The sequence below is a fragment of the Entelurus aequoreus genome, linkage group LG02 (assembly GCF_033978785.1).
Source record: "Entelurus aequoreus isolate RoL-2023_Sb linkage group LG02, RoL_Eaeq_v1.1, whole genome shotgun sequence".
NCBI lineage: Eukaryota > Metazoa > Chordata > Actinopteri > Syngnathiformes > Syngnathidae > Entelurus > Entelurus aequoreus.
Window position 1 is genome coordinate 74267821 of NC_084732.1, and position 231148 is coordinate 74498968.

At 38.9% G+C, this 231148-nt stretch overlaps 1 protein-coding gene across 4 annotated transcripts; it reads left to right on the plus strand.

The window, feature by feature from the left end:
• Positions 1-43534: 43534 nt before the first annotated feature.
• LOC133639079 (zinc finger protein 609-like) lies at positions 43535-215871 on the plus strand. 4 transcript variants are annotated; one of them, XM_062032211.1, is made up of 8 exons: positions 43535-44001; positions 87707-88593; positions 156591-156816; positions 187850-187937; positions 192420-194802; positions 194915-195284; positions 199369-199719; positions 209481-215871. In XM_062032211.1, the coding sequence occupies exons 2-8, from the start codon at positions 87835-87837 to the stop codon at positions 209522-209524; spliced, it is 4221 nt and encodes a 1406-aa protein (XP_061888195.1). In that variant the 5' UTR covers positions 43535-44001; positions 87707-87834; the 3' UTR covers positions 209525-215871. The 4 variants fall into 4 exon arrangements, with proteins under 4 accessions (XP_061888195.1, XP_061888212.1, XP_061888203.1 ...); XM_062032228.1 differs by having other exon boundaries at positions 194918-195284; XM_062032219.1 differs by lacking the exon at positions 43535-44001 and adding an exon at positions 58725-58811.
• The last annotated feature ends 15277 nt before the right edge of the window (positions 215872-231148 follow it).

Below are 231148 nucleotides of genomic sequence, written 5' to 3' on the forward strand. Positions count from 1 at the left end.
TGTTTAATGTTCATAGTTCTCCGCCATTGTGCGCGCCTTTTGTTTTCCTAGTCAAGTTTTTTACCTCCGCTGTGAGCGCCTTTTGTTTGTACCTTTTGTTTGAGTTTATAGTAATAATTAAACTATGTCTTTACCTGCACGCCACGTCCGTTCCAATTCTTTTGCACCACGGGAGAGCAAACCACGCCATAGACCAAGTCGTGACAGATGTCGCCAGCATAAGAGCTCTCCCGCAAAAAATTTGGACCATTTTGACGAGGCAACGTGGGAGGTCCTCCGCGCGATGGAGGAAGAGACACTCCGCCATTCCCCCATGGAGCGCAGGGATCTCATGTGGGGTCCGACCGGCAAACTGGTGCCGATCAGCTCCCTTTGGCCCGGGGACGTTGGCACGTCATCCCTGTCCCGGAAGCGGCGCTCCAGACCGAGGATGTCAGGGAAGGTGAGCGGACAGCACGCTGCGCTCCTGCAGGCTCCTCCCCCTCCGGGCGGAAATGGAAATCAGCCAGCCTGGCAGCTCAAGGAGCACTCCACAGACCTGGAGATTGTTTTCCCAAATTCTTTACCGGTTCAATCCAAGCCACCCAAATTCCATGCCCCGCCCCCCAGGACTCATGCCACGCCCAAGTCACACTTTTTTTTTTCACCCACAAGATCCCAGGTACAAGAAAGACATTTTGGACAATTTAGAGGGGAGGATTCTGCCCTCCTCCTGAACCCCCTCCGCCCACCCCAAAAGACGGTTCCAGACCGCGGGGAGCGCGTCTGGGATCCGCTCCTTGAGGGGGGGGCTAGGGCTGGGAATTGTTCAGGTGGGGTGGGTCAGCATCGCCATGCCAAGCCACAGCCACCAGCACGACCCCCACCACCTGTCTTTCGACCGGCCAAGCCACAGCCACCAGCACGACCCCCACCACCAGTCTTTCGTCACGCCAAGCCACAGCCTCCAGCACGACCCCCACCACCTGTCTTTCGTCACGCCAAGCCACAGCCTCCAGCACGACCCCCACCACCTGTCTTTCGTCACGCCAAGCCACAGCTTCCAGCACGACCCCCACCACCTGTCTTTCGACCTGCCAAGCCACAGCCACCAGCACGGCCGCCACCACCAGTTTTTCGACCATGCCAAGATCCACCTGCTCCACGCCCAGCTCCACGCCAAGCGCCACCAGTACCTGCTCCACGCCAAGCGCCACCAGTACCTGCTCCACGCCAAGCGCCACCAGTACCTGCTCCACGCCAAGCGCCACCAGTACCTGCTCCACGCCAAGCGCCACCAATACCTGCTCCACGCCAAGCGCCACCAGTACCTGCTCCACGCCAAGCGCCGCCAGTACCTGCTCCACGCCAAGCGCCACCAGTACCTGCTCCACGCCAAGCGCCGCCAGTCGCAGCCCCACGCCGCCAAGTGCCGCCCGTGGCTGCCCCACGCCGCCAAGTGCCGCCCGTGGCTGCCCCACGCCGCCAAGTGCCGCCCGTGGCTGCCCCACGCCGCCAAGTGCCGCCCGTGGCTGCCCCACGCCGCCAAGTGCCGCCCGTGGCTGCCCCACGCCGCCAAGTGCCGCCCGTGGCTGCCCCACGCCAAGACCAAAGCCAAGACCAAGACCCGCCAAGTGACCAAGACCAAGAACCGCCAAGTGACCAAGACCCTCGCCAAGACCAAGACCCACGCCAAGACCAAGACCAAGACCCCCACCAAGACCCCCGCCAAGACCAAGACCTCCGCCAAGACCAAGACCCCCGCCAAGACCAAGAACCACGCCAAGACCCTCGCCAAGACCAAGAACCACGCCAAGACCAAGTCCAAGACCCACCACGCCAAGTCCAAGACCAAGACCAACCATGCCAAGTCCAAGACCAAGACCAACCACGCCAAGTCCAAGACCAAGTCCAAGACCAAGACCCAGACCCTCGCCAAGACCAAGACCAAGACCCACGCCAAGACCAAGACCCTCGTCAAGACCCGCCACGCCAAGCTTCGCCGCCTGACGCACCACGCCAAGCTTCGCCGCCTGCCACGACAACGCGCCCACCTCCTCGTCGGCCAAGGATGTGGCCATTCCATGGGCGTCCGCCACGCCAGGTGCGCCGACCTCCTCGTCTGCCACGAATGTGGCCATTCCCAGGTCGCCCACCTCGTCAGGTTCAGCGGCGGTCTACCCGCCGCCGCCACCTGACTCTGCCCCGGTGGATTCGGGGACACCTGGTCTGGCGACCCACCGCCATGTCCCCCTCCCTCCCTCCCATGACTCTTGATCCTGTTTTTTGTTTTTGGCCATCTGGGATCTGTCCGTAAGGGGGGGGTTCTGTCATGTCTGTGTTCATGTTTTTGTTTGGCCATGTGCTGTTTTGTTTTTTGGACACTTCCTTAGTTCCTGGTTTCACTTCCTGGTTTTGTTTTGTTTTGTTTCCATGGTTACTCATTAGTTTCACCTGTTCCACGTTTGGACTCACACACACCTGTCTCACGTTTTCACATTGTCATGTCACGCACCTGTTCACAGTTAGTCACGCACCTGTTTTCACTTTTCATGTCACTATATAGGCTTTTCTGTTTCTGTTGTTCGTCCTGGCGACATCACCCATTCATGCCATGTCCACAGTTCCTTGTCACGTTAGTTCTTGTTTCATCTCTTGTCACGTAAGTTTTTGTTTGTTTAATGTTCATAGTTCTCCGCCATTGTGCGCGCCTTTTGTTTTCCTAGTCAAGTTTTTTACCTCCGCTGTGAGCGCCTTTTGTTTGTACCTTTTGTTTGAGTTTATAGTAATAATTAAACTATGTCTTTACCTGCACGCCACGTCCGTTCCAATTCTTTTGCACCACGGGAGAGCAAACCACGCCATAGACCAAGTCGTGACAATTCCAGCAGCTGTCAAAGACGAAGTATCCTTCCAGCGACGGGCAGTCAAAGCCGAAGTGCTATCGATCGCTGTCAATGACGTAAGAAGAAACATGGCCACGGAAGTAAATGGGGGTGGGAAGGTTTTTGTAGGGGGGAAGAAATTTGGCGTGACAGAGACCTGAAAATAATTCATTATAACATGGATTTTTTTTCATTATATTTTTTTTTGGGGCAATGGCAAAAAAAGAAAAATGAAGAAAGACAAAAGAAAAAAAAACAGCCTGCATGGCAGCTTTTGTGTCAACATTGCAACTTTTTCCCGTTAGATTTCACCTCATTCCACTTTTTTTAATGTTCTTTTTTATTTTTACTATAGTAAAAGTACAATTAGCTGCGGGCCGCAAATGGCCCCCGGGGCCGCACTTTGGACACCCCTGGTGTACAGGGTTACAGAACAGGAACGCTGATGGGTCGCCAATGGCGCCCCGTAAAAGATGAGAAAAAGGTAAAACGCTGGGGAAGAAGATGAGTAAAAAAATACAATCTAGACTGGGCTCCTAAGAGGGCCTAGTCTGGAATGGGAAAAAACCTCCATGTCATGCACACATAAACATGTTACATATAATCACGACAACTCACAACAGAGGGGCGGGGAGTTGGGGCCCTGGGGGTCGACTGCTGCTATGAAGCGCTGCCAGCCGTCCATCACCCCGAGGGGAATCAAGCGGTGGTGAAGGCGTGGGGTGGGGGAAGGGGGTGTGTGTGTGTATATATGCCCATTGTCTTGGGTGTGTTGATGTAGTGTTCATAGGCCTGGGGCCGTTGTGCATGCAAGCAAAAGTTCGACTCCAGGTGTCATTGAGGAGGGAGGGGGGTCAAAAGCGTCCATCATTGAGGTGTCCTCTGGGATGTTTTCATAGGAAGTTGGTATAGCGCTTTATATTGTGTTTAAAGTATACACACTTTTGTAAAATATGAACTTTTCTGGAGGCTGGAACCCATTAGAGTGGAACCTCGATTAACGAACCCTTCTATTTGCAAACTTTTCGCTTTACAAACTTTCAGTTTGAGCCAGATGTGCCTCTGTGTGTGAACCATGTGTCTGCGTACGTCCGTTCGATTCATTAATTCATTTTGTGTGCTGCGAGAACCCTTAGGGTGCGGTCATTTTTGGGATGTCACTTCCTGTGCAGTGCAATGCATATGTGGCACTGCCGTTGTGAAGAGGTAGAGCAGAGCCCCTTACGTCACATCTTGTTTACACAGTCCATTACTTGGTCCCCACTACTTATTGCTTCAGCATGTGTTTCTTTTCTCACCGTTCACCAAGTTTTGTCTATTTTGTTACTCAATATGGGTTAAAAACACACAACAAACCAGACTGGAAAGGAGGGAATTGCTGTGGACTTAGACTTTTGAGAGGGGAGGGAACCCACACACACTGCCCCATCTCCCCGCCTCCTCCTTTCTGTGCCTTCTCCGCCTCGTGTCTCTACAGTCGTCGTCTGACCTTCGCTGGCAGCAAGATAAAAAGGACTTTACTTTTCAACTTGTATTTATTATTGTACCGACATGGTTGGTAATGTTTCTGAGAGCACCAAAAAGACAGTTGAGCTTTGATTGATTGATTGATTGAAACTTTTATTAGTAGATTGCACAGTACAATTGACCACTAAATGGTAACACCCGAATAAGTTTTTCAACTTGTTTAAGTCGGGGTCCACGTTAATCAATTCATGGTAAGTCGGGGTCCACGTTGTTGCCGTTGTTGTGTTATTTGGATTATAAAGAAAGTTTGTTAGATATTTACATTAAAATGTACAGTGTTTCACTGAAATAGGGACTTTTGTCTAGGCGAGAAACAATTATTCATGTTTACATAGTTTTTTATGGGAAACTGCTTCACTCTACACACTTTTCGATTCACGAACTATGTTCAACAACCAACTAAGTTCGTAATAATAAAAGGACTTTATCCATTACACCCTTGTTATGTGTGTTTGATATTTACATTAAAGTGTCTTCAAAGTGTACAGTGTTTCACTAAAATAAGAACTTTTGTCTGAGCGAGAAACAATTATTCATGTTTACATAGTTTTTTATGGGAAACTGCTTCACTCTACACACTTTTCGATTCACGAACTATGTTCAACAACCAACTAAGTTCGTGAGAATATAAGGACTTTATCCATTACACCCTTGTTATGTGTGTTTGATATTTACATTAAAGTGTCTTCAAAGTGTACAGTGTTTCACTAAAATAAGAACTTTTGTCTGAGCGAGAAACAATTATTCATGTTTACATAGTTTTTTATGGGAAACTGCTTCACTCTACACACTTTTCAATTTACGAACTATGTTCAACAACCAACTAAGTTCGTGAGAATATAAGGACTTTATCCATTACACCCTTGTTATGTGTGTTTGATATTTACATTAAAGTGTCTTCAAAGTGTACAGTGTTTCACTAAAATAAGAACTTTTGTCTAAGCAAGAAAAAATTATTTATGTTGAATTGGGTTTTTTTGGTGGGGAAACTCTGCTTCACTATACAAACTTTTTTGTGGGGGGGGACTTTGCTTCACTATACAAACTTTTCTATTTACAAACCATTTTAAATACCCAATTAAGTTTGTAAATTGAGGTTCCATGTGTTCATATATATATATATTGTTTCCTATGGAAAAATGTGCTTCAATATACAAACTTTTATATTTACTTATCCTGTTCAAGAACCAATTAGGTTCATAAATCGGAGTCCCACTGTAAATGAATTGTTACATGGATATCACATTACTCGACCGTTTTGTACGTCTGCTCTCTTGGACACGACTGATCAAACGGAATATTTGCACTGGCGATTCATGCAAATAGTCGCTTGCAAACGTCACTCACCAGGACACTTTTGTCTTTGAAATAGCTGCAAACGACTTGATTATTCTGTGGCCGTAAGTAAGACCCATTTCAACAGAAACCCATTTCTGCCCCCTTTGGTCCACTGTCACCTAAAATCAACAGCAAAAATTCCGTTCAACATTAACAACTGAATTATTTGATTTATTTGTGTATATTATAGGTCATTTGTCTGAGAGGCAAACTAAACTAGTGATGCTCTTTCATGCAGTTTTTCTTAGAAAATTTGCTTAGTTGTAGCATTATTTAGCCCATACTTGCCAACCCTCCCGTTTTTAGCGGGAGAATCCCGGTATTCAGCGCCTCTCCCGACAACCTCCCGGCAGAGATTTTCTCCCGACAAACTCATGCGGACCTGCGACTGAGTGGGGACAGCCTGTTCTCACGTCCGCTTTCCCACAATATAAACAGCTTGCCTAACGAATTCAAACGAATAGAAACAAGAATTTCAGTTCATCCAGGACAGTTCGAAGGGGAAGGTGTATGTTGCCTGTAAATATGTAGAACAGACTTCTCCATTGAACACTGTGGCCTAAATGATATACTCATCATGAACGGAGAAGTTAAACAGGACAATACTGCCATCTAATGGATAGCCACCGGAACACTGAAATTCAAGTATTTCTTTTATGTAAATAAAATAAATAAATATATATATATATATATATATATATATATATATATATATATATATATAGCTAGAATTCACTGAAAGTCAAGTATTTCATACATATATATATATATATATATATATATATGTATATATATATATATGAAATATATATGAAATACTCGAGTTGGTGAATTCTAGTTGTAAATAACCACGCCCCCGCCCATCCCCCCACCCCCCACCCCTGACCAAGCCCCGCCCCCAACCCCCTATCCCCCACCTCCCGATATTGGAGGTCTCAAGGTTGGCAAGTATGATTTAGCCATAAGATGTAATATTAACAGACCATTTGTCATACCATGTTTCAGCTGTATCCACTTTGAAAAACTGCAAGAAAAGCACTCATTTACTCCCCATGCCTCGCTCTAAATGTGGTATTCGACCGGTGGATAGAGGACCTCTCATTGGCTCCGCTGTCAGCTGACTTTTATTTACGAGTTAGAATGCATTAAAAAATACATCCGTCGTCATGTCTTTCATAATATAATGATTGGGAATGAGAGGCAAAATTCCCCAAAAAAGTGCAGTTCCCCTTTAAGAGACACATTTAATTTAGCCATTTTGTTGTGATATTACAGAGGATTTCCATTACAGTATTCTATTGTTAAATAACAGTTAAAAGCTGTGAAATGTAAAAGTACCATCATTTTTTTTGTCATTTGTTGTAATGTTACAGCGAATTTGGATTACAGTTTTTTACTGTTAAATGTTTGAAATGCACTAAAACCCTGGTATTTTTTTGACAGTGTAAGAGTGCATTACCTCAATTTGATATCTTAACATAACTTCTTCAAGTATTGTGTTACTTTCTTCTGCCATTGTCAGCCATTCGACAAATACCCCAAAATTAGCCAGCCTATGAATACATTGGGGCTTAGCTGCATATTGAACTGGTGTTTGTGAGTAATTGCCATTTAGCCTGTTTATGTCAACCATATGCCTGTCAACCAACTCATTAAGACCTGGTCGACTGTGTTCTTATTACTAAAACATGCCAGTTTAAAGCGACGCCGAAAAATTTGAATATCGTGCAATGGTTCGCTTAATCCAGCAATTAGATTTACAAGGTGAAAGAAATACATGATATAGGCTCATAACATGCAACTCAAGATATTTCAAGCCTTCTTTTGATATCATGTTGATGGTTATGGCTTACAATTTACGAAAACTTCAAATTTAATATCTCAGAAATGTTGGGGTTTTTACAAACTGTAAGATATGATCATCAGCATTATAACACTTCAAGGCTTGACATATCTCACTTTGTAGGTACGGTGCTTATATCGCATATCAGTTTCACATTTGAAGTTGAATTGCTGAATAAACTTTTGCACGTTATATTCAAATTTTTTGAGTTTCTCCACTGCTTTTGGGGGCGATTTCCTCAAAAATCAGTCCGTTTATGTCAACATTTGTTGTTGTAACTAACGTCATCATTATTGCCAAGCTAACTAAAACAGAAATATGAAAAACCTGCACACATTGACTTTCTGTCCAGTGCAAAGTAAGCTTCAAAATAAAAGCACTGATTGATTGATTGAAATTGATTGATTGAAACTTTTATTAGTAGATTGCACAGTACAGTACATAATCCGTACAATTGACCACTAAATGGTAACACCCGAATAAGTTTTTCAACTTGTTTAAGTCGGGGTCCACGTTAATCAATTCATGGTGGTACACTGTGGTACAAGTACAGCTACAAGAAGCTAAAATAGGTCAGTATGTTTAAAGAATATGATAAAATAGAAACTTTCTTGTTTAACTAGGGTCAGAAAGTTCCCAAAATAAAACAGTTGCCTACAATAGCGATCTGTTTGTATGTGTCTGATGATCTGAATAACTACAAGTGTCATTCAAACATATTAAAACATTAATAACATCAAATAGCAGTGGAAAATTGTACTTATCTGTTAGATCCGGAGCTTGAAAGTTACTAGCGCTAGCTTATTAGTATGTAGATCTCTCTGCTTCTCCTACATTCTAACAAGATGAAGTGACCACAATCGCCCCCTATTGTATGGTGTATATTGTGCGAGAGGAGAGGCACACTGTGTATGACCAGCAGTCACATTAGAGATACGCGCATGGAAACTACAACTTCCTATGAAGAAAAAAAACTTAATTATTTGACAAATCGGACTAATTTAGAGCAGTGGTTCTCAACCTTTTTTCAGTGATGTAACCCCTTTGAACATTTTATTAATTCAAGTACCCCCTAATCAGAGCAAAGCATTTTTGGTTGAATAAAAGAGATAAAGAAGTAAAATACAGCACTATGTCATCAGTTTCTGATATATTACATTGTATAACAGTGCAAAATATTGCTCATTTAATGTGGTCTTTCTTGAACTATTTGGAAAAAAAGATATGAAAATAACTAAAAACTTGTTGAAAAATAAACAAGTGATTCAATTATAAATAAAGATTTCTACACATAGAAGTAATCATCAACTTAAAGTGCCCTCTTTGGGGATTGTAATAGAGATCCATCTGGATTCATGAACTTAATTCTAAACATTTCTTCACAAAAAAAGAAATCTTTAACATCAATATTTATGGAACATGTCCACAAAAAATCTAGCTGTCAACACTGAATATTGCATTGTTGCATTGTAATGAATGGAATAGCCTACTTGATTTGATGTTCAGTTTATGAACTTACATTCATATTTTGTTGAAGTATTATTCAATAAATATATTCATAAAGGATTTTTGAATTGTTGCTATTTTTAGAATATTTTCAAAAAATCTCACGTACCCCTTGGCATACCTTTAAGTACCCCGAGGGGTACGTGTACCCCCATTTGAGAACCACTGATTTAGAGCATGGAAATGTACTGACTGTAAAAAGTGACAATGCAGCACAAATCTTCAATGATGAGTTTCAAACTAGTAAAAATAAAATTCATACCACGTGCTGTCAATTGTGTCAGTAGAAACGTTCACATTTCAGCCTACAAAAATGTCACTTCTAACTGCAGTAAATTGTAGAGGATTTTTATATTTTACATACACACACCAACATGCACCCCACACACACACCAACTACAATTGTAGTCCAAGGACTATTACAAAAATAGCTGCTAAATAAATCGGAAGTTACTCGCGAGTTACTCGAAACTTGAGTCGTTTTTTCACGGAATACTTATTTACTCTTACCGAAGTAATTATTTTGATGACTACTTTTACGAGAGTCATATTATTCTAAAGCAGCGTTAAAAATTCGGCCCGCGGGAAGTCCCAAGTTTAAAAAATAATAATAATTATTATTTATTTTAATTAGTTTTTTTAATTATCATTTTTTCAAATCTGTCCTTTGTAATCCATTTTCTACCGCCTGTTACTCTCGATGTCTGCTAGCCGCTCAGGCAAATCATATTGCCTAAAAATGCATTTTCCCATCGATAACGTGACATCATCGCGCTCGGAATATATATATATATATATATATATATATATATATATATATATATATATATATATATATATGTAAATATATACACACACCCCGGCCCCCGGCCAAATTCTTTTAACCCAATGTGCCCCCCGAGTCAAAAAGTATGGGGACCCCTGTTCTAAAGTAACGCTACTCTTACTTGAGTACAATTTTGGGGTACTCTACCCACCTCTGCTTACTTTCATATGCAAATGTTGACATGCGCATTTTTCATTTCATACATTTTTGATTCAAGTGATTTTGTAAGACTCTTTTTTTTTTTTGTTCCGATATATTTATTCTACTACTGCAATATCAGATTTCAACATTTTACCTGCTCTTGCGTCGCCGTGTTTATTTCCTTCTGAGCGTGTTGTGCGGCACTCCGACTGAGCTGTTTCTGGAGGCCATGTTTCATCATCGATTGCACATCTCACGCACATACACAGTTGTTGGGTTTCTCCTCGTGTCTGGCATTGTAATTCGCTGTTGATTATCTCCGATTTACTCTTGTTTGAGTTGCAGATTAGCTACAAGTCCTTGCTCCACGCCTTTCAGTGGGCAAACACGTCACACAAGCCCTCCCCGATAATCTCCCCCGCCAGAGAATGTAAGAGGTCTCTTTTGTGAAGTTTCTCCCATACAACGTTTTTTTTTTCTCCCCACTGCAGAGGCTGCTTAAGAATTTCCTAAATTCAACCCCCAGTGAATCAAGGATGACAGCTACTTGCCCTGTGGGTGGCCTTTTCTTCTGTCCCCCACATCAGGGCCATGCCTCTGAATGAGAGCAGACACCAAGTTCACATAAACAAGGCCTCTGTGCTGCAAGGCTCAACAATTAGGCACATGCTCTCTTTTAAGATCATGTGCTTTTTTTCCTGCTCTAAGGAGAATATCAGCTGCTGGATGTACAACTAATGCAGAGGACGGCCATGATTGTTAGTGGAGTCATCCTCCTTTTTTGCTTATTCGATTCAAACATAGCGTGTACTGGCAGATTCATTTCTTTAGTAAAGTTTTTGGTCGTAAATTGGTTCTAAAAAATCGAATCGAAGCAATTTTTTCCAATTAGATTTGCGATTGCGCCAATTCACGCAAATTAAACCAATAGGTTGTATTCACTTTTCGGCACACTAAAAATGTGAGACTTGAAGTGGTGGGCCAGCGAGCATTGTACGGTATAGTATAGTATCGCGGTACTAATTCATCAAAAACTGTACTATACTCTGTTTGAAAAGTACCGGTTCACTGTATATATATTTTTTTACAGGCATGGCGGCGCGTTGTCTTCACGTCGTGATATTGCTGGTTTTACAAGCAGAGGAGCATGTTCGGCAGCGCACAATCACAGAGTACATACAAACTGACACAGTGTGTAGACAGAAAAGGGAGAACGGACGCATTTTGGCTTAAAAACTAACGATAAAGGTGAAGTTATAACACTGAAACGCCCTCAGGAAGAGGTGCTTTAAGACATGGCTAGCTAGTTAGCGTCTAATGTCCTTCCGCAATCGGCAGTGTTTTAGCTACTTCTAAATCACTAATCCTCGCCTCCATGGCGACAAATAAAGTACGTTTCTTACAAGTATCATCCCTGCAGGACGAGGAATAGCTAAACATGCTTCACTACACACCGTAGCTCACCGGCGTCAAAATGTAAACAAACGCCATTGGTGGATCTACACCTAACATCCACTGTAATGATACCAAGTACAAGAGTGTATCTAGTCGATACTACTATGATTACATCAGTATTTTTTTATCGTCACAAAATCTTTTTTATTTTTTATTTTTTTATTTATGTTATATTCATAACTCAGGAAATACACAGACTAAGGGCCAGCCTGATGAATCAACATTCTCCATTTGTTCCTACCTTATAATGTAGACCTATACTTCCTCACACACACACACACACTTATGTGATACATAAAGTTAATTTATAAAAAATACTGGTAACTTCTAGCATAGTACAATTTAATTGCTATATATTTAGCAATTTTTTGGACTTTTTTTTTGTTTTAGAAAGTAAATTATAAATATAATAAATGATAAATGGGTTATACTTGTATAGCGCTTTTCTACCTTCAAGGTACTCAAAGCGCTTTGACAGTATTTCCACATTCACCCATTCACACACACATTCACACACTGATGGCGGGAGCTGCCATGCAAGGCACTACCAGCAGCCATCAGGAGCAAGGGTGAAGTGTCTTGCCCAAGGACACAACGAACGTGACTAGGATGGTAGAAGGTGGGGATTGAACCCCAGTAACCAGCAACCCTCCGATTGCTGGCACGGCCACTCTACCAACTTCGCCACGCCGTCCCAATAATATTTCCAGAAATATCTCAGTCTTTCACCATGTGTGTGTCAATTACCATCTTACACTTCACTATACATTAAAAAAAATATATTGTTCTATACAGTGGAACCTCAATTTACGAACTTAATTGTTTCTTGAACATGGTTCGTAAACTGAAACGTTTGCACAGTGTAGCAGAATTCCCCATAAGAACCAATGTGAACATGAATAATTGGTTTTAGATTCGACAAAAGTCCCTATTTTAGTAAAAAAAAAAAAGTGGACAATTTTGATAGTGTGCACTTTTTTTGGTCTCTGCAGGGGCTGACACACACAAGTTGAGACTCGTAAGGTAACGTACTAAACAAGATGTGGATTAGGCACAAAGTGGAATCACCGGTTCCTTATCCAATTCCAGACATTTCCTTAAAACAGAATGAAAGAAACCGAGTGAACCCTCTTGGCCGTCATCTGCGGGTGGAGCCAGGGCGGGGGCGTTAGCCTACACACACAGAATTTGAAGCTCGTGTCAGTAACGCGAGGTAACGTTGTAGAAGCGGTTATCTCATGTCTGACATTTCTTGAAATGTTCATCCAAATCCGCCGACAACTTTTTGAGTTATTTTGCTCACTAAAAGTAACAAACCGACAAACGCTGGCATTCGAAGTAGCGAGCTCAACTCCGTACTCACTTAGACAAGGGGACTTTTTACGTTTGGTACAATTTCTTTCTTGTTTTCAATAGTGTTTCTCACCTTTATCGAAGTGCTGCCACTTACAACTTTTTAGGGCCCCATTTAACAGCTAATTTTTACACGAGATTCTTGGTCTGGGCTCTGGATTCTGCGAATCAGCTTGATTGTGACACGCAATGTCGATAACTAGAGATGTCCGATAATGGCTTTTTTGCCGATATCCGATATTCCGATATTGTCCAACTCTTAATTACCGATTCCGATATCAACCGATACCGATATATACAGTCGTGGAATTAACACATTATTATGCCTAATGTTGTTGTGATGCCCCGCTGGATGCATTAAACAATGTAACAAGGTTTTCCAAAATAAATCAACTCAAGTTATGGAAGAAAATGCCAACATGGCACTGCCATATTTATTATTGAAGTCACAAAGTGCATTATTTTTTTTAACATGCCTCAAAACAGCAGCTTGGAATTTGGGACATGCTCTCCCTGAGAGAGCATGAGGAGGTTGAGGTGGGCGGGTTTGAGGTGGGGAGGGCTAGCGGGGGGTGTATATTGTAGCGTCCCGGAAGAGTTATTGCTGCAAGGGGTTCTGGGTATTTGTTCTGTTGTGTTTATGTTGTGTTACGGTGCGGATGTTCTCCCGAAATGTGTTTGTCATTCTTGTTTGGTGTGGGTTCATAGTGTGGCGCATATTTGTAACCGTGTTAAAGTTTTTTATACGGCAACCCTCAGTGTGACCTGTATGGCTGCTGACCAAGTATGGCTTGCATTCACTTGTGTGTGTGAAAAGCCGTAGATATTATGTGACTGGGCCGGCACGCAAAGGCAGTGCCTTTAAGATTTATTGGTGCTCTGTACTTCTCCCTACGTCCGTGTACACAGCGGCGTTTAAAAAGTCATACATTTTACTTTCTGAAACCGATACCGATATTTTTGAAACTGATACCGATAATTTCCGATATTACATTTTAAAGCATTTATCGGCTGATGATATCGGCAGTCCGATATTATAGGACATCCCTACCGATAACCACGATCGTGTACGAAAAACGAATCATACAAAAAGCAAGGCGTGCACTAAAAGTTTGATTGTACTTCTTGGCATTGCTAATAAAATGAAATACCGTATTTCCTTGAATAGCCGCCGGGACGCTAATTCATTTAAAACCTCTTCTCACTCCTGCGCTTACCAAAGGCATGCGGGATAGGCAAGCATGCGCTAATTATTTTAAAACCTCTTCTCACTCTGGCGCTTACCTTATCATGAAAAGCACATTTAATTAAAAAAAAACGTTATTATGGTCTTACCTTTACTTATAAATGAGTCCATGTAATCCTCCATGTTAAAAGTGCACGATCGCTTCCTTGTTGCTGCTTGTTGTCTTCTTCTGCAGCACCAGTCTTCTGCAGTACCGGTAGTCGCAAGATAGATCACTAGCGCCCTCTACCACCAGGAGGCGGGAGTCATTTAATGACTCATATTTGACACACACAGCTACGGTATATTAATAAAACATAGCTGCTTACTGTTCTTTTTAGCATACCGGTATTCAATAGCTTGGACCTTAAATCCTACTGAATAGCTCTTTATCTTCTTCCCTTTATGCGATTTTAAATTGTTCCAATTAGCCTCCTCCATTTTGGAAAATGATGCCTTGAAAGGTGAAGTGTCACTCGTGACGTGACGAGTTTGACCCGGCGGTGAAACGAGGCATACCGGTTTTTCAAAATAAAGCACTTTGAAAGACGCAACTCCAGCAACAAAAAGTCAGCTCTCCCCCACTACAAACTAACAATATTAATAATAAGAATTGCAATTACCGGTATATGATAACACAATATTGATATTTTTCTTCCCTTTATGTGATTTCAAATTACTGAAATCAGCTTCCTCCATTTTGAAAATGATGACAGGGGAAGTGTCACTCGTGACGTGACGAGTTTGACCCGGTGGAAATTCTAGGTATATGCTAATTATTTTGCGAAACGAGTTTGACCCGGCGGAAGTGCCAAGCATGCGCTAATTATTTTGCGAAACGAGTTTGACCCGGCTGTAGTTCTAGGCAGGCGAATACTATATTCCCTGGCGGCAATTCAAGGAAATACGGTAATACAAATTTAACCAATTGGCTTTGCTGTCCTTAGATGAAAGACGTCTTGAAAAATGCAAGTCCTTAATCCAGTTTTCCTTTTGTGTCCAACCCTTCAAATGTATCCTCGAGTCACGTTTTGCTGTCATTTCCCGCCCGGTGCGGAAGCTTTGTGTGTTTAGTGATTGAACTGAGGACACGGGGCCCATCCCCCACCCCCACAGGCGGGGATTTGGAAGTCTTTGCAGGTGTGGGGAGGGGGGAAATACCAGCTGGAGACCTCTTTTAGATCATTCATCTCTTAATATGCCGCACAGGAAATGTTTGGGAAAGGAAATGGTTCAGTGACGCGTCACACTTTCAACATCGAAAAATGACGAGCATAATCTGCATGCTGCGGTATGTAATGTTTCTTAATTAAATGATGTTTTATTTAGATTAAGACACAAGCAGGACCATTGATTCATTACCACGAGTTCATGGGCTAATTTTGAGAAAAGGTTAAGGTATAGGACAGACTTGGGCAAATTAAGGCCGGGGGGCCACATGCGGCTCGTTAAGCTTTTCAATCTGGCCCGCCGGACATTCCCAAATCATTTTTTTAGATCTTTAAGATGGAAACTGCAGCTGCCATTATGATGTGCAGTGATGTTTTCTAATGACCGTAAGTCTTGAACTATACAAAGTAGACATGTCCGATAATGGCTTTTTTGCCGATATCCGATATTCCGATATTGTCCAACTCTTAATTACCGATTCCGATATCAACCGGATATCAGCGGAGTTCATACTCCAACAGGCTCCTTCAACTTCCTTCCCGCACTGTGCGATTCAAGAACTCCTTCATTCCACACTCCATCCAGCTGTATAATCACTCGCCATACAGCAATAGATGACATCTGCCTATTACCTGACACCTGACATGTTAGCTACTTCTCTTTGTTTATAATGTCTATTTTCTATTTCCTGTTGGACCTACTCTCCATTTTATGCTGCTGCTGTCATATAGACTGTATATACTGTAATATTGTACATGGTCATTGGTTTATATTGTATATATGTTATAGACATAATATAATATATCTGTATATAAATTACTCTGTACACATATTATGTATATATTCGTATATATGTTAGATTTTTTATAGCTATATTAGTCTATTTATACCTGCATTGTCCTTTCCATCATTGTAACTGAGCTACTGTGTTGAACAATTTCCCTTGTGGATCATTAAAGTTTGTCTAAGTCTAAGTCTAAGTCTAACCGATACCGATATATACAGTCGTGGAATTAACACATTATTATGCCTAATTATGTTGTGATGCCCCGCTGGATGCATTAAACAATGTACCGTATTTTCCGCACCATAAGCCGCCCCGTGTTATAAGCCGCACCTTCAATGAATGGCATATTTCAAAACTTTGTTTACCTATTAGCCGCACCTACGCTGCGCTAAAGGGAATGTCAAAAAAACAGTCAGATAGGTCAGTCAAACTTTAATAATATATTACAAACCAGCGTTCTAACAACTCTATTCACTCACAAAATGTAATGTGCAAATGTGCAATCACAAAAATAGTAACACTCAAAATAGTGCAGAGCAATAGCAACATCAATAACTCAACGTTGCTCATACGTTAGTGTCACACAACACACAAAATAAACATTTAAAGCTCACTTTCTGAAGTTATTACTCATCCACAAATCCCTCAAATTCTTCTTCTTCTTCGGTGTGCTTCACTTGTTTTTTGACACCATCTGTGATGTGGACGCGCATGCAGTCGTAGATCAACAATCAATCAATCAATCAAAACAGGGACGGAGCTGCGTGAAAAAAGTCACCCGGTCTCCTCACTCATTTTTTCTTCATCCATCCATCCCTTCGAGTTAGCTTTTATGATGACGCCGGCTGGAAAGTTCTCTTTTGGCAAGGTCTTCCTTTTGAATATCACCGTGGGTGGAAGTTTCTGGCCGTTAGCATGGCAAGCTAGAACCACGGTGAAGGACGATTTCTCATTCCCTGTGGTGTGAATATTCACCGTACGTGCTCCCGTTGTATCCACAGTGCGGTTCACATGAATATCAAAAGTCAGTGGAACCTTGTACACGTGTCTCTTAGTAGGAGACATTTTGTGGTCTTTACAGAAACACACAAATGAAATGAAACGTAATATCCGCGCGCTTCTTCTTCTACGGGGGCGGGTGCTCACCTTGGCGGTTGCTTACAGTAGAAGAAGAAGCGCTTCCTCTTCTATGGGGGCGGTTGCTTACCGTAGAAGAAGAAGCGCTTCCTCTTCTACGGGGAAAAAAGATGGCGGCTGTTTACCGTAGTTGCGAGACCTAAACTTTATGAAAATAAATATTAATATGAATCCATATATAAGGCGCACCGGGTTATAAGCCGCACTGTCAGCTTTTGAGAAAAATTGTGGTTTTTAGGTGCGGCTTGTGGTGCAGAAAATACGGTAACTTTACCATGAATTGATTAACGTGGAGTTGAAAAACGTATTCGGGTGTTACCATTTATAGTGGTCAATTGTACGGAATATGTACTGTACTGTGCAATCTACTAATACACGTTTCAATCAATCAATCAAAAACAAGGTTTTTCAAACTAAGAGAACAACTTCAACTCCAATAATGGAAAAAAGTGCCAACATGTCACTGCCATATTTAGTATTGAAGTTGAGTTGGGAGTTTGCGGGGGCGGGGTTTGGTGGTAGCGGGTGGTGTATATTGTAGCGTCCCGGAAGAGTTAGTGCTGCAAGGGGTTCTGGGTATTTGTTATGTTGTGCTTATGTTGTGTTACGGTGCGGATGTTCTCCCGAAATGTGTTTGTCATTCTTGTTTGGTGTGGGTTCACAGTGTGGCGCATATTTGTAACAGTGTTACAGTTGTTTATACGGGCACCCTCAGTGTGACCTGTATGGCTGTTGATCAAGTATGCCTTGCATTCACTTATGTGTGTGTAAAAGCCGCATATATTATGTGACTGGGCCGGCACGCTGTTTGTATGGAGGTAAAAGCGGACGTGACGACAGGTTGTAGAGGACGCTAAAGGTGATGCCTTTAAGGCACGCCCCCAATAATGTTGTCCGGGTGGAAATCGGCAGAATGGTTGGCCCGGGAGATTATCGGGAGGGGCACTGAGATTCCGGAGTCTCCCGGGAAAATCGGGAGGTTGAAACCGATACCAATCATTTACGATATGACATTTTAAAGCATTTATCGGCCGATAATATCGGACATCTCTAATACAAAGTATTTCAATGGTCGAAATCTGCGCTTTTGCATGATATACTAGTTACTATGGTAATGTAATTAGTTACTATGGTAATATAATTAGTTACTATGGTAATCTAAGTCACAGCAGCTCAGACGAGGCACCAAGCAGTGTGGGTGGGGAGCGTTTCCACAGAGTGTTTCCGGAGCGGCCAGCCTGAAATGCGGAAGGAGATTTTTACAACAACGTTCTAAAGCTTAGTGATATATCAGATTGTAGAATAGAATAGAATAGAAAGTACTTTATTGATCCCTGGGGGAAATTCAGCACCACAGTTTGCTCCCAATAAACAATAAACAACATGTGAATAATATAAATACAGTCTATTATACAAGGTGGGGTTTTTTTTCATATTTAGCTGTGTTTGTTGCATTTTTGTTGATTGCAAAATATGTCGATGTAGAGGGGGTGTGATGTTCACATGTTGTCAATATTCAGTGTTTTATCCTTCATAGTTAATATTGTAAACCCCCCTGTTCTTTATTTTCATGTACATTCTGGGTGTCGCATTCAGTAATAAAATTTAAAATTCCATCCCATTTTTTAAGGCGGTCTGTCATAACGTTTTTAGCATTCAATTAGACATTATTGTGAGGTTTTGTATTAGTGTTCCAAAAAAATCAGATATACCGGCCCCCAGACACACTTTTTTTGTCTAAATTTGGCCCCCCGAGTCAAAATAATTGCCCAGGCCTGGTATAGGAGGTAGAGCGGGTTGGCGGTGTAAATCCCGTTTCCTCCGTCTCAGTCACTGCTATTGGGTGCTTCACCTACTAAACGCCCACATTTGGACACGTCACTGACCAAGATGCTGTACGATGTCTGCCCCCTCCCCTTTAGCAGGATGGGTTAAAATTAGGAATGTGTCGATCGATCAGCCACACATCAGTATCGGCCAATTTTCGTGAAAATGTATGTGATCACCATTGCCGATTTATGCCTGTTAATATTTTCATATATGCGATGTGTAAATATCAAAATATTACGTACGTCGTATCACTTTTTGTCAGGCAATATTACATTTAATGACAATTTTACATAAATGAATACATCCAAACACGTTGTACATATTTATTATTTGCAGGAAGAAATAACAGTTACAATTGTGTGTGTATCTTCTAAGCAAGAAAGAAGTTTGATCACATCACCATGGGACTAACTGACACACCCCGCTTCACTGCAGGTCCGCAAGCCACGCCCACCCCCCACAGCCACAGAAGAGGAAAACTGTCCTTTCCCGGGCATGATAAAGTCTTAAATAATGTCAAACACGTAGCGTTACAATAACCAGGAAGATAAAGTGTTTGTCTCACACCTACTAATCAAGCATTCACATTTTGCCACAACACACATGGGGGAAAGTCCTATCTGGAAATACAGCCATATTAACTCCTAAACTGCCATTTTAACACACACTAAACCATCAGCACGCATCCAATGCTTTCTCGTGGCCACGAGAAAGTTTCTCGTGGCCACGAGATACTTTCTCGTGGCCACGAGATACATGTCTAAAAAAAAAAAAATTCCCATGTCCCTTTAGGGGCTCCGTAAATTTTTTTTTTTTTTTTTTTTTTTTTTTTTATAAAAAGTTTCTCGTGGCCACGAGATACTTTCTCGTGGCCACGAGATACATGTCTAAAAAAAAATAAATTCCCATGTCCCTTTAGGGGCTCCGTACAATTACCATCTTACACTTGACTATATAAAAAAAATGATTGTTTTAAACAGTAGAACCTTGATTTACGAACTCGATTGTTTCTTGAACATGGTTCATAAACTGAAAAGTTTGCACAGTGAAGCAGAAATCCCCATGAGAACCAATGTGAACATGAGTCATTGCTTTTAGATTCTACAAAATGTTAGTAAAAAAAAAAAACTGCACACTTTGAAGACACTATAATAACTATGTATAAATGTGTGGGTGTGTGTGTGTATATATATATATATGTATATATATATATGTATATATATATATATATATACATATATATATATATATATATATATATATATATATATATATATATATATATATATATATATATATATATGTATGTATATATATATATATATATATATATATGTATGTATGTATATATACATATATACGCACACACACACAACTGACAAATTTTCTACCGTTTGTCCTTAATAATTTAGACAAAATAATAGAATGGAAAATGACACAATATGTTACTGCATATGTCAGCAGACTAAATTAGGAGCCTTTGTTTGTTTACTTACTACTAAAAGACAAGTTGTCTTGTATGTTGACTATTTTATTTAAGGACAAACTTGCAATAAGAAACATATGTTTAATGTACCCTAATATTTTTGGTTAGAATAAAGCCAATAATGCAATTTTTTTGTGGTCCCCTTTATTTAGAAAAGTACCGAAACGTATCGAAATACATTTTGGTACCGGTACCAATATATTGGTATCGGGACAACACTACACTGTAATATGATTGTTCATGTTGTTGTATCGCATGGTGTTGTGTATTACAAACTCAAAGATCCATTCAGCTGCTGACGAGGTAGAATGCAGTCACAAGGCGATGTGTTATTATGCTAGGAAAAAAAGTATTTTTGGATGCATTTTCAAAGTGGCTTAGAGGCAGAATGGATTGATATTATTAGCTGCATTGCTAGCCACCTAGAACCAGTCGATTATTACAAGTCAGAATGCAAAAAAAAAAAATCACATAAAGATTGTGAACCTCCATCCATCCATCCATTTTCTACCGCTTGTCCCGTTCGGGGTCACGGGGGGTGCTGGAGCCTATCTCAGCTGCATTCGGGCGGAAGACGGGGTACACCCTGGACAAGTCGCCACCTCATCGCAGAGATTGTGAACAATAGGCAAAAATCCAAAAATCATGCAATTCCCCTTTAAAGATGGATGGATATTCCTCCCATCTGGCATTCCTGTTTTTTGAGGGTTGGTGTGTATTTAGGCCTTTTTCTTATGCATTTGTTTCTGATCCTGCAGTCTTTCTATTGTGCAGCATTTTCAAGTTGTATTTGTTTTATGTTTAAAACACTTATATCAGACTTTCAAAGTCATTTTGATAGTAGACTAATATAACTAATATCGACACTTACATTATGTGTTGCCTTCATTATAACACTTATATAAGACTTTTAAAGTCACTTTGATAGTAGGCTAATATAGACACTTACATCCTGTGTTGTCTTCATTATAACACTTATATAAGACTTTTAAAGTCACTTTGATAGTAGGCTAATATAGACACTTACATCATGTGTTGCCTTCATTATAACACTTATATAAGACTTTTAAAGTCACTTTGATAGTAGGCTAATATAGACACTTACATCATGTGTTGTCTTCATTATAACACTTATATAAGACTTATAAAGTCATTTTGATAGTAGGCTAATATCGACACTTATATCATGTGTTGTCTTCATTATAACACTTATATAAGACTTTTAAAGTCACTTTGATAGTAGGCTAATATAGACACTTACATCATGTGTTGCCTTCATTATAACACTTATATAAGACTTTTAAAGTCACTTTTGATAGTAGGCTAATATAGACACTTATATCATGTGTTGTCTTCATTATAACACTTATATAAGACTTTTAAAGTCACTTTGATAGTAGGCTAATATAGACACTTACATCATGTGTTGTCTTCATTATAACACTTATATAAGACTTTTAAAGTCACTTTGATAGTAGGCTAATATAGACACTTACATCATGTGTTGCCTTCATTATAACACTTATATAAGACTTTTAAAGTCACTTTTGATAGTAGGCTAATATCGACACTTACATCATGTGTTGCCTTCATTATAACACGTATATAAGACTTATAAAGTCATTTTGATAGTAGGCTAATATCGACACTTATATCATGTGTTGTCTTCATTATAACACTTATATAAGACTTTTAAAGTCATTTTGATAGTAGGCTATTATAGCTAATATAGACACTTACATCATGTGTTGTCTTCATTATAACACTTATATAAGACTTTTAAAATCAATTTGATAGTAGGCTAATATAGACACTTACATCATGTGTTGTCTTCATTATAACACTTATATAAGACTTTTAAAGTCAATTTGATAGTAGGCTAATATAGACACTTACATCATGTGTTGCCTTCATTATAACACTTATATACAGCTTTTCATTTTTTGCGGCTCCAGACAGATTTTATTTATTTATTTTTTGCTGCAATATGGCTCTTTCAGCGTTGTTGGTTGCCGACCCCCTGGTTTAGGCTCCTGCACCTACAAGAATTGATGATGATTTGCTTCTATAAATGTTGTTTTAAGTCGGCATTTAGTGTCAGATACTAAACACACAGCCACTGATGTTCCACAGACTTGCAAAGTGGTGCACACACAATCTCTCCTCTCTGCCGTGGCGTGTCTGTGGGCGTGTTGCTTTGCAGAGCAGAGGTCTAAGTAGGGCCCATCTGTGAGGGAAGCACATGAGCATTTGAATGCACCGTATTGTCCCTCAAGGCAAATGATTAAAACTGAGATCTAAGACACGGACGTCAGGCTTTTTTTCCTCTTCCTAAATGAGCAGCTGCTATCCCTCAACGTACAACAAATGGAAATATTTGCTCAAGACAAGAGTTTATTTTTATGGGGGGAAAGTGGAGCGGTGCTGAGTTCAATTAAAAATGGATTTTCCATTACAAATAGCTTACATTCAGCTGCTGCCAGGGGATTGATTTGCTGCGTGACCCTTTGACCCCGCCGAATGAGGTGCGACCTATTACCACACATGTAGCAAGTGTTGACAAGAAAATATGCCAAACACTTTTTAATTGTGAAAAACATTCATTGTATTCTAATCCTTACTCCGCCCTATTTGTCACTTTTTCTCCCACATTTTTCATCCGATTCAACTTACAAAATGTTTGACTCATTCATGACACGTCTGCTACCATTTCCAAAAATTCCCACATTCCCAGGAAATCCCCACATCTTTTCTCATTCCAATTAAATGGGCAATTTTTCAAACTTCCACATTTCTAAACTGATTCAAATCATTCCAAAATCCTCCTTAACCCTTGTGCAATGTTCATATTGTTGTTACTCAGCCAGCGTTACAGATGTTTATTGGGATAAGGTAAACATCTGTTCAGTATTTGAACATAAAAGTGTTTGATTGTGAGGCATTAAAAGCCACAAAATGCAACGGGTCCATCAGACCCACAAATGCTGGCTGAGTAACAACAATATGAACGTTGCACGGAAAATTTCTCTGCCAGTTTCTGCATCCCTCAGGGATTCTGCTTTTGTGCTTCCCACACAAGGTTGCAACATTGTTTGTCAACACTGTCTGCTCTCATTTTCTCGCACATTTGACCCTCTGATGTTTTGTGTACCTACACTCTGTCCTCCTCCTGTCTAGGCCTGTTGTGTGTGTGTGTGTGGGGGGGGGGGGTACACAGAACATCAATTTCCACACTTCTATTAGCCCCGGGTCCAGTGGACCTGGACATCTTATATGTAATAGAAATGTGTAGGGGGGGTGTATGGTGTGTGGTCATTAAATATGTATTCTGATATATGTTCTTCACAGAAAATGAGCCAAAGTCAGTGAGTCTCAGTTTGAAAAATGTATTCATTGTATCATTTTTCTTTTAATAAAAAATGAAAACGGGTCCCACAGACCCAAACACCACACAAGGGTTAACAATGTTAGCCAATCGCTAGCGTGCTAACTTTGCCATGTTAGAATGCTAACACCAGCATGCAATCTTTTTTTTTTTAACAATTTTTACAGGTATCCAGCTCAGAGTCAAATATTTTAGTAGACTTATTGATTGGTTTGATTGGAACATTTTTTAGTATGTTGCACAGTACAGTACATATTCCGCACAATTGACCACTAAATGGTAACACCCAAATAAGTTTTTCAACTTGTTTAAGTCGGGGTCCACGTTAATCAATTCATGGTAAGAACGACTAACACAAACTTTAATAATCCACAAAGGAAATTGTTCCACAAAGTAGCTCAGTTACAAAGGATGGAAATGATAAGGATGGAAAGGATAATGCACACAGGGCACAAAAAAGGGGGCGAAAACAAAAGGTATAAAGTAGACTAAAAATGTACCATAGTAGCAATATGAAATATATGTAATATTTTCATATTATATATACTGTATATAATATATACTGATAAATTATATTATATTTTATATAATATATACAATATATAACAAATCCCAACAAATAATACTTGACGCATGTTTACTGTTAGCATGCTAGCTTTTTTTAAACTAAATTTTGCAGGTACAGTGGAACCTCGATTTATGAACGCCTGTAATTGCGACCTTTTTGGTTTACGAACGTTTACATCGCGTCAAATATGTCTCGGTGTGCGAACACTTCATTCATTGGTTCATTCATTTTGCATGCTGCTCAGAGCCAATCGGGAGCTGCCATTTTGACGACATCACTTCCTGTGCCCCTTACGCTCCTTACGTCACGTCATGTTTACATCCTGCACACACAGGCCTGGCCATCATTGATTTGATGAAATGTGTGTTACACATTATCTTTTTTTTTTAAACTGCTGAATGCAAAATGGACATAAACCTGCTTTTAATGTAGATTGAAAAAAAATTACCATCAGTGCGTTTGTATTTTGTCGGAGTACAGAATTTGTATTCCTGCTGTAGGAGCACTTGCCTTCAGAGGACAGGAGCTACACCATGTTCAGATACCAGTTTCACACATTAATAACGCACAATGTGGATTGTTATGATCATGCTTTGAATGAAGATGTTTTGTAATGTAATCTGTGATATTTCTACCTGAATAAATACTTCCAAGGTTTCTCATTGTCCCATTGGGTTGAGTTTTTCCTTGCCCTGATGTGGGATCTGAGCCGAGGATATCGTTGTGCAGCCCTTTGAGACACTCTGGATTTAGGGCTATATGAATAAACATTGATTGATTGATTGACTTCTGATATTCTGTACATTACATCTTATACAAGTTAATGGTCTTCATATGACAATGCCTTAACCTTCTCTATCTATTAATAAATTGTAATATTCAGCATGTTAAGCATTCTGTAACTGAAGAGTATCAACCACATGATTGAATTTACAAAATATTTCAGCCATCCAGAGGCTGTAGTAGTTCAACCGGATGTAAAGCGTAGCGCTTTTATTTTGAAGCTGGAAAAGTGTGATTGGTTTGAGATGGTGTCTCAACATGTTTTGAAGACGGACCTGACTTGTTGCAATAAAAAAGTCCCTTTTCGACTTCCTGCTTACCGTCTTTCATTTCTGTTGAGCTTTGATGCCATCTTACTGAGGCAGTCACAGTAACAATCTACATTTTATGTTATCAACGCACCTAACCGTAATCCAAACACGGAAGTAAAGCTCATTTTCTCTGAAGCGGCAATGATGTCGTCTCACGACGTTCGAAGATAAAACGGTCATTTCTTGTCGGGAAAACGACTAGCTACGGCTTTGGATCTGATATTTCCACCATGTGCCCCCTCGTGCATTTCTGATCGATATTTTCCCGCTTGTGGAAGTAACTGTAACTAGACACCGTTTCCACACATTTCCCTACGCTACGGAATAGCCCAAGGGTCAAAAAGGAGCCAGGACGCATGCTCGTAAATTAGCGTTAAAGGATGGCTACCAAGAAGTGCCTTATTGCAGTGAAACTTGCCAAGGGACATGTAAGCAAATATTAACATTGCTGTATGTATACTTTTGATCTACCAGATTTGGACACATTTTCAGTAGACCCATAATACCGGTACATTCATAAAAGAACCAAACTTCATGAATCTTTTTCGTGACCAACAAGTATGCGCTCCAATCACTCTATCACAAAAAAATAAGAGTTGTAGAAATTATTGGAAACTCAAGACATGACATTATGTTCTTTACAAGTGTATGTAAACTTTTGACCACGCCTGTATATGTAAAAAAACAAAACATTATGATTTGTACAATTTTAAAATGTGCTTGTTCTATTTTTAAACCAAGAAAACAATCTGAAGTTGTCTTTATTTTTTAAGTTATCGTGCCGGGTAGTCCTGGGGATGACGTTAAAGTGCATCCAGCAGTGGAGGCTCCTCTATGGGGTCTTGGGGCACTAGGAGGTTAACCCCTTTACTACTGTTACCCCAGGTGGCCCTTGGCAAAGGCCTAGTACCTGACTGCCCCCTAGCCAGGGATACGGTGAAGACCTCAACGGCGGAGCAGGCGGAAGACGGTAGATTTAAGAACTACCACAACGGCTGCGATGGCAGAAGAAGGCTGCAGCAGAAAAGGGTCCCCAGTCATATTGGACTCCATGCCACTGGACCCTGACCTGATTCTGTCAAGGATTGTGTGGTAACTGTCTGTGCACCAGTCTCCACACGTTAAACTAAGTCACGCACAGGCATCCTCCAGAAAGGGATACACCCCTACCAGGAGGATCGGCATACTCGTTCGAGTGACCGCCGATGATGATGAACGTGCCGGGATTTTCCGGCCCACTTGGGAGTAGAATTTTCTCCAGGTGGCCCCCGCATCTAAAATGAGTTTGACACCCCTGGTCTAATGTGTGTCCACATCAGCCCCTCCTAAGGGTGTCTCCTGGTCGTCTTCTCAGTATTCCACCACCAGCAGAGAGGATCATACTTGCCAACCCTCCCGAATTTTCCGGGATACTCCCGAATTTTCCGGGATACTCCCGAATTTTCCGGGATACTCCCGAATTTCAGTGCCTCTCCTGGGACAACCATTCTCCCGATTTCCAGCCGGACAACAATATTGGGGGCGTGCCTTAAAGGCACTGCCTTTAGCGTCCTCTCTCACCTGAAAAGGAGACTATTATATATGTCTCCGTTATCCATAGGTTTATCTATAACCCATAAAGTAGGCAGGCACGGAGCTATTTCTCAGCGTGTGTTTATTCCAGCTGGCACGTTAATACACTGACACACAATATCCGGATTCCCATCATGCATTGCTTCAAAACTACGGCAAGTAGTAATGTACAAAATGTCCAGCCGGACAAACAATATTGGGGGTGTGCCTTAAAGGCACTGCCTTTAGATTGATTGATTGATTGAAACTTTTATTAGTAGATTGCATAAGTTTTTCAACTTGTCCAAGTAAATCAATTCATGGTACAAATATATACTATCAGCATAATACAGTCATCACACAAGTTAATCATCAGAGTATATACATTGAATTATTTACATTATTTACAATCCGGGGGGTGGGATGTAGAGGGGGGGGTGATATCAGCACTTCAGTCATCAACAATAGCGTCGTCTATCACCTGAAAAGGAGACTATTATATATGTCTCCATTATCCATAGGTTTATCTATAACCCATAACACGGTGGCCGAATGGATATAGTCACTCATGAACGGTCAGAGAAGCACAAGGCGGCTGCAACGCAGTATTATGGGCCACCTTGCAAGCAACATCCCGTTCTCATTTGGGAATGTTTTCAACAAATCCACGAAGGCTATGTTCCCGGATTCAGAGATCACTCGCCAGTACTCAAATGGCAGAACAAAAGCTACTCAAATAGTGAAAGGTAAGTGTTGTTGTTTTTTTTAAGTAAGCAGCAAGTACAGTACAGTTAGTAGAACAACAGTGTTTTCATTACTGTGTACTGTACTATATATATGTATAAGAAATACTTTAATTTCACTGAATTCTAGCTATAAATATACTCCTCCCCCCTTAAAGGCCTACTGAAACCCACTACTACCGACCACGCAGTCTGATAGTTTATATATCAATGATGAAATCTTAACATTGCAACACATGCCAATACGGCCGGGTTAACTTATAAAGTGCAATTTTAAATTTCTCTGTGAGGTCCCGTTGCTAATTTAGCTTCAATGGCGTCGTTAGCAACAGCATTGTTAAGCTTCGCCAGGCTGGAAAGCATTAACCGTGTAGTTACATGTCCATGGTTTAATAGTATTGTTGATTTTCTGTCTATCCTTCCAGTCAGGGGTTTATTTCTTTTGTTTCTATCTGCAGTTAAGCCCGATGCTATCACGTTAGCTCCGTAGCTAAAGTGCTTCGCCGATGTATTGTCGTGGAGATAAAAGTCACTGTGAATGTCCATTTCGCGTTCTCGACTCTCATTTTCAAGAGGATATAGTATCCGAGGTGGTTTGAAATACAAATCCGTGATCCACAATAGAAAAAGGAGAGAGTGTGGAATCCAGTGAGCCAGCTTGTACCTAAGTTACGGTCAGAGCGAAAAAAGATCCTTCACTCTCAAGTTCCTCATCCACAAATCTTTCATTTTGGCTCAAATTAATGGGGTAATCGTCGCTTTCTCGATCCGAAAAGCTCTCGCTGCTGGTGTAAACAATGGGGAAATGTGAGGAGCCTTTCAACCTGCGACGTCACGCTACTTCCGGTACAGGCAAGGCTTTTTTTTATCAGCGACCAAAAGTTGCGAACTTTATCGTCGATGTTCTCTACTAAATCCTTTCAGCAAAAATATGGCAATATCGCGAAATGATCAAGTATGACACATAGAATGGATCTGCTGATTTTGGACCCCGACTTAAACAAGTTGAAAAACTTATTCGGGTGTTACCATTTAGTGGTCAATTGTACGGAATATGTACTTCACTGTGCAACCTACTAATAAAAGTCTCAATCAATCAATCAATGCTTTCCCCGTTTAAATTTAAAAAATTCATTTCAGTAGGCCTTTAACCACGACCCCCGGCACCGCCCCACCCCCGCCCCCCCCCCAATCTCCCGAATTCGGAGGTCTCAAGGTTGGCAAGTATGGGGAGGATACTGTGCCTGCAAGGCCCGCTCTGTCACCGTCAGGAGGGCTAAACATGTGAACACAATGATTTGTCAAGCTTCAGTCTCTTGAATATGTAAAAGACCTCCTCCCAGGCTGCTGTTTTCTTACGAGGCAGGAACTGTAACAGATTCATAACAAGATTAGTCTGGATTACCACTGGCCTATTGCAGTCTGATAGAGCATAAATGCAAACCCGCGTTTGCCGCAAGCCTTTCTAATGTGGTGTTGTCGCCTTGACTGTTATGCGGAACCGTATAGAGATTGATGGGGCGACACGGGAATGTTTTGTAACAACCGCCAGCCCAACAATTTGATACCGGAAGAGAGAGCATGAAGTCAAATGGTTATTTATCCAGCAAATGATCTCATTGGTGTTCAGTCACTGGCAAGAATACTCACATATGCGATTACAGGCCCTCGCTTTATCATACATTGAGCGTATTCTGCATGCCATTAAGCGTTAAAAATATATTCATCAAGCCAAACTTCCATTTCCGGCCAAGGGATTGATTTGCTGCTTGACCCTTTGACCCCGCCGAATGAGGTGCGACCTATTACCACACATGTAGCAAATATGCTGAACACTTTTTAATTGTGAAAAGCATTCATTGTTTTCTATTTAGAGATGTCCGATAATATCGGAATGCTGATATTATCGGCCGATAAATGCTTTAAAATGTAATATCGGTAATTATCGGTATCGGTTTCAAAAAGTAAAATGTATGACTTTTTAAAACGCCGCTGTATGGAGTGGTACACGGACGTAGGGAGAGGTACAGAGCGCCAATAAACCTTAAAGGCACTGCCTTTGCGTGCCGGCCCAGTCACATAATACCTACGGCTTTTCACACACACAAGTGAATGCAACGCATACTTGGTCAACAGCCATACAGGTCACACTGAGGGTAGCCGTATAAACAACTTTAACACTGTTACAAATATGCACCACACTGTGAACCCGCACCAAACAAGAATGACGAACACATTTCGGGAGAACATCCATACCGTAACACAACATAAACACAACAGAACAAATACCCAGAACCCCTTGCAGCACTAACTCTTCCGGGACGCTACAATATACACCCCCGCTCATCTGCCATCGCAGCCGTTGTGGTGGTTCTTAAAACTACCGTCTTCCGCCTGCTCCGCCGTTGAGGTCTTCAGCGTATCCCTGGCTAGGGGATGCATATGAAAAAGTGCAATATGTTTATCTGTACAGTAATCTATTTATTTATATCTGCACCTCATTGCTCTTTTATCCTGCACTACAACGAGCTAATGCATCGAAAGGTCGTTTTTAACTGTACTGTAAAGTTCAAATTTGAATGACAATAAAAGGAAGTCTCTGTCTCTTACAAAATGTTTGACTCGTTCATGACACGTCTGCTGCCATTTTTGTGTTCCAAATGACAGACAATGAAACCTCGACTTACGAACCCGTCGTCCTCCGAACTTTTCGAATTACAACCCACAGACCGAATACAAATATGCTTTGGCGTACGAAGCTTTTCTCAGCGTACAAACGTTCGATCCACCCATTTTGTGCCCGGCAGCACAACCATTGTGGGCGGGCTCTTTGCTGTTGTCGTTAGCTACATGTGCTAGTGTGTTAACTATGTGCTTTTTAGTGGGGGTTTTGTAGCCTTTTACAGCATTTTTCTAGTTCTGCTAGCTCAACATGAGTCCGAAGAAAGCAACGACAAAGCAATGTGTGTTTTGAAACATTCAGGAAGTATGCACAGCCTCGTTGACACTGCTTATCGCCACCTTCCTCTCCCTTCTGCTGAACCTCAAAAAGATTAATCGACACGATAAAATTGATTTTTAGTTTTGTGATTTCAAACAGTGAGTGCACCACAGGGCTAGTGACCGTGTGTGTGCGTATCAGCAGGGCGGCTGATTAAATAGAAAGCTGATCCATTGTTATATTTGTTTGATATACAGCACTTCATAACGCCTTATATTGTGTTCAAAATGTAAATGATGTACTTTTGTTCATATTTACTTTATTTCTTATGAAGTAATTTGCTTTACTATACAAACTTTTCCATTTACGGACCCTGTACAAGAACCAACTCAGTTCGTAAATCGATGTTCCACTTGTACTGGGGTTTTTATTTCATGTTTCATGAGTGTTACGGTTGTGCAAGCAAAGCCTGAAGCGTGACCCCAGGATGCAGAGACGGCAGGCAAAAACAATGACTGCAGCATACGCACAAAAGCAAACGATCCACCATCGTTTTCTGGATGGGGCTGGCATTGTTTAGGGTAAATAAAAACAATTATTGGGGACAGCATATGATAAGAAACTTCCTGATTAGTGATTGCCAACAGGTGAGTCTCCTTGTAACAAACTAAGGGCAGATGCTCAAGCCAGTAATAAAGTGGCTGGGAAACAAAGGCAGACAGGAATTTTTCATCCGATTGGAACCATTCCACCTTTCAAAATGTCATGCCTTCCAAAAATTCCCACATTTTCCAGGACGTTTCTATCCCATTTGAAATGAATGAACAATTTTTCAAACTTCCACATTTGTAAACTTTATCGAAATCATCCTTCAATCCACTTTCAATCCACTTTATTTATATAGCACATTTATACAACAAAATATTTCCAAAGTGCTGCACAACAATATTAAAAACAATATTCAAATATTATCCTTAGCTCCACCAATGACTGAATAAAAACAAAAAATAAAAACATATAAAAACAATATAAAAACAATATAAAATAAATATGATTAAAAACGATTTTAAAGGGTAAAACCAATTAAAACAGTAAATAGAAATCCAAATTTTAAAAACACAGAGGATAACAGAGGACCACACAACTCACGTAGTGTTAAAAGCCTGAGAATAAAAGTGGGTCTTGACATTGTCAGCCAATTGCTAGCATGCTAATTTTAGCATGTTAACATTAGCATGGTTTTTTCAAGCAATTTTTTTTTACAGACGGGCCTATACACCTGGGGCCGTACTTATCAAGCTTCTCAGAATTACTCCTAAGAAGTCTGCTAAGAGTTGACTTAAGAGTAAATAAATTCTTTGCTGAAAGCTGCACTTAAAAGTTAGTTATCAAGCGTCTTACTCACACTTTCAGCGAAGTGTAGGACTGAATCTTAAGTGTCACACTCAGAGCTGAATTACGACATTACTATGTGCCGTAAATGGAATTTTAGGTGACGTAATTTCTGTGTCCATAGAAATGACCAATCACGGAAGGGAATCCGTTGTCTAAGAATAAAGAAATATCTTGGAAATATTTAAGTGGACAATGGGAGTGTATATTTTGACAATAAACTACAAAATAATACAAAACAAACTAGTCCCCGCCGGCACTCACGCTACCGCTCCCTCTCTTCTGTCGCCCACACTGTCATAACATTTTCTTTCCAATTCATTAATTAGGCAACTAATTTGAAACTGGTGTGGGTGGCTCTATATATACTAGCTCACTGCAGCCACATGCAGAAATCAACATGGAATCGAAAAGTATTAAATCTGTGACAAAAATAATACCCGCTCTGTCTAAACGATACCGTTTGATCAGCTGCTCGTCATCAAACAAATCCAGAACATCGTTCCGATCCCTGAACGTTCGCGCACGTCTCTCTCGCCTCAGTGCCATCCCCTGCTGGCAACTCCTAACCACTTAAGACACCTCTGAAGGTCTCTTAAATATCGTGGAGAGTAGGAGTGATTCTTAGACTTAAGAACGTTGATAAAAAGCTTTTATTCTTAAGTTTGAGAGTAGGACTAAATTTCGCAAATTCTCAGGACTTAAGTGTAAAATGGCACTCTAAGAAGCTTGATAAGTACGGCCCCTGGTAAACAATGGCAAACAGGAAGTAAAACAAAAAATAAAGCGTTGGGAAATAATATAAAACACAGGAAACTTTTAAGTTGCCGTGTTGGCACGTGGATGATTTAAAAAAAAGAAACACATTTTGACGGCCATTAAAAAAAAACACACACTTTGACAGTCATTTTAGACTCTATGAAAATATTGGATTTACAGTGGAACCTCGAAGTATGAGTGGTTCTTGAACGGTGTTCGTAAATTGAAAAGTGTGTAAATATGAATAATGGGTTTCTTTTTAGGACAAAAGTCCATGTTTTGGTAAAAATGTGTACACTGCGAACACAATACAACGTGCTGTACAATACTGTGTATCTAACAAACACAACAATAGGGTGATGGAACAACTTTCTATTTATCAACAAGCCAAAACAACAGGTTGAACTGTGCTGTAAACGCTGCTCTGCCAACACACTCAGAAGCCACTATGGTGCCCTCACAAACAATCAGAAATCCCCCAAAAAATCCTTAGCTCTGTGGTCCCAGGTATTGGTACAACCCTAGGTTCCACTGTTTCCTACTCTGCGTAAATGCGTTTACTACGATCATGTCTGGTACCAACTAACCGCGACAAACGAGGCACGACTGAATTAACTCTATTTTGTTTGGCGTCACCCTCAAGTGCTTTTTTTCCCCCCTCCATCATCATTTACACTCTCATAAATATCCTGCCTTTTAATCACGTCCTGTTATGCATGTGTCGTAATCCCCTGTGAATCATACCGTGCATCAACCCAGATTAGCCGTCGTCTGAGCAAACAATCGCAACACTTTGCTCTGCAGTATCGCGTTACAGTGGAGCGTGTACATTTGCACACAGGAAGCACCGGAGTGTCGCTACCTAATTTCCCTGAGATCAATCACGTGGATGGCGGAGACATCCCTCTCGCTAGCGTGAATATGAACCTGCTGCTGCTCCCATTGTCATTAAGGCTGCAGCCTGTGGGAACCATCAGTCTTTCGCACGTTAGCGTCCCCAGAGCTCCGGGGATGGCTTGTAAGTGAATAACAACAAAGAGGCAGAAATCTGCCCTTCTTCCTATCAATCAGCGCTGGGAGGATCAATTGGTCTTGGTGAAGCAGCTGAAATGTATAATCACGCCGCAGCAAAACCCACCGTGAGCGTTTTTCACCCGCGCCGACGCGAACCTTTAATTCAGACGTGTCGTTTATAGAGTCATGGAAAGAGGAATACGGAGCCAGCCCTTGTGAGGATTCCACATGGCTGCCTGATTAGGTCTTTGGCGCTGATGGAAAACACATGTCTGCCTGCTTGGGAGTCGGGGAAGGAAGACGACTCGCTTCGGAGCCTCGCGAGGGCCACCAGAAACGTGTCCCCTGCAGTCCGACTTGTTACTTAGCCCGCCTTTGGAGGCTGCCAGCTCCCTTGGGAAGGCGAGAGTGTGCCTGCCAGCAGGAATGCATTTGAGGCAATAGAGGAGCAAGATGGAGGATGGTGAGCAACTGCTGCTTCTTCTTCTTCTTCCACCCTCTGTGTGAAAATGAGTCCATTAATTCCGCCCTCCCTCCTCATCACCGCCGGGCTCCCCCCCCCTCGTCCTCTCTGTGTGCCTGTTGTCTGTGTTTGTTAGCAAGATGATTCCCTCTGTCATGTCAGAGGCAACATTATCATATTCTTGTTGCCTGGGAAACTGAGAGGGGACAACGAGTTAAAGCCTCAGTGGTGTTTGAAGCTGCCAAACATGAAAGCTTATTCGTGGCGGATTGAGGGGTCGGAGTGCTGAAGTATCTGAAAGGTTGTTTTTATGGGAGACGTTTCCGCACGGGTTTCCTTCCGTGAGATGTGCTCATATTAGAACGCGGGTCAGGGAGGCAAAGGTGTGTAAATAGTGGGCATGGAAGTGATTAATAAGTCAACATCATGTTTGATCGCTGGATTTCCCTGTTTGCCATTCCAATCATTTTGAGCTACAGTCTTACCTCGGTTTTTGTACAACACATTTTTTTTGCCCCGTATGTCGTCTCGGTCATCCTACGGCCAAACATTACGTGTCGTAAACTACCGTAATTTCGAGGCCATAGATCGGGATTCCCTAATTCTTGGACAAATCCTATTTGGGACGTACAAAGAAGTTGATTCGCGATTCTTTGCTTTCAAAAATCTGTTCCTTAAAGTTTTTTTTGTGTTTTTTTTTTTTTATAAGAATACATTTTTTAAAATATGTTTTTAGGCCATCTCCATGCAGCTAGAAGGAGCTTTTCAAACCTGTAACCTGTTTAGATTTTAGATTTAGATTTAGATTTATTGTGTGGGGAAATTCATTTTCACTGACCGTACATTTATCAATCAATCAATGTTTATTTATATAGCCCTAAATCACAAAAGTCTCAAAGGGCTGCACAAGCCACAACGACATCCTCGGCACAGAGCCCACACAAGGGACGTCGATGTGAATGACAATGAGAAACCTTGGGGAAGATCGCATATGTGGATAACCCCCCCTCTAAGTACAGTCCCTAGTGGATCCAACATAACAGTGAGAGTCCAGTCCATAGTGGGGCCAGCAGGAGACCATCCCGAGCGGAGACAGGTCAGTAGCGCAGAGACGTCCCCAACCGATGCACAGGCGAGCGGTCCACCCCGGGTCTCAGCTATGGACAGCCAGCACCTCATCCATGGTCACATCACGGACAAAAATAGCAAAAAGACATCATACATGACCAACACATTTACAGGCTTGTCAGACAGGTCGGCCAGGCCTGCTGTTAGGGCGGCTATAGCTGCAGGGATAAGGCTTTTCCTGAAGCGGGCCCTCCGGAATTTGATGGTTCTGTACCTGCGCCGTGATGGTAGTGGGATGATGTATTGGTATATTAGGTGAGTGATATCCTGGACTGTTGTGTTTGCCAGTCGAATGATGGACCTGTGGTTTAGATCTGAGATGTTGGGTGTGGGTAGGCCGATGATTTTAGCTGCTGTGTTCATAATGCGTGTGAGTTTGGTCCGGTTGGTTGCAGAAAGCATAGTGAAGAAACATGTGGAACAGTACAGAAGGATGTTTTGAAAAAGTTTAATCATAATTATCATACCAAATAATACATGGTTTCTTAACCATTGTTGGGCCGCCAATCTGTTTCTCCGCTGTGGGCCGTACGCAGTTGTAATGCACTTTTCCACCACTTGTGGCAGTAATGACTATCTCAAACAAAAAGAAGAAGTCGAACCCTAAAGTCACATAGAAGTTTCTTAAGCGCAAAAATTATGACCAGCGTGGTGAGTCTGTATTTTCATTTACACCTAAATTTTATTGATAGTTTAGTAAACAAAATAATTTTCATTATTTACTAGTAATTTCCCAGCAGGAACAAAACATTGACACGACGTTGATTAGACATGAAACTGACTTTGAAACGGCGTTGCAAAATAATTGTGTTTGGAAATTGAGACAACGTTGATGTCTAGAAGAAGAGAATGACCCCGGTGGAGCCCATCAAGATCCAGGGCTGGGAGGTGGCAGTAGTGAGGCAGTACAAGTACCTGGGAGTTCACTTGAACAGCAGACTGGACTGGAAGGACAACTGCAAAGCTGCATACAAGAAGGGCATGAGCAGACTCTTATTTCCTGAGGAAGCTTAGGTCCTTTAATGTGTGCAGCAAGCTGTTGGAGATCTTTTTTCAGTCTGTTGTGGCCAGTGCCCTTAACTTTGCAGTGGTTTGTTGGGGGAGCAGCACCAGCAAAAGGGACTTAAACCGTATTGACACACTGATCCGGAAAGCCGGCCAAACTATTGTCACGCAGTTGGAGGTGTTTGTGTCAGTGAGGGACTGGAGGACACTGGACAAACTGCTGGCCATCATGGACAATCCTGCCCACCCAGTCCACCAGACAATTGAAGGACAGCGGACATACTCCAACAGGCTCCTTCAGCTTCGTTCCCACAGCGTTCAATTCAAGAACTCCTTCATTCCACACTCCATCCAGCTGTCTAATCACTCGCCATACAGCAATAGATGATATCTGTCTATTACCCGAAACCTTCTATGTTAGCTACTTCTCTCTGTTTATAATGTCTATTTTCTGCTGGATCTTCTCTCTATTTTATGCTGCAGCTGTTACATATACTGTAATATTGTACATGGTAATTGTTATATGTTGTATATATGTTGTAAACATATAATATAATATATCAGTATATATTATATACTGTACATCCATCCATTTTCTACTGCTTATTCCCTTCGGGGTCGCGGGGGGCACTGGAGCCTATCTCAGCTACAATCGGGCGGAAGGCGGGGTACACCCTGGACAAGTCGCCACCTCATCGCAGGGCCAACACAGATAGACAGACAACATTCACACTCACATTCACACACTAGGGCCAATTTAGTGTTGCCAATCAACCTATCCCCAGGTGCATGTCTTTGGAGGTGGGAGGGAGCCGTAGTACCCGGAGGGAACCCACGCAGTCACGGGGAGGACATGCAAACTCCACGCAGAACATATATTATGTAAATATTACATATATGTTATATTTTATATTGCTACTACGGTACATTTTTAGTCTATTTTATACCTGCATTGTCCTTCCCATCCTTTGTAACTGAGCTACTGTGTGGAACAATTTCCCTTGTGGATCATTAAAGTTTGTCTAAGTCTAACGTTGGATCCACGATGTTGGTTGGGAAATGACCGCATTTCAACGGTCAGATCAACGTCACAACCTGACATTGAATAAACCTTGTCAAAAAGCATGTTGTTTCAATGTTGTATTTAAATTTCAATGGTCAAATCAACGTCAGAACGCAACATTGATTAAACGTCATCAAAAAGCATGTTGTTTCAATTTTAGGTTTGAGTTGCTCAACATGAGGACCTAATTCAACAAGTTCTCAACGTTTTTTTAATGTCTTGTGCCTGCTGCGTTAGTTAGAATTGATTGTACATTTTTATTTTCGTCAGTTTTTATGACTCCTTCTTTTTGCAATATGTTGGTAAGTATTTATTTTTGTATAAGACTGACTAAGCCTTGATAAAAATCTTTGTGATGAACACACGTTTTCATATCATTTCAATCAATCAATCAATGAAAGTTTATTTATATAGCCCTTAACCACAAATGTCTCAAAGGGCTGCACAAGTCACAACGACATCCTCGGCTCAGCTCCCACATCAGGGCAAGAAAAAACTCAATCCAATGGGAAACAATGAGAAACCTTGGAGGGGACCGCAGATGTGTGAGAGTCCAGTCCATAGTGGGGCCAGCAGGGGATCATCTTGAGTGGAGACAGGTCAGCAGCACAGAGACGCCCCCAACTGATGCACAGATGAGTGGTCCAGCCCGGGTCCCAACTTTGAACAGCTTGCGCATTATCTGTGGTCACCTGATAACCTCTCCACGCAGGAGAGGGAGGCAGAGCAGAAAAGAGACGGCAGATCAACTTGTCTAAAAGATGGGTCTATTTAAAGGCTAGCATATACAAATAAGTTTTAAGATGGGACTTTAAATGCTTCTACTGAGGTAGCATCTCTAACTGTTACCGGGAGGGCATTCCAGGAACCTGAATAGAAAACGCTCTATAGCCCGCAGACTGTTTTTGGCCTCTGGGAATCACTAATAAGCCGGAGTTCTTAGAACGCAGATTTCTTGCTGGGACATATGGTACAATACAATCAGCAAGATAGGATGGAGCTCGACCCTTTTAGTATTTTATATGTAAGTAGTAAAACCTTAAAGTCGCATCTTAAGTGCACAGGAAGCCAGTGCAGGTGAGCCAGTATAGGCGTAATATGATCTAACTTTGACAAGGTTTATTCTGGTAAACTGCCAAGTATAGGTCAAATTATTTAATATAATTACTGAATCTGATTCAATTCAAGAGTAAGATAACAAAATCACTCATATTTAGAGTTAAGGGGCGGCGTGGCGAAGTTGATAGAGTGGCTGTGCCAGCAATCGGAGTGTTGCTGGTTACTGGGGTTCAATTCCCACCTTCTACCTTCCTAGTCACGTCCGTTGTGTCCTTGGGCAAGACACTTCACCCTTTGCCTCTGATGGCTGCTGGTTGGCGCCTTGCATGGCAGCTCCCGCCATCAGTGTGTGAATGTGTGTGTGAATGGGTGAATGTGGAAATACTGTCAAAGCGCTTTGAGTACCTTGAAGGTAGAAAAGCGCTATACAAGTATAACCCATTTATTTATTTATTTATTTAGAGTATGTAAAACAGTTTAATACCTTCTCAATATGTTTTTAAACATTACGAGATCCTTCTAGACACAAAATAACACCTTTTAGTTACTTTTACACTCTTTTCATTCAATATAGTAATGCTTCTTGAGGCTTAGCCAATCAGTGGCCACGATACTGAACATCGCACCCTGGTTGGTTTGGACTCCTCTCGTTGCCAATATTACTGTAGTATTGTTATTTTTACTTAATTTAGACATTTTTATGATTGAAACTCATTGATATCAATGGCGGACCCGCGCAAAGCTCCTCGGGTAAATCTCTACCATACTTGGAGATATCCGTTGATGTCACCAGTGGGAAAAAACGTCACAAATGGGGCAAATTCCAAACAACTCATTTGGAGGAAGGATGAAGGAAGGCAAGATATTTTTTTTAAATAAATATCTCCTCCATACATCTAGGGTTTGATTTGAACTTATGCAGATCCCAAATACACAACAACAGGTATTATAGGTAAGAAAAGTTGGTTTTGTGCAATAGGTCACCTAAAGAACGCAATGTGGTGACGACTGTATTAAATATTATTCAGAATTAAGTTTGTTAAGACAAACATCTATTTCATTCAATGCTGTTTTTTTTTTTTTTTTTTTCCCAAGATGGCATTGGTTGCAGGAGTTCTGTGTTCTTAGTTATCCTCCTTTGTGTTCTTGATGTTCCCTCTTGTTTTCATGTGGTTTTTGCCATTTGGTCCGTGCTCTTTTGGGACTGCGTAACAAGGAGGGGCCATTTCCTGACTTCTGCGCTGCTGTTTTGTGAACTTTTGGATCTGCCTGGGGGAGCCTTTTGGCCATAGCCATGTTTGCACCGGGGACCAGCTGTGGCTCTCTGCCCGCGTAGAGAGACCAGAGGAGGAACTGCGGAGCCCTGGCTGACATGAGCACGTATCGGACACTTCGGTCTCGAAGACAGATTCCCGTTCATCCGTGCGGGTCGGACATTGGCAGAGAGCTAGTGGGCAGACTAGGACGGAGTCGCCTTTCTTGGTTGCTTTGTTGGGTCTGTTCCCGTCTCTGGCCGTGTTCCCACCCCACCTCAGCAGACGATGGCGTGGAGCACCGCAGAGGCCACCACAGTCTATATGGGTGTTGAAATGGTGTTATTGTTTTGTTGCGTTGGTAGTCTGTGCATGGTTCAATCGTATGTGCGCAATATGCGTTACCCTACTATAAGCCACTACTTTTTTCCTACATTTTGAACTCTGCGGCTTATAAGACGTTGCGGCTAATTTATGGATTTTTCTTCACTGATGGCCATAATAAAACGTTCCAAAAAAAACAAGCAAATACGCTGTGAAGGTGTTTTATTGTTACTATGGCGTCATCTTTTGGACAAGTTTGCTCACTACAGGTGCTGCAGTGTCGTTCTGTGTACCTGTAGTGTTTTTTTTTTTTTTTTTTCAACCAGAGTGCCGTTCAGTCTTCGCGCCATCCATAGCGTTCTACTCGTATGGATTCTTCATTCATTACTCCAAGCAACACTTGTAAGTTTTACAATATAACTAAAACTGTTAATACTTACTAAACCGTCCCATGTGTGATGTCTGTAGGAGTGTTTTCATGCATATTTGTATGTGCTATTGTTATGTAATGACACTAGCGTAGTTAGCATTAGCTAAAATGCTGACATGTTTTAAAGTGTCTGTGTTAGTATTATAAACTTACAATGGCATTCTTTTTATATTGTTTCATTTTCACAAAATTGGCAGTAAACTCACCAAAACGTCACCGTGGCTATATTGTGTCTGTTTAGCTGAATATAGAGCTAGCTTCCGCAGCTAGTGGGTCCATGACGATGACTTCTGTTTTGTTTGATCAGCTGTTTTACTGCCGTGTTACAGACATCGTTTGGAAATGATTAAGGTATGTAAATAAACATTTACAAAATATTTTTGTGTAAATAAATAATTTCACAACGTATGTATCTGCAGCTAATGTATGGGAAAAAAAAGTTTCCCCCTAAAATTCAGTGGGTGCGGCTATATGCGTTCTATAGTTTGGAAAATACGGTATTTATTGCAATTTGTTTGTTTTTTTGTTGTGTTTTACTTTTGTAGTTGTATCTAGAACTGGCGCTGCTGAATTGCCAGCTGGTTGCATCAGCTCTGCTCTTCTAATGTCTTTCATTTCCTTTGCGTTCTCTGATGTTTCCCTTTTGTTTACAGGCGTGTTTTACCTCATTTTTTGAGGAGGTTTTTTTTTTGTATCTGCACTGCCACCACATAATTTCTGCATTGTGGGATAATCCTATCCTAGGGGTCCCCAAACTTTTTAACTCAGGGGGCTGCATTGGGTTAAAAAAATTGGGCTGGGGACCGGGCTGTATATATATAGTCGAGGTTTCTGTGGTTTATCCGTTATACAGTGCTCAATACCGGGGTAGAGCGGAATATACGTTAGAAAAAACACAGAGGCTATATCATCCCTACAAGCCCGTTTCGCAGGTTTCCCTGTATGTTCCGCTCTACCCCGGTATGGAGCACTGTATAACGGATAAACCACATAAACCTATATATATATATATATATATATATATATATATATATATATATATATATATATATATATATATATATATATATATATATATATATTAGGGATGTCCGATAATGGCTTTTTGCCAATATCCGATATTCCGATATTGTCCAACTCTTAATTACCGATACCAATATCAGCCATACCGATATATACAGTCGTGGAATTAACACATTATTATGCCTAATTTGGACAACCAGGTATGGTGAAGATAAGGTCCTTTTTAAAAAAATTAATAAAATAAGATAAATAAATTAAAAACATTTTCTTGAATAAAAAAGAAAGTAAAACAATATAAAAACAGTTACATTGAAACTAGTAATTAATGAAAATGAGTAAAATTAACTGTTAAAGGTTAGTACTATTAGTGGACCAGCAGCACGCACAATCATGTGTGCTTACGGACTGTATCCCTTGCAGACTGTATTGATATATATTGATATATAATGTAGGAACCAGAATATTAATAACAGAAAGAAACAACCCTTTTGTGTGAATGAGTGTAAATGGGGGAGGGAGGTTTTTTGGGTTGGTGCACTAATTGTAAGTGTATCCTGTGTTTTTTATGTTAATTTAATTTAAAAAAACAAACAAAAAAAACAAACAACGATACCGATAATAAGAAAACCGATACCGATAATTTCCGATATTACATTTTAAAAGCATTTATCGGCCGATAATACCGGCCTGCCGATATTATCGGCCGATAAATGCTTTTAAAATCTTCTCTAATATATATATATATATATATATATATATATATATATATATATATATATATATATATATATATATATATATATATATATATATATATATATATATATGTATATATATATATATTCAGAATATTCCGCTCTAACCCGGTATTGAGCACTGTATAATGGATAGACCACAGCAACCTGGACTATATATATATATATATATATATATATATATATATATATATATATATATATATATATATATATATATATATATATGTATATACATATATGTATATATATATGTATATACATATATGTATATACATATATGTATATATATGTATATACATATATATATATATATATATATATATATATATATATATATATATATATATATATATATATATATATATATATATATATATATATATATATATATATATATATATATATATATAAATATATATGTGTGAATGGGTAAATGTGGAAATACTGTCAAAGCGCTTTGAGTACCTTGAAGGTAGAAAAGCGCTATACAAGTACAACCCATTTATCATTATATATATATATATATATATATATATATATATATATATATATATATATATATATATATATATATATATATATATATTTATATATATTTATATATATATATTCCGAGGGCGATGATGTCATGTTATCGTTGGGAAAATGCATTTTTAGACAATATGATTTGCCTGAGCGGCTAGGAGACACTGAGAGTAACAAGCGGTAGAAAATAGATTAGAAAGGACAGATTTTAAAAAAATTATAATAAAAAAAAAGAAGAAAAAAAGTATTTCTTTTTTTAACTTGGGACTTCCTGCGGGCCGGATTTTGGGCGCTGACGGGCCGGAACCGGCCCGCAGGCCGTAATTTGGGGACCCCTGTCCTATCCTATCCTATCCTGTGAAAAGACTGTATAAGAATTAATGTATTTACTTTATTTGCAGTATTGCCCGCCTAATGAGGACAAATAGTATGTATTGATGTATGGATGATGCAAAATCAATGCAGTTCAGCAAAGTTGTAACCAATATAATTAATGATGATGATGTTATCTGCCTGACCACGTGACTCCTCCTTCCTGGATGATCCACTTCCGGGTCTTCTCCCCGAGTTCAATCCGCGCGGAGTTCCTCTCCAGGTGTTCCCGGCGGCTCCTCCTGCTGCTGCTGCTGCCTGGCTACATTGTATCAGTTCCCACACCAAGAAACTACCGCGCCGTTCACTCGCAAACGGCAAATACGGAGGAATTAAACCCGAGTGGAGAGATTTATTCGCCGCGGGGACTAATTGGCGGAGAGTCGCGGGGCAGGGAGCGGGCTGTGTTGTCGCGCCTCCATCATGTCTCCCCCCCTCCGGGCTCGGGTAGTCTTCGCTGTTGACGCCGACGTTATCTCCACTTGAGACGGCACAAGTCCAGTGAATCGCCGGCCTCCCCTCCTCTCCTGCGGGTGCATGTCTCTGGGGCTTTTCTCCAGTCTCAAGTGCGATTCAAATGGTGTGACTTCTACTTCTTTTTAACGGAGTGCCTCGCCATGGACGGACGGGGAGCCGGAATGCAAATGGCGAGTAGCTAAGTCGGTAAGTTTTTGTTAAAATTATTTGTTATTGTTAATGGAAGACGTTGGCTTGTAATCGCTAGCCGGAGCTGGTTAGCTTTACAGCAGACAGCCAGCACAGCATGCGGCAGAGAGGAAGCTAAAGTAGCCCAGCTCATTGTTTCAGTCTCCTCTTCAGATTATCTGCTTAAACCTTCTGTTCCTCTTCAAGTCCACCTCTCATATTAACATGTGAAAACCATTAAAACCCATTTGGGAGCGTCAAAACTCCCAGTGCAGCAACACAACCATTACAGTAGTAGTGCATAATCTCCTGTATAAAAGTTTGCAGTGTTGCATTTACAAATATTGTCACGCATACCAATACAAGAACACAGTGTTTTTCAACCTTTTTTAAACCAAGGAACATTTTTTTCATAGAAAAAATCCTGAGGCACACCACAAGCAGAAATCATTAAAAAATGAAACGCAGTTGCAATTATTGGATAAGAATTAAAACCATAACCAACCATGCATCACTATAGCTATTGTCTTTAAGTAGTTGTACTGTCACGACCTGTCACATCACGCCGTGACTTATTTTGAGTTTTTTTGCTGTTTATCTGTGTGTAGTGTTTTAGTTCTTGTCTTGCGCTCCTATTTTGTTGTTGATTGTCATGTCATGTACGGGTGTACTTAGTGGACGCCGTCTGCTGCTCGACACGCTGTAAGTCTTTGCTGTTGTCCAGCATTTTATGTTTTGCTTTCTTTGCAGCCAGTTCAGTTTTAGTTTGGTTTTGCATAGCCATGCCTAAGCGTAAATGGTAAATGGGTTGTACTTGTATAGCGCTTTTCTACCTTTTTTTTTTTTAAGGAACTCAAAGCGCTTTGACACTATTTCCACATTCACCCATTCACACACACACATTCACACACTGATGGCGGGAGCTACCATGCACGGCGCTAACCAGGCCCATCAGGAGCAATGCCTTTTCTTAGCGGCATGTGCCTTATGTTTATTTTTGGTTTAAGAATTAGATACCTTTTTACCTGCACACTGCCTCCCGCTGTCGTTTGCATATTGTGATCATGACACAACGTGTTCCCGACATCTACAAAGCAATTAGCTACCCGCTGCCACCTACTAATATGGAAGAGTATCACACGGTTACTCCGCCGAGCTCTAGACAGCACAGACACTCAACAACGGCACATTATTTACGGATTATAATTACCTGTGTGCAAAAAATATTTTCAACCCAATTAGGTGAAACTACTTAATCTCCCACGGCACACCAGACTGTATTTCACGGCACACTAGTGTACCGCGGCGCAGTGGTTGAAAAACACTGCTATACCAAACAGAGTACTAGGTACCCCAGGGCAGTGTCTCATAACACTAGTGTGCCATGAGATACAGTTTGGTGTGCCGTGGGAGATTATCTAATTTCACCTATTTGGGTTAAAAATATTTTTTGCAAACCAGTAATAATAGTCTGCAAATTATGTGTTGTTGTTGAGTGTCGGTGCTGTCTAGAGCTCCACAGAGTAACCGTGTAATACTCTTCCATATCAGTAGGTGGCAATTGGTAGCTAATTGCTTTGTAGATGTCGGAGGCAGCGTGCAGGTAAAAAGGTGTCTAATGCTTAAACCAAAAATAAACAAAAGGTGAGTGCCCCTAAGAAAAGGCATTGAAGCTTAGGAAAGGCCATCCAGAACAAAACTGAACTGCTATAAAGTAAGCAAAAACAGAAGGCTGGACGACAGCAAAGACTTACTGTGGAGCAAAGACTTACTGTGGAGCAAAGGCGGCGTCCACTATGTACATCCGAACATGACATGACAATAAACAATGTCCCCACAAAGGATAAAAACAGCTGAAATATTCTTGATTGCTAAAACAACGTAGATGCGGGAAATATCGCTCAAAGGAAGACATGAAACTGCAACAGGGAAATACCAAAAAAAGAGAAAAAGCCACCAAAACAGGAGCGCAAGACAAGAACTAAAACACTACACACAGGAAAACCGCAAACAAATCAAAATAAGTCATGGCGTGATGTGACAGGTCGTGACAGTACACCTACTTTGAGACAAGAGATGCATGCTTGGTTTGGTTTTAAGTCATATCCAAAAATTGCAGCAACAACTTTTTACTGTCAACTGAGTTTCGTTTTTTAATGATTTCTGCTGGTGGTGTGCCTCCGAATTTTTTCAACGCAAAAAAAGGTTGAAAAACACTGCCATAGGGATCCTTGAGGGATAATGCACAGGAATATCCCAATGCGAAAACATTGTTGAAGGGTACTTCCCTTTTTTTTCTGCAATGCCAGATTCAGCAGGCTTCTAGTCAATCTTGAGTAGCTCATTTTCGGCAATAAAAGCAGGTTACCAACTGTTAATATCCATCCCAGATAGCCTGAAGTAGGCATTCTGCAAAGGCAAGTAGTTTATTGTTGTCAGTTTAACCATATGTTTGATCGGGTAGTCTTTAGTGGTGTTTCTTAAACAGCTGACGTCTCCATTTTTACAGGCGTTCATAGGAAATGGTCCATATTGGACACAATCTAGCCCACAGGAAATACTTTTGGTTTAGATCGGGGTGTGGCATGTCAACGGCCTGACTATGTGTAAAAGGTCTGTTGTGGTCACATAACCGGTTGAAGATTTTATAGCTCTTACCGGTTTTAATTGGTGTGCTGTCCCTTTTATGTTTGCAAAGGTCCTACTTTTTCAGTCTCATTCAGTGAGGATTTGTTTGTTTTCCTCAATGCAGATTGTTGCAGTGTGGTAACTTCAAGGTAGGATGGGGGATATGGCCTAAAATCTATATGGTGCGTTCCATTTGTACTGGGAAGTTGTAATTTTCGAGTTCCTAGTCGGAATTTCAACTGCAACGCCTCTCAAGGTCGGAAATCCCTAGCATTCTTGTGCTACGTTCCGGTTGGGAATGACAGTGCGTCTATCCATCCATCCATTTCCTACCACTTATTCCCTTCCAAAATTTGGGGGGTGCGGCTTAAATACTGTTGCGCCATATAGCCTGGAAAATACAGTACCTGTCGGTTGTTTTTACTGTGGTTATCATTAACAACTGTTTACCGTTACAACCTTAAGAGTCTCCAAAGGTCTTCACTAGCTTTGTTGCTACTCGAGTATCTAGATTCTAAATGGCTCTGATTACTTGTTAAATATAGATACAAAGTTGGCAACACTAATGATCCCTAGGGCTCAGTTTTCTTATTATCTGGCAGACCAGGGGTGTTTTCTTGAAATTTGTAATGTAACACTGAATAATCAACGTTATTGTTGTTGTTTTGTTCTTCCCATTGCATTGTCTTTGTCCCAATGACATGGCCATTTTGTATCGACCAATGACAGAAGTATGTGTGTCTCTTCACCGTCCACTACTGATTAAAACCCCAGTGGAAAGATGCTAAAAAGTGATATAGTATGTATTAGTCATTTTTGTACCTTTCACACCGGAAGTATATACCATGATTACGACACCTTTGTTCAACTAGTGTGTAAACCACAGAGACAGAAATTGTAGAATGCTCTGCCACAGCTGTAGTAACAACACTCAAAATGTGTGTAAATGTGAGAGCCTGTGAGATGCAAAGCTGTTGCCACGGAACATCGAAATGCTATCTAAATTCATGTGCCGTGCCAGCTTTATCACAGCATTGTTAACTTCTGTGTAAAAAAAAAAAAAAAAAAAAAAGATGACAGGGTCACTTTGTGAACTCAGTCTAGTCTGTTTATTATTATTTGATCTTAGATTCGATCTGCAGACTGTGAGGCAGAGAGACCACTAGCCTGCTGTGCTGTCAGCAAGGAACCCATAGCAACAAAAAATGCTCCTCACAGCATTTGGACACCTGGAAAGCCCCTGTTATTGCAGTATTTGATTTGTCTGACATTGTGGGAAGATAGCCTTTGCAAAGTGCTGGCAGCACTTTGTTTCAAACAGTGGTTATTGGTTAATGCATTTTATATATTTTTATCACAATAACCATGTTATTTAGGGCTCCTAGTTTCAAACCACAGGAATAAAGCAACGGAAAAAGACACTTGCCACATTTTTTGTGTAATGTCAAACATCCATCCATCTTCTACCGCTTGTCCCTTTTGGGGTCGCTAGAGCCTATCTCGGCTGCATTCGGGCGGTAGGCGGGGTACACCCTGGACAAGTCGCCACCTCATCACAGGGCCAACGCAGTAATGTCAAACATGGTGAAGTAAATTGTATGCACATTTTGTTGATGTTCTACAGACTTGAAATGATTTGAGAGCTAATGACAACAGACTCCTAAGAAACAATGTGAATGTATTTCGAAGCATTGGACAGTGTTGGTTTAAAGGTGTAGGGCACCCGATCAGTCCTTAACACAGGGATTATGTTAGCTTTGTGACGCTTCAATCATTTCATCACTGCTCACCACTTGGAAGACAAAAGGTTTAGCCAGTAATACTTTAAAGGCAGCTGTTCATTTGGCATATGTTGAAGTACTCCCTGCTTTAATCAAGTCATTTTTATTTTGTCTAATCATATACATTGTTGAAAAGTATTTCACAGAATGAAACCAAAAAAATGAAACAACATCGTAAATTGCTCTATTGTAACATTCTGCTTACAATGAATCAGAACTAAGAATATTGTATCATTTGTAAAACATGAGTTTGAACTTACAATGTTCTTTCTTACCAAGGTTGACATATTCACAGTGAACTATGGGGGTTGGTTCTCACCTAGGAGTGGGATTATTTTTTCTGGATACATAGCAGATAATAATGTTTCTGAATGGATAAATGGTGGTAAGTAATCAGGCAACGAGCAAAGTCCTGCGTCCATGCCAAATGGGGTAGCTGAAGATCATCATAATTAAATTAAGCTTAGGCTGTGCTTTATCATACCATTTAGTTTGTGACACAATACAAACACTTTATTAGATAAACATAGACCTGGTCGATATAGACTTAGACAAACTTTATTGATCCACAAGGGAAATTGTTCCACACAGTAGCTCAGTTACAAAGGAAGGTAGAATATGGCCTAAAATCTCAAACATTTCCCCTCAAAATTTGATTTAGGACTTTTTCCCAAAAAATTCCCCCCTTACTTTTTAAAGAAACCATTTAAAACAAAACACGTTTTTATTTTATTTGATCAAATACTAGTATATTGAAATTATACTGCATACACTTAGCAAAACTCTAATTTGAATAATGCTGTCTGGTCTTTTTTTAGACCAGATATAAATGGTGCTTTTTATGGAATAATAAATTAAGAACTTCCTCTGGGAAGCAATACTTTTGTTTAAAACAAAAAACTTCTGTTAACAAAAATGTAGCATTGCACATTGCATGCAAACAAATAATACATCTCCAACATTGAGAATAATAAAATGTAAACTTAAAACTTCTGTAAATGAAAATGTAGTATTTTACATCGTATGCAAATAAATAATCAAGTACAACATTGAGAAGACAATAGTTTCAGTAAGTGAAGTGGATAAACACAAGCTTTTTCATTCACACATCTTAGGGGTGTGCAGGGCGACTGCTTTAGTGATTGTTCTCCACTGTGCTTTATTATCGTGCGTACTTTAACTATATATCATCATCAGTGTTCGATTAATATTTAAAAAAAGTAATTAATTATAGTTACTTGTTACTTAACCAAAAAAGTAATTTAATTACTCTTTAATAAATGTAATTAATTACTAGGGAAAGTAATGAATGCGTTACTTAAAAAAAATATCTGGCCTTTGCAGTTGAGAAACGTTTAAAAGGCGGTGCTTGTTGCTAAGTGACGTGTGTGACATCATCGCCCAGACAGAGCAACATTAGGTCTGTTGTGTTTGTTAGCTTAGCAGCGGCAGTTTATCAGTGGTTGCGGCAGTTTATCAGTGGTTGCGGCAGCTCTGTTGAATGTTTTTACAGGATTTTGTTACCTCTGGTTAATAAAGAGATTGAATGTGCTTCCATGGCTGTCATGTCTTTGATCCACAAAGGGGGTATTGTTTGGATTGCAAGCTGAAGCTTGTCACTTCAATCACTGATTTGTTACCTTGTATTTAGTAGTAGTGTGTATGTGTGCATGTGTTTGTTGTCTGCTGTGTGTGATGTTGCATATTTCTATCTGATATCAAGTTCATTTTCGTGGTTAACGCTTGTTTCTTACATTGGACTTGCTGTGCTTCTGACACAGACATGTTTACATAAAACTACATCAGAAGTAGCGTGCCATCTTACACCAAGTTTATTGCTAATGGCTTTGTAACGTACATAAAAGTAATTAGATAACTCACGGCGTTATTATGAAGGCTGATCATCATGCATACCTTGTGTAAATGATTCCCACCATAGAAAGCTGCTTTTCAGTGGATTTTTTTGTTTTTGCGATCTTGTTCTCCTTGTAGACATTTCCATTTCCCGCACTCAACTAAAAGCTTCGGTTTCAGATGCAGGAATAAGTTTGTTGTGCTGCTGCCTTTTTTTTAAAATAAACTTTGCAGCGTGAAGTCATTTGTTCCACGTCTGTTGTTGCAAAACCAAAGTACTGACAACACTTTTCTTTGGAACAAACGTCTCTCTCTCATTAGCCATATTTTGCTAGGTGTGCCATTAAGGAAGTGAGTGAGACGGTGGAAGCTACAGAAGCTCATGGGAGCAAAAAGTATGCCAAAGGAACAGGAGGAAATAATAATTTTTTTCATTTTTTAAATCGTCTGCAACAAAAAATTTGAATGTATCGACAAAATCAATATAGCGTATCGGAGTAGATAAACGTATTGTATTACTCATTCAACATATGACATTTCCAAAAGGGGAAACATGTACAATTGATTAAACTTTGCCAATTACTACAATTTCAAATAGTTAAAATATAACCATGCTTTTGTATGTTTTACTGATAATAAATAATGGCAGCTTTTTATGTAATTGATTTACAGTATTTTTAGATCAACTAATTTACTGTACTACAGGGTTCTGTTACTGCTGGGTTGTACGTGAGATCATGTCTGGTTGATGCCGCCTCGGACTCAAATTGCATTGGGGGCAAAAACAAGTGTATTCCAAGCACAAAGTCAAGTGAAAGTGATGCATAAATGCGTTGATCTCGACTATCGAAATTGTTCCAATAGAAATTTCATAAGGAAAAAATATTATTTCGAAGTTCCTAACATAGCCCATCATAATGGGGAAAACGTTTTTAAAATCTGTCGCTCTTAATTCGTGGAGCCGAGTTGAAAACATGATCGAGTTTGCAGTGACCACTTGTCAATGTCTGTCTGAACTTAAAATGAACTGCAACAGCCTGTTTATTGATTTATGTACTTTTCTTACTCTACATATATGTACCTAAATGAGTAGTTTTATTTAGGAAACATGGAATAGTTTTTTGGGTTGTTTAAAGGTGCCCTGATACAACTTTTTCACTTTCGATACGATACCAATATTGGAGTTTCAAGTATTGGCCAATACAGAGTTTTTATAGTATTAACCTTCGGGACCAGACTTATGTAGTGTCTTCTTCGAACATCTTCTCTGTCCATTGTTGCCAAGCTTGCTTGTTATAAGCGACTTTTAGCTTGTTTTCAATATTGAGTTGGTTGCTTGTTTCTCTCGTGAGATCTGGCAACACTGTCTCTGTCGTGTAACAATTGGAACTTTGTTTATGTTGCACACGGACCTTTTGAGTTTGTAGAGTCCAGAGAACCAAAACACATCGGTCAGACCATTTGGCAGCTTTTCAATATTTTCATGGATTAATATCTGTTTTTATGGATGTTGTTTTGGCCTGGACACTGAATTCTGTTACGGAGTGGTGTAGACTGATGGCACTGTGGTCACACCACTTTGCCAAGTTTGCTACACGGATATGTTTTTAATGGATTGTCTTCAGATTCAGTGGGTGTCATCTTTCACACTTACATTGTCAGTTCCGGTGGTTGGAAGGCAATCTTTGTTTATTTGATAGGGACATTGCACAATACATATATTGCACAGGCCAGATATATGCTCAGTACCAGCTCATTTTCATCGTATGTCTTCAGGCAAAGTTACAGCCGGTCAAAAATACATTTAGGGCCTGATCTACTAAGATCCAAATACCACGTGCTAAACAGCGTGTGCACAACTATAAAATTGTGTGACTTATTAGTGGACGTGTTGTGTCAGCTTCAACTCGTATGTATACTTGATTATTTCAGTAAGGGTTATGGTCTGCAATCATAAATGCTAATAGAAAAACAATGCTGGGAATTTTAATCAAATCTAATTTTGAGGTTCCTACTCCTACTTCCACCATCCAGTAGTTCATAATTGGATGAAGGTGAGATATGCACCATTTCTCCTACAAACATCATTCCCCTCAACCTTACTTTGGCAAACTTTTATTGGTGCTGTCAGAATGAAGTATGGTACCTGTTGTAAACTTTTTATAACATCTACAGCAATGCATTTTATTGATTACATCTGTTAAATTGCTTAAAATGAACACTTAGTATTTAGGGGTTGTTCTATCGTCAAAAGATCCCCTGAAGCTCAAGTCAACCGTAAGAATAGGGAAGACAGATTATTTAGGAGATTTAGGATGTCTCATGGTTGTTTTTGCCAGATGAACTGGTTTCGCTATTTCAGGAACAACTGACCCAGTGGAATTTTCACACACCTCTCGGGTTTACAGAGAATCAAGAAAACAATCATGGTGCCCTATGTTTCTTGTCTTTACTGATGGTAGATGTCCGATCCATGCTATTCATGCTGACACACAGGCAATACAAATTCAAATAACCACATGTCAAAATAATGTATAGGATGTAGCTCTGTCTCTATTATATTTTTTTTTACTCCAAACGGCAGCACAAGCGAATTCAGGCTCAAATTGGGAAAAAAGGATGGTACAATCACCACAGTCATTAGTATGGTTGATGAAAGTGTCCTTCATGACCAAAGTGAACCAGTCTTCTAATACACACTGTCAGCAGGATAATGGGCCATTACACACAGCTCATCTCATCTCAGTCTGTCTTCTTGAATATGACACTTAGGTCACTGCACTCCAATGGCCTCAACAGTTGCAGGACTAATATCCATTTGAACACCTAAAGGATTTACTACAACGGTTGCAACATTAGGCGTTGCTAAATCATTTTGTATTAAGCACAGAGCTATTATGTCCACCCAGACCATGATCCCCAAACACTATTTCTAACCATTTGTGTGAGAATTTTAGCAATTCAACAAGGCGTTGTTGATTTGAATCAATTCAGGCTCTTTTTACAACAGCTACATTTATCTATGATTATAGCAAATACAATGGTATAAGTTTTTGCACAATAAAAAAGTGGATCATTATCAGTTTTTAGTAAGCTCTCTCCAGTCTAGTTTTGAAGTTAATTTATCACTAGCCACTAGCACAAGTGCTTGCACAGTTACTTTTTTTTCCACAGACGGTTGATCCATATATTTCTGGGATCTGGGTCCCTACTAGGCTTGTTCGGTAACAAAATACAGTACCGTAGTACTAACAAAATGAAAAGAGTACTATACCGCCTTTGGGGGGGGGGACCACTTTTTTGTCGTGCCAAGGCTGTCTGCGGTGAGTGAGCCAACGTCATTGTTTCCCATACATTCATTTATTTGTGGTGGGCACTGTACCACCACCAGAGGTGGGTAGTAACGCGCTACATTTACTCTGTTACATCTACTTGAGTAACTTTTGGGATAAATTGTACTTCTAAGAGTAGTTTTAATGCAACATACTTTTACTCTAGTATATTTATAGAGAAGAAACACTACTTTTACTCCATTTAGCTACATTCAACTCGCTACTGATTTTTATCGATCTGTTAATGCACGCTTTGTTTGTTTTGGTTTGTCAGACAGACCTTCAAAGTAGGATCTATCGCATGCCTGCGTTTCACCAATCAAATGCAGTCACTGGTGACGTTTCACCAATCAAATGCAGTCACTGGTGACGTTTGACTCCGTTTCACCAATCAAATGCAGTCACTGGTGACGTTTGACTCCGTTTCACCATTAAAACAGAGCCCGGCGGTCACATGCGGCAAACAACAAGCTTAAGCTTACATGAACTCAACGTCAAATTTGAGGAAGCACATCGCGGTAAGTAACGTTAGAACATATTTTGGCTGTCACTGTAGGCTGATGTTAGTTTCCCTGCTATGAATCAGTGTCAAATGTACATCGTGTGGAGACATTTATTAACGCACTGCAGCCTCATAGACACACACACACACACACACGCATACGCATGCATAGAAACACCAATCAGAAGTGCACAGTCTGTTTACCATGAATTTGATTTACGTGGACCCCGACTTAAACAAGTTGAAAAACTTATTCGGGTGTTACCATTTAGTGGTCAATTGTACGGAATATGTACTGTACTGTGCAGTCTACTAATACAAGTTTCAATCAATCAATCAATGTTCCCAGGTGCAGCCCACACCTACCAGTTTATGGGCGAACTTGTTATTTTCCTTTGTAATCTCTCCCTACTGAGCCTATGGTGCTGTTAAGTTATTGTGGCTCAATTTGCCTTAATTTTTTAAATGTTAATGTATTATTATTTAATATATATTATTGTTTTAGTTGCTTAAGAGATATTCCTGGCTCTGAATTTGCTCATTGCCATTTTTATGTTTTTGTGCATTATTTTTTGCCGTCATTATTAAACAAACAGGTTACTCATCAGTTACTCAGTACTTGAGTAGTTTTTTCACAACATACTCTTTACTTTTACTCAAGTAAATATTTGGGTGACTACTCCTTACTTTTACTTGAGTAATGAATCTCTAAAGTAACAGTACTCTTACTTGAGTACAATTTCTGGCTACTCTACCCACCTCTGATCACCACCAATGAATACACGGCCGGAAAGTGACAAAGTAGTATATAGTTCGAACAAATCTTGTTTATTCGTTCATTGGCTGAACCGCTTTGTGTTTTAAATTGATATTAAAAAATTAACTATTATGTGTTTTGGAAGTTTAAAATACAGTTATATATTGCAGCCTCCTGTGATTACCGGTGTATATATAACAATATATTGTTTGGCACATAAATGATCGTAGAAGCATTTCAAAACAGGTCACAAAGTCTCCTAGTTTGGCTGCTGGTGTATGTTGTTGTTATTTTGTCAAAACTATGATTAATCTACTTGTTAATTTACTGTGAATATTTGATTATTTTCTTTTATAGCATAGTTCCATCTACACTTCTCCTACACTTGCATTACCACAATATAACAATAGTATTACAAGCTCTATTGTCGGCCATATTTACATCATCTATATCGCGCAACCTACAGTCCATGTGGCATAGTATTTTGTGAATGTTTTGCAGTGTCATTAATAGGGATGATGTTTGATAAGAAATTATCGAGTTCGAGCCCATTATCGAATCCTCTTATCGAACCGATTTCCTATCAATTCTCTTATCGAATCCAGATAGGTTGTTGTATATGGAAAAAAACACACAATATTTGGTTTAACAAAAGCTCACTTTTATTTTATAAGAAAATAAAAATATTGACTGTTGTTACCCCCTAAAAAAATAAAATAAAATAAATATTGACTCTTGTTACCCAAAGAGTATTAAGTGGGATTTTTCAGAAAAACAAATATATACAGTAACACAAAAACAACCTGTCTCTGTGATCACTATAGGTGTATAAATAATAATATAGTGTTAAATAAAATCAGTCCCTTGGGCACAAAACTGAAAATAATACAGCTCTCCAAAAAGTGCACTTCTGCTGCTATTGGAACATCCTTCTGGGGTCCATCGGTGTGGCCTCCTCCAGGAATGACTACACATCCTTGTCCTGGAGGGAAAATGAGGGACAGACAGCATAGAATTAGGGGGGAAATTAGCTGAATGTGAAGACTAGGGTGTCTGTTATTAAGTCTTTAGCATTAGTATGTGGAATTAAATGATGGAATGGATTAAGTAATAAAGTTAAACATTGTACTGATATGATCCACTTTAAGAGGTTGTTCAAATTAATAGTGCTTACAAAGTACAAAGAAGAATTATGAGAAATACTTTCAACTAGGGCTGGGCGATATGGCCTTTTTTTAATATCTCAATATTTTCAGGCGATATCGTGATACACAATATATATCTCAATATTTTGCCTTAGCCTTGAATGAACACTTGATGCATATAATCACAGCAGTATGATGATTCTATGTGTCTACATTAAAACATTCTTGTTCATACTGCATAATATATGCTAATTTTAAACTTTCATGCAGAGAGGGAAATCACAACTAAGTCAATTGACCAATACTGTATTTATTAAACAGTTATTAAGCAGTGGCACAAACATTCAAGTCATTTCAAAACAGAAAGTGTCAGACACATTTTAAAACAAGCTATTAGTGCACTTTTGTGCATGTCACTAAGATGTCATATCAAAACAACACTAAATTAATGTGTACTTATTGTACAGAACGCCACTACAATAGTTTAAAACAAATAAAGTGCACTTTTGTGCATGGTGTCACACAAGATATTTCAATAACTGTCAAATAAAAATGAGCTGCATAATAGGAAATCAAATCGCTATGTGGTAGGTTACTGCGGACGTTATCTCATTCTGTTGTTCACTATTTTTTCCATACGGTGTTGATGTGGAAATGTTTGCCTCTGCATTTTGTTGGTGTGGCACCGAACAGAGATGTTGACATGCGGAGTAAGCACTCTTCCTTCTCTAGCAGGGGACTTTTCAAATGATGCTACATATTAGCAGTAATGCTACTTTTTGTAGCAACACTTTTGCCCCACACTTCACAAATTACGGTTGTCTGTTCGACATATTCCCACTTGAAGCCAAACCACCGCCAGACGATGGACCCCCTGTTGTTTTTCTTCGGAATTAATTCTTCCTTCATTTGTTACCAGATTCGCACCTTCTTTCTCTCATATTACCACTCGCACCACAGCTAACGTTACCCATGCTGCTACCTCTCTGCTCAACGAGGGCGTATACGTATGTGACGTATGACGTGACAGTATGTGACGTGTGTAAAAAGGTGCACTTGCTGTCTGTGAGAAGGAGAGACAAGAAAGAGTGGGAAGAGCCTGTAGTGTAATGCCAGCAGCTAAAAGCAACTGCGTGAGAACATATACTCGAATATCATGATATAGTCATTTTCTATATCGAGTATATCGATATATTGCCCAGCCCTAACCTTATTGAAAATAAGACATTCTTCATCTCAGTATATTAATAATGACTGAATTAATTATTAACATCCATCCATCCATTATTAACATATTACAAAACTGTTGTATATACTAATTCACAGATGTTATTTTATTATAAAAAGGTCAGTAAATGATGTATATATTTGTAAACGCTCTGAAGTGGGAAAGGGGTAGGATTAAATAAGCTTTACTTCTTCCTACTCCTTTTCGGACACGATGTATAGTGAAATGATATGAAACTGTGATGTGTTATGCTGTAAGTGTGTTCATGTACGAAATGAACTAAAGAAAGAAAGAAAGCACTAGTTTATTAGACAGACCTGCAAACTCTGGAGTGGTGTAGGCTACAAGATACCGTTAACGTTATCAGACACATACAAAAAGGCTAACCCTAACGTTACCGTTAGCCACTGACTATGCTTAGGTAACGTTAGTCTAGCTAACATTACTGCAGTCCTGGTTGACATAAAAAGTAACGTTATTTTAGCCTAAAGGCTACGAGTGAGCAGATATGGAAATTAACCGGCAACAGTTAACGTTAGTTACTCACCAGCACTATCACTGGAACTGACGCTGCAGGTTGAAGCAGAGGAAGAGGGGCGTGCCTCGTCATATCTGTCGCTGCTTCTCCATGACACCTTTCTCTAACCTTCAGGTTATGTACGGCCTGAACATGTTTCATCATGCTTGTTGTACTTCCCCCCCTTACATGAGAGCGAAGCCTGGCAGTAATTGAAGATAGCCGTTTCCTCGTCGTATTTTTTTGTAAAATGAAGCCATGCCTTGAGGCAATTTTTCCGGTCCATTTTTGTTGCTGCTTCTGTATCTGCCGCCTAATGACTGAGCTACGTCATTTCCTGGGACGTGCCACAGGGCATTTCCTGTGGGACGGGATTCGTTCCCAGGGATTCGAATAAAGAACCAACTCTTTTTCTTTACTGTAGTGTCTTCGATAACGGGAACCGGTTCTCAAAAAGGGATTTGAGTCCATGAAATCGGTTCTTTTCTTATAAAACAACCGGGAGAACCGGTTTCGAACATCATCCCTAGTCATTAATTCCTTTATGACACAATACTGGTCAAACTATTTACGCATCTGTCCAGATTCCAATATAGTATATGACCCCCCGCCCCACCCCAATGTTACACTCATTCCTATGCCCGTGGGTAAAAACGTATTGAAGTAGTTCCCCTGTTCTGCCCATAGATATAGATATGTAGTTGCTCCATTGAGCTGGTCGGTGCCTTGCCAAATTTTAGCGTGTGAGCAGAGTCTCAAGTCATATCAAGTCATCAGAAGTAAGTCTGAGTCAAGTCCAGAGTCATTGCTGTCAAAGTCCAAGTCGAATCGCAAGTCCGGGTCCACACCTCTGCCGATCACTGATTAAATAATCGCCCAGCCCTACATCATACAGCATAATATATGATTTGTAAAAGAGCATAAAAGGCCTCAAAGGTTTAAAGGCATAGTTTGTTATATCAGACATAATAAAGGTATGAAAAAATAAAGCATTGGTCCACAGTGATGTCAAGTATGGTAAAATGTAACCTGCCAATATCGACTTAAACTATTGGGGAAAAGCAGGTAGCTTCACTTCTGGCAAGTATGTATTATACATTATACACACGACAGCAATTTTTCTTTCTGCTTATATGCCTGGGCTGTGGGGGTGGTAGGGGGGTAGGCGGCAACACGGAAGGAATTTGGAAAAGCATAAATCAAAGCCCCTTGTCTGAGTCCAAGAAAGTCAAGTAAACCTATAACGCTAAATGTTGAGTCTGTTGAGAATAAGCTGCTTTTTAAACCATGTCGTATTTTATTTTAGTGTGGGGGCTGCTCACTGTAGCACAATGTGTGAGTAGAAAGATACAGACATGAATTAATCTAACAGATTGGAACAGTTTTCCATCTTTGAGAAAATAAACATTTAAAGCTCACAAATGAAAGTAAATATATTTGTTGTTTCTGTGCAATATGTTGTTGGAAACTGTTGTGGCTTAAATCCTTTTTCAGAATGTATTCTTTTGCACACTTAGAAGTTGAGTTGGATGAAACCGCCATACTGGTATCTTTTGCTGTACCTTTGTCGCGGCCGTTTGAGAGAGATTTTTATCAAACAATCTTGCTTTCCTTCATACTCCCTCCAAACGAGCCGTTCGGCATTTGCACAACCTGTGATGTTTTTCCTAAGTGTGACGTCAGTGAATATCACCATATATGGTACAAATTTACTCAAAGTGCTTTGCCTAAGTACCTTGTAGTCAATAAGCTCCTTATTTTTCTCTATCCTCTTGTTGTGGCTCATACATGCACATGCATCCTCCGCTTTCCGTCTCTTCTAATACAAAGTATAGTTGGAATTTTTATCTGTCAGAAGATTCGCTATGGAAGCAATAAAAACTACAACATTGATGACGGGAAGAAGACGCAGTCAAAGTGGAGGCACTTAAGTAAGACCGCCCACAAAACTTCGCATTTCTGAATGGACGGTCAGAAAGCTGCTTAAAATGGTCTGTAAAACATAATCTATGCAAAATTTAGACCAAAGAACCATCATTACATGCTATGTAGACCAGTGTTTTTCAACCTTTTTTTCATTGAAAAAATGCGGAGGCACACCACCAGCAGAAATCATTAAAAAACTAAACTCAGCAGCCGATATTGACAATAAGAAAGTAGTTCTCACAATTGTTGGATATGACTTTAAACCATAACCAAGCAAGCATCACTATAACTCTTGTCTCAAAGTAGGTGTACTGTTACGACCTGTCACATCATACCGTGACTTATTTTGAGTTTTTTGCTGTTTTCCTGTGTGTAGTGTTTTAGTTCTTGTCTTGCGCTCCTATATTGGTGGCTTTTCCTGTTTTGTTGGTATTTTCCTGTAGCAGTTTCATGTCCTCCTTTGAGTGCTATTCCCTGCACCTGTTTAGTTTTAGCAATCAAGACTATTTCAGTTTTGCGGACGCTATCCTTCTTTGTGTTAAATGTCATGTCATGTACGGATGTACTTTGTGGACGCCATCTCTGCTCCACACGCTGCAAGTCTTTGCTGTCGTCCAGTATTCGGTTTTTGTTTACTTTGCAGCCAGTTCAGTTTTAGTTTCCTTTTGCAAAGCCTATATTTAGGGGCACTCACCTTTTGTTTATTTTCCGTTGAAGTATTAAAATACTTTTTTACCTGCACTTTGCCTCCCGCTGTATCTGCATATTGTGATCACCACAAACCATGTTCCTGACATCTACAAAGCAATTAACTACCTGCTTCCACCTACTGATATGGAAGAGTATCACATGGTTACTCTGCCGAGCTCCAGATGGCACAGATACTCAACAACAGCACTTTATTTGTGGATTATAATTACTGGTTTGCCAAAAATATTTTTAACTCGATTAGGTGAAATGACATAATCTCCCACGGCACAGCAGTGTGCCGCGGCACAGTGGTTGAAAAACGCTGATGTAGACCACACGTAAGTGTTTAAAATGTAGAGGAAAATAAATCATAATATGACCTCATTAGTCATTGTGATGCCTTTGTCCAATTACCCATCTGTTTTTGTTTATATTACATTACTCGTTGTTCTTTTCGAAACTAGATTAATGCTGCTTTGTTTGGGGAAACATCGCATGCTGGATGACAATTCAATTCAGAAGTCAGCCTGTTGGCTGAGCGTTGTCTCCATGTGTGCACGTATCCACTATGTAAAAAATGTTGTGCTGCAATTATTCTCTGCACCTCTGATCTTTTAGTTGTGCGCAGTTAAGCGCCAAATAAAGGCTGAGTTATCTGTGATTGCGGCGATACCGTAGTATCAGCATTGACAGCTTAGTGCTCATAGATCATGTCGATTGCTCTTGTGCCTTCTTTGATCCAATCGCAGATGATTTTTAGTGGACTCTGCCTCATGTTGAGCAGGTGCCGGGAGAAACGCAGTCAGTTATTTGAGGTTAATGGTCGTCCGTGCCCTCTCCCTAGTTAGACATTTACATGGAAACACATCAACTGTCTTCAGTGCAAACAGAGGAGCAGTTTATTAGTCACTCAGCAGCCGCCTGTTGTGTTCTTGTCACGAGAGGGCTCAAGCTGCAGGGGCATTTAGATAAGATTGTGCAGTGCTTAGAGTTCTGTATGACCGAATAGATGTCAGTACTGTGCTATCAAGTGACACAATTGTTATTCAATATAGACCAAATCTCTTTAACAGATTAAAGTTGTTCATCGTTAACCATCGAACAATTATGGTTAACACAATCCCTGCAAATGGTTTGTGGCTGCAATATCCTTAAAAATTGAATTTATGTTATTGCCTAAATCAGTTAATGGCATTTGTTTTGGTATTACTCTTTGAGGGGAGAAGATGGCAATGAAAAATATTCATTTAATGATTTCTAACTGTGATTATTAAATCTACAGTGACAGTTCGCTCGCTATATGAATCAGTGTATCACCAATAGTTTCAACAAGACTGAAGTATGCAACTGTTCCTCAGTAGCTACTGCTTATTAACCTATAACATTTATTTTGAAGGAGTCCTATTATGCAAAACCTATTTTTTGGGGGTATCTCTTCTTGTGTATTTTGGATCTGCGTAAGTCCAGAAAATTTGAAATCAAACCTTAGAGGCATGGCGGAGATATTTATTAAACAATCATGCCTGCCTACTTCCTCCAAACAAGCTGTTTGGAATTTGAGTATCTAGGGACATTATTGTTGGTAGTTACAGCAGTGGATATCTCCATATATGGTAAAATTTTACAAAAAGAGTTTTGCACGAGACCGCCATTCTAGTCTTTAGATTAAATGCATTAATAAATGACAGTTTTTAAAAAGGTAAACGTTATTACTAACCGTCTGGAATTTTACTGCTGTTTATCAATTTATCATTAACCGTTACATCCCTAGTATGTATATGTATATGTTTGAATATATATGTATGCATATATGTATACAATATATAGATGTGTATATATATATATATATATATATATATATATATATATATATATATATATATATATATATATATATATATATATATATATATATAAAATTAGCCACACCCACAACATTTTAGGGGATTTTTTTCCTCCATATCATAGCCGCATATATTTACGTAGCGAAATTAGTTATTTACACAGAAAGATTTAAAAAAATATTATTTACATAGCAGTTTCCAAGCAGTGTCTGTGACGGGGCAGTAAAAAAAGCTCATCAAACAAAACAGGAGTCATCGTCATTGACCCACTCGCTGCGGAAGCTAGCTGTCCAATCAGCTAAACAGACTCAATAACTCTACGTTGACGTCGAGGTGAGTTTACCGCAGAATTTGTGGAACTGTAGCAATACAAAAAGAATGCCATTGTAAGTTAATAATACTAACACAGACAATCGTAAACATGTTAGCATATTAGCTATTGCTAATGACGCTGGCGTCATCACATTACGATGGCACGTACAAATATCCATACAAACACTCCTACAGGCATCACACATGGGACGCTTTAGTAACTATAAACACTTTTAGGTATACTGTAGAACTTACAAACATTGCTTGGAGTGATGAATGAAGAATCCATACGAGTAATAATGCTATGGATGGCTAGCAGACTGAACAGAATTCCAGCTGGAAAAAAAGCACTACCGGTAAATAGGACACTGAAGCACTTGCAGTGAGCAAAACTATGGCGCCATAGCACACACAATAAAACAACTTCTTAGCGTATTTGCCTTTTTTTTTTTTGTTGAAAACTTTTATTATGATCTTCTTTGAAAAAAAAACATTTAACATGCCTTTATAAAAGAGAAAAATAACTTTTTAGATCAGAAATATTGATTAGAAAACAATACAATAGATGTACTACAAACAATTACAGTAGTTTTATGAAGTAATGAAATATTAATGTACTGTATTTTACCGTGTAGAGCACATATCTATGGTATCTCATTTGAGCTGCTTCTCTGTTAAACATAATTTCATGGATAAAATGGCGTTTTGCTTCGGTGTGGACGGGCAGTGATACGCTCCAACTGCCTTGCCAAATCGGCTAAACGGCTGGTCCTGATTTTCATGATTAATTTTTTAAATTCAAGCCTGAGTATCATCCGCTTCTTTATCTCAGCACTGTCCTTCACACTCACGTTCTCCGCTTCAATGGTTGATTACAAAGTTATCGCCATCTCAAGCTATAAGCTAATGCTAGCGAGTACACTAGATGTTTTGGGCGGATCTTACATGGTAAAATTTCTGTGGCATTTGCTGCGCCAACTAATGGCAGGGAGGCTCATGACTCAAATTTTGCTCGCAACTCAAAGGAGAATAACAATTAGCCAAGAGACAACTCAAAATACTCTTAGGTTGGTGTACCCACTGTATTTTATTTCTATGCCAACATAAGATGTGTAATGAATCTTGCCAGATGCCTGTTGCTACTTAGGAGCCATTTCAAAACCGACGCCTTGACCAGTTCTCTCTGGTTGTCATTATGCTGGCAAATATATCCAGGGTTTCTCCTTAATTAAACGTGGCGCACCACCACAGCAAAATCCTAGCCGCTACAACTTGAAAACAAGGTTTTTTTATGTCAAAACAAATTGAAGTAATACAATTAGGGCTGGGCGATATATTGATATACTCGATATATCGCGGGTTTGTCTCTGTGCGATATAGAAAATGACTATATCGTGATATTCGAGTATACGTTCTTACGCATTTGCTTTTAGCTGCTGGCATTACACTACAGGCTCTTCCCACTCCTTCTTGTGTCTCTTTCTCACATACAGCAAGCGCACCTTCTATATACGTCACATACTGTCACGTCATACGTCACATACGTATACGCCCTCGCGCAGCAGAGAGGTAGCAGCATGGGTAACGTTAGCCGTGGTGCAAGTGGTAATACGAGAGAAAGAAGGTGGCAATCTGGTAACAAATGAAGGAAACATTAATTCCCAAGAAAAAAAACAGGGGGTCCATCGTCTGGCGGTGGTTTGGCTTCAAGTGGGAATATGTCAAACAGACAACCGTAATTTGACAAGTGTGGGGCAAAAGTGTTGCTACAAAAAGTAGCATTACTGCTAATATGTAGCATCATTTGAAATGTCCCCTGCTAGAGAATGAAGAGTGCTTACTCCGCATGTCAACATCTCCGTTCTGTGCCATACGCCCACACCATCAAAATGCCGAGGCAAACATTTCCAGATCAACACCGTGTGAAAAAAGTAAGTCAACAACTAAAGGAGATAATTTCCACAGTAACCTACCACATAGCGAAGGACGAACACTATTTGATTTCCTATTATGCAGCTCATTTTTATTTGACAGTTATTGAAATATCTTGTGTGACATCATGCACAAAAGTGCACTTTATTTGTTTTAAACTATTGTAGTGGCGTTCTGTACAAAAAGTGCACTTTAATTTAGTGTTGTTTTGATTTGTCATCTTAGTGACATCATGCACAAAAGTGCACTAATAGCTTGTTTTAAAATGTCTCTGACAATCTTGCACTTTCTGTTTTGGAAATGACATGAATGTTTGTGCCACTGCTTAATAACTGTTTAATAAATACAGTTTTGGTCAATTGACTTAGTTGTGATTTCCCTCTCTGCATGAAAGTTTAAAATGAGCATATATTAATGCAGTATGAACAAGAATGTTTTAATGTAGACACATAGAATCATCATACTGGTGTGATTATATGCATCAAGTGTTCATTCAAGGCTAAGGCAAAATATCAAGATATATATTGTGTATCGCGATATGGCCTAAAAATAGGGAGCTATTAAAAAAGGCCATATCGCCCAGCCCTAAATACAATGTATTGTACCTTTCAGAAAAAACTACACATAACCCGACAACATTTTTTTACTTTTATCGACAATTTTATGATTCCAACGGGTTTTACTTTCCGTGCAAACACTTTTGTCTCCATGTTTCCCCAGACACATAACACTTTCTCATTTTCGTCCAATTCGCTTACAGGCACAGATGGTGTTTTTGGGTTCATGGGAAAAATAAATATCAAATCAAAACCACATGAACATAAAACATTACCACTAGCAGGTAAAAGAAAGAAAAAAATAAAAATAAAAATAAATAAATAAATATATATATATATATATATATATATATATATATATATATATATATATATATATATATATATATATATAAATATATAGGTCTTAATTAGATTATCCAAAAAATAGTGCTCGATACCGTGGTAGAGCGTAATATGTATGTGTGGGAAAAAAATCTTAATAGAAATAGTCTTGTGATTTTTTTCCCCACACATACATATATATATATATATATACATACAGCAGCAATTAAAAATAGAGCAAAACAATATAATGTAAAAAATATATGTCAATACTAATAAATACAATAGTTTTTAAATGTATGCATTTTTTGAGATTTTTTAAAGAAAATCTTATTTAATATGACTTGACTTGACTTTATTTATTCATGCTTGCAGTGGAGCCAAGGCCCCACTGAAAAAACAGCTGAACTTTACAATGAATATTAAACAAACAAAGATAAAAAAAATTAAAAGAACAGACAGTATTTTATATTAAAAAAAAACATTTTCATTTTCAGGGCAACAGCAGCATGGAAACTATTAGCATTCTGGTAAATGACTGTATTACTTATTTAATTAGATAGTATTATTATACAGTTTAATTGCAGTATGCAGGGTAGAGTTTTTAAGTCTCTTTGTCTTGGCTTTGGGCTCGGGTTCAGCCAGTCATATCATAGCAGTGTTTCCCCCAGAAAATTTGTTAGCTAAGGTGGTGTCTCTCCAGGGGGAGAGGGCGTCTCCCGGGACAGGCGGCAGGACGGGGAAGGGGGTGGGTGGGTGAAAGGAACAGTGTAACGAGGCCTGTCGCCATCACGTCTCCACCTCATCGCTTGATGTTAGTTTGTCTAAATTGTCAGACGATCGCTTCTCTGATTGTCTTCATCATGTCCAGAAGTCTCTTCTTTATCTGGACGTCTTCTTCTACTGCATTCAGCAACATTGTCTCGATTGGAAGTTTTCATTTTAGTCTGTCCTGTTTATGGCTGTTGAGTTTTGCCAAGTGAAAAACAATTTTTTTTACAAAATAACATTCAATAATCATGAATACATTATTTGGGATAAACCCACTTTAGCACAGGTGTAAGATAGTGACATGTTATTTACAACATGTCGAATGGCCCTCAACAACGTCGGTAAACAATGTGTGTCAATAAAGCACTTCGTCGAGGTATTTTAATTTTGACAGAAAAAAATAATATTTAATGCAACTGCAGTTTTACTTAACTCAATATTATTTATTACAAGAAACTACTCAAAGCATTTTTAATACAACCCTGTTTAAATACATCTGAAACAGCCAAACTTTAATATACGCTTGCCATCTTGACTTCTGATTCCAAAGCAAGTATTTTTGTCACACTTTCAACATTAAATGATAAATGGGTTATACATGTATAGCGCTTTTCTACCTTCAAGGTACTCAAAGCGCTTTGACAGTATTTCCACATTCACACACACATTCACACACTGATGGCGGGAGCTGCCATGCAAGGCGCAAACCAGCACCCATCAGGAGCAAGGGTGAAGTGTCTTGCCCAAGGACACAACGGACGTGACTAGGATGGTAGAAGGTGGGGATTGAACCCCAGTAACCAGCAACCCTCCGATTGCTGGCACGGCCACGCCACGCCCTCCCAATTGTTGACATTGTTGAAAGTGGTCATCTGAGAGCATTTGTAATTGCAGTGCAGTTCATATAAAAATATTTCGATGCCCAGATGTACAACATATATCTGCCTTTTAACAATATTACTTCCTTTCAATGAAGTTAGCGCCCACATACCTGAAGTAGAGCTCTTCTCTCTTTCACCACAGAAGATTGTTGTTAAGGCGGCCGCCTTAACAACAAAGCGCTGCGGGAAACCCTGCATAGTAAATTGTGCAAATCATACATTGACGTCATGGTAACCACATTCACCGCCACAGGTATTTTGGCAGTCTATGGGAAACCCTGATATCGTCCGCATTCTTATAGTTAAAGTTATAGAAATGTAGGGTTTTATGTCAAGCCATTAATTTACCACATTTTTTAATTGATTTGATGAAGCTAAACCAATTATGACTAAGGTAGCTGGGTATATTGGGTCGATTGATACATTTTGCTTACCAGCGCTTTAAAGCTCTTAGGAATGCATGTTTAGTTGCAGTTCAGTCTAGATGTTAATGTTAGATTAATGGCTCACCCCAAGGCATACAATTCCTTTGCAGTATGTCAAAATAAAGAGGAATAATTTATCTGACATGTTTAGGGTTTATAGACCTACGAATGTGCTCGGATTACACTTGCTTAAGATAAGAGCTGTTTATGAAGATTATTTTATCTACAGGGATGTTGTTTGGAAATCTATCCAAGAAGCACACACTGAGATGCCAATAAATGTAATCAGACCGTCTTTAGTGTTTTTAGATTGCAATAGGAATGTTTTTCAGTTGTCAACAATTGTCGCCAACTGTTTTTTTCTTTTTGCAAAGCTCTGGTGGGAGTTTGGCTGTGAAAAGTTGTTTGCAAGTAATGGGTTTTTGAAGTGATGGAATAATTTCAATGAGCTTGTGATGTAACTATATGAACATTTTATGTCCAAAATTATTCCCGTTGTCATTATTATTACAGTATTGTTGAATGAGCTCAAAAAGTACTGGATTCTTTTGACCAAGTTATTTCTTTTTAAATAACTAAAATAAATAGACACACTGAAACCCACTATTTTACATGTTTTGTATTTCTTATGCTTCACTGATAGTGTTTTTAGTCTTAGTATTTTATCTGGTTTAATGGCTAAGGTTTAATTGTTTTAATCTTGGTTTGTACTGCAGGACTAAAATATGTATTTAAATGAAAATTCTGTAACAAATAAAACCTATTAGCATTATTTGTTGTTTCTAGCGAGCGTTGTGGTGTTCTACTCTGTTCGCACGCACCGTAAAAACACCTCGGTCTCGTATTCCTCAGGGTATAGAACAATCACTATGTTCTAAGAGAACACAGCTTGTAGGTTCAATGGACACATTTGAATATCATAGTTGTTCAGACAGCAATGTGTTTATCTAAGTTTAGATTGGGATATGTCGTTTCTTAATGGGGAAAGATGTTAATGTCTCTTGTTTTCATGTTAGCATTTAAGGTAGCAAGCTAGCGCCAGTCAGTTTGAGTTTATCAAAATGCAATTATTACCGGTAATCACGGGTTTTTCCATCATTTTAATTTAAAACTATTACTGCTGTTATTATTAATACAGTTTATCGTTACATCCCTACAATGAACAAATAAAGATGTTTAGGTCAAGCGCCTATTGTCATTTTTTTGTATTTAAATACACTCAAAGTTCAATAACGCGGCCGTTGGTTTCCATAAAATAAAGATTGCGTTATTCCTGAAATCGCGTTAAATAGAATCTTTATGTTTTACCCTTTTCTTTTCAAAAACGTTATGCGCGTAGCTCTGCTGCCTAAACCTGCTTGATGGATAGTGGCCACACGTGACGTGACCTGAATAGTGGATTGTGCTCCCACGTCACAGAATGATGTGGGAGCACCCAACAGTAGGTTTGGACATCACTGGGTCGATACTTGGTTATCTTTACAATTATTTATTTTTGGAGACTTTCATAAAGAGTTACTGTGTACGTTTGTATATTTACGATAGATTGCTGAGAAACAACACGATTTGATTGTATCTATTTAGAGAAGTTATCTCAAGGTTTATATCATTTTTAAAGTTTAAAGGGGTTAAAATATTTTATCCTCACTTTGCCATTCGTACGCAATGCTAGACCGTTTTCAAAACTGTCTTTCCCAAAGCAGTCACATTTGATTTTCTGATATGTCTTGCACAGAGGCCTTGACACTTGACGAAATAACACCAACCTGCTGCAAATCAAATCCGTCAGTTGCCAAGGGGCAAGAGACTCCTTTAAAATGGCTGTGGTTCCTTTCAAAATTTTAGTGCAGCCTAATATCATTACACCAACATGGTAGATGTGATCAGTAAATACTCATTGTTAAGCATAACCATGACATGCTCTGTGTAGCCTGCTTGTTTCTCCAGCTCAACCAAATTGACGGATTATCTTCTTCCTTTCACTGCTAATTGGAGCTGTAGCAGATAAATGGGCTCTCGAAGACCATCAACTCTGAACTTCACTTCCAGTTTCCACAGCCAAGCAGTTGTCATCTTGGAGTTGTGTTAGAGGCCGTTATCATGTTGGAAAACTGCCATGCGGCTCAGTTTCTGAAGGAAGGAGACAGTGCTCTGCTTCAGAATGTCACAGTAAATGTTGGAATGTATGTTTCGCTCAATGAGCTGCAACTCCCCTGTGGCGGTAGCACTCATGCAGTCCCCGATCGTGACGCTAACACCACTACCCTTGGCTGTTGGCAAGATGCAATTATCTTGGTACTCGCTTGTTTTGTCAGCTATTTGGATAATAATGGTTGTGTTGAGTATTGTTCAGTGGATAGTAAATGTGTACTGTGGTTCAAGCTCCAGAACTGTAGAGTACATCCAACTTTTATTTAATTGATGAAATATGCAGAGTGTACTAACTTGAGATACTGTAGTGTAAAGGCATCACATTGTGAGTTGATAAGCTAATTGGATTTTTAAGTCTCTGCTTTTAAATACTAATTTGATAAAAACACATGTTTGCTGTGTCTTTGGTTTGAGCAGAGCATAGACCTCTGCCAAGGCTTGAACATTTGTTTTATGATCTTGGATCTTATTAAAAAGAAGTTTAATCCAAATCCAGTATATCCTCTGGATCCAAGGAAACAAACTGTAATAAGATCATAAATAAGCACTACATATTCCAACCTGATATTGCTGCCAAAAGTACAATCTATCTCAAGCGGTGTTTGACATTATAGCTTCTTGCCCTGCAAACACATAGCAAATCAGTGCATACATTCATTAAAGAAAACGTTGTTTTTGTTTTAAATTTGGCGGTATAGGAATATAACTTTTTGCCTTCTAGGTGATATGTGTGCTGCCTTATCCTGTCTATTATCTTCCACATACTTTTGACTTCATTATTTGTTTTAAAATTAGAGTTTAAGGTTTGACGCACCAGACTTCTTTTCAGCACGCAGTACAGAGCAATACACTGGCCTAGTAGTGAGTTTAATATTTGTTTGGAGAGTATATGCCTGTAAGTAGAAATGCATTCGACGTTTCATGTGAGTTTTCTTACGTTGGTCTCATTTGGTAAAGTTTGTACATGTTTAAAATGATTGCGATGTTAATTTTTGTCAGCCTGTTAATGGGATCATCCATCGTATGTTAGCATTATGTGACTGGCATACGTTGGAACCTTTTTGTGAGAACTCAGTGAAATTTATAATACTTGTAGATTTCAGCATATGGAAAGCAATAGAACAATTTTGTTTTTAATTTAACAATTATTTGTCAGTTAAGATGGCGTACTAATGCAGCTCAATATAGCACATTTGCACAGGTGTATGTATGATTAGGGATTGGAATCGAAAAGTGGTTCTTGTTGAGAACCGATTCCCAGTGTTTCGATTCCTGCGAATCATTTGCCAGTTTTCTGTGGGCGCGCATGATGTCTCCATGCACACCGCCAATGCGGAATAAATGCTGGGAATTTATTCACAAGAAATAATGACAACAGGTCAACTTGCAATACTTGCCAAGTAAATATTTCATCAAACATCACATAAACAGACAGATGTGCAACACTCATTTTGCCTTTATCATTTAAAAAACAGCCCCAAACCTTTACAAATTAAAACAGAAAAAGATAAACATATGTAAAGACTCAAATAAAAATAACATGGCCGGTTAGAAGCCAGAACAATATATTGTTTCTTCTGCCAAGAAAGTATATTGTGTGAGTTGTGACTTATTTACTCAATTTGTTTTTAATGAAACTTGGTAAACAAATTTCAGTGTGTTTAAGTACTTTTTGGTCACATTTAAAAATACCGTGATAATTTTGGTCACATATTAGGATAGGACATTTATGTGTCGTATTGCAAAGCTGTTATCTACTGTAATACAAGTACTACTACTGATCCCTTCCTTATTTTGTTTTGTTTTGTTAACTAGACATTTGAAGTATGCTTTAAAAAGACTTCAATTGAGAAATATTTGGAAAACAAGGTATTTTCTTTTCTTTTCACTTAATTGTATTGTTTTGCCATAAGCAGTTTAATCATTTTTGACTGGAACTTTAAAAAACAACTTGCTTGGTTGTACACCACTGGTGTCTTTTCAGTTACAACATATTGTTATTGACACTTTTTTCTGTCTTACAAAACAATATGTGATATCCTCAGGGAAATGCCCATACAGAGATTTGTACTCAATTAGCTGACACTAATTTTTACAAATGGTGTCCTTATGTCCGCTAAGGTCCCAGGGGAGGTCATGACTTAACCCACTGGTCACTGACTTTGGGGTCAAACACAGTGCCTCCCTCATCAAAGGAGCTGTGGGAAGTAGGCTCAAGTCTCCCCCTATTGAATATTGTATGAGTTCTGGTTTTGTCTGGTTCCACCTAATAAGCCAAAAAGATACATGTTTCTAATCCGTGCAATATAGTTCGATACAGTTGTGTTTAATTTGGGAAAATGCACTCTTAGGCCATGTCTACACTAAGTCGTTTAACCCCTTAAACAAATAATTATTTAGCCTAAGCCCCGTTTCAGCCACACTTAACCAGCGTTTAAGGTCCCCCTCCTCTGACAAATTTTTACACGGGTAAGTCAGCCGTGTAATTTTTGACTCTCCGGCACTTAGCTTTGTATGGACTCATTGATCGTTTACAAAGTGAGTTCGGAGAGGAAGTGACACCAGAAAGACCTTGCCCACACAGGAAGTGACGTCAGAAAGAACACGCCACAGCCAGCTTCATAATAAAGCGGTTTTGTAGCTCGGAGCTAACCACTGGGAATATGAAGGCGAGTCATCCAGACATGCCCGTGTTTCTCCTTCTTCTACATGTACAGACGCTCGTGGAAATCACACATGAATACCTTAATTGAAAACGATTGCAGCTGTTTGGGATACAACACTTCTCAGATGGCAAGAGAACTTTCCAATGTCCGGCTGGGTCAGCTGCGATGCTACTTAGCGAAAAACTTTGTCCATTTGTCGAAGGAGAGTCAACGAGAATGATGTGATAAAAAAGATAGCCTGTGCTTTGTATTACCTGGCCATCGAGGAAAACGGGGAATGCATTCGGACTGGCAAAGCAGACTATCAGTTATTGTCCGCCATGTATGTCGCCGACTCAACGTCTCGTTCCAGAGTATATAAAGTCACCAAAAACGAATGGACAACGAAGGTGAAGAAGAGGAGTGTCCTGACCAGATGTGTAGATCCCTAGATTGATTAATGTTAAAGGTTCATTATCACATTGTTTACGTGTCTAATAAAGATTTGATTAATTTATGATGGCCCAGGTGTGATTCACTACAATAGGGCCCCACAGCACAGTGGATTCCTGTTAACTGAAATACCACAACACTGGATATTGTTCAGATAAGTTACATTTACACTGGAGATGGCTATGACGTGCGAATTTTCTGCGCATGCGTAATAAGTCGCGTTGCGCCGGCGGACGGAGGGGCAGGGGGTTTTAAACAGTGGCATTGTTGTGTGTGGACACGGATAAGGTTAAGTGAGATGTACCCTGGATAACCTTATCCAGCTCAGTGTAAACGGGGCCTTAGTTGCTTTTTCACAGCGGTTGTTTATATGTGCAGTCTGAAAGCAGATAGCTGCATCAATTAAGGGGTATAGCATGACCTCATACCAATGATACCAGTAAATAAAGACAACAAACAAGAACCACCTTTAAACAATCAACACAAACTGCTATGACTCCGCAATCAGGTTATTTGTTCTACCTATTCTATTATTGTTTAGCAAAAGACACAGTTCTGTTTGCCAATCAACCAAGTGGCCCAAAGCTAATACTACACTACAACAACGGTATGCAACCCAATGAAAGCTATTATAAATGGTTAAAAATAATTCAGTTTATCTCTTGCAATGGAAATGCAAAAACATTTCTGCCACACTTGACTGCACAGCTTGGTGCAAACGAGGCTTGTCAGTCAAGTTCTGGGCTGCTCTGTGACAGACACTACAGAACATAAAATGACCCCCTCATAACCTCGACGCGGCACAGACACTCTTTTACTCTCTATGTGACACAAGGAACCTCATTTAGGAGGTGAGAATGTTCACTCCTCTTCTAGAGAACTTGTTTCTCCCTGCTGTTTGGGTTTCTCAGTAATTGAATGTCTTGGTTACATTGGCATACTACTGTGTGCAAACAGTGAGGAAGTCGCTATTGCCCACTAGTTAAATGATGGCAGATGGTGTCTCCTGTCACTCCCCTGCACAAATTACATCGGAGAACCTTTAGTGTTATTCTTCATCTGCCTGTGTTGAAATCATTATTAGACAATTGTATAAGGAAACCTTAGTCTTGTTTGACTTGTACACATTTAGCAAAATGTATCATTTGGACTGATTGTTTTCCTTGTAAAATGACCATTGAATTTTTTTTATTTTTTTGCAAGTCGAAAGAAATTCAATTTACCCTTACGTTGCCCCTGTCATAGATAACTCTGTGAAATTGGATCTGTGAAAAAGGGCAAGCGCTGTGGGTATTGCACATTCTGCATGCCTTTCGTTCAACGTGAGTCTCACCGGGACATTTCCCTCAGTGGGGGCTTTTTTTCAAAAGGGCTTGCATAGCAGTTCCAGCCAAGGGCAGTACAGTAGGTCAACTGCCGATAGAGTTACAACCTCTCTTTTGTGGAGGTGTTGGACAAATTAGACCACACAACTGTTTTCACAGTCAAATGGGGACAGCTGCATCTATCCACCCTCCTAAACCTGCCATTGAAGGTTGTTCCACTGAAAAGCCATCTGTTAGAAACAAGCAAGCACAGTGATCAAATATGAACATATGAATGCTTCCATATTCGTCTCTGAGCTCTTCTTTATGAAATGCATCCGCTAGTGTGTGTTTTTCTCGTGGGAGTAATGCATAGTGCAAAATGGTATCTTTCATTAGACCAAGGGGAACCTCCTTTTAAAAAAGGAAGGTTTCAACGTTGCAAATTCTAATGCAACAAATTTCTGTCTCACTAGATGTGACAAGTCAGGACTCCAGATGTTAACCAGAATGCACTTAAGAGTGTGTGGAAGTACAACATATGCATTGCTCCTAAAGCATTTCCCAGCCCTAAAATAATAATTTAAGCTTGTTACAGTTACGGATAGTATACTAACAGACAGTGGGTGACCACAATCATTCCGTTGGTGTCAAGCTGCACAGCAGATATGGTGCAAGGCAAGCAGCCAAGTTGATTAGCAACATTAAATAAAGACACAACTCTCGCTTGTATAATGTTAGTGCTTCAACATGACATGATACACATCAGGGTTTTTTTCTACATGCAATTGTGAATGTTGTCTATCTGTGTTGGCCCTGCCATGATGTGGCAACTTGTCCAGGGTGTACCCCGTCCTCCGCCCAAATGCAGCTGAGATAGGCTCCAGCACCCACCGCGACACCGAAAGGGACAAGCGGTAGAAAATGGATGGCTTGATAATTAATAGTGGCACACCACCACATCTTAAAAAAAAATAAAAATGTTGTAACGTGAAAACAAATGTGTTTATATATATGTATGTATGTATATATGTATGTATATGTGCATATGTATATATGTATGTATACGTGCATATGTATATGTGTGTGTATATATATATATATATATATATATATATATATATATATATATATATATATATATATATATATATATATATATATATATATACTGTATATATATATATATATATATATATATATACTGTATATATATATATATATACATACATACATACATACATATATGTATATATATACATATACATATACATACATATATGTATATGTATGTATGTATGTATATGTATGTGTATATGTATGTATATGTATATATATATATGTATATATATATATATATATATATGTATATATATATATATGTATATATATATATATATATATGTGTATATGTATGTATATATAAGTATATGTAGGGCTGGGCGATATATCGATATACTCGATATATCGCGGGTTTGTCTCTGTGTGATATAGAAAATGACTATATCGTGATATTCGAGTATACGTTCTCACGCAGTTGCTTTTAGCTGCGGGGCATTAAACTGCATGCGTTTCTCACTCTTTCCTGTCTCTCCTTCTCACAGAGACTTAAAACAAGCGCACCTTCTTACATACATCACATACTGTCACGTGAGCAACATCACATGCTCCTGCGGAGCAGACAGGTAGCGGCATGGGTAACGTTAGCTGTGATGCTAACAGCTAACGGTGTGGTTTGAGTGGTAATATGAGAGAAAGAAGGTGCAAATCTGGTAACAAATGGAGGAATAATTAATTCCCAAGAAAAACAGCACAGGGTCCATCGTCTGACGGTGGTTTGGCTTCAAGCGGGAATATGTCTTTACATGTCAACATCTCTGTTCGGTGCCACACCAACTAAATGCCGAAGCAACTATTTCCACATCAACACCGTAGGACATATACTATTTGATATGCAGCTCATTTTTATGTGACACTTATTGAAATATCTTGTGTGTCATCATGCACAAAAGTGCGCTTTATTTGTTTTAAACTATTATAGTGGCGTTCTGTACCAAAAGTGCACTTTAATTTAGTGTTGTTTTGAAATGTCATCTTAGTGACATCATTCACAAAAGTAAATGGTAAATGGTTTGTATTTGTATAGCGCTTTTCTACCTTTTTTTAAGGAACTCAAAGCGCTTTGACACTATTTCCACATTCACCCATTCACACACACACATTCACACATTCACACACTGATGGCGGGAGCTGCCATGCACGGCGCTAACCAGGCCCATCAAAAGTGCATTTATAGCTTGTTTTAAAATGTCTCTGACAATCTTGCACTTTCTGTTTTGGAAATGACATGAATGTTTGTGCCACTGCTTAATAACTGTTTAATAAATACAGTTTTACTAAATTGACTTAGTTGTGATTTCCCTCTCTGCATGAAAGTTTAAAATGAGCATATATTAATGCAGTATGAACAAGAATGTTTTAATGTAGACACATAGAATCATCATACTGCTGTGATTATATGTATCAAGTGTTCATTCGAGGATAAGGAAAAATATCGAGATATATATTGTGTATCGCGATATGGCCTAAAAATATCGAGATATTAAAAAAATATCGCCCAGCCCTAAGTATATGTATATATATGTATATCTATATATGTATACGTTAGGTCAGGAAAAAACACAGAGGTTATATCATCCCTACAAGCCTTTTTCGCAGGTTTCCCTCAATAGATCTACTATTGAGCACTGTATGACAGATAAAGCACAGAAACCTCGACTATATATATATACATATACTGTGTGTATGTATATATATATATGTGTGTGTGTGTGTATATATATATATATATATATATATATATATATATATATATATATATATATATATATATATATATATATATATATATATATATATATATATATATATATATATATTACACACACACACACGCACACACACACACACACGTAAGTAAGCAAGACACACATGATGTGGACGTTAGAGGTGGGGGAAATCGATTTTTAGAGCAATTTGTACATGGACGATTATAAAATCGTTTAGTAAACGTCAAAAATTGATTATTTATTTATTGTAAATAAAGTAATTCAGACAGTTCTAAAATTTTGCTGACCGCAGCGAGCTTCCGCACTGACAGATCTGACCAGCTCCTTTATTTAAGGACACTTACTTTCCAGTTTTGCACATTTCCAATAGTTTTTCACATGTAATGGGAATTAATTCAAGTGTTTTTTATTATAAATGTACTGTTTTTAAAATGTTGCAAGTGATGAATGCTTATTTAGTGAAACAAAAATTTTAAACTGCATCAATACACATAAATTAAAGATGCATCAAAAATCTTTTTTTAATCAAATCCTACCTCCTGAATTGTAATCGTAATCGAATCCTGAGCTGCCCAAAGATTCCCACCTCTAGGGGACATACTTAAATATGTCCGAGACATGCGCAATGTGCAAATATTAAAAGGACCGTAGCGCCCTTTCAAGGAGAAAGTAAAGTTGGAACAGCAGCGCAAAGCAAATGTGACGTCAGTGAGTGTTTTGGGACAGTAGGGGCAAGCTGCAGCTCTCGCTAAAGTAAAACGTCTCTAAACACGAGTACAGTCTCCAATAACACCAGACAAAGATGCTAGATTTGTTGCTAGTTGTTTATAATAAAGAAAAAGTTACTAAAAGGAGAGGAGAAATCTCTAGAAACGTTCTTAAATTCTCAACAAAGTGCAGCCTATGTTACATTGTACAATAGGGATCAACATTAAAAAAAAAAAAGAGCCAAACCATATAAGAACATATTAGTCGAAATACCAAAACCTGGTTTTTCAAAAGTATTAAAAAAAACGTATGCGTCATCACCCATCCATCCATCCATTTTCTACCGCTTATTCCCTTCGGGGTCGCGGGGGGCGCTGGAGCCTATCTCAGCTACAAACGGGCGGAAGGCGGGGTACACCCTGGACAAGTCGCCACCTCATCGCAGGGCCAACACAGATAGACAGACAACATTCACACTCACACACAAAATCATATGACGTCATATTGACACCACCAAACCGGGATAATCCAGAAAGTGGCCTATAGGAAACATACAAATGATTTGTTTATTAGATTTTAAATTCATTGAAAGATCTCTTACATTTTCAAACAGTAACAGTTATTTACAAAGCGAACAACCTCAGGCTTCTCAGAAATGTTAAAACAGTTCATAATAAATATAATCTACAGCACCAGTTTTCATGCACAACACTGAAAGCATTTAGTGTCTCAGTATGTGGATTTAAACTATGGAATGGACCAAATGCTAGTGTGACCCCGCCTCTTGCCTGAAGTCGGTTAGATTAGGCTCCAGTTTATCCGCGACCCTAATGAGGATAAGCAGAACTGAAACATTGTACACGTATAAGCCACTTTAAAGGCCTACAGAAACCCACTACTACCGACCACGCTGTCTGATAGTTTATATATCAATGATGAAATCTTAACATTGCAACACATGCCAATACGGCCGGGTTAACTTATAAAGTGCAATTTTAAATTTCCCGCTAAACTTCCGGTTGAAAACGTCTTTGGGTGATGACGTATGCGTGTGACGTAGCCAGTGAAACAGAAGTATCGGTACCCCATTGAAAACAATACAAAATAGCTCTGTTTTCATCTCATAATTCCACAGTATTCTGGACATCTGCGTTGGTGAATCTTTTGCAATTTGTTTAATGAACAATGGAGACTGCAAAGAAGAAAGCTGTAGGTGGGATCGGTGTATTAGCGGCTGGCTGTAGCAACACAACCAGGAGGACTTACTTGGATAGCAGACGCGCTAGCCGACGGTAGCCGCCAACCGCACGGATGATCGGGTGAAGTCCTTCGTCGCGCCGTCGATCGCTGGAACGCAGGTGAGCACGGGTGTTGATGAGCAGATGAGGGCTGGCTGGCGTAGGTGGAGCGCTAATGTTTTTATCATAGCTCTGTGAGGTCCGGTTGCTAAGTTAGCTTCAATGACGTCGTTAGCAACAGCATTTTTAAGCTTTGCCAGGCTGAGAATTATTAACCGTGTAGTTACATGTACATGGTTTAATAGTATTGTTGATCTTCTGTCTATCCTTCCAGTCAGGGATTTATTTATTTTGTTTCTATCTGCATTTGAGCCAGATGCTATCACGTTAGCTCAGTAGCTAAAGAGCTTCGCCGATGTATTGTCGTGGAGATAAAAGTCACTGTGAATGTCCATTTCGCGTTCTTGACTCTCATTTTCAAGACGATATAGTATCCAAGGTGGTTTAAAATACAAATCCGTGATCCACAATAGAAAAAGGAGAGAGTGTGGAATCCAATGAGCCAGCTTATGAATTCGTAACATGTTCCAAATAAATTGATTGATTGAGATTGACATTACAAGACAAAACTCCCTTCACTGTTTGTTTTATTTTGTATACTCTGGAGAACCAATGTTCGGTTGACATTTGATTTAGATTTATTTATTTTAGTTACAGGAGCGCCCTGCTGTTTTAAAAGACCTTTCACCAAAAAGCTTGTCTAAAGATCATTTCTATGACAACACTCGAGTGTTTTTGAGAATCTGCTGCAAAAATGTGAGTCTCTCACAAGTTTTTTGAACTGAACCTACAGGCCACCAGTTCAATAGCGCAGATGATGAAAAAGAGAAGACCTAAAATGGAACCTTGAGGAACACTAAAGAAGTTGATCAAATGACTACTGACTGCATCTGAAGTAAACAAGCTACAGCAGGGGTGTCCAAAGTACGGCCCGGGGGCCATTTGCGGCCCGGAGCACGGTTTTTATTGGCCCGCGACACATTCCATAGACAGACTAAACAGGTCCCAAACTAGAACAAAAAACTATGAAAAATTAAATGGGACAAAATCCCCCCAAAATGGGACCTGAAAACCAAAAGGGGTCTTACTGTAACCTCAGCGTCTTTCTGTATAAGGTCTTTGAGGATTTCCGTATGTCCTGTCATGATGAAAAAGTGTACAAAGTTCTTGTGAGACATGATATGTTTTTGAGTGTACTAAAGCTCTCAAAAGCATTTCAGTTGACGGTATAATAGCAATATTAGTAAATACAAGCTTACTTTCGAGCATAGTTAAAATAAATACAAATAAAATCATTATTAAAATAATCATGAATTATTTTATTGCTTTGTTATCTGTAACACAAAGCTAAAATGTAGAAGTTTTTTCAAATGTTAGCATATGTTCACCTACATTGTTTTGGTTTGAGTGTTTTTCATATACAAAATGTATAAAAGTGGCCCTCGCATCCTTAAAAAATTTTCTATGTGGCCCTCGCTGGAAAATGTTTGGACACCTCTGAGCTACAGCAACATCTTAGTTACATAAATTGCATTACGAAAGCAATTTGAACTGGCAAAAAGGAAAGGAGTTAAAGGAGTGCCTTGAAGAATGCCTCAGATACATAAATCACAAGTTTGGACCCAAGTGTTCTATGTTTGCCAATGTGTTTAAAGTGGTCCAAGTTCCTATACACAACCGGAGGAATTGTAGGAATCTGCTACAAAAATGTGTTTTTCTCCCAAGATTTGAACTGAACTCAGGCTGGTATGGTGACATTCTTGGGATGGATTTGGCCCCAGGGTTGCCAGAATATCCCTACTTTAGAGCCTTACTGCAGAGAATAACACCCTACCAATGTGATAGAGAAAACCCACACAATAGTACCGCCATGTAGTACAATGCATCCATGGTAGAAGCCCTATGAAGTTTAGAACACATTAACGAGGATCTTTAGTGTAAAAAAAACACAGACCGGTAATAGGCACTTAACAAGCTTTCCTCACTAAATCCATTGCATGAGCTCTGGTTTTGCTGCTGCTACGCACACCCACTTATTTTCTTCCCGATCTGAAGTTTCATTTGATTTATAAAGCTGTTATGTCGGTCACCCAGCCATGTCACAGCGGCATTAGTCACAGAGAGAAAGTGAAGGAAGTTTACAACATACGAAATGTTTAACTTGCCACCTGCAGACTTAGAAAAAGCAAGTTAAACTAAGTTTTTCTTGATGTTGGTGATACTTTAGTGAGCATGGGCAGCTGACAACTACAAATTTAATGTCCATTATTTCTGTGTATTGCTATTCTCTATTCATGCTCAGTAGGACTATTAAGTTTGTTCTTATTTAATGTTCAAGATATAACAGTGTTTAACTCTGCCACCATTTTTTTTTTTTTACACCATTATAGCGATCCATTTCAAAACTGGATCTAGAAGAACCACAAGTTTAGACATAATTACATTACCCAAATTGTTAATTGTAACAATATGTTGTTGAATATGTATTCCTAACAGTGAACTAGATTCCATCCAAATGGTTTCACAAATAAGAGTTTCCCAAACCTTGGATATCTCAATGACCTAGGCCTGGTCCGATATTCGATAAATCAATTAACTGATGATAAAATTCAAAGTCAGTAAGTTTTCCAGCGTTGATAAAAAGGCATGTGCACGCTTCAACAGCATTCACGCTTTTCGTCGCTTTTAGCAGCTGGGCGCGTTTGTACCATAGCGGAATAAAATGAAGGGGGTGAATTATCTTGTCATCGTTAAGTGTCCTTCACTCTTTGTGCAGCGACGAGGGGCCACTGGCCCGCGAGCATCCCACAGTGCAACCAGTTAGTATGTAGCAGCTAACATGGACGAAATAATCACAAAACCAAATGCCAACACACCAATGTGGTAATATTTCAGTTTTAACCCTTTGGAACAAGATGAGCCTATCAACGCCGAAAGGCCAGTTTGCCGAATGTGCGCGACTACAACAACACCCACTTGAAATACAACCACTCAAAAGTCCACACTCACTTCGCGTTTGGCAAACAAGCCAGGTCAGTGTAAACAAAACAGTGCAAAATAGTGTGCGCTAACAGAAAATGTGGTTAAGTAGATCGCCAAAGACATGCTGCCATTTAATACTGTTATAAAACTAGCAATTTTTAAAAGTGCTGTTATGTTGTCATGTTGGTGTTCCTCACTTGGAATCTGCCAAATTTTTTGTTTTGCGTATGACGTGTTAATATATCTGTAGTGTTTATAATGTTACTTTGCACTTTTATTTGAGAAGGTCCGAACTTGATTGCTTGTTAAGTAATGTGCATATTTGAAATCCCACCCCCTCTCCTCTTTAAGATATTTTTGGTTGTAATTTGTATTTAAGTGAAACATTTTGCTAAAAGACAGAGTATATTTTATTATTGTTTGTTTTATTTAACTTGAAGATTTAAACATTTTCATTTCAATTACAACATTGAAATACGAGAGAAATAGACGTTTATTGCATTTGAAAGGATATACATGCATTATCTATAAATCAATGGTTAATTTGGTCTAGTGTTGTCCCGATACCAATATTTTGGTACGGGTACCAAAATGTTTTCGACACTTTTTGATGCTTTTCTAAATAAAGGGGACCACAAAAAAAATGCATTAGTGGCTTTATTTTAACAAATGTCTTACGATACATTAAACATATGTTTCTTATTACAAGTGTGTCCTTAAATAAAATAGTGAACATACAAGACAACTTCTCTTTTAGTAGTAAATAAACAAACAAAAGCTGCTAATTTAATTTGCTGACATATGCAGTAACATATTGTCATTTTCCATTCTATTATTTTGTCAAAAATATTAAGGACAAGTGGTAGAAAATGAATTATTAATCTAATTGTTCATTTACTGTAAATATCTGCTTACTTTTTCTTTTAACATGTTCCAGCTACACTTCTGTTAAAATGTAATAATCATTTATTCTTCTGTTGTTTGGATGCTTTACAATAGTTTTGGATGATACCACAAATGTGGGTATCGATCCGATACCAAGTCGTTACAGGATCATACATTGGTCATATTCAAAGTCCTCATGTCCTGAGTTTATAAACATAGTATACATTTTTTTAAAAAACGAAAGAAGATGTTGTGATGCCAAAAAATATTGACATAATCATTGTAGTATCAACTAGATAGGCTACTGTACTTGGTATCATTACAGTGGATGTTTGGTGTAGATCCACCAATGGTGTTCGTTTACTTTTTGATGCCGGTACTTTTCAGAGGCGGTATAGTAGTATCGCGGTACTAAACTAATACCGGTATACCGTACAACCCTAATTTGGTCTCATAAAAATATTGGCAATAACATCGTTTATCGGCAATTATTCGTAGGTCAAGATATCGTCAAGCAAAATGTATCCGCCCAGGCCTACAATGACCTCACATTAGGGCTGGGCGATATGGCCTTTTTTTAATATCTCAATATTTTTAGGCCATATCGCGATACGCAATATATATCTCCATATTTTGGCTTAACCTTGAATGAACACTTGATACATATAATCACAGCAGTATGATGATTCTATGTGTCTACATTAAAACATTCTTCTTCATACTGCATTAATATATGCTCATTTTAAATTTTCATGCAGAGAGGGAAATCACAACTAAGTTAATTGACCAAAACTGTATTTATTAAACAATTATTAAGCAGTGGCACAAACATTCATGTCATTTCCAAAACAGAAAGTGCAAAATTGTCAGTCATTTTAAAACAAGCTATTAGTGCACTTTTGTGCATGATGTCTCTAAGATGACTTATCAAAACAACACTAAATTAAAGTACACTTTTTGTACAGAACGCCACTACAATAGTTTAAAACAAATAAATTGCACTTTTGTACATGATGTCACACAAGATATTTCAATAAGTGTCAAATAAAAATCAGCTGCTTAATAGGAAATCAAATTGTGTACGTCCTTCGCTATGTGGTAGGTTCATGCGGACGTTCTCTCTTTTGTTGTTGACTATTTTTTTCATACGGTGTGGATCTGGAAATGTTTGCCTCGGCATTTTGATGGTGTGGGCGTGTGGCACCGAACGGAGATGTTGACATGCGGAGAAAGCACTCTTCATTCTCTAGCAGGTGACTTTTCAAATGATGCTACATATTAGCAGTAATGCTACTTTTTGTAGCAATGCTTTTTCCCCACACTTGACAAATCACGGTTGTCTTTTCGACATATTCCCACTTGAAGCCAAACCACCGCCAGGCGATGGACCCCGTGCTGTTTCTCTTGGGAATTAATTCTTCCTTCATTTGTTACCAGATTCACACCTTCTTTCTCTCGTATTACCACTCGCACCACAGCTAACTTTAGCCATGCTGCTACCTCTCTGCTGCGCGAGGGTGTATACGTATGTGACGTATGACGTGACAGTAAGTGACGTATGTAAGAAGGTGCGCTGGGTGTCTGTGAGAAGGAGACACAAGAAAGAGTGGGAAGAGCCAGCAGTGTAATGTCCGCAGCTAAAAGCAACTGCGTGAGAACATATACTCGAATATCACGATATAGTCATTTTCTATATCGCACAGAGACAAATCCGCTATATATCGCGTATATCAATATATCGCCCAGCCCTACCTCACATGATTATTTAGAAGGTGCTAGACCAGGGTTCTCCATCCTGTCACTCATTTACCACGGTCATTTTTGGAAACAATTAAAAAAGCTAAGCAAGAGTTTACTTTAACTGTTGTGTGCTAGGTTTGCTGCGTGATAGTGATATATATTTTTTCATTTAATGACACTGTGAATTAAATAAGTATGTTCTACCATTTACAAATTTGCCATTGCGTAATTGAGTTACTGGATGGCTTTTGCTTGCCCAATTAGGAACCTTTTTCTCACGCAAAGCTTAATAGAGTCTGACTGTTTTTGCTTGCTCAGCCACAATTTGTTAACGTTCAGGCAAGAATAACTTATCCTCTTTGATCTGGTTGAAATAAGATAGGCCTGGACGATAAATCAATTTTATCGATACATTTGAGTTTTTTGTTACAAACAATTTGAAAAAAACATTTTAAAAAATAATCAAAAGTTTTTTTCTCCTCTTGCTTAGCATAGTTTTTTGCCTCCAGGAGCTTTTGTAGCCTCCGTCCTCTCTCATATTTCCTAATTGGAGATTTACATGCCTAGTAAAACACGGCTAATGCTAAGGCAAAGAAGAGTGAGACGTTGTTTCCCAAGAAAAGAAAAGTGGCGTCAGTGGTTTTGTTTGGGGCAACAGTCGTAAAACAAAGACTGCAAGTTTTTTGTTTTGTTTTTTTAAAAGGAAGGAGCACAACAAACTTATTCCAGCATCTGATACCAAACGGTCCAACAGATGTAACAAATGCAACTCTTTACAAGGCAAACAAGAGCATAATAACAAACTCCAGGTAAAAAGCAGCTTACTGTGGTGGAATCATTTTTCACAAAGTACCATGTATGATAAGAATGGAGCACAGTGAAAAATGATCACTACAGCATTCGCACTACACGTCGCTAAAGATGTGGTGCCTTCCGTCCATCCATTTTCTACCGCTTGTCCCTCTCGGGGTCGCGGGGCGGGGTCATCGCAGGGGTAACACAGATAGACAGACAACATTCACACTCACGTTCACACACTAGGGCCAATTTAGTGTTGCCAATCAACCTATCCCCAGGTGCATGTCTCTGGAGGTATACAGTGGAAAAGCCTGTTTTTTTCCACCTAGAAAATTTATAAAGACCTCTAAATGCTACATTTTTATTGACATTTCAGAATTTCATACCAGATAGAAGATTTAAGTTTGTATTTCAATTATCTAAAATGTTGTTTATGTGCATGCAATGATATGCTACATTTTAGTTTATATAAGCATTTTATTCAATACAGAAGTGTTGCCTATTAGGGTTGTACGGTATTAGTATAGTACCGCGATACGAATGAATCATTTTCGGTACTATACCGCCTCTGAAAAGTACCGTTCTGCCACCCCCCTGGACACATGAGGACTTTGAATATGACCAAAGTATGATCCTGTAACTACTTGGTATCGGATTGATACCCAAATTCGTGGTATCATCCAAAACTAATGTAAAGTATCCAAACAACAGAAGAATAAGTGACAATTACATTTTAACAGAAGTGTAGATAGAACATGTTAAGAGAGAAAGTGAGCAGATATTAACAGTAAATTAACAAGTAGATTAATAATTCATTTTCTACCCCTTGTCCTTAATAATTTTGACAAAATAATAGAATGATAAATGACACAGTATGTTACTGCATATGTCAGCAGACAAATTAGAAGCCTTTGTTTGCTTACTTACTAAGAAAAGACAAGTTGTCTTGTATGTTACTATTATGTTTAAGGACAAACTTGCAATAAGAAACATGTGTTTAATGTTTAACCGTAAGATTTTTTGTTAAAATAAAGCCAATAACGCAATTTTTTGTGGTCCCCTTTATTTAGAAAAGTACCAAAAAGTACCAAAATCATTTTGGTACTGGTACCAAAATATTGGTATCAGGACAACACTATTGCCTATATTAAATAACTTTATATGTAGGGCTGCAACAACTAATCGATTAAAATCGATTATGAAAATAGTTGGCGATTAATTTAGTCATCGATTCGTTGGATCTATGCTAAGTGCATGCGCACAGGCTACTTTTTTAAAATGTATTTATAAACTGCAACATTTACACACAGCTGAGAAACAATAATCAAAATAAGTATGGTGCCAGTATGCTGTTTTTTTTCCAGTAAAATACTGGAAAGGTTAGAAATGTAGTTTGTCTCTTTTATCCAATTATTAATCGATTAATCGAAGTAATAATCGACAGATTCATCGATTTTCAAATTAGTTGTTAGTTGCAGCCCTATTTATATGATTAGGACAATGCATATTGATTACCACATAAGCAAAATCATCACAGTAGATATGCCAGAATTATCTATACAATAGCTACATTTAATCTGTTTCAACTGTTTAGATTTATTTTTATTATTTTCAACAAAGTCCAATTTGAAAAAGATATTTTGCTAAGAGCAAGATGCAGTGTATGCGGTGCCATTTCAAACTACTATTTTTTAATCAAATAAAAGCGAAACTTGTTTTGAATTATTTATGTCACGTGTATCCATTGGTTTATTTAAAAAAGAGGGGGGAAAAAATCAGAAAAAAATTGTATATCGAAATTTTTGTGAACAAATCGGATATTTCATTAGGCCATATTGCCAGGTTTAAAATAAGATATGAAAATGAGTGCTACAAAAAATGTTGCTGTTTTTTATTTTGCAAAAGTGGCTCTGAGAAGACAAAACCCCCCCAGTGATAGACAATCAGCTATTTTTGTACTTTAAAAAAGTTCACAATACCCTTAAATACATACCATTTCTACCAAAGTGTCTATTTTATTTGATCACACTTTAAATAAAAACGTGTTTGTAATCAATTTCCATTTTAAGCAGCTTTCTTTATCTATTTTGTAAGACGTTATTACGCAGTGTCATCTTGTGTTTCAAATGCTTGGCTCCGTAAACAATGTGGGAGTTTATCAGTAGTGACACTATCAGTGGCGCCTTTGTGAAACAATAACCAGTCTTTTTGAGCTGTGGAGCCACCTTGGCTGTCAAAGCAGGATTTAAGCTACATTTCCCACAGTTGTCATGGTAACTGTGAGAAGTGATTAAGACGAAAGGGTTTTAGGACAGTGTTGTCAAATCAGTGGGTAGGAGCATAGAGATTTGCACAGTTATCTTCTCTGAATTACATGATTATATGCAAACATTTTCTTTTGTAACTAACGAAATGCTAGGTAAGTCTCACGCAAGAGCTGTTTTGTAATTATTTTTGAATACCTAAAAAGAATTGACTATATTGAATTGTGTTTTTCTTTTCAGAACAAAATGCGGCCAAATGGAACGAGAACGTTTAGAACGTGAAGATTCTTTATCCCTCACCCCTGTGTCCCAACGGTCCGAGATAGCGTTGGACCTCACCGAGGCAATCCTGGGCCGTTGGCAATAAAATGTCCCTAAGTGGTGGCACTGCAGGCGGGAAAGGTGTGGACTCTAATGCGGTGGACACTTACGACAGCGGGGATGAGTGGGATATCGGTGTTGGAAATCTGATTATTGACCTTGACGCTGATTTAGAGAAGGACAAACTTGAGATGTCTGGTACCAAGGACGGCATGGCGGCACCACCCAGTGCAGTGGCAGCATTGCCAGACAACATCAGGTTCGTTAGTCCAGTGTCTGGCTCTCAAGGCAAGGAAACCAAATCCAAATACAAGCGCAACAAAAACTCTAAAGACAATAATAGCAAAGCTTCCACTGGAGATGGGGGCAAAAAGGAAACTGCAGGACGGACTCAAGGCGAGCCAACCGGCACAGCAGCGGGTGCAGCCGTGGCAGGCAACAATTCAACCTCTGGAAAGAACACAGAAAAAGTGGGGAAACCCTCCAGAGGTGTCCTGAGTGGCAAAAAAGACAAAGAAGGGGCGACAGGAAAAAGTAAAAAGGACAAAACCGACGGAGCAGCGGTTGTGGCGATTGCTGCAGTGGAGAAGGAGGTTGTGTCTCAAGTACAAGTTGCTCTGGGGAACAGTCGTAATACGAACTTTGACAGCACACAACCGACAGACTTGGTCGAAGCCAATCAAATTGGGAATATCACTCTTGAGCCTGTTGGAATATTACCAATATTAACCACAAAAACTGAGACAGAGGAGATAGAAAATGGTACTATTGAATGCAAGACGTTGAAGAAGGTGAAAAATGAAAAGGTATGTTTACATTTTTACATTTAATGTATGGTTGCAATGTCATTGTTGTCTTTGTCAAGGTTTATATGACATCTTGGCTTTACTGCAGTTGTCTTTGTCGCAGGCAACTTGATTTGGATTCCGATCTTTATTGGGATTTGTGGCGCGACCATTCACAGATTTGCCGTACTTAGGGAAGTTACAATTATATTCTGAATACTTCATTTCTTTTTATTGAGCTACTTTTGTGAGCTATGAAAATTGCCCTGGAAAAGTCGCTTAACTATTGTCCAAGTGCACCGTGGGGTTTTGAAATTGCAACAGTGATGGTCTGGTCTTGTGTCTGGCTGTCTGCCACATGATGAATACAAATCTATTGCTGTTATCTCTTTTTGTTACAACACTTTTAATGAGTTTCTCTTGGGGATTGGCTACAGAACATTTTTCTTCCAGATCCAGCCTCTAGACAGTGTCACATTGAATCCCAATGTGCCCTTTGGGGTTTGTTAATATACACTCTTTACTGAATGTGCACTGCATAATACTAGAAACTTTCATTACATGCAGAGTTAACCTATAACATCATGTTTCACTTCCCTTGACATAATTTGAACACTGACATTGTCATATAGAACAATATAATGATCTGTGTAGCTATTCAGCCATACTTATCTTGTTCACTCATGGAGCTGATCTATCACTGTGTCTATTGTCTGCCCCCAAGCACCCTTTTCATGCTGTCACAGTTTAAAAGACAGAAGAACAGGGCGGTGCTGAAGACTGTTTTTGTCTGTCATCGTGTTCCATTCTTAATCCCGCCAGCTCCAGCTATGTCTGTTGGAGCAGTGTGTGGGGGAGGGAGATTGTGCGAAGCACGCCTTCGTTTTCCTGCAGCTCTGAACCTATCATGGGGGATGGTCTGTAAGGAAGCCTGTTTGATTCCTTAAATCCAGGACACCATGCCTTGGATTGCTTGTTGTCCAAGGACATTTCAGGAAAAGCTTTGCATGAGAAGGCCTATGGGTTTGGATCAGTAACCCGATTATTTATGAAGTTGCCTCTGGGCCTGGCAACAATGGATTTTGAAACCATTAAGATGCGAATGAAAGGGAGGGGTTTTGCCGTAAGTCATAGTTGAACTGTTATGGAATAGCACCCTTGTCTAAGTAGTCTTCCATTAATGGGCTAAAAATCAACACTGACTATTAGTTTGACAGCTGTCTCCTCTTTTCTGCATTTCTTTTGACATGTTGACACGTGGTCATAAGCTCTCATCGCTGCTCATTTATCAACAAAACTCACAACTACAGATTGTTTTCAGAGTTTCCCCAATGTTTTCAAAGAAAGCGGGAGTAAACGTAAAATGTGTTGGAACATAAACATGTTTATGACCGACGAGCACTTTTTTACCGTAAAACATACAGCGAAACCTTGATTTATGAACGCCTCTGTTTGCCACCTTTTCGGTTTGCAAACCTTTATACCGTGCCAAATTTGCCTCTGTGTGCAAACCATGTCTCGGCGTATGAACGTTTCATTCATTCATTCATTCATTCATTCATTCATTCATTCATTCATTCATTTATTCATTCATTTTGCGTGCTGCTGGAAGCCATATAGCCCTGCCATTTTGAAGACATCACATCCTGTACACAAAGGCGAGGCCATATTGAAGAGGCGGGGCCCCCTACTTCACATCCTGTTTACCAAGTCATTACATGACCATCACTTCTCAGTGCTTCAGCATTTTTCAGCTTTTCTCGCCATTTACCAAGTTTTGTCTTGTTTATGGGTTTTTAAAAAGCCAACAGACCAGCCTGGAAAGAAGAAGGGATTCGCTGTAGATTTAAAAAGGACTATTTGCAAGGAGTACGATAATGGCTGATTTAGTTGTTAGTTTCAACGGGTAGCGTCAATTCTAAATTGTTTATTTCCACAATTTTCGTACCCTGCGCTAGTCAGAGCTGTGTCAGCCTGTCTTAGAGATTACTTTGTGTGATCGTAGCATTATAAATGTGTCCAAATGCCCAAGCCTCAGGTTGCTTTAAACTAGCGTTTTAGTTAGTTAGCTTCTAGCTTGCAACACCCTTACTTTGAGGATTTTAACGGCAAAGGGGGATTTGTACCGCATCAAATATTTATTTGTGATGAGACTGGACATTTTTGGAAAAAGATGCAGAGCTGACCTTTATTACAGCGTAAGCGTAGGCACTACCAGGACACATGCTGATGAAGGATCGCTGCTAGTTTCTGCTAACGCTAGCACTGACTGTAAGAATGTTAAAAAATGCCACCAATATTTGCCCACATAAGGTAAAAAGGATTTTCCTTTTTTTGTAGCAACATGGTTGTTAACGTGTTGGAGAGCACCAACGAGAGTTTTGTGTGTGCGCGCGTTGACAGTTACGCTTGCTGTTGTTGTTTGGATAAAAAATTTGATTGTTGACCCATCACCCCTTTATGTTGGTTTGATATATGTACAGTATACACGTTAAAGTGTCTTCAAAGTGTGCATTTTTTAACAAAAGTACGGACTTTCGTCAAGGCTAGAACCAATTATTGATGTTTACAGTGTTTCTTAAGGGGAACTCTGTTTCACTATACAAACTTTTCGGTTTAGGAACCATGTTCAAGAACCAATTGAGTTTGTAAATCGAGGTACCACGGTAAGCAGATAATGTTTGCAACTTGTGGATGACAGTACACACCACGGGCAAAAAGGGAGCATTTGGTGGTATTTATTTTTGTAAGCTATGCACACATCTGTGTGAATTTGTCACCGTTGTGTTGTTTTTTAAAAGACACTTTACGCAATGCAAGCCTGTGACAACCCCAGGCAACCGCAACCCTTCCGGTCCGCTCGGCAACACTTGGGTAACAGTGGTTTACAACATCCTGTCGTGGGTAAAGTTTAGGCCTTAAAATTAAAAGCGCACCAGTAAAATGAGACAGTTGCACCACAGTCCCATGTGTAAAAATGAATAGGAATATGAAATATTAAAGACTGATAACAGTTTTCTTCTTGTCCCTTGCTGGTAAACTGGAGTAACAACTCCCAACATGGATGTTCATTAAATAAAATACCAATACAAATATATTAGTTGATGTTACTACACATGACATTGTTTCATAGTTACAAAGAACAATTGCCAATTATATGGACATTAATAACCAATTGGTAACATCAAATTGGTAAAACACAAGCAATGCTACTGATTTTTGCTGCAACTTTGTTTTAAAAGCTACCACGAAATCAACAATTTTAGGCTGTGACAATCACAAAAAAAAACAGCAAAATCCTAGATGAACTGAAACGACACTTTCATAAGAGAAAGGTAGGGCATTCGGGAAAGAGTCACCATATTGTTGACGTGACAAAGCCTTAATCGCACTTAACCAGGTTAAGGTGTTGTCATATTTTGCAAAGTAGGTCAGTAGTGGTGCTGAGTAAGGCTTTAGATACGATCTAATGCTTGCTAGACAACATATTGTTCTTGTTGTGATCCGCACCTAATAGAATTACAAGTCTAAGACTAAACTACATGAAAGGTACATTGAGAGAAGAATTGTTAAAGGTCCAGAGGTTGATATGAATAAAGTAAGTAGAAAGTAGGTTGTTGCTAAAATGGAGTCAGTGATGCGCTTCATTGGGCTCATGACCTACCAAATGGAATTTCTAAATTAAGAATCAGGTTCAGCTCTTTTTCTTGCTTAACTTGAGTGAACATCATGAGAAAAACATTATTAATTCACTCACAACTCTGCTTCATTTTTTTAAGGCTGAAATTTACAGAATTCCAAAACATTAATGACTTAACTAATTAATTATCTTTAAATGTAAATACTAGGGTTGTCTTCAGGTAATTATTTTCATAGTCAAATATAATTTATTTTCCCCTGGTCTACGTTCATTCAAATCTATAAAATTTTATTAGTTTTTTTTAAAGAGAGAAATTAGAATTTTGATAATATGTACAACTGTGTACTGGGACACAGTTGGGTAAGTAAGGGACAAGCGGTAGAAAATGGATGGATACTTAATAGTCTTTCATTAAAATCAATTACAGTGTTTCCCATAAACTGCCAAGATACCTGTGGCGGCGTGGCTATGGGCGTGGCCATGGGCATGGTCACCATGACATCATCTAGTAATTTGCATAATTTACTACAATGATATGATTTTCTCTAAAAAGGCTCAAAAAATGTATACTTACTAATTAATAATAACAGTTTTGTTTTAAACGTCCATCCATCCATCCATCCATTTTACAATATAATTACAACACTTTATGTACATATTTATATACAGATTTGAACAATAAGTTATTCACTGAAATATATTTATTAATTGTGGTTCTTACAAAAAATATATCTTTTAAAATATAAAAGCTAAAATGTCTCTTAAAGCTCTGCCCCTTTAATTAGTGCATACTAAATCATTTAACTTTAGCCTACTACTACAACCATATTATTTACCAGCAACATAAAGTGAAACAGAGGCAGAGGTGTCCTGCCACAGTTAGTAACAAATAAACAGAAAACAGTAGTGGTGGTAGATAGACACAGAGCTTCATCAAACATCTGATCCACTGAACAAAGAGCTCCAAAAATCTTGAACTTTAGACTGCCATCAGTTTTACTCCCTACACTTAACCATGTGTTTCCTACTGCCTGCAGACTTTGCACCCTTTGTTATATACACATGTTGTGTTTCTAAAATAAATACATTTAATAAAGTCAAATACAAATAAGGCAACAAGAGAAGTATCCTACACTTCTCTTTTGTAAAGTAAATCTGAACAGCCGATATGGGCATCTACATGAACTATATGATTTGCCTGTGAAGCTGGACAGGACAAAAAAAAAAAAAAATGTAATTTTAATTTTTTATTTTTTATTTGTGGCGGCCGTAATTCTTTCGTGGCGGGCCGCCACAAATAAATGAATGTGTGGGAAAAACTGAATTAAGGTTTTCATTTGTGACTTTTTTAATGTAAAAAAAAAAAAGAGGTGAAACTATGCACCATGGCTCAGATGGTAGAGCGGCCGTCCAGCAAATCAAATCAAACTATTTATAAAGCGTTTTTCAAACATAAAAGAAATGGAACAAACATGCTTTACAGATTTATAGACAATACCTGAGGATTCCTGGTTCGAATCCAGCTTCCTCCATTCGAGTCACGGTCGTTGTGTCTTTGGGCAAGACCCTTCACCCACCTTTCTCCCAGTGCCGCTCACCCCGGTGTATGAATGTGAATGGATGTTTGGTGGTCATCAAATTGGCAGCCACCCCCAGGGCGGCTGTGGCTACAAAAGTAGCTTACCACCGCCACTGTGAGCGTGGAGTAAATGAATAATGGGTTCTCAGTTCTCATTGTAAAGCGCTTTGAGTGTCTAGAAAAGTGCTACATAAATCTAATACATTATTATTTTTACAGTAAATGTTGTAACAAAGGTTCCGTATGGGAACCTGCGAAAGGATCATCACCTTTGCCAGAGGAGAGCTACATCTTCGAGGAGAGAGGTGATGCGTCCCGGTGCGTGTCGTGTTTATTTTCTGGAGAGTCCTCCCAGTGAAGCTCCATGTAAAACAGCAGCGTGTCCCCATGTAGAAACATCTTCCCAATATTCTTGTGTGCAGACACATTTTTTTTTAGATGTTGGAGGCCGAAACACAGCAAGCTGTTTCTAGAATTGTCACACTCGGAGTCGGAAGCATCGACCGCTCTGGCTAAGCGTGATGTGTTACCTCTTTCTCTCTTAAAAAACGATTTGCCTGCACACAAAATGTATTTTACCAATATTGATAGAAGACATAATCATCACAATCAATATATCCTCCCAACACACCTGCTGTACTCTAAGCCTCAGCATGTAAACAACTCACCTCCCTCCCTCTGAGGGGGCAGGGGATTTCCTGTCCGATGAATCGAATCTTCGACTATTTGAAGGCAGCCCTCGTGAATACACTTTTTCAATGTGATATATGTGATGATTCACCGCCAGTTGTCTGTAAGCCCTTTTTGGAACGTTTGTTTCATGATACACTTTTCAGGCAAAAATAAGAACTTAATTGTTCTCAGTAGTTAACCACAATTTCCAGGCTATAGAGCACACCTCTTTTTAAGCCGCACCCACCTAATTTTTGGGCACATTTCTATTTTGAACACATATTGGGTGCACGTGTCGACGAGCCACAGGATTACACATTAAAAGATTAAATATTTACAAATTTAAGGTGGATTTCCCCTCCGTGCGGCAGGTTTTCCCTTTTTCGATGGCCGGGCTGATCTTTGTGTTACGCCTCAGTCATGTGCATTTTGTGAACTTGCGGGCAAAAAGAACGTATTTACGGGAGGGACGGCGTGGCGCAGTTGGGAGAGTGGCAACCTGAGGGTTCTTGGTTCGATCCCCAGCTTCTACCAACCTAGTCACGTCCGTTGTGCCCTTGAGCAAGACACTTCACCCTTGCTCCTGATGGGCCGTGTTTAGTGCCACCATCAGTGTGTGTGAATGTGTGTGTGAATGGGTAAATGTGGAAATAGTGTCAAAGCGCTTTGAGTACCTTGAAGGTAGAAAAGCACTATACAAGTATAACCCATTTACCATTTAACCACCCATGACGCAGTTTGGCTGGTGCGGAGAACTAAGTTGTGCTGCTAAGCTGCTAAATTGTGTCCACAATTATGTTGTATTTAGGAAAAAGGGGGAAATGGCGTTACTGGTGTTCCTAATATAATGGCCTGACAGCAGGGAAGTGAAGTGTGCAGCGTTGTGGATATGTGTGGAAGTGCTGTCGCTATTCAGGGACAGACATGCTGCGTCACACAGGAAAAATCCATAAATTAGCTGCAACATTTCTATAAAGCGCTGGAAAAACTAGCGGCTTATAGACCGGAGATTACAGTAGTTCTTTTCCGTCACAAAAACAATTGAGTAACTAAATGTAATTATTTTATTTTTGAAGTTTACAAGAGTTAATCAACATTACATCTGCAGTGGAAATCCTGATACATATTATATCCAGTGGCCTCGTCAAAGTGGAGTTGTGGCTGCCCAAGCATTCAGGGCTGTACGCTCAGCTTTTCAATGAAAACATTTAGTAGCACAGAATTTTTTTTAGTAGCACAGGAAAAAATTATGAGCAATATGAAATGTCCTAAATAACACAATTTGACTATTAACACTTAATGTACACATTAACACACGTGCATATAAACCCAGTGTTATCATAAGACCTAATGCAAACCTCAATTAAACATTTCTGTCCCATAATAATACTACATCATGCCGCACACACACGTACTAAGGTACACATGGTCTCATATCATGACTGACATCACATCACATACAATTCCATTACTAATCATAATGCTACTCATACACATGCCAGAATGATGAGTGACGTCTTCAGTCAGTACGTGTCCATGCACTAAAATAGTCTCTAAATAAGCCTCCTACAATCCATAGAAACGCCTTAATCCCTTCGAATCGCGGATGCGCCAGTCTCAACGCGCGGGATACAACTCGGAAGCAGATTCCTTTCGAACAAAATCCGAATGAGATGAAAGATAAAGAAGCATGTATATTAAAGGCAAATTATAAAGCGTACAAAAACATTTTCACGCTGCATATGTGCAAGCCAACTGATTATTTTTCCGCACAACTGGCAAGATAGTCCAGAACATTAGCAACCTTCCTTTGGAACAGTATCAATTGCAGTGTGACGTCATAGATCAACCGGAAAAGTAATTCAGTTATCCGTGCTAAAAAGAAACAAGCGTTCCCTCAGTGTACGGGAGGCACTTGGCGTATGACCAATAGTAGCATTTGAAAATGAACTATTTGAGAAATCAGACTAATTTAGCGCATGGAAATTGATTGTAGTGAGTCCCCAGGACCCACAAAAAGTTGATTTCAGTCAGTCCTTGGAAAATTCAGTAGGACCCACAAAAGGAGTTTGTTTGCAACCTTTATATGCATGCCTAGAGGGTCTAAGTTTCCCAAGTATTTTAAGCATAATATCCCGACCATTAACGGCTTTTAGCACATAAAGACATAGTTGCTTCTCTTGGACTGTTTTCGTGTATGTGCACGTCCTCCTTGTGTGTATGAGACAGGAGTAAGTGACAGGAATGAACCTTAAACAAATTCCTCAGACCAATGAGCAATTTTTATTGAGTATAATTGAATATAGACATATAGAATATGGACACTTAAAAAATTATTTTCTGTTAAACCCTTAATGGTAAAATAAGCTATACTGTGGTGTTCTCAGTAACTGAGATCAAGTTGCAAACAGATGAGCACCTTTAGAATTTTGTATTTCTCTCTCGTTCATTAATATGTATTTTTATAAAAATGTTTTATTGAAATCATTAGGTTTTGATATGATGTGATATGGTTAATACCAGGTGGATTATTTTTGATTAATGTGTATTAAAATTGTCACAAGGGCATGACATACTGTACACAATTCTAATAAAATAACATTTTAAAGCAACATAAGTAACACCTAAATACATGAGTAAATATCCACCGTTTGACCAATTAAAAAGTCTGTGAGTGTGTCACATCCAGGTTTCCAGTTAAGCACCGCCCTCTTCGTCGAGCTACTGCCACTGGTAAAGTTACTAAACATGTCAGACATTAGTCAATTTAAAAGGCGTCGTGACGATTCTCAACTTATTCATGACGAAGCCAGGAACAAAATGAGAATTTGTATCGGAGATGCCTTTGAAAGAGGGAGACAATTGAAGGTGGAGAAGATTTTTTCAAACTTGCTACTTTCCTCCTTGATAGGTAAGTCAGACATTTACGTTTTGTTATTGTAATAAATGGACATTTTGTATGTAAACGATATTGTCCAATACAGTCTATGATCTTGTCCAACAAAGCTAGTATGTTCGTGCAATGAATGCTTAGGAGCGAAGCACCATCACACTGGTGTAGCTTAGCATGCTAGCCCGGTCAATGACACATCAACATATAGGCTAACGGGGGAAATATATGCCTGTTAGCCTGTATGTCGATCCAACTGACAGGAAAAAGTATATATTCGACAAATGAAACCTATGTGGATATGGGTAGTGTCAGTGCCTATTTCGTTCTCAATATGCTTATACACTGAGGAAATGCGTTCTAACATTAGCACGGCTAATTGCGGCTTATGGTACTGTATGTGCATTAGGCACATATGATGTGGTATTTGCTTGGCACAATATAATGCATTACATTAAATGATTTTCTACCTCTTTGTGTATTATGATAAATAAATACATGATAAATGGGTTATACTTGTATAGCGCTTTTCTACCTTCAAGGTACTCAAAGCGCTTTGACAGTATTTCCACATTCACCCATTCACACACACATTCACGCACTGATGGCGGGAGCTGCCATGCAAGGCGCTAACCAGCACCCATCAGGAGCAAGGGTGAAGTGTCTTGCCCAAGGACACAACGGACGTGACTAGGATGGTAGAAGGTGGGGATTGAACCCCAGTAACCAGCAACCCTCCGATTGCTGGCACGGCCATTCTACCAACTTCGCCACGCCGTCCCCATATTTCCATGTCGCCGTATACGTTGCCGTATTGCCATGGTAGTATGATTTATGCGTAATGTGGTTTTTGCGTATAGTGGGTTGGCTCATAGAATTGCTCTCTGCACTGAAAGATGGCGATGTGCGTACATGGAAGAGAATGCAGTGCGTCAGATTGGATGCAACATGGAGCTGAACGAAATGTGGCGGTAATTTTACTGTTGGCCTTGGCTTGCCATCAAATTAGGCCTATTCGTTATGTATATAATATAATATATAATTATTTTGATGGTGGTCCGTGCAGTCAAACTAGTCATTTTAGCAGGGTAATGCCAACAATCTGTCCCGACTCCCGACGAAAATATTGCTGCGTAACTTTACAAATACATTTGGCTAATCGACTTCAGTAAAATGGGGCATAATTACTTTGTAAACCATCTTGCTAGAAGCATAAACAAGAGAAACCTACAGCGTAGGACTCGTCGATTGCCATCGGAAATTCCTTGGAGTAGGATTCGGATTCGGCTGCGTATCTGGCAACCTCAGTTGTAGTCCCCTCCCTCAGTAGTGGGAAGGGACTACAGAATTTTGACCGAGATTGCAGTACCATTTCTGGCCACATTGCTACATATGGAACCTTTAACTTTCGACTCAAAATGTATGCTCAACAAATAATCAAAGCATGAAGCTAAAACTAAGCAAAACATGCCAGAGTAAAAGAAAATGATTTGAAAGTGAAAAAATACACAAGTCAGACTTTGCCATTAAATCCTGACTATTAGTTTAAAATGGACAGCTGCCTTGTCACAGCCTGAGTAAAGATGGTTAGCATGCATGTTGTTTGCAGATACATTCTGTGTGAATTGGGTGTGACTGTGCAGCTTCATTCTCATGCTTAATTTATGCTTCTGTGTCACACCTCCCCCTCCAAAATTGTGCCGCAAAGGTTGACGTCCACTTACAAAAATATCAAACAGCGCATTGCAATGGCGCTGACTTGTCATTTGGCGCTGGTTTGTCATTTAGGACATTCTTTTTTGCGTATTTGAATTGCTGAGAGTGCGTTCAGCCTGCAAATACCTTCTCGTAAAATTTTGGATCAACTGTTGTAACACATTGATTAGTCCAGCTCCAACAACACTTTTATTAATGTGTATGCGCACACGCACACATACACAAAACAATTACTATTGTTCTCCGGCAATTAATGTAAGCTAACATGCTACATAGTCAACAATTTTCGTGCTAGCACACTGAGTCGATTCACCGGAAAACACTGTTCCTGCCGTACCGGCAAAGGATTGAATTGCAAATGCTCAACCCCAACGCAGAATTTAAAAAAGATAAACGCATTGTCGGCAGGTACCGCGTGATGACTACGCAGAAGCATAAACCGACTAAGTGTGCGAAGATACACATCCCCAAAGCGTTGTCTCCCAGATACTCTCAGATCCTCTTCACTTTCTTTCCCCAAGCAGTTTCCACTTCAGCGTGCATCTCACCTTCACACCACTCATTATCATACAACTGTAGAGGCAAGAGCAAGGCATTCCTCAACTGCCTCAATCTGGCATTAGCCTTGATAAATGGAGCAACTCTCATGGAAAATTACATCGGCAGTGTTACTTTGAGAAAAGGTGAGAGGAAGGAATTGGAGCGCTTCAATGAAAGAGTTCAGCCACCACTGTGTAGCTATAGCCGGTGGAATGAATGGAGCTGCAGCCTGTTTTTTATTTTTTTTATTTTTTCAACCTGTGCCTGGGTTTGTACTGTTTTCTAGTCAACTCCTTTTTAAGTAGTGCATCAAAATACTTCTTAAATACATACTGTGCTCAGAATCTAGATGTGGTTATTCACCATGTGTTGACATCCAAGCGCCCTCACAGTATAGGGAAGCTTTTTACCAGATTGAGTAAAGCAGGCACCCTATGGTTTGGGGTACTTAAAGGGATAATACAAATCCTTATCGAGTGACACCACATTGCTACTAAAAGTGCTAAACCCCTATTGTGTTCACCTTGACTTTACTGTATGTATGTTTTACACAATTTGTGCGCAAAAGCCTGACATACTTTGCAATACGGCAATTGACTAGATCTGACCAATCTATGTCATTGTGCATAAACCGAGGAAGCCTACTTGGATGAGCAGCAAAACGTTTTTAAGATGTTATCTATAGGCATACGGCAATTGGTTTGGACAACTGTCTGCAACCAGATTTTATAGCTTGAAATTTGAATTAACATTTTTTTGGACAGACAATTTAATTAGACATCCAGCAAAATAGATGCATCACAACTGTAACAGTGAATAGGGTAATAGCTCAGTTGTTGCTTTTTACACAGAACCCAGTGGAAATGGTATGCTGCCACAAGTCTGCACACTTTAACACAGGGACACCATGGGGTTGGAATGGTTCACACAATCCACGGTTCGGGTCTTACCACAATTTTGTAAGAATTTTTTTTTAGTTTGGAGCACATTGGTCATAATAAAATGTTACGGTTAATTAAATGCAGAAATCCTTATATTTATTGGTAAAATACATCAGTAGACAATTTTAACAGTATTTTAAGTCAAATGTACCAATGAGTGCTTTGAGTAACTGTTGATATAAGGTACTTTATTAAAACATTTATTTTGTTAGCTCATTTGAAGGCCTACTGAAATTATTTTTATTTATTTAAACGAGGATAGCAGATCCATTCTATGTGTCATACTTGATCATTTCGCGATATTGCCATATTTTTGCTGAAAGGATTTAGTATAGAACAACGACGATAAAGTTCGCAACTTTTGGTCGCTGATAAAAAAAAAAGCCTTGCCTATACCGGAAGTAGCGTGACGTCACAGGAGGAAGGATTCCTCACAATTCCCCGTTGTTTAGAATGGAGCGAGAGACATTCGGACCGAGAAAGCGACGATTACCCCATTAATTTGAGCGAGGATGAAAGATTCGTGGATGACGAATGTTAGAGTGAAGGACTAGAGAGGCAGTGCAGGGTGTATCTTTTTTCGTTCTGACTGTAACTTAGATACAAGGTCTCATTGGATTCCACACACTCTCCTTTTTCTATTGTGGATCACGGATTTGTATTTTAAACCACCTCGAATACTATATCCTCTTGAAAATGAGAGTCGAGAACGTGAAATGGACATTCACAGTGACTTTTATCTCCACGACAATACATCGGCGAAGCTCTTTAGCTACTGAGCCAACGTGATAGCATCTGGTTCAAATGCAGATAGAAACAAAATAAATAAATCCCTGACTGGAAGGATAAACAGAAGATCAACAATACTATTAAACCATGGACATGTAACTACGCGGTTAATAATTCTCAGCCTGGCAAAGCTTAACAATGCTGTTGCTAACGACGCTGAAGCTATCTTAGCAACCGGACCTCACTGAGCTATGATAAAAACATTAGCGCTCCACCTACGCCAGCCAGCCCTCATCTGCTCATCAACACCCGTGCTCAGCTGCGTTCCAGCGATCGACGGCGCGACGACGGACTTCACCCGATCACAGATGCGGTTGGCGGCTAGCATCGGCTAGCGCGTCTGCTATCCAAGTAAGTCCTCCTTGTTGCGTTGCTACAGCCAGCCGCTAATACACCGATCCCACCTACAACTTTCTTCTTTGCAATCTCCATTGTTCATTAAACAAATTGCTAAAGATTCACCAACACAGATGTCCAGAATACTGTGGAATTGTTTGATGAAAACAGAGCAGTTTGTATGGTGACACATTGGGTACGAATACTTCCGTTGCCGTCGTGACGTCACGCGTATACGTCATCATACATAGACGTTTCCAACCGGAAGTTTAGCGGGACATTTAAAATTGCACTTTATAAGTTAACCCGGCCGTATTGGCATGTGTTGCAATGTTAAAATTTCATCATTGATATATAAACTATCAGACTGCGTGGTCGGTAGTAGTGGGTTTCAGTAGGCCTTTAAACCTGATGCTGCGTACAGCACTGTTAATGTAAAGGCTGGAGGTGGGCTGCTGTTCTTAAAAGTGCTTGACTGACAACTGCAATGTTATTGAGTGGAGATGACAAGAGGGTATGTATAAATTAAAGAAAATAATTACAGCTGTAGTTAGGGATGATACTCGAAACCGGTTTTCCCGGTTGTTTGATAAGAAAATAACCGAGTCCTCGGACTCAAATCCCTTTTTGAGAACCGATACCCGTTATCGAGACCACTATAGTAAAGAAAAAAAGTTGGTTCTTTATTCGAATCCCTCGGAACGAATCCCGTCCCGACCAGAAATGCCCCGTGAGACATCACAAGAAATGACGTCACGTAGCTCAGTCATTAGGCCCAGATAGGGAAAGCAGGAAAAAAATAGACCGGAAAAAGCGCTCCAAGGTGTAATAAAGTTCAAAACAAAAGGTATAATCCAATGAATAACTTTACTGAGAGATTTGAGCAGGGTACAAACACATGACGAACACTTTTACGACCAACCGGAAACATAGCAACCAGGCTAGCAACGCACCTCCTTTACAGCAGCTGTCGCAACGTTCTTAAAGCAACCGCACATACAGTAGATATATATACAATATATATGACATGATCTCCCTTTTTTAACTTTTGTTTTTCTTTCCTTGTAAACAAAACAAAATCACACTGTATATGTGTTGTCTGTCTAATTATAAATAATGCAGACGAGGCGTGTTGGCTGAGTTCTTGACGTTTACTTTCACAGCGTGCTCATAACCTCATTCTTAGCTGCCTGGGTGACGACATGTAACGACACTTTTCGGGGCTACCGCGCATGCTCGTCACTCCCGTTGCATGCTGGGTAGTGTAGTTGTTATATTCCCTAGCCTAGCTCATAACATCACATCTTTCCCCCTATAAAGAAATAATGTTAACTCAATAAAGTGTATTTCTTTTTTTAGCTTTAACATTTCATTTTTTAGCATTGTAACCACATTTGCAAACAATTTTTCTCTTCATAGAATTTTCTTTCAATAAAGAAATAAAGTGCAAAAATGACAAAGCATCATAACAAACAGTTATGTCAAATAGCAGCAGAAGTGCACTTTTTGGAGAGCTTTATTATTTTAAGTTTTGTGCCCAAGCGACTGATTTAATTTAACACTATATTATTATTTATACACCTATAGTGATCACAGACACAGGTTGTTTTTGTGTTACTGTATATATTTGTTTTTCGGAAAAATCCCACTTAATATACTTTGGGTAACAGCAGTTAATATTTATTTATTTATTTTATTTTTTTTAGGGGGGTAATAGTCAATATTTATTTATTTAATTAGATTATATTTTTTTCTTATATAATAAAAGTGAGCTTTTGTTAAACCAAATATTGTGTTTTTTTCCATATACAACAACCTATCTGGACTCGATAAGAGAATCGATAAGGAATCGGTTCGATAAGAGGATTCGATAATAGGCTCAAACTCGGTAATTTCTTATCAAACATCATCCCTAGCTGTAGTCCTGTCTGTACTTTGAACTTGCATCGGTTTTCTTGTTCACAACAACACAAACGCAAGAGCTGTGTTACGAGTGTATGGGTTGACCTGGCTAGCACTAGCTTCATAGTTTGTATAGGTTGCTTCTCCTCATGATGACAGCGCATCAGTCACATTCATGTCGATTTCCATTATATTCCTTGTTTAACAGTACATTCCGTTGTTGTTGGCCAATTCCATGATTCCTTCCACGAGTCTGTTAACACGGAAATTACTTTGCTTCACTATGAGCATATATTTGATCCGAACGACACGTACACAACACACGCGTGCTCCAAACCGTCATAGGTCATCCAAATTTTTCGGATTTGTTTCATAAACCGTTCCATCCGTACAACACGGCATCACACAATTAAGATTGTTTGGTGTTGCATTTAAAATACTTGACAGAGAAGGACTTTGCTTTCTCTGAGTGGTTTCGTCCCACATTGACAAATATTTGTTAGGTTAATTGGAGACTTACAATCAGTGGTCTCCAATAACCTACTCTATATCATATTCTCTTAATAATTATGTAGATACAATTGTTCTCGTGGTAATCATTGGGCGAAATCTGGGACCGAGTGTACTAAATTTCATGTTGTCTTCTGTGCTCGTTTAACAATTAAGGTTTTTTAAATTTTTAAATCCTTGAATCTTGTGCGACTGCCTGCATAAATACAGTCTGACTTGTGTCCTACTGGCAGCTCGCGAGCGATGGATTGGGCGCCCCTGCTCTAAATTGTCCGTAGGTGCGAAAGTGGGTGTGAATGGTTGTTTTGTCTATCAGTACCGTGTGACTGACTGGCCACCAGTCCAGGTCGCCCACACCCCCACCACCCCGCTCCCCTGTCAGATGGGATAGGCTCCAATTCACCAGTTACTCTGAACAGGATAAGCTGGAGCAGCAAGTGGTTTCAACTGTCACTCTCCAATGGCCTACAACTTCACTCCACCCAACAACAACACGCTACAATATAATTTTGAATTGTTTACATTGTGATAGAAATGTTAAAATGTCTGATGTGACCCTGTGTCAAACGATAAGTGATTAATCTCATGTTATGGATTAGGGTAATTGTTGTTGTTGTAGGGTAGTTGCTAATGTGGAGTTATCTTTGTAATGGAGTTAGTTCTGTAATTGTAAACTCACCAGTGCAGACACTATTCGTCCAGAGTCTGGAACTAAATACATGTGTTCTTTAAATTAATTGGCTCACTTATCTCATTTTGGATTGCTATTGATTCTTAGTCCAGTCACACACACAGCCAGCCAAAATGGTTACAGCTGGAAAATGTAAACTATGCCTTCAAATTTGGCTGGCTGAAGTGCACACATCATCGCACACAAGTATGTGTATGTTTTCTGTGCCAGTTTCAGTCTGTGGTTGGCATAAAACAATGTTTTATGGTTATATAAAAGTTTTGTGTGGAAAGCATTCTTACAAATTAAAATTCCTTGAAAAATCCCAGTTTGCTCATAACGAGAATACTTAATCCCTTTGATGGAAGGTTTGCTTTATTGTATCTGTAATTCTTGTCTTTAGCTATGAAGCATGTCCTGATGTGCTGGATCTTAGTAGCAATGGCAACATCAATGGGCTTGACAGTATCTTATTTCTTTATCAGAGTGATTGTATTTGCATACACACTTACATGTTTGTCTACATCCGTGGAAAGCAATCACAGACCTGTCAAACAAAGCCCCTGTTATGCTTTGTCTCTCCCTCGCTCTCGCCCCGAAGCTTTCCATGAAGTGTATTGCTGTGACTGGATCAGCGTGCTTAAAGGCAGGCTTGTGGGGGAAGGGAGCGCAAAGGCTTGTACAACTAATTCAGCTCATGAAAGAATTGCAGTAAGAGCAGCTGTCTTCCATTGTTAGCCTGCACATTTCCAGCGTGCCTCTTTTCTGCCCTCTATGTTGAAGTAGTAATGCTGTGACAGGAAGATTAAGAGAAAACTATTACAAACTAAGTTTTATAGTGATTAAGGTTTTTTTGGAGAGTTGGGGCATTGGGGATCGAGTACATTTCATTTGAATGTGATCATGATAAGATGTTACCTGAATGCTCAGAAAATGGTAAATTAATAAGGACTTTTTGAAAAAGGCTAGGACTATTGCTGAGTCCAGCTGTCTGGATTGTCTCAGGTTTTCTCCAGCAGACAGATAAACATAGTTTTTTGCGGCGTGCGACAAGGCATACGGCATCTGTTGGGTAAGAGAAGTGGGTTTGAGAGTAAGAAAGTGCCTCCGGAGAAGTTGTCCGGTGTTATGAATGGATAGACTCTTTGACCCTTAATACACTGAATAGCATGTCACAGGCTGCTGGGGCTGTATGTGGTGTGAGAGGCGCTGCCAGAGAGCTCTTGGATTCCTGAATCCTTGAGGCATGTGGTCTGATTAGCAGGACAAAACCCACACAGTGGGGAGGAGCAGACATAGCTTCCCCCCCACAACTGGAATTTTCTACCAGCGAGGAAAGAAGTGGCTCGAGCTTGGTTGTAATTTGCTATGGTTGGAGAGTTGTATAAATACCTATGTGCTCCTCGTAGATTTGCTAAACACATTTCTTCTATTCCTTTGGCAAGTGTTCATGTATACCGAAAGTAACATAATCTAAGCTTTAAAAACATGAGACAAACGAAGACCAAACACGTTGTTTGGTTGGTCTGTAGGTGACCTACCGAGCGAGCCATAACTGTTCTTGTCTTCCTAATATCCCAATGGCTGTAAAAGTAATGCACAAACACAAAGCTCTTCACCAGTCTTCAGAAATGGTATGTTGCCACTTTATATGAGGCTATTCACAAGGCTCAGACTAATCATTAAACATGTTTGTTTCATGGCAGACCATAATCAAACCAAGACACAACAAAGGTAAACCATGTGGTGTATAGTTGAAAAGTTTAAAATCTGTGCCTTTCTAACATGGACGTACACACGTTTTTTTTTTTGATACTGCACCTTTTGGAGAGAAAATCCACCGTTCCCAGTGTGAACGAGAAGAGAATAAAGAACTGTTGAAGTCTTTGCCCTCTTTCCCCCAACAGCATTACAACAGACCAGCTAAATCAGTTACAGTCAATTGTTGCAAAACAAAACAAATGAATACATTTAGTAATTATGAGATTCATAGCTGTACATTTCAATTGACTGTAATCAATCATAAACAAACCTTTCAACTGAATTTACATTACATCCATATTACCAGATACTTTTTTTTTTTTAAAGGGAAACAATGGAAAATGCTGCTGTCTGTTTTGAAAATTTCCTTTGCCTTATTGCACTATAGCTTGGTTTGAGTTCATAACTGTCTTTTCATGTGGATGGTGGGGAAAATGTTGGTTTTATGAAAAGCTTAAAACAATGTTTATAGCATGTTATATGTGAAAACCACTAGTCTGCCTGGTAAACCTGTGGTTTCCCAGACATGACATGCTCTGGCAACAATCAAAGAATTTTTAAAGTTGTGTGCAATCTCGTGCTTTTTGGTGCCTAAGATAAAAAAAAATGTCCTTCAGTAATGTGAATGTCATAGTGTTTGGCCTTCCCTCTTTTTGTGTTGTTGCTTTGTGTGGTGCCCACATCACAACAATCTTCCCTTCTCAAGACATGCCCCATGGCTGATTGATATTTGTAATGAATTGAGGACAAAAAAAGAAAAGGAGGGATTCCAAACCTCAATGAGTAGCTCTTCAATGTTATTTTTGGTGGACAGTCATGGGAGCGTTTGAGTTTTTATCCCAGATGAATGTGGGTGTGATTATTTATTATTAATCTTTTTCATTTAAAATTGTGACTTGTTCAGTGTTATGTTTGTGTAATGTCGCAAAATAGATTTGGTCCACTGAGTAATGGAAGACTAGCCTTTGACAAAGACTAAAATTATAGTACTGTATAGTGCTGGGCGATATGGACCATAACTGACACCACTGTATTTTGAGTCCAAATAAGGGTACATGGTATATACCGGTATCTTAAAAAAACCTGCAAAGTGCCTAAGGTTGCCTAAGTGTTTTCCGACTAAATAACCAGTGTTGAGGGTACTCAGATTACATTAGTTGTCAGAAGTAACGTAATGTGCTGTTTATTCTTAATAAGTAATTCGTTTTCGTTCATTTTGTTCATCAATGTTAGGTTCATAGCCTCACGCTTGTGCGCGGGGATAGATGGAGCTTTTACTTGCTCACTTAGCCTGTGCTATATTACATTAGCTGCTATGCTAAGTCGCTAACAGAAGTGAACAACATAAACAGATGAGAACCGTAAAAAAGTCACTACAAGGAGAGATATACCTTCAAATTGGTGTATGTGTAAATAAAACTGTAGTCACTCACCAATAGCCAAATACAGTCGCTGTCCAAAGCATTGCATCACTCTGGAGTCGGGAAGTTGGCACCATGCCGCCATATTTAAATAAAAAGTTTGATGCGCATCATCAGCGAAGCCTCCGTAAACACGCAAGGGGCTGGGGTGAGCCAAAGATGATACCCTGTGCTTCGCCTGTCAGGCGCAGAGAAGAGCAAACGGCCGTAACAAAGGCACATCAAATGATACCGGTATGGCGGTATTGTCTCTTTCTAAAAAAATACTGGTATTAAGGATAATACCGGTATATCGCATATTCCCGTGTCCCAAACGGCCGAATAGCGTTGCAAATAATAATAGGGTCCTCTGCCGCGACTTGTTCAGAAGTTGCACGGTCCGTCTTCACAAAGGTTTTTTCCTCTGGTTTATAAGGAAAATATCCATTAAAAGTGTTTCTGAATGATTAGTTCAAGTGCAGACAAAGATGTCCATGTTGTGGTTGGCGAATGTCGTCACTCTTTATTAGAAGGTACATATCTAGTCAACGGCAGCTGTGGTTGCTCCTTCAGGGCACATTGCCCTTTAGTGTTTTGGAAGAGAATTACAAGGCTGGTGCCAACACCCACGGAAGAACTATAAATCAAACAAGACGCCGTCAGGGGGATGCAAGCGACGCGAGAGTATATTCCTGCTTTAAGCGAGACAGGGAAATAAAAGCAGTTTGAGAATGTATTAAGATTTATCTATGTGCTTTTATAGTGAATTTTTACTCCACATTCATGATGTGCTGTTTGTAGGTACTGTGGTGTTTACCTTGCACACATTGCTACAGCTCACCATTGTGTTTTTTTTGTGGCTGCCTTCAATGTCGCTTGGCATGTTACATAGGAAAATTGTGCTGTTTTGGGAGGGCCAAGCCAGATTAAATCGATTTAACTGAATTTGAATGGGCGGGCTGATTTTAGATATGAGTGTTTTAATGTTACAAGCTCAGTCATGTAACAAATTGAGCTTGTAAGTTGAGGTACCACTCTTTATTTTTTCTTCTTACATTTTGATTGGCAAACTTGGATATTCAACCTCACAACACATTGCAGCGTTGCCTTCTCTCCTTACCTCCTCCATTCGCTTGTTCGTCATGTGACCGGTCAAACCAAAACATGTTTCTATCACAATGTCATCCAATTGCAAATGCAATTAATCGTTAAATCCTTCAAATGTCTAAAATATTGGCTTATCTTTAATGTGGATTCACTTTGTCCTGATTTGTAGTTTTCAGCTCAAGGAGGTTTTCAGGGATTTCCCCGTCACTTTGGTTGGGTATCAGGCTGCCTGCCAAAAATAGAGCAGCCATCCATAATGTAAGAGGAGAAGTTTGAGAAGCAAGTTAGACCATGTGGTTGCCCAAGAGCCAAACCTTAATGTCAGCTATGAAAGCATGGCCTTTTCTCAAGCTCTTCTCTCATCCAGTGGCTATGCTACCATGTCTGTTTCAAACGTAATTGAATGTTGTCAATTTTAACTGGCGTTTGTATTTCAACTATACTTTAACAACATAAAGGTCTTTGTTTGACTTTGATGCCAAGTATGCATTTGAGGTTGGCACATTACGGCGGTGCATAGATGTTTTCTAGCCTAGAAGAACATGTCTGAGATGAAAGGATTTTATTTTCCATTCTAATCCACATAGACAGCCAGGCCCTTGTGATTACTCCCTTCCCCTTCTCTCCACTCATCTCTCTGCATGCAGGGCTTTTCTATTTCACCCATAAAAGCGTTTGGAAAAGGGATTATACCAGTGATAGAATTTAAAGGGAGAACACGTCTGTCCTTCGGGACCAATGTCAAACATTCATGACGCAATGGATTCTAACAGAACTGGTATTCATATAAAAGTGTTGTAGGACAGCTTAATAGCTGGGAATTTTGCTGCTGGGTCGGAATAGGTTGGTAAGTAGATACTTTATTAATCCTGAGGGAAATAATATATTTGTGCAGCTAGCCCTGGGCCGATAACAAATTTTGCTGGATGACAATACGAAGGTCCTGAGAAGTCCTGAGTTCAAACCCGGGCTTGGGATCTTTCTTTGTGGAGTTTGTATGTTCTCCCCGTGACTGCGTGTGTTCCCTCCGGGTACTCCGGCTTCCTCCCACCGCCAAAAACATGCACCTGGGGATAGATTGATTGGCAACATTGAATTGGCCCTAGTGTGTGATTGTGAGTGTGAATGTTGTCTGTCTATCTGTGTTGGCCCTGCGATGAGGTGGCGACTTGTCCAGGGTGTAACCTGCCTTCCGCCCAAATGCAGCTGAGATAGGCTCCAGCACCCTTTGCGACCCCAAAAAGGGACAAGCGGTGGAAAATGGATGGATGGATGGATATATTTGATTTGGCTTTTACCTGATCTTAATTAATTCTTTGAAGTCATTTGTATTTTACCGCTTGACGTGGTCGCGGGGGGTCGCTGGAGCCTATCTCAGCTGCCTTCGGGTGGTAGGCGGGGTACATTTATTTACCGTATATTTATTTTATTTTTTCGATTAATCTTCATATGTCTCGCTTGTATTTTATTCTTTATCTCTACTCATGGTTCTTACTATTTTATAAGTTGTATTATTTTTATTTTCCAACGTTCCTCGGATGAGACATCTGCCTCAGAGGTCATCGGCCGTGCTTGTGGGGGTGCTTTGTGTCAGCGTCCTGGTGGCCATGGTCAGATGACCTCCTGGTGCAGATGGCTCCTGTGATAGTGTTTACTCACATGTCTCCTCTGTACTCAGCAATGCAATCATTTGTCCACACAGTTGCATATGTGTGTATGTTGTGTGTTTGTGTTTGGTATCTGTGACCGTGCGTACGTATGTGATAATGAGGTAGGTGGGTCACCGGGGTATTGTTTTTAACTCTGTAAAGCACTTTGCGTTGCATTTCTTTTATGTATGAAAAGCGCTTTATAAATAAAGTTTAAGGCTGCAGCTAACGATTATTTTTCTATCGATTAATCTATAGATTTTTTTTTTTCGATTAATCTATAGATTTTTTTTCGATTAATCTATGGATTATTTTTCCTTTTACCGATTATTTTTTTATTCAAAATGAAGATGAAAAAATTAATGTAGGCCAGTTTTTTCGAAAGGCATGGCTTTTATTTACAAAAAAAAAAGAAGTATGGCCACTCAGTCAACATTGACAACAACATGACTAAATATTCTGTAACAATGTAAACATTTAAAACTTTTAACCTTTAACAAAATTAAAAGTAGCTTATTTGCTTTTTAATGTGCAAATATAAAAGTCAACATCCAGTGCAAATCTTAATATTCTGCAATAGTATAAGCATTTCAAAAGTAAAAGTATTGCTTATTTTGCTTTAAAATGTGCAAAAATAAAGATAAACATCCAATACAAAAAAGTGTAAAACGAAATATTCTGTAACAACAGTGTAAACATTTCAACAAAAGTGAAAGTATTGCTTATTTGCTAAAATGTGCAAAAATAAAGATTGGCAATCTAAATATTCTGGAGCACTGTAAACATTAAGTATTGCTTTTAAAATGTGCAAAATAAACATCCAGTCCAACACAGTACACAATAACCAATTCTACTCATTCCAGTGAGTGACTAACAGTTGTAATGAAGAAAGGTTAGCATGTCTACATGCTCTGCTTCTTTTCTTGTTTACAATATTCCCAGCAGCTGAAAATAGGCGCTCAGAAGGGGTCGATGTGGCTGGAACTGAGAGGTAATTAGCCTTCACCTCAAGCCAGGACTGCGAGTGAGCTGAGCTGCAGTTTAAGTTTCTAGAAGGTCAACGGGCTCATAGTGATGTTACTAGTAGTTGACTGGGAGGTGTTTATTATCATTTGGGGAGAGTCCGCTGCCTGATGCTCACCTGCTAAACACCTATCTGCTCCACGCTGAAGCGCTGACTACATGCGCTCCGAATACGCACTGCTGATTGGCTGATAATGCTTCGTGTGTACCAATCAGATGGTTGTGTGGGTGGGACAATGCTGCGTGCTGAGACAGAGGCAGGAGCGAAGCAGCTAAAGTTAGCTTTAGCTTAGAAACTCGTTCGGTACACCCCCGTACCGAACCGAAAGCCCCGTACCGAAACGGTTCAATACAAAACACGTACCGTTACACCCCTAGCAGATACAAATGACACATTCATGTTTTTGTGTAATGATGACAACGTATGCTCACGCGGACGATTGACTAGTTGATGGTTGATGGTTTTCTTTTCAAATGTTCGTTCATAGCCGTTGTGCTGCTATGATAGGCCATTTATGCTCGACACAGTGTGCATTCAACAACATTATTAGGCTGTGTATTGAAATACTTCCACACTTTTGACGACTTTTGGCGTGATTTTTCCCCCTCGCTCGCATCGTCTGCTTTGATCGTCTGCTTTGCGCTTCGCCATGACGATAGTGTGACGTAAATATGCGACGCGTCGACGCACAAAAACGGCGTCGACGTATTTACGTAACCGATGACGTCGACTACGTCGACGCGTCATTTCAGCCTTAGTAAAGTTTGATTGATTGATATTGTCCCACAAATTATTGCCGATAAATGACAATGATTGTCAGCATTATTTAGTGACCAAATTAATCATAATCTATAATAATAATGCAAGTAGCCATTTAAAAGGATACAAGCGTTTATTTCTCTTTACTGTATAACTGTTTACCATTGTACTGTAATTGGAAAGTAAATAACTTTTTAGTTATCATAAGTAAACAAACTAAAAATGAAATAGACTCTCATCTCTGTAAGCAAAAATGTAACTTAAAGAAATACTGAACATCTCAAAATTCACCACTTGGAAAAACTAAGTCGGGCGTTGTCTGTTTTTTGTTGCCATCTGAGCATTATTTTGTCCGTGTTGATGGGCTCAAATAAGCCATCCGATTTGAAGCCGAAATATTCTCACAACAAGACCTATAGCTTTGTAATCATATTTTTTCCTCTTAATTTTTGTTGCGTTGTGAAACTTCTCACTAGCGAGTCGCAAGTAGGGAGGCGATGTCCGTGAATCCTGTGTGTGTGTCAGCTAGCGATCCCACTCTCTGGCCACCGAGACAAAAATTGTGGAAGACTGAAAAGAGGGCTCACTGCCTTCAGTTATTTCTACTGTTAAATAAACGCGCTCTGGCGGTGAGAGCGATGCACTAAGAAGAAATACACAGACACAGCAATTTATCGATGCCAGCAAAGTTATCAACTTAATTTTCATTTATTGTTCGTTTGACCTATTGACGATCGGCCACGGCTTAAGTAAAGCCTTATGAAACCTGTTCAATTTTTTTCCTGTCTTAAATTTTTAATAAGTTGTTTTTTATCATGTTCACTTATTTTACCAACATAGTGTGTGCTTTTTGTGTCTGTCAATGAAAAGTACCAAAATTCCAAAAACTGTATCGATACATCATTGAACATTTTTACCCAGTGTTTCAATTCATAGCGTAATAATGTCATAAAATAGGTAAAAGAAAACAAACACCGGGATGCATCAGTTATTATTTGGTGGCCAAAATATAGTATTACAGGCTGTCAAGTAGGGTTGTGCCATATATACGATATAAATAATATAAATTTGCCCAACAATAGATCTTTTAATACTATTGTTATATTGTGATAATGCATGTTGATGACACATTCTAGCAAATTTGAACACGTCCTCAACGCAATGTAGCATCCCTACTAGTCTGTCCTCCTAATCAGTAATCCTCGTCTCCATAGCGATAGTAAGTTTCTTTCAAATATTATCCCTGGAGAACGAGGAATAGCTAAACATGATACACTACACACTGCAGAAGGATATGCTAACCGCAGGCAAAAGCTCTTGAATGTAAACAAAGTGGGCAGATCAATACAAATATAGACAGTAGGGGTGAGATCGATATTCCATCCATCCATCCATTTTCTACTGCTTGTCCCTTTTGGAGTTGCGGGGGGTGCGATATTCTTTACTATCAAATTATTTTTTGTCGTTTTTGTTATTGTTCACTAGCTCAGGAAATAGGTCCCTTGATACAGGAGGGCTTTAAAGGGGAACTGCTCTTTTTTTTGTTTTTTTAAAATAAAATCATTCACAATCCCTATGTACAACAAGAACAATTTTTTTTAATGCATTCCAAGTCATAAAATATGGCAAGTACGTGTTCGCTAACAATGCAGCTAATGGGAGTATACTATTCTGCCCATAAAGCCTTTTAAAAACGTCCCAAAACAGCCAACAATGCCAACAACTAACCAAGTATTAGCGATACGGTTAAAAAGACAAACTATTATTACTATTTCTTATCTGAGTTTGATACATTTGTTATTTATTTTATGTAGAAAGAATATTTTTCCATTTTATTTATGTTATGTAATTCTGTACTACGTAAACAGTTTATTTTCTGTGCTGGTAATACCCATCTTAACTAACTGGGTTAATAAAAGTGTTTACAGAACAGTTGTCATTCACTTGAATTTCACTGAATATCGTTCAAAAATGAAAATCTTTTTATATGTATACTTTCACAGAAAAATATATAGAGATATATATCGAATATCGAGTTTAAGTAAAAATATATCGAGATATACTTTTTCGTCATTATCGCCAAGCCCTATTATTTTGTACTTTTTGTTGACGCTACAGATTCAGTTTAGCTCGAGTAATAGATTGTAAAACAACCCCAAATTTTTTGACACAGAAAAGACTAAAATAAGTCAACAGGAGGTAGCAATCTTGCCTTTTTTTCACCCAGGTTACACGTACGTGTATGCCTCACAGTGACAGGGCCAATATTCGATACTTAACTGTGAGAAATAACAATGTGTTATCAATGTTTTGTTCCACTCTTACTGGTGACATGGTGTTCAGTCATTAAACAAAAATAATTTAATAATGATTGCAATTTATTACAATATTTCGATATTCTGAAACCACTTTTTTAAATGCTTAAAGGATGTTAATGGTTCATCAGCACTGTAGTACCAAAATTCCTTCTGCTCTCTAATTGCCACATGAGAAATCTATAAACTGTACTGAGTACAGTTTATACATTACCGGCACAAGCCCATTATGTTTGTTTATACTTTCTTCTTAACTCAACTTTGCCTTCCAGTCCCATATTTTATATACTCTGTAACCAGAAATATTACACTTTGGAATTAAGCCGTTCTGAGCTGTCATGCTGCATTTGTGCAGCAGGCTTGGGCTGCTTGACAAGGACCAGACAGGATGGGACAGAATTGTGAAAATAACGATATGGAGTTATGAGGAAGTTCTCAGCTAAAAAAACATTTTGAAGGAACTTTACTTCGTGAATCACCCTACTAAACATTTATTGCACATTGACTTAATTCTTAGGCAAGACTGACGTGAAACAAGTCATCATATACTCAGCCAAACTGAGTTATACTTTGTCAGCTGTCCCACAGAGCTACATTAATATAGACACCTCATCTTTTTCTGGTGTTGCATAAGCTCTAACCTGTCAACGGTTGTTTTGTTTACTACTTTTAGTGCTTTTCGTGACCACAGATTTTTACATTTTCAACTTCTTTATTCATATTTTTACAAAAAGAAAATCAGAAAAAGAGAGCAATAAAATGAAAATGAACAAAGGGTAGATTAAAAAAAACAATAATAATAATCCTTGTATTTTGGACGTGTGGGTTTAATGATACTCAACACAGAATAAACACCCATGACAAAGTATCTTTATGTATACTTTACATCTCAATTGGTAGTATCGTTTCCACAGTCTCTATCACTCCTTTCATTTTGTCATTGCACTAAATGACGCAAATGGGCGCAACTTTATTCCAAAATGACGTCATCGTAAAATTTGCACAATTGACGGATGTATATCTTTTTTCAAAAAGGCTAAATAAAAAGTATACATATATTTAAAGACAAGTCTTTGTTATTACATAGGGTGGTTCACAAAACTCACCTTTTGGATCCTATTATGGTTTGTGGTCACAGTTTTTGGTTTGGTTAACATTGTGATTGTTTTTAACATGTCACAAAAATAACTAATCTAAAGGAAACCCCTGCTGTTCTCTTGCATACCAGACAAAAAAAAAGCTCTATATATTGAAATAAAATTGTTTTAAAATGAAAAACAATGCGCTAGGAGGATCAACAAGGGTTAAGATGGCAGTATGAAAGTTTAGTCTGCACCCTTGTAATCAGAGGTTCGTTATTGGGGCTTCTGGATGTTGAAGTTAAAATTATATTTAATTTCATCCTTGGGGGTTATGCTTCTCTTTAACAGAAGGGCCATTTTGCTTATTAAATTAATCACTGGAGGCAAGTGGTAAAATGAATGACCAATTTTTTTTTTTTAATGTCAAAGCCTAATATATGACTTTTCAATTACGATTTAGTTGCTTGACAATAACATGTTAAAGTGCCTTTTATTTTTTTTTCTGTTCTCCTTGACCTTAGATTGGTGTAGTTGGTGAAGGTATCTTATAATTTTACCACACATCTTCAGTGACATTGTTTTTGATGTTTATATATCAGATGCAACGAGGGTTGGCAGCCCAATCAGACACTAACATACAGCAAACAGCTGGCAACCATATTGGCACAATTCCATCCCTTCACAATTGATCATATTCCTCTCCTTGACAATGGCTTTATGAGTGACAGGACGGGAGTAGACAGAGATACTCAATACACAATGTACAACCTTGAAATTGTCTATTGTCGTTTTAAATGGTAAAATACGCAATGCACACACTGATTAGAAATACCCGATGATTGATTGTGATTTTCTCCTACGCCCATGCTGCAGTTTGATTAGCAATGTGCTTTCGGAGGGATAGAATATAATACAAAAACTGCAACAAATCATGTCTTTTTCGGGTAGAATATAATACAGAAACATACCCGCAACAAACCATGTCTTTTCTCCTACGTATGAAGTAATTTAAAGAAAAAAGGTACTGTATTGAAGTGACAGGATCCTATTCCAGTGGGAAGCATTATGCAATGCACAGGCCGGGTGATATGTCTTACTAGCATTTAAGTGCCCTGTCTGCTAAGAAGTAGCAGCTTGCGTGCATAGTCGTATGTTTTGAGGTATTTGCCGTTTGTTGCCAACTAAAGGTAAGAGTTCTTCCTAAAGCCATCCATATTCTGGCAGCGGTACAATATAAATACAGAGCATGCACTGCACTGTTTTGAAATTAGCAGCGACTTTTTCTGGACTTTTTCTTTAGCTCTTTTGTAGCATTCTGACTAAAGTATGCACATGGGATTCAAGGAACTTTATTGTCATACCAACACACATGGGACAAATGAGAAAAAAGGGGCATACCGTCATGATTCCACTTAACTTTGTTCTTTATTTTCCTGGTGTTTTGTTTTGATCGTATTTCCTGTAGGGATGTAACGATTAACGGTATTAATGATAACCGCAGCAAAACTCCTGACAGTTAGTATTACCATAATGCATTAGAATTAGGGGGAAACTGTGATTGATAACTGCATTTTGATAAACTCATGGATTGACGGGCACCAGCTTGCTAGCTTAAATGCTAACATAAAAACAAGACATGAACGTCTTTCCCCATTAGGTAACGACAAACGTGTATAAACACATTGCTGTAAGAGCAACAAAGCTATTCAATTGTGCACTTTTAACCTACAGGCTCTGCTCTCAGAGGGGTTGTTCTATAGGAGACAGAGGGGTTTTTACGGTGTATTTAAAGATTGCTGAACCGAGTAGGATGCTAGAAATAATAAATACAAATAATAGATGTGATTTCTTACTCAGTTTTCATTTAAATAAATCTTACAGTGCTACAGTATAGTACAATAAAAGGTTAACCATTTAAACAGATACAATACTAAGACTAAAACATTACAGTGAAGCATAAGAAACACAAACCATGTCTTAATTAATTGTAGTTATTATAAAAATATATATAACTTGGTCAAAAGATTTCAGTTTGTTTAAGAACTTTTTGAGCACATCCAACAATAATGATAACCTTGATAACTTTGGTCACGATAACTTGATATAGAATTGTTATATTGTTGATTTCCTGTTCGGCCTCTGTGTTTTGCAGCCCTTTTACTTTCTGTTCCTTGTCCTGCCAATACACCAGTTCTATACTAATTAGTTCTATTTAGTTCCACTTTGTTGCCTCCTTCAGTGTTGGTTCTAGTGTATGCCAAAGTGTTCTGTTGCTTTCTGAGTTGCCGCTAGACCTGTGTTACATTTTTTTATGCCTGGTACCTAATAAAGGGACCTCTTGCTTGCACTTTGCCTACCTTCTCTGCATCCTGGGATCACTGCAACAGCCGCTTAGCGCAATCATCACACTTACTGCTCTGTTTCTCTGGCGAATTGGTCAATGCTGTTAACCCAGGCTGTCACCATGCTGATAGGGATCTTTTGTAATGAACTTTGTTATTGCCATGTTGTATAATACTGCATCACATTGTAATTGCATACTTTAGGATTAGAGAATCCTGTTACGTTGTATCTCAGTATCGCAAAAGCAATCAATTCAGCTTTCATTGTGTTCCTGTGATTTATTGGCCAGAACTGTCACAAGGTGCATGTATGTAAAACTATTCAAGCATGCATAAACTAGCGGCGGTTTATAAATATGACGTCTCCATATATTGTAATCTAGATTAGTCACAGTTTGAGCCAACAACACAGTTGACCCCCCAACACTGCTGAGCCCTCGCCAAGGACAGTCAAATTGACTGTAAATCCACTGGATAGATAAAGACAGATGCATCATCTGTATTCATGGACAGCAGCTGCAGACAAATAGGAGGACGACTACAATGACTGCACTTACTGTTTATTTTTATCAGGGCATTAGCAGATTAGGCACTCATACTAACAAGGTCATCAACCTTGGATGGCTGTGAGCAGCGGACCTCTGCTGTGCAGCTGGCAGAGAGGGGAGAGATTTCGTGCGATCCACTGGGTTTCACTTCCTGCTCCACAATGCCACAACACGACTTTTTATTACCTTAGGTGATCTAATGCGGGGTCACCAACCTTTGTAACACAGGGAGCTACCTGAAGCATAACATGCCATGTCCAGGGCTGCTTCTTTGACATAACCTTCCTAAACAATACAAGTAATTGGTTGGAGATAGCCTAGCAGTTGCTGCACTAGCAGTTGCTGCACCAGGGCGGCATAGCTCGGTTGGTAGAGTGGCCGTGCCAGCAACTTGAGGGTTCCAGGTTCGATTCCCGCTTCCGCCATCCTAGTCACTTCCGTTGTGTCCTTGGGCAAGACATTTTACCCACCTGCTCCCAGTGCCACCCACACTGGTTTAAATGTAACTTATATATTGGGTTTCACTATGTAAAGCGCTTTGGGTCACTAGAGAAAAGCGCTATAAAAATACAATTTACTCCACTTAGACTAACACTTTAATGCTGACCTGTAGCATTAGACCTATTAAACTCATGTCTAAGAGACACTTGATTCCACTAGCTGCCTTTGTTGGTTTGCCAGGCACGTTGCAAGCCAGTCTTAGATGTGTTTTATATTTGCTATAGTAAATGTATTCCCAGTTCAGTCTGTTATCAGGACTCGAGATGAGTGATATGGCCTAAAATCCACATTGCCTCTTGAAAAAATGATATACATCACGTTCTATTCTTTGGTGTGTAAATGATAAGAGAACTAGGGATGTGCCGATTGATTTGCCACTGATCAATACTGGCTGATTTCTGTGAAAAAAACATACTGACAAGTGGCTAGGAGCTAATTGTGTGGAGCCACTCCCCCTAAGGTAATAATAATGACCTCCAATAGGGCTAATAAACTGTATTTCTTAGTATCTTAAGTACACTTATAACTATCACTGGAGGATTAGGCTGAACATGTTACACACTGAGAGCATGCCAGAAGCAGGCAAGCTAATAGCTTAGCTAACCGCTGAGCCACCTTGAAACAACACCAAGAAATAAGTACTTAGTGAAGTTTAAGAAGTGTAGAAGGAACCACTTTGCAGCAGAAAGTAAGCAGTTATTACCAGGAAATCAACAAATAGATCAATCCATTAATAGTGGTATCGTTACTAAATGTAGTATCAATATATGATCAATATTAGAGTTTGGCCAAAAAAAAACCTGTAATCACGTACGAACACATGTCACGACACACATACAACACTTGAGTAGGGTTGGGTATCAAGTATCGAGTATCGATTGGAACCGGGACTAACTTTCCGATTCTCCCGGAATCGTTCAAAAGTTTAAATTTCGATTCCCAACCGGAAAAAAATATGTCCGCCGAACCGGAAGAAGAAGCCGCTGAACACCAACGAAGAAGCGCCCACCGGCGTCGGCGGTCGAAAGTATGGCTTTACTTTATAAAAAAAAATGAAATAACCGCGAAATAACAGAGCTCCATGTCCATCAAGAAACGAGTGGAGAGAGAGCTGCAGATGTACCAGGACGTTCCACCGATACTTATGTCTGACGACCCTGCAGCATGGTGGTGGTCCGGTGGAACCAACAAAAGACTTATCCTTTGCTGTCAGATCTCGCTTTCTCATATTTATGCGTACAAGCTTCTTCCACACCCAGGGAACGTGTATTTTTCACAGCAGGAGACACTATCTGTCCAGAACGCTCACGCATCTTGCCTGAGAAGGCGGATATGGTAATTTTCCTAAACAAGAACTGTCTCTGATTTTATACTGTACCTGCTGCTAATCTGGACTGGGTTTTGCAAGTTGTTTCTTATTGTTTATTTGCTTTTCTGCACCAGGTTAGCCCATCAGTGGGAGCACTGTAACATTTTTAAGTACCTGCAGCATCATACACTTGTGTGTGTAAATGTGTTTTCATGAGGTTTCCTGCAGCATCATACACTTATGTGTAAATGTGTTTTCATGAGGTTTTCAAAAATAAAGCTCTCTTGAGGAAAGTGTACCCCTGGGAAAATGTATTCATAATTTATAATATTTATATTCAAGTTCATAGATTTTATATTCTAGTTGAAAACAGCCCTGTGAGGAATTTATAGTAAAGTTCATAAAAAGTTAATAGAATTAAAATTGATGGAGAATGTCAGACTATTTCATTCAGAAAGACTGTAGGTTAGCTAGCTCATTTAAAATATCCTAAACATTTTTTTGACCCTGCCTCTTAAATGAACCGGAATCGAGAATCGTCAGGAATCGGAACCGAAACAAAGAATCGGAATCGGAATCGTTCAAATTCAAACGATACCCAACCCTACACTTGAGACTGCTGCCATCAGGGCGCTGCTCTGTAAACCATCAAACCGCGAAAGATTAAAGGGGCCCTATTATGCAAAACCAATGTTTCTTACCTATTGGTACTTGCTTATGTGTATTTGGGATCTGCATAAGTCCTGAAGATTTGAAATCAAACCGTGGAGGTATGGCAGAGATATTTATAAAACAATCTTGCCTTCCTTCAAACTTCCGCCAAACGAGCTGTTTCTAATTAACCCCAAATGTGACGTCAGCGGATTATCCATATATTGTAGAAATGTATCCAAACATCCTTGCGTAAGTCAGCCTATTTTAATTTATTTAATTTCGGCTGTGCCACAACATCATGTCCACAATGAAACCCAATGGAGGAAAAGGCTCTGTTGTTGTTTTACTTTAACAAGCATAAGTCACTACACTATCTTTCAGCCTGAAGTAAGAAGTGCCTTACTCTTGACTTTTATGATTCGTGGCAATGTGCCTTCAACTGTGAGGAAGTTGCTCCGTTGTGTGTGCAAAGCAAAGTAATGCTTCAACCACAGACCTTCACAAAAAGATAGATTTTTGGAAAAACAACTTTTAATGGCGGGCTCGGTGCCTACTATTTACGGCAAAGAAGAGTCAATCAATGAAACAGTAAAACTGTCGGTAAGAATTGTGTGAATGATACGTGACGATTACCCCATTAATTTGAGCGAGGATGAAAGATTCGTAGATGAGGAACGTTACAGTGAAGGACTTGAGAGGCAGTGATGGACGTATCTTTTTTCGCTCTGACCGTAACTTAGGTACAAGCTGGCTCATTGGATTCCACACTCTCCTTTTTCTATTGTGGATCACAGATTTGTATTTTAAACCACTTCGGATACTATATCCTCTTGAAAATGATAGTCGAGCACGCGAAAGGGACATTTAAAGTGACTTTTATCTCCAAGACAATACATCGGTGACACACTTAGCTACTGAGCTAACGTGTTAGCATCGTTCTCAAATGAAGATAGAAACAAAATAAATAAACCCCTGACTGGAAGGATAGACAGAAGACCAACAATAATATTAAACCATGTACATGTAACTACACGGTTAAAAATTCTCAGCCTGGTAAGGCTTAACTATGCTGTTGCTAACGACGCTAAGGCTAATTTAGCAACTTAGCAACCGGACCTCACAGAACTATGTACTCTCTCCTTTTTCTATTGTTGATCACGGATTTGTATTTTAAACCACCTCGGATACTATATCCTCTTGAAAATGAGAGTCGAGAACGCGAAATGGACATTCAGTGCCTTTTATCTCCACGACAATACATCGGCGAAACTCTTTAGCTACGAGCTAACGTGATAGCATCGTGCTTTAACTGCATATAGAAACAAAAAAAATAAACCCCTGACTGGAAGGATAGATAGAAAATCAACTATACTATTAAACCGTGGACATGTAAATACACGGTTAATGCTTTCCAGGCTGGCGAAGGTTAACAATGCTGTGCTAACGACGCCATTGAAGCCTACTTAGCAACCGGACCGCACAGAGCTATGCTAAAAACATTAGCTCTCCACCTACGCCAGCCAGCCCTCATCTGCTCATCTACACCCGTGCTCACCTGCGTTCCAACGATCGGCGGAAGGACGAAGGACTTCACCCGATGCGTTTGGCGGCCCGGAGACGTAGGAAGTCAAGGTGAGGTCGCCGGCTAGCGCGTCTGCTCTCCAACAAAGTCCTCCTGGTTGTGTTGCTGTAGTCCGCTGCTAATACACCAATCCCACCTACAATTGTCTTCTTTGCAGCCTTCATTGTTCATTAAACAAATTGCAAAAGATGTCCAGAATACTGTGGAATTATGAAATGAAAACAGAGCTTTTTGTATAGGATTCTACGGGGTACCATAACTTCCGTTAAACTGACTACGTCACGCGCATACGTCATCATACCGCGACGTTTCAGCCGGATATTTCCCGGGAAATTTTAAATGTCACTTTATAAGTTAACCCGGCCGTATTGGCATGTCTTGCAATGTTAAGATTTCATCATTGATATATTAACTATCAGACTGCGTGGTCGGTAGTAGTGGGTTTCAGTAGGCCTTTAAGCCACTAAGGAAGCGACAGTGGACAAGTTTCGCCGACGGACCATGAGTGGCTAAGGCGAATTGTTAAAAACAATGTAATTAAAACAGTATATTATAATATCATAAAAACATAGAAAAGTGGTCACACTTCACTTACTTTTCCAACGTCGTTCATTACACTGTTTTCAACTTTCCACTTCAGCCACTTGGTCCGTCGCCGAAACTTGTCCACTGTCATTTTTGCTGCTTCTTTATGTTGTTGTGTTGTGGCTTCATGTTATAGTGGTGTAGCGTTTGCATTTGTTGTGACTTTTCCCGGCCAACTTTGCTTTTTTATTAAAATGAGAGTAGTAGCATGTCAAACAAAAATTGAAATGCTTTGGTTGCACTAAATGTCTCAGGTAAATCTGTTTATTCATCGTGAAAGTAATTTTGTTGCACTTTATATTTGATTTTTATATTGTATAATTTTAATGTTAAGAAAGAACAACAGAGTAGCATGTAAATCTGCGTTTAAAATGTTGGTTACTGTACTTTTATTTCTTCAATATTGAAAATAAGAGCAGGAAAGGTTTTCTCTTGTTTATTTAAAGGCCTACTGAAAGCCACTACTACCGACCACGCAGTCTGATAGTTTATATATCAATGATGAAATCTTAACATTGCAACACATGCCAATACGGCCGGGTTAACTTATAAAGTGACATTTTAAAATTCCCGGGAAATATCCGGCTGAAACATCGCGGTATGATGACGTATGCGCGTGACGAAGTCCGAGTAACGGAAGTTATGGTACCCCGTAGAATACTATACAAAAAGCTCTGTTTTCATTTCATAATTCCACAGTATTCTGGACATCTTTTGCAATTTTTTTAATGAACAATGAAGGCTGCAAAGAAGACAGTTATAGGTGGGATCAGTGTATTAGCAGCGGACTACAGCAACACAACCAGGAGGACTTTGTTGGAGCGCTAGCCGCGCTAGCCGCGCTAGCCGCGCTAGCCGCGCTAGCCGCGCTAGCCGCGCTAGCCGCGCTAGCCGCCGACTTCACCTTGACTTCCTACGTCTCCGGGCCGCCAAACGCATCGGGTGAAGTCCTTCGTCCTTCTGCCGATCGCTGGAACGCAGGTGAGCACGGGTGTTGATGAGCAAATGAGGGCTGGCTGGCTGGCGTAGGTGGAGAGCTAATGTTTTTAGCATAGCTCTGTGCAATCCGGTTGCTAAGTTAGCTTCAATGGCGTCCTTAGCACAGCATTGTTAACCTTCGCCAGCCTGGAAAGCATTAACCGTGTATTTACATGTCCACGGTTTAATAGTATTGTTGATTTTCTATCTATACTTCCAGTCAGGGGTTTATTTATTTTGTTTCTATATGCAGTTAAAGCAAGATGCTATCACGTTAGCTCGTAGCTAAAGCATTTCGCCGATGTAAAAGGCACTGAATGTCCATTTCGCGTTCTCGTCTCTCATTTTCAAGAGGATATAGTATCCGAGGTGGTTTAAAATACAAATCTGTGATCTACAACAGAAAAAGGAGAGTGTGGAATCCAATGAGCCAGCTTGTATACCTAAGTTACGGTCAGAGCGAAAAAAGATACGTCCATCGCTGCTTCGCAAGTCATTCACTGTAACGTTCCTCATCTACGAATCTTTCATCCTCGCTCAAATTAATGGGGTAATCATCACTTTCTCGGTCCGAATCTCTCTCGCTCCATTGTAAACAATGGGGAATTGTGAGGAATCCTAGCTCCTGTGACGTCACGCTACTTCCAGTACAGGCAAGGCTTTTTTTTTATCAGCGAGCAAAAGTTGCGAACTTTATCGTCGATTTTCTCTACTAAATCCTTTCAGCAAAAATATGGCAATATCGCGAAATGATCAAGTATGACACATAGAATGGATCTGCTATTCCCATTTAAATAAAAAAAAATCATTTCAGTAGGCCTTTAACAGTGTTGTTTGCACTTTATTCAAATAAGATGTGAATGCATTGGCCATTAATTGTTGTTTACTTGCTTGTTTGTATTTATAATTCATTCATACCTAATTACCTTATAAGAAATAACAGGAATATAGGAAACTTCACCTCCAGTATCCAGTATTTATTTCACAGTCACACTGATTTAATTTTTTTGCTAAAAAGTTATTGAATCGATTTTCAACTCACTGAATCGTTTTGTATTGTAGCGTTCTAAATAAAGTAATATCGTCCCTAAATTGTATCGGCAACCTCAAATCAGGATTTGAATCGAATTGTTGTTAAATCGATTCACTACACCCCTAGTCTTCATCTCTACAAACGCCATACACCAAACTAAACTCAATTGTTAAATTAGAAAACAGCTTTGATTTATATTATGTTGCTTTGAATCATTGTTAATGTGTAACTAAAATAAAATAAAATAAAAATACAATCCTGACCGCATGGAATGCTTGGAACTTTAATTACTTAGTTTACATAGTTTGTACACGGCCATTGCAATAGAGCTCACATGACAGCAGTCTTGTGGGTGCCATGATCTGTGTGACAGTTTACTAGCGTATATATATATATTTTTTTAAATAAATGCAAATATATTGAAAGTGCAATTTCAATCTTGATGTGCATTTATTAGGAAGAATGGAGGTTATGGCAAGCAGAAAAATATGCATTGACTCTACAAAGTGTGTTTTATTCGATTGCTTGATCACTCAAACAAACTAATCTATTACTCGATTTCCAAAATAATCGATAGTTGCAGCCTGAAGTTCAACAATACCGTGATAATAATAATTAACATGTTAATTTAGGTCACAATAACCGGGATATGAAATGTTCATAATGTTATCCCAAAATAGTGCAGCGCTTTTGAAAGCTTCCACTTTGAGACGCATTTTTTACTCTGCGTAATTGCTCTCCAAACCATTGTCATGTAAACGAGTGGCCAAAACTACTGAGTAGTTATCAGTCTTTATTTAAAAGGGGCTTTGTGTAAACATCCCTTGAATCCTTGGTATTTGGGTTGGTGTCTAGGTGGAGGTGTCATTGATGACAGCCTCTCTCAGTTTCTTGTCTGGTTTCCCCCTTTGCTGGTAGATAAGATTTATGACTGCAGAGAGGGCTGACAAGAAAGGAATCCTTGTGGGCTCAGCTTAGTTTATCTGGATTTCTTCTCTCAGCATCCCCTCTCTCCATGTTGGACACGAGTGCATGACCTTGACAAGAATGTTGCTCATTGTTGTTGTCAACTGAACTGAGTTTAAGGCAAATGATTGTACGAAGAGGAAAGGGGGAGAGTGTAATTCTACAGTCAATGGTCACAAAGGTGATGTTTTTTCCATCATAAACAGTTCTTTACTTTCATTCAGTTTCTGCCTTATGCATCAGTTAAGGGTTAGTCTTATGAACATATCAGTTTTTAGCAGACAACTTAAAGGGGTCAGAATGGGATTTTTTTTATATACAGCATTTAAAACTCTTCCTTGTGGTCTACAGAACATCTAATTGTGGTGCTTTGGTCAACATTTTACATAAATTTAGTTTTTTAGACCTCTTCAAGATGTGCCGTTTAGTGGGCGGTTTTATTTACTCCTCCGGGCCGAGCCCCCTTTGACTGTGTCTACACCCGTCAGCTATGTTGTAGTTTATAGCTTACTGACAGATATGTAGCAATAGCAACTTTTTTTATTAGAAATAACAACGGCACAGGATTTTAGCGTGCATGTGCGAGCCAGTCTGCACCACAACAGAAGGATTGAGAAAAACAAGGAACTTATTGACTACAACTTTGGACTACACCTGAATAAAAATGGCAAAGTTGTACAAAACACTTTGGAAATATCCACTGATGTAACTAGGACAAAATTATTCCCTAAAGCCTCTGAAAAATTCCTAACGGCAGTTTGGAATTAAAGCAAGATTGTTTTAGAAATATTTCCGCCATGCCTCCATTGTCGTGGGAACCCTGAACACACAAAACAGATGCCAACAGGTAAGAAAAGTTAGTTTTGCATAATAGGGCCTCTTTAAGGCTTCAATGTTTAGGCATTATATAACAGCTTAAATATTATGGAATCACCAGACCTAAAGGATGTTGATGTCATCCACATTTAAAAAATAAAAACAAGGTTACAATGGGTTAAGGAAAACCAATTGTGGACTATGGATGGTTGGATGAAAGTCATTTCAGTGATGAATCGCAAATTTCCATTGGGCAAGGTGATGATGCTGGAATTTCCATTTAGTGCCATTCCAATGGGATTTCTAAAGACAGGTGCCTGAAGAAAAAAATAGAAAGTTGCCATTTGGAATGAGTCTTGACTGCTATCTGCTTTTTTCCTACACAATTAAACAACTGGATGAACATCCTCCATTTCTGGTGAGTCCATAAACCTTTTAGGTTTCATGCATAGCAGCAATCCACCTTAAGGCACGTGAAAGCCAGCCCCCACTCTTTTATTCTACAAACAATGCCAGGCGTAGCTTCAAGGCAGCAGGCCGAGCCAGGAAGAGGAAAGAATTAGGTCAACAAGGTCACATTGAACCAAGGCAAGAGGAAAGTGTACCAAACCACCTGCTGAGTGTTGGTCAGTCAACCAGGCAGCCTTTCACCTACCTTATCTGTGCAGTAGTAAAAGCGGGCAGAGCACAACCGACTTCCAGCAAATCATTAACTTTTTGTGCTCGACTGTTATTTCAACTGGCTCAAAGTTCTGCCTGAGGTAGTAATTAACAGACTTGGTGGATTGTTGACTATTGCCACTGCCCTGCATTTGTTTGGATTATGTTTAAACTCAGTTACTGAAGCTTTGAACTTTGAAAGGTTGTCTTGTGTTGCACAAACTGACATAGCTTTTAGTTTGGGTGAAGAATCTGAATAAATGTTGTTTTTACTTAAATTAGTATTAGAAAAAGAATAATCACGACCAATTGTTGGTGGCTCACATCTTTATAAAACACACTCTCTTGACAGCAACATTTCTATATTTGTACCCTATATTTAACTGTGTTGGCATCCTTGCAATTTCTCATGTTCTTGTTATACAAACAACAAAGCCCACTAGGACACATGAGATGAGGGCTTGCTCAGAACAAATGAGTGCAAATATGACTGACTGTTCACACAAACTACTATAACAAATCTTGCTATTGGTTAAAGGGGAACTGCACTTTTTTTTAGAATGTTGCCTTTTGTTCAAAATCATTATGAGAGACAAGAAGACAAGTGTTTTTCTTGCTTTCTAACATATACAAATCAGCTTGTTCTATGTGGCTAGCAATGCAGCTAATGGGAGCAATCAATTCTACCTCAAAATCACTGTTAAAATGCATTCAAAAACCGTCAACAATACTTAATTTACATTTCGTAACCTGTATGTATAATAACCAAACTGTAGCAACATTGTTATTGTAAGAGCAAACACTGAAGAACTATTTTTCTAGTGTAATTACACATCGCCGTGCTTCGGTATTAGCCGTAAAAGCTAACTACGGCAAGAGATACGCTAGCTTCTTCAACAGCACGAAACACATTTGAACTTGTAATGCACAAGACTGCGATAGAACACCAATCTGTACTGACTGAAAAACATTAACAATCATACTACAGTATCTGTAAAGTATTACCCAACGTTTCATCTGTTGTTTGTACACAGCTGAGCTAGGCAGACAGCATATGTACTGTAGTTGTACTAACACGCATGGATTGCTGCGTGTATCATGATTGATATTAAAGTGACTCACTCGATGGACAGTTGTTCGTCTGGTCCAGCTGGTCGGGGACGTTTCATGTTGATTTTGGAGTAGCAATCCATTTATGTCTAAATAGTTTGTCTCCAAGTTCCATATTTACAGCGTCAAAATCGCGTTCACCTCTCCTCGCTTCCGTCTGCTCCAACATTTCACTCTTCCTTTGTGTTTGCTTCTATAAGCAGCAGTATATTTCGCTTCAAAAGTATAAGGTTGTAAATCCTCATTTGTCCAAAAATGGTCGTCGTTGTCTGTTACCAAATCTGCCATGATTAGAAAACACTCATGTTTGATTCCGGAAGTAGGAACAAACATCGTTGCCAAAAGTCACATGTGTGCTGCTATTGAAACAGAAATCGAAGCGCGTAAAAAATCAGTCCTGCAAAGAACTAAATGATCGAAATACGGTAAATATTGAACACATTACATATTGTTATGAACGTGTCTGTTACTACATTAAATATAGACTTGCAGTGTGTATATAAAACATTGCTGGAGGGTTTTGAAGTTGTTTTAGAGGGCTGTGAAGACTACAGTGGTGATTCCTATAAGCTGTATCTTTTAAGCATTTTTTTATCATCTTTAAAATCGTTTAAAAAAAGACGTGTGTTCTTGTCTCTGATTGTGAACAATTAAAAAAAAAGTGCAGTTCCCCTTTAAGAGTTTTAATAATTTTTTAGCACTTCTTTGCACCATTCATCCTGTTTGGAGTCATAGCTCGGGCTGGAGTCTATTCCTGCTGATTTAAGGCCTAATCCCAGATTTCTACCAGATGCCGCCATGGTTATTTTCGTTTCCATTCTAGTCAATATGTCAGTTTCCATCGCTGGCGTACCACCTGTGCTAAATATACGCAGAGCTTTTATATTTGCCAGAAGGCGCAACCCGGCGGTTCATCCATCGTTCCATCCATCAAGTTTCTACCGCTTGTCCCTCTCAGGGTTGCGGTTGGCTGGCGCCCATACCTATTTAGCTAAAATATGCTTCCTTTTTATTTTCAAAATAAAATACTCTTGTGTTCAAAGAGGATCTTTTTTTACACTTTGAAACATCCTAATGGACGGGGACATACTTGATGTCAACTGGTCAAAGGTTTTCAGACGTAATTTCACCAAGTTGACACAAATGATTGAGGACATATTGATTGTGGAGGTCCAAATTCAAAGAATTGTACTACAGACCTATCCTTGACAGCTGTATGAGGGCTTGTGTCAAATAGTAGCTGATGACAGGTAGTGGTTGGCGGGAGTTGAATTAGATATTTGTGTGTGCACAGCGCTCGCCAGGGATATTGTTACTGTTGTGTTGTTGCTTGCTACAAATAGAAAAATAAAGTTGTCGTTTTGCAAGACAAAAGTGTCGTCTTTTCCACAAGTCAAGTCAGTGCTGTCACAGATACCTCCTGTGAGTATTGATGAATGGCAACGCTTGAGACGTTCCACAGTGTTGCCGTTTAGCATCTTTTACGTATCTCGAATGGCAGGACCGAGTTTATTGTCTTCTGTTCCTCTGGAAGGACAGAATAAACTGTTTGTTGTTCGATATCTCGTAAAAGTCTGCACCATTTCGCTGCACGGCTGAGCCGCAACAATGTGCATCAAATTGTTAGATGGCGTAGTCGCTTCGTGGAGGCGCCGTTCAGCAGCTGGCACGCATACAGTGGAAATCCAGGGTTAGGTGGAATGGGGCATAGAGCGGGGATTAAACAATTTTTATTTGATATTTTTCTTGTATGACAGTAGTAACTATAAGATAGTAAAAAAGTTATTTTTTAAGTGATTTTCAATTCATAATCAGAATAAGTTTTATTGGCCAAGTATGTTTAACACACAAGAAATGTAACTTTGTAGTCTGTACTCTCTTGTTCAATGTAAACAAATATGAACTAAAAATATGAACAAGAACTTAAATAACTAATACGTGCAAGTCAAATAAATAATAGTGCAGTGGTGAATAGCGCAAAAGCAAAAAGATGATGACATGAACATGAGTTAGTACCTTCACAGAGATGGATTAGTTCCAGAATTATTTCACAGCGTTCATCAGATTAATAGCGTGGGGGAAGAAGCTGTTCTTATGATGGGTTGTTTTGGCGTACTGTGATTTGTAACACTATAACACTTCAAGGAATTGCACTTTTTTGGAATTTTGCCTGTCATTAAAAAATGTAAGACAAGAACACGTTTTTCTTTTTTTAATTTAATTTATTTAATTTGTAATACGCGGCTAGTATGAAGTGGCTAACAATGAGGCTAATGGGAGTCCTCTGTTCCATCCAAAAAGCCTTTTAAAAAAGCATCCGAAACCCGCCAACGATAATCCATTTACATGTCGTGAGCAGCATATTATCCAAGTATTAGTGATTGTTATTATAAGCGCTTTGATCATAGAGAGGTATTTAATAGGGGTGTAAAAAACGATCAATTTTCAAATAAATTGCGATTGTTACTTGTAACGATTCTTAATCAATTTTAAAAAATTTAAAACCATTCTTTTTATATCTGTCCTGTCCAGCCACTTAGGCAAATCCTATTGTTGTTGTAGATGTCCACATCTGCTTCACAGACTCACTTTAGAAAAGAGAAGTGTTGGATACTTCTTTTGTTGCCTTATTTGTATTTTACTTTATTAAACATTTGTGTAGAATATTATTAAACAAAATCAGTTTTCTTTTAAGTAATATAGACATGTGTCAGAGCTGTTATTTATAATATAGAGGAACATAGTTAATCCTATAAACGGCACCCAATGTTATCAAAAAAAGTATTGATTTTGAATCGAGAATTGATTCTGAATCGAATCGTGTGGTGCCCAAAGATTCACAGCACTAGTAAAAAGCTTATGCAGCAATTGACATAATATTCAGCTGCTGCATCACCTCGGAGTTGGTCAAAGTTTGTGCTAAATTATAAATTATGCCTCTCACCCAGGGACTTTAACATTAAAATGATAAACCGCGGTACAACTCCCAACGGTTAGTATAACAGCTTTAAATTAAAATGGTCGTAAAACCGTGGTTGGTAACACTTTGATAAACTTAGACTGGTGATACTGCTCATTTACTAGAGAACAATGCTTCCGCTAGCTCAGTAGCTAGCTTAAATCCTAACATGAAAACAAAAGACATTAACGTCTTTCCCCATTAAGAAACAAGTTACCCTGATATAAACTAGTATAAACACATTGCTGTCTGAGAAACTAAACTATTCAATTGTGTACAATAAACATACGGACTGTGCTCTCTTAGACATTCTCATTTTACTCAAAGGAAAAATAACAACAGGAAGTAAATTCACGTCACATTATATACACCATAAATTATATGCCAAAAAACTTTTTTTAAATTCAAAACGGAAGAAGACAAACATATTTAAAAACTCAAATAAATAGTGCTGTTTGCAACTTTCTCACGGGTCCATTTTTCAAAGCAAAAAACAAAACAAGAACACCACCGGCTAGCATGTTACTGTTAGTGTTTTAATTTTTCACAATTATAAAGTTTATGTACTAAAAAAATTTACCGGCCCGAATGAAATGATTGGTATTTACGGCGGTCATTTAGTGTGTGCACGCTGGGAGCGCGTGTACACATACAAAAGCAGTCCAAGAGATGCAACAAACAATTTAAAGTCAAGTTGTTGTTATGATAGAATATACATTCAATGACAGCTAACGCTAACTATCCAAATTGCTATTATTGGCTAACAACACCTAAAGCTAATGCGCGTGCATGTGTTCCGTACGTACATGAAGCCGTAAGAGGGCGGGGTACACTGTAAAATTCATTGGAAAGCCATAACAATATCAATTTATTGTGCCAAGGGGCAGCATAGCTCGGTTGGTAGAGTGGCCGTGCCAGCAACTTGAGGGTTTCAGGTTCGATTCCCCGCTTCCGCCATCCTAGTCACTTCCGTTGTGTCCTTGGGCAAGACACTTTACCCACCTGCTCCCAGTGCCACCCACACTGGTTTAAATGTAACTTAGATATTGGGTGTCATTTTGTAAAGCGCTTTGAGTCACTAGAGAAAAGCGCTATATAAATATAATTCACTTCACTTCACAATTTATTCTATCACCATTTTTCATTAAAACCTGCTTCAAAGATTTCGGTGTGTGTACTTCTTGAGCGCATTCAATATCACCGCGAAAATTCTGATAACCTTGATCATTTGGTCCCAATAACTGTGATATGAAATGTTCATATCGCTACATCATCATTTGTCCCAAAGTAGTCGTTGGCTCTCAGTGGCTGCTCAGTGGCCTAGTGGTTAGAGATCTCCGCCCTGAGATCGGTAGGTTGTGAGTTGAAACCCCGGCCGAGTCATACCAAAGACTATAACAATGGGACCCATTACCTCCCTGCTTGGCACTCAGCATCAAGGGTTGGAATTGGGGGTTAAATCACCAAAATGATTCCCGGGCACGGTCACCGCTGGTGCTCACTGCTCCCCTCACAACCAAAACTTGTGGCACGGTCACGGAGCCTACTTCGCCAACCTTCGTCATTAATGTACAGTACTCCTCGGAAATAGCCTTTTTTTAAACCCACTGGGATTCCATCCACGCTGGTCCGTTGGTTTTTTGGTACTCATTTTGAGTAATCAAAATAGACAAAAAGAGTCAAAAGAGGAGCGCTGAGACGTGAGCGTGTCTTGTGCAGAAAGTGAGTGGCAGGCTCTGTGTCCGCTACAATGATACACCTTGCGTTTTTGTCTGCAGGCATGAAAATGAATGACTGAATGAAGCGTTCGTACACAGAGACATGGTTCCCACACGGAAGCATATTTTGGCCGATCCAGAAGGGATTTGTTATTCGTGGTTCCACTCTATTATTCTTTTTAACTTTGTTAATAAATGTATGTCCAATTGACCCTCTTGTTAGCCTGCTCAGTGGCCTTGTGGTTAGAGTGTCCGCCCTGAGACTAGAAGGTTGTGAGTTGAAACCCCGGCCGAGTCATACCAAAGACTAAAAATAGGGGACCCATTACCTCCCTGCTTGGCACTCAGCATCAAGGGTTGGAATTGGGGGTTAAATCACCAAAATGATTCCCGGGCGCGGCCACCGCTGGTGCTCACTGCTCCCCTCACCTCCCAGGGGTTGATCAAGGGGATGGGTCAAATGCGGAGGACAAATTTCACAACACCTCGTGTGTGTGTGACAATCATTGGTACTTTAACTTTAACTTAACTCATACAGTCTGCCATGATTAGTAGTAGTAGTGTTACTGGCTTCAATGGTTGTGTTCTCTCGAATGCAGAAGGACAAGCAGCAGCAAGGCAGGAGCAGTGTACAGGTGGGAGTCTTATTTTATTTCTTCAGGGCAGGAAAACAAATACAAAAAGTCAGACGCTAATAAAGCGCGGAGCCAAAAACCAAATAGTCGCCAAGGGTGAACAGCGAGAAAGCCTATAACCTGGAAACACTCAAGCCTGGTGCAAACAAGACGAAACGTAAATGTCGCGAAGAGCGAGCATTGACCCAGCGACTTGTGGAGTGATTAACTAAAACAGCTGGCGGGGAACACTAATTACTAAACAAGGGCAGGTGTGGAGAATTAGTGTCCATGGAAACCAAAAGTAAACAAAAGGAAAGAGGATACAGCAAGGAAACAGACTAAAACATAGGAAAAAAGCTACTAAACATCAATCAAGCCATGACCCGGGCCACGGATCATGACAAGTAGTTGTTGTTGAAGGAAATGACGAACGTTGTGATGCATCTGTTAAATTAATGCGCCACCGTATGTTTATAACGACCAAAATACGTCAATGTTACATGTGATTATGAATGTCATCATCATCGGCGGTCACTCGAACGAGTATGACGATCCTCCTGGTAGGGGTGTATCCCTTTATGGAGGATGCCTGTGCGTGACTTAGTTTAACGTGGGGAGACTGGTGCACAAACAGTCACCACACGATCCTTGACAGAATCGGGTCAGGGTCCAGTGGCATGGAGTCCAAGACGACTGGGGACCTTTTCTGCTGCAGCCTTCTTCCGCCATCGCAGCCGTTGTGGTAGTTCTTAAAACTACCGTCTTCCGCCTGCTCCGCCATTGAGGTCTTCACCGTATCCCTGGCTAGGGGGCAGTCAGGTACTAGGCCTTTGCCAAGGGCCAACTGGGGTAACCGTAGTAAAGGGGTTAAACTCGTAGTGCCCCAAGACCCCATAGAGGAGCCTCCACTGCCGGATGCACTTTAACGTTATGCCCAGGACACTTATGAATGTGCCTGTTACTACATTACATACACACTTACAATGTGCATATAAAATGTTGATGGAGGTTTTTGGATGTTTTACAGTGCTTTATAGGCGGAATGGATCAAATCCCATTCCTTCCATTGTTTGCTGACTCTTGCTAGCGTTTTTTTATGAGTGAGAATGCATTAAAAAAAGAAAGTTGTGTGCTTGTTTTACATAAGCATTGTGAATAATAGACAAAATTCCAAAGAAAGTGGAGTTCCCCTTTAAGGTTGCGTCTCGTTAACATATTATATGTATGATGCTCTTACTTATATGTTTCAATAAGTCTCGGTACATTATAATAATAATAATAATTTTTTTGACTGCTGTAATGTCTCTACAGGAAAGACTTACATGATCTCTGAAAGATTTCCCATAAAAAATGAAAAAGACCCTTTTGAAGGCCTACTGAAACCCACTACTACCGACTACGCAGTCTGATAGTTTATATATCAATGATGGAATCTTAACATTGCAACACATGCCAATACGGCCGGGTTAACTTATAAAGTGCAATTTTAAATTTCCCGCAAAACTTCCGGTTGAAAACGTCTATGTATGATGACGTATGCGCGTGACGTCAATTGTTGAAACGGAAGTATTCGGACACCATTGTATCCAATACAAAAAGCTCTGTTTTCATCGCAAAATTCCACGGTATTCTGGACATCTGTGTTGGTGAATCTTTTGCAAGTTGTTTAATGAACAATGAAGACTGCAAAGAAGAAAGCTGTAGGTGGGATCTGTGTATTAGCGGCTGGCTGCAGCAACGCAACCAGGGTGTCTTTGACTTGGATAGCAGAGGCGCTATCCGACGCTAGCCGCCGACCGCATCAATGATCGGGTGAAGTCCTTCGTCGCTCCGTCGATCGCTGGAACGCAGGTGAGCACGGGTGTTGATGAGCAGATGAGGGCTGGCTGGCGTAGGTGGATAGCTAATGTTTTTAGCATAGCTCTGTGAGGTCCCGTAGCTAAGTTAGCTTCAATAGCGTCGTTAGCAACAGCATTGTTAAGCTTCGCCAGGCTGGAAAGCATTAACCGTGTAGTTACATGTCCATGGTTTAATAGTATTGTTGATTTTCTGTCTATCCTTCCAGTCAGGGGTTTATTTCTTTTGTTTCTATCTGCAGTTAAGCCCGATGCTATCACGTTAGCTCTGTAGCTAAAGTGTTTCGCCGATGTATTGTCGTGGAGATAAAAGTCACTGTGAACGTCCATTTCGCGTTCTCGACTCTCATTTTCAAGAGGATATAGTATCCGAGGTGGTTTGAAATACAAATCCGTGATCCACAATAGAAAAAGGAGAAAGTGTGGAATCCAATGAGCCCTTGTACCTAAGTTACGGTCAGAGCGAAAAAAGATACGTCCTGCACTACACTCTAGTCCTTCACTCTCACGTTCCTCATCCACGAATCTTTCATCCTCGCTCAAATTAATGGGGTAATCGTCGCTTTCTCTGTCCGAATCTCTCACGCTGCTGGTGTAAACAATGGAAAAATGTGAGGAGCCCTTCAACCTGCGACGTCACGCTACTTCCGGTACAGGCAAGTCTTTTTTTATCAGCGACCAAAAGTTGCAAACTTTATCGTCGATGTTCTCTACTAAATCCTTTCAGCAAAAATATGGCAATATCGCAAAATGATCAAGTATGACACATAGAATGGATCTGCTATCCCCGTTTAAATAAAAAAAATTAATTTCAGTAGGCCTTTAATGAGTGTTTAGAGATTAATTATGCCATTGTACACCAGTGTTGTAAATGCCATTTTACACGTTAATATAATTTTGCTGTAGCTTCTTTTTTATGTGTTTTTAACACTTCACATCAACATGGTACGCATTGGATATCAAAGAGATAATTACCAGGCCGATATGAGTTATCATGAGGTCATACCTATAAGTCAGATTTTAAAAGAATAACTCTAATACAGAGAAAAGAAATGCTCCATTGAGGCGAGATTACCCATACTGTGTTGAAGGTGGTTTACGACGTGTCATGCTGTGAATGGCTCGTCGTAAACTTCCCCCTGAGCTCACTGTAAACAAACATAGGTTCGATCCTGTGGGACTGAATTCAGTGTTTCAGAGGAAGACATTGTGTGTGCTATTTGCACAAAAAGTTCTGCAGACAGTATGCCAGGAAGGAAAAATATCGAGGTTCAATACATCATACCTTAACAGGCACCTGAAACACCTGCATTGCTACGACAGTGTTTTGAAAGTCTACAAAGAAAGAAGTTGCCGCAAAGAAAGATGTGCACAAACTACAATTATACTTAAATTTAAAAAGTAAAATATATAAATAACTTATTTGTAGTATCAGTCTGAGAAGCATGAAGTTATCTGTATCGGAATGAAAGAAAGTATTGTGCATACATATTTTTTATTAAATGTTACAAATCCAGTGTTTTGCACTAAAGAGAGTAATGTGCCCAAATCATAAGATAAGATAAGATAATATCAATCATAAATTGTGTGTGAATGTGTGAAGTGGTTATAAAGATAAAACTGCAGGTACGTGGCGTGTAACTGCCTGTTCTGCAGTGCAAGACATTGTTTAAAACAAACGCTTTTCCCCATGAAAGTTCAAGTGTGCTAAACAAAACACTGATGGCTGCATCTGCTGCCTTGCTTAATGGTGGTTGGAGTGATAAACTGGAAAGTGCAACCGGAAAGCATTTACAGCGCTTCACTTTTTCCACCTTTTATTATATTGCAGCCAAATTCCAAAATGGAATACATCCATTTGTGTCCTCAAAATTCTAAACACAATTTTATAATTTTATTAAAAACAAAAAAGCCAGATTGTAGCTGAGATAGGCTCCAGCATCCCTGTGACAAGCGGTAGAAAATGGATGGATGGAAAAAAAGTAAAAATTCACATTTACATCAGTATTCACAGACTTTGCTCAATACTTTGTTGAAGCACCTTTGGCAACAATTACAACCTCAAGTCTTTTGGAATACGATCTCACAAGCTTGGCACACACATCTTTGGGCAGTTTCGCCCATTCCTCTTTGCCAATTGCTCTTTGCAGCATCTTTCGAATTCTGTCAGATTGGATTGGAAGCGTTGGTTTTCATCCAGTATGTCTCTCTGTACATTGCTGCATTCATCTTAGTCTAGTCAGGGAGGTGACTAAGAACCCGTTGGTCTCTCTGTCAGAGATACAGCATTCCTCTGTGGAGAGAGGAGAACCTTCCAGAAGGACAACAATCTCAGCAGCAAACCACCAATCAGGCTGGTATGGTATAGTGGCCAGACGGAAACGATTCCTGGTCTGAGGAGACCAAGATTGAACTCTTTAGCGTGAATACCAGGCATCATGTTTGGAAGAAACCACACACCGTTCTTTATCAGGCCAATACCATCCCTACAGTGAAGCATAGTGGTGGCAGCATCATGCTGTGGGGGATGTTTTTCAGCAGCAGGAACTGCGAGACTAGTCAGGGTAGAGGGAAAGATGAATGCAACACTTCTCATCCAACCTGATGGAGCTGTAAAGAGGTGCTGCAAAGAGGAATGGGCGAAACTGCCCAAATATATGTGTGCCAAGCTTTTGGCCTTGTATTCAAAAAGACTTGAGGCTGTTATTGTTGCCAAAGGTGCATCAACAAGGTATTGCGCAAAGGCTGTGAATACTTAGTACTTGGGATTTTTTTGTTTTGTTTTCCATTCTGAATACATTTGCAGTCAAAAAAACAAACATGTTTCACATTGTCATTATGGGATATTATTGTCTATAGAATTTTGAGGACAAAAATTAATTTATTCCAAAAAGTTAAGCGCTGTGAAACATTTCCGGATGCACTGTAATTTAATAGTGTTTCTACATTTTTTGGCCTTGTGGTTAGAGTGTTCGGCCTGAGATCGGAAGGTCGTGAGTTCAAACCCCGGCCGAGTCATACCAAAGACTATAAAAATGGGACCCATTACCTCCCTGCTTGGCACTCAGCATCAAGGGTTGGAATTGGGGGTTAAATCACCAAAATGATTCCCGAGCGCGGCCACCGCTGCTGCTCACTGCTCCCCTCACCTCCCAGGGGGTGGAACAAAGGGATGGGTCAAATGCAGAGAGTAATTTCACCACACCTAGTGTGTGTGTGACTATCAGTGGTACTTTAACTTTTAACTTTTGGTCTGTGGTCCATATCGGGTCATTTTTTGTGATTATTGTAAACAATTATGCACTCGGATAGGCTGGTAATAGTTTCAAAATGATTTATTTTGTAAATGCATTCAGTAAATTACAAGTATGTATAAATAAAATACTTTAATCATCAGTTACGTTTGACTTGTGCATGAAATTCCTTACGTATACTTAGTATAAATACATATGCGTAGCATTTCACAAACAACATGGGTAAATGTGTTTTCCCCACAGAGCTCAAGCTCTCATGTTCATGTTGCAAACCTGTCCAAAGATGTACTGCAATATATTTGTTCAGCTAGGCACTAGAAACAAGTTAGAAGCAGCCAGGGAAACTATTGCAAAGCGATGATGAACATTATTTACTTCTTTGTTTCGCTAAGTATGAATGCCAGCATAGCAGCCTAATCCAGCAGTGATGTGTGTAGAACTGTTGTTGAAGAGGTGATTCTTTGAGACCTGTGACAGCAGTGGTGGAAAAATACAGTTATGACAGAAACATGCATTCATTATTCAGCACACATCGTGAGGTTTGTGTCTAACTGGAATGTTAGATGGTTTGCAGGGCTCCAGAGAAGGCTTGACTGTTGGCAGTCTGCCCTGCATTTAAGTAACTGCGTAATTCTTATATATGCCAAAGCTGCATGTTTCAAATGTCAAGGAGTAATGGCTGAAACGACAAGCTGTTCTTTCGGATGAAGAAAAACATACAAATGTAATTTGTTTGGCTTGTACCAGAATGTGTAGTTTTTCCGTCATCCAGGTCATGCTTTTGTCGATGGATGTTGGTAGGTTTGAAATCCATCGGTCTGTTGTGTTCAGAAAAGAACCTTCTGAGTTTCTGCTGATTTTGTACCAGTAAAACCCCTGGCAAACATTTTAGAATCACTAGACTTGGAGGATGTTCATTCAATTGTTTAATTTTGTGGGGAAAAAAAGCAGTACAGTCATTTCAAATGGCAACTTTCTTGCTTTAAAGAAACACTAAAATAAATCAGTAAAATAAATTGTGCTAGTCAGTAATAGTTGAATTTTTAAAACAAAGTAAAAAAAAATATGGAATCACTCAATTTTGAAGGAAAATATGTAATCGCACCTGCATCAGATTAACATTAGCCTGCAGTTAAAAAGTAGTGGTTAGAGAGCTGTTGCATTAGGTGGATTTACATGAATCATGGCTCCAACACAAGAGATGTAAATTAAAACAAAGGAGAGGATTATCAAGCTTCTTCAAGAAGGTAAATCATAATGCAAAGTTGCAAAAGATGTTGATTGTTCACAGTCAGCTGTGTCTAAAATCTAGACCAGGTACCAACATGGGAAGGTCGTAAAAGGCAAACCAGGGAAAACATAAAAGCGTCAAGACAGAAAACTTAAAGCAATTTGGTCTTGAAAGCAGAAAAAGCACAGCTAAACAATTAAAGAACAAATGAAAATACAAATAAAATGAATGAATAGATAAAGAAAATAATGAATAAAAAAGGAAACTGTTACTGACTACCACAATTTATTTTTCTTAATTTCCTTTAGTGCAGTGATTCTCAAACTGTGGTATGAGGACTCTTATCTTGTCAGTGGTACACCAAAGAATCACCTTAATAGATATTCAAACACATTGTTACTGTTCAAACTGTGTGTATTGTTACAGAGGCCAGAAAGATTAAGTATACTGGTTCAATAACACCTCTGCCTTGCTTTTAATAAATATTTAGCCCCATACCCTACTGTATTTTAATGTTGGTCATTATGGTGGTGTTTGGAGAGGTTTTCTAAAGTTGTACTTGTTGGAAAACATTTGGTAAACCACTGACTAAGTGTTAAAATTTACAAGTTGCCATTTGAAATGACTATAGTTTTGTGTCATGTCTATGTTCTGCTTTTTTTTCCTACAAAATTAAATAACTGAATAAACATCCTCTAAGACTGGTGGTTGCATCATTTTCGCCAGGGGTTGTAGTACCAGTCCAAATATTACACACACTGTCTCCTGCTCATCAACATTTTTCAACTGTCAAATAAGTTGAATTGCAAAAAATAAAAAATAAGCTATTTTCTTTAGTTTCGGTGGCATTAAACCTGATAAGTATTTTCAATCTAATCTCGTGTGGTTATTGCAGGCTATAAAAAGTTAATTAGTCTGCTGTTGGCAGGTTATAGTTACAGACAAGTGCAACAGTAACAGCTTGAACAGAAAAATAATAGTTCCATCTTGTAGCTCTGTTTCCCATCTGTCCTGAACAATGTTGGCACACTTGTCTTGTTCCTTTTACGTACATCAGGGGGAAGGTGAATTGTTCCCAAACAGGAGACTTTAATGATTGAAGAGGGTGGCCCTGGCTTCTCCCTGGCACTATTGCAATGCATGACTCCTGCTCGCCAAAGGCTGGGCTAGAATGTATTTGGCTGAGTAGTCGCCTGACACAAAGCTATTTCTTTCTTTCTTGTCCCTCACTTTGAATGTGTACCCTGTGGGAAATTGGTGCGCCTTTAGGCCTAAATGAAAAATACATGAACTGTTCTGTTCTTACTACCACTGACACTTTTGAAGAAATCTTGTACTCTAACTAATAGGGAGGGGCGATAATTCAGGGGCTACAATTCAATTATAAATCGATTATTTATGCGTCTTTTATTTTACAGTATATTGCTATGATTATTTTATTATTATAAATATATAACATTTTTAATAATATGTATATAAGGCTGCTCATTTGGCTGTTGACGTATGAGGTAACATATTGCGTCAATTCCTGTTGTCGGATGTGATCGTGCACAGCTTAAGATACATGTATAGAAGACGTGATATGTGGGCACTGAAGCAACTAGCTAAGCAGCAGAGGTGATTTAAACTGCAAGGGAAGTTCAATTTCCCCATATATGTCAAAAAGTACCGTATTTTCCGGACTATAAGGCACACTTAAAATCCTCTTTTTTCCTCAAAACTCGACCGTGCGCCTTATAACCCGGTGCGCCTAATGTAAGGAATAAGTTTGGTTGAGCTTACCCACCTCGAAGCTATTTTATTTGGTACATGGTGTAATGATAAGTGTGACCAGTAGATGGCAGTCAAACATAAGAGATAAGTGTAGGCTGCACTATGATGGCAATATGTCTCAAGTAAACAACACCAACATTTTAAATGTTCCATTGAAATACACACGGCGCTCAAAAATCTATCAAAATGTTTTAGTACGACTTTGGTAAGCTATGAAGCCGCACCGCTTGATGGATTGTCAGCGTATTAAGCATACGAGTATTATTATGGTGTGTGTGTAAGGTAAGACATATTATCTGTAGTTTTGTTTCGCAATATTATGCAAAATCAACTTTTCTTACCTTCTGGTACCTGCTGATCTGTATTTGGGATCTGTATAAGTCCTGAAAATTTTTTATGTGACATTCATCCTCCGCTGTTGCCATTTCTTATATAAAGTAGTGTTCTTACTTATATCTGTCAGTAAACTCGCCATGAAAGCACTAAAACATACCGGTGTAGTGAGTTTATATTATTCACCCAAGGAACTTTAGTTATTAGAGTTCCGGTCGGACCCTTTTTTTACGGGACACATTTCCTGTGTTGTTGTTTCTGGATGAGCAGAAGCTGCTCCGTTATTGATTTAAGTAAAGTCTGAATGTCATTACAACAGTTAGCGCCATCTTTTGACACTTCTTCCACTCCCGTCCTTGCACGCTACACCGCTACAACAAAGATGATGGAGAAAATACGCTGCAGAAGGTGAGCCACGTAAATAAGACCGCCCACAAAACAACACATCCGGAAGCGACTGTCAGAAAGCGGCTTGAAGATTATCTGTAAAACATAATCTATGCAACATTTTGACCAAAGAACCACCATTACATGTTATGTAGACCACAAGGAAGTGTTTTACATTTAGAAGAAAAAAAAAAAGACTCCTTTAATGCGCCCTATAAGGAATCAATAAAGTACTATCCATCTATCTAATCCGGTGCGCCTAATATATGTAAGAATATAAAAAAATAGACCATTCATCGGCAGTGCGCGTTATAATGCGGTGCGCCCTATGGTCTGGAAAATACGGTACTTTAAATGTCATTGACTAAACATGCACTAGATCAGATTTTAACCTTATGGCACATAGCCGTGTACAGAGTATGGCAAATTAGCAGTTAGTATCCCCGACGAGCAGCGAGCGCACAGATCATTTTCTTGAAAAGGAACAGAGGGTAGAATTTACAGTTTGTACACTGTAAACAAACTGACACATTTTATGGTGCAGCCCCAAAATGTCCCCATTCATAAACCAGTAGCTTCCACTGCTAAGCAGTGTATGGCTGCAAGGAGTAGAAGCACAGAAGTATTCTGTGCTTCTACTCCTTGCAAGTTTAATGTCAGATGGCTTTAAAAAGTCCACTCCAGTGATGTTGAATCTTTTAAGTCTTGTGAAAAGTATTTTCTTTTTTAAATATGTATGGATCCACTTGCATCACATTTAGCTATTTTTTTTATGATATCTGGCTTGTATTTTCGCCATTAAACCATGAAAATACGGCGACATCTGCCCTGCAAAAGGTAAAAAGCAGCAGCCATATTAGATGTTTGCCTTCCATATGAACATTTGAAGTAATGGGGATGTCTTCTCGCTTACGTGGTTGTCACTATTTGTCTGTGTTGTTGTAGAAGCGCTACAATACGTAACTACAACAATTATTCAGCGTTAGCTCTTTTTTTTTCAAGTGGAACTCATGAGTAATTATATAGCGCTGCTCTGTTGAGTTGTTTACTGTTGAGGTGCATATCACACTGACTGTACCTCACGCTGTGATTTTTTTTATCCAAACAAGTTTATATTTCCACCTTCAGCAGTAACACCAAGCTGACACACTTTCCTCTGCTCGCTCCTTTTTAAGACTCATAATGTGTGAGCTCCAAAGAACATATAGTGCCTCTGGCTATAGTGTCAATACCAACATATCATATTTTATTACGGGGTCAAGAACTATGCCAGTATTGTTTTGGATGGTATGTGACGATTTGATACGAGCAGGCCCACGCTGGTCTGTTTTGTAACCCACCCAAGTGCGATTAAAAGCATTGTGCAATTTCTACACCACTATTTTTTTGTCACATGTGAGCAAAACACTCCCATTTAATGGACCACAATGGAAACAAGCCTTTTGGCTTTTTGTGCCATCCATTTGCCTTTTTAAAGCATTACATGGATTAAATTCTTTAAGATGTCAATAAACTTCCTAATCAATCAATCAATCAAACTGTCTGTCAAGCCCGAGATTGGTTTGTGTTGTCAATGTTGAAATGGGTCATTGTCCAAACTAGCCTGCCTCCACAATAGGTGTGCTAATTTTTTTTTCTTACTTCGATTCTAATGCATAATTTTCCAAAATTGGTTTAAAAAATATATATACATACATATATATATATTTTCAAAATCGATTTTTGGATTTAAAGGCCTACTGAAACCCACTACTACCGACCACGCAGTCTGATAGTTTATACATCAATGATGAAATCTTAACATTGCAACACATGCCAATACGGCCGGGTTAACTTATAAAGTGCAATTTTAAATTTCCCGCTAAACTTCCGGTTGAAAACGTCTATGTATGATGACGTATGCGCGTGACGTCAATCGTTGAAACGGAAGTATTCGGACGCCATTGAATCCAATACAAAAAGCTCTGTTTTCATCTCAAAATTCCACAGTATTCTGGACATCTGTGTTGGTGAATCTTTTGCAATTTGTTTAATGAACAATGAAGACTGCAAAGAAGAAAGTTGTAGGTGGGATCGGTGTATTAGCGGCTGGCTCCAGCAACACAAGCAGGAGGACTTTGACTTGGATAGCAGACACGCTATCCGACGCTAGCCGCCGACCGCACGGATGATCGGGTGAAGTCCTTCGTCGCACCGTCGATCGCTGGAACGCAGGTGAGCACGGGTGTTGATGAGCAGATGAGGGCTGGCTGGCGTAGGTGGATAGCTAATGTTTTTATCATAGCTCTGTGAGGTCCTGTTGCTAAGTTAGCTTCAATGGCGTCATTAGCAACAGCATTGTTAAGCTTTGCCAGGCTGGAAAGCATTAACCATGTATTTACAGGTCCATGGTTTAATAGTATTGTTGATTTTATGTCTATCCTTCCAGTCAGGGGCTTATTTCTTTTATTTCTATCTGCAGTTAAGCCCGATGCTATCACGTTAGCTCCGTAGCTAAAGTGTTTCGCCGATGTATTGTCGTGGAGATAAAAGTCACTGTGAATGTCCATTTCGCGCTCTCGACTCTCATTTTCAAGAGGATATAGTATCCAAGGTGGTTGAAAATACAAATCCGTGATCCACAATAGAAAAAGGAGAGAGTGTGGAATCCAATGAACCAGCTTGTACTTAAGTTACGGTCAGAGCGAAAAAAGATGCGTCCTGCACTGCACTCTAGTCCTTCACTCTCACGTTCCTCATCCACGAATCTTTCATCCTGGCTCAAATTAATGGAGTAATCATCGCTTTCTCGGTCCGAATCACTCTTGCTGCATTGTAAACAATGCGGAAATGTGAGGAGCCTTTCAACCTGCGACGTCACGCTACTTCCGGTACAAGCAAGGCTTTTTTTATCAGCGACCAAAAGTTGCGAACTTTATCGTCAATGTTCTCTACTAAATCCTTTCAGCAAAAATATGGCAATATCGGGAAATGATCAAGTATGACACATAGAATGGATCTGCTATCCCCGTTTAAATAAAAAAAAATCATTTCAGTAGGCCTTTAAAACTTTCATTGATAAAGTTTTTATTATTATTATTGATATTGTTGCTTTTCTAAACCTTAGTTTTTTTCTTTTGTAGTACAGTATGTACATTTCTTTCCTAAGTATTGTTGGAGTTGTGATTGCTCTATTTTCTTTTATTAGATTGATTACTATTCTGTAGGGGTGTAACGGTACACAAAAATTTTGGTTCGGTACGTACCTCGGTTTAGAGGTCACGGTTCGGTTCATTTTTGGTACAGTAAGAAAACAACAAAATATAAATTTTTTGGTTATTTATTTACCAAATTTGCAAAATCTTCCACCAAAAAATTTTTTCTTGGAATATTTCATGTGAAGTAATCGGAACCTTGGATAGGTCAATAATTCATAATAACATTGATTTGATTCAATATTATGTTTTGAGCAATGACAGTTTAAAAGAAAAACAAAAAGCTTTGTTTTATTAGTCAACATTACAACTTTTTCTAAATTACATTTAACCTTTAAGCTCTTTTATTTCACTTTTGTTATGTTTTTGTTTATTTTAACAGTATTTTTAGAATGTGCCGTGGGCCTTTAAAACATTAGCTGTGGGCTGCAAATGGCCTCCGGGGCACACTTTTGACACCCCTGCTATAGATAATAAGAAATTAAATCTGATCAAATCTATGGATATCATAACTCTCTCGCTCTCTCTGTCTCTGCCCCTCCCTCACGAATGCTGCTGCACGCACAATTTGTTTTGTTTTTAACCCCTTCTAAACCCTGAACCTACATTGAAAATACACGCAACCTTAACTCAAAATGCCGGACATTTGAGGCATTTAAGAAACTCCGCTCGGACAGCCCCCGCAAAAGAGGACATGTTCGGTGAAAAGAGGACATATGGTCAGTCGCTGCGAGCATGTCGTGTGTTGTGCCTCTGGGTGCATTGTTTACACAACGTGCGATACGTTACTTAATATGTCCATGTGGAAACTCGTTCGGTACACCTCCGAACCGAACCGAAACCCCCGTACCGAAACGGTTCAGTACAAATACACGTACCGTTACACCCCTACTATTCTGTGATTTTTGTAAATAAAACTTTTTTTTAAATATTTTTTAAAAGACACATTTTTGGACCCAACACTGCGCATTTAAGTCATTTGTCATCAGCCAATAGGAGCTTTTGTAACCTGTAACCTGTTTTATAATTTATATACCAAATAATATATTACAAAAATTGTGTAGAATTGGAATTGAATCGTGAGGTGCCCAAAGATTTCCATATTTACTGCCGACTTCAGTTTTGACTTCACTCTCCAAAGCAATAATATTCCTGTGTTGAGGTGGCATCCTCCTCCCCCTGCAAACATTAAAAAAAAAAAAATCTATCGTCGCCCTTGAGTTTTAAATTTTTAGCGCCTACCTTTTGTGAATGCCTGCTCCTCAGATTTCGGATCAACATTTGCACTAAAAGTAAGTGCTGTGACGCGGTGTTAGTTTCAGCTCCCAAGTAAATGCAAAGCGGACATTAAACCATTTGGAGTAAAGACACGGCTTTGGCCTCTTTTGAAGGCTAACAAGCTGAAAATTCTTATCCCAGTAGCCAGAGTGCGTGTAAGTGCTACTGACACTAATGAATAGGAGTTTATACACTGAAAATAATTTGTATTAAATGTGCCCATATTTTTGTTAGAAACATGTGCCTTCAATAGAATTACTTGGTGTTATGGACTGGAGGACACCATGTTAAGTCTTTACCTAATCCCATTTCAAAGAATCAGGCGGTCCAAAGGAAAGCCATCGAGAGACCTTTGGTCACACTTAGTCAAAGTCTTGACTGATTCCATGCAAATAAAGTACTTCCCGACACTGTAATCTGTCTTTTAGACAGTTTTGTCCTCATTATTTGTAAAAAATAAATAAATACAAATTCAAATGTGCAACGTTGACGCACTTAACACTGTATATTTAAAACTTATTGACTCATTTTTGGTTTTGGAGTATACATTTGTCTCCCTGTTGGTGTTAACATGAGCGGCCCCCACAGCTTTGTCATTTTCTTTTGTGAATTTGAAAGGGAGCTGCACTTTTTTTGGCATTGTGCCTATCGTTCACATTTAATAAGAAAGACATGACGACGGATGTATTTTTTTAATGCATTCTAACAGCGGAGCCAATGGGAGGTCCTCTATTACGCCCATAAAACCCAATAAATAATCACACAAGAAGCGCCAACAATACTCTATTTACATTATGTGACTTGAATATTAACCAAGTATTAGTGATATTGTTATTACAAGCGCTAACACAGACAAACTATTTATCACAAGCTTGCATGCCAATGTCGACATGATCAACTGATCATCTGTTTCCTTGCTCATCAAACTTTATTGTAGTTCATAAATCATGCCTCTCACTTGGACAGTAGAAGGACGAGGACGCATTTCGACATGTTGGTACACTTTGACAGCCAGTTTAGCCCCGAAAATGGCGAGAACGACAAAAAAACGCTTGGTTCCACCCCCCTTTTCTAAATGGGAATATATGAACCTTCTAGTAGTTGGCATCTTAATGACAGCAGACATTGTACAGTAAGTGATGTTTTATTATGTTTGTTGGCTCTCGTGAAGTCTACAGTGAGTAATAATCAGTGATGTAGTTCAATAAAAAAGCAAACATTATAAATAAATAAATGATAAATGGGTTATACTTACTTACGCTTTTCTACCTTCAAGGTACTCAAAGCGCTTTGACAGTATTTCCACATTCACCCATTCACACACACATTCACACACACATTCACACACTGATGGCGGGAGCTGCCATGCAAGGCGCTAACCAGAAGCCATCAGGAGCAAGGTTGAAGTGTCTTGCCCAAGGACACAACGGACGTGACTAGGATGGTAGAAGGTGGGGATTGAACCCCAGTAGCCAGCAACCCTCCGATTGCTGGCACGGCCATTTGTAATGCGTTTTGTAAAATAATGAGCCGCATATGCTTACAATTATCATGGATGTAAATATTAAATGTTATTATAAATGTGCCCATTAGTATATATATATATATATATATATATATATATATATATATATATATATATATATATATATATATATATATATATATATATGTATATGTATATGTATGTATGTATGTATGTATGTATGTATGTATGTATGTATGTATGTATGTATGTATGTATGTATAATATATATATATATATATATATATATATATATGTATGTATGTATGTATGTATAATATATATATATGTATGTATGTATGTATATATATATGTATGTATGTATGTGTATATAATGTATGTATGTATATATATATATATATATATATATATATATATATATATATATATATATATATATATATATATATATATATATATATATATATATATACTTACACCCACATCATGTATATGAAAACCTATTTGTGATGAAGGGCTATATAAAAGGGACAAGTGGTAGAAAATGGATGTATGTATGGGCTATATAAATAAACATTGATTGATAATGGAGGTGTTTGGATTTTTAAAAAGGCTTTTATGGGCAGAATACAGCGGCTCCCATTGGCTCCATTGTAAACAAACTTTTGATCGCATTTATTTACTTTAGGTAATGCATTAAAAAAATACATCTGTCGTCATGTCTTTCATAATAATTTCATTCCAAAAAACTGTTCAGTTCCCATTTAATGCTGTTGACAGATGCACCATCAGTTCACCACAGAGGCTGGCGCATGTGCAGAAAACCCATTTACATCTTATCAGTCAATGTGCGTACATGGAAGTGCAATTGGGTTTCCATTTGAGTAGTGTGTGTGTTAATCCAGCTTTAAAGAGTTCAACACAGTCAAAGTGTTGCATGCATTTAAAAAGCTGCTTTTAATCGATCAACGCTCCCTAGTGTGTGAATGTTGTCTGTCTGTCCGTGTTGGCCCTGTGATGAGGTGGCACTTGTCCACTTCCGCTCGAATGAAGCTGGTATAGGCTCCAGAACCCCCGCGACCCCGAAAGGGACAAGCGGTAGAAAATGAATGGATGGATGGATATCGCAAGTCAGGTTTTCTTTCAACCCACAAACTGTTTTCTGCAGAGTCACAGGAAAAAAACAAATCCCTTAATGATCCACCAATATGTACATGGGACGGCGTGGCGCTGTTGGGACAGTGGACGTGCCAGCAACCTGAGGGTTCCTGGTTTGATCCCCAGCTTCTACCAACCTAGTGACGTCCGTTGTGTCCTTGAGCAAGACACTTAACCCTTGCTCCTTGAGTACCTTGAAGGTAGAAAAGCACTATACAGGTATATAACCCTTTTACCATTTATAAATTATCAAGAAACAATTGATAGTTAATAACATTGTAAACCTTTTTTTTTTTTTTTTTTACAGTAAAACGTTAGATTAAGATTCAACATTTAAGCAGTAGCCGTAAAACAAAGTTTAAGTAACAAAAACAAAACAAAAATTGCGATAATTCGCGCTTTGACGGTTGTATGACAAGGCAGCACGGTGGAAAAAGGGGTTCGTGCGTGTGCCTCACAATACGAAGGTCCTGGGTTTGATCCCGGGCCTCTGGGTCTTTCAGTGTGGAGTTTGTATGTTCTCCCTGTGACTGCGGGTTCCCTCCGGGTACTCTGGCTTCCTCCCACCTCCATAGACATGCACCTGGGGATAGGTTGACTGGCAACACTAAATTGACCTTAGTGTGTGAATGTTGTCTGTCTATCTGTGTTGGCCCTGTGATGAGGTGGCGACTTGTCCAGGGTGTGCCCTGCCTTCCGCCCGAGTGTAGCTGGGATAGGCTCCGGCACCCAGGGACCCGCGGTAGGAAATGGATGGATGGTTGTATGTCTCCCTTTTCTTCTGAATCACTTCATATTCCATAAAAAGTACAGTATTAAATCATTCATACAAAATACCCATACTGCTACCGGTTTATACAAATATTATTCAACCCCCATTTTCAAGTTGTATAAACTTGATTGGATCATTGCTTATTCCAACAACAACATGATTTACTGTAGATTGCTTTTAAACTGCAGGTTTAACAATCTCAAAGTATCTTAATATAAATACAAGTGCAAGTTCATCAATTTACAAGTATCTTAACAAAAATATGTTGTTGAACAATTTTATGTGCAACTACCTATCCGCATTTTCATACAGTTGTAACATCTGTACTGGTGTAATTTAATGGAAATAATTCAGTGAGAATGTTGTTTGCCCAAAAATGCATGTGGAGGGGCTAGGAGGATCCTCATGTAAAATGGCATTTGTTGTTTCCTTCACCCATTTATAGGGTAGTTTACTCAACTGTAAATTGATTGGCTTGGCTGTAGCAAGAGTGTGTTCATAATGTCTGTCACTCGTGTACTTGCATGATCATGTGGAGAACTGTCAGCTTGCAGGATTACTTGTCTCATCGCCACATTATGCATCAGAAAAGGATACGCAGTGATTAGGATGTCATTAGGCCTGGCTCTGTCACTCTGCACACATTCATTTAACATTAGTTGTTAACTCCACACTCGGCAAGCCACCAAATATGTAGCCTGTGTGATTTGTACTGCTGCTTTTGCTTGTTCGGTTGTTAATTGAGACTGCATTACCATTAGTATTTCTTTGTCATGGAAGACATTTAGGTTTTGTACCGTGTATGTTAAATATAATCTAATGTCATCTTGATTGCCAAAACAAAACCATGGAGGACGGATTATCCCATGTGGAAGCTTTATATTTGTTTCCAGTAAATAGTTTTACACTAGTAAGAAAACGAGACAAAGACACAAGTTGCCATCTCCAGTGGTGCTTGCAGAGCTCATTAAACAGCTATAAAAGTGGAAATCTCTCACAATTTTTCTGCCCACCCAAATTATTTTTTTTACAATTTAATTTAATAATTGAGAATGAGAAGATTATATCTTACCATTAAGAATTTGCCAAAGGACAAACATTTCCGTAGGGCACATATGGTCGTCCCTAGTTTGTCGCAATTGATTTGTGATTATTATTTATAAACTGAGTTAGAGCACAAAAAACTATTTACAACCCTCTAAATATGTTGTTTTGTTTTTTTTATATTGTTAGCACCTTCTAAACAGGAAATAACACCCACATAGTCACCTTTACACTTGTTTTCACCCAATATAGGGCCTTGAGTCTGCTCTATTGTAGATGTCAGAACTATACTTAGGTAGTTGATAGCCTGGAGGATCCTCCGATCGTCGCCCAGACACTAAAACACTGCCACTGTGTGACAATTATTTTGTGACATCTTGAGTGGGAGCGCAACGAATAGTAGACATTGTCGTTAAATGTAGATGATAAAATTTTGTCGCCGATAATTATATTTGAAGACAAAAGTCGTGACGTCATCGATGGTGTTTTTCAGGGCAGAAGTGGGTCTGAGCCACCACTTGCAAAAACATCACCAGTGAAAACATTTAAAGCGTGAGAAGATTTCCTCTTAATTGTTGTCAACGACAAAAATACTTTACTCATTTTGCAAAGTGGACCTTGCTTTATTTGGCAGTGCATCTGTAATTCTTGAGCATTTAAAGCGGAGGCATGTTGTCGTAGGGCTAGGTGATATACCGAGTTTGTAAGATACAGTATATCGATATATTTTTAAACAAGATATGAATTAAGAAAATATCTTAATATCGATATAATTCATTTCACGTGTTCGCACGTTTATTCACATGTTTACACGTTTATCCTCCTTCCAACATGTGCTTGCCCTCTTCCACCCACTGCACTGACCCACCACAACAACACACAAGTAAATATGGAGTCTGACTGTGCCACCATCGACATGTGTGCCAGTGACCAACTAGTAAGTAAAACGCCAACTTCTGCATACCTGCCAACAACTACACTTTTCCCGTAAAGAGTACGGTTTTTCATATTCCATTCCAGTTCACGGCTGCAGTGGTAAATACAACGGTTTTCCATTAAAAATAATTAACTTAAAATCGAAGCTACATAGCTTAACTACATTTCCCTGTAGCTTGGCAGTAGCTTCGCTACTTTTTAAAACAAGTGGCGATTTCCGTAGCTTAGCTATTTTTGGACCCATGTAGCGGTTAGCTAAGCTACATGCTACAAAAGAATAGAGCGGGAGAAAAGAAAGAGGGAACTGGACTAATGCAACTTCACGGGCAGGGGACAACATATATTGGAAAAATCAATGATTGGTTGGTTTACGTATAAGAAAATCCATGATTGGTTGGTTGTTTACAATGATGAGTCACGATTGGTTAAGATTATGGGGCGGTATAGCTCGGTTGGTAGAGTGGCCGTGCCAGCAACTTGAGGGTTGCAGGTTCGATCCCCGCTTCCGCCATCCTAGTCACTTCCGTTGTGTCCTTGGGCAAGACACTTTACCCACCTGCTCCCAGTGCCACCCACACTGGTTTGAATGTAACTTAGATATTGGGTTTCACTATGTAAAGCGCTTTGAGTCACTTGAGAAAAAGCGCTATATAAATGTAATTCACTTCACTTCACTTCACTTCACATTAGGGCAAAACATTAGGGACAGGCCAATCAGAGGTAAGATAGGACGGGTCATGGAACCAGGAAGGAAAATCACAACAGACATCCCAAATGACGACGAGAGAGTCGGAGAAGAGAAGAGGGAATATTCATTTGCCTGATGGCCGAGGGGAAAGTGCATACAACTTTGTGGCACGACAGTGACAGTGCAATTCACGTCCCCAGCACTAAAACAGTGTACACTGCAAGCTTCGGTATCAGTAGTGCCTTATGAGAAAAACAGCAGAAGGTGGGAACAGATAACCAGAGCGATCGCATATAACATTGCTAAAGATCTAGTCCCCATTTCCACCGCCGAACACGACGTTCGCCTCATCAAAAAGGATATGGACTCAACCCTCGGTAAGAGTGTTGGCTTGTACCTTGCGAGCTAACTAACAGGTGTGAGGAGAAGTTGTGTGAAAAATAACTTTTATAATTTTAGCTAAAGTCAGCCAGCTAAACTTTGTCTATATCAATTCGAGTACCGTATTTTTCGGAGTATAAGTCGCTCCGGAGTATAAGTCGCATCGGCCGAAAATGCATAATAAAGAAGGAAAAAAACATATATAAGTCGCATTTTTGGGGGAAATTTATTTGATAAAACCCAACACCAAGAATAGACATTTGAAAGGCAATTTAAAATAAATAAAGAATAGTGAACAACAGGCTGAATAAGTGTACGTTATATGACGCATAAATAACCAACTGAGAACGTGCCTGGTATGTTAATGTAACATATTATGGTAAGAGTCATTCAAATAACTATAGCATATAGAACATGCTATACGTTTACCAAACAATCTGTCACTCCTAATCGCTAAATCCCATGAAATCGTATACGTCTAGTCGCCTACGTGACTGAGCTAAATAATATTATTTGATATTTTACGGTAACATGTTAATGATTTCCCACATAAGTCGCTCCTGAGTATAAGTCACACCCCTGGCCAAATTATGAAAAAAACTGCGACTTATAGTCTGAAAAATACGGTACTTTTTAAAGCAGCGTCAATTTGCTATACAATAAAAAAAAGAAGGCACAATAACAAATGCGAATTGCGCGCACTTGAGCACAAACAGACACACACAGACGCAGACATGAGGCGCCAATGCGATGCTATCATAAGATTAAACATACAATCTAATAGATAGGTAACATGTTCAGAATCAATCAATTATACAATTCTATCCATCGAGTCTATTAGAGTGCTAAAACTGCCAGGAGTTAATCAATAATCATTATACCAGTGTGAACCTTTTTAAACATCATCACAAAACGCTTCTTTTTTTTATAGGTTTGGTGTATTGTTGTTTGTTTTTATTGCTGCTATTTTAACTGTTTTAAAAAAAATACATAATCAAGGTTAACTAATTTTTTCGCATGTTGCCTTTCCTTTCTTTTAAATGGACAACATTGACATTTTTGTAACAGCTGAATGAGCAGCATAGTTACAGTATAAATAAATATTTATGAATGAATTAGTCATCTTTGTTGTTCTTAAGTACAAGCCTATAATAACTTAAATTGCATTTAAAAGTCAATGGAAAATTAGAGCTAATAAATATGTGTGTACTTTATCCAACTAGTCGACTAAACGTTAGGATAGTCGTTGACGAGTCGACTATCAAAATAGTCGTTAGTTGCAGCCCTAATCCTGGGTAATTATTCTAAATTAGAACTTAGCTTCCATGTGCTGAATCCACAGGGGTGTGTTCTGCAAAAACTTGATCAACTTGACACTCGCAGCATTTTAGATAGCTTTGATGTTAACATTGCGTGTCTACATTGATCACTTCGGCCGGACAGCTGTCTCCGATAGCCTGAAGTGCCGCTCCGACTTCCAGTTGTTGACGTAATACATCGCACTGTTTCCTATTCGATGGCCTGGTCGATCACTGTCTTCTTTGGGGCTATGTCGTGTGCATTTTGTAGTGGCTTTATGAGGGTGAGTTCATAACACGCTAAATGGCTGACCGAATGATCGTGTGAGTGCATTTGGTTTAATGTGAACAATTTCATTGGTCCGCCGTGACCAGTTCGGCAGTTTCATTGGTCTGATGTGACGAGGCTAAATTGTTGGCGGCATGTGTATGTAGCTCGTGAATTGGGAAAGATCCATAAATAGCAGCAGCATTCTATAAAGCGCAGGTTTCAAAGCATGAGAAAAAAACTAGCTGCTTATGGTCCGGAAATTATGGTAGTTGAATCCAACATTGACCACACTCCCCCTGCCAAGTAAGACTTGTAGCATTCTTCATCAAACGCTCCAAACACTTAAACACTCCGGCTGGTGTCACCATGTCTGTTAAATCATCACTTGGCCTTTCCCTCCCCCCCACACACACACTTTTCTAGCCCCTGTGCTCCCTATGGGTTGCCTGATGACTCACTCCTCCCTCCCTGTCCTTCCTTTTCCATGCAGGCCGACTGTCTCTTCATTGCTGTCACGGTGTCAGAACAGGTGGATTTAATTCCTGACCCTCAACACCCAATTCCATTACCGCAACTTGCATTCCAAGTGATGGATTTAATGAGCGATCAGTCTGTTAGAGGACGTGTCGGCATGGTTCACACTTACTTGCCTGTGTGCAATAGAGGAAAACTGGGACAAGGCTCATTTGATCAAACCTGCATAACAAAACGTGCCCCTCCACAAAGGCACTCAGTGTGATTCCCTTGCACCTCCCTGCATTCCCCTTCTTCTAATCCGTTAAAGATAACAAAAGACTGTAGAATGGTATAGCACTAGTGCCTGCTTAACTCATTATTACTCTAAGACGTATTACTATGAGCGATTTCCTGTAAAAGAACAGTGATGTTCATGCACTGTTCACATCCTCGAGCTGTGGTATTTCTTCAATATACCATTTGCTCTCTCTGTGTTTACACAAAGGGTCAGCAGTCTCTCATGGGCTTCTCTTCTCACAAAACCCCCACTTTTCTCTTGCAGATGGAATCTCCTGTCTCAACACCAGTCCCTCCCCCCCTACATCTACTTGCCGCAGTAGGCAACAGTGAGATTTCCTCGCCATGTGAACAGATAATGGTGCGCACACGCTCAGTGGCAGTGAACACTTCCGACGTGGCCCTTTCTACGGACCCTGAGTGCTTAGGACCCTGTGAACCTGGCACCAGCGTAAATCTTGAAGGAATTGTCTGGCAGGAAACTGAAGATGGTAAGTGCAGTGATTTTAAATGTATCAACATTGTGCTATGACTTTGGAAAGCAACATGTTTCAATCACCAGTGTTCCTACAGCACACTTTTTGGGTCGAAAATGAAAAATGATTAGTTGATATCAGCAGAATGCAGCTGGGAACTACTGAAATCCAGAGACTTTTCATGTGCTGCTTAAAACACAGCCTACAACCCTAGCTTGCCTCTGTGTCAAACCAGCACACACAAAGATTTTCTAAATCTGAAGAGATTTTTTTTCGGCCACAGACCCCTCACATTGAAATAATGGTGGATTCCATTTGTAATGGAAAGTGGTAATTTCCGATTTCCAAGTCGGAAGTTTCAACTGGAACGGCCCTCGAGGTCGGATTTTTAACTCGGAAAGTCACCGCATTGTTACCCACCTAAGTCAGCTTAAAAAATGGCTGCTCTGAATGTAAACAATATAAGCTTCTGCAATATCCGTTTAGTCACACTTCTGGTAAGTTATTGTGCACTAAATCAGCCATGTACGATTTATTGTTGGACGTTTATAACATACTAAATTTTTTAATGTGATTTACACGTTCTACATCGGTAGCAATAGCATCTGTTTCCTCTTCATCCATCGTGTTTTGAAAGTTGCAGAGAAGTTGCATATTTTCCCAAAAGTTGTTTATATTCTGACAAAAAAACGTAAAAATAGCTTTCGTGGATGGGGCCAGCTTGATTTCTTGAAACGGGAATGCACATAATTTGGCTGTGACATTTTTCCCAGCTCTGATTTCAAACTTCCTCTGTAAACAAAATTGAACAGTTTTGATGGACAGCACAGCACACCACACACTGGACAATTCTTTTCCACCACCAATCTAGAATCATGTCCTCCCAGACCGAAATATTGTGTGGTTCCCCTAGAGGGGGGGGGGGGGTCCTCTCCAAGGTTTCTCATAGTCATTCACATTGACGTCCCACTGGGGTGAGTTTTCCTTGCCCGTATGTGGGCTCTGTACCGAGGATGTCGTTGTGGCTTGTACAGCCCTTTGAGACACTTGTGATTTAGGGCTATATAAATAAACGTTGATTGATTGATTGATTGATTAAACATTACCTAACAAAATAAAGAAGAACAAACATAGAAACCACCACAGCAACAACAGCAATGGAGAATAGGTTACACGAGATGAGGGAATGATGGTGGTTTTAGGACTATTTTTGACAGAAAAATCCTACATTTAAAAAAAGACAATAGAAAAAATAGATACTGAGACAGTGTGAACGCACATAATCTACTGCGCGAGATAGAGGTGAGGGGTTGTCAAATTAAGCTAATGGCTGGTGTTAACCTAGAAAAGACACATTGTGTGCATGGTTAATTGTGTTGAAGTCGTTAATTTGTATTATGATGAGACTCGATTTTCTCCACAGACATGAAGACTTTACTTCAACTTGATCAATATTTTAGAGCCAATTATCGGGACAAATGGACTCTTAAAACACCTCAGACCACAGGACAATCTTATAGGATCATCTTAAAAGACATCAAATAATTAGGCGTTTGTCGTACTCAATCAGGAAGTGGAACAATCGGGACAAAAACAGTCCAATTATCTTTAGTTTCCCCCTACATGCTAGTTTACTGAATTGTGTTTGCTGGTTTAGTACAAGTGTATGTTCTTGTCAGAATACGGTTGCTTCAAGTTGTGTGTTAAAGACAAGGTGATTGGTTAAAATATCCAAATCCTTAATTAATAGGCTATTAATAGACTTAGACCAGTGATTCTCAAACTGGTGCATGAGCTCCATGTAGTGGTACGCCAAATAATCACTTAATAAATATTCAAACACAGTGTTACTGTTCAAACTGTGTGTAATGTTAGTGGCCAAAATATTAAATATACTTATTAAATACAACTTCCGCCTTGCTTTTAATGAATACTTAGGCCGAGTACGCAACTGTATTTTAATGTTGGTCATTATGGTGGTACTTGTAGAGCCAAGTGTTTACTGAGGTGGTACTTGGTACGTTTGAGAACCACTGACTTAGACTGTCAATGTGTAAACTATATTGAGAAAGATATAAGAACACAAAGACATCAAGAAAGACTTGTTGCAATGTTTTGTTTTGTTTTGTGTGTGTGTGTGGGAATTTATTACTATTCAGAAAAAGCACGTTTGTCACACTGACGGCTTGTCTCGAAACCCTGATTTGATTAACTATTTTATTAAAGGCAGTGTTCGGTATAAATCAAACTCTTGTCGCAACTCACAAATAACCTTATTGTTTTGAAAGTGTGAATGTTGTCACACCATATTGTCATAAACATTGCAAAATTTACATTTGAGAAAAAGTGATGTTGCGCGGTCTAGATGATATACGATAAAAATTATATAAATTTGGCCTACGATAGAGCTTTTAATGCTATCGTTATTTATTGACAATTCATGTTGATGACATATTCTAGCTTTACAACTTTAACAGCGACACGCGCACGGCCGCATCCTCAACACAATGTAGCGTTGTCACTAGTAAGATAGCTGTTACATAATCCTCACCTCCATGTATCATTACCACTGGAAGACAAGAAATAGCTAAACAGGACTAATACAAATTTTAACTAACAATACCAAGTATAGTATCAGTATATGATCCATACTACAGTGAGGAGATATAATGTTTTGATATAATAATAATAATTTAATAATTACTGAAGGACGTTTGACATCTTAATTTTAGTCAATCTCCACATTTTTGTCTCAAGGTGCCACACATTAGAACGATATGCAATAATTTACTTTCAAAAATATTTGGCTTTATGCAGACGGACTCAGAGCTTTTGTCTCCACTGTGCTCTTAAACTGAAAAATGAAACGATAGAAACTATACAGTGTTTATAATGTCATGTAATCATGATATGTAATAATAATGCAAGTACCCATTTAAAAAGATATAACCTTTCATTTCTCACTACTGTAGAATTGTTTACAATCGTACTATAATTGGAAGGTAAAACCTTTTGTTATCCTAAATAAATAACCAAACAAAAAATAAAATGAATTCCACCCATAGATTTTATATTGCTTTTCTCTTTCATCTCTGTGAGCGAACATTTACCCTAAATAAATATTGAACAAAAAACTACGTCAGGTAGTCTTTTTTTTTGTTGCCATCACGTGATCACGGCTTTCTCGCTTGTTCGTCCGTGTTGATGGGCTCATATTGCCCATAGGAGTTGAAGCTGAAATATTCCCACAACGGGACATTTGGCTTTGTAACCATACTTTGTCCTCTTAATTTTCTTTACTTTGCGTAACTTCTCACCAGTGTGTCGTGAGTAGGGAGGCAATGTCCGTGCTTCCTGTGTGTGTAAGCGAGCGGTCTTGCTCACCAAGACAAAGATTGTGATTGAGTGAAATGAGGACTTGGTGTGTTCAGTTAATTCTACTTGTAAATAATCTCGCTCCGGTGGTTAGAGCAATGCAAAGAGTGACACCTCTTTCTCAATTTATCGATGCCAGCAAAGTATTTCAACTTCATTTTCATTTATGGTTCGATTGGACTAATGGACCAGACCTAGTCACCATTAAAACTGTTCCTAAGATGCAAGTGGTGTTTGTTATTAGCGTACTTGCTGCCTACACTGCTGCGCACACAAACTCCGCGAGGCTCAACAATCCTGTCTGTCACTCAAATGTCGGTGACGCCTCCTGCGGCTCTTTATCGCACTAATTAAAACCTCAATGGGTGAGGTGTTATGTCTTTTAAGTAGCCAGAACAATATATTTTTTATAAATATATTTCTTCTGCCAAGAAGTGTAATGTGTGGCTATTTTGTATTTCATTTTTTAAATAGCATTTGGATATAATTGTGCATGAGCATATATTTAAAGCACATTCAACAATACCTTGACGATAACGATAACTGTGATAATTTTGGTGACAATAACTGTAATATAAAATTTTCACGTCGTTACATTCCTACCCTGGACACACGAGGACTTTTAGGGTAAAAGCCTAACTATTTAAAAAGCTGTACATTTTTATTGGCTTTATTTTGCTCAAACTATTTAATAAAAGTGAAAAAGGAAATATTAAAAAATATTTACCGTATTTTTCGGACTATAAGTCGCAGTTTTTTTCATAGTTTGGCCGGGGGTGCGACTTATACTCAGGAGCGACTTGTGTGTGAAATTATTAACACATTACCGTTAAATATCAAATAATATTATTTAGCTAATTCACGTAAGAGACTAGACGTATAAGATTTCATGGGATTTAGCGATTAGGAGTGACAGATTGTTTGGTAAACGTATAGCATGTTCTATATGTTATAGTTATTTGAATGACTCTTACCATAATATGTTACATTAACATAGCAGGCACGTTCTCAGTTGGTTATTTATGCGTCATATAACGTACACTTATTCAGCCTGTTGTTCACTATTCTTTATGTATTTTAAATTGCCTTTCAAATGTCTATTCTTGGTGTTGGGTTTTATCAAATCAATTTCCCCCAAAAATGCGACTTATATATGTTTTTTTCCTTCTTTATTATGCATTTTCGGCCGGTGCGACTTATACTTCGGTGCGATTTATACTCCGAAAAATACGGGTAGTTGATACTTTTACACCACTATCCTGTGTTTTTGTCAGATTTATAATTGAGATCATTTAACGATCCTGAAAATTTGAAGTATTAGTATTGGTATTAACAAAACTGCCTCTGTATTTACTTGGAATTGGATTGATACCAAACTGGTAGTATCGCCCAAGACTAAAATAAAGCATCCAAACAACAGACAAATCATGTTATTGCAGGAGGCTGCAATATATATCGCAATTTTAGGACACATATCTAATTTGTAGTGTTGGCAGTAAGCCTTACTTCCCCCTTGTGTAACCAGTGTTTTGTCATGTTCTAGTTGGACTGAAGTTTTACTTTTCTTTAGTTTTCATGATGTTTCATATTCTGTGATGTTGTGTCAACCTTTAAATAGGAGGAATATAAGTCAATCCGTTATTCAAGGATGGCATGCTGGTGTAGAGAGCTCCCCTATACCGCTTCTAATTTCTGTTCCAGCCCAAGCCTGTGGCTGACACATCCTTGTTCTTCGCTGTTACCAAGTATCCAGCTTTTAATGGCCTGACTGTTATCCATGCCAACTCGGGGCGAGTCAGGCAAAGGCCTGTGACAGGGTTGGAAGTCATACAAGGCGACTTCTGTTTGTGACACATACATGGCTCAGAGCCAACACCAGCACTGCATTTGTCTTGCCTCAGGCTTTGCCTCGCCTCCACCTTCTCTCATCACGTCCCCCTCCCTTCCTAAGTCCGGTTTGTCCTTTGCCTGCACCCTCCTGAAGGTGCTATTTTGTTTTACATACTGTTGGTAGTGGGCTGGTGTGTTGTGTAGTATGGGGGAATACACACGTTTTTTGTTATGGTGGGGAAGTGTTGCAGAAGCGGTGGTGTAATGTAGGGTATAGGGCAACATAATCCACAATGTCGATTTTAAAAATTAAGATTTGCTGTAGTCCACAAGTTGCTTATAGCATTTTTAATTTATAGACCGCCAAGGAATGTTCATGTTTACACTTTTATTTCTTCAGGTAAATAATTGCAGATGAATAAGCCTAACAGTAATAAAAACATTTTGCACTGAATGTCATGTTTACAGGACATCTTGCACTCCAAGTCTGTTGATATATTTTTTACTGTATTTATGTACTTTCTGTAATAAAGTAAAACCATTCATGTCTCAGTAAATTATTTATTCTACTATAATAGGTAGGGATGTGCAGATCGATTTTTGTGAGAAAGTACATGATCAGCCATTACCGATTAATGCTTTTTTTTGACGATCACAAAGGACGATCCTTTCTGACTGACACTATTATCTACAGCCCTTTGAGACACTTGTGATTTAGGGCTATATAAATAAACATTGATTGATTGATTGATTTAGTCCCCCGGCTGACAGGCGGCTAGTAGCTAATTGTGTGTCTCCATACACAGTGTGGAGCTGGTCCCCTAAACTAATAATAATCGCCTGTATTACAGCAAATAATCCTCTGTCTGTCTTATTATCAGGTATTATTGTCTCTAGAGGACGAGGCTACACATGTTACACACCGAAAGCAAAACAGGAACAGGCATGCTAATAGCTAAGCTAACTGCTTGAAACAACACCAATTAAAAAGTGCTGAGTAAAATTAAAGAAGTTTAGATGGAACCATGTTGCAGCAGAGAGTTCTCTAATTTCTGACTGTAAGGCTGTGAATGTGAACAGGCTGAGTCCTGAGGCGCAAGGAAGGCAAGTAAAAGAGACTGGAAGCCTGTGTGTTTAGTTCAGCTTCTCCAGTGTGCAACCCCTTGGGTAAGCTAACCATGAATACTTGCCAAAAGAGAAACGGAAAAAGAGTTTAATTTCACATGGTCAGATTGTTTTTTCTTTAAAATAAAAATGTTTACAACTTTTAGAATGTTCTGAGATGTGTTACAATATGCGACTGTTTACTATTGTTTTTAGTGGAAGAGGTAAAGGTTGCAGCCCCCTTGTCTAGGGAGAGGATAATATAACTGTTGGTGTGTCAGCATTGTCACTGTCTGTACACGACACATAAATTGGGTAGTATAACTCCAAGGGTAGTATCAGTATATGATCTAAGGCTGCAGCTAACGATTATTTTTCTATCGATTAATCTATAGATTATTTTTTCGATTAATCGGTTAATCTATGGATTATTATTTTTTCCATTAATCTATAGATTATTTTTCCTTTTACCGATTATTTTTTTATTCAAAATGAAGAGGAAAAAATAAATGTAGGCCCGTTTTTTCAAAAGGCATGGCTTTTATTTACAAAAAAAAAGAAGTATGGCCACTCAGTCAACATTGACAACAACATGACTAAATATTCTGTAACAATGTAAACATTTAAAACTTTTAACATTTAACAAAATTAAAAGTAGCTTATTTGCTTTTTAATGTGCAAATATAAAAGTCAACATCCAGTGCAAATCTTAATATTCTGCAATAGTATAAGCATTTCAAAAGTTAAAGCATTGCTTATTTTGCTTTAAAATGTGCAAAAATAAAGATAAACATCCAATACAAAAAAGTGCAAAACGAAATATTCTGTAACAACAGTGTAAACATTTCAACAAAAGTGAAAGTATTGCTTATTTGCTAAAATATGCAAAAATAAAGATAAACATCCAATACAAAAAAGTGCCAATCTAAATATTCTGGAGCACTGTAAACATTAAGTATTGCTTTTAAAATGTGCAAAATAAACATCCAGTCCAACACAGTACACAATAACCAATTCTACTCATTCCAGTGAGTGACTAACAGTTGTAATAAGGTTAGCATGTCTACATGCTCTGCTTCTTTTCTTGTTTACAATATTCCCAGCAGCTGAAAATAGGCGCTCAGAAGGGGTCGATGTGGCTGGAACTGAGAGCTAATTAGCCTTCACCTCAAGCCAGGACTGCGAGCGAGCTGAGCTGCAGTTTATATTTCTAGAAGGTCAACGGGCTCATAGTGATGTTACTAGTAGTTGACTGGGAGGTGTTTATTATCATTTGAGGAGAGTCCGCTGCCTGATGCTCACCTGCTAAACACCTATCTGCTCCACGCTGAAGCGCTGACTACATGCGCTCTGAATACGCACTACTGATTGGCTGATAATGCTTCGTGTGTACCAATCAGATGGTTGTGTGGGTGGGACAATGCTGCGTGTGTACCAATCAGATGGTTGTGTGGGTGGGACAATGCTGCGTGCTGAGACAGAAGCAGAGGAGCGAAGCAGCTTGTTAAGACTTTAGCAGCTAAAGTTAGCTTTAGCTTAGAAACTCGTTCGGTACACCCCCGTACCGAACCGAAAGCCCCGTACCGAAACGGTTCAATACAAAACACGTACCGTTACACCCCTAGCAGATACAAATGACACATTCATGTTTTTGTGTAATGATGACAACGTATGCTCGCGCGGACGATTGACTAGTTGATGGTTTTCTTTTCAAATGTTCGTTCATAGCCGTTGTGCTGCTATGATAGGCCATTTCCGCTCGACACAGTGTGCATTCAACAACATTATTAGGCCGTTTATTGAAATACTCCCACACTTTTGACCACTTTTGGCATGCTTTTCCCCCCTCGCTCGCACCACTCGCATCGTCTGCTTTGATCGTCTGCTTTGCGCTTCGTCATGACGGTAGTGTGACGTAATTATGCGACGCGTCGACGCACAAAAACGGCGTCGACGTATTTACGTAACCGATGACGTCGACTACGTCGACGCGTCGTTTCAGCCTTAATATGATCCATATACTAGGTCAATATTTTTTCTTTTTTGTTCATGTTTACAAACTCAATAATTCCCTGGACAAACTCAATGGATTTAAATGAGTAGTTTTTGCTTTTGTCTAGTTATTGTTTACTCTTACCTGGGTTATGCTCAAACATTTGTATGTCAAAAAAGAAAATAAGTAACTACTTTAAATATCGTGTTTGCTATTGTTAAACTTGTAAACTCACCATAAATACATTGAAAAATGTAAAGTAAATACATGTGATCGGTATCGGTCGATCTCACTCATGGATGATTGGAATTGGCAGTATAAACTCTGATAGGAACATTCCTAATAATAGGTTTTGAAAATGAGTACAAATCAAGTCACAGAATTAACGTCAAACTTAAACATGTAGCAGATCATAAACAATAATCGGTTAACTAGTTGACTAGTCGAAAAAATAATCGCAGTTTAGTCGACGTAAAAAATAATCGTTAGTTCCAGCCCTACTTTGGTATGATACACAATTCCTTACATCCCAAAATTTCAACCGGTGATATTCGTTACAAACACTGCAATGGAAAAGCAAGAATGATGAGGATCTACAGATCTAAACCATATCTCGACAAACTCAACGGAATACTCGTGTTTGGTCGAAGTGTGCATTTAAGGTTATCCAGGGTAAATCTCACCTAACCTTATCCTTGTCCACACACACACAATGGTAGTTTAAGACCCCCTCCATCAGCCGGCGCAAGGCGACCTAATACGCATGTGCAGAAAATGTGCACGTCATGCTTTGTGTGCAAGTTCTTCAATGTAACTTATCTGAACAATATCCAGTGTTGTGGTATTTCAATTAACTGGAATCCAGTGTGTTAATAATAATACCTGGGATTTATATAGCGCTTTTCTAAGTACCCAAAGTCGCTTTACATGTTAAAAACCCATCATTCATTTACACCTGGTGGTGGTAAGCTACTTTCGTAGCCACAACTGCCCTGGGGTAGACTGACGGAAGCGTGGCTGCCAATTTGCGCCTACGGCCCCTCCGACCACCACCTATCATTCATTTATTCAACATTCATTCACCGGTGTGAGTGGCACTGGGGGCAAGGGTGAAGTGTCCTGCCCAAGGACACAATGGGATGGTAAGAGGCGGGGAGCGAACCTGCAACCCTCAGGTTTCTGACACGGGCGCTCTACCCACTACGCCATGCCGCCCTATTGTAATGAATCACACCTGAGCCATCATAAATTAATCAAATCTTTAATAAAGAACATTTTACATCAATCAATCTAGGGATCTAGATATCTGGTTAGGACACTCCTCACTCTTATGTCTTCACCTTCATTGTCCATTCGTTATTGGTGACTTTATATACTCTGGACCTAGACGTTGAGTCTGCGACATACATGGCGGACAATAACTAATACAGTCTGCTTTGCCAGTCCAAATGCATTCACCGTTTTCCGTAGTCTTCCCTCGACAGCCAGGTAATACAAAGCACACGCTACCTTTTTTATCAAATCCACGGGAGCCCGCATTCTCGCTGTCTCTCCTTCGACAAATGGACAAAGTTTTTCGGTAAGTAGAATCACAGCTAGGGATGATACTCGAAACCGGTTTTCCCGGTTGTTTGATAAGAAAAGAACCGAGTCCTCGGACTCGAATCCCTTTTTGAGAACCGGTACCCGTTATCGAGACCACTATAGTAAAGGAAAAGAGTTGATTCTTTATTCGAATCCCGTCCCGACCAGAAATGCTCCGCGTGACATCACAAGAAATGACGTCACGTAGCTCAGTCATTAGGCGCAGATAGCGAAAGCAGGAAAACAATGGACGGGAAAAAGCGCTCCAAGGTGTAATAAAGTTCAAAACAAAAGCTATAATCCATCGAATAACTTTACTGAGAGATTTTAGCAGGGTAAAACACATGACGAACACTTTTACGACCAACCGGAAACATAGCAACCAGGCTAGCAACGCACCTCCTTTACGGCAGCTGTCGCAACGTTCTTAAAGCAACTGCAGCACATACATATATATACAACATATCTCCCTTTTTTAACTTTTGTTTTTCTTTCCTTGTAAACAAAACAAAATCACACTGTAGATGTGTTGTCTGTCTAATTATAAATAATGCAGATGAGGCGTGTTGGCTGAGTTCTTGACGTTTACTTTCACAGCGTGGCAACATGCAACACTTTTCGGGGCTACCGCGTATGCTCGTAACTCCCGTTGCATGCTGGGTAGTGTAGTTGTTATATTCTCTAGCTCATAACATTTTTCCCCCTATAAAGAAATAATGTTAACTCAATAAAGTGTTTTTCTTTTTTTAGCTTTAACTTTTAATTTTTTAGCATTGTAACCACATTTGCAAACAACTTCTCTCTTCATAGAATTTTCTTTCAATAAAGAAATAAAGTGCAAAAATGTCAAAGCATCATAAGGCGAAGTTGGTAGAGTGGCCGTGCCAGCAATCGGAGTGTTGCTGGTTACTGGGGTTCAATCCCCACCTTCTACCATCCTAGTGACGTCCGTTGTGTCCTTGGGCAAGACAATTCACCCTTGCTCCTGATGGGTCGTGGTTAGGGCCTTGCATGGCAGCTCCCGCCATCAGTGTGTGAATGTGTGTGTGAATGGGTGAATGTGGAAATAATGTCAAAGCGATTTGAGTACCTTGAAGGTAAAAAAGCGCTATACAAGTACAACCCATTTATCATTTATCATTTATGTCAAATAGCAGCAGAAGTGCACTTTTTGGAGAGCTGTATTATTTTCAGTTTTGTGCCCAAGGGACTGATATTATTTAACACTATATTATTATTTATACACCTATAGTGATCACAGAGACAGGTTGTTTTTGTGTTACTGTATATATTTGTTTCTCTGAAAAATCCCACTTAATATACTTTGGGTAACAACAGTCAATATTTATTTATTTTATTTTATTTTTTTAGGTGGGTAACAGTCAATATTTATTTATTTATTAGATTTTATTTTTTTATTATATAATAAAAGTGAGCTTTTGTTAAACCAAATATTGTGTTTTTTTTCCCATATACAACAACCTATCTGGACTCGATAAGAGAATCGATAAGGAATCGGTTCGATAATAGGATTCGATAATAGGCTCGAACTCGATAATTCCTTATCAAACATCATCCCTAATCACAGATGACCTGGACATTGGAAAGTTCTCTTGCCGTCTGAGAAGTGTTGTATCCAAAATAGCTGCAATCGCTTTCTCTTAAGGTATTCATGTGTGAAACTCGGGCATGTCTGGATGACTCGCCTCCATCTTTCCAGTGGTTACCTCAGAGTTACGAACCCGCTTTATTATGAAGCTGGCTGTGGCGTGTTCTTTCTGGCGTCACTTCATGTGTAGGGTGCGGTCTTTCTGGCGTCACTTCCTCTCCGAACTCAGTTTGTAAACGATCAATGAGTCCATACAAAGCTAAGAGCCGGAGATTCAAGAAATACACGGCGCACTTACCCGTGTAAAAAATTGTCCAAGGAGGGGGACTTAAAATGATAGTTTAGTGTGGCTGAAACGGGGCTTAGGCTAAATAATTATTCGTTTAAGGGGTTATCCAGCTTAGTGTAGACATAGCCTTAGAGACGCACAAATGCAGATATCTTTCATTTTGAGGCCATTGCATATGAGGGAATGAGGAAAGTGAGATAGTGCAAGGCGTAAGCAAGAAACAGATTTACTTGAAAAACATACCACGGGTATCCTGATTAGCAATAGAGTTGAATTATCCCCCACTTCTCTGCATGACAAGTCTCATACAAAGCTGTTTAAGCATGCACTATGTGTGTGTGTGTGTGTGCGTGTGTGTGCGTGTGTGTGTGCGTGCGTGTGCGTGCGTGCGTGTGTGTGTGTGTGTGTGTGTGTGTGTGTGTGTGTGTGTGTGTGTGTGCGTGTGCGTGCGTATGTGTGTGTGTGTCATTTCGCATGCCAGCCAACAGCTGCTTCATCACCTCTGCCTTTCAGCCTTGTGGGAGTAAATGAACAACAGGCCCCAGTAATTGTCTCACTCGACAAAAAAGAGAGAAATGGATGAAGAGGTAGCAGGCAACAAACAAAATGCAATCACGAAAGCTGTATGTACCTCTGGATGTTGCGGAAAAGAATCCATTTTTTAACGTTGTGTAATTTGTGCAAAAATGGACAAGGGGTTGTGGTTTATTAGTGCTCAATATTTATGTAGCTCACTGATCTGGATTAACATCGCCACACTTAACAATATGGTGAGACACTTTACCAGGGTGATGGAGGGGGAAAATGGGTCATTAGAGAAGAGGAGAAGCAAATCCCTCCAGTTGAGTCTGTCTGGTGGCAAGTGAAGCATAGACGGAGGGGAGTTAGTGGGGGTAGGGGGTCATAACCATGGTATTTTGAGGCCCGGCACTGACACAAATCCCCTTAACACAGAGAAGGCAGTGGCAGCTCCCAGGGTCATGTCAGCATAGCGATGGGCCAACCCCTCCCAGGCTTAGCATGCTGATACCTCCAAATGTCATCTTTAAAGTGCTGGAGAGGTGTATTGCTCTTGAAATATAGCCCAGAATGCACTGGCTTCTGCTCCAGGGTAGAAGGAGCTCAGCAGGGGCCTCTTTGGCCAAATACTGCTGCTCAGTGCCAGTGCAGCCCATCCCCCACCCTGACACACACACACACACACACACACACACACACACACACACACACACACACACACACACACACACACACACACACACACACACACACACACACACACACACACACACACTGCATACGAGGCTGTTTCCCATCTATGAGCCCTAATAGAAAAACAATACAGCCTGTAGTGATAGATGTTTGTATCATGGATTATTTATAATCATCCTTTACATCAGAAATGTCAAAACTACAACCTGCCAGAGAAGTCAGTGCGGCCTGCGAGAAATTACAAGTTGAACAAGAAATTTGGCTTGCGGTGTATTTTTGCCTAAATTTGTTTGAAATTAAGTGATATTACGGCCCTGTAATGGGCAAAAATAGAATCAATGGTCAATGACCACAAAGTTCATTTGATAGTCCCTTGAGCACAGCATCAATATATATGACCCAATACGAACAACTTTCCCCACCCGTGGTGTAAATGAACTCTAACCAACAAATAAAGTCAACACACAGTAGCACACAACACACCTCCTGCTCTTTGAACTTTGTGGACATGATAAAGTAGGTATGTATAATTCAAAAATACACATACATAATTCCATTACAGTGCATGATGGTAACACTGCGTCCACACTTATCCATGTTTGGCGCATTTTAGCTGCTTGATATTTCTGATTGATTACATAACTTTAAGGAGGTTGTTAGGGAAAGAAACACTGTAGGAGTTGACCTTTTATATACTCTTATTATTCAATATTTTATCGTTTATACTTCATATGGCATTGTCGTCAGGGTCTGATGGGCGAAGGGTTGTTGAAGTTGAAGTAGTTGAAGTTGTGTGTAGTTCAGTCTGTTATAGCTTGCTTTAATCAATGCAAACTGAATAGTTATTTTGGTACAAATGATTGTTGTTCTGTCACGATCAAGGTTCTGCTGTTTGACCAAAAAAAGTGTTGTAATGTGTGTATTTGTTAATGTGTGTCTGTGCACGCGAGTGTGTGTGCGCGCATCCATATAACAGCGTATTTGTGATTACCCTCAAAAACATGGCTTTATCCCAGTTTGTACTGTATCCTTACATGTTTGGCAAACTTCCCTCTTCAATTTGGCATGAAATTAATATGCAGACTTCAACATTGCGATCACCAATTACCGTATTTTCCGCACTATAAAGCGCACTGGATTATAAGCGCACCTTCAATGAATGGCATATTTTAAAACTTTGTTCATATATAAGGCGCACCGCATATAAGGCGCACCGCATTATAAGGCGCGTAGAATAGACGCTACAGTAGAGGCTGGGGTTACGATATGCATCCATTAGATGGAGCTGCGCTAAAGGGAATGTCTACTAAACAGTCAGATAGGTCAGTCAAACTTTATTAATAGATTACAAACCAACGTTCTGACAACTCTGTTTACTCCCAAAATGAATAAACAGCTGTTTTATTAATTTCCCCGAGGTAAAGTCAGTGACGTGGTGTTTTGTTTATCTTTTAACAACAGCAAAGTATAACATGTAGTGCAACATTCATATCACATAGTGGAGGGGAACTTTTCCCTGATTCAATAAACACGTAAAAAACAGTGATACTGTTACGGTAAATCAAACGTTAGGGCAATCACAATATAGTAACACTTGAAATAGTGCAGAGCAATAACAATATATCAATAACTCAACGTTGCTCAAACGTTAATGTCACACAACACAACACACAAAATAAACATGTAAAGCTCACTTTATGAAGTTATTCCTCATCCACGAATCCCTCAAATTCTTCTTTTTCAGTGTCGGAATTAAACAGTTGGGCGAATACAGCATCCAACATCTCGTTGAAGTCGTCATTAATGGAGTCAGTGTCGCTGCTGCTCTATTCCCGTGTTCGACTGCGTGACTTAAGTTTAAACTCTGCGTCGTAAGCGTGTCTCTTAATAGGAGCCTTTTTGGGGTCTTTACATAAACAAACAAATGGAAATGAAACGGCACGCCTCGCGCAGTCATATATCCCAGCATGCACCGCGCGCTTCTTCTTCTTCTACGGGGGAAAATGAAGACGGGGGAAAATGAAGTCGGCGGCTGCTTACCGTAGTTGCGATTGATTGATTGATTGAAACTTTTACCTGTTGAAAGCTCAATATTGGTCCATATATAAGGCGCACCGGATTGTAAGGCGCACTGTCAGCTTTTGACAAAATTGGAGGTTTTTAGGTGCGCCTTATAATGCGGAAAATACGGTAAGTGTAAAAAAACACAGTTGTTTTTTTACACTTACTGTGTATATATATATATATATATATATATATATATATATATATATATATATATATATATATATATATATATATATATTAGGGCATACTGGCACCATACTTATTTTAATTATTGTTTCTCAGCTGTTTGTACATGTTGCAGTTTATAAATAAAGGTTTATTAAAAAAAAATTATTTAAATAAATAAATAAATTGCCTCTGCGCATGCGCATAGCATAGATCCAACGAATCGATGACTAAATTAATCGCCAACTATTTATATAATCGATTTTAATCGATTTAATCGATTAGTTGTTGCAGCTCTAATATATATATACAGTGGGGCAAAAAAGTATTTAGTCAGCCACCCATTGACAATCAATGGGTGGCTGACTAAATACTTTTTTGCCCCACTGTATGTGTGTGTGTGTGTGTATATATATATATATATATATGTGTGTGTGTGTGTGTGTAAATATATATATATATATATGTGTGTGTGTGTATATATATACATACATATTAAGGGTGTAACGGTACACAAAAATTTCGGTTCGGTACGTACCTCGGTTTAGAGGTCACGGTTCGGTTCATTTTCGGTACAGTAAGAAAACAACAAAATATACATTTTTTGGTTATTTACCAAATTTGTAAACAATGGCTTTATCCTTTTAACATTGGGAACACTATAATAATTCTGCACACGTTAATCAACATTAAACTGCCTCAAGTTGTTGCTCAGATTAAATAAAATGACAAAATTGTTCTTATACATATAAAAAGCGCAACATTAAACAGTTTCAAGTCAACTAATCATGCTTAATTTATTACAGCATTTGGGAAGCCTGTAGTTGAATTTTATTATGTAAATGTTATATTTTTATCAACATGTGATAGCAGGGACCCTGCCATTCAAAAATAGGCTGCTACATTTCTAATGATTAATGTAACTATAGCTGAAAAAATAATACAATTGCAATAGGAGATACTAGTCATCCCTGAACACCATGGAGTTCATGTAGGCTTAATGATGCAGTTACATTATTATATCAACTATCAGAGACAGAAACTCTTCATTTAACATAATGTCCTTTTTTGCTGCTTCAACACAGAAAAAGGTAAAGTGAAATAACAGCAGACAGGGCTTTGCTGTCCGTAACACACACACACACACACACACACACACACACACACACACACACACACACACACACACACACACACACACACACACACACACACACACACACACACACACACACACACACACATGTTACTTGTAGTTGACTGGGAGGTGTTTATTATAATTTGGGGAGAGTCTGCTGCCTGATGCTTACCTGCTAAACACCTACCTGCTAACCCCACCGCAGAAGCACTGACTTCATGCACTCTGAATACGCACTGCTGATTGGCTGTTACCGCTCTGAATACACACTGCTGATTGGCTGTTACCGCTCTGTATGTAACCAATCAGATGGTTGTGTGGGTGGGACAATGCTGGGTGCTGTGTAGAGTACTGACAAGAGACAGAGGCAGAACAAGCGGAGCAGCTTGTTAAGACTTTAGCTTAGGTGGCTACTATATATGTTCGTGTGGAAACTCGTTCGGTACACCTCCGAACCGAACCGAAACCCCCGTACTGAAACGGTTCAATACAAACACACGTACCGTTACACCCCTAATATATATATATATATATATATATATATATATATATATATATATATATATATATATATATATATATATATATATATATATATATATATATATATATATATATATATATATATATATATATACATACACTATCGTTCAAAAGTTTGGGGTCACATTGAAATGTCCTTATTTTTGAAGGAAAAGCAATGTACTTTTCAATGAAGATAACTTTAAACTAGTCTTAACTTTAAAGAAATACACTCTATACATTGCTAATGTGGTAAATGACTATTCTAGCTGCAAATGTCTGGTTTTTGGTGCAATATCTACATAGGTGTATAGAGGCCCATTTCCAGAAACTATCACTCCAGTGTTCTAATGGTACAATGTGTTTGTTCATTGGCTCAGAAGGCTAATTGATGATTAGAAAACCCTTGTGCAATCATGTTCACACATCTGAAAACAGTTTAGCTCGTTACAGAAGCTACAAAACTGACCTTCCTTTGAGCAGATTGAGTTTCTGGAGCATCACATTTGTGGGGTAAGTTAAACGCTCAAAATGGCCAGAAAATGAAAACTTTCATCTGAAACTTGACCCAAACTTTTGAACGGTAGTATATATATATATATATATATATATATATATATATATATATATATATATATATATATATATATATATATATATATATATATATATATATATATATATATATATATATATATATATATATTAGTACAAGCCAAAAGTTTGAACAAACCTTCTCATTCAATGCGTTTTCTTTATTTTCATGATTATTTAGATTGCAGATTGTCACCGAAGGCATTAAATCAATAAATAAAGCGTTGGTAAGCCAAGACATGGTTCGCACACAGGAGCATATTTGGCGTGATGTAAAGGTTTGTAAAGTGAATAGGTCGTAAATGGAGGTGTCCGTAAATCGAGGTTCCACTGTACCTGGTCGCCTTTTTCTTATTTAATTTATTTCTGAGTTACATGCTGCTAGCACCAATCCTTTAACAGGAACACAAACCAGATTAGGATGTACCGTAATTTCCGGACTATAAGCCGCACCTGACTATAAGCCGCACCAGCTAAATTTAGGGGAAAATACAGATTGCTCCATATATAAGCCGCACCCGACTATAAGCCGCAGGGTTTTGATGTGTAATTACCGTAGTATATAGGGGTTCCTGCTACCACGGAGGGGATTGTCGGGACAGAGATGACTGTTTGGGAACGCAAAGCGTCCCATTTATTAACGATAAATCTTTCAATCATTCAATCAAACTTTCACTTCTTTGACATGGCGAACAGCATTCGTGCAGAGTACAAATAATACAACGGTGCAAAGTAATACAAAGTGCTCGCCTGTATGTTATCAAAATAACCAGCCTACCGGTATATGAAAAGTCAGTCTTTAATCATTGTGTCATCGTCTTCCTCCTGCGTACTAAAACCACCGAAATCCTCTTCGACGGTGTCGGAGAAGAACAGGCCGTAAATAAGCCGCACCCTTGTATAAGCCGCAGGGACCAGAACGAGGGGAAAAAGTAGCGGCTTATAGTCCGGAAATTACGGTACTTGTTTTAACAGTACCGTGGTGCACCAAACTGAACCAATTGGTGTAAACACGGTTACTTACAGGCTCTGATGTAGACCACCCATGAGTGACCCTCATTTTGTTGCTGAACGAGGCATTTATGTCAAAAGAAATTGCGTAAATCATCGCAATAATTTGTTTGATATTTCAGCAATTACTCAATGACGTAAATTATAGCAAAAATGTTTCTGTTTGACATTTCTTGTATTTTCCATTTAACCCAGTTAATCATTTTCCGCATCACAGTGCAAAAGTGCATGTTGTCAAGTTTCAGGGGGAGAATTAACACTCTTTGGTTCCAAGATTCCAGGGAAGATTTAGATAAATCTCCAGTGTTTCAAATACTTGAGTCATAAATTTAGTTCTTGGATTATGTTACTAGAGGTTGCTAGAGTAAGGCCATAGAGACTTGTTCCCTACTCCAATTTGCCAGGAACCTCTTCTGTCCAAGTACGTAAATAGCCTTGAAAACATCAATCATATCCCTGAAGGAATTGTAGTTGTTGCCAGTGTTTGTCATAAGATATCATGTTTGCTATATACATGTCAACGAGAGCTTGAGTAATATGCCTTTGGCAGACATGTCTCTTAATCTCACCACCATCTCCTTTAAAGAAAACAGCAGAAGGTTTGTTTAAACAAAAACATTGTAGACTTTCCCAGGTGACGTGTAAAAAAAAAAAAAAAGAATCTTCAAATTCTTTGCAGGAGTAAATACTTGTATTATCTCATTCAGGTTTAGGTTTTTGTCCTGACATGCATGGCTGCTGTGTTTTTGATCGACTTACACAAATAGGTTTTTGTCCATCAACAGCTGCATATTGCTGATAATACTCCAAAGAAGTGCAAGGCATACTAATGCCCTTTTCTTCCGCCTCTCCCTGCTATGAGAAAATTGACCTTCTCACAAGTTGTCATTCCTGTCAGTGAGAGCGACTTCACATTTTTCCTCTAAAAAGCACGATTGGAGCCTACTAACATTTCACATGGGGCCCAGATAGTTTCTGCGAAAAATCTATTTCAAAATATACCAATCTTGGTGTCTTTGTCTGTTTAAACCATGCACACTGGAAGCTGTACTGTATGTTTATGTCGTTGCAGTTTGGTTTCTTTTTTTAAACATTTGACTTACATCAAGCTAAGCATTCATCAGGGTTCTACATAGAATGAGGAAAACCAACCAGTTCCTTTGTCAATTACTGGCAACACTAAAATTGGCCCTAGTGTGTGAATGTGATTGTGAATGTTGTCTATCTGTGTTGGCCCTGCGATGAGGTGGCCACTTGTCCAGGGTGTACCCCGCTTTCTGCATGAGTGCAGCTGGGATAGGCTCCAGCCATCCCTGCGACCCCGAGAGGGACAAGCAGTAGAAAATGGATGGATGGATGGATGTATTGTCCAGGCTATAGAAATATAGTATATGACTAAATTTGAGAAGAAATACATATTTTTCCATATATTAGCCACACCGGACTTAAGCCGCAGATATATACATTGCGAACTGAGTTATTTATAAAGAAAGATTGTGTAAATGTTGTGTAAATTGTGTAAATTGACATACCTTAATTGTTTCCAAACGGCTGATCAAACAAAACAGAAGTCATCTCAGTAACTCCACAGTGACGTTTTGGTGAATTTACTTCAGAATTTGTGAAACTGAAACAATATAAAAATAATGCCATTGTAAAATAATAATACTAACATAGACACTTGTAAACCTGTTACATTACATTACATTACCATAGGGTTGTATAGTATACCGATATTAGTATAGTACCGCAATACTAATGAATCATATTCTGTATTATACCGCCTCTAAAAAGTACCGGTCCCAATATGACCAATGTATGATCCTGTTACTACTTGGTATCGGATTGATACCTACATTTGTGATATCATCCAAAACTAATGTAGAGTATCAAACAACAGAAGAATAAGTGATTATTACATTTTAACAGAAGTGTAGATAGAACATGTTAAAAGAGAAAGTAAGCCGATATATTAACAGTAAATGAACAAGTAAATTAATAATTCATTTTCTACCACTTGTCCCTCATAATTTTGATATAATAATAGGATGGAAAATGACACAATATGTTACTGCATATGTCAGCAGACTAAATTAGGAGCCTTTGTTTGCTTACTTACTACTAAAAGACAAGTTGTCTTGTATGTTCACTATTTTATTTAAGGGCAAACCTGCAATAAGAAACATATGTTTAATGTGCCCTAAGATTTCTTTGTTAAAAATAAAGCCAATAATGCCATTTTTTGTGGTCCCCATTATTTATAAAAGTACCGAAAAGTACCGAAATACATTTTGGTACTGGTACTGGTACCGGTACCAAAATATTGGTATCGGGACAACACTACATTACGATAGCACATACAAATATGCATGAAAACACTCCTACATACATCACACATGGAACGGTTTAGTAAGTATACATTTAAATAACTAAATATTTCTGCTCTTGAAAACGCCCTAAGGAGCTGAGAGTGATTCATAAAGTGAACCCTCTTGCACCCTGAGTGAAAGCAAGCCACAAAGAAAACACGCACAAACATGGCAATTTATCGAGTTCATTGTAATTTATCGTACAATGAACTTAACAGCTGACTGCCTCACCCAGGCAAATGATGTTTCCGCCGTGCATACTGTAACTCGTTCTTGGAGTGTTTTAAAAAGAGGACCACCTGTACACCATACACCGAAGTCTAAAGTAGACTGAATGAACTACAGTTCATCAACATTTATTCTCTCAAATGCTTTATTGTGCTTCATATAATTCATTAGTAGTGTTTTCATGGTGGCACATAATCTATGTTTTACCTTGTTTGATTGTGTTTGTCTTCTTTGAATACTGCCGGTAAGAGTCATCCTTTACTCCAAAAACTATAGGGTCTGCACACAAAAATGATGACTGGAATGGGTTTCTCTCAAATAGTCTGCATTTTTCCAGTGAAGATACAAGTTGAACAAATCCTTGTATTTGAAAATGAGTAGTTTTTCATGAAAAGTAAAGTAATTGTTAAAGGAGGCAGCTCAATGTTTCTTCCTTACATGACAAAGCCTTAATGGTTTGGAAAAGTAATCAAGTAAATATTTTTTTAACAAGATCCCTATTAATCATACGGTATTAGTGTTGAATTGGAGCAGCAACTGAGGACTTGATATTTTGGCCTGAAGTTTAAATGGATGAGAGTTGAGGCCTGGAATGGCCAGTCATCCATGCAGCTGCACACAATTCTCTTGACGTAAATGTCCCCCTCCCATTACCCTCTTTTGTAAGTAATCCCATACAAGTACGCATTAGAGTTTGAGGCCGACCAGCCGCTGCCATTTGCTGTTCAACAGCACTGAATGGAAAGGAGTGGTAAAATTACAAGCCAATTCCTCTCATTATTGTGGGCTTCACTCAACTGTTCTGGGTGACCCTAATGAGGCTGTCACAAAGTGGGCCAGGGTGCAGGGAATCATAATGTTTTGCTCTAAATCCTTCCAACGCTTTACTTCACCTCGCAGCACGGGGCGGGGAAAGAAAGGCAGTTGCAAATTAGATTTCTTGATTCTTGTTCCATCACTGTATTCAGTGTTCAACCCTAACCCTCTAAGTCTGTGATTCTCAATCCATTTCTGTTATGGACCCCCGGAGGAAGAAGAAAAAATATATATACACATCAGTGGTTCTCAACCTTTTTTCAGTGATGTACCCCCTGTGAACATTTTTTTAATTCAAGTACCCCCTAATCAGAGCAAAGCATTTTTGGTTGAAAAAAAGAGATAAAGAAGTAAAATACAGCACTATGTCATCAGTTTCTGATTTATTAAATTGTATAACAGTGCAAAATATTGCTCATTTGTTGTGGTCTTTCTTGAACTATTTGGAAAAAAAGATAGAAAAATAACTAAAAACTTGTTGAAAAATAAACAAGTGATTCAATTATAAATAAACATTTCTACACATAGAAGTAATCATCAACTTAAAGTGCCCGCTTTGGGGATTGTAATAGAGATCCACCTGGATTCATGAACTTAATTCTAAACATTTCTTCACAAAAAAATAAATCTTTAACATCAATATTTATGGAACATGTCCACAAAAAATCTAGCTGTCAACACTGAATATTGCATTGTTGCATTTCTTTTCACAGTTCTTTTTGACAGACATTTAAAAAAAAATCTCACCTACCCCTTGGCATACCTTCAAGTACCCCCATTTGAGAACCACTGCTCTACACCGTGACTATAGTATCATTTGTAGGGGTGTCAAAAAAAAGGTATTTGACAATTAATCTTGATTCTAATTTGTAACTATTCTTAATCGATTCAAAAAAAGATGATTAAAATTGTTTTTTTTTGTTTAATCTGTCTTTTTCAGCAACTCAGGCAAATCATATTGTTGATGTAGATGCCCATATCTGCTGTACAGATTTATTTAGGAAATAAAAATGTGGGATACTTCTCTTGTTGCCTTATTTGCAAATAGACTCAATGTGTAGAATTTTATATTTGAATAATTCTTAAAATGTCGGCTGTTTAATAGATTGTATGTTTAATCTTATGATACCGCCGCATTGGTGCCTGCCTCTCTCTCTTGTGTGTGTGCACGCACACGTGGTTCACGTTTGTTAAAGTGCCTTTTTTTACGGCATTGCAAATTGACTGGAATTGATGGAGACAAAGTTTAGCTGGCGGACTTTGGCTTAAATGATAGTTAAAGTTATTTTTCTCACAACTTTGTCTCACTCTTGTTAGCTAGCTTGCAAATAAGAAGCAAACACTCTTACTGAGGTTGAGATGCATCCTCCTTCCAAATGTCCGACATCATGTCTCCGCTTTAAATGCTCACAAATCAGAGGTACTGCCATAAAAACGAGGTCTGCTCAGTAAAATGAGCAAGATATTCATGTTTTTAACAAGAATAAGAGGAAATATCCTCAAATTTTACATGTTATCACACTAGTCATGACCATTATCGACATGTATAATTGTCAGCGACTAATGGTTGCTGTCCTACATCGCACCGTGCCCCACTATTTGAGAACTTCCATTATAGATTATTATGTGCTTTGGTTTTGTCCATTTGACATGCTTGCTTTTTCTGAAAATTAGTATACATAAGCAGATATTTTTGCACATTTTACCAAGCTGATTGAAACCACATCGCAACCCTCCAGGATGTTGCAATTGCGTCAGATCATGCGCGGCCTCGCAGAAAGAGGCATATTGTGGTTTTGAGGCACAGGGATTTTGGCAGTGCTGTGCGGCCATACATTTTTAAGTAAAAGAGACAACAGCGTACAATGTCAAACGCAGCTGGCATTTTACAACAGTACAATATCGAAGCTGCAGTGCAGTACCAGAAAGCACTCTGCGTATTTACGAAGCAAAAACGCCGAAACAAGGCAACAGTCTTATTTTAGTAGGGAGCTAATGCTGTATTATATGCTCAACTCGCATAGAAAAAGATTTATTCAAACACATGGAGCCATGTGAAAATATGTTGGCATGCTATCTATTGTACCTCACAGTTCGATTACGATTCAGGGGTGATGATTTGATTATAAATCAATTATTTATACATCTATAATTATTATATTGTATACTGTTGTATGTTAATATAATGTATTCTAAATGTGTTATATTTAATTATTAATATGTCTACAAGGCTCCTCCTTTGGCTACTGACATATGCAGTATTGCATCATTACTGGGGTTTGGATGTTATTGCGCATATATATAGAAGACTAGATACTTGATAGTTGTAGCTGCCTGATAAATGATCAAATAAATACATGTCTCTACTTGGCAAGCACCTTTGATTTCATTGTTGTGCCTTCTAAAACCACAAAAACGTGTGACGACTACTCATTTGTATCTATGGTTAAAATGTTACAGGCTGCACTATATCAGTATTATTGTTTTTCAGGATTTTTTAATCTATCGTATTTTCCGGACTATAGAGCGCACTGGGGATATAAACCGCACCCTCTACATTTCAAAAGAAAAAAATATTTTTCCATAGCTCCCAGACTATTAGTCGCAGATATATACGTTGTGAAATGAGTTATTTACTCAGAAATATTTTGTAAATTTGTATTTACATACCCTAATTGTTTCCAAACAGTGTCTGTAACAGGGCGGTACAACGGTTGATCAAACAAAACAAAAGTCTTCGTCATGGACCCACTAGCTGCGGAGGCTAGCTTTCCAATCAGCTAAACGGAATTAATAAGTCCAGAGTGAAGTTTTGGTGAATATACAAAACTGAAAAAATACAAAAAGAATGCCGTAAGTTAATAATACTAACAAAGACACTCATAAATGTGTTAGCATAGTAGCTCATGCTAACGACGCTAGCTTCATTAAATTACTATAGCATGTACAAATATGCATGAAAACAGTCCTACAGACATCACACATGGGACAATTTAGTAAGTGTAAATTTTAGTTATATTGTAAAACTTACAAAGTTGCTTGGAGTTATGAATGAAAAATCAATATGCGTAGGAACGCTATGGACATCTAGAAGACGGAACAGGACTTCTACCTCCGGTTGAAGGCTCAGTCTGAACAGAAGGGCAATGCAGCATCTACTGCACCTGCAGTGAGCAAACTTGTTCAACAGATGGCGCCATAGCACAAACAATAACCCAGCTATTCAGTGTATTTGCTTTGGTTTTTAAAAAAAACTAAACTATTTGCATTATGACCGTCAGCAAAGAAAAATCCATAAATTAGCCGCATCGTTTTATAAGCCGCAGGGTTTAAAGCCTAGGAAAAAAGTTGCGGCTTATAGTCCAGAATTTGCGGTATTTGCTCATTTTCTCTGCTGTTCCTGTTAGCCTTCTGTTGAAGTGTACAAATTGTTTATTATTTTCTTGTTTCACTACGTCACATTTATGCTAATTTAGCGGCGTGGCTAGCATAGCCTGTCTTCTTCTCCCTCCTTAGTGTGTGTTCGCGCTAACCCAGTTAACACAACGTTATGAAAATGTTAGCTAATGGTATCCCATTGTTAGTAAGAACCAAACCTAAAACTAAAATTTACAGAACATCAGCATTAAGAATGCATTTTAGAACTACCTGTTTTGCTATTTTTAACATATGTCAATAATTGATAGTTGGACATTTGCCCATCGATTCATAAATTGTCCACCTTCTAATTGTGATGCATCAGACAATCTATTATTTTGATTGATTGATTGATTGATTGTATAAACAGTATTATTGGTATAAACAGTTGGTATGTTTATGCTAACGAGTTGTTTGTCTAAATATCAAACACCCGTTCTCTACTTAATACCTTTGTAAATGCATTTTACACTGTTTTTAGGCTACTTTGTTGTTTTTGTACTTTCTTTAGTCAACTAATTTCATTATTGCACACATTTCACTCTGTTGATGATGTGCATTTCTTAGGAAAAAAGAATAAAGATTATGGCAAGCGGAAAAATTGTTGCTTATTTGAACTATTTCCCCTAAAATATGCATTGAGGCTATGAAGTTTCTTTTATCGGATTAATTAGCTAATCAAAAAAACTAATTGATCGATTTGTAAAATAATTGACAGCTGCAGCCCTACTCATAAGTGGAGTTGGAACCCCCCTTGTCTGTCAGTCTATTATTAGTTGTGTGTTTTTTTTCATTGATAAGAAAATCTTAATGCATTGAAACCACATGTGGCATCTTTTTTTAAACAAAACAACTTTCCCACAAAAAATGTACAGCCTTCCTGCTGCGGTTTTGGATTGTGCTCACCGCTCCAGAGTGTCAATGTATTTTGGCAGTTCACTTCTGTGTAACAGTGACTAGCTAAAACGTGGATTGGTTTTCATTTTAACAGTATTTTTGCCAAGTTACTTGTGAGACATTTGGGAGTAATGCAGTCTTGTTGTGGACTGAACACTAACAGCTGCACTTCAAACAGTGTTTGATGTCTGTCTTCCTGTATTGAAAATCCCGACACTATTGTGACTTGTCAGTTAGTTGGATTGATTTCACTGTCTTTACATCACAAAAGAATAAATTATGTATTATTATAATTTCCGTATCATTGCCGTGTATTCATGCCTAGAATGGAAATGATCTTTACTCCCAAAGGTTTGGTAGTAGTTTATGCCACTCTGAAATAACTACCGTATTTTCCGGACTATAAGGCGCACTTAAAATCCTTTTTTTTCCCACAAAACTCGACGATGCGCCTTATAACCTGGTGCGCATATTGTACGGACTAATTCTGGTTATGCTTACCGACCTCGAAGCAATTTTATTTGGTACATGATGTAATGACAAATGTGACCAGTAGACGGCAGTCAAACATAAGAGATATGTGTAGACTGAAATATGATAGCAATATGACTGAAGTAAACAACACTAACATTTTATGTTCCATTGAAAATATAGAACATTACACACGGCACTCAAAAATCTATCAAAATGTTTTAGTACGACTTTAGTAAGCTATGAAGCCGCACCGCTTGATGGATTGTCGGCGCATTAAACATAGGAGTATTATTATGGTGTGTGTATAAGGTAAGACATATTATCTGGCGTTTTGTTTCGCAATATTATGCAAAAGGAACTTTTCTTACCTTCTGGTACCTGCTGATCTGTATTTGGGATCTGCATAAATCCTGAAAAATTCCGCGGTCCGCATTTGTAGTCCGTGCCGACACCATAGTCGATAAGCTTCCATTTTTTCTCTATCTTCATGTTATGGGGCATTCACCCTCTACTGTTGCCATTTCTAATAGAAAGTAGCGTAAAGTTCTTACTTATATCTGTCTGTAAACTTACCATGAAAGCGCTAAAACATACCGGTGTAGTGAGTTTTCATTATTCACCCAAGGAACTTTAGTTATTAGAGAGTTCCGGTCGAACGGTTTTTCACGGGACACATTTTCGGCCTTGTTGTAGCTAGTGAGCCACGGATGAGGAAATGCTGCTCCGTCATTGATTTAAGTAGCCACATAAATAAGACCGCCCACAAAACGGTGCATTCGGAGTCGACTGTCAGAAAGCGGCTTGGAGATGATCTGTAAAACATAATCTATGCAACATTTTGAGCAAAGAACCACCATTACATTTTATATAGACCACAAGGACGTGTTTTCCATTTAGAAAACAAATAATAATAATATGACTTCTTTAATGCGCCCTATAATCCGGTGTGCCTTATATATGAAAAAAGATCGAAAATAGACCATTCATCCGCAGTGCGCCTTATAATCCGGTGCGCACTGTGGTCCGGAAAATACGGTAATTTGCATAATATGAGACTGAAATTTCTCGTCCACAAATAAAATGCTTCATGTTGGTCGATTATACAAATGCTGTCTTGTAATTAGACCCAAAACTAAAGCACTAAGAGTTCATCTTGCCACTCAATTGCCTTCCCTCAAACTACATCCTACCACAGTCAGCTGCCTAAGATCCTTGCCAGCTGTTGAAGGCTTTTTTGAGCAGGTCTTTATTGGGATACATGGTGTCAATCCTATTTACCACTCTGCACACATGATAAATCAATATTTATACAATTTCCTAAGCCTCAGTGAAACAAGATGCTTGCCACTGAGTGTCACTGCGATTTTGTGAAAAACATATTTACCAATGTCCTTTTCTCCTTTTGCTATAAACCCCAGGCAGGGGAACAGTCTGAACTATAACTGGTGCTGGAGAGAAATATATAGATCATGTTTAACATTGACAAGGGGAAGTGGTGATGAAGGAAGGAGAGAGGGAAAATGGGGCGAGCAAAAAATCTTTCTTTAGCTAATAAAATGCTCTGAGGGACGGAAGCTGCCAGCCAGCATTCCTGTGCCATTAGATAAGTTAGCTCACTGCAGCCTTCACTTTCTCCGCAGTGCTGAAGTGGCAAACTGAGGTCACCGTCGTCGTCGAGGGTGATGAATTTAGAACGTTATTAAGCAACGTGGTACTCCTAATCCTCACAGTGGTTATATGATGATTTGCTTTTAAATGAATGCACGTAGTCAACCATTCGTGACTTTTCTTTTCCATCCCTGCACTGGAAGCCTCCTATTTCTGCACTTTTCCTTACATGATAGTGACATTTTAAGAACTCTGAAAGTGTCGCCTCATGAACAGTTACTTGGTTACACAAAAAAATAGCGGTGACAGAAGCGGTGATCTAAGTTTAGATTTCAAACGCGAGGTCGGATATCAGACACAGGATAGGCTCAAGCTGAGTGTCGCACTTGTCTAATAGCTGCCCAGAAGTGACAGATTACAGTAATGCCAATGAAGTCACTCTGCTTTTCTGGACTGTCGGTGCAATCAGCTAAATTAAGTTGTTCACACCACACATTTAATAAACCTAAGAGCTTATATTGCTTTAAAGAGCCGTACAGACCAGAGACGTGGTATTTCCATCAAGGCACAGTCGAAGAGGAATGTCAAACATTATAAACAATTATCCTTAAGGGAAATCTCCAGGACTGTAAAATGGTTTAAATAGAAAATGTGCTGACTGTATAATCCCTGGTAACTTGAGTTGGACCTTTCCCAGAAGGACTTTCTGTCATGCAGGTTGAACAATCCTGAATGGTACTGTAGTTTAAATCACGGTTTTGCTGTTAATACAGTGTTGAAGTGGTCACAATACTGTAATAGTTTGACATTACGTGATATTCGATGTAATCCGATTGTTGAGTTCAGTTCAGTTTCAGTTTATTTCGAACATGCATACGATACAATGAAATGCATCACACAATGCCAGTTGTTTCATTACAGCATGTCCGAAAAAGGAGTAGGAAGAAGCAGAGCTTATTGAATCTTACCCCTTTTCATACCATAGCAATTTTATCCAATTTCCTTGTTCTCTGTAACAGAACAGTGAATAAATCAATAATAAATAAATAATATACCATAGTAAGCAAACAAATATTAAATACATAAATAATCATTGTCTCAATAAAAACTACAAATAAAAAAAGGTTCAAGATGTTCATCATAATTATTGTTCTGTGTACTTTGTGAACACTTGTAGTTTGAACCGTCTCTTAAACTGAATCATATTGGTGCTTTGTTTGATTTTTTTGGTTAATCCATTCCATAATTTAATTCCACATACTGATATACTAAAAGTTTTAAGTGTTGTACGAGCATACAAATGTTTTCATTTAGATTTTCCTCTAATATTATATTTAGGGATGTCCGATAATGGCTTTTGGCCGATATCCGATATTCCGATATTGTCCAACTCTTAATTACCGATACCGATATCAACCGATACCGATATATACAGTCGTGGAATTAACACATTATTATGCCTAATTTGGACAACCAGGTATGGTGAAGATAAGGTCCTTTTTTAAAAAATTCATAAAATAAGATAAATACATTTAAAACATTTTCTTGAATAAAAAAGAAAGTAAAACAATATAAAAACAGTTACATAGAAACTAGTAATTAATAAAAATGAGTACAATGATAAATAAATTAAATTAAATTACAATAACTGTTAAAGGTTAGTACTATTAGTGGACCAGCAGCACGCACAATCATGTGTGCTTACAGACTGTATCCCTTGCAGACTGTATTGATATATATTGATATATAATGTAGGAACCAGAATATTAATAACAGAAAGAAACAACCCTTTTGTGTGAATGAGTGTGAATGGGGGACAGAGGTTTTTTGGGTTGGTGCACTAATTGTAAATGTATCTTGTGTTTTTTATGTTGATTTAATTAAAAAAAACAAAAAACGATACCGATAATTAAAAAAACGATACCAATAATGTCCGATATTACATTTTAAAGCATTTATCTCTAGTTATATTTATACGAATAGTTGTACATTCTTGGGTAGCAGGTTATAGTTTACTTTATACATAATTTTAGCTGTTTGCAAATGCACCAAATCGTTGAATTTCAATCATGTGATTTAATAAATCAAGGGTTTGTATGTTCTCTATATCCAACATTATGTATTATTTTGTGCCATAAACTCCAAGTTTTCACCTGTTTACATTGTGTAGACTGGTGTGTAGGACTAGCTAACAAACCAAATCTATTCTGCGTCTTAGCCGGCTCACCATAGCTTCAGGGCTGCTACAAACTAGGCTAGTTAGCTCAATACGTCTAATTCTGGCAAGCGTGTCCACGGCATCTAAAGTTACGAAGTTACTCCATTTTAACTGGCGGACACGTCCCTCTAGCTGGGACAACTTCTCCATGAGATGGGTGCAAGAAGAAGAAAAAGCCATACTATTGGGTTTTCCTTCACCGAGTCCAGTTCTTGCTGTCTTTGGAGCGGGGGGCTTTGGACCGGGGCTAGCTTAGCTCCACCAACTTAACAGCTAGCTAGCTGAAAGCAGAAACTACCCATTCACATCACGACTGATTTGGGGAACATTTTTATTGGATTCTTTGGAAAAGAGAAGGGTAAAAAAATGAGGGTTTCTATATATAGCGATATCAGGAATAATGCAATCTGTATTTTATGGACCCCAATGACCGTGTTATATCGACCTTTGAGTATACATAGCATTGTATTGACGCAAATAGGCCAGATATACAGTATTTATTATTGATATACTTCTCTTTTCTTACAGGAATGTTGGTGGTGAATGTTACTTGGAGAAACAAGACGTACGTGGGAACTCTGTTGGACTGTACACGGCATGACTGGGCTCCGCCTCGGTAAGACACTACTACTTTGTATTCTTAGTTTTGTGTAATGCCTGTGACTGTGCGTCAAACTAAGTGAATGGTTACATTTCAAGGTCCGCTGAAATTTAATTTCTCTGGACAGATTATAGTAACTGCAAAGTTAGACTACAAAAATCCCAGCAGAAATTTAAAATGAGACTGCTACTAGTTTAAGACCAACTTGGTGACTTTTATAGGCTTAGACTCTCAAACTATTGTAATTAGAGATGTCCGATAATGGCTTTTTTGCCGATATTCCGATATTGTCCAACTCTTAATTACCGATTCCGATATCAACCGATACCGATATATACAGTCGTGGAATTAACACATTATTATGCCTAATTTTGTTGTGATGCCCCGCTGGATGCATTAAACAATGTAACAAGGTTTTCCAAAAATAAATCAACTCAAGTTATGGAAAAAAATGCCAACATGGCACTGCCATATTTGTTATTGAAGTCACGAAGTGCATTATTTTTTTTAAACATGCCTCAAAACAGCAGCTTGGAATTTGGGACATGCTCTCTCTGAGAGAGCATGAGGAGGTTGAGGTGGGTGGGGCGGGGGTGGGGGGGGTTGGGTAGGAGGTAGCGGGGGGGTGTATATTGTAGTGTCCCGGAAGAGTTAGTGCTGCAAGGGGTTCTGGGTATTTGTTCTGTTGTGTTACGGTGTGGATGTTCTCCCGAAATGTGTTTGTCATTCTTGTTTGGTGTGGGTTCACAGTGTGGCGCATATTTGTAACAGTGTTAAAGTTGTTTATACGGCTACCCTCAGTGTGACCTGTATGGCTGTTGATCAAGTATGCCTTGCATTCACTTGTGTGTGTGAAAAGCCGTAGATGTTATGCGATTGGGCCGGCACGCAAAGGCAGTACCTTTAAGGTTTATTGGCGCTCTGTACTTCTCCCTACATCCGTGTACCACTCCGTACAGCGGCGTTTTAAAAAGTCATACATTTTACTTTTTGAAACCGATACCGATAATTTCCGATATTACATTTTAAAGCATTTATCGGCCGATAATATCGGCAGTCCGATGTTATCGGACATCTCTAATTGTAACCTTGTTAGTAAGCCTGGGCCTTAATCAATAAATAAATGAATCAAAACATAAATGAAAATGAACTTAATTTGTGTGTTTGCTTTCTTCGTGTTTTGCTTTCAAACAGGGTGCAAGAGGTTTCACTCTGTGCATCGCTTAGTACCCTTAGTACACGAGCTGCGTTCGTTCAATAGCAGAAATAAATAAAAGGAGTGAACCCTCTTGTCAGTCATCCACAGTCTTTGTCAACACAAATCAGGGGAAAAAACATGATTACAAAGCCAAATGTCCTCTTGTGGGAATATTTAATCTTCAAACCAAAAGAGCAAGATTGGCCCATCAACATGGATGAACCAACCAACCAATATGCAGAACTTGTTGGAAAGTGATGGCGATTAAAAAAAAAACCACCTGACCCACTTGTTCTAACTTGGTAAAACTGCACTTCAAGATACTTATTGACTTACTGAAGTGCAGTTTTGACTAACTGAGATTGAGAGTCTATTTTGAGTTTTATTGTCTACCTATTTTGGACAATTAAAAGTTATTCACATTACAATGGTAAGAATACTTGTGAAAATTAAAAGTGTATTGCCTTTGAAATGGTTACATATGATGTTTTATGTTTGCATTAGTGGTCTTTTGGTTTCAAAATAATTGCTCACAATAATATTGTTTATCTGCAATAATTTGTGTGAAAATATATTGTCCAGCAAAATGTGTTCTTGTCCCAAGCCTAGATGGCAGTAGAGCTGTCTTCAAGGATTTTCACAGTCGAATCTGATTTGTTAGATTTTGCCCGTCGTCGACAATCAGTCATATAATTAAGGCTTTGATTTTTTAAAGTATTTTTTTAATGGTGATGCATCACCACAAATAAACATATTGTGATTATGTGTAGTACTAAACACTGGTCACTAAGTTTTAGCAACATCAAATTAATATATATATATAGCCGCTACACGAAGTAGGAAAAAGAATAACTACAGCAGGAACTCGGTAGTGATGTTAAATAAATTAAACATATAAAAGTAATTGTCTTTTGGAGAAAGTACAGCAATGTGTGAACAAAATGAGATATTCAGTAGCTGTGTGATTGTATGTCTGACTAACACAGCCTGAAAAAAGAGGCACATCTCCTGCTAGCAGGCCCATAATTACTAAACTGATAAGCAGCAGAAAATGACTACAACTCACTGATGCATCTTTTTTACAATACTGTCTAAGTTCTGGTGTGCAACTTGAGCTTTGGCTTATTTTACACTCTTATTAGGCTTCTTATAAGGACTTAATTGTTATGGATTTGTTTTCTCTTCCTACTACACTTCCTACAGAAAAGGCTTAACTTTTAAGTATACAGTATGATAGGGAAAAGTAGGTATTTTTTAATCCCTAAGTAGGAGCATAGAAAACTTCAGTTTTATTGGGATCACATTCAGTCTTTTTTAAGTTTTTATAAAATGTATTTTTTTTTCTTGTCTGTCAATATCACTTAAAATACTCAAGTTGATTTAATTTGACAAATCGGGGTGAGGGATGGATATTGTTTACATTTTTACAAATACTAGTACCAAATGGTTACTTCTGAAACAAAAGAAAAGAAAAATCAAAGCATTTTTATTTTTCATGATTTTGTGATGTGCAAGTTGAACTGAATTGTAATTTAAATACTTCAATAATGTATGTAAAACAAATCCACAATATGGACTAAAACCCAGAACATCACATCACAGCAAAGCCAAAATAATTACAGAACATGACAAATGTGAAAAAAAAGAAGCTTGTTTAGGTTATGTAATGAAACTTATTCTGCCAGACAATATTTAGCATGCAGGGCTTTTATTGTGAAGACCGCAAAAGTGCGGTTGGTCTTTTGGGGGTCCGACGGCTGCTGTGTTTTAACGAGAGACAAGGCTGTGCTCAGATAAAAAAAAGTCGAGTTCCTGCCTGCCGTCCTTTCTTCCAATCAAGCCTGCACAACATCAGGACTCAATTTACAAGACCCTCAGTCCTACTTGTGTTGTGAAGTTCCTTTTTTATTTATGTACTGTACATCTGTTGTTTACACTAAAGCAGGGGTGTTAAACTTGTTTTCATTGCGTTCACAGTAAAGACTGCCTTCAGAGGGCCCTCTTTTTTTATTTAAAGTATGCATGCAGTTAACCTGTGATTAATCATGATTAGTCAAAATTCAAGTGTGATGCATCAATTTATGTATTTTTTTTAATTTTTGATATTTATCCTTTGACAACACTTATATGTTTAATCATCTCATGGTACCATTGCACAATTGCCCATGTGTTTGATTATTAGATTTTTTTATGTACCTCTACATATTGATGGATAACTTGCTTTGAAATTATAAGTAAAGGTTTATTTATTTTTATCTTTACAAAAAATGTTTGCTATAGACATAATAATAATAATAAAAGTAGAAGTAGGAAGAAGAGAGCTTATTTAATCCAAACCTTTTCCATTACAAAGCAATTGCTAACACTTTTGTTCACTTCCCATTCTCAATTAATTCACAAAATACCCCATAAATAATAACATTCAAAAAAATTCATAAATAGTGAAGTAAGTTGTATTTCATACAGTGAGATGAATCAGATTATCAATAGTTTCAGAATGTTTATCATGGTTCTTCTTCTTGGTATTTTGTAAACACTTTGAGTTTTGACAGTTTCTTAAACTGCATCATATCAGTACATTGTTTGATTTCTTTACGTAATCCATTCCATAATTTAATTGATATACTAAATGTTTTAAATGTTGTACTTGCATACAAATGTTTTAAGTTACTTTTTTCTCTGAAGTTATATTTTTCTTATTTTGTTGAGAAGAACTGTTGTATGTTCTTGGGTAGCAGGTTATATGAAGTGTATATATATATATATATGTATATATATATATATATATATATATATATACATATATATATATATATATATATATATATATATATATATATATATATATATATATATATAATTTGCTTTGTACATAATTTGAGCTGTTTGCAAATTCACTATATCGTGGAATTTAAATATTTTTGATTCAATAATTGCAGGGTTGGGATGTTCTCTATATCCAACATTATGTATTATCCTAACTGATCTTTTTTGTAACACGGTTAGTGAATGAAGCATCCTTTTGTAATTATTTCCCCATATTTCTGCACAATAACTCAAATATGGTAACACTAGCAAGCAGTAAAGAATATGAAGGGATTTTTAATCCAATACATAATTAGCTTTATTCATTGTTGAAGTATTTCTTGCCACTTTGTTGTATATTTTTGTATGAGATTTTCAGTTAAATTTATCAAATTATTAAAGAAATTGACTGGCATTCTTAAATTGGTAATTATTTTATCCGGAGTAGATCAGTTGGCATTTAGACTCACCAAACTTTTTTGTTGTTGTTGCAGTTTTTGTGAATCCCCGACAAGTGACCTGGAAATGAGGAATGGCCGGGGCCGAGGTAAGCGGATGAGACCAAACAGCAACACCCCCATCAACGAGAACAGCAACTCGTCAGACAACAAAGGCGCCACCAACAACAAGACGCGTGCTGCCTCGAACACCAAGGGCCGAAGGGGAAGCCAGACTCCCTCGGAGCGTCGCACTCCACCCAACAGCAACACAGAGGATATTAAGGCCAGCCCCTCACCAGCTGGAAAACGTAAGACCAAACCTGCCTCAGACATGGAGCCCAATTCTAGCTCAGAGGACACCAAAGGCAACAAACGCATGCGGACAAACTCTAACAATGGAGGGATTGGGCTAACAGGTCTCCTCATTCCTTCTATCAAGGCTGAGCCACTTTTGCCTCCTGTTGATCGGAGCTGTCCCTCACCTGTTCTTATTGACTGCCCTCATCCCAATTGCAACAAAAAGTATAAGCACATTAATGGTCTCAAGTACCACCAAGCCCGTGCTCACACCGACGAGGATGTGAAGTTGGAATTAGATGTAGACAGTGAATACGGAGAGGACTCAACACTTCACCCTGAACCTGGGAACTGTAATGGAGCATCCATCTCCCATAAAGGATCACTGTCTCCTGCCAGGTCAGTCACTCCAAAAGGAAGGAACTTTGAAGTTCAAAGTCCTTCCCCGTCACCGGGAAAGTTTTGCTCAAAGCAGAGCAAAAAGAAAATTGCTGAAACTGATCCAGAAAGTGGAGGCACCCCAATGGAAGTATGTGATGATGGGGCATGCCTTACTGATGAAGCCAGTAATGATGGTATCGATGAAAAGAGAGGCTCTGATAAGTCAAAAAAAGGCAGCACAAAAGCTGATAAAATGGCTCAGAAAAATATGAAGTCACCTCGGACAGTCGGCACTGGCTCTTCAGCATCACAGCAACTGTTCTCTTTTCCACCGGGAAATCCAAATTCTTCTCCAGGACTTGCACCGGTGTTGCAAGGAATCCCGAAGAGCCCCCAAATGAAAGGAACACAACCCAAACCCCCTGCCATTGGAGATCCTCCCCCATGTAGTTCCAAAGACAAGAAGAAGAAAGAGAAGAAGAAAAAGGATGGTGGAAAGGAGGCTGACAGTCCCAAGTCTCTGGCAAAGGGAGGGAAACTGGAGGAGGTAAACCCACCGTTCTCAGAACCGTGTGAGCAGGGGAATAAGGCTGAAGGGCTTCTTAATGGTTCCTCAGATCCTCATCAAAGTCGTTTGGCAAGCATTAAGGCTGAGGCTGACAAGATCTACAGTTTTTCTGATAATGCCCCAAGTCCATCCATCGGTGTAGCCAGTCGGATAGATGGCAGTGGAGTGCCACAGCCTCTTACGCCTCTCCACATGGGAAACCAGAATGGTGCTGATAACTCCTCTGTAAAAACGCACAGTCCAGCCTACTCGGACATCTCTGATGCTGGTGAGGATGGTGAGGGGAAAGTAGAGGGGGTAAAAAATAGGACAGAGGACCAGTCACTCAGAGAAAGTGTCAAAAAAGCTCTTTTTCCAAATCAGACACCCAGCAAAGATTCCCCATACTATGCTGGCTATGAAACATATTACTCGCCTAATAATGTCAACCCCAGTCCTAGTGGGCCTAATGCAGGTACACCGGTGCCAGAAGGTCAGGTGAAGATTAAAAGGGAGGATGACCAGGATCAGGTTGAGGAGAAAGTCAAGATTGAGGTTCATGAGGATCGCAGACTTGATATAGTTACTGGCCAGCAGCAGCAGCAGCAGCAACAGCAACAACAACAGCAGCAGCAGCAGCAACAGCAACAACAGCAACAGCAACAACAACAGCAGCAACAACAACAGCAACAACCATCTGTTATTCAACAACGATCCAACATGTATATGCAACCTCTTTACTACAATCAGTATGCCTATGTACCTCCTTACGCGTATCATTCGGATCAGGCCTACCATAACCATTTAATGAACACTAACCCAGCCTATCGACAGCAGTTTGAGGAACGCCAGCGACAAATGGCAGAGCAGCATCGTGCTGCAGAGAAAAAGTCTGACATTGCCCTGAAAGAAAGAGAAGCTTCCATTAAGGAGGAGTGGAAACAAAAGAGTCCAATGCAGCCAAACCTTTCCAAAACCCCCATTCAGTCTGATCTTGGAAAGACGCCACAGCCTACTAACAAATCCAGAGACTCGCCTTCTGAGGTTTCGTCCAAATCTATGGGAGGCATTAAGGGGGAAGACACAAAGTCCCAGCAAGCTGAAGGGCTAAAGATGAAGCTGACAGAGGGACACCATGGGAAGGAGGACTTGAAGCAAGCACTGGATTCAAGATGTCAGGCTGGCACAGAGCAGACTATGTGGTACAGACAGGTAAATATGATTTTAGAAAATCATGGGTGCAAGCCAGGAGTGTGTTTTTGGTCTTGATTGAATATATAGATATCTGCATTTGTCATCTATGTTGCTTTGTTTTGACCACCAGCAGTACCCTGAGAACCAAAAGGCCTTGGCGGAAAGTGAACACCAGCACCAACAACCACGATGGAAGGATGAAAGAGACAGAGAACGGGAACGTGATAGGAAATCAAAGGACGAAAGGTGCAGACATAAGGACAGTCAAAGTGGGCTCAAGGAGGAGAGCAAAGAAAGTACTGACCCTCGGATACATTCTGAGGAACTTCGGATGCTGAGCAAAGACTCGCGTACAAATCCCCACTTGCAGTTCTCATCACCACTAGCGCAGCATCAAGGATACATGCCCTACATGCATGGTTACCCCTATGGACAAGGTTATGATCCCAACCACCCTGGTTACAGGGGCATGCCTTCGGTCATGATGCAGAACTACCCAGGTAGGACAAAACATCCATGGTTACATTATGCGTAAAATATAAGAAGTTGTGAGCTGGCAAATTGTTTTTTTATTTTATTTGAATAACTTTGGTATGAGTCTTGTATTTTAACACTTAGTTACCATGCCCAAAGACTGATTTTATTATTGACCCAAATTTAGTATTGCTGTGTTTTTAGTCCCTTTGCGATGTGCGTAAATCTACATGTATAAAATAGGTAACAACTGTTTAAAAAAAAGAAAGAAAGAAAGAAAAAAAAACAAGTGAAACATCCTCTTTAATCGAGACCAGATGGATCAGATCTTGCCTTCTCTCTCAATGTTTTAAAGAGAAACTGCACTTTTTAAAATTTTTGCCTATACCCCACGATCATTATGAAAGAAAAGAAGACAAATGTTTTTGTTTTTTTCGCCTTCTGACATAAAAATCGGCTTGTACTAGGTGGTTAGCAATGCAGCTAATGGGAGCAATCAATTCTACCTCTCAATCACTTTAAAAATGCATTAAAAAACAGTCAACAATACTTCATTTTCGTTCCGTAACCTGTATAATGACCAAGCTGTAGCGATATTGTTATTGTAAGAGCGAACGGTAAAGAACTAATTTTCTAGCGTAGTAACACATTAGTGTGCTTCGGTATTAGACATAAAAGCTAACTATGGCGAGAGATAAGCTACCTTCTACAACAACACAAAACACTTTTGAGTTTGTAATACACAACACTGCGATACAACAGCAATTTGTACTGACTGAAAAACATGAACAATCATATTCCGTATCTAAAGTATTAGTCCACATGTTTTGTTTGTAAACAGCTGAGCTAGTCAGACAGCATACACTGCAAAAATTCAGTGTTCAAAAACAAGAAGAAAAAAAATACAAAAATGAGGGGTATTTTACTTGAACTAAGCAAAATGATCTGCCAATAGAACAAGAACATTTGGCTTGTCAAGACTTTCCAAAACAAGTAAAATTAGCTAACTTCAATAAACCCAAAAATACCTTAAAATAAGTATATTCTCACTAATAACAAGTGCACTTTTCTTGGTAGAAAAAAAAAAAGTCTCAATATGTTGAAAAATATTCTTAAATTAAGTAAATGCTAGTGCCATTATCTTGACATAATGATATGCGCTCGGCATTACATTTCTTGAAACCAGCAAACTTATACTAAAAACTGATTTATTGTTCTTAATGGGAAGGCAACAAGGCAACCGCTTGTTACTCCAAGGGTCTCCTAGCCGCTCAGGCAAATCATATGGTCTAAAATGCATTTTTCCATTGATAACATGACATCATCGCGCCAAGTGCGTGCTTTTTCAGTCAATTAGTGCGCATATATACAGCCCGGCCCCTGGCCAAAAATGTTTTCATTGTAATTTTGAGGAATTTATCTGAATGTGCATGAACTATTTCTGTTCAAAATAGTTTGAAATGTTAAATGTTTAAATAATAACTGTCAGTTTACTGTACTGTGCCAACTGTACTACTATATGAGTACGTGTTTTCTATTGTTTCATTGAAAATAAAACAGCAAAGTTCATTTGGCTGTCATCTGTTTTAATTATGAGACACAATTGTGTCAAAATCATGTTGTTTTTTCATGCTTGAAATAAAAAATGATTACTTTGAAAAAAGTAGTTTCATACTTGTGAGTGTTGATGACAACTTTGCAACAGTTGATATTCTAGTTTCAAGCATGTTTTACTCAATATAGGTCATAAAATCTCAGCAACAAGCTGTAATATTTTACTGAGATAATTTAGGGCCAAAACTCTTAAAACAAGTAAAAGACTCTTAACAAAATCTGCTTAGTGAGAAGAATTATCTTATCAGACAGAAAATAAGCAAATATCATCCTTATTTGAGATATTTAATCTTACTTAGATTTCAGTTTTTGCAGTGTATGTACTGTAGTTGTACTAACATGTATGACGTGCTGCGTGTGTCATGATCGATATTAAAGTGACTCACTCGATGGACAGTTGTTCCTCTAGTCCAGCTGACCGGGGACGTTTCCTTTTGTTTTTGGGTAAGCAATCCATTTATGTCGCAATAGCTTGTTTCCAAGTTCCATATTTATAGTGTCAAAATCGCTTTCATCCCCCTCCCGTCTTCCGTCCGCTCCGTCTCACTCTTCCTTTGTGCTCGCTTCTATAAGCAGCAGTATATTTAGCTTCAAACGTATACGGTTGTAAATCCTCATTTGTCCAAAAATAGTTGTCTTCCTTGTCTGTCACCAAGTCTGCCATGATTAGAAAACACACGCGTGTTTGATTCTGGAAGTAGGAACACACATGTTGCCAGAAGTTGCCATGGAAATAGAAATCAAAGCGCAGAAGAAATCAGGCCCCGGAAATGATTAAAATTATCAAAATACGGTAAATATTGTACATATTACATATTGTTATGAACATGTCTGTTACTACATTATATATAGACTTGCAGTGTGTATATTAAACGTTGCTGGAGGGTTTTGAAGTTGTTTTAGAGAGCTTTGAAGGTTACAACGGTGACTTCCATTAGCCATATCTTTCAAGCGTTTTTTTATCATCTTTAAAATTGTTTAAAAGAAAAAAAAAAACAGACGTGTGTTCTTGTCTCTCATAATGATTGGGAAAGATAGGCAACATTTAAAAAAAAAAGTGCAGTTCCCCTTTACCTCTCAATCAGTGGGGATATGTGGTCACTGGTTCAAGCCAGGTGTGTACAAGGCTGGTATGATCACTGTTACACATACAGTATGTAGGCTTCATTTGAAATTAATTGCTGCTTTTCAGAAAATGCTAGGTTCTTGTTTTGAAAATGTCTTTTAACTAGGGTTGTTTTCAACTGAGGGTTTCCATATTCAAATCTGATTGGTTAGATTTTGCCTGTAGTCGACTAACCATCGAACGTCAATGTTTTTTGTTTGTAAGAGCACAGCTAATGGGGATCCCCACAAACAAACAGATCTCATTTGCGACTTTTTCCACCTCAAAGGAAAATGCTAAAACACTCAGATAAACACAGCAGAGATTAGATGGTTTAGAGAGGTCCCCCGGATTGGCGCGGCAGGGCACAGTAGTGTGTCGGGCTTCTGCCCGGCGCAACCAGTTTTGGGCAAGTAGCCTGCGTGAGGTGCACTGTGACAAGGCGGGCTCCGTGTGGAAGAGTGGCGCATCCCCACAGGCCCACATGACGGAATATCCTCCCAACACTCCCGCTGTACATGGAGGTCCTCGAGTACTCCCTCCCACAGAGGTAGGAGGATTCAATGCAAGGTTGATAGTCCAACCAAACTCGAATCGAATTGTCGAGAAGTTGAATAGTGGACTATTTCAAGGCACTCCTACTTCTTTTATTTTTTGGTTTGCTCATTTTTAACCACATGTCAGGCACACATGACTATGACTCTTTTTGATTTAAACCATGTGCTTGTTACAACTCTCTTGAATTAAACTTACATTTCCCATCTCCGGCGAGCTTCCTAAGCCCTTTCATTAACATGGGTGAGTTTCCCGCATATAATTTGCATTAAATAAAAGATGTATATATCATAACAATTCATACAATATAGCCACAAGGTATATATGCTAATAACATCTTAAAAATAAGCCAATACAGTAAAAATATATTTTTTTTTTACAAATAACTAAAAATAATTAGTAGCATGTCTGTGCTGAGATTTTACCCCAAGTAATTATAATCCAATAATGTCCCATAATTAGTCATGTTAAAAACTGTATGTTCTTTAGTGGAAAATGTCATCAAGCATGCTAAAAATGAGACTTATGAAATACGCAGTGTGTGGAAATTCTTGAGAAAGCTTAAACAAACGGGTGTTCAGCCCTTCCAGAAAGGTAAACACTTGTGTTTACAATCCCGACAGCTCAGACTCATGTGACAGTGTGTCAGGTGTCCACACTATTGATGTCTTACATAACATGTCCATGTAGCTTGAGACTCAAATTAAATGATTTGATCATAATCAGCCCACAGGTGTCAACTTTGATAAATACCCATGTGTCACCTTGTACTTAATCACTCTCTTTGCATAATGTATAAATCCTAATTTAATCCACCCATATTCTTATTCGCCTAGGTTCTTACCTTCCCGGAGGCTATCCTTTTTCTCCATACGGCAGTAAAATAGTTGGCGCTGAAGAGGCCAGCGACAAATCTCGCACTAGCCCGACAGTCAACAAGATGGCAACAGACTCCAAAGCGCTAGAGATCCTACATCAACACGCCAGCCAATACAAAAGCAAATCTCCGACAGTCGGCGACAAGCCCCCCCTTGAGCGAGAGCTGGACCGAGGAGCTGGCGGAGAAAGGGATCGGGAAAGAGATGTGGACCGGCCACGCTCCTCGCCTTCCCAGCGGATGATGCCCTCTCACCACCACCTTGGATACCCGCTGCTCTCAGGGCAATACGACCTGCCCTACGCCACAGGTCAGTCAGTCCTCACTTGTCCTGTCTCTGCTCTTTGAACAGTCACTACATTTACAATGTGACTATAGGCTTAGTCTGACTGGAAGTCCAAAACATTAACTGATGCCACACTAAGGCTCCGTTTACACTGGACACTAAATCTGATGTTTTTGCCCGGAAGTGACAAAATGCGGATATTGTTTTTCCCCTTAGTCTAAACGCTCCAAAGTGCTTTAAATCTGATATTTTCGCATCAGATTTAGGCCACATCAGGAGGGAATCTGTTTGGATTTGATCTTTTTAAATGTGACTGCATTTTAAACAGCAATGCTACCTGTTTGCGACTTTTACGTCAATCTTTGGTCGAGCTACGTCACCAAACCCTGGCACGTTTGTGTCCCACCACTCTTGACTGTGGTTCAGCATCTACACACAATCCGTGTTAATTGGTTGATTAAAAATGTTTGTCTTCGTTGTCGTCAACGACCTAAATTCCCATGACGAAATTAGGACGATAACGAATGAAAACAAAAGCACTTAGACTAAAACAATGACGAAATAATTGACAGTTTAGTCAACAAATTAAAACTAGACAAAAATGTTGACAGAGACTAAATCCAATTATATTGAATTTCGTCTTTAGGCAGGTGGGACAAAACATCCAATCACAGTAACATGTAAGAGAGGGGCGGGTGGAAAAGCAGTCGTTTTAAAAATAACATCTAGTGTTGTCCCAATACCAATATTTTGGTATGGGCACCAAAATTATTTAGATACTTTTCAGTACCACAAAAAAATTGCATTATTGGCTTTATTTTAACCAAAACATATGTTTCCTGTTACAAGTTTGTCCTTAAATAAAATAGTGAACATACAAGAAGAAAACTTGTCTTTTATTAGTAAGTAGGCAAACAAAGGCTCCTAATTTGTCTGCTGACGTATGCAGTAACATATTGTGTCATTTTCCATTCTATTATTTTGTCAAAATTATTAAGGACAAGTGGTAGAAAATGAATTATTAATCTACTTGTTCATTTACTGTTAATATCTGCTTACTTTATCTTTTAACATGTTCTATCTACACTTCTGTTAAAATGTAATAATCACTTATTCTTCTGTTGTTTGATACTTTACATTAGTTTTGGATGATACCACAAATTTGGGTATCAATCCGGTACCAAGTAGTTACAGGATCATACATTGGTCATATTCAAAGTCCTCATGTGTCCAGGGACATATTTCCTGAGTTAATAAACATAATATACATTTAAAGAAAATAAAAAAAGATGTTGTGATGCCAAAAAATATCGACGTAATCATAGTAGTATCGACTAGGCAAGGCAAGGCAAGGCAACTTTATTTGTATAGCGCTTTTCATACACAAGGCAGACTCAAAGTGCTTCACAGACAACAAAGTGAAATGAAAGAAAATAAAAGCAAAATTAAAATGCAGACAATAAAAATAAAAACAGTGCAGACGTTAAAAGTTAAAAGATTAAAAGATTTAGCTGAAAGCTAAGGTGAACATAAAAGTCTTCAGTCTAGTTTTAAAAGTAGTGAGAGTTGGGGAGAGTCTGACATCTTCAGGAAGTTTATTCCAGCTATGTGTTGCATAGTGACTGAATGATGCTCTCCCTTGATTTGAGTTTACTCTTGGAACCGCTAACAGATTGCTCTCAGAAGATCTTAGTGATCTAGAGGGCGTATATAGTGGGAGCATATCAGTGATATACTTGGGCCCTAGACCATGTAGTGATTTATATGTGAGCAGGAGGATTTTGAAATCTATTCTCTGATGTACAGGGAGCCAATGTAAGGATTTAAGAATTGGTGTAATGTGCTCACATTTTTTGGTCTTTGTTAGAACTCTAGCAGCAGCGTTCTGAACAAGCTGTAGCTGCCTGACAGTTTTTTTGGGAAGACCTGCAAGGAGACCATTACAATAGTCTAGCCTACTGGTAATAAAGGCATGTACAAGTTTTTCTAAGTCTTGAGCTGACATGAGCCCTCTAAGTCTTTTTACATTTTTGAGGTGATAGTAGGCCGATTTTGTTACTGATTTGATGTGACTGTCGAAATGTAAATCAGAATCTAAAATAACCCCAAGATTTCTGGCTTTATTTGAGGTTTTCAGGGACAGTGATTGAAGGTGTTGGATGACTTTAAACCTTTCTTTTTTAGCACCAAAAACAATTATCTCAGTTTTATCTTCATTTAGTTGTAGGAAATTTTGGCACATCCAGTGTTTGACTTGCTCAATGCACTGGCACAGAAGATCTATGGGGCGATAGTCATTTGGTGATAGCGCTACATAGATTTGGGTGTCATCGGCATAGCAATGATGGTCAATGTTATTATTTTGCATGATTTGTCCTAGTGGGAGCATATAGATGTTAAATAAAGTCGGCCCCAAGATTGAACCTTGGGGGACTCCACACGTTACGTTGGTTGGTTCTGATACAAAGTCACCAATGGAAACAAAATAGTTCCTATCTTGTAGATATGACTTGAACCAGCTTAAAACTGTGCCTGAGCTCCCCACCCAGTTTTCCAACCTGTCCAAAAGTATTGAGTGGTCGACAGTGTCAAATGCAGCACTGAGGTCCAAAAGCATTAATACTGAAGTTTTGCCAGAGTCTGTGTTTAGACGGATGTCATTTATAACTTTAAGAAGGGCCGTCTCTGTGCTATGAAGAGGTCGAAATCCTGACTGGAAGTTGTTGTGGCAGCCAGTAGAAGCCAAGAAGTGATTTAGTTGTTGGAGGACAACTTTCTCAATTATTTTACTAGATACGCTACTGTACTTGGTATCATTACAGTGGATGTCAGGTGTAGATCCACCCATGGCGTTTGTTTACATTTTGACGCCGGTGAGCTACGGTGTGTAGTGAAGAATGTTTAGCTATTCCTCGTCCTGCAGGAGTGGCGGACCAGTACTTTTCAGAGGCGGTATAGTACCGAATATGCTTCATTAGTATCGCGGTACTACACTAATACCGGTATACCGTACAACCCTAAAAACATCACCTTAGATTTCTCTGCATTTAGCACTAGTTTGAAGTTTGAGGTTTATTCACAATACCATAGAACAATTACAATAGTGGTGAATATCATTTAAAGATGTTGGTAAGTGAAAGGGTCCCCCAAATAAGCTAGAAGAAGCTTTTGACAGGGGGTCCAGAGGACAGTATATACATGGAATGATGAAAAATGGTAGCAAGCACAACAACAACAAAAAAACAACCCTATATGATAAACACAAGATAATAGTACTAAAGCACGCATACACATACACACATACATTCATTCGACCATGCAAAACCCAACAGTAGTCAACCTCACACGAGGCATTAGAGATAGGTGGTTAATAGGTAAGTTTTCAGTTTATTTTTGAAGTTGGAGAATGGATACCGCATCTTGAGGCTCTCATTAAGCCGGTTCCAAATCTTAGGTCACCTGCATACAACACTTCGAGCGGTACAAGCCAGTAGACGATGTTTACCTGATATCAGATCTAAGTTACGAGTGTTGTGGGCATGCTGGGGATGGTAGATAGGAACCAAGCTACAGAGCCTAAGATTCAGCCTGTGGATGACTTGATAGGTTAAACAAGCATTTTGATAAATATTGAACTCTGTCAGTCTTAATAGATGATAATTAAGGAATAGATGTCGAGTGGGGGCATTAAACTTGGACCATGACAGGGCCCGTATGATTTTCTTTTGCATGGATTCTAATTTGTGAAGGTAGGTAGGGAAGGTGTTACACCAGATGACATTACAGTCGTTTAGATGTGGTTCAAAGAGAGTTTTATACAGGGTAAGTAGAGCATACAGAGGAAGATAATGACGAAGGTGAAAGAACAGGCCAACATATTTGGATAATTTGTTTAACAGATGGCTAATGTGACATTTGAAATTGAGGTATTCGTCAATGATGACCCCCAGGAATTTTGTGGAAACTAATCTTAGCTGAGTCAACTGGGGCTGAACAACATCAAAAGCAGACTGCAGGAGCTCAAAAGTTTGCGCTACAGCGGGGGATGAACAATATATGACCGCGTCATCTGCATAAAAATGTAACGCAGCATCCGACACATTATCACAGAGATTACTATCTGTTGGCCCTGCGATGAGGTGGCGACTTGTCCATGGTGTACCCCACCTTCTGCCCGAATGCAGCTGAGATAGGCTCCAGAACCCCCCCGCAACCCCAAAAAGGGACAAGCGGTAGAAAATGGATGGATTATTTACATAGAGGGAAAACAACAAGGGACCTAATAAAGAACCCTGAGGCACACCCTTTAACACGGGGAGAAAAGATGAGGAGGACCCAGCAAACTGGACGCATTGGGTTCTATCGGACAGGAAATTAGAAAACCACTTTAAAGCATGCTGAGAAATGCCAATCCTGTGCAGTCTGTCTGCCAAAATGATATGGTTGACCATATCAAATGCTTTTAAAAGGTCAATAAATTGAGCTGCACAATGTGTTTTGCAATTTAATGCCTTAATAATGTCATTCACAACTTTGATAACAGCGGTTATGGTGCTATGTCTCTTTCTAAGACCTGATTGTGTCTAAGAATTCTTTAAGTTGTTTACTAACAAACTTTTCAATAACTTTAGCTGGGACGCATGATTTGGAGATGTATTGATAGTTATTAACTGCTGTGGGATCTCCACCTTTCAACAAAGGTAAAACATAACCTGATTTCCATATGTTAGGAATCTCATTACTGGATAAGGAAAGTTTAAAAATATGCCTAAGAGGTTCTGCAATAAAATCAACTGACTTTAAAAAGAAAGGCTCAAGTTTGTCAGGACCTGCAGATTCACCAGGATCTACTTGTTTTAAGGCTCTCTTGACCTCGTAGCTTATACACCTCACAGTCAGACAGTGATCAAAATGAAAGCGAAGCATTTTGGAACCAAAGACGGGCTATCACAGAAGCAATGTCTGCAGCAGGGAACTCCTTTGTAGCACTCAAATAAAGGTGTGCTGTGTATGGAACGTCATCTTAACAACATGACTCACAACTTGTTTTTGGGACTGCCACCCACCTTCCTATTATTGTGTTTTTTTCCCCAATTTATATAAACACCATAAACCAGAGGGTCCAAATGGCCATTATGAAAATGAAAAACAGAAATCTCCTAAAAACATGTTAAAAACTGCTAATCTTAAACTGTAGGCATGAAAACTGACACCTGTGAAGTGAAAACCATTTCAGGTGACTACCTCTTGAAGCTCATCGAGAGAATGCCAAGAGTGCAAAGCAGTAATCAGCGCAAAGGGTGGCTATTTTGAAGAAACTAGAATACAAAACATGTTTTCAGTCATTTCACCTTTTTTTGTTAAGTACATAACTCCAGATGTGTTCATTCATAGTTTTGATGCCTTCAGTGACAATCTACAATGTAAATAGTCATGATAATAAAGAAAACACATTGAATGAGGTGTGTCCAAACTTTTGGCATGTACTATATATATATATAGGTATATATATATATATAGATATATATATAGATATATATATATATATATCTATATATATATATATATATATATATATATATATATATATATATATATATATATATATATATATATATAATTATTTTTAACCCAATGCAGCCTCTAAATTACAAGAACAAGTTGCAAACGTATCATTAATAATGTTTACAATAACAACCTTAGTCACCAATGACATAGCAACATGCGAGCCCCTTTTTTTTTCTTTTTTTTTAAACCGCAGATAAGCAAAAGTTCCTAGCAAGTTTACATAGGTTGGTGTTTGACTTTTTTACACAATTTTTGATTTTGTTATTGCCCCCATATCCTGGGTGGAAACATTTTTGTATTGATTATTCATTGTGGATGTGAAAAACAGTTATTTAAAAATATACAGGCCATTGTTTAGTCAAATAAAATAGTATAACCTAAATAGAGCAAATCAGTGATGGTGATGCATGTTTCAATCAGCTATTGTTGCCAGTCAACAAGCAGCCTCCCCCTCTCCTTGTCCCACCAGCTCCAGGTGGGAACAGTAAGACCCCTTAGAGGGCGAAAAAGAAAGGAATAATAATGAATGGATTGTGCCCCACAGAGACCAACATGCAGACCAGTGATTTCTCAAGAGTGTAATATAAATAACAGCCTTCTACTTCAGCCAGCGGGCACAAGATATATAAAGCTCCTGACACACACGTACACTTGTGTGACATTTGTTTTGTCCTCCGTCTTGCATTTACCTAAAAGGAAATAGACTCCTTGTTGGTCCTCTGTGCTCTGCTGCTAGTCTAGTACAATATGCAGTGAAGCATTTAGCCGCCTCAACTCATCCATTCTAAGTAGGTCCTCTGAGGACAAGAGGATCACAGTGATGATAAGTGGCACAGAGGGTGACCATGGAAATAGGTGCAGGCTGCAGTGACATCTCGTGGAAGAACCCTTGAACTACAGCTGAATGACCTGCCTCAATGTTGGAATGTTCTACAGCTTGTCGTTGTCTTTAAAAAAAGTAATTATTTAGAGATACGTTCCTAAAAATTACATGAATTAGTAATGGAATTACGCCTTCATTAATGTATGGGGAATGTCATTATTGCGTTACTCTTTTGAAAATCCTTCAAAAATGTGGCGTGTGCTCTTTAGGGATGTTTCATGAGATTAGAGTTACAGTAATCCCTCATTTGTTGCTGTTAATTGGTTGACCTTGGCAAATGAATTTCCGCCAAGTAGGAATTATTTATAAATTGACTATTTTCATTGCTTGAGCATGAAAACGTGTATGACTTTCTAAATGCAGTTTTTGAAAACTCATTAAACCCCTTTAGACATGAAACAACACCCACAGTCGCCTGTACTCTCCTTAATCCAATATAGTAATTGTAAGGCTATCAGTAGCCACCATACTGAAGAGCGTCCTCTGATTTGGTTTGGTTTCATCTAATGGCCAATACTACATACAATGTGTTCAAAAAAAAAAGTTGAATCCACAATATAGTGAAGCTGCAATATTTGAAGAACGACTGGTTGAGAATGTATACTAGATATTAAATGAGGACATTGATTTTTTTACTGTGTTTTTATTATAGACTTGATTACTTTTTGTGTGTTATAGTCAACAATGCCGTCAATTGGTAATAAGGGTTGGTTTTTTTCGCCACTTTTCACATCCTCTTACAGGTGGAGACTCCCCAACACCTGTTTTAAACTCACATGGTGTACTTTGAAATGTATTTGTCCCCCTGATGGATGAAACTTGCTCAGGCTGAGTCAGGTCCATTATGACGTGCCGCAAATATTCCAGACACGTTAACAGGATATTATAGTACCTTGGGTTTTTGTGTTTTTTTTTGCAGTTTTGTTAATTTCATGTCTCTATTTTCAAAAGCACACTTTTACACATTTTTGGAGGTCCTAGCAGTGTTCCTTTAAAAAATATTTATTTATATATATGTGTGTGTGCATGTATATATTTTAGGGTTGTACGGTATACCGGTACTAGTATAGTATCGCGGTACTAATGAATCAAAAACAGTACTATACTCTGTTTGAAAAGTACAGGTTCCCGTTTTTTTAACGGGCATGACATTGCTGGTTTTGCGAGCAGACGAGCATGTTCGGCAGTGCACAATCAAGAAGTACTTACAAGCAGACAATGTGTGTAGACAGAAAGAGAGAACGGATTCATTTTGGCCTAAAAACTGACGTTAAAGGTGAAGTTATAACACTGAAATGCCCTTAGAAAGAGGTTCTTTAAGACTAGCTAGCAGCAAATATCCATCCGCAGTCTGCAATGTTTTAGCTACTTTTAAATCACTAATCCTCGCCTCCATGGCGACAAAGTAAGTTTCTTACAAGTATCCTCCCTGCAGGACGAGGAATGACTAAATATGTTTCACTACACACCGTAGGAGGATAAGCTCGAGCGCCATAATGTAAACAAATGCCATGCGTGGATCTACACCTGACATCCACTGTAATGATACAAAGTACAATAGTGTATCTAGTCAATACTACTATGATTACATCAATATTTTTTATTGTCACAAAATCTTTTTTCCTTTTTTTTAAAAAAAATTCATATTATGTTTATAAACTCAGGAAATACGTCCCTGGACACATGAGGACTTTGAATATGACCAATGTATGATCCTGTAACTACTTGGTATCGGATTGATACCGAAATTTGTGGTATCATCCAAAACTAATGTAAAGTATCCAAACCACACAATAGTAAATTATTATTACATTTGTAGTGGATTGTCCGAAGCTTAAACAGGCAACAAAAGTAGTTTAGTACAACAAATTTATTTACCCATTATCAGAAGTGCAGGTTGAATTAAGTTGGCCGTGCAGACAGACCACATGTTACTCCGGAGTAAACAAGACACACACAAGCCAAAATCACTCTCGAGTTCCGGTCTTCTGCCATTTTTTATATGTCTCTTGTGCGTCATTGTTTGTTATCTAAATGCGTCAATGTCTTGTTTTTTTCCCTATCTGTTCCATAACAACTCGAATCCTTTAGACAGTCAACACATTCTGTAGACAGGTTGGCACGACTTAATATTCACTTTTGTCCCACAACTGGTCCATTCAATGGCACAAAATACAAGAGAATTGAAAATGAGCGGACATTTTTAAAAGACAAGAAATATAGGTCAAAAGGTCAGAAATTCTACGACAGTGTAGATAGAACATGTTGAAACGGAAAATAAGCAGATATTAACAGTAAATGAACAAGTGGATTAATAATCAATTTTTACAGCTTGTCCTTTATAATTTTGACAAAATAATAGAATAAGAAATGGCACAATATGTTACTGCATACGTCAGCAGACTAATTAGGGGCCTTTGTTTGCTTACTTACTACTAAAAGACAAGTTAAGTTTTCTTGTATGTTTACTATTTTATTTAAGGACAAACTTGCAATAAGAAACATGTGTTTAATGTACTGTAAGATTTTTTTGTTAAATTAAAGCCAATAATGCAATTTTTTTGTGCTCCCTTTTATTTAGAAAAGTATCGGAAGTATCAAAATACATTTTAGTACCGACACCAATATTTTGGTATGTATGTATCTATATGTATGTATGTATCTATATGTATGTATGCATCTATATGTGTGTATGTATGTATATGTATGTACGTATGTATGTATCTATATGTATGTATGTACGTATGTATCTATTTGTATGTATGTACGTATGTATCTATTTGTATGTATGTACGTATCTATATGTATGTATGTATGTATCTATATGTATATATGTATGTATGTATGTATCTATATGTATGTATGTATGTAATATATATATATATATATATATATATATATATATATATGTGTATATATATATATATATGTGTATATATATATATATATATATATATATATACATATATATATATATATATATACATATATATATATATATATATATATATACATATATATATATATATATATATATATATATATATATATATATATATATATATATATATATACACACACACACATATATATATATATATATATATATATATATATATATATAATAACAATAATAAGTTGCACCAATCATAAACATATTTGGTATTTCCTTTGAAATTGGATCATGTTTTTGCGGTTCGATTTTCTCGTCTAACTGTAAATCCAGTTTACCCCTCAAATTATATTTTTTTATCTCTTGTCTTTGAACATGTATTTCTATATTTGGCGTCAGCTGATTATTAATGAAAGGGCCTTTCTCTTGTGTGTTTAACAGGGAAGCCCGATCGTCACACCTCCACCCTGCAAAGATTCATGTGACTGGCTCACATGTGCAAAGGATGCTCCTCGTCTTAGACATCAGTTGAATGGTGTTTGTGTCTCTTTGGTCTGCCTCGGTGTCGGCAGCTTGTCCCTCCTCCGTGACGCTTGGACTCGTGCTCCAGGTTTGAAAGCCATCGCTCCCCCCCTCCCCCTCATGCAGAGGAAACGCCCCCCCTCCTCTGACTTACTAGTCTTTGCACTGTCAACAAACACAATGCAAAAATAGACTGTTGCTTTTCTTTGACTGCAGTGTTTTTTGTTGTAAACAGAAGAAACTAGCAGAGGTTTCCGGGGGGGATTTGGTGACTGATGGCAAAGGGGAGTGAGACTTTAATTAAAGACTTGCAGAGAAAATCTTATTGAGATGAGTTCAATTTAATGTCTGTGGCATTTTGTATGCCCGTGAAGCAACAATATATCCGCAACTTGACAAATGTTTGGTTCTATTTCATTGTGGAGAGAGGATCACGGCAACTGCTGCTCACTTCAGAGACTCAACAACCCGAGACTGAAGTTTTCATCCTCACTGTCACTTATAATTATTATTATTATTATTTCCCACGTTTGAACACCGCAGTTCATGTTTCAGGGATGATGTCAGTGTGCTTTGGCCAAGGGACCGCTAAACCTCAACAGAGAATATAAACGTGAGCGTCTGTCGGACAACTTGCGTTGGGTTACTGATCGTCACCGTTTCAATGTCAGAATGCTAGTTTTGATGCTGTCTCTATTTACACGCTCGTTAGCATCAGCTCACATTTCAACACGCCTTCAGCTTGCATACAAGTTGTTTAGATTGGCTGTGTGTACATGTGTGTGTGTGTGTGCGTGTGTCTGTGTATGTGTGTGTGCGCGCGCATATCACTTCGGCAAGTTTCATTGTGCATTTTCCCTCTTTTGGCTGCTGTTTTACTCAACAAGAACAACTGATAGGCCTGGGCCCATAAATCAATTAACCAAACAATAACTGATATTGCTGTGAATCTTTGGGCACCTTCCAATTCTGATTCCTGGGGTGACCATTCGATTCACAAAATTAGTAAAACCGATTTCCACAATGTATTTGGTATAATAATTATAATGAAACTTTTTCAAAACAACAGGTTAGAACATCTCCTTCTGGTTGCATGGAGATGGCCCCCCCAAAAAAATTTATAGATTTTTCGGTGCACGCCTTAACTAAAAATGAACTCTATATCTGGATAATGTGCTACAGTTTGTCTGTGTGTTTTCTTTTGTTCATCTCAAGCTTTTAAACAGGGTGCCCGAGCGCATTTATTTAATCTTGTCAGTCATTAACAATCTTTGTGTCTGTGGATGGAGGATTCTCGAACAAAGCCTTGCAAGTCGTTACTCGTTAGGGAGAGCACTGTAAGCTAGCAGAAATTAGGCTTGAAACGAGTGAGCAAGGTGAGACACAAACTAACATGAGAGTATGCCCAATTTGTTGGAAAGTGATGACATTAAAAAAATATTTAATTAATATTTATTGAAGTGCACTTTTGTTAACATAGATTGAGTCAATGTTGCCTTCATTTGATTACTTATTTGGGATAATTAATAGTTCTTAACCTTCCAATTACAAAGGTAAAAATAAATACTAATGAGAAATCCAAGTTTATTGAGTTATGAAAGGAAAACGGTCTCAAAATAATGCTGACAATGATATTGTTTATCGACAATTTGGGGGACTATATATCGGCCAAGCAAAATGTGTTGTCGGCCCAGGCCTAACAACTGATCCCACACACACACACACACACTCTTCTTACCTGGCTTTGGACCAGTCCTAACTTGACACCTTGGCGATCTCTTGGGCCAATGCCATTTATGATGTCGTACATCAAACGTCTAGCAGGAGAAGATAGAAATGCAGACAGAAATTAGTTATGAGACAAAACAAGCATTAAACAGTAAAAATATTATGATACAAAAATACAAATATCCAATGTGTCATATTTCTTCATTTGGATTTCACTTACACTACTCACAAAACGTTAGGAATATTTGACCGAAGCCTAAACTTTAAAGGTAAACTTCTATAAACTTTAGAATGCACATCATGGTTCAATGTTTCTATACTTTTTGCACAAACTGCTGTTCTATAACACTGGTGTCAAACTCAAGGCCCGGGGGCCACAACATTTTATGTGGCCCGTACTTTAAAGTATTTATTCTTTCCATTCTGACAGAACAAAACACATGGACTGCATACAGTTGCATATCTTTTTAACTTTAATATTGTCTACTAATGCAACAATTTACATATATTCCACAAAATGTAATCAAGTGTAAATACATACTTAAATAACTACTTGACTTATATTATCCATCAAATTGTACTCTAACAATAACAATAGATTGAACCAGGGGGTGTACAGAAACATTGATTCAAATCCGAATCGTGATTCTTATGTATTTTTTTATTCTAAATTTATGTATTGATTAAAAAAAAAAAACATTTTTAAGAAGAATCCATTTTTAAAAAGACGTTTCTAGGCCATCTCCATGCAACCAGAAGGAGGTTTTCTTACCTGTTACCTGTTTTAAAAACGTTTCATTATAATTATTATACCAAATGATATAGTGCTAGAATCGTGTTGAATGGAGAATCGATTCTGAATCAAATAGTCACCCCAGGAATTGGAATCGGATTGAATCGTTATTTGCCCAAAGATTCGCACCCCTTGATAGTACAGTGAAAAACCGGCTGCTCAATGGCTAGAATTTAATCGTAAAAAAGACTACTGCACGTTTTTACAGTACAACAAAAGTGCCAGCATTTCACCACAAATGCTACAGATGTTTTTAACCGTGTATGATAAACACATAGGCAATTGTGTTAAATGAATAGGGCGACTCCTTACTGTATACATTTCTATTCAAATATTATTCAGTTACAAGCGACCCTCAATGATAGCCAGTTCAATAACAAGGAAATAATCAATAAATATAATGTTTTAATTAAAATTGGTATTTAAACAATTCTGTACATGTTAATGACATCCTGACACAAATACCTCCCCTAACAGTCAATCACCAGTGTGACTGAGGCTGAAAACAGGATCTTCTCAGAGGGAAGGGCCCGCTGAGCTTACGAGTGTCAGCAGAGACTGGAAAAGTGGCAGAAACGCACATTTTGGAGAGCATTTTAACTCCTTGTTAGGGAACACATTGTGCACAAATGACAAAAACATTGAACAGTTGCTTATTTTAGCTTCATCCTGAAGTTATTTTCAATTTTTTCCCCGAGTCAGACAATGTTTGGTACGATGGATGGCGTGGTTATCTGGATACAAAACAAAGCGGTCATAACCTTACCATTCACTTTTTTGGAATTTTGCCCATCGTTCACAATCATGAGAGACAAGAACACGCATGTCTTTTTATTTATTAAGATTTTAAAGGCCATAAACGCTTGAAAGATGCGGCTAACCCTCCATCAAAGTTTTATATACACACTGCAAGTCTATATATAACGTTGTAACAGACATGTTCATAACAATATGTAATATGTTCAATATTTACTGTATTTTGATCATTTTAATCGTGTCCGTTTCCATAGCAGCACACGTCTGACTTCTAGCAACAATGTGTGTTTCTACTTCCCGATACAAAACGCTTGTGTGCTTTAATAATGGCAGACTTGCTAACAAACAATGAAGATGACTCTTTTTGGACAAATGAGGATTCACAACCTTATCTTTTTGAAGCTGAATATACGGAGAATATTATAGAAGCGAACACAAAGAAGGGAATAAAACGTTGGAGCAGACGGAAGCTGCAAAATGTGGAATTTGGAGTCAAGCTATTTAAACATAAATGGAGTGCTTACCCCAAATAAACCATAAAAAACGTCCGCGGCCAGCTGGACCAAAGAGACAACTGTCCATCGAGTGAGTCACACTTTGTATTAATCATGACACATGCAGCACATCATCATGTGTGTATCATGACAGAGAGCATACGCTGTCTGGCTAGCTGTGTACAAACAAAACATGAAGTGTGGGCTAATACTTTACAGAAACTGTAATATGATTGTTCGTGTTTTTCAGTCAGTACAGATTGGTGTTTTATCGCAAAGTTGTGCATTACAAACTCAAACGTGTTTCTTGTTGACATTATATCTTGCCATAGTTAGCTTTTACGGCTAATACTGACGCACGCCGATGTGTTACTATGCTAGAAAGAGAGTTCCTCAGTGTTCGCTTACAATAACAATACCGCTAAAGCTTGGTTATTATACAGGTTACGGAACGAAATTTGAAGTATTGTTGACAATTTTTTAATGCATTTTTAAAGTCATACCTAGAAATTTTTTTTACATGTTAGAATGCAAAAAAACCAACTTTTGTCTTCTTCTCTCATAATGATTGTGAACGATAGGCAACATTTTTAAAGTGCAGTTCCCCTTTACCAATACAACGGGGAAAACCCCAAATAATCACAGCAGTTAACCTCACACAAAAACAAGAGTTACCGTACTTTCCGTACTTATTTTCCTTTTTCCCAAGCTTTGAACCCTGCGGCTTACACAAAAGTGCGGCTAATCTATGGATTTTTCTTTACTCACAGCTAAATTATGGAATGGGTTAAACAAAAAATCAAACAATGTACTAAAATGATCCATTTTAACTGTTCAAACTCAGTGAAAAGTACAAGGAAAACGATTCTTGATAAAAATCTCAAACCTTATTAAAAAAGAACATTTTATTAATCTCATGAAGGATGAATAAAGACATTAATGACTTTTCTGTTTTGTTTGATCAGCCGTTTTACTGCCGTGTTACAGGCACCATTTGTAAACAATTAAGATATGTAAAACATTTACATCATCTTTCTATTTAAATATATAATTTCACAGTGCGGCTGTTATATGACATTTTTTTCTTCTAAAATTTAGTGGGTTCTTCTTTGTAGTCCGCTGCGGCTTATGGTCTGGAAATTACGGTACTTGTACATCCAAAGGACTAAACAGAACAAGACTAATTACTGAAAAAAAACATGTAAATCATGTAGAAAAACATACATGGGAGAAACAGGCGGCACATTCAACACAAGAAAAAAAAACATTGTAAAGAATGTGAAAAAGAGACAACTGGAAGATTCACAAGAACCCTAAAACAAGATTCTGAACAGGAAATCTTAAAATCAGCCATATCAAATAATTTCAAAATAAATAACCACATCAGGGACTGGGACAATGCCAAAATCATTGCTAATAAATTCAAATGATGACTTGACTTGACAGGTGTGCCTGGTTGGCCACGCCTATAAGAACAGCTGATGGGCGACAGTGGTCAGGTGACCCCTTAATCGAAGACTGCAGATGGCAGTCCGAACATGTCAGGTAAAAAATCCGTCCATTGTACCGAAAATATTGTCTGACTCGGAAGAAAACTGCGAAGTATATGAAGAAGACATAATGAACCTTTTTGAGATCCATCCTGAAGTTTCAAACAAATATCTGTAACTACTTCTTGTGAGTAGTGTGTGTGTTGCTGCATTGTATATTCAAATGTTTACTTTGACATCAATCCCAGAAATGTGGACACCAACCACACTTTGAACATGTGTGCATTCATTTCAACACAGTTGAACGTCCTCAGATACATCAAGTAACCCTAACCCAAGTACAAAAACACCTCCTTGATGTGTTTGGACCCCGTAAACGACGACAAAAGGCTGAATCTGATGAACGTGGTGTTTGATTAGTATTTAATCTGTCAGGCTAATACATGATCATGTAGGCAGCTGTGATGTCAAGTCAGTGGTGGTTCTAGTACCAGCAGACTGCATACATACAGTAGTGTGATACAATAATGGTTGTGACAAGTGCATTTGTTTGCTCAGAGAGTAGTAATATAATCTCAGTAGTCAGCAAAAAAAGCCCTGTGAAAATAAATCCTATATTCTATTTTGAAAAAAAAAATTAAAAAAAAAGTGTATGAAAAGCCAGAAAGGTTCATGTTTGCTTTCAACATAACGGAAAATGTTTAGTTTCATGGTGCAGAGTATATTTATTGGCCAGCAGTCGGTGCCTAGTTGAACTTTCTCGACGCCTCGTCTCGTTCGTCCTTCCCTGACCCCACTTCCTGTCACACAAAGTACCGCCAGCGGTGCTTGCAAGGATGTTTACAATGTCTGCGAAGTCTTCTTTTCTATGTTAGACATCCAGAACTTTTTCTTTCTCTCTTCCACCCTCTCCTCTTCTCTCCCTCCCTTCAGGAGTTTGTGAAAAGTGTACATTGCCATGGTTCTTTTTTTGATACAATACTCTGTAACTTGCCTTTGTAAATTTGGGCTGGAAAAAATAAATCTTTTTATGAGACAATCTGTCCTAACTTTGGCTGCGTTGACTACAAGTTCATTCAATACAGTACTTGACTTAAATGTTTGTTGTGTTTGCCCTTGCTCATAAACATCTTTAAAAAGGGACTGTAGCTTGTTGATCAACACTGTACAGTAGATAGCATTATTACTCCACTTTTTGTCACAGCTCATTTTAGGGGTGCTCAAAAACATCAATACACATCCAAATTGCATTTTTTTCAGATTCTAACTCGATTCCTTATTTTTGAGAATTGATCTATAAAATATATGCATATATATATATATATATATATATATATATATATATATACTACCGTTCAAAAGTTTGGGGTCACCCAAACAATTTTGTGGAATAGCCTTCATTTCTAAGAACAAGAATAGACTGTCGAGTTTCAGATGAAGGTTCTCTTTTTCTGGCCATTTTGAGCGTTTAATTGACCCCACAAATGTGATGCTCCAGAAACTCAATCTGCTCAAAGGAAGGTCAGTTTTGTAGCTTCTGTAAATGGTAAATGGGTTGTACTTGTATTGCGCTTTTCTACCTTTCTAAGGAACTCAAAGCGCTTTGACACTATTTCCACATTCACCCATGCACACACACACACACACATTCACACACTGATGGCGGGAGCTGCCATGCACGGCGCTAACCAGGACCCATCAGGAGCAAGGGTGAAGTGTCTTGCTCAAGGACACAACGGACGTGACTAGGATGGTAGAAGGTGGGGATTGAACCTGTAACCCTCAGATTGCTGGCACGGCCACTCTCCCAACTTCGCCACGCCGTCCCCCGTAACGAGCTAAACTGTTTTCAGATGTGTGAACATGATTGCACAAGGGTTTTCTAACCATCAATTAGGCTTAGCCCATGAGCAAACACATTGTACCATTAGAACACTGGAGTGATAGTTGCTGGAAATGGGCCTCTATACACCTACGTAGATATTGCACCAAAAACCAGACATTTGCAGCTAGAATAGTCATTTACCACATTAGCAATGTATAGAGTGTATTTCTTTAAAGTTAAGACTAGTTTAAAGTTATCTTCATTGAAAAGTACAGTGCTTTTCCTTAAAAAATAAGGACATTTCAATGTGACCCCAAACTTTTGAACGGTAGTGTATATATATATATATATGTATATATATTTACACATATATATATATATATACATACGTGTATAAATATATATACATATGTATATATATATCTATATACAGTACATATGTATATATACACAGACACCTTCTCATTCACAACACAACTGAGGGTCCCAACCCCATTGATAAAGCAAGAAATTCCACTAATCAACCCTGATAAGGCACACTTGTAAAGTGAAAACCATTTCAGGTGACTACATCTTGAAGCTCTTCGAGAGAATGCCAAGAGTGTGCAAAGCAGTAATAAGAGCATAAGAGCAAAGGGTGGCTATTTTGAAGAAACTTAGACTATAAAACATGTTTTCAGTTATTTCACCTTTGTTTTTGTTAAGTACATAACTCCATATGTGTTCATTCATAGTTTTGATGCCTTCAGTGACAATATACAATGTAAATATTCATGAACATAAAGAAAACGCATTGAATGAGGTTTGTATATATATATATATATATATATATATATATATATATATATATATATACTGTATGTATGTATATATATATATATATATATATATATATATATATATATATATATATATATATATATATATATATATATATATATGTGTGTGTGTGTGTGTGTGTGTGTGTGTGTGTGTGTGTGTGTGTGTGTGTGTGTGTGTGTGTGTGTGTGTGTGTGTGTGTGTGTGTGTGTGTAAACATTTTGGTCACAATAACTTTATTTAGCCATTTTATTTATTGTTTTGGTTGTGTACATTTGAGGGTCCTAACCCCTCCGGAACAGAGACAGAACTATTTTTTTGTTTTGGTTGTGATTTTTATTCAAGTGCAAAATTTTGCTAATAGACAATAGAATAGTATATTGTATTTTTAGTATTTGTTTGTTTCATTTACCCGGTATGTAAAAGTTTACATTTCAATTAGAATGTTAAAATATACGAGAAATACACGTTTATTGCATTTGAAAGTGTATATTTGCATTATTATTATGTATTACCATTACATCAGTGATTAATTTGGTGTCAAAAAAATTATGGCAATTTCGTTTACCGGCAATTGTTTGTAGGTCAATACATCGCTGAGCAAAATGTGTTATTTGCACAGGCATACTCACACAGCGGTGATACTGGTCATTTACTGGGGAAGCAAGCTAGCGCGCGAAGTGTGCTAATGACAATAGTCGTTCCCCATTAAGAAACGACATACCCCAATATTAACTTCTAAAAACTGTCCAGGCAACTAAGCTATTTAATTGTGCACATTGAACCGACCCGCCTCACATAAACAGTCACACGTGCAACACTTGTTTTACCCTACACCAGAACAATAATTAATATTTCTTCTGCCAAGAAAATTGTTATTGAGTTTTACAAATAAAACTTGGCTAAAAGATTTCAGTGTGTGTAGAAGTAGTTTTTAAGCACATTCAACAATACCACGATAATAATGATAACTGTGATCACTTTGGTCACAATGACCGTGATATGACATTTTCATACTGTTACATCCCTATTCCTGACACTCAAAAAATTAACACAAACCACACTCCATACAGAATAATTCAAATTTCAATGCAGAATGAAATGAATATAATAACGTTTACCATCACTTTGACTTTATTTAAGATGGACACATTTTTACAAAAATTTAGTGACCAGCATGTGGCATTCTTTGTTTGGCCATTTGTTCCGGCGTAATGATACTTGGGCAAAGACAATACTTTGTCCGGCGCCACGTTTGGCCGTACGATAACCAAAACAGTATATACAAAAACCGGGGCACATCTGGGGCGAAACTTGTAGTTGAAAAGACTCTAAGGTACAACTGCATTTTTGCATTTGCAACACTGATCAAGGAGATACATTTAAACCCCTTTTTATAAAAATCATATAATATATGTTGTGAGTTCAAACCCCGGCCGAGTCATACCAAAGACTATAAAAATGGCACCCATTACCTCCCTGCTTGACACTCAGCATTAAGGGTTGGAATTGGGGGTTAAATCACCAAAAATGATTCCCGGGCGCGGCCACCGCTGCTGCCCACTGCTCCCCTCACCTCCCAGGGGGTGATCAAGGGTGATGGGTCAAATGCAGAGAATAATTTCGCTACACCTAGTGTGTGTGCCAATCATTGGTACTTTAAGTTTTAATAATCGTTGCTGTTAATTTGTTCCAGACATAACCTGCGATAAATGAATTTCCACGGCATAGGAAACAATTATCAATAAAATATTTTTATAAACCACCTCTTTACGAGCTTTTAAATATATTTTTTAACATTATTAGAACCCATTGGACATGAAGTAACAACTTTTACACTCTGAGGCATATATTTACTGGCCGTCGATAAATTATTCTTAATTATGGTACTGTGCGATGGTGGGTTAGGGTCGTGCAATATAGACGATATGATGTACGATATCAATTTGGCTGACGATAGAGCTTTTATTACTGTCGTGATAATGCATGTTGATGACACATTCTAGCTGGGTTTGAAAATTTGACAGTGAAAAGCAATGTAACTTTCTTGCTAGCAGCTAACGTCTCTCCACAGCGCAAATCCACTTCTAAGTAAGTAATCCTCACCTCCATGGCGCCAAATAAACTATGTTAAGTAGCATTATCACTGGAGGATGAGGAATAGCTAAACATGCTACACCACACACTGTAGGAGGATAGGTTAACCACAAGCTAGAGCTCTTAAATGTAGACATACACTACCGTTCAAAAGTTTGGGGTCACATTGAAATGTCCTTATTTTTGAAGGAAAAGCACTGTACTTATCAATGAAGATAACTTTAAACTAGTCTTAACTTTAAAGAAATACACTCTATACATTGCTAATGTGGTAAATGACTATTTTAGCTGCAAATGTCTGGTTTTTGGTGCAATATCTACATAGGTGTATAGAGGCCCATTTCCAGCAACTATCACTCCAGTGTTCTAATGGTACAATGTGTTTGCTCATTGGCTCAGAAGGCTAATTGATGATTAGAAAACCCTTGTGCAATCATGTTCACACATCTGAAAAGAGTTTAGCTCGTTACAGAAGCTACAAAACTGACCTTCCTTTGAGCAGATTGAGTTTCTGGAGCATCACATTTGTGGGGTCAATTAAACGCTCAAAATGGCCAGAAAAAGAGAACTTTCATCTGAAACTCGACAGTCTATTCTTGTTCTTAGAAATGAAGGCTATTCCACAAAATTGTTTGGGTGACCCCAAACTTTTGAACGGTAGTGTAGGTGGGTGGATCGTTACATATGTCGACTGTAACGATACCAATACTCCTGTGGTTAGATCGATATTCTTCACCATCAAAAAAATATTATGTTGTTTTTTTATTGATTACAAACTCAGTAAATAAGTCCCTGGACACAGGATGACTTTAAGGGTAAAAATGATTCAAATTAGAGCCAATAATAGAAAATCATTTAAATAATCAATTATTATTGCGACAATGCCATCCTGTGTTTTTGTCTGATTATAATTGTGATCAAAAATGTAATCATTTACTGATCTTGAAAATGTGAAGTATCAGCATTGGTATGGCCCTGTAAATACTTGGTATTGGACCGATACCCGTGAGTGACTGCTCGCTGACTGCTCGCTGTTGCGAAAAAGCTAAGTATTGTTCTCTCTGTGTGCTTCTAATTGTTTTACAGCTTTCTTTACTACTTCCCAAACATACTTAGTAGTCTTATTTAACTTGCAAATCACCCGATCTGTGTCTTACCGCCCCTCTCTCAGCTAGTTAGCTGCTAAGCTAACGAAGCTAGCGCGGAGTAAGGCGGCATCAGTCTGAAGGCGTCTGCTCCCCACACGTGGCGACCACTTCCCTGAAGACAGCAAGAAGTCGACTCGTTGAAAGAAATACCGTGAGTATGGCTCCCTGGTCTTCGTGCACCGTTCTCATGGATAGGTTGGCTCTACTAGAGGGCCGTGTCCGCCAGTTAGAGCAGAGTAATCTCTTGTAACTTTAGACGTTGTGGACACATTTGCTAGCGTTAGCTGTAGCGTGCTAACTAGCCCAGCTTATAGCAGCCCTAAGCGGCCTATAAGCAACGGTGAACCAGTTGAGACGCATAATAGAGTTATCCCTTTAGCTAGTCCTACACCCCAGTCTACCGGGCACCACACTTTAGTCATAGGTGACTCCATCACCCGAAACATAAATCTTAGCAAACCAGCCACAATTAAGTGTATTCCCGGGGCCAGAGCACCTGACATTGAAGCTAATTTTAGGGAGCTAACTCGCAACAGGCCTAGTAAACACGTACGACAGGCTAATCACACCACTAGCTATGCAAACATAGTTGTACACGTTGGCTCCAATGACACTAGAATGAGACAGTCAGATATTACAAAGAGGAACATAGCTAGGACTTATAATCTCGCTAGAAAGATGTCCAGGCATCGAGTACTCGTCTCTGGCCCCCGGCCTGCGAGAGGCAATGATGAGAGATATAGCAGATTAGTCTTGTCAGGTTCAAACACCGATGACATCTGTTAGACAAGACAAGAAGCAAAGGAACCAAACAGAGACAGGATTCAATTTAGATCATGAGGAGAGCGCATGTGTGCCTGCACCCTCGCACAGCGTCACCCCACCACTCTGAGGAGGGAGCTCCACGCCTACTCCTGTATTTGGGCATTTCCTGATTACATGGCTGCAACTGTTTCTAAGGGGAGGGAGGTCATAAACAGCTGCCGCACTCGGTCATAAACAGTTTAAAGAAAAGGTGCCTGGAGCCATGTCAGGTCTGCTCCCTCTCTGCTTTGTAGATCTCGGGTCATGACAAGGTCTTGCTGTGGCTGTCCAATAGATCAGAGAAACCGACACCTCCACGTAGCATCCCATCGCACACAGTGGAGTTTTACAAGCCTTTTGCTTGATAGGACAGCTTTTGTATTCTCACAGGGCAGCCTGAACTTATGGGAAAACAAGTTGTGTGATAACTTATATACAATTATTCTGACAAGTCTCGCTTAACAAGTGGCTGACTAGTTTTTGTAGACAACAGGGACGAACGTTTATTGATAATTGGCTCTCTTTCTGGGGCAAACTGGGCTTGTTGATGAGGGACGGCCTTCACTCTAACCAGGAAGGCGCCATCATCCTGTCTAGGAACATAGATTATTGTTTGAGTCACACTTGACTAACTACACTAGAGCAAGCCTGGTCACAGGCAATTACAGTGTCTGTTAGTCCGGGTGAGGAGTCAGTTAAGCTAGAACTAACCAGCACCAGGCTGGAGAATCCCTGCACACATAGCATTTCTCCTGGAATAATACACAACTCACATAATGTTTTTTCTGCAGTGACTGTGCCAGAGGTGGACATGCATTCTATTGAGGTGGCAAATTATGACGCGTTCAGTTTATCGCAGCACAGGAAGCAATCTGAAGATTCAAGTCATATCAACCCCTAGATATAGTCGAAATTATTTACGGCGCACTACGCAAAATAAACGCAACATTATTAATATTACTGCTACGGATAACTTTAACAAAAAATCCTCAAAACAGCCCACTACCTATAATATGGGCTTTTTAAACATAAGATAATTTTCTCCCAAAACGTTATTAGTTAATGAGGTCATTAGAGACAACAATCTTAACGTCATTGGTCTCAGTGAAACCTGGCTCAAACCAGACACATTTTTTGCACTTAACGAGGCATCTTCTCCTAACTATACGAATGCGCATATTGCCCGTCCCCTTAAAAGGGATGGGGGGGTCGCACTAATATACAATGAAAACCTTAACCTTACTCCTAACCTAAGTAATAAATATAAATCATTTGAGGTGCTTACTATGAGGTCTGTCGCACCGCTGCCTCTCTACCTGGTTATCTACCGCCCCCCTGGGCCCTATACTTTATCAGTGAATTCTCACTGAGTTTGTCGCTGATTTAATAACGCATATAATTATAATGGGGGACTTTAATATCCATATGAATACCCCATCAGACCCTCTGTGCGTGGCGCTCCAGACTATAATTGATAGCTGTGGTCTGCCACAAATAATAAATGAACCCACGCATCGCAAGGCTAATACGATAGGTCTAGTGCTTGTCAGGGGTGTCACCACCTCCAAAGTTATGATACTCCCGTATACTAAAGTAATGTCCGATCATTACCTTATAAAATTAGAAGTTCTGACTCATTGTCAACAAGCTAATAATAATCACTGCTTTAGCAGCCGCAACATGAATACTGTCACAACGATGACTCTTGCTGGCCTACTGCCTTCGGTAATGGCGCCATTCCCAAAATATGTGGGCTCTATTGATAACCTCACTAACAACTTTAACGACGCCCTGCGTGACACCATTGATAATATAGCACCGCTAAAGCTAAAAATTGCCCCTAAAAGGCGTACCCCATGGTTTACAGAAGAAACTAGAGCTCTTAAACTATCATGTCGAAAGCTGGAAAGCAAATGGCACGCGACTAAACTTGAAGTTTTCCATCAAGCATGGAGTGATAGTTAAATAACTTATAAACGCATGTTTACCTTAGCTAAAGCTAATTACAACTCAAATCTCATCCACCTCAACAAAAACTATCCTAAATATTTGTTCAGTACAGTAGCATCGCTAACCCAACAAGAGACTCCTCCCAGTAGCTCCACCCATTCGGCAGATGACTTTATGAATTTCTTTAATAAGAAAATTGAACACATTAGAAAGGAGATTAAAGACAACGCATCCCAGCTACAACTAAGTTTTATTAACACAGATACGAATGTATTTACGACGGATATTGCCCTCCAAAATAGTCTTTCTCTTTTTGATGAAATAACATTAGAGGAACTCCTACAGCGTGTAAATGGGATGAATCAAACAATATGTTTACTTGACCCACTTCCTGGGAAACTTATCAAGCTGTTTGTAATATTAGGACCTCCAGTGCTAAATAATATAAACTTATCACTCTCCTCTGGCACTGTTCCCCTAGCATTCAAAAAAGCGGTTATTCATCCTCTGCTCAAAATACCTAACATCGATCCTGACCACATGGTAAACTACCGGCCGGAGTCCCATCTTACGTTTATTTAAGAAATCCTCGGAAAAATTGTTGCACAGCAGCTAAATGAACACTTAACGTCTAACAATCTCTGTGAACCCTTTCAATCCGGTTTCAGGGCAAATCACTCTACGGGGACCGCCCTCGCAAAAATGACTATTTTTGACTATCTATTGCTAACGATGGATGCTGATGTGTCATCCATGTTGCTGCTTCTTGATTTTAGCGCTGCTTTCGGTACCGTCGATTATAATATTTTATTAGAGCGTATCAAAACACGTATTGGTATGTCAGACTTAGCCTTGTCTTGGTTTAACTCCTATCTTACTGACAGGATGCAGTGCGTCTCCCATAACAATGTGACCTCGGAGTATGTTAAGGTAACGTGCGGAGTTCCCCAGGGTTCGGTTCTTGGCCCTGCACTCTTCAGCCTCTACATGCTGCCGCTAGGTGACATCATACGCAAATATGGTGTTAGCTTTCACTGTTGTGCTGATGACACCCAACTCTACATGCCCCTAAAGCTGACCAACACGCCATATTGTCGTCAGCTGGAGGCGTGTCTTAATGAAATTAAACAATGGATGTCCACTAACTTTTTGCAACTCAACGCTAAGAAAACGGAAATGCTGATTATCGGTCCTGCTAAACACCGACATCTATTTAATAATACCACCTTAACATTTGACAACCAAACAATTACACAAGGCAACTTGGTAAAGAATCTGGGTATTATCTTCGACCCAACTCTCTCGTTTGAGTCACACATTAAGAGTGTTACTAAAACGGCCTTCTTTCATCTCCGTAACATTGCTCAAAATTTGTTCCATTTTGTCCACTAGTGACGTTGAGATCATTATTCATGCGTTCGTTACATCTTGTCTCGATTACTGTTACGAATTATTTTCGGGTCTCCCTATGTCTAGCATTAAAAGATTACAGTTGGTACAAAATACGGCTGCTAGACTTTTGACAAGAACAAGAAAGTTTGATCATAATACGCCTATATTGGCTCACCTGCACTGGCTTCCTGTGCACTTAAGATGTGACTTTAAGGTTTTACTACTTATGTATAAAATACTATACGGTCTAGCTCCATCATATCTTGCTGATTGTATAGTACTATATGTCCCGGCAAGAAATCCGCGTCCCAGAGCCCAAAAAAAGTCTGCGGGCTATAGAGCGTTTTCTATTCGGGCTCCAGTACTCTGGAATGCCCTCCCGGTCACAGTTAGAGATGCTACCTCAGTAGAAGCATTTAAGTCCCATCTTAAAACTACAAACCCCGTTTCCATATGACTTGGGAAATTGTGTTAGATGTAAATATAAATGGAATACAATGATTTGCAAATCATTTTCAACCCATATTCAGTTGAATATGCTACACAGACAACGTTTTTGATGTTCAAACTTATAAAAAAAATTTTTTTTTTGCAAATAATCATTAACTTTAGAATTTGATGCCAGCAACACGTGACAAAGAAGTTGGGAAAGGTGGCAATAAATACTGATAAAGTTGAGGAATGCTCATCAAACACTTATTTGGAACATCCCACAGGTGAACAGGCAAATTGGGAACAGGTGGGTGCCATGATTGGGTATAAAAGTAGATTCCATGAAATGCTCAGTCATTCACAAACAACGATGGGGCGAGGGTCACCACTTTGTCAACAAATGCGTGAGCAAATTGTTGAACAGTTTAAGAAAAACCTTTCTCAACCAGCTATTGCAAGGAATTTAGGGATTTCACCATCTACGGTCCGCAATATCATCAAAGGGTTCAGAGAATCTGGAGAAATCACTGCACGTAAGCAGCTAAGCCCGTGACCTTCGATCCCTCCTCAGGCTGTACTGCATCAACAAGCGACATCAGTGTGTAAAGAATATCACCACATGAGCTCAGGAACACTTCAGAAACCCATTGTCAGAAACTACAGTTGGTCGCTACATCTGTAAGTGCAATTTAAAACTCTCCTATGCAAGGCAAAAACCGTTTATCAACAACACCCAGAAACGCCGTCGGCTTTGCTGGACCTGAGCTCATCTAAGATGGACTGATACAAAGTGGAAAAGTGTTCTGTGGTCTGACGAGTCCACATTTCAAATTGTTTTTGGAAACTGTGGACGTCGTCAAAGAGGAAAAGAACCATCCGGATTGTTATAGGCGCAAAGTTGAAAAGCCAGCATCTGTGATGGTATGGGGGTGTATTAGTGCCCAAGACATGGGTAACTTACACATCTGTGAAAGCGCCATTAATGCTGAAATGTACATACAGGTTTTGGAGCAACATATGTTGCCATCCAAGCAACGTTACCACGGACGCCCCTGCTTATTTCAGCAAGACAATGCCAAGCCACGTGTTACATCAACGTGGCTTCATAGTAAAAGAGTGCGGGTACTAGACTGGCCTGCCTGTAGTCCAGACCTGTCTCCCATTAAAAATGTGTGGCGCATTAGAAGCCTAAAATACCACAACGGAGACCCCCGGACTGTTGAACAACTTAAGCTGTACATCAAGCAAGAATGGGAAAGAATTCCACCTGAAAAGCTTCAAAAATGGGTCTCCTCAGTTCCCAAACGTTTACTGAGTGTTGTTAAAAGGAAAGGCCATGTAACACAGTGGTGAACATGCCCTTTCCCAACTACTTTGGCACGTGTTGCAGCCATGAAATTCTAAGTTAATTATTATTTGCAAAAAAAAAAAAAAAGTTTATGAGTTTGAACATCAAATATCTTGTCTTTGTAGTGCATTCAATTGAATATGGGTTGAAAAGAATTTGCAAATCATTGTAGTCTGTTTATATTTACATCTAACACAATTTCCCAACTCATATGGAAACGGGGTTTGTAATTTGTATACTCTAGCCTTTAAATAGACCCCCCTTTTAGACCAGTTGATCTGCCGTTTCTTTTCTGCTCTTCCCCTTTCTCCGCACAGATTCGGTGACCACAGATGACCCGCTAGCTGTCCAAAGTTGGGACCCAGGGTGGACCACTCATCTGTGCATCAGTTGGGGACGTCTCTGCGCTGCTGACCTGTCTCCACTCAAGATGATCTCCTGCTGGCCCCACTATGGACTGGACTCCCACACTATTATGTTAGATCCACTATGGACAGGACCCTCACACTATTATGCTAGATCCACTCGACGTCCATTGTCCCCACATCTGCGGTCACCTCCAAGGTTTCTCAAAGGTCCCAGTAGGCCACATGGTAGCAGGCTGAGTGTGTCGCGTCTCGCTCCTTCATGCCTAATTAACCTTAAATCCGCCGATACTAACTCTCTCCTAACAACACATTAAACCAATAAGTTTGCTGTTTGCACATGTTTATTCTCTGATACTAAAATGCCGAAAACCAGAGGAAATCAGACTGATGCGGAACCCGAACTGTCTATGGCGTCTTTGACCACTCTGCTCGAGTCCCATCGAGAATCTCTATCCAAAGATTTCAAAACTTCGCTCGCAGCTATAGAGAGCAAACTGGACAAAGTACAAGCCACAATGTCTGCAAACTCTGCCAAACTCCAAAATCTTGAGATTACGGCTAATGACCTGGAGAGCCGCGTGCAAACGCTGGAAACATCCATTACAGCACTAGCAGGCAAAAATACCAAACTGGCAGTCAAAGTTTTGGACCTTGAGTCCCGCAGCCGCCGCAATAACATCAGAATAATTGGCTTACCTGAATCCATTGAGGGTCCACAACCTACTGCTTTCTTCTCCAACATGCTGGTGGAAGTCTTCAGCGACATCCTGGACTCCCCACCCGAATGCGAGCGCGCCCACAGGTCCCTCGCCACCAAACCTCCAGCAGGCCAGCGACCGAGACCGGTTATAATCAAGCTCCTTAGGTTCCAGGAAAAGGACGCGATTATCCGGGAAGCCCGGTCCAAGAGAGGAAAGCTGAAGTTCCGTGGTCACTCTATCTTGGTCTTTGAGGATTATCCACCCGAAGTTGTCGATCAGCGAAAGGAGTACAGCGATGTCATGTCGAAGCTCTTCAAGCTAGGTCTCAGACCTGCCCTGCGCTACCCGGCCAAACTTTCCATCATGGTGGAGACAGGCAGGAGATCCCTCTCCTCGGTCGATGAGGCTAAGGCATTCATCGCGACCCGAGCCGCTAGCTGCAACTTGGGTGTTGAGCCAGCTACTGAGGCGGCAAAACGGCTAATGTGACTTGCTACACGGTAAGGCTAATGTTAGCTAGCTAGCTAACACACCTTAACTTTCTCGGAGTAGAGTAATGTTGACATTAACATACATCTCTCCTAACTGATCTACCAGCCCACGCCTTCACGTTGCGCTTTAAAGTCAATATGTACAATCGCGTGCGTTGATGTTCCTCATATTATTCACAGCGTTTGTTGCTGTTTTGGTTTTCTCTGAAGTGAGATTAGCGCAGGCTACACCTGGCTCTGATACACACGTGACATTCTTGTTATTGTTTTGGTCTCGTATTGGCCGTAATTTCTTTTTACCCCGCGGGGTGGCGCTTATGTGCCTCTGAACTGGTCCAAAACCTGACAGCTAGTTGGGACCTCTCCCTTTTGATAGGAACTTTTACGTTTTTGTGGGACTTATAAGCCCGTCGGGGTGACTACGCGTGACATTTGGTGGGTTGGTGACGGGTTGGGGAGGTGCGTGAATGTTTATTTTTCTCGGCATGTCATGTCATATTCATACATTAAAGGGGATTGATGCGATCCTATGCTAAATGGAAGCAACATTTTCCAGTATGTATGGTACGAGTGTGTGTGAATGGGAGTGTCCATGTATGAGTATTTACTGTTTGAATGCCATCCCAGCAGGCAACCCTGACTACTTTCATATATTATTTTATGGGTTTTGAAGACCTTGACACAGTTGGAGATTTACAGCACTGTATTGGTTTTGAGAATAATATAAACTGCAATGTCTATTACCCTGAGCAATTAAAGTCCTTATATTATCTTTATAATTACTCATTTTTACATTTGAATATTAGAAGCCTGAATAAACATCACACTGATTTAGCTTCTCTACTTTCCAATATGAGCTGTATGTTTGACTTTATTGCCTGTAGTGAATCGTGGCTTTCTGATTCCTCTTATATTGATCTGTTTGGACTGGATGGATACAATTTTCATGCAAAAAATAGACCTAGTGGAAGAGGTGGAGGTGTGTGCCTCTATGTCCGGAACAATCTTCATGCCAAAGTATGCAACATCACCCTAGAAGACGATCTCTGTGAATCCTTGTTCATGGAGATCAACAACAAAGGAAAAAAGTTAATTGTTGGAGTACTCTATTGTCCTCCTGACTCACCTCTTGACACTTTTCTTTCCAAATTGGATGAACTATTACTCAGTCTAAATAAACTAAACAAAAACTGTATCCTTCTTGGAGACTTTAATATTGATATTTCCAAGGACGATGGAGCAAAACTGAACTTTATCAACACGTTACATTCCTCTTCCTTCTTCCCCACCATCAATAGGTTCACTCGAGTCACAGATGCCTCTAAAACAATAATCGATAACATTATTACCAACATCCGTAATACAAAGCTCGTGACAGGGGTGGTGCAATCCGATATCACAGACCACTTTCCCATAATACTATTCTTTGACAATGGCAAAACTCCCCCCCCCCCACCTCCTAAAGGTAAAACCAAAATACTCAACAACACAACTCTACAACACCTAAATAATAATGTGCTTGCCAGGCAATGGGACTCTGTGTTTAATTGCACCTGTCCCGAAGTTGCATACGAAAACCTGATTAAAATGATTCAGGATGCTATTCAGGAAACAATCCCTGAAAAAACTATCAAAAATCATACCTCAGAAAAAAATCCCTGGATTACAAGGGGGATCTTAAAGTCCATCAGACAAAAGAATAAACTCTACAAATGTTTTATTTCGAACCCTACCACTGTCAACAAAGAAAAATACACAAAGTATAGAAATAAATTAACTCATATTATCAGGAAAAGTAAGCGCAATTATTATTCTGAACTATTACAAGCATCGCAGGGGGATTGTAGGAGAACATGGAACGTGTTGAATACTGTTCTCAACAAGGGACATAAGGCCCCTGTTGTTCCGGATACAGGATCAAATAGGGCTGATCTTGCCAATAGTTTTAATACCTTTTTTGCTTCTATTGGGGAAAACCTATCTAGTAAAATAAGTCAACCTCCGGGGTATTCCTTTAAAGAATTTTTATCAGGCAACTACCCTAGCTCCTTTTTCATGCAACCAACCGACATCAATGAGCTTTATACGATCATTATGGACCTAAAGTCATCACATACAGCTGGAGTGGACGGGATTTGTAGCAAAATCTTGAAAGCCATAGCAAATGTGATCACAAATCCTCTTTGTCACTGTATAAACCTGTCACTTAGTGCTGGCATTGTACCCAAAATGTCCAAAGTGGCAAAAGTAATCCCAATTTTTAAATCAGGTGATAAAAACGATATGAACAATTATAGGCCAATTTCAATTTTACCAACATTTTCAAAAATATTTGAGAAAGTGGTCTATAACCGACTGAATGGCTTTCTGGAAAAACTAGATATCCTTTTCCCCTCCCAATATGGTTTTCGTAAAAAAAGTACCACCTGTATGGCTATACTCGACCTCTTGGAAAAGGTCAATGACTGTATAGAAGAAGGAAAATGTGGAATTGGTATTTTTTTGGATCTGTCCAAGGCCTTTGACACAATAGACTTTGAGATTTTATTATATAAGCTATACCACTATGGTGTCAGAGGGGTACCTCTCGATTGGTTTCGTTCCTACCTATACGGAAGGCAACAATGTGTATTCGTCAATGATCACAATTCACCCTGTATGACCATAAATTATGGGGTTCCCCAAGGATCCATCTTGGGGCCTCTCCTTTTTATCCTATATATAAATGATTTTGTAAACTCCTCCGAAACTTTTAATAAAATAATTTTTGCTGATGATACAAACTTGTTTACCTTACACAGGAGCCTCCACGATCTACAAGAAACTGTCAATTCAGAGCTTGTGAAAGTGGATTCCTGGTTCAAATGCAATAAGCTCTCACTTAATGTTAATAAAACAAATTTTATTCTATTTCATTCTAATAAAAACCGGACAAATACTGAGCACTGCCA

Coding starts and splice junctions, on each gene's coding strand:
- LOC133639079 (XM_062032211.1), top strand. CDS start 87,835: ATGTCCCTAAGTGGTGGCACTGCAGGCGGGAAAGGTGTGGACTCTAAT. Junction 156,817..187,849: donor CTGGCAGGAAACTGAAGATG/GTAAGTGCAGTG, acceptor CTTTTCTTACAG/GAATGTTGGTGGTGAATGTT. Junction 194,803..194,914: donor AGACTATGTGGTACAGACAG/GTAAATATGATT, acceptor TTTGACCACCAG/CAGTACCCTGAGAACCAAAA.